This window comes from Dunckerocampus dactyliophorus, chromosome 6 (genome assembly GCF_027744805.1).
Source record: "Dunckerocampus dactyliophorus isolate RoL2022-P2 chromosome 6, RoL_Ddac_1.1, whole genome shotgun sequence".
Classification (NCBI taxonomy): domain Eukaryota; kingdom Metazoa; phylum Chordata; class Actinopteri; order Syngnathiformes; family Syngnathidae; genus Dunckerocampus; species Dunckerocampus dactyliophorus.
The window spans coordinates 32,965,703-33,212,234 of NC_072824.1; the positions used below are offsets into that span (position 1 = coordinate 32,965,703).

Genomic DNA, 246,532 nt, shown 5'->3' on the forward strand with positions numbered 1-246,532 from the left:
AAAGGTGTCAGTGCCTCACCAGCCATGGACCCCACTGCACGTCACTGCTGTGTACACTCCCGTTTTCCTGGGGAAATTCCTGTATTTTGCCCTGGCTCCCTCCCGTTTTGATTGTTTCCTGTAGTTCAACTTTCATGAAAATATAAAACATGGAAGAGCACAGATTCCACAGCCACTCGGGCAACGTCGGCGTAACACTTCCTGGAAGACACGGGTGTCAAACTCAAGGCCCGGGGGACGGATTTGGCCCTTCATATCATTTTATGTGGCCCGCGAAAGCCTTGAAATAACGCATGTCAAAAGGACACTTACTTTAATATTTAAAAAAATATTTGTATGTATATATTGTAATTTTGTTATTAATATTCATTTTGTCTTTACTTTTTTAAGCTTTATTTTTCATTATTTTACTTTTATACTATTGTAAAATTATATTTATATTATCGTATTTTTATATGTATGCTCTAATGTATTTATTTTTTACTTAATATAAATATATTTAAATAAGTAAAACTTTTAATATATAACAAATATGTTTACAATAATATTAAAAAATGTAATATTTAAAACATATTTTTACAATGATTCAATAAACATTTACCGTTACGTTTACAATAAATAATAAAATAATACATTAAAGTAAAAAGAAAATTAATATTACCAACAAAAATAACTTCATTTTTTTTAAATTAAAAAGACAATCTTTCTTTCTAAATGTTTTTGTTGTCAGTCTTGACAGAAAACCTTGTATTTTTCTGTTGTCAAATCCAATTTAAAATGACTATTTTTTATTAGTTATTAATGGAAAATGAATGTAATTATTAACACAATTCTAAAATAGAATTATGAAAAGTGGCCCTCTGAGGATAACCATAACTGCGATGTGGTGAAAACCAGTTTGACGCCCCTGCTGTAAACAGTAAATTCAGGCCTTCAAAGTAAAAGCACACCAGTAAAATAACACAATCTGCTTTTTTCACCCTGGTGGTGGAACCTCTGGTAGAAAGACCAGACTGCACCTCATTGTACCTCATTTTCCACAACATTTCCCTGATTTTCAAACGTTGACAGGTATGATATTGGCCCTGGATTTACTTGATATTGGATCGACACCAAAATGTGCTGTATCGCCCACCGCTGAGCTGAAGATAAAGCCTGGCACAGCCCAGTGAAGCAAAGAGGAAGATGAGGGGTGTCAAGGGACCAAAACTGGTCCCAGCTGGTGAAAAGAACAGAGGATATTAATCTGAAAGGGGAGACAGGATGCTAGGAGAGGACGTCTAATAAAGTGTAGCATTATTTGTGTGTGTGTGTGCGTGTGTGTGTGTGTGTGTGTGTGTCTTCCTGGAGGATTACTGGTAAGCTAAGCAAAATGCACGGTATCGATGCGCATCTGCACAAACGTTATACTTTAAATTGTTCAGATGACCTGCACCTGCATCTCATATAACAAAAATAATGCTAACTTATCATCAAATCATCATAACTTTTAACCCAAGAAAAAGAATTAAGAAAATGAGACGCATTAAAGCAATTGGAAATCTCCCGGCAATTACAGTTGTGGTTAAAAGGCAGAAGAGGAGGAAGATGGGAGGAGAAGATGGGCGGCATCAGTCGCGCAGACGAGTAATGGCGGCGCCACCACTGTTTAACAATCAAAGATGGGAGGCGGAGGCTCGCAAGGAAGTCTCTTCTGGGAAAATACAGGTGTCTGCTTCAATCAAAGCGCAGCTTGCAGAAATGACTGGTTTGAAGTTAAAAGAGGAGGCGTGGGGGGGGGGAGTGATGAGTGAGGGCCTGTTTGAGAAAAAAAAGTACCTTAAGACAACTGTAGCCCAGGCTGCCGTGTGGGATTGGAAATCATTAACAAGGGCAAGAAAATGGATATCTTTGGTGTTTATTGTTGACTTTGGAAGAGTCTTGCTTACCAGTGGGGGGGAAGTAAGGCTTTACCCTCACTCTTTCAGGGCTGCCATGTTGGAAGGTGACATTAGGGACATTTTTAAGTCTTTCGGCTCTTTATATTCGTTAAATAATGACTTATTCTTCAGGCCGCACGGTGGCCTAGTGGTTAGCATGTTGGCCACACAGTCACGTCTGGAGATCGGAATTTTCCTCCTGCAATTTTATCACATCAGCACCTAAAAAACCCCCACTGCAACTTCCATTGTAATTTTTGGGAAAACTGTGGTAAATTGCTCTCACTGGTCAAACACTTGAGTTTAACATGCAAATAGAGCATATTTTGTTAGATTTCTTGAAGCCATGTGCTTTTGGGGGTTAAGGTTATAAAGAACCCTGAAAAACACATTCATAAAACCACCAGCTGATGCAATGTCATTGAAAAAAGCCAGAAAGCACTGCAACGTTGTGAAAAAGCTGCCACATCTTTGTGTTCTAACATATTTGTGTTTGTGTTATAACTGACAAAACAAATGAGTGTAATATCTCATAAAATTCTGTATCTCATTGGTCATGAATTGATGCTATTTTTAGTGCCAGTGTGTACAAAATACATGCACAGTGCTTTCGTGAGCGCAGCTTGAGAACCTGTTCCTGACTAATTGCTTCAATTCTCAACAAGATTGATTGTAATAATGGTAATTATGCAGAGGACAGTACACTATCATGACTATACTTCATAACAATACATAACATGATACACTGCAGTGAGTTGTTACCACCGGCTTGTTCTTGCAGACCACAAAGTCATATTAAAGAAAGAGAAAGTAAAGTTATGCACAGTGTGTAACCAGTGTCAGGTGCATACAGTATCATCATGGATCACTGTCGACATCTTTGGGCCATCAGGAAAGCCCCGTATGACTTCATATGGGATTGTTCTGTAAAGAAATGCCATTAATGTACTACTGTATTGGATTTTTCCGGAGAAACAGTTATCTTGATGTGGTGTGTGGTCTTCAGTTTGAGTGAATTGCGAGTCAAATGATGACGCAAAGCCATAAAACTGCTCATCATGTTACCATTTGTATAGAATTGACATGTTAGCCTCACTTAAATTCATATACAGTGGAACATCGGTTAGCACACGCCCCGGTTAGCCTGTTTTTGGGTTCATGTAAAAAATGTATGCCCAGATTGGGTACATTTTCCGGTTAGAGTACAAAATGGCGTGCGTCTTAATGTATTTTTATCACAAAACGTCCTTGCTAGCCACCTATTAGCTTGCTAATACACGGAAACCGGAAGTCTTCTTCTTCTTCTTCTTTTAGTTTAATGGCGGGTTGCAACCATGACTTGAAAAGGTGCATACCGCCACCTACTGTACCGGAGTATGTAACATGGGCCATATACAGCATCTTACTTTATGCTAACTTAGATAATGAGGAGACTACTTATACTACTACTAATAATAATCCTAATAATAATACTATAATAAAATATTCTAATACTTATCTATATTCTATTATGTAATCCTGTGTCCTTCAAATATTCTATCACTGCCCTCTGTATATCTCTTACCCCCTCCCCACCTGTTCCTAAGATACCCTCAATGCTCCATTCCCTTCCTATCTTCTTAATTCTTTTCCTTAACGCTACACGTTCTTCCCTATATCTCTTGCAGTGTAGTAATATGTGTTCTACGTTCTCTATACTTTTGCACTCCATACATACTTTGATTTACATTTCCCTATCAAAAACATCTTGTCATTTAACCCGGTGTGATTGAGCCTCATCCTAGTTAACACTATTTCCTCTTTTCTGTTTCTTCTCTTCACCCCTTGTGCACTGATAGATTTTTGTACTTTATAATACTTTCTCCCGCTACTACCCTCATCCCACCTATTTTGCCATTTCTCCATCATTTGTTTTTTGATTATTGCCTTTACTTCGCCTTTACCAGCAGGTATATCTATAATTTCATTCCTTCTAATTCCCATTTTAGCCATTTTATCTGCCACCTCATTCCCCTCCACCCCTACATGTGCAGGCACCCAGCAAAATCTTATGTCTATTTTTAACATATGTAGTTGGAATAAGTTTTGATGTATTTCTAATAATAAATCCTCTCAACTTGATTCCATATTTTTAATACTATATAATGCTGCCAGAGAGTCCACACAACATACCACTCTATCTGCTTTTATTTCCTCTATCCATTGCAAGCCTATAATCATTGCCATCATGTCTGCTGTATAAACCGAGAGCTGGTCAGGTAATCTTTTAATGATGCTATAGTTCATTGGTGGTCCATAGATTCCAATCCCCACCTTCCCTTCTTCGCTTTTTCATCCATCTGTATACATATCTAAGTAACTGTAATATTTGTTTTTAATATACTGACTTGCCTTATGTCCTTTTTCACTATCTTTCCATTTATTTTTTAACTCTGTTATATATATATCTACTTCAGGTTTAGGAAATAGACAGATAGGAATATTGCTTATGGGTGTAGAATTATTAATATGTATATTTTTTATGTTATATTTATCTATTTTATCTTTAATTACCCACCCAAAGCTATTACTTTTGGTTGCATTATACTCCCAACAGTCCTCCATCACATCCTTGGCCAGATGTCCATGCCTACATCCTTTAAGTCTACTCCAGTATGCCAACATAAGTTGATCTCTTCTCAGGTCATACGCTACTTCTCCTAACTCAACCTGCATTGCTTTCATTGGTGTTGATGTGATTGCACCTGTACATATCCTAAATGCTTTGGGAATATTTCTTTCTATTTTCCTTAAATGTGTTTTAGCTGCAGCTCCATTTACAAAACTTCCATAATCTATAGTTGCTCTCATCAAAGCTCTATATATATATATTAGTGACTGTTTATCTGCTCCCCACTCCTTACCTGTAACAGCTCTCATTAAGTTTATTATCCTCTTACATTTCTCTTCTACCTTTTCCACATGGGTCTTCCATGTGCCTTTCTGATCTAGCCACATACCAAGGTATTTAAACTGATCTACTTTTATCATGTTTTGTCCATATAGCATCAGGTTCTGATTTTTTATGCCTTTTTTCCTGGTAATCGTCATGTAACATGTTTTATTGGGTGATAGCTTAAATCCCCAGTCACATGACCATTGTTCTATCTTCTTTATTGCTTCCTTCATTTTACTTGTCACATTTAAAGAATCTCGTCCCCTTGCCCAAATCACTCCATCATCTGCGTGTAGGGCCGACCCAATCCTTCTATCCAGATTCATGAATATATCATTTATCATTATGTTAAACAAAACTGGGCTAATTACACTCCCCTGTGGTATACCATTTGCTATACTGTATTCTTCTGACATCTCTGATCCTATTTTTACTTTGAATTTTCTGTCCGATATGAAATCAAGGACCCAGTTATAGAACCTACCTCTAATTCCCATCCTATTCATCTTAATCAATAAACCCTCCCGCCACATGGAATCATAAGCCTTTTCAATATCAAAGAATACAATATTCATCAAGTCTTTCATTTTAAAGCTTTTCTCTATTTCCTGACTTACTCTAACTACAGCCTCCATTGTTGATCGTCCTTTTCTAAACCCACACTGATAAGTTGCAAGTAACTCTCGACTTTCAAGGAAATAGTTAAGTCTTCTGACTAGAACTTCCTCCATCCATTTGCATAGATGTGATGTTAGAGCAATAGCTCGATAGTTCACAGGGTGTTTTGGATCCTTACCAGGTTTATTAAATGGTAAAATTAATGCACTTTTCCACTGCTTTGGTATTTTCCCTTCTTCCCATATCTTGTTCAATAAATATCATATTTTTCCCAACATATTTTCTGGTAAGTTCTGGAACATAATATAACTCAACTGGTCTTCTCCTGTTGCAGTATCTTTACTTTTATTTAATACTATTAGCAGTTCATTGATATTCATTTCAACATCCACCACACTCTCCTCACTATCCTGTTTTAGTAACACATCCCTATTCTCTTTTAGCATCCTCTCTTTCCCTCGTCTATGATTTTCATCCAGATGGCCTCCACTGTGCACCCCCGCAAGCTTTTTCCCCAGCACATTTGCTTTTTCTTTATCAGTCACATACATTGTTCCATTATCTTCTAATATACAGTAGGTATTTTAGTAAACACGTTTTTCCCACTCATCTTCTTCAACATTGACCATACATCTCCTATCTTGATTTGCCTTCCTATGGCAGAGCAATAATCCCTCCATGCCTTTTGTTTACTGTTTTTAATTACTCTTCGGGCTATAGCTTTTTTCCTCTGATAATTTATTACATTTTCTTGGCTGAGGTTCTTCCTTAACCTTCTTAATGTGCTATTTCTTTCTTTTCCAGCTGCTGTGCACTTTTCATTCCACCATGGAACCATTTTCCTTTCCCTCCAATTGACTTCCACGGTATACTTTTCATTGCTGCCTCTATGATCTTATTTGTCATCTTAACTGTGCATTCCTCTATGCCACCTTCCATTGGTATTGAATTTGCTGCTTTGCTACATTCCTCCCTGAATTTTCCCCAATCCGCTTTTGAAAAGAACCACTTTTTATGTCTGGGTCTTTCTTTGATATCTACTTCTGCGTTTATTGTACAACTTCTGGGGAAATGATCACTTCCTATACTTGTGGTTTCATGTACTTACCATTCACAGGAACTTGCCAAGCTATGTGAGACCAGAGTTAAACCAATGCATGTATTTGAGTGTATATCTATTCTTGTTCCATTTCCCTTGTTTAAGCATACTAACTGTCTGATAGCCATGAAAACCGGAAGTCAGCTCCGTCACCTGCCTATGATGTCATCAGTGGTTGACTCTGTAATTCTTTTCTAACACAGCCACAATTCTCACTTCTCACATCAATGTAGTTTTGTCATGCATGTTACATACGTATAAAGAAACCAAAGCATTACCATTAAGGGTTTTGCTAACCTTTAAAAGATGAAAAACAAATGAGAAACGTTTACACCGTATTCCTGTGACAGATACAAATTGGACCAAGTTTGAGAAAACTTATGTTCAGTGAGAAAAATAGCCCAATGTACGATCCAGCAATAATAGAAGCCAAATAGGAACGAGGAAAGCCATCCATCCTTGAAAGTAGGCGGTGGTGTGACGTCAGAGGGGGCGGGGCCGGGACTCACTGAAGACGCACGCGCTGCGCTGAAGTTTGCCACAGCTGTAAACGCACCACGAGTGCGTCATCGCCTCTCATGACAATAGAATGAGGAATCCTCATCGCATTTATCTCGCTGAGGATAACGCGTTCTTCTGCGGACTTTTCACGACTGAGGAAAGAGAAACAGTGAGGCTTATCCGGGACGGTTTCCAAAATAAGAGCGGCGAGGCGCGGCTTCAAAGAGCAAAACAGGTAACTCTTGAAATAAGAGTCAATGACTGACACTTATCACGACTGTAATAATTCACTTTTACTTGCTAAAGAGCTCAATACGTTGTCACGAAAGTCGACAATCACGATATAAAGCTCTTTTCCTGCTCGCTGTCAGGAGGAAGTACACCAAAATGTCCAAAGTGCGGCCCGGGGGCCATTTTTGGTCCGCAGCTCGTCTTTTATTGGCTTCTAAAAATAGAAAGAATTCATTATTCATGAGATGTATTATTATTACTAGATATTCTACAAACTTGCTTTGTCACCTATAACACATAGCACAAAACACAAACTGGATGGAAGGAGTAAAAGTTGACATAAACATGAATAATAATAAGTACAGGTACTTTGATAAGTAATTCCTTCATGAAATCCTGAAAGAATGAAGAGTAAATAGCATGAGCACGGGTAAAACTGACGTCAACATTGTCTAATGAATGTTTGAATACGGAGTGTATTTCGTACCAATGATTGTTTAATTCATCGCATTTATTAATGATGATGTGGCGTGGGCATATCCATCCATCCATTTTCTGTGCTGTTATCCTCACTGAGGTCGCAGGGGTACGCTGGAGCCTATCCCAGTTGCACGTGGGGATACTCACAGGTAAAAAAAAATAAGCAAATCCAATCTATAAGAAAATATTCATAATTGCCAGACAAAATATAATAAATGATACTTTTTCACATTAAGGTGCAAAAAACCTCAATTTGAATACTATACATTCATGTTGATATAATGATATAGATGCAGTATTTTTTTATATTTTGATGAGAACTTAAATACACAAAACGTACTCGAAGAAATATGATCAACATTTAAAAACAGCTATATAAAACAACAAATATTTAAAACAGCTGCCGTTTCGATTAATCTTGTTTTAGTCCATGCTTTTGTCACCAAGGGCCCCATCCTGATGACAGAGCGAAGCAAAAATGAGACAACGCAGAAAATGAGGAAAAAAATCATGCTCAGGTATTTATTTGGCAAATGAGCGGAAACTTTTTTTTTTTGCTTACAAATAATAACCGAAAAATGTATCATTATGTCGGCTTGAGATCATACCTGTCAACATTTGCACTGTGAAACAAGGGAAATGTTTTGGAAAATTAAGGGCAAATGAGGGAAAATAAGTAAATTCACCGACGTTTTTATGCATGCTGGGCCGTTGTCACCGACTTTTTCTCGTGACATTTTCTTATCAGTGTTTGTCCTAAACCTTTTTTGTAATGTCCTGATGTTTTAGTAGGTTTTTAATTGTATTCTTTGAATATTACAAAAAAAAAGTATACACATGGCCCCCTTGCCACACTTTGGGCATTGTATGCACTCGTGAGTGTGGAGGGAGCAGCCTATCAATCAACATACATCCAGCATTTCCCCACAGGCAGGTTAGGGGATAAAAAGGGCTAATAAAAGTCCTCTCCTGACAACTGCTGAAACATTTTATGCAGCCGTGTCACACTAAATCACCGACGACGTCACCCAAACTACCTTCTCTCCATCTTGTAGAAACAGCCATTTCTACTGTCAGTCTTTCCGTCAGATGTAAAAATTGCTGTTTAACTTTGCACTGTCAGCATTTTCTGCAGGTTTTTGGCTATAAAGATGACTATTCCCAAGAAGCCCAAAAGCTTTAATTTTGATAGAAAAGCACTTGAACGGTAATTACAGGCAAGACCTGACCTCTGTTCAACTCCTCCCCCCTTGTGGCGTAAACAAACTACTTATAAAGTCATCTTTTGACTTGAGCTGATATGTTTTTAAAAAAAATTGTATATTATGATTTTTTTATTTCTTGTATTTTTATTATGTATTTGATCTTTTTTCATATTTATTTATGCGTTATTGTATTTATATTTTGACATTATTATATCACATTATATATGTTGTATATGTCATATTTTATTACTGTACACAGGTATTTATTATTTTATGATTTATCTGTTTTATTCCATATACAAGACTCTTTTTCACACAGTATTAACCTCCTGCCACCCAGGAAAATAAAAGTTGTAGTTTTTTTTGTTATAATATAATAGTTAGAGTTGTTTTTTGTCAGAAAATGTGTTTATTTATTATTTTATATAGGGATGTCCGAATATTGTCATAAAAGTGAGATATCGGATCATACTGGTATACATTTTTTAATGACGTGCTCCACAGAGCAGCATTCTCGCTAGCTCGCTACCGGGACACACTAACAGCAACACATAGGAGCACAAGTTTTATTTATGTCTTAGTTTCTCTTATTATGTCTACTATATTGGGTAATAGGAGTGTAAAGGTGACTATAGGGGTGTTATTTCATGTCTAGAGGGCTCTAATCATGTTAAAACCTGTACTTGGAAAGCAGTACGAAAAGATTCCACTTATAAATAAGGAATTGTTCTTTGGGTGATAAACCGTGATAAACGAGGGACTACTGTAACTGGATAAATAAATAACTTAAAAGCAGCCAGTTTGGGAAGACGGATCCTCAATGTCATTGGACAATCCCCAACAAAGCACATGCCACCGGAAAGAAAGCCCGTGATGTCTTCTTCAAACCACAGCCCTTTTGCACTGTGGAGTGTTTTGCAGTGGAAATAAGGACAAAACTTCTTTGCTGGCTCCCAGGAGGTTCACGTGACACAAATGTTTCCACCTTTCAGTGCGCACAGTCCCGTCCTTCTTCCAATGGCTTGTAAAGCGGGGGCCGTTGCCGGGTCTTGGCCAGGCAGGTTTTATGGTCCCATGTCTGTCATTGCGTTGCCGCATCTTCTTCTTCCCAGGCTCGACACCACCCCCCCACCCTCCCCCATCCCCCGACCCCATCGACCCCACCCCTTTTCCCTGTGCCAGCTGTTTCCCTCAGCGCTCCCAGCGCTTTGGAGAATGGAGGAGGAGGACGCATCGGTTGTTTACGGTCAGTGACAGAGGAGTGCGGGGTGACTACTTCCACGTACGTCTGAGTCACATTCCCAAAAAATTACAGAGCGGTCGTTTGGCTGCAGGCCGACATGAAATAAATTTGCTGGACCTTTCATTAGGAATTCCAAACTAACTGCCTTACAATTTCACTGCGTGTACAATCCGTCAGGGGTGGGCGATACTGCAAATCTTGGTATTGATTCGATACCGAGTTGATATACTTTTTACTTCAAATGTTTCAGAATCATTGAAGGATTTAGTGATTTAGGCAAATAAAAACAAAGTGTCTCACAGTGCAATATCCAATATATACAAGTGCTTCTCAGTACATTGAAACAGCTTTGACAAATCAATCCAAATTGTCATAAAGTGACTACCTTGTATATTGTAAACTACTGGTTCACACTGTAGTAAAAAAAGAACTCCATAATTAAACACCCGAAAGCAAATAACTTTTACAAGATATTGAATTTATTTGAAAGTCCCCGTAAATACAATAACACTGTCGCCCGAAGTCAGCTGGGATAGGCTCCAGCATGCCCCCGCGACCCTAAAAGACGAGAAGCGGTATAGAAAATGGATGGATGGATATCAACAAAATAGTCCAATTATTCTCTTTTATTACCTACATTTTTTAGCAAAATAAAGTAAACATAAACAAAAACAATTTGCTCACACAGATGAATAAAAAGATCTGTCATCCCACTAGTGTGGATCGGATACTTTCTATCGATATTTGGATGGATTCTCCCACCGCTGCTGAGTGTCTCTGATTGACTAGACCTTCAACAAGGAAGCGAAATGCTTTGTCGTTGTTCATACTGACACAACAGATTGAGACGTACGGAGGGGATAATACCACTGTCAATCAAGCTGACATGCTGGACGTCTCCCCATGTCATATATGGTATCATTCCAAGCAATCTTCAGAGCAAGATACTTACCTTCTCGAGCTTCAGACTCTTTTACTGTTTCCTGCTGTAAAGATAATTGGAGATCTAGAAGGAATGGGTTGGGGGTTGGAAGTCAACAAGACAGTTTGGGGCGAGGACTTTATTGTTCGGGGCCGTGCACACGCCAGCTTTGGGCTCCTCGTCAAGTCCCACAAGCATGTTGCAGCTTTAACAAGCTTTGCGTCACCTTTAGAAATCACAGCTCATCCTCCTGCCGCTGATTGACACTTTTTAAGGCGTATAGAAGTCTACATGGATGGAATGTTGCCAGGGGCAGGGTGGAGGTGTAGAACGTAATGTCCGTATTGAAATACAGTAGATGCATGTTTTTCATGGTGGGTTATGATCTGGGACTACAAGCAAAAGGCAAAGATTGGTGAATAATCAACTCATTCAATACCAAAGACACATTTAGACATTTTTTTAAACCCAAACGCTTGCTCCGAAAGACGTATTTCTATGTTTTTATGTTTTTTTTTGCGTGAGAGGCAAAAAAGAGGTAACTTTTCAAGCAGTTGTAAGCCATCAAAACGGCCACAAGGCGGCAGAAGTGCATTTGATCAGAGCTCGGCATGGATCTTTTGAGTGTGGTTACACCCTCGACAGCGAGGAGGATGTGGAAGAGCATGGAGGAGTGTAGCATGCAGAAAGTTGCGCGTTGCAGGAAAACGCATGCAAAAACGCAGCACGCGTGTGCACAGTTTCGTTCCAAATGTGAAAACTGTAAATGGTTCATGGTGTTATATTTGCAAATAAATCGAGGAAAAGGCTTCTTGAGACGTCATCTGTACTTCTGTGAAGAAGGTGTCGGACGTTTCGCTCCTCATCCGAAGAGCTTCGTCAGCAAACTAATAAGTGCTGGTAGCCTAGGCCTTAAATACAGTAAGAGTGGGCGGAATTGGTGTGCCAACACCCTCCTCCTATTGGTTCCTTACACTAAGCCTGGGCGGAGTAGTGGTCTAATGGCAGGAGAGGATTAGATAAAGTGACTATATTTATAGTCGATGGACAACTCCTGTACAACTGAGAGCCTACACAGACGCATTGCAAATAAATTGTTATTTTGATGTAAAACAACCCGTTTTTTTGTATTGTTTATGTTTAGATAGTTGAGCTGTCACAAAAGCAAAACATTTTGGTCAAAGTGAAAGTTATGCTTCTAATGTATCTTTTCACAAAAGGCTGTTTTTCTCCATTTTCTAGTTGGGAACTGATATTTTCCTGAAACTTACCTGTGTTCGACTGCTGATTGCAAAACAACGGAAAGCTGGCCGGTCCTGAAGGGGTTGAATTTAGAAAAATGGCTGGGATTGAATGAGTAAAAAAATGCCTGTTTTTGACACACGGCTCGCTCCTGCCTCGCCATACCTTCCTGCTAGCTTGACTTTGACGGCCTTCTCTGATTTCGGATCAACATTTGCAATGTGACTGTTGTAATTACCAATAGATTACGGTAGATTCACCTCCAGACCACCCACCCCAGCTCCACACCTTTAAATGATAGAAACCCGCCACTAATGAAAGATAATGCCAGATGATCCATCAACAGATGGAATCAGAGTCACGTGTAGACGTTATGTACGGTGGAACCTTTTTGTTATCAGTTCGTTCCGAAAGGGCCGACAACAAACAGGGCAGTTTTTCCCATCGGAAATAATATAATATAAGCAAAAATGTGTCTTTTAATAATGATGTGGCGTGTATTAGAGTTGCAGCAATTAATCGATGATTAATTGATTAATCGACAACTATTTTGGTACTAAAACATAAATATGCTCTGATTTCAGCCTCTCAAATGTGAATATTTTTTTAATTTCCTCCGTCGTCTATGAAAGCACAGCTATTATCTTTGTGTTTTAGGCAAAACAAGACATTCACACACATCAGCTTTCACTTTGGAAATCTGTGACTGACATTTCTACTTCTTTTCTGATATTTTGTGAACCAAACTATTAACTGTTTGTGTTTGGTTCGTCTGGGGCCTAACCGATTACTCGAGTCATCAAAACAACAAGCTTCTGATGGATCGACTTGGAAAGTTAACGTTGGTTGCAGCCTTACTGCCGATACCGCTAAAATCCCAATGCCAGAGCTGTGTTTTCTTTAATATGCAACTACGCCAAAAGAATATCAGTAAACGTAGCTAGAAGAATATCAGCAAACGTAGCTAGAAGAATATCAGCAAATGTAGCTAGAAGAATATCAGCAAACGTAGCTAGAAGAATATCAGCGTATGTCGCTAGAAGAATATCAGCGTACGTAGCTAGAAGAATATCAGCGTACGTAACTAGAAGAATATCAGCAAACGTAGTTAGAAGAATATCAGCAAACGTAGCTAGAAGAATATCAGCGTATGTCGCTAGAAGAATATCAGCGTACATAGCTAGAAGAATATCAGCAAACGTAGCTAGAAGAATATCAGCGTATGTCGCTAGAAGAATATCAGCAAACGTAGCTAGAAGAATATCAGCGTATGTCGCTAGAAGAATATCAGCGTACGTAGCTAGAAGAATATCAGCAAACGTAGCTAGAAGAATATCAGCGTACGTAGCTCGAAGAATATCAGCAAACGTCGCTAGAAGAATATCAGCGTACGTAGCTAGAAGAATATCAGCAAACCTAGCTAGAAGAATATCAGCGTACGTCGTTAGAAGAATATCAGCGTACGTAACTAGAAGAATATCAGCAAACGTAGCTAGAAGAATATCAGCAAACGTAGCTGTCCCCACCCATGCAGTGCCTGACGCTTTACAGACAACTGGACAGCACAGAACTCTTAACATTGCACGTAACTTGTCATTATTGTTGATTTTATTTTAGTTTGCTTGATTTAGTGTCGATGCCTGGCTGTTTCATAGGGCCGTGAACGCGTGTTTCTGTTTGGCTCAGATTGATTCGGCCGTCTCGGGCCTAACCGATTACTCGATTCATCAAAACAACAAGGTTCAGCTTAAATGAGTAAACGTTAGTTACCTGTATATTTATGTGTAACTAACGTTTACTATCTTAGGGTTTTTACAGCAAAAAGAGGAATAGAGGAGTCTGTGGAGGAGATCCATGAGTTGTAGTGTTGGACATTTATTTTAACAAAAGACCAAAAAAAACCAAACACAAATAAATACTTCAATTTAGTAATAATATATGATGAAATATATATAAATATAATACAGCTTAACCTCTGTTTTCATCATTAATCCGTTCCAAAAGGTTCAATGAAAATCGAAACGTGAAAACCAAGGTAATTTTTCCGATACAAAACAATGTAAATCCAGACACCCAAATATATTAATAAAAAATATGTTTATAGTTGAGGATGCAGAAAACCATGCAGAATCATATAAATGAGGAATGGTTGGAACTTGTTGATGGATTTACCGTACATCCTGACAAGACGAATGCGGTCGTGGTTCTCACCTTCTTGATGAAATTGCTGCCACCCACAACGTTCTTTGGCCCCATTGCGTGTTATTTAGCAGTTGCACTCCATTCAAAAAAAGCATGGATGGTGAGTCAGCAACGTGTAGGGTTGCTTTGTTTTTGTACTCAATCCCGCAAAACGATACAGTACCGGGCAAGAGGACGAGTTTGTTATGTGGAATATTGTCCAAAAACTGTGGCAAAATTTTCAACAGAAATTGAATCATACAAAAACTGGGGCGTACGAAAACCAAGGTTTCACTGTATACCATATTTTTGGACCATAGGTCACGCTTTTTTCATAGGTTGGCTGGTCCTACAACTTATATTCTGGTGTGATTTATATGTAAAACATATATTTTTTAATTTACTAAATTACCGAATACTTTCTAATATGCTTCTGCCTTAGAGGCTAGTGTCTGTAAGTAATGTGCAACTATCATGATGACACCTGTGTGGATTGAGAAATGTGGTATTTTATACAGCAGTGTTTTTTAATTATGTCTAGCTTGGAGATTGCAGCTGCTGTGTCAGATAGTGACTAACTAAATACACACCTCTGATTTTCAGTTTATTTTCATTCATTTGTGAATAAAAAAAATGAAATTTCGGGGTTAAAATGCGGCCTTTTGATACCTTTCTACACACCAGGATGTGTCCAGGCGTCATGCCAAGTATGTAAAGTGTCTACTTTGAGAACATTCTGACATTTATTAAACAGGTACGTTTAAAAAGTGACTTATTTCAGCTTCTGTAGCTTTAGTTTGTGTCCTTGTTAGTGTAAACAGCGCCCCCCTCCCTTGGCGTAGTCTTCTTCTCTTGTGAATTTAATGTTGTTAGGAGCAGCACCATGATGCGACCTTGAAAATAGGGTATGTTTCACGTTGGCGTCTCAGCACAGATACGGTGCGTTCAAGGACTGCCGAACAAAGTGCAAAATCTCATGGCTTAACGAAAAAACATTCTGAGTGAAGCGTAAAGACAACCATGTTGTTTAACAGTGGTACATGTATGCAGTGCATGTAAATGTATTATCAAGTATATGCAGTACACTGTATGTTACCTTACCAACTTAAGGTGAATGAGATGGGTTTTCTGTGGGAAAAAAATGGCCAAAAAGTGACCAAAGATCTGCAAATGAACATGAGGAAATTGCTGGCATGCTACGGCCGGACTCTCATTCTCAGGCTGCTGTTTGTCATCAGACTGGTGCCTCCGGTGTGTTTGAGGCCAAGTGTTTTACGGGGCTTCTTTCGTGTGTCGCCTGAAGGCTTGTGGTTGTAAATCAAGTGTGATTCATAAAAACAGGTTCTCCTGTCTGCCAGGTTTCATCTCATCTCCGCGAGCCGCAGAGATGTACAAATAGATTTTGGCCCGCAGCCATACCTCCCTGCAACTTCTTCCTTTACCAACTGCGCCCCTGTCAACAGCTCTGTTCCCGCCCTCCCCCCTCCCCCACACAGGGCCAATGATGTTATTTTCTTTAAGCTTGCCTTTGACTGTCCTCCATGGGAAGTACCTGGCAGCGGATGCATGTGGCAGGCCTCTGTCTGGACACGTCCGTCTCCCCCTCTCTTCTGTCTGCACGACCATGCAGTGTGAGAATCCCTGTATCCGGGGGTGGGGGGGTGTTATTCAAATGCTGCATTAAAGAGGATTTGTTGTGCATGGTTTAGAAATGTCAAGGCGGCTTCATCGCCTGGAAGAAGAATGAGCTCATTGCACATGGTCCTGTGAAGTCATTGATGGAATGCACGTAACAAAGAATTTGTCTTGTTTCTGTCTGCAGGGTTTTATAGTGCATCACCTCCCAGCCATGTGGTAATCATCTGAACATCACCCAGAAGATACTCTGAGCTCATCGACAACACCTGCAATGGCCCACCATTATGAGTCCTGGTTACGGACGGCACCATCTAGTGGCAGCGCCGAAGACATTAACAACATCCCTTCGTGGTGGGATCTCCAGCGTGATGTTCAACCAGGGAACTGGATTGATCTCCACACAGGGCAAGGCTTGCCTTCCGCGAGTCCAGGGGGCGCCATGGGCGTGCAGTCGTCTTTAGCCTCCTATGGTTCTGACCCGCAGCTGTGCTCCTTGCCTCTCCCGCAACACGTACCGCCTTCACACTCCTCTCACCTCTTCCCTCAGGAAGGCTTCAAGATGGAGCCCATGCCTCCTGAAATCCTGCAACAGGAACCATTCTCGCTGGAGGAGCCACAGGAGAACGTAGTCTCGTCCCGTCCAAAGTCCCAGCGACGTTCCTCCAGAGGTGGCGGCCAGGCGGCGTGTCGCTGCCCCAACTGCGTTCATGCCGAGCAACTGGGTCAGAGCACGGACGACAGCAGGAGGAAGCACATGCATAACTGCCACATCCCCGGCTGTGGCAAAGCCTACGCCAAGACCTCCCATCTGAAGGCTCACCTACGCTGGCACAGCGGGGATCGGCCGTTTGTCTGCAACTGGCTCTTCTGCGGCAAGCGTTTCACTCGCTCGGATGAACTGCAGCGCCACTTGCAGACGCACACCGGCACCAAGAAGTTTAGCTGTGCGTCGTGCCCTCGGGTGTTTATGCGCAGCGATCACCTGGCCAAGCACATGCGCACACATGAGTCCCCGGCAGGGCATGGGGAGGAGAGGCTGAACGGAGAGGGAAAGGTCTTTCATGCCTCCAAAAATCCTCCGTCGTCCTCCAACATGTCAGCACCTGACACCTCAGAGCCTCAACCGAAGTTGAAATGTGAGATAGACCCCTCAGTCTCCAGTGGGACCGGCTAGTGCAGCTCCTTTCGCAATTTTATTTCAAGGGTTGCCATCTGTTGCACTTTCGGTCATAAGACTTTTACCATTGAGCGGTTTGGGTTGAGAAACGGAAACAGATGATTTCAGACACTTATACGCACCGGTAAATGATTGATATCGACTGGACCTTCAACTCCGTGATTGAATAGAAAGGCACTCAGTGGAGTACAGACCTCTGCCAGGGGAAATGGAATTGTGGTGTTTCTGTGTTTGTCCATCTGCATGTTAGCAGGTTTCTAGAGGATGATGTAAGGCCGTGTCCACATGAATGCCGATACAGTAATCCCTTGTTTATCGCGGCTAATTGCTCGCTTAGTTGGGCCGCGATAAGTGAATTTCCGCAAAGTAGAATTCCTTATTTATGAATTGACTATTTTCGTAGTTAGAGAGTAGAAAACCTGTTTACCACCTTCTAATTAAGTTTTTAACATTATTAGAGCCCGCTAGACAACAAATAACACCCCTATAGTCACATTTTCACTCGTATTACCCGATGTAGTAAGGCATATTAAGAAAATAAGACATAACATAGACTTACACACGTTAGCATTGGGAGAGTTCCTTGTTGTTGTTCCTTTTCTACTTCCAGTGTTTGTACAGTACTTCCTGTCTTGACTATTGCCTCATCAGTGTATCACTGACACCAATACTGCCTCATATTTGTTTTTTACTTCCTTTTTTATGCTTGAAAATGCTTAATTTAGGCATGGCTCAGGTAGTAGAGTGGTCGTCTCCCAACTTGAAGGTTGCTGCGTCGATCCTGCGTCGATCCCAGTCATCTCAAAGGGTCCTTGGGCAAGATACTGACCCCCAAGTTGTTAATAATAAGCGGTACTCAACCACAAAGCTGCAATGATTTGTTTTAATTTTTTTTTTTTAAACGGTGATAGAGCCAAGCAGCGAAATTGGAAGCGTGAAGTGGCGAGGGATTACCGTATTTTAAAAATGCCTATTTTTCTATGCACTTTTGCGCACACCTTTCAAAACCTTTCCCGATGTTTTGTGGTAAGTGTGGCTTATTTTAAAGAACATCTCACTATACTGTATTGATGAACAGAGTTACAATGTGCGACCAAGTCAGCTGTGGTTTGCTCTTCCAGGCTTCTGATTGGCCAAAAGGCATGTGACAGCCTGTGAAAGTCTTTTAATGCGGCCATCATGTGGATGGAGATTTGTTTGACACGGGAGTGGGGCAAATATACCTTTTTGAAAATATGAATCTTAGGGTGGACTACGTCTGCAACTAAGCATTATTATTATCGGTTACTCTGAAACTTGTCCAGTAATCAGTTAGGCTCTGGACGGACCAGATCAATATGAACCAAACACAAACAGCTAGCGGTTTGGTCCACAACATATCAGAAAAGAGGCAAACATGTCAATGGCTCTTTTTCAAACTCAAAGGTGAGGCGTGTGGATGCCATCTTGTTTTGCCTGAGACACAAAGATCATAGGTCTGCTTCCATTGATTACTAAGGAAATTAAAAACTATCCACACTGGAGAGGCTGAATGAAAAAATGATTCATCAAATACCCAAAATAGCAGCATAATTGATTAATCATCGGTTCAGCGATTAATTGATGCCTGGTTCCATCTTGATCCAAATGGCAGAAAAGATGCTCTGCAAAAGTAAAAGCACAAATCTTTTTTATATGTGCATGGAGAATAACGACAGTAGATCCCCTCTGTTTTACGTGCAGGTTATGTTCCAAGAATGGTGAAAAATGGCAATCCATGGACGAACCCATAAAAAGTCCTAAAAATGCCAATTTTTCATGTTCTGAACAACGTGTGCCCACCATTCACCACTATTAGCCCTACTTTGGCAAAGTGAAAGGAGAGGTGAGTTACTTTGGTTTTATTTACATGATTGGCAAGATTTAAATACTTTGTTGACAAAGCAAAACCCCTCTCAAGCAGTGCAGTTATTTTGTGCTATTTTGCGCTCTAAACCCTATAACGTGCCTCTCACAGTTATTAAACACACGTTAATATCAGTTTTACACTTTAAACAATTCTAGGCACACACACAGTATGCAATATTGCACTTAAAATTTGCAGTTACACCACATCATGTCTTGTCAAAGTGTCTTTCTGCTGGAAAATGTTGAGTGAATTGACTTGTGAGATGAGCTTCCTCTGCTGGATTCATAGCTGCATGCCCCCCCCCCCCCCCCCCCCCCCCCCCCCCCCCCCCCCCATGCTGCTTTCATGCTGCTGGGCTCACCTGTTACCTGTTGATTTGACTACTGTGAGAATTGTGAATGAACAAATATGGGGCATTATTATTTATTATTACAGCTTTTTACAGCACTTCACTCAATTACACAACAGAAATCTGTTATTAGTCCTTACTTTGAAATGAAGTAGGTCATAATTACAACGTGGGACAATGACTCCACTGCCCATTAACAATGTGTTAGACATAGCTCAGGCCATAGGTGTACAAAATAATCATCATCATCATCATCATTCATAAGTATAGTTATGATCACTAAAGCGGTGACACTGTAATTAGGATGTTTGTAATAATGCGATTGTTTTGGATGTGATCATATTACAGTATATGTTGATCAGTAGCACGACATGCTCATTTTTGAACTCATTTCCCTAGTCATTTTTAAGTTGTAGAGATTGTAATAATACAAAAAAAACTTCAAGCGATGGTGATGCTGATGGTGTATGATGTTTATTTAATCTGTTATTGTTGTCTATTAAAGAAAAACAGCTGTGTGCGTGTGAAATGTTTTGTCATTGGACTCGGTAGTTGTGGTAGTTTATGCTGTCATTGCAGTCCTTCCAAGACAGCAGACATGCGTCTTCAAAGGTAAAGTAAAAACACAGACAATGTGCCTGGTACCATTAATCACGGCCATAAAAATACATACGATATCGTATATGGGCTGCATTTATAGCAGGGGGGTCCAAAGTGTGTCCCGGAGGCCATTTACGGCCCGCAACTGCTTTTTTACTGGCCCTCGGCACATTCTAAAAATTTATTTTTAAAAAAACAACAGCAAAAAAGGAAGAAAAACTAATTGTACAAGAATAACGACAAAATATTAAGGGGAGAAAGTCATTATTTTAACAGAAAAAATAGCATAAAGTTGAAATATTATAGGAAAAAAGTTGTAATATAAGAAACAAACCAAACAAGAATTAAGCTGAAATTTTAGGAAAATGAGGTTGGGTGAATGCGATAATGTTATGATAATAAAGTCAAAATAGGAGAATAAGCCATACTAGTATGAGAAAAAAATGTAAAAGAAGAACATTGAAATATTTGTAAAAAATTTGTAAAAGAAAAAAAAGTCCTCCCCGTAGACTCACCACCTGGGTCCGGTGCATTGCGCTTTGGGCGGCATTCGAGGGCGGACACCTAGGCGACCTGGTCTTCGGCAGCCAAATCTGGTTCTTGGGACATGGAATGTTACTTCTCTGGCAGGGAAGGAGCCCGAACTTGTGAGAGAGGTTGAGACATTCCGACTAGATATAGTCGGACTCACCTCGACCCACAGTTTGGGTTCTGGATCCAAGAGGGGCTGGACCTTGTTCTACTCTGGAGTTGCTGCAGGGGAGAGGCGACGAGCTGGTGTGGGCTTACTAATAGCCCCCCGGCTCGGTGTCTCCATGTTGGAGTCATCCCCGGTGAACGAGAGGGTCCTGACCGTCGTTTGTGCGCACGCGCCGAACGGCAGTTCAGAGTACCCAGCCTTCCTGGAGTCCATCAGAGGGGTGCTGGAGAGCACCCCACCTGGTGACTTTGCTGGGAGACTTCAACGCCCATGTGGGCAATGACAGTGTGACCTGGAGGGGCGTGATTGGGAGGAACGGCCTTCCCAATCTGAATCCGTGCGGTGTGATGTTGTTGGACTTCTGTGCGAACCACAGTTTGTCCATCACAAACACCATGTTCCAACATAAGGATGTCCATAAGTGCACATGGCACCAGGACACCCTAGGCCGCAGGTCTATGACCGACTTTGTAGTCGTATCATCAGACCTGCGTCCGCATGTTTTGGACACGCGGGTAAAGAGAGGGGCTGAGCTGTCAACTGATCACCACCTGGTGATGAGTTGGATTAGATGGCGGGGGAGGATGCCGGACAGACCCGGGAGACCCAAACGTGTAGTGAGGGTGTGCTGGAAACGTTTGGCAGAGTCACCTGTCCGTCGAGTCTTCAGCTCTCACCTCCGGCAGAGCTTCGCCTGCATCCCGGGGGAGGACGAGGATATCGAGTCCGAATGGGCTCTATTCCGTGCCTCCATTGCTGAGGCAGCCGATCGGAGCTGCGGCCGCAAGGTGGTCGGTGCCAGTTGTGGCAGCAAACCCTGAACCCGATGGTGGACACCAGAGGTCAGGGCTGCCGTCAAGCTGAAGAAGGAGTCCTATCGAGCATGGATGGCTTGGGGGACTCCTGAAGAAGCTGACAAGTACCGGCAGGCCAAGCAGCACGCGGCTTCGGCGGTGGTCGAGGCAAAAACGCGGGTGTGGGAGGTGTTCGGTGAGGCCATGGAACACGACTTTCGGTCGGCCTCGAAGAGGTTCTGGCAAACCGTCCGGCGGCTCAGAAAGGGGAAGCAGTGCCCGGTTCACACTGTTTACAGTGGGGACGGGGGCCTGCTGACCTCGACTGAGGATATAGTTGGGCGGTGGAAGGAATACTTTGAGGCCCTTCTCAATCCCACTGACATACCTTCCATGGAGGAAGCAGAGGCTGAGGACACGAACGCAGACAGTTCCATCACCGTGGCTGAAGTATCTGGGGTAGTCAAAATGCTCCCCAGTGGCAAAGCTCCGGGGGTGGACGAGTTTCGCCCTGAATTCCTCAATGCTCTGGATGTTGAGGGACTGTCTTGGCTGACATGTCTCTTCAACATTGCGTGGAAGTCGGGAACAGTACCTCTGGATTGGCAGACTGGGGGGGTGGTCCCCCTTTTCAAGAAGGGTGACCGGAGGGTGTGTTCCAACTATAGGGGGATCACACTCCTCAGCCTCCCTGGGAAAGTCTATTCCAGGGTGTTGGAGAGAAGGGTACGACCGTTAATCGAACCTCGGCTACAGGAGATGCAATGTGGTTTTCGTCCTGGTCGCGGAACACTGGACCAGCTCTACACCCTTGCAAGGGTACTGGAGGGTACTTGGGAGTTTGCCCAACCGGTCTACATGTGCTTTGTAGACCTGGAAAAGGCATTCGACCGTGTCCCTTGCGATATCCTGTGGGGGGTGCTCCGGGAGTATGGGATTGGTGGCGCGCTACTACGTGTCATTCAGTCCTTGTACAACCGGAGCAGGAGCCTGGTTCGCATTGCCAGCAGTAAGTCAAGCCTGTTTCCAGTGAACGTTGGCCTCCACCAAGGCTGCCCTTTGTCACCGATTCTGTTCATAATTTTCATGGACAGAATTTCTAGGCGCAGCCAAGGTGTCGAGGGAGTCCAGTTCGGGGGCCTTAGGATCTCATCTCTGCTATTTGCAGACGATGTGGTCCTGATGGCCTCATCGGGCTGTGACCTGCAGCGTTTACTGGGACGGTTTGCATCTGAGTGTGAAGCTTCTGGGATGAGACTCAGCACCTCCAAATCCGAGGCCATGGTTCTCAGTCGGAAAAGGGTGGATTGCTCCCTCCGGGTTGGGAATGAGGTCCTGCCCCAGGTGGAGGAGTTCAAGTATCTCGGGGTCTTGTTCACGAGTGAGGGAAGGTTGGAGTGTGAGGTCGATAGGCGGATCGGCGCAGCGTCTGCAGTAATGCGGTCGCTGTACCGGACCGTCGTGGTGAAGAGAGAGCTGAGCCGGAAGGCAAAGCTCTCAATTTACCGTTCGATCTATGTTCCCACCCTCACCTATGGTCACGAGCTTTGGGTCGTGACCAAAAGAACGAGATCGCGGATGCAAGTGGCTGAAATGAGTTTTCTTCGTAGGGTAGCGGGACTCACCCTAAGAGACAGGGTGAGGAGCTCGGTCATCCGGGAGGAGCTCAGAGTAGAGCCGCTGCTCCTTCACATCGAGAGGAGCCAGCTGAGGTGGCTCGGGCATCTAGTCCGGATGCCTCCCGGACGCCTCCCTGGTGAGGTGTTTCGGGCATGCCCAGCCGGAAGAAGGCCCCGGGGAAGACCTAGGACACGCTGGAGGGATTATGTCTCACAGCTGGCCTGGGAACGCCTTGGTGTCCTCCCGGTGGAGCTGGAGGAGGTGGTCGGGGACCGGGAAGTCTGGGCTTCCCTACTAAGACTGCTGCCCCCGCGACCCGGACCCGGATAAGCGGAGGAAAATGGAATGGAAAAAAAAAAAGTAAACAGTTCATAACATTAATAATAGTACGCTTTGTCACTGATAAAATGAATACATATTTTATATGTGTAAATATGTATATACATTATATTAAATATATTTTGTTTGGGATGGTTTTAAAAAAACGCATCTTTTGATCTTTCAGTATGTAGCCCATAGTCTAAATAGTTTGGAGACCCCTGATTTAGAGCACACCTGTCTTTCCTGGTACCTGAAGTACAGTTCCGGTCAGACATTTACATACACTCATTCTTCAATTCTCACAAATTTACACAAGGTCAAAATTATTCAAAAACTAGAGGAAGCAATTGCGTGTGAATGCTGAGGCTGAACTGAAATGTAGAAATGTGTTTGTGAAATGTGAAACGCACAGAATAAGCAGAATGTTACATACAGTATAATTCAATGAATTTGTCCTCTCATTTTCAATGGGGAAAACATCCCAAAAAATATTGATTTATGGAAAATTTGGGATTTTTTAATGTAGATCCACCACCTGTGTGATGTGCCTTGTGTATTGGATGGTGGTCGAGGGCGGGTGTCTGGGCGGCCTGGTCTTCGGCAGCCAAATCTGTTCTGGTTGCTTGCGCCGCATCTGCATGAGCCCATGACGACTTCAACCGCCCGTGACGTCACTTGCAACGCAGCTCTTTGTCTCTCACCCTCCCAGTACTGTATAATTTTTACATTTTTACATTTTTTAGTAAAAATGACATACAAAACATACTAACAACACTCTTACAGGACAACGTGAGTAACTGACCAATTGTCATTACAAGAACGTACAAGGACAAGTCACCCGGAAGTGGAATGCAGAAACCAGGAAGTGCAACAGCGCCTACGTAAACACATCGGCCGCTGTACCTCGACGTCGTTTTCGAACGGAAGACGTTCGTTTTCACCCACTTTTGGCGAAGGATTTTATTAATTACTTTCTTATTTGTCGCGCTAAAACGATTTAGAAATGGGGGGCGGTGATCTGGTAAGTATTATCGGGTCTCAGACGAGACAGCTTGTGTAATGCTAGGTCTCAATGCTAACGCCAACAGTGTGACCTCTTAAGTTTATAAATATATTTATGTACACCAGGGGTCTTCACACTTTGTCCACATACAGAAGAAATTGAGAATTTGACTCAAAGAAATCCAACGTCGAGTAGCTGGCATTTGTGCTAGCTGTAAAGGAACAATTCAAAACAACGATATATGTACTGAATGTCTCCCCGTTGTCTTTACCACAGAACTTGAAGAAGAGCTGGCATCCCCAGACTATGAAAAACATCGAACGCGTTTGGAAAGCTGAGCAAAAATATGAATCCGAACGCAAGAAGATCGAAGAGCTCCAGAAGGAGTTAAAGAATGAAAGAGCCCGTGAGGAAATTACTAGATACGCAGTGGAAACGGGTGCCATCAAGTGAGTTGTAAAAGATATTTTGTCATTTAAAGACACATTTTACACTGTCAGTCATGTTGTGATAGGTATTTTTTGTACAATTGACAGAAAGAAGGATGATCGCCTGGACTGGATGTACCAGGGCGCTTGCAATCAGGTGTCCAGAGATGAGTATCTCATGGGACGTCCCATTGACAAGCAGATCACTGATCAATACGAGGAGCCTGAAAGCGGTCCCTCAGCAGAGACTGGCCTTCTGCCTGGCTCGATCTTCAGCCCTGTCACTGCTGCCTCGAGCCTCGACATGGCCGCCAAGATCCGGGAAGACCCTCTCTTTGAAATTAGGTGAGTGATGCTGCTTTATTTCCAACAGAAACATAGGCTGTGTCACTACTCACACTGAGAGGTACGGCAAAATGCAGTGCGCCGTCAGTACACGAGATGGGGCAGATCCGATCCATTAATCGAGTAATCAGTTAGTCCCAAGACCAGGGGTGTCCAAACTTTCTTCAGCGAAGGCCACACACTAAAAAATGAAAGGATGCCAGGGCCACTTCCATATTTTGTAAGCCAACACGTGTAGGTATTTTAAGAAAAACCTACATCTCAGCTTTGTGATATAGGTGAAAAGGTGTAATATTAGTTTGGGATTTTCCCCCAATTTTTGCTGTTGCTTTTCTTCTTAAATAATCTTTGTAATTTTTTTCTCGTAACAATATGACTTTATTCCTATAATATTGTAACTTTTCCCCAAACTAATGTTCCAAAAAATGACTACTTTTATTTTGTTTTGTTTCTCATAATATTACAACTTCTAAATGTCTTGCTTTAATTTCTTCTTTAACTCATTCAATCGAAGACATTTTTCAAAAGACAACCCGTTCACTACCGGCCATCTTAGACGATTTTGACTGATCTTTCAAGGCACACAGAATATTGTGTATTATGGCTAAATATACATGGAACTCATTCAAAAAGGAAAACAATTTAATTTTTACCTTGTTCCGTTCTTTAGCAATCAGCAGTAGAACATAGGTACGTTTTAGGAAAATATCAGCTCTAGTAGTAGTAGTAGTACGTTATTAATCCCACAGCAGGGAAATTCATCTGTTACGGCAGCAAGCAAGATACACAAGTATGTACACAAGTAAAGAATGCATAGTCATAGACAATGCATGCAATGCATAGACATAGTGAAATACAAAATGGTTCAGGTGTTGTAGAGCCTGACAGTGGTCGGTATGAAGGACCTGCGGAACCTCTCCTTCTTACACCGTGGGTGTAACAGTCTGCTGCTGAAGGAGCTGCCCAGGGAAACAACAGTGTCATGTAGCGGGTGAGAGGTGTTGTCCATGATGGATGTCAGCTATCTACACTGTTTCAATTGCCGCCCTCGTCTTTGCAGTGTACATATTGAAGGGTTTGCATGAAAGTGTTCCATTTCAGACACAGTCTCAAAACAAATACATCTTGTGTTTGTTTGTAGGAAACGTGAGGAAGCAAAGAAGAGAGAAGTCTTGACAAATCCTGTGAAGATGAAAAAAATCAAAGAAATGGTAAAATTGTGCACATTTTTTCATACAGTGGTGTGTTTGCCCCCTTTCTGATTTCTTATTATTTTGCATGTTTGTCACACTTAAATGATTCAAATCATCAAACAAATTTAAATATTAGTCAATGACAACACAACTGAACACAAAATACAGTTAGTAAATGAAAATTTTTATTATTAAGGGAGAAAAAAAATGCAAACCTACATGGCCCTGTGTGAACACAAACAGAAAAACCCCAAAACATTATTTAACTGAGATGAATTGAGATCTATCAGTGTGGAAAAGGTTATAAAGGCATTTCTAAAGCTTTGGGACTCCAGCCAACCACAGTGAGAGCCATTATCCACAAATGGCCAAAACATGGAACAGTGGTGAACCTTCCCAGAAGTGGCCGGGCAGCCAAAATTACCCTAAGAATGCTTATAAAAGACCTACACAACATGCACAGAACTGCAGGCCTCACTTGCCTCAGTTAAGGTCAGTGTTCATGACTCCACCATAAGAAAGACACTGGGCAAAAATGCCCTGCATGGCAGAGTTCCAAGACAGAACCCACTTCTGAACAAAAAGAACAATTTTGCCAGAAAACATCTTGATGATCCCCAAGACTTTTGGGAAAATACTCTGTGGTCTGACGAGACAACAGCTGAACTTTTTGGAAGGTGTGTGTCCCATTACATCTGGTGTAAAAGTAACGCCGCATTTCAGAAAAAGAACATCATAGCAACAGTAAAATGTGGTGGTGGTAGTGTGATGGTCTGGGGCTGTTTTGCTGCTTGAAACATTTAAATGTGGCAAATATGCAAAAAAAAGAAATCAAAAAGGGGGCAAACACTTTTTCACACCACTGTATGTGTTTGAATATGGCCATTCAAAGCAACATGTACATTTAAGCAAATTTTGTGTATTTTTCCCTAAATGATGCATTTTCAAGCAAAAAGGTGGTTAAATGAACTAAAATACAAATATGAGGTATTCAGAAGATGCATTTAAAAACGTTATAATATGTAGTATTCTACACTGGTCACTAGGTGTCAGTAATGTTCCTGTAATGTAGGTGTGATGATATGTAGTATTCTACACTGGTCACTAGGTGTCAGTAATGTTCCTGTAATGTAGGTGTGATGATATGTAGTATTCTACACTGGTCACTAGGTGTCAGTAATGTTCCTGTAATGTAGGTGTGATGATATGTAGTATTCTACACTGGTCACTAGGTGTCAGTAATGTTCATGTAATGTAGGTGTGATGATATGTAGTATTCTACACTGGTCACTAGGTGGCAGTAATGTTACTGTAATGTTGAGTGAGACACACAAGCACCAGACTTGATGGCCAGAACAACAACCTTTTCTTGCAGGTTTGAATGATCCCACAACAGCCACAATTAATCCTTAAAGGAAGACTGTGCCTTTTGTGGAATTCCTTATGTGAAACATGACCACACATGTCTCTTTTCTGCACCTTCTGAAGAGAGAAAATCAGCTAGCATGTGGGAGCTAACGATGCATGTAACAGGACACTTCTATTTTGACTAGAAAGCCCCACCCCACCCAAAAAAACGGCAACGATGTAACCGACCTGTGTATAAACCAAGCTACAGCGACATTGTTATTGCAGCAGCTAACACGAAGAACTATTTTTTCTGGCGTAGTGACGCAGCGCCTCACGCCACCACGGAGGTGTAACATCCACTCCAACACAATGTGGTAGGACACCAGTAAACAAGAGCAAGCATATGAACAACCAAATGATCTGTATTGTAATGTTTACTATTATTCCTAACTGTTCCTAACGTGTAAAACACAAGTTAATCACTGTCTTTTAAAACTGAAGAACATTCTATTAACTCTGATGATGCACGATTAACATGCAGAGTTGTTGTTTTCATTAGTGTATGTGTGGGAGGTGTAATTGCCACACAATATTGTACTGAGCAGCCAGGACAGAAACCGACCCCTGGAACTGCACGATGCAACATGAGTGTTGTCCGACCGTAGATGCGTATTCTCCCAGAAAATTCCAAATAGCGCGACTTCGGGGAGCTATGAAGTACATTTGCATGTAACATTGTCCATCTCGTCCAGCTGCGCCAGAATCTTGACAAGAAAGACAAGAAAAAGAAGAAGGAAAAAGAGAGAAGAAAGGAGAAGAAGCACAAGAGAAGACACTCGAGTTCAAGTTCAGATGAGGGAGATGAGAAAACCCACAGGTGAAGTTGTTTCATCATGAAAGTTTATTTAATGTTTAGCACCAGTTGTCATTTGGTGCTAAATGTGTGTGTTCTTGAGTGTGATTTGAAATAAAGGCAGACATGACACAATATTAAATATGCCCTTCAGGTCACACTCACCAGAAGAAACGTCCACTCACACCAAATCACATTCTCGTCACATTCCAGGCTACGGCCTCCAGGTCAGTAAGCAGCATGAACGTATGACGTCACAACAGCGGCTTCAGTGGACCACAGCTCCTAGATTTTGATTTGCTTTGTACCGTAGCTCCCTGCCGGCAAGCGCCACCAGTCCTCTGGTTTCAATCACACGAGACGCAATGAGAGGAGTCGAAGCCGATCTCCTCCCAGAAAAAATGGGGACATTTGCTCCGCCGCCTCCTCTTCCTCACTCCGAAATGACAAGAACGTGGAGGTCAAAGCTCGCAGCCCACAGAGGGAACGCTATCAAAGGCAGCGGAAACACGTGTCCAAGTAAGAGATGAAGATATTTGCTACTAGGTTTCTGATGTTGAACACTGAATGCTGGTGGAGCTTTGTTTTGTCTTTTGAAACACCTATCGTGTGTTATTTCTGCAGGAAGCTCTCTGCAGAGGAGCTGGAGAAGAAGAGAAGGGAGATGATGGACCAGGCCAAGCAGAGAGATGAGGACAGGGAGAACAACGTGAGAAGATACAGGAAGCAAGACGAGCAGGAAAAACGGCAGGAACAAAATTCCAAACGTGACCGCCATGCTGGCTTCATCCAGTACGTTTGTTTATTTATTTGACATTCTGAACTTGTGTGATGTCACAATGTACAGTTTCCACTAACACGAGCCTTTCTCTCTGGCAGTGACATGAAGCTGGAAAGCGCTGCCACATCGTCTTTAGAGGACAGAGTGAAGAGGAATATACACTCCATTCAAAGGACACCAGCTTCCCTGGACAACTTCATGAAGAGATGAACACACACGCACACGTATTGTGCATACAAACTGACAGAGAAGTTCCGTGGTGTGTGAACAGTAAATCCTAAGGTTCCATGTCTCTCATTGGAAACTTTGTAATTAGAAGTGTTTTTCTTTTTGGAGTTTTTACACTCAAATGGGACTCATTTTGATGTTTTTATAATACATACTCTCTACTCCTCCAAAGAAACTTAGGGAAAAAAATCCTGAAAAATTTGAAACAATCCCAGGTTGCTTGTTGTCTCAAAATGAATGTACTTAACCAAATATTTATACACACACATTAATACAATTTTAATTTGGCATTGGCTCAAAGTAGTCAGAATTTTGATAAAGGCATTTCATTTTTTGGACGCTAATAGGATCTGCAGTTACGACAGGGCGTATTTGGTAACATACATTGTACAATATAGAATTATTAGTGGACATTCCACCAAATCAGTGCTATTTGTTGTAACTATCAAAGTTATATTTCTGTCTTTTTTCAACTCTAAATCTGATAATACTCTCAAAATGTGTATAGGCCCATCTCAGGCAGCTTTATTTCATTTTTGTATACGTTTCCTAAGCCAAGATGACTCATTTGAGTAACAAGAGTGAGTTTTTAGCATAGAAATATACTGTAGCTCCATGGTGTTCATGCATGTATGTGTAGTTGAGTTCTCAGGGGGAAGCTTCCTGTGGCCCATGTGACTAAAATACTCAACATTATTCAGTAATGTTTTAGGGCAACAGGACTGAGTTAAAACCCACGGACACGACTAGAGTGAATTTTAACAAAATTCAAACTACTAACTCGTTTGTTAAAAAAACCTTAAATGTATTGTTGAGATAAGGACAATGATTTGTTGGACAGTTTGTTAAAAATGGGAGAGTTCATTTTGTTTATTTACAGCAATTAAACACACTTTCGGTATCAGAATGCATCTCCGGTTCTGTCGCAATAGCACAACTTCCGGTCCTCCCGGCAACACTTCTGTCACCGGCGGCCCAATAACATCAACACATCCTGTAGCCGGGGAAGCCTGACCTTCAAAATACAAGACGCACCACGGCACTATGTACAAAGTTAAATACTGGTGGAAATTCTTGTGGAAGATAACAATCTCCTTAATTTTCCCTCATTTTTCAGAGACAATTGCCTTGTTTTATAATGTAAATGTTGACAACTATGCGGCCCGGCCCCACCTAAGAGCAAGACGAAAGTCAATTGCATGTTAAAACACTGGCAAATGGTTTGATTATATACAAAATTCACACTTACTAAATAGCCATTCCCGAGCCGAGGGCCACACATTACATTACATTTATGTATATTTTGAAAACAGCTGACGAGGAGGAACCGGACCCACCAGACAGGAAAGACGAAAGTGAAACGATCACTTTAACACATGTCAAGCAAACTATGTCGGCTGAAGGAGGCAGCCAATGAGGTCGTCGTACTCCGCCAATCATATTTCAGCATCCGCTGACGCAGGCACGCAAGCGCGTATGATTCCAGTGATTCCTCCAAAATTGTGTAGTCACTCTACACGAGAAACCGGTCATTCACCCAGTGAGGTGTCGTTTAAAGTTTTGTTTTGTGACAGTTCTACTTCAGCGTCTCCACAATGGTAGGAACCCTACACAGCATTTCGTATGAAGCTAACGGTTGAAACGGTAAAGCACTTCTTCCGGTAGCGAGAGCTTGGCTAAGCTAATGGCGATACCTTTAGCATGTGTTAGCATGAAACACAGCCCAAAACGCGTTTAGTTGTATGAATTATTGATATCATTGAGCAAACACCTGTTCTATAAATTAGCCAGGCTGCTGAAAATGGGTGGAAGTTGCGCTTTTAGGCTGCAGTTCGCAAGAAGCTATGTCAGTGTTAGCCTAGCAATACATTGCGTGTTGTCAAACCTAGCATGAACGTTTTTTTATCTTGTTTATTTCGTCTTGTTAAGCAGTAGTGAGTTTACGCGTATTGTCGCTACATATCCTTAACCCTGGGCAGTGGGACATGATTCATAGTTATTTGGAGTAATTGTTTTTATCTTTCAAATTGTATTTTATTTTTGCTGATTCCTGTTTCTTACTGTTAGTATTTTATTGATTTAATTGTGTTATTAATTATTACTGTGCAGTCAGTCCTTGTCTGCGAATGAGGCACATTAGTGTGTTGTTTGTGTCTTATAAGACCAGATGTCAATCAGTTGGGTCTACTTAATATTCCCAGTTCAATATTGTCAATATTTAATGCCCGTGTGATTGTGTAATCTCATTCAATAACAAACAAACAAACCCTTCTCCATACAGTCTATTATGTCATATAATGGCGGGGCTGTCATGGCCATGCGGGGCAAGAACTGCGTGGCCATTGCATCGGATCGGAGGTTTGGCATTCAGGCTCAGACGGTCACAACGGATTTCCAGAAGATCTTCCCCATGGGAGAGAGGCTCTACATTGGTCTAGCTGGGCTGGCCACAGATGTTCAGACAGTGTACGTGAGCACAACGCGCGTTTCTCTCTGTTGCAACAGCACGCATGGTCATTGCTGTCGTTATTCCGCACGTAGATCCCAGAGGCTCAAGTTCCGTTTGAATCTGTATGAGCTGAAGGAGGGTCGCCAGATCAAACCCAAGACCTTCATGAGCATGGTGTCCAACCTGTTGTATGAAAAAAGGTGAGAGCCCTTCCCTGATGAAGAGTTTAGGAATACTTTTTTGTCCTGATACTTTAAACTCTTCTTGTAACATTCCAGCTGTTTTTTTGCAGAATTTTGACTTTGTTCACACATTGTGCTTTTATTCTTGTAACATAACTTTTTGGCAACTTCATTTTTCGAAAATCACAACTTTATTTGTTTTTCAAATTACAACCTTTTTTTTTTTTTTTTTACACGTTATTCTCATAAAATTATGACTTTCTGTCATTATTTTTTTTATTTTATTTATTATATATTATTTATTTTAATTGTAATGTTTTTTTCTCTTAATATTTTTACTTTATTCTTGTAAAAATACTGCTTTTTTTTTTTGCTTTATTGTTAAGTTGTATTTTTTGGAATGTGCTGCAGGCCACACTAGACACCCCCCACTACGTACTGTATCACCACAACGTCTTCCAATGCGTCTTCTGAATGCGTTGTATTTGTATTTTACTTCATTTAGCCATTTAAAAAAAAAAAAAGTGAACAGGCCTCATTCAACCATGAAACAGCATGGTTTATTCATGAATATATTTTTGGAAACCCGTGATGGCGTGAAAGCCATGGGATTTGCCGCGCCGAGTGCGGAGGGATGACTGTTCTCCTTTCCCAGGTTCGGGCCGTACTACATCGAGCCTGTCATCGCCGGCCTGGATCCCAAAACCATGGAGCCGTTCATCTGCTCCCTGGATCTGATCGGCTGTCCCATGGTGACGGAGGACTTCGTGGTGAGCGGGACCTGCTCGGACCAGATGTACGGCATGTGTGAGTCTTTGTGGGAGCCGGACATGGTGAGCGGCGTGGGTTTTTGTATTTTTATTATTGAAGTAATCAGTCATGTGACTTGTCGTCACGTCAGTCTTTTTTTCTGTCTGATTTGTATGCAGGAGCCAGACGATCTGTTTGAGACCATCTCGCAGGCCATGCTGAACGCAGTTGACCGCGATGCCGTGTCTGGCATGGGCGTTGTGGTGCACGTCATGTAAGTCTACTTTTTACACCTCACGGAGGACCACGTGTGACTTGGAGCTACTTCAGGGCTGGCCAGTGTGCGGCCCGGGGGCCGTTTATGGCTGGGTTTGGTTATTTTTTTTATTGGCCCGTGGCACATTTGAAAAATTTGATTTAAGATTTTTTTAAAAACAGCAAAAATGGGAACATCAGCAGTAATTTTCTATGAATAAAGTCATGATTTTACCAGAAGAGAATTGACAAGATGAAAGTTGAAATAGTTGGAAATGGACCAAAACCCCTCCCAGCAAAAATAGAAAAAAAAAACAGCAGTCATTTTACAAGAATAAAATTGTGCTCTAACAAGAAAAAAATGTTGCGATTTTACGAGAATAAACTTGTAATACTATGAGGGGAAATGCCATATTAGTAGCATTTAGTAGTACTTGTAATATTATGGGACTAAAGTCATAATATTACCTGGAGAAAATTTAACGTGAAGACAGTTGAAATAGTTGGAAAATGTAAAAAAAAAACAAACAAACAAAAAAACATAAAAAATGGGAAAAAAACCAGTTGTCATTTTACGAGAATAAAGTCAAAATATGAAGAGAAAAGTTAGAATCAAACAAGAAAGTTGTAATTTTACAAGAATCAACTCATAATGAGGAAAAATAATTAATTGGTGATGAGTGAATTTCCCTGAAGTAGGATTCCTTATTTCTAAATCAAATATTTTTGTTAGATAATAGAGAACCGCTTTACAACCTAAGTACAGTTTTTAACATGATGAGCCCACCAGATGTGAAATAACACCCCTATAATCATCTTTACACTCTTATTATCCAACATAGTACACATCAGAGAAAATATGACATCAATTAGACTTGTGCTCGTTTTTTAAGTTGGAATATTATGAAAAAAAACTAAACGAAGTTGTAATATTTGGAAAATTAGGTTGGGGAAAAAAAAGTCCTAATATTACCAGAAGACAATGTATGAGAACAAAGTGGAAATAGTTGGGAAATGAGGGAAAAAACAGCTGTAATTTTACCAGAACAAAGCCAAGATATTACAAGAGAAAAAGTTGTATTCTAAGGAGGAAAAAATGTTGCAATTTTCCTGAGAGCAAAGTCGTAATATGAGGAAAGATACTTGAGTCGCTTTAGTCGTGTCCAAATGTAACCGATGACGTGGATATGCTGGCCTCATCTTTCTTTCTTTCATTCTTTGCTTGGAGCCACCAGTCCACTTGTGGCCTTAAAAAGTGTTCATAGCTTCAATGAAGTACTTTCTGGCATCAGTACTACTTATGGTACTAGTGAGGCTTACTACTGTAGTAAAATGAGTGTTTGTTATATTTGTTGCAATTAGTGAACGTTTGCTAGGAACCACCCCAACAAATACCTTCAATCGCCGCCTCTAAATGTATTTTGAATGGTAACTTAAATAGAAAGTTGTTTCATGGCAAGCGCTGCAGTTATGAATCCAGCAGAGGGCGCTGCCTCACATCGTCCAGCAGGAAGGTGCTTTCCCACGACGTGATGTGTGACTGCGCGTTTATGAGTACAAATAATGTATAGTATAAGCTTTTACTGCTTTCTTAATGTGTACAGCTACATGGACAATGCATACAATAGCTGAGAGAAGCATATTATAGGTTTTAGAGCAAGTAGTGCGGCCCGCAGCTTTTTATTAGTCCCCTGCACATTCTAAAAATAGAATTCAACAAGAACACTGAAAAAGCCAGCAAAAATGGAGAAATGAACAGTGATTTTACAAGAGTAAAGTCAAGAAGTTGTAATTGTTTTTAGAATAATGAGGAAAAATAACGTCATTTTTAGTGGCGTAAAGTTGAAATATTAAAGAAACGTAATTATGAGGAACAAACTAAACAAAGTTGTCATTTTTGGAAAGTTAGGTTGGGGAAAAAGTTATATTACCAGAATGAAGTCCAAATTTTATAATTACAAGAAGAAAGTTGAAATAGTTGGGAAAATGTAGAATTTTTTGGGGGAAAAATCATTTTATGAGAATAAAGTCAAAATATTGAGGGGGAAAAAGTATAATAAAGTATAATAAGAATAAACTCATAACATTATGAGGAAAATAATATTTTACTTGCATTGAGCTGAAATAAAATGATTTTTTTAAAATGTTGTAATATGAGAAAACAAAGCAATTTTTGGAAAATCAAGTTGAAAAAGATCTTATGGGTTATGGGAATAAAGTCATAACGAAAAGAATATTTTCAACGTTAATATTTGGGGAAAAAACTGCAAAAATGGAAAAGAGAGAAGTTCATACGAATATGCTTTTTCACCTTTTAGTGCAAAGCTGAGATGTATTTTGTTTTTGAAATATAAATATAGAACTTCTTTACAAAATAACAAAGTGCCCTCGCTGCAAAAGGTTTGGTATGAAAAATAAGACATTTTTCGGGCATTTTATGGGCATCATCATTCATGACAGCTTCCTGTTTCTTCTCCTTGGCAGCGAGAAAGACAAGATCACCACAAGAACACTGAAGGCCAGGATGGATTAAAACGGCACCATCAACTCTTTCCACTAAATACTTTTGTATGAAAACGCTTGTACGGGTTTTTCTTGACATCGTTCAATAAACACTCACTCTCATTGTGTCTACCCATCAGGCAACTACAACCTGCGTGTTTTTGCGTCTCAAACCTTTTTATTTCCCCCCTAATTGAGAAATAAAAAGCAAAAACAAGATAAAACTCCCTTTTAATATGCAATGAATCATTTTCAAGTAACCTTTCCCCCCCCCCAATATCTGTCGGTAACAAAACAATACTGTATACAAACACAAAATTGCTACATCAATGTAAACAAGATATAAAAAAATGAGTCTTACTGTGCTAAAACAAGTATTTGCTGCTGAATTCCCCTTTTTCTATGCGTCTTTGACCAACCTTCACCAAGCTCACAGGTAATATTCCAAAAGTATTAAAAAATACAATATGGCAACGTAACATTCAAACACAGTTTTTTTTTTTGTTGTATCTTTTTGCTGTTTTTGTAACACGTAGATGTTAAGTTCAGTGGTTTGGTGGAGGCTCGTGTGCACATCAGCCATGCATCTTTGACAATTGCATTCAATTACGTAATACATCGACAACACAATCATCTCCTGTTAGTCCAAATTGTCAGCAGTTTGGTGGCTTTTATGTCCGTACTGAAATAAGCCAGAAGGTGAACACCATGCAGTCTGCTTGCGTGGAGCGACAACATGGATAGAAAAGGTGAGGACCGTGCGGAGAGGCTGCAGAAGCGTTCAAGGCGTTATTAGTGAGACACGTTCTGTGCTGGCCAGAGAAGGGAGAAGTTGGCTGACGAGTAGCCGGCAACGGAAGAGTAGCGACTAAAACAGAAGTGATACAAAACCAGGGCGGTTACTGTCATTTCTGTGAAGAGGAAATGTGTGTTTGGGGTTTTGACATGAGCCAGCCATCAGCTCTTTGAAGAGGTGTGTGTGTGTGTGTGTGTGTGTGAGAGCGGTGAAGAGTCTATGACAAGATGTTGGACATGAATTCGTAGAAGCGCTTGGAATACTGCTCTGGGTTCACTGTTGAGATCTCGGCCCCCGCCTGAAAAACAGGAAGTTGAACAATGCCAAATGTGATAAGTGAATTTCTGCAAAGTAGGCATAGAATAAATACGTGTTTGAACATTACTAGAACCTTCTGGTCATGAAATAACAGCCCTATAGTCACATTTACACTCATAATTACCCACTAAAGCAGACATAAATAAGACGTGTACTCACGTGTCATGCTATAAATGTGTTGCAGTGTCAGTAGAGTTGGGGGGGGGCTCAGAGTGGTTATTTTAGTTCATTTGGCCATTTTTATGCATGAGGATGCTAAATGTAGGTGTAAAATTTGCTCAAATATGCATATTTTTTTGACAAACAACAGGCCTTACTCAAAGACGTGAAGGCCATGTCCACGTAATACCAGTATTTTAAAAAGGCTGATTTTTCCATGGATTTTGGCCTCCTGTCCACACACAAATGTAGGTTTTTGTCCTTAGGAGACCACAAAGTTACCGACTTACGGGAGTTGCTTTCATTTAATGCAGCGGTAGATGTCGTTATGTAATGTTCGGCAATTTTTCCAGGCAGGCCCGCGGCTGTCATAAAATTGCATTTTTTGGGAGGGGTGGAAACCTCCCAAACCTTCATCGGGGATCCTGTCAGGACCAAAAAATGCCACTTTTCCAAATACTGCAATATTAGTTACAGAAAAAGTAAACATTTTGTCATTTGGTCAAACATTGGTCATTAAAAATGACGAGCAATTCAAGGAAGACGCCGGACTTCCCCCTCACAGAAGCAGCGCTTTCATAGCCATTTTTTTCTAGGTGTTTTTCTAAGACCCTTTTTTTGTGAAGGCCGGAAGTGTTTTGTCTTTTTGTCTTGACCCAGGACTGCCGTCCTCGTCCACCCTGAGGTGAATGGATCGAACCAGCAACCACTCTACCTGCTGAGCCATGTCACCCTGTGGAACAGGGGTGTCCAAACTTTTACCAGCGTTTCTCATAGAACAACTTAGACAGTCTAACAGTTCAACTCCATGCTACTAAAATACCCTCATAATGTTAGCAGTTTATGCTTGGAAAATCATGAATACCACTTCATTCTCATAATATTTGTACTTTATACTCGTCTTGGGAGAATGAACACAAGAAGAATTTCATTGCATAGCATAACTGCCTGTTTTACTACGCATATGACAATAAAACTCTTGAATCTAAAATTACAGCTGTTTTTTCATTTTTAAATTTTCCAACTATTTTGGCTTCCTTTTCAATGTTCTTCTCATGCCATAATAGTTTGACATTTTCCAAAAATGACAAACTTTTACAACTTTTTTTCATACTTTGACTTTATTGTTGTAAAATTACTGCAGATTTGTCTTTTTTGTTTGTTTTCTTTTTAAATGTTATTTTTAGAACGTGCCATGGGACACAATTCCCCTTATTGTCCACCACTAGAGGGCGCCAAACAAAAAGCCCATTCATTTTCATTGGCAAGCTTGCCACAGAAAAGATGCAATTCCAGCAAACGACAGAAAGGCGTCCTGAACGAGCTGAACATTTGCCGTTAAAGAGGAAGAAATAGATGACAAAAATGGTGACAGGTGAAATGTATCCAAACACGGTGTACCTGGACTTGACGAGTTGATGATTGCAAGGTCAACTGATGGCACTCACCCCATGTTTCACAGTTTTGGCAGCATGTGCAGCTTTTTTCTTGGCATCATAATGTGTGAGGATGTCGATGATGGCCATGAAGTACACCTCCTTCTTGACGGAACCTACCCAGGACAGGTCAAGAGAAACCGTCTTTGGAGATTGCATGGATGGAAAACATTACAGGGGGGGGGGGGTCTTACTATCATGGCTCTTGATTGCGTAAACATCAACAGAGGGGTCAAAGTCCCCGGGGCCAAAGAATCCTCCACAGTTGAGAGGGTTTCCTGGGCTGTCTGGAGGTGTGCCGAACGAGCCCGTGAGCACACCCGCGCCCATCCCGTCGTTCTCGTACTCTTCTTCATCCGCAGCACCTTCCACGTCCATCTCCTCCTGTTCCGCTCGATCCACATCGTGGATCCCCACCAGAAGACTGTAGTCCATGATCTTTAGCGTGGCCAAGAACTGAAACATACAACATTGCGCTCTGTGTCCAAACAAACAAGTGTACAGTGGACCCCTGCTTTCATGGGAGCTACTGTACCTTCCCAGATCCACAGTGGTCATTCCTATCACGTTTTCCCAAAAGTAGACGAATAAATCATGCGGTTTCGTGGTTGATGCGGCCTGTTATTAGTCAACTATGCTAAGTTTAGTATTCAGTTTAGAAATTCACTTACCACAGTCGGGTCTGGAACCGATTAACCACAATAACGGAAAGATTACCGTGCATGTAACCCACCACGGTAGGCGTTAACCGAGAGCTGTCACATGATCCAGTCAGCTGACATCAAGTCCCCTCTTGATTCGTTGTCGCTGCTGTGCGGCAATAATGAAATGCCAGCAGGTGGACGCAATCACCGGCTTCTTCACCACCTTTTCGATTGACTTATGGAAAACACAACCCTGCGGTAAGAGAAACACCTTCCCGCACTCGCCACCCATCGTATTTGAAGTCGCTCGGTGTGTAGAATACGTGGCCAATGTCAATTGGTTGTTAGCGCAGGTCGCGCCATGAACTCCATCACGGAAATGTGTTTTTTTAAAATCTTGACTTGGTTGTTAAATTACGACTGCGAGACTAATGGAAAAGTGTTGTCCTTGGTAGAAGTTGTTGCTGCGTTACCTTGGTTTCGGCTGTCATATTTGTTCCATAATTGTCCCAGTTTGTCGAAGATTGGATGCTTGCTAACCAGTTAACGAACATGCACTCTGTACAATGAATGTTACATAACATGATTGAAGCGCTATTGAGTTATCAACAGAAATATGAATGATCTTTATTACTATACTGAACAGAAATATGAATTATTGAAACGTTTTTACCACTTTTGACTGTGATTTTGTTACATGTTTTCTGGCCTCTACAGGTTTTATACCACTTGATTTTGCATCCAAAACGACCTGGAATTGAATTGACTCCTTTGTATGGAAGTGGTGAACTGGTAGGACTATATGTATATATATATTTTTCCCCTCTTCCAATGGAATATGTAATACGGATTAAAGGTCTCTTCCCAAAAGTGAAACCCTGGAAGTGATGAATTAACTTTTACCCAGACACTCGAGGAACGTAAGTATTTCTTCCCTTTTATACCAAGCTACTTTAAGCTGTGATTTTCTGTTTATTAAATAGTTTCTGGCTGTTTAATTGTTGTATTTTTGTTCCGCTTACCCCTGTCCCCAACATTTTATAATACATTTCATTTAAACTCACTTTTTGGTCATCTGCTTCATTCACACCAGTTAAGACTCGTAAGAAGGCTTTCTTCTGCATGTATGAAATGACCACAAGTTCCATACACTGGTGAGAAAACGTGTTTGCCCACTTCCTGATTTCTTTTTCTTTTTTGCCTTTTGTCACACTTCAATGTTTCAGATCATCAAATGAATAAAAATATTAGTCAATGACAACACAACTGAACACAACATGCAGTTTGTAAGTGAAACTTTTTTTTTTATTAAGGGAGAAAAAAGAATTCGAACCTACCTGGCCCTGCGTGGAAAAAGTGATTGGCCCCGTTAAAACATGAGATGAATTGAGATCTATCAGTGGGGAAAAGGTTATAAAGCCATTTCTAAAGCTTTGGGACTCCAGTCAACCACAGTGAGAGCCATTATCCACAAATGGTGAAAACATGGAACAGTTCCCAGGAACAGTTCCCAAAATGACCCCAAGGGCGTAGCAATGACTCATCCAAGAGGTCACAAAAGGACTCCACAACAACATCCAAAGAAGTGTAGGCCTCACTTATCTCAGTCAAGGTCAGTGTTCATGACTCCACCATAAGAAAGACACTGGGCAAAAACGGCCTGCATGGCAGAGTTCCAAGACCAAAACCACTGCTCAACAAAAACATTAAGGGTAATCTCAGTTTTACCAGAAAACATCGATGATCCCCAAGACCTTTTGGGAAAATACTCTGGCGAGACTTTTGGAAGCTTTTTGGAAGGTGTGTTCCATTACATCTGGTGTAAATGTACCACCGCATTTCAGAAAAAACATCATAGCAACAGTAAAATATGGTGGTGGTAGTGTGATGGTCAGGGGCTGTTTTGCTGATTCAGGACCTGGAAGACTCACTGCAAGTTGTCACAAACGTTTGATTGCAGTTGCTGCTGCTAAGGGGGGCCCAACCACTTATTAGCTTTAGGGGGCAATCACTTTTTCACACAGGGCCATGTAGCTTTGGATTTTTGTTTCTTTTGTTTGATGATCTTAAACAGTGTGACAAATATGCAAAAAATTCAGGAAGGGGGGCAAAATGTCACAGCACAAAACTATGGTGTGTTGTTGTATGCTGTACATTTTTCATGTATCTACAAATGATCGATTTTTATGGTGGATCAGATGTTTTCTCTGGGTGGGGGGGATGCATTTTTTATTTATTTATTTTTTAGCAAAATCTGAATTTGCAGGGATGTGAATGTTGAATCGCGACTGTGTGGGAATCCACCGGAGAACAGGGAAAAAGTGTTACCTCAACATCACGTTTTAACTTCTCCAGAAAGTATTTCTTGTTGTCGTCTCCTATTTGCAGCTTGTGGCCTTCATTGAGGAAGTCGTTGTCTTTAAAAGTGGGGAGCTCTTTGGCCTGTCAGGACATGGGTTATTTACGCAACACGATGCAAATGTCGTCACAATGAACCATTCAAAAGCAGTAAGTCATTTCCCAGAGTGGCGGCACACGACACCCTTCCTTAAAAGCAGCTTCCATCTAAAAAAAGAAGTAAACTAAGGGCATGTATTTTTGTGATCATACCTTCTCCTTGTCACTGGCTTCCCTTGAGACTGTAGAACCCTAAAAGAAGAAGATTGCAGTATAAATAGAAATAACACATACGCTCAGGGTACATAAACACCGCAAACTTCTCAAGTTGACTCCAGACAAGATTTGGCAGACCAAGAGGCATAAATAAATGCCATGTAAGCGTAGCCACAATGTTGGCAGTCTGTCTTTAAAGGCATGATGCCCAGGAGAAAGTTGGCGCAATGAAAAGGTACATAAACACTTGGCCATAACAACCACTAAAATATGTCTTAAGTTTTTTAGGGCAGATATGGTGCCCTCCAGAGGTATTAGAACAATTTAATTTATTTTTGTTGTGGACCGAAAACATTGGGATTTGTCATCAAACGATGAATGAGACCAGAAAACATTTCAGCTTGTATTTACATCTGGATCGGATGCACAACTTTCGTTTGAACCCACCCATTTTTCATGTGAGCAAGAAAGTATCCGAACGAGACTGACAGTGTTTTGTTGCCCAGGCGTGTCCTATTACATTACTTATTCAAACAATAGACTGCACTGAATGTCTACGCTCGCTTTGAGATTGAGTAGAATAGGTTTGGCCTGTGCAGACTGCATTTAGAGGTAAAAACCAAGCAATTATGAATTCTTCAGGGCATTCCAAATGGTTATACTTGTTATGACTACTGTGTGTGCACAATGCTTCTGATTGATTTTCCATTCTCTCTCAAATTCACAATTTTCCACCCATACACAGCGCTCTGGTTTTCATGTTTTCACCTCTAAACCAGATGGACAAACTGATCCGGAAATCCGAACACACGCAGTTGGAGGCATTTGTAACGGTGAGAGACAGGAAGACACTGGACAAACTGCTCTCCATCAGACAATAGAGGGGCAGCGGCGCTCATTCTCCAAAGGACTCCTCCAGTTCTGTTCCCACAGTAAACGCTACAGGTCTTCATTCATTCCACACGCCATCCAGCTGTACAATACCTCACCTGCCTGTAAAAGATAATTCACAGCATTACTGCACTCCTTTGTAAATTTACTTGTATTTACTTATTTTTGCACACTATTTGTAAATATGCAAATTAATCTATCTTGTATTTTTATTTTATTATATTTATTCATATTCTGCATTTCAAGAGTGTTTTTCTTTTTCTACTGCAATTGAGCTACTGTAACCAAGGAATTTCGCTCGTGGACCAATAACCTATCCTAGCCAATCTTAAACTGAGCTTAGACATTCAGCGTTATTTATTGACTGAATAAATCATGTAAAAGGACAATATTTTGGGAATACTTTTCCTCACATTGAAAAACGGGTGGGTTCAAGGAAAAGTTCTGCATCCGATCCAGATGTAAATACCTGCAAATGAAAGCTGGAACGTTGCTCTCTGGTCTCGTTCATCTTTTGATGTAAAAAAATAAATAAATAAATGTTTTCAGTGTACAGCAAAAATACTGTTCCAATACTTGTGGAGAACACTGTGCATGGATGCTTCAAAATGTGCCACATGTAGGTCCTGCATAACTTCTATATCTATCCATCTATCTGAGACAGGCGTGTGACCTATTACTGCTGCATTAGAAATTACAGACAGAACAGGCAGACACACACTGACCCATTGGCAAAAATACCTTCAGGTCATATTTGCGATGCACAGTGAGGTGATGACTGAATACATTCCGGGTCACTACCATGTACGTCTCAACCCCGTCCACCGTTAACCTGTACATGCCCAGGAACTGAGGGAGCAGTGTGTTGCCATGACATTCCACGATAAACTGAAGGAGAGGCACAAAGAGGGAAAGACCCAACCATCACTACACATGTCCCAATAGTAGTGTGCAATAAAATAAAAACCAGTAACTATGACAATTCTACCTGGTGATATTTTTTTAAGATGTTGTGCATCTCAGCGATATCCTCACTGGACACAGTTTTGATTACAAATCGGTGGTCGTAACTGGAGAGGAAGCGGTTGCCAAAGCGACCCTGGGCGTCGCTGTTGAGCGGGGCGCTCCGTGTCAGGGAGTTCTGCAAGAGGAAAAACATCAGGACATTTCAGGGACCACTCTGATGCACCCAGGAGTTCCTTCAATCACAGTACAGTGTTCCCTCACTCTATCGCGGTTCACCTTTCGTGGACTTGCTGTTTTTTTCTTAAAAGCACCGCATTCAGTACTACAAGCAAGGTTTTCCGACTGACTATATAAACAGCCAAATTATAAGCAAGCAGACAAACCCCCCCCCCAAAAAAAACGTCGGCAGTGAATGACACACGAGCCGTATACAGCTGTCTTGTGAAAAGCACCGCGTATTTTACGAAACAAGTTTACCAAGTAACTTTACATTCAAACCGAAAGAGGGTAGCCGAGGAAAACCTAATTAAGTGGAGGCAGTGGGCGACGCCACACGAGCCGTTTTCAACTTGCCAATTGCACCGTCTACGCCAGGGGTGTCCAAACTATTTCCACTGAGGGCCGCATACCAAAAAATCTATAATATATATATATACATATACACACTGCTCAAAAAAATGAGAGGAACACTTGGAAAACAGATCAGATCTAAACTGAGGGAAAAATGATGTTGAATATGTTTCCTGATAATAAGTGGGTGATGTATTAGTAACAAAATGATGCCACATCATTTGATTGAAATGAAAATGATCACCCTATAGAGGGGGGAAATCAAAGACACCCCAAAAATGAAAGTGAAAAAATGATGCAGCACACTGGTCCATTTGGCTAAAATGTCATTGTAGCAACTCAAAATGATTCTCAGTAGTTTGTGTGGCCCCCACGTGCTTGTACGCATGCCTGACAACGTGGGGGCATGCTCCTAATGAGACTACGGATGGTGTCCTGGGGGATCTCCTCGCAGATCTGGACCAGGGCATCAATGAGCTCCTGGACAGTCTGAGGAGCAACCTGGCGGCGCCGGATGGACCTAAACATAATGTCCCAGAGGTGTTCTATTGGGTTTAGGTCAGGTGAACGTGGGGGCCAGTCAATGGTATCAATTCCTTCATCCTCCAGGAACTACCTGCATACACTAGCCACATGAGGTCGGGCATTGTCGTGGACCAGGAGGAACCCAGGTCCCACTGCACCAGCGTAGGTTCTGACAATGGGTCCAAGGATTTCATCCCGATACCTAATAGCAGTCAGGGTGCCGTTATCTAACCTGTAGAGGTCTGTGCGTCCTTCCAGGGATATGCCTCCCCAGACCATCACTGACCCACCACCAAACCGGTCATGCTGAATGATGTTGCAGGCAGCATAACGTTCTCCACGGCATCTCTTGACCCTTTCACGTCTGTGTTTTTTTGAGCAGTGTATATATATATATATATATACAGTCAAACTTGTCTATAGCGGCCACTAGAGGGAGTCTGCAAAAGTGGCCGCTATTGACAGGTGGCCTCTATAGACAGGTTGGCATCCAGTTTGAATGTTGACCAGTAGAGGAAAAAAAAAGGAACAAAATAATAATAATGTTGACCAGTAGAGGACTGCGGATAAAAGTTGTACAGCACTACTAGGCTTGTTATTATCATGGTTCATGGTTCATGGTTTTAATCCTGAACATGCATATGAGTCAAACAGTAGCACATCACATAGTACAATTCACAATTTTGCATGTCCAAAAAGGAGTGGGAAGAAGCAAAGCTTATTTAATCCTACCCCTCATCAGTTTCACATCAGTTGCAATACATTTATTCACCTCTTGTTCTTCCAAGTGTACTTTGTAGGTCTACATGACAATGTAGTGCAATCATAGCCAAGGTTTTTACTTACTAAAAGGAAGCTAGAGGCTTAATAATAACTGATAGAATATATCCACGACCCACAGAACAAAGCTGTGCTAGTAATGTCTTACGCTTGTTTTTAATATTTTACTTTTTATACAGCAGAGTGTCATTACAGCTTTAGTTCATCAGGAAGTGCCGGGAAGTGACGGTGGGCGTCCCGAGCAGGAGAGCTAGGCTCAGTGCTAGCTGTGAGTTTGGAGAGAGTTGGGAAGTGTGTTTATGTTGGCGTGGATGTAAAGTCCTGCAGTGTTCTCCGCTGTTAATAAAGCCATTAAAGTGCATCGGCGACGTGAGTCTCTGCTTCCCCACAACAAGCGGCATTACAGTATTGACCAGGAAATAAACGGTGTCATTTCTTACAGGCATTGGCTGGACAGCTATGTAGTGGGGCTTGTTTAACCTTTGCCTTGTGGGCAAGCAGGAAGGAGAGACGATGCTGAGAGATGTGTGTGTGTTCTGAGCTGCTGTCTGGTGGCCGCGTTCAATAAATAAAGTTGGCAGAAGCAACAGGAGAAGTTTCCTTCTTTGCTTCGGAGCTGAATAACACTGACAAGTTAACAGACTAGTAGCGAACGGAAAAGAAGACGGCTTTGTTTGTGTGGAATACAGAAGATGAGGACTTTGATGGATTTGTGGATGAGGATTGATGAAAAATAACGTGAGTACATTCTAAAATACTTCAATTAAAGTACAACCGAACTCAGTTTTGGTCCCGCTGCAGCATGCATGCTAGCGTATGTTTTTTTCATTGTAGCGTCGCTGGGAGCACGTCCTGTTCCCAGCCTACTTTGCGGTAATGTTTTGGTGCAAATGCTCTTAAAGTTACATGTTTGAGCAGGAAATAGCAAGCTCAAAAGAAGACGGCTTTTTTATGTGGAACAACTGACAGTTTGTGTGGATCTTGTGAATGATTGTGACTGAGCTAGGACTCAGTAATTAAAGTCTACACATGACGGCTTCATTGATTGAAAAACAAAACCTTTTCGTGCATGAAGCTTCCACTTGAGTTGGTAATTTGGCCGCTATATGCGATCAGATATTGACCAAGGGAGACAAAATGGGTGGCCGCTGGCCGTGTTGGACAGGTGACTGCTATACACAGGGTCTATAACATGTAAATTTGCTGCGGGGGATTTTTCAGTGGCTGCTATAGGCAGGTGGCCGTTCTATAAAGGTGGCCGCTAAGACAGGTTTGACTGTATAATATATATCGTTTATAACGAGTATCCGGCTCATCCCTAGTATGAACGCTGTTGCAGGCCGGGCCTGGCCCTTTAAGAAGAATTGCATTCCCTCTGTCGTCTGTCTGCATCGCTCATTGTCTTCTGCGTCCTGATTGGCTGTACACCATTGTCAATCAATCTCCTTCGTGCCGCCCTGCCGTGTCTCCTGTGTCATCGCTAGCTAGCTTGCTTGCTACCATGCGGTCTTCGTATGCTTGCAAGTTTCTCCCTGACCAAAACCCATGATGTCGACGAAACGTTCCGCGCCCAAAAGGCAGAGGATGCTAACCATCGCACAAAAGGTTGCACTTCTGGACATGCTGTAGGGTGTTCGAGGAGCACTGCAGAAATACAGTATATCTTACCGAGGGATAAACGAGGAAACACTATACTACTTTTTGTTGTGATGAGCTTACCTGGTAGTCCTGGTCATCAATGCAAAACCTCTCCCTCAGGTTTCGGAACACCATGGGACAATATTCTTTAAACTTAAAGCGACTAGGGAGGTTTTCTCTGGGAAGGAAGAGTAACACAGTCAAGCTCCATTTGTTTGCTTGGTCACCAACACATCATTCACACTTACAATGACGGGGTGATGAGAAAGCGACACGCTTTCTTTCACACAGGCGCGCGCACACACACACTGGACATACCTGCACAAGCTAATGACATCCAATACAAGAGCTGTGTCTAACATAAGATATCCGTTAAACACTGTTTGTTATTGGGTTGGGAGTTCAAAGTGGCGTAGGAATAGGGATGAACAAATGACTGAGTCGTCACGTTCATAGTCAATATAGTGGAACCTGCTTCAGTCGCTCACACTAACCCATCTGTCAACCAGCTCACCTGTTTACTGTTTATTACCAAAAAGTGCCCGCTTAAGTCAACGTTGTCGACATAAAACGTCAGAGCCAAAGGGGTCATTTTTATGGCTGCAAATGATTATTTTCATAGTTCAAGGTTCATGGTTTTAATTCATCTTGAACATGCATATAAGTCAAACAGTAGCACATCACATATTATAGTTTACAATTTTGCATGTCCAAAAAGGAGTAGGAAGAAGCAAAGCTTATTTAATCCTACCCCTCATCAGTTTCACATCAGTTGCAATACATTTATTCACCTCTTGTTCTTCCAGGTATGCTTTGTAAGGCTACATGACAGTGTAGTGCAATCATAGCCAAGGTTTTTACTTACTAAAAGGAAGCTAGAGGCTTAATAATAACTGATAGAATGATTGAAGAAGTGTTTGATTGATAATGAATGAGTACAGACCATGTACTCACCACAATGAAGAGTTAATAGTCAGTATAGTAGTGGTTAGATGTTGTATTGTATGTACACAGTGGTCCAGGTCTCTTCTTCTTTGTATTTTGTGAACATCAACTGCTTGTACTTTTTCTTAAAATGGCTCAATGTTGTGCATTGTTTGAGTTCCTTACTCAATCCATTCCACAACTTGAGTTTTCAGTGTTGTCCGTGCATATAGGTGTTTTAGGTTAAATTTTCCTCTCAGATCATATTTCTCCTCTCTTGTTGATAAGAATTGTTTTACATTTTTGGGTAGAAGGTTATTGTTTGCTTTATGCATAATTTTAGCCGTCTGAAGGTTTACTAGATCCGCAAATTTTAATAATTGTGATTTTATAAATAAAGAGTGTGTGTTCTCTGTAAGCAGCATTATGGATGATCCTGAGTGACCTTTTTTGTGGCACAGTTAGTGGCTGAAGTGCACTTTTGTAGTTATTACCCATAACTCCACACAATAAGTTAGGTAATATAATATGGTAATATCAGTCAACAGTAGAGCGTATGTAGTGCTTTTTGGTCAAGGACAAATTTAGCTTTATTCAGTATTGAGGTGTTTCTTGCCACTTTATGTTTTAAATTTTTAATGTGAGATTTCCAGTTCATTTTCTCATCTATTATAACCCCGAGAAATTTATTTTCGTTCGCCCTGTCAATGTCTACACCATCAATTTGTATTTGCTGGTACGTTTACTTTTTACACTTACCACATAGCATTACTTTAGTTTTACTGAGGTTCAGTGATAGTCTGTTTTTATCAAACCATCTTTTTAGTAGAGTTAGTTCATCTGTGATTTTGTTTTAGTTGATTCATCTGAAGCTTCAGTATCCGGTTAGGCCCTCGACCAGGGGTGTCACACCTCTTTTCATTGAGGGCCACATGTAACTGTCATTATATGAACACAACTCATGATATTATTACACAACTGCCCGTGCATTTGATGATCCTATTTTTACTAACAAATTGATAACTTGCTTTGAAATGAGAAGTGAAGCAAGAATGTCAAGGTGACAAACGGACATTCAAGTATTTATTTTTGATAGAAAATGCTTGGAAGAGCTTGTTGTGTGATCAGATCATACTAAAGCTTAGAGGACCTGCATGCAGTACAGTCTTTCTGTCCAAATTGAAGAACAAATATTTAGCAGGAAAATGGTGCAGTGGATTACTGACGCACATTACTCCCAGGCTGGCCAAATAAAACAGCCTTGAGTTCCACACATGTGCCTCAGACGGACCAAATCAATATGAACCAGTTACTGGTCTGGTCTTTTAAGGGGATTAAAACATTCACATTTGAGAGGCTGAACTCAGAGGATATTTACATTTTAAAATCAAAAAGCAATGAATCCAATACCAAAATATGTCAACTGGACAATCAACTAATCGATTCATTGAGTAAATATTGCATTCGTGTCATTTCTATAAAAAATGGCTCAGTTTGTCAACATGTGATGTAGTATTAACATCATCATCATCATAGCATTAAAGTCTGCACACAGCGACCTCCTGTTCAGTGCAAATTAAGATTCCATGGTATTCTAGATTCTACCACAGCAACTACCTTAATGCACCCTTTTTTTTTTAAAAAAGAAAAAAGTTAGCCACAAGGAAAATGATTTGCGCATGTAGGAAAGCTTGATTGTCACCTCAGTCAAGGCTCTGTTGGATAAGAGTATAGAATGCATTCATTTATTGCTGGGTTTCAACCATCACCTACAAGCAATCTGTGTCCCTTCCGGCAAGCAGATGGGGGTCAAACAGAGACTTCCACCACATGTGCACTCGGTATCATTTTACAATGTTCGGCAGATTAAAGCAAATAACGCTGCATGTCACTGAAATGATTTGCACCAATTGTGTGAGTGTGCATGGTGTGTTGCATATAAACATAAAACAGTTAAACAAGACGACCGAACAGCAGTGAACACTTATCTTCCCCGTCAGATGTTACATGTCTATTAGTGTCCTTACACTCAGTCTTTTCTATTTGTCGATCGTTTCACTGCACTGTTTGTGTGAGCTCCATAGCCCAGCCCCCCCGGGCTTCCAGGGCGACCATGCCCGCCATCCACTATTTCCGGGCCGCCCCGCAAAACTTCCCCGTCCTCCATGCAGCATCACTGGGCATGCTTCCATGCGGAACACTTTGCCATTTTAGCAGGGGTGCTGCTCTGGAGATCAAGAGAAGCGGAGTGGAGGGGGGCTGGAGACACCTCGCCAGTCCGCCGTTTGAGCACAAGTTCAGATACGTGCTGCAACCCCCTCCCACTCTAGATTTTGTTTTTCAAAAATGCAACTTGCGACAAATCGCGCGACTTCTTTTATTCTTATCGTCCACTTTTGGAGACTCTTAGCATGAAAGCACGTGTTAGCCTCTCCCCTCCCCTCATAGGTGGCTCCGTCTTGCTTGTCACATAAAATAAAATGCAAAATGAAAACAGCATCATAGCCAATTATGCAAATGACAAAGCCCGCCCCCAAAAACACATGATTCTAAATAAAAATATATAATACGAACGGAGGGAAAGTACTGAAAAACTATTAAAAATCCCTATCACCCATCAAAAATCACAAGTCAATGTGCAATTTCGGTGATGTCAACATCAGGCATGGACATAAAGGGGTTCCACTGTATGACAGCAGCTTTTGTGTGAGACGCAGAGGAATTGAAGAAGAATCCTCATGAGAATGTGGTCATGTATGAGGGGAGAAGAGTCATCCTGCCCTGACAAAGCATGAAACAGTCCACAACACTTTATTCTGGTGAGCGACAGCAAGAGAACGTTAAAGCACCTACTTGTTGAATAGATGGTTGTCCACTTTGATTTTGCTGTAGGCTTTAAAATCATCCGGCATCAGCATTACTGGTACAGGCACATTGCTTAACTCGTTAATCTGAAGGAGGGGGGGAAAAAAGCAGTTGATCAGAGGAAGTAAATAGCATCATGTTCATCCACAACATTAAATATAGCTTTCTATATTTAATGCTTTCTAATATAGCTTTCTATATTTAATGTTGTGGACATTCCCACTAGCCTCCTGGAAACACTGGCATCAAGCATGCCAAACCCATTTTGAGGTGATGGGTTTTTTTGGGCTATGGTCTTAATGGCAATTTGCAATAAATTTCTTAGTCCATTTTTTTTTTGTCCCACTCCAATTTCTTCTTTTTGCATTTTGAAGCTCTACTTTTTGAAACTGAAACTGGTCTTATAATTCTGATCAGGAGTGGATATGTGTCCCGGATTATCGTTTTTCACCTTCTTGGTTTGGCCTGAGATTGATGATCAATCTATTGGTTGGTAATAAAACATCCAAGGTTGACCAACAAACATTTCTTTGAGGAGTCACTCTGGTTTTTCTGTCTCTTGACTTTGGAAGCCTCTTCTTGATAATAAAGTATACCTTTCATATCACTGACCAAACCATCATTGTGGGCCTCCTTTCCCAGATCTTTCAAAACAGTTGTGTGTGTGCTGATATAATAAAAGGTATATTGAACTGTGACAACTTTCAAAACAGACATGAACTTTCCTCAAAGCCTGTCCTCTTCTTGGTATACACTGAATCCTCACATATTCACAATTCAGCATTAGCGACCTTGCCCACTCGCAAATTTCTAATTAAGGCTTTTTTTTTTATTATTTGTGGGAAGACACGCCCCTTTTGTGCTTTCAATCGACATAATCCCCCCAACAGAAAGTTACCCAGCATGCCTTGTGGGTTATTTGTGAATGAGGTAGGTGTTTGATACCACGGTTCATTGGTTCCAGACCCAACCATAAGTGAATTTCCATGAAGTAGGATTCCTTATTTATAAATAGAATATTTTCGTAGTTAGAAAACCTGTTTACGACCTTCTGAATACATTTAACGTTAGAGCCCTCTATAGTCACCTTTAGTCGTAAATACACATTATAGTCGACATAGCAAGAGAAAAGAATATACAACACATAACAGATGCACACATTAACACTGGGAGAGTTCCTTGTTGCTGTTCTTTTTCTTTTACTTACGGTTTCTGTACAGTGCTTCCTGCAGAGGCTATTGTCATCAATGTAACAACACTGCCACCTAGTGACCAGTGTAAAATACTACATATGACCACATCTTTGAATGGGTTTTCTGAATGCTTTACATTTGTACTTTAATTCATTTAGCCATTTTTGTACTTGAAAATGTTTAATATACTTACATGATTTTTTTTTACTAATAGGCCGTATTCAACCACGAAACAGCAATGATTTGAAAAAACACGATAGAGTGAAGCCCTGAAATTCAAAGTGTGAAGTAGCGAGGGATGACTCTACTTCCTTCAGCTAATTGTTGTAATTAGTTGCCTGCATGCAGCAGCACAGCCCAGGCTTGATCTGAGTGTCAGATATTTTTATTGCCATTTGCTGGTGGTCCCGTAATGTAAATGCCGTGGAAAGCAAAAGACAGAAGAAGAAAAAGCACAAGAAATGCTGGGTGTCCTCCTCACCTGCTGCGCTGTACTTCTTGTTTTGCATCCATTGAAAGGTTGCACTGTTTTGCACTGTCATGATGTCACACTATTTACGTAGGTAACACAACTCTGCTATGCCACCTACACGCACTGCGGCGCGCTAAACACAAGCCAAATTAGGGTGTGCTGCCCCAATCTGTTTTTTGGCGAGGAGGAGTGCACGTGTCGGTGTGGGAACACAGAACGCTTGCGGAAGCGAAGGAGCACTGTTTAAAAGCATCACACTATCTGAAAAATTCATGAAACAAGACTGACTGGAGCCGAGCAATGAAATGCAAACATTCATTCAGCATGTGAGGGGGGATTTTTACCACTAAGATAAAAATTGAGTTTCTGAGGATTTGCTGGCGTTATCCACAAGCTCAACACCAATCGACACAGCCTTTCAGCTTCAGGCACAGTTAGAAACGCATCTAACGGCCTGATGAAAGGAGGAAGGCTTGTCTGTCTGGCGGCTTCCCGCCCACACAACAAATCAGAGTTGCCTGTGAGCTGCACCCACACACCCCCTGCCAAAGTTCACCCACTGAAGAGCACAAATGCAGCAAAAATCACCATTCTATGTTTGAATGCAATAAATGGGCTAACAAAGATGCTGCTGGTTGCATAAATATGTGAGGCTTACACCAAACACACTCGGTATGTTGACACCATTTAAAATTAAAATTAGCAACTTACGTAGTCACGGAATACAACTATGGTGCCTTCAAGGACCACTGAACAAATTGTGAAATCTCAACGTATGAGGAAAAAACATGATCAGAGAAGCATAAAGTCATAAACATGTTAAAAAGTGGTGGGCTTTCTAACAACATTTGACCTGTATTATGACATAATGTAATCCCTCATTTATCATGGTTAATCGGTTCCAGGCTTACTGTGATAAGTGAATTTCTGCAAAGTAAGATTCCTTATTTATAAATCTAATATTTTTTAAGATAGACCATAAACTGTTTAAAACCTTCTAAATCTGGATTTTTAACATTGTTAGAGCCCTCTAGACATGAAATAACACCCCTATAGTCACCTTTACACTCATATTAATCAATACAGTAAACATAAGACAAAACAAGACATAATATATAAAATACAGACTCAGACTTCAGCATTGGGAGAGTTCCTTGTTTCTTTTCTACCTCCAGTTTCTGTACAGTACATTCTGCGGTGGCTATTGTCTCATCAATTGCCTTACATTTGTATTTTAGTCGTACTTGAACATGCCTAATTTAGGCAAACAAATATTAATCATTTGCCTATTTATTTGTTAACATTTTATAAACTAACACTGGGCCGTATTCAACCACCAAACAGTAATGATTTATGGATGGGATATCGGTGTGCACTTCAGTGTGGTTCAGTTACCGTTACCACTTCGCACCCTCAGGCAGCCTGCCTGGTCTGGTCCCAGGTTTGGTCAATCGTGTTTACACAGCAAATGGACTCGCGTTCGTTTAAGTGTGAACGCAAAAAAAAAAAAAAAAAAAAAAAAAAAAAAAAAAAAAAAAAAATTAGTGTGAACGCACCCCGAGAGCTTTTGAAAGCTGCAGGTCACACCCCTTCCACCATGTCTTTGCTTGGCTCCACAACACATTATCACACGTATGACGCCACACGTGCTAGGATACTGGGCAAGTGGCACGCGCGCACACACTCACACACAGGTAGCATATATGCTAACACACACAAACAACACTAACAGTGTTTTGACAGATATGCTAACAGAAGAGCTAAATCAAAACACACAAGGTAAACACTCGCTAGTCGACATAAATACATTTGAAAAAAAAAGTAGTTACCGTGTGATTCACACCCCACATTAAAACGCTGAGGATGGGTTCGCTTGCACGGAACAATTTGAACTTCTGCCCTATAAAATGCTTCTTTTTCGTCTTGGTTTTGCTAGCGCTGACAGGCGCTGCGCTGGTGCAGTTGGCTGACATTTCTCCTGCTGTATTCACTGTCGTTCACCGTCTAAACGCCACCGTAAAAAATAAGAAAGTTGTGTTCTTTAAAAAAGATTATAAGTGCATTGTGCTCGTCCTCCGACTCGAAGCGAGAGTCCGTCTGGGGTGACTGTCCGGTTGGGAGTCAGGGTTAGTCGAGCATTTTGCGCCGTCACCTCCCTTCCTCCTCCCCAACAGGCCGCGGCGAATCCACGGAGCTGCTAGCCAGCCATCGGGCTACAGCGCGGTCCGTCTCTTAAAAGTCGAATATTAGTCCAACGGCTCTTATTTCCTCCTCCTCTTATTTATAGCGCACAGCCGATGTGACACGGTTTCACATGGACTCCGGTAATCCCATCCTGATGCGCCTGAAATTGTTGTCAGTCATCACCGACCAGAGTTGGAGGTCTCCTCAAGATGGCGCCTTGGTGCGCTTCAAAGTCAACAGCGCCCTCCTTAGGCCTCTTGGTGAATGACAGGCTCTCCCACTTTAGCACCTGGATCACCTGGGACAGCTGTGTCCATGCGTCCACTAAAAGTCCCAGCAACTGTTGAAAGAGATTCTCAAAATGTGCAATTTAATAATAAAAAATAAATAATAATAATAATAAATAACAAATCCAACATGTACTCAGGGGAAATCAAGGACATTTATGTCCTATTAGGTCATTTTTTTGGGTCAATTTTGGCCATCATTTTGGTTGTGTTATTCCATATGGAAAGACTTTTTTTCCAAGAGAAATGGTGAAATTCAAATTTTTTTCATGTCCACAATACACAAACAGTAAAGTTTGTATTGTTTTTTTTCCCATAATGAAACCCTGAAATTAGAGTGCATAATTATGCTGTGTAATGACTTTGTGCCATTACAAATTGTGGTTATAATGACACTCAATGGGATATTTTTGTCCTCTAATATCCTTTAAGGATAGTGAGTTAAGAATCTGAAACGGCAAAGAAAAGCATCAACATTCATTTTTATTACCAATATGTATCATGTGCAGTATATGTAGCTTGATCTTTACAAAATCCCCTCCCATCCGACATTTATTATACTAAAAACAACTCCCTTTATGTCTATTTTTAAAAAATAAAAACAATGAAGTCATGTAATCAAATGGGCATTAAAGGGTTAAAATTATTTTTAAAACTACATTTTTGGTATTTGTGGTTAGGACTGAAGCTGATTGAAAGATCTGAGCAAAGAAAGCAACAAAAAATGTTTTCATTTATTTGAACACGCATACAAGTGACATTGGAATACATCACATAATACAACGTGCCAGAGGCACCCCTGACATACAGTATATCTCTCTAAGGATAGATCCCAAGTGCTAAAACGTTTGTGTTTATTTCCAAAGCATCCACGCATCAAAGGTTTTCTTCAGAGACTCACATGAAACAACTTTCATGGTAAATTTCCTTAAAAGTCATATTGCATTACATTCTGTTGAATAAATTAAATAAATGGGCGTTACATGAACTGAATGTGTAATCTGTATATATATATATTTATTTATAATGACATATTCTTTGTAAAGCTTCTTAAGTAATCATTTCATCTAAATGAATCCTTCTGCTTTATTTGTGTCATTAAACAATTCATTATGTCAATTGTTTTTATGACAAGCGGGCCCTGAACAAAGCCGGGCCAGTCTCTTTGAGGTTTCTCGGTTTGGGTGAGAGGAACGATACGGGTGTTGCCATTGTGTACCCAATGAAACGCAACGTAACAAAATCCAAACTAACGTGTTTCCTCTGCTGACAAGACACCGGAGCGACGGGAGAGCCTTGCATCAAATGTCGATAGTAGTATCGGCAGCACTGGCTCAGTATTTACGTGGTTTTTGATTGATACCAACATTTTCAGTTACAATTGTACGCAGGTAATAAACGGAATAAGGAAAATGTGTATTTTTTTTAGTTGATATTGGTACATTGTCAATACATATATTTAAGTTATAAGTTTATTTTTTCTTACCCTGTGTTTTATTCTTATTGTAATAATCATCAAAATGAAACGTAATATCACAAAATCCGAAAGTATCGGCATCGGCAACACTGGCCCTATAATAACTTGGTATCGGATCGATACCAAAAAGTGCAGTATCGCGCCCCCACCACCCTTGCCCGGTGAACGAGGCGACAAAATAATATCACGTGACAGAAAATGGGCAGTCCTCCGACTAGGCTGAAAAAAAAGCCATTTTCTGGCGCTGCTGCAAACTGCGTCCAAGTGTAAGAAGAAGGTACGAGGGAAGAGGGAAGCGTCGATGTCAAATCAGGTACGAACGAAGCTCGGCCAGCATTTATTAGTTCGCTGGTTCAATCCCACTACGCGGTGTCACGTTTTCAGCCTCGCATGTTCGCCTCCTCACACAAGCCCTGTCAGTGGATTTAAGATGGCTGCTTTGTGTACCAGTGGGCTTTTCCCCTCACACTGCTCTCTCTTGCTGGGAGGCTGTGGTGCGTTCACTTGCGCTCCGGGATCGAGCAGCGGAACTCCGCGCGAATGGATTCCCTCCTTTGTTGCCGCTCCGGCCGATCCGCGGCGCTGATGCCTGCGAGGAGGCCACACAGGAGCCATTGAAGTGGGCTGCTGTGCACCAGCACCAGCACCAGCACACGGCTGCACCGAGCCGCAGGGCTGGCCCTCACAAAGCCTTATTTATTTATCGCTCCAATATGCATTGGTGCTTCTCTTGTGTGTCCCAAGGACGAGCTGCAGACATTGCATGTGGGAAAGGCTTCCACTGATTATATGACTGACAACGGACAGTCTCGTGAAGCATAATAAGCCTAATTCACGTTTCCGTGCCATTCTTTTTGCAGATCCACCCAGATGGACAAAATGCAGCCCAATCGGATTAAAATCACAGATCTGAATTTGCATCTGACTTGTCCCCTGTGCGCTGGTTACTTAGTTGATGCAACCACCATCGTAGAATGCCTCCACTCCTGTAAGTACAACCCCCCGTCTATCGCGTTAGACGTGCATGGTCGTAGACAACTACAATGTCCCCCACTGGACATCTTTCAGTTAGCCATGCGGTGTGAAAAAGTTGTTCATCCGTTGATTTCAAACTACCAATCATCTTGATGAAAGAGTGCTGAAATGTAAACAGTAAAGGATTATAGCCATACAGTGGAAGCCCGTTTATGTCGACAACCCGTCGATATCGACCGACTAATGAAGTCTCGGTCCTCCATGTTGTTTTGTTACTAAAAAAAAGTGCCTGCTTACGTCGATGTCGACATACATGGGCGACCCCTTTTGTTGACGTAACATTTGAAAAATAATCCATCCGTTTATGTTGACGACCCGTCAGTGTCGGCCTACTCGTCAAGTCCCGGTCCACCGTGTTTTTTCTTATTACTAAAAAGTGCCCACTTTAGTACACGTCAACATACATGTGTCGACTGCTTTTGTATACCTAACATTTGACACCCAAAAGCTTCACTTCTATGAAAAACAGGTCTGTTTATGTCAACAGTTGAACGTCATATTGCTAAGGGTGATACAGTGGAACCCGTTTATGTTGGTTATGCTATGTTATGTCGGTGTAAGTGCCCACTTACGTCGATATCGCCATACATGGGCAACCCCTTTTGTTGACGTAGCATTTGAAAAATTATCTGCCTGCTTATGTTGACGACACATCAGTGTCGACCTACTCTTCAGGTCTCGGTCCCCCGTGTTCTCATTATTTAGAAAAAAAAAAAAGAAAAAAAAAGCCGTCTTAAATAGATGTCGACATAAATGGTTGACCGGTTTTGTTGACATAACATTTGAAAAAGAATCATCCCGTTTATGTGTAACGGATGCCAGTCTGTGAGGCTGTGCGAGTGTACGGTGGTAAACCTCACTCCCTCTGCCTTAAGAGCTGCGCTGAACACACGGCCGACAGTCCGGGCTTTTAGCCGTGTGGTCAGCGCCCTCGCCTCCCATTACGAAAGTCCTGTGTTCGAGCCCCGGTGCGGGCAGGGCGGGTTACATATGCCGACAACCCGTCTATGTCGACCGACTCATTGAGCCCTGGTCTACTGTGTTCTTTTTGTTACCATAAAAGTCCCCGCTTAAGTCGACATCGACCTACATCGCCAACTGATTTTGTTGACAAAACATTTGAAACGCAATCGGTCCGTTTATGTTGACAACCCGTCAACGTTGACTGACTCATCATGTCCTGGTTCACCTTGCTATTTTGATTGCTAAAAAGAAGTGCCCGCTTAAGTCAGCATACATGGTTGACCACTTTTGTCGACCTAACATTTGAAAAATAATTGGCTGGTTTATGTCGACAACCCGTCTATGTCGACTGACCAGTGGGCCAGTTTACGTGGAGACGTGTTGTGTGGTATGTAAACCACATCAACGGCGAGTCCACTGCTTTTGTCGACATAAAACGGACACCCAAAAAGTTAATTCCTGTGAAAAATGTGTTCGTTTTTGTTGCGGTCAAACGTTACACGACTTAGTGCCGAAATGCAAGTACCGGTAAGTCGGCCCCGTTTATGTCGACAACCCATCTGTGTCGACCGGCTCAAGTCCCGGTCCGTGTGTTGTTCATGACTGCAAAAGGGCCCACTTAAGTCGACGTCAGCATACACGGTCGACTGCTTTTGTTGACATAACATTTGACAAATAGCTCATCCGTTTATGTCGACCAGCTCATCAAATCCCGGTCCACCATGTTTTTTCTTAATACTAAGAAGTGCCCGCTTAAGTCGACGTCAACATACACGGTCGACTGCTTTTGTTGACATAAAATTGAGACCCAAAAAGTTCATCCTTATGAAAAATTGGTGAGTTTATGTTAAAGTCAAACATCATACGACTTAGTGCTTAAATGTAAGTCAGTTGGTCCTGCTTGTGTCGACCAGCTGAAGTGCCGGTGCATGTGTTATTCTTATTACTCAAAAAGTGCCCACTTAAGTTGCTGTGTATGGTCAACCGCTTTGGTTGACATAAGTTTTGAAGGCAAAGGGGTCGTTTCTCTGAAAAGCGGGTCAGTTTATGTCAGCAGTTAAATATCACATCACTGACAGTGATACGGTTGACATCGTTTATGTCGACAACAGCTCATCAAGCCGTGGTCCAGTTACTGAAAAGTGCCCACTCGAGAAAAAAACAAACTGTGTGTTGATGTTGAGATGTGGTGTTGTGTTGTAAACTACACCATTACGTCACAAGCAAGGGCTGCTTTCACTTATGTCAACAACCACTTACATTGTCGTGAACAGGTTCCACCGTATACGATAATTCCCGTGTGTGTTGTGTTGCTCTGTATAGTTTGTAAAACATGCATCGTCGCCTTCTTGGAGACAAACAAGTTCTGCCCTCGATGTGACGTCCAGGTTCATAAGACGTGTCCGCAGCTCAGCATCAGGTAAGCCGGGCCAGATCTTTTCTTCACCACATCTGTAACTCAACAGCAAACTCATCGTTTTTTGTTTTTTTCTTGTTTAGAGCGGACAAAACTCTACAAGACATCGTTTATAAGCTAGTTCCGGGGTTATTCAAAGGTGAGACAAAGCATCTTTGAATTGGACGTGGGTTTGCTATAACGGGTCGTTGTCTGTGGCTCACAGACGAGATGAAGCGGAGACGAGATTTCTACTCGGAGAGTCGCGTGCTGGAGCCGGGGGAAGTGGTGGAGACGTTCAACATCGCAGAGGATGAAATCATCAGTCTGTCCATACAGTTCTACGAGAGGAACAAGTGAGTCGGTCTTTTTGGGGCGTCAGAATCGCATTTGCTTTGGCCTGTCCTTCACTTCAGTTAGATTTTTGTGCTGGGAGAAAACTGCGCAAAGGGAATAAGATAACGCTAAAGGCAGCGAGCTAAAAGCCCGAGTTGTCAAGCTCTTTGTCCAGCGCAGCAGTAAGGGAACGAAATGCAGACCATAAAACTGCTTAGCTTTTGTGTTTTAATCTAAAGTGTGGCCCAAGGGGCCATTTGCATCCCTTCACTGTTTTTTTTTATTTTTATTGGCCCATTCTAAATAAATACAATTAAACAAGAAAAACAAAAAAATGTCAAAAATGGGGAAAAAAAACAGCAGTAATTTTACAAGAATAAAGTTGAAATATCAGGAGAATAAAGCAAGTCATAATATCACCCGAAAAAAAGCTGTCATTTTACACTAATAAAGTCGTAATGTTATGATGAAAAAATAAATAATTACAATAAAAATAAATTACAAATAAAATTAAAGTTATAATATAAAAACCCCGTTATGAGAAACAAAACGAAACAAAAAATAAAGTTGAAATTTTGAACATTGAGTAAAGTCAAACTATCCTGAGACTAAAATCCTAACAGTACAAGAGAAAGCAAAATGTTCAAAATTGTGTTAAATAAAACAAAACAAGAATAAAAAAATGTAATTGAGGAGAAAAAGCTGACACTAATAATACGCTTTTCCACCTGTATCACAAAGCCCACCGAGATGCACGCTATTGTTTCTCGAAGTATATGTAACTTCCAGCATATACACACGACACTGAGTTCACAAGAGCAATATTTTAATGTTACTTTTAAGAAAATTCCAATGGCAAAATGTAGGACTGGACAAACAGACATTTCTATTTAACTCATTCAATACCAAAGGCGTAGTTAGGCAGTTTTAGAAACCCGAACGCCTGATCCCCGCAGCGTATTTATACGTCTTTTGTGTTTTTTTGCACGAGAGGCAAAAAGAGGCGCTGACGCAGACGCAACCCCCCACTAATAGATTTCACTTCAGAGCAATTTTGAGCCATAAAAACGGCCACAAGGTGGCAGAAGTGTTCCAAATGTGTAAATTGTAAGTACGTCTGTGTAGGCTCTCAGTCGTACAGGAGTTGTCCATCGAGGGAAAGGCTTCTTGAGACGTCATCTGTACTTCTGTGAAGAAGGTGTCGGACGTTTCGCGGATGAGGAGCGAACACCTTCTTCACAGAAGTACAGATGACGTCTCAAGAAGCCTTTCCCTCGATACATTGTAAATAGTTAACGGTGTTACATTTGCAAATAAATTGTTATTTTGATGTAAAACAACCCCTTTTTTGTGTTGTTTATGTTGTTATAGTTGTTTAGATATTAAAGCTGTCACAAAAGCAAAAAATACTAGTGTCAAAGTGAAAGTTCTGCTTGAAATGTATCTTTTCACAAAAAGCTGCTTTTCTCCCTTTTCTAGTCAGGAACTGATATTTTCCTGAAACTTACTTAGTAATGTTCCACTGCTCATTACCGAAAACAGTAGAAACAAACTTTTTTTTTTATAGCTGGAGAACACAATATTCAAGATTGAAGAGTTTTATTGTCATGTGCATGGTAAAACAGCAGTTCTACTATGCAATGAAATTCTTATCCTGTTCATTCTCCCAAGAAAAGAAAGAAAACACAAGAAAGAATAAGAACATAAGAAACAAATACCAATAAATTAAGCAACAACAGAAGAGACAATAATACAAATGTGGGCCTTTTTAAAAGATCTGTCAAAGTTGTCTAAAATGGTCGCTACTGAAGGGGTTGTCTTTTGAAAAATGGCTGGGATTGAACGAGTTAACCAAGTGACAAAACAATGCAGGCACATTTAGTGTTTTAGAACTTTGCATTCATAAGCAGGATGCTTTGAACTGGTGAACTTTTCCACAAATGGAAACAAAAACTAAACAGGATCAAAGTTACAATCATGACGGCGGTTGTAGCTGCGACTACTAATCATTTATGTTGACGTACGGTTCTGAAAAGACATGTCAAATATATTGCAGTAGATTAGGGTTGTTTACGCTTTAAGAACTACAGTTCCCATGATGCTTAGAGGAAGTAATAGACGCTAATACAGTAACACATGGTTTGATCTGACAAATCCTAAATAAGTTTGATCAAGTGTAGAAATACTACATCTTCTGCTTGGACCTTAACACTGCGGTAGCTGTTCGACTCCGATGGAAAACAGCGTCTCAGCCACCCGAGCAAGTAACCCGGGGAAACCTGAGGCCAGCTTGGATTGCAAGGTTTACAGTGTGCGGAAAGCACTTCCAATGCTGCCTGGTGCCCTGCCACTTCATATGACTTGTGTTATCATCCATCGTGGCAATGCTGTAGTTCAGTCTGGTGGGTTTGTGGCTGCCCTGTTCTCACGAGACAGTTTTTCTGTAAACGAGAAACTATCATCTCGCGATACACCCCTAGATTACAAAATGTAAAACATCAAAGTGGCCCGTCCAGTCTTTGTTTTTCTCTGACAGTTCAGTTGATGTCAACATGTGTTGCAGTATCGTCAGCTTCATCATTAAAACAACAAACTGCAACTCTCACTTACTTTCAAAGCTTTGGTGTCGGATCAAAGATCCTTTCTTTTTTGTGGTGGATCGTCACCTCTTGGCCTTACGTGTCTGGATTAGGTCACAAGCAAATGTGCAAGATTATATCGATCACTGCTCATGTCGATGTGAGTCAGACAATTTGAGGTACGCCGACTTGATGGGGTTCCACACGTTGGTACAGTAAAGATGCCAAAACCAATCACATGTAGGCCGATATCGGGGGTGCAAGAGTACATGTATCTGTATCGAACTGTTGGGTAGCGGCCTCGACTCGATAACGCCAGGAATCGACCAGCTCCGCAGCCCAAGTCACAAATGTCACATGACATCAGTCGGCTGAGACCAAAGTCCTCGTGAAATCCTGCGGCTTGCAGCAGACGGCATGCAAAACTGCATTTTTCATCTTTTATTCTGATAAGTCAGCGGTAGGATGCACACACATACACGAGGCCAGTTTGCTAATTGCAAGACTTTACATTTACCCCCCACCCCCAAAATAGAACAAAAACGTTCAAAAAAGGCCTCGGTAATGAGTAGCTTCACCATACAAGTAGACTGCGGCATGCGCGCCCTGAACTCCGTTCTGGAAAGGTTTTTCTGTGCTCACTTGCTGCTGCTGGTATTTTATAATGAATTGAATAAAAATCCTATCTTGACCTGGGCTGTATTGTCTTTTGGATAATTGTTTTTGTTTATTTTATAATTGTAACGTTTAATAGCAAAGTGCTAGGTGCTGTTTTTGTTTTATACGTTCTCGCTATGCATAGCAGGTACGGCTGCACCACATGCATTTCATTTAAAAACACTACTTTTGAGTTGAAACAAATGTTAAATGAATAAATAGAAATGATAAAATATAATTAGTTATTAATAAATGTTTCATTACAGTAGAAGTTAAAAATGCAGGTAAATGTATTAAAAATTGGTCCGTCTGGGGCCTCACCGATGAGTCGATTAATTGAAACAACAAGCTTCATTCAGATGAATCGACTAAGAAAATAAGCTTCACTTCTGTATTTTCCTGCAGAACGAACGAGAGGCAGCGTGCAGAGGTGGATGGAGACAAGGTAAAAAGCTGCTTCCACTTTACAGATAAGGATTAGTGGGAGTTGGAACTTGCATGCTGGTTTCATGTGGTTGTGGTCGTCACCCTGTGCTCGTGCTTTGTTGTCAGTCCAACGGTAAACGCTTCCTGCAGTGCCCGGCAGCCATGTCCGTCATGCACTTAGCCAAGTTCCTCAGAAGTAAGATGGACATACCCAGCAACTACAGGGTAATCACACACACACACACACACATGCGCACGCACCTTAAAAATCAGTGCATGATTACATCTTGTGAGCAAGATCAGTGTTTTGTTGTATGATAAGTATGGATGTTTGTTTGGACGGGCTGAAACAAGTTGCATTAAGCAACGTCACATTTTCAGACCTGCCAACCTTGATGCAACCCCCCCCCCCCCCGGCAAAAAAAACCAATAAAAATGGTCGGGGTAGGACAAAAAAATGAAAGGATGTGGCTGTTTTTAAAAAGTGATACATAAAAAAATTATCATCATTTCAGCTTTTTCCCTTTTTATATGTTAGGCCTTTTGCTTTATTTTCCACCATTTTATGTCTTTATTTCCACGATGTGCTGGAGGCCAAAAATGCTGCAAATGGCCCCTGAGCCGCACTTGGGACACCCCTGCTTTATAGCCTTCTTAGGGTTGAGCGTGACGTGACGTCGCCTCTCGTGGACTATTTAGCTTGTTAGTTAGTAGGCCTGGCACCATCACAAATTTAGCTGGGCGATGATAGTCCTACAAATGATTGGCGATAAACAATATTCTAGTCCACATTATTTTGAGACCATTTTTTCATGAATATAATGATAATATGTACACCGTATCAAAAGGAAGACACTTGAATTTCAATGTCAAGAGATTTAAATAAAATAAACAAAAAAAGCCCAATTATGAAAATAAATTGGATGCTGTCCATCCATCTTCTACCAGATCTTCTATCAGATTTTCCTCTCCCCGGCTGTCTCTTTTAGCAAAAATTGCATTGAAATAAAAATCACCATCATAACCAAAAACAATAAAAAATAGACGCCGTCTCTGTTAAGAAAACCAAAAACACCACAATAAACACACTCAATAAATAAAATGGAGCATCAGAAGTGTTCTTTGAAGCACAAGAGTGACAACACACAAACATGATGTAAAGCAGTACTTCCCCAAAGTGTATTGATTAGGAACAAATAGATCATTAGACAACCAAAATGTAACGCGTACGACACTACGCCATATTTCTGATGTTGAACCAGTGTCACTTTCTTGGTTGTCAGAATAACAACAAGAAAAACCTGGAAAAACTCTTGAAGTTCACTTTGTGTGTCAATGCAGACGTCAGCTCATTTGCATATACACTTCCTGGATTCACTCTTAGCGACGTGTGTGCAACACGCTGTTTACGTTTTGCGAGGAGTTTGGTGGAAGTCATGGTGCACAACGAGGCGTTACACTTCGGGGAATCTCGGCAGCTGAAACGGAACTTCCACTGTTTTGTATCATTTATTTCATTGTCTTTGTCACAAACTCTTTCATGTGTAAAAACTTCAGTCACTCCGTTCATTGCGCCACAGAACCAACGCGCTCAGGTGTTGAGACAGATGCACCGAGTGGTAGCGAGACAGGAGGGAAACAAACACGTACATGGCAATATATCCAGTTGCTTTTTATTTATTGTGCGGTTCATTGGTTCATTCATTCATTATCGTGACAGGCCTGCTTGTTAGCTTCCTTCACAAGTCAACCATGGCAATTAAAGAGAGAAGGGGAGTGTTATTGTAGCTAGAAGTAATTGATGCACAGTACAGCAATCCCTCGTCTATCACGTTTATTGGTTCCAGACTGTGATAAGTACATTTCCACGAGCTAGGATTCCTTGTTTGTAAATTGAATATTTTCGTAGTTAGAGCAGTTATGACCTTCTAAATATGTTTTTTAACCATTATTAGAGCCCTCTCGATATGAAATAACACCCCTAGAGTCACCTTTACGCTCCTATTGCGGCCACAACAGCCCGTGTTAGGGATTGTTGTGCCTGTTGTGAGATGATTCAAACCTGCGATTAAAGGCTGTGGTTCTGGCGAAGGACAAGCGTGGTGCTTGTGTGTCTCACAGAACATTACAGGAACATTACTGACACCTAGTGACCAGTGTAGAACACTGCATATCACTGCAACATCTTTGAATACGCCTTCCTAAATGCTGTATACTTGTATTTTTATGCTTGAAAATGCTTCATTTAGCCAAAAAAAACCCGTAAAATGTACTGAAATAGTTAGCCTAATAATAATGTATGAGGCATTTGGGAGGTTTTGCACACAGATCAGTAATGTTAATACGAGCAATGGCTGATCCAGCGCAGCAGAAATCCTGACAGTATCAATTTCAGAGCTGTAAAACATACTCCAGTGTGAAGGTGATAGATTGTAGGGCACTGGAGGTCGGCCTACACATAGGGCATGGCCGCACAGACGCACGCCTTCCGTTTTAGGTTTTCTACTTTGTATAAACCGCACAAGCATTGAAGGACATGTACATGTTATAAATGAGAGATTATTTTTCTCCCTTTTCAGTGGGGTTTACTACCGTTACCTCACGCTACTTACAATTATTTGACTTGTACGTCCTACTAAATGTCGTCTGGCATGATTTGTGTGCATGAACAGGTAGAGGTGCTGTATGGAGATGAACCTCTCAAAGACTACTACACACTAATGGACATTGCCTACTTCTACGAGTGGAGACGGGTGAGTGTCCATTGTGCTTCTTATCTTATTGGCTATATTCCCACCATCATCATTGAAAGAAACACGCTTAAACTGGTGAAACAACGTCACGCCGCCAGCGTTGTTGACGCAGGCTGGCTCCTCCTCCTCCAAAACCTCTTCTGGGCGAACGCAGCGTCTCAAATGGAATCACAAAACTTAACTTGATACACTCAGCATTGGCACACATAAGCTGTACAGTGGTCCCTTGTTTTTCGCGGTGAATTGGTTCTAGACCCGACTGCGACATCAATTTCCGAGATATAGGATTTAATGTGAATAAATGGAATATTTCCATAGTTACAGCATAGAAAACCTGTTTATGACTATTATTAACATGATTAGAGCCCTCTCGACATGAAATAACACCCCTATAGTCACCTTTACACTCCTGTTAGTCGTCATTTACACCGTATTGCGCAACTATGATGCCACAGGGGCTCTAGATAGCTCGTGAGCTAACCAGTTAGCCTTGAATTTATTTCTTCCAAATTTAAGGCTTTCAAACGGAGTGGGGAAGGACAAGCTAAGAAGCCACAAACTTACCACTTCCACACAGACAGGGAAGTGTAGCATCCATGGCTGCTACATGGTGTGCAAGGTAGGGATGGATGTCTCATCCGTGAAACAGTACTGCTGCCTTGTGACCAGAATACTACACATTACTTTTATTTGGATATGTTTCCAATTACAATACACCATAGTCTACCACCAAACAGCCATCATTTATGAATTCATTCATTTCTGGAACACCACGATATAGCGATGCCGCGATCCTGCGAGGGACGACTGCACAGCATTTTTATCGATTTATTCCTCTACTGCTGCTGCTTCTTATTCCGCCACATTATTTGTCCCTTAACTAGTCCCACATTCCTCAACCGATTCAAACCAATCCACCGTCAAAATGTTTCACTTATTGTCGACCCGTTAGTGCTAGCTATCAGGACTTTTGAAAAAATTCCCAAATTTTCTGTTAGTTTTCCCATTGAAAATGAATGGCCCCCTTTACTGAGCATGCTGAAGCACTCTACAATGCAGCATAAGCAATGCATGATTATGTTGAACTGTGTGCAGACTGGACCCATCCCGCTGCAGTACCTGGTCAAGCCCACAAGGAAGCGCAGGAGGCCGGCCCAGCCTGCGGCCCAGGGCCACTCTGACGGCGTCAACACCAGCCCGACCTCAGAGAGCGACTCCCAGAGCGACAAAGTCCACAGTCCCGCTTCGGCGCAGCCGCCTCGAGCCTCCTCGCAGTCCAGCCCGGCGCCTCACAACCTCTCTCCTGCCATCCAGAACTCCAACGGCACCACCGTGCCCAGCAACACTCAACGACACGCCCACTCCTCCAAACAGGGCACGTCCGCCGCCCGGAAGCTGACTGTCAACGGCACGAGCTCGGCGGCCAGCAAGGAGGACGCCAGGGGTGGAGAAAAAAGTTGTTTGCCTCCTCCGACCTAATGTCTGCATGACAGGAGGGAGGACAGTGTTTGGATTTCTGCAGAGCAAAAACACTGGAGCCTTCTGCCTTTCGGACTTAAGAGGCAGTTTTCACCGTGACAGACTGAAGTGCAGCCAAATAGAAACTTTGTGTGTGTGTGTGTGTGTGTGTGCGTGCGCGCGCCTCATGTGTGTTAGACTAGAACAGTGCACACATCCAGACTGTACAGTATGTATGAAATGTGACCATGTGTGCACACATATGTATAAACTTATCTTTTATACAAGACATTGTAATCATTTTGTATTGTATATGCAGTGGTTCTGTTCCATTTCTACCTTTCATTGGGCTTCTGTAAAATGGGACAAAATGCTGTGAAGCATGGCCGTGCAAGTCCACGCACGATTGGAATATGAAGAAAGAAAGTCATGTGATCTACTGCTGTATCAGTGTCCAGTAAAAGCAATCGTCAGGTACCACACGCTCACGACTCAACTGTTGATGCACTTTCCACAGTCCCAACCAACAAGTATTTGTCACTTTTCTAAGCACTACCACGCCCGCTCGCCGGATGCGTTCTCACGTCCACCAGAAGAACTCAAAAGGGATTTTGAATACTTGGCCATGTAGTTCTTTTATCAAATTCAACATTCCTTTTGTTTGTTCTGTTCCAACACAAACAGCAATGCTTTGATCGGCCATATGTGCATGTTTTAGGTCAATAAAATGTTTACTTGATAGGTATTCTGATCCAAGTGTCCAATTCATCATTTACTGAGGAACACCAGGACGGGAAGCTAACACCGCCTGGCTCGTAAACCCCGACACGGCCGTGACATCAGACTGGCCTGCGAGGTGCTTTCAAAACTTGGGACTACAACCTGCAGCGTTTCCCACACATTTAAACATTTGTGCCAACCCGCCACACATACATTTGACGCTACGTGGGCGCCCCCGCTCGTACGCACAACACACCCGGTCTGCCAGAGAATAAGAAGACGTTGCAGTAGAGTTTGACATGAAAGCACGTCTCCCTTTCCTGTTAATGTCAAATCATGAGGACAGGGTACATTAGCCAGATTCAGTAACGGGTACTTGGCGTCTCCAAACACGTTGGCGGCCATCTGATTCTACGCTCATTACTGAAGAACACCCTCAAATACCTCAAGGATGTAGAGCATATGCCCTCAGGTGCTGGTCGTCATTTCACGCGTAGAACGCCACTACGTGGGCTTTCCTGCGCTCGGTTGGAGCCAACATGTGAGTGAAGAAGGCTTCAAAGAAGAAGATATTCTTGCTCTGTTGCATCGGAAAGGAATTTGTGGTAGGCGGTATCGATATGTGCAGTTCATACTCTCCACCAAAAAGTGGCGCTGTTGGCACACTGATTCTATAATGATAGTGTCACGTAATCCTAGAGAATAAAGGTCACAATGGAAAAAAAAATCATCTGAGATTTTCAGAATAAAGTTGTACATTTCCGAAAAAAAAGTTGCAAATTTACAAAAATAAAGTCATAAATTTACGAGAATGAAGTCGTCAATTTGCAAGAAAAAAGTCGCAAATATATATATATATAAATTAATAAAAGGCATACATTTGTGACTTTTTTTGTCCAAAAAGTACAACTTTATTCTCAGAATCTTAGATTGTTTTTTATGACTTTACTCTCATAAATGTACAACTTTATTCTCATAAATTTATGACTTTATTCTCGTAAATTTCCGACTTGATTTTTGTAATTTTGCAACTTTTTTTTCTCACAGCTGTCTTAGGCAATGCCTGTAACAATGTTTTTTCTCGTAAATTTACAACTTTATTCTCGTAAAATTTACAATGTTGTCATCATAAATAAGCAACCTTTTTCTCGTAAATGAACAACTTTATTCTCGAAATCTCAGATTATTTTTAATACTCTGTCATAACAGGCATTGCCTGAGACAGCTATGAAAAGGGGGGAAATTCACCACTTTATTCTCGTAAATTTACAACTTTATTCTAGGCAATTTACAAATTTATTCTAAAGTCGTAACTATTTCTCCTAAATTTACAACTTTATTCTCATAAATTTAAGACTTTATTGTTGTGAATAAACTTTTTTGCAAGTACATTAACGACTTTTTTTCTGGTAAATTTACAATTTTTTTCTGGTAAAGTTACGACTTTATTTCTCCTAAGTTTACAACTTTATTCTCATAAATCTAAGACTTTATTGTTGTGAATAAACTTTTTTGCACGTACATTTACGACTTTTTTTCTCATAAATTTACAACTTTATTCTCGCAAATTTATAACTTTATTTCTCCTAAGTTTACAACTTTATTCTCATAAATCTCTGACTTTATAGTCGTAAATAAACTTTTTTGCACGTACATTTATGACCTTTTTCTCGTAAATTTACAACTTTTTTCTGGTAAATTTACGACGTTATTTTTCCTAATTTTTTTTCTCGTAAATTTACAACTTCATGAAACAAATTTACGTACATTTTTTACTTTATTCTCAAAATCTCAAATTATTTTAATACTCCGTGGTAACAGGCATTGTCTGAGACAGCTATGACAATGGGGGACTATGTGACCTTTGGCCTTGAGCAAAGGTAATATTACGACTTTTTTATCATAAATGTACAATTTAATTCTTGTAAATTTATGACTTTTTCTCGTAAATGTGTGACTATTTCTCATAGGTTTACGACTTTATGTCTCGTAAGTTTGCAACTTTATTCTCAAAATCTCAGAATATGATTTTTTTGTCAATGTGGCCCTGATACTCCTTTGTAAACGTACATCTGGACATTCCACAAACGCTGATAAACACTCATGAGAAACAGAATTTATTGCCCTTGAATGGGTGTATTTGCTTATGATGTTATGATGATATACTGTACTTCATTACATGAGTGATTCATTTGGTCTCAACAAAATGTTGACAATAATATTGTTTACGTGTGATTATGATGACATCCTGGTGTGATGAGGAATATGGTGGATAAACTTAGTGCGAGGGATGTCCACAAGGGACAAATATAGCCCTCAAGTGGGGGCCAAATTCCATAAAGGACGGATATGTCCATTGGGAGTCCACACCCTGGATTCCTGCGCCTAGTTTTCATTGTTTTTATTACTTAATTATGACTTTGTCAGTGTCAAGTTATTTGGATGACCAGTATATGACTGGTAGCCGTGATAGCGCCACACCACCATCGCTGGATGTCAGCAACGTAATTCAAAGGTGTACGTTTCAAGCACAGGTCATATTTGTGCTTCTCCAGCTTGTGGTGCGTCACGGTTACTCTTCATTTAAGGCACACTGTTTAACTGTCAGGGCATGTATGCAGAGGAGAGGATTGGATGAAGTCCTGCTTGTGTGTACCGTCACAATATGGAGGGTTGCTAGTGTACTTGCAGCCACACAACCAAACTGTGGCGTCTTTCTCGGGGAGGAAGCGCAGTGGGGACAGGCCTTGGGCTTTGGACTTGTGCGATCCGTCGCAGAAAGGCTAGAGAAAAAACAGAAAATGCTGTTGGAGTATGTTCTATCATTGGCTAACATTGCTGATTAGGTGCACAATCGAATCGAATCGGATCAGGGACAGTCTTCTCGCTGTCTTGTTGCTTGTGACTTTAAAAAAAACAAACAAAGAAGAAAGTTCATTTGTAGTTCTAAACATATTTGTTGTGCTTTTCATGTTTTTTTTTACTCATTTTTTGTCTCTCACAACATTATTCCTTTGTTCTCCAGCATCCATTACAATGACATGAATATGCCTCATGGCCAATTATGCAAATCAAACAATGAGCCACTGCAGCCACAAAGAAATTGCAGTCCTGTGGGAAACACTGCTACTGCATATTTTTAAAATACAGTAATCGTTCAAATTAAAGCTTCAAATTTTGCGGCTTCACTCTATCACTGTTTTTAGAAAATATATTAATTAATCATCGCTGTTTTGTAGGTGAATTCGGCCTATTATTAGTCCAAAAATATGCATATTTAAGCAAATTGTATGTATTTTTTACCCAAATTAAGCATTTTCAATCGTGTAAATGGCAAAATGAACTAAAATATAAATATAAAGCATTCAGAAGATGTATTCAAAGACGTTGTGATGATATGTAGTATTCAACACTGGTCACTAGGTGTCAGTAATGTTACATCGATGAGACAATAGCCACCACAGGAAGGGCTGGGCAAAACAGAAAGTAAACAAAAGATCAACAACAAGGAACTCTCCCAATGCCAACATATATGAGCCTACGTTCTCTTATTTTGTCTACTGCATATTTGTCTACTCCTATGAGTGATAGGAGTGTAAAGGTGACTAGGCTGTGTTAGAGGGGTGTCTAGAGGGTTCTAATGATGTTAAAAAGCGTATTTAGATGGTCCTAAAAAGGTTTTCTATACTTTAGCTAGGAAAATATTCAGTTTATAAATAAGGAATCCTACTTTGTGGAAATTCACCACAATAAATGAGTCAATTTTTTTTATTACTTCCGGTTGTTTTTTAAAATTGCCCTGGCATATTGTAAAAAGAAATGAATTATTCATGAAAAATACGCTTAGACATTACACTAATTTGCTTTATCACCTGTAACACAAAGCTAAAATGTGGATTATTGACCTACGTTTGTATTAGCGTCCTTAAAGTGCAAATGCTTCAAAGTGCCCGCCCCCTCACCTCACTCCCCTTTCCTTAATTTTTCTGTCTGCGGACATCAGCGCTGCACATGACAAGTAGTACCACAGGAAATTGATGCAAGTGTTATTTGTGAAGCATTGACTCACCTGCTTCTTGCTGTGTCCACACGTGCACCAGGAGTAACGCTTTCCACCAACAAGATCCACCTTGAAAGGCTTCTTAGAGGGGATGACAGGTTTATGGGGAGTTGTGGAAAACTGGGCCTGAGGACAAGAGTACGTGTCATTTTTATAACAATACCATATTGATACGCTTTTATCGATCCCATACTGACACTGCTCTTGGGATCGATACTAGATATTTGGATCGGTCGTCTTGCCCTTACTTTGCCACCGGAAACCTCATCGTTAGTCAAAGTAACCAACAAGTATGTTTACAAATGTCAGCGTATTAGCAAAAAAAACAGAATACTATAATGGGCATTTGTTACCTTGGAAGCTGCCAGAGTTGTTATCCAAGACTGTCTCAAAGTAAAAGTAATCCATTTATGATCCACTCCGGCCATCAGGGTGTTCATTTTTTTCATTCACAGTTCGCCACTGTTAGCAAAATCTGACCCTTCAGTCTACGCAACACAACACGAAGTTATTATGACTTACCAGCAAACCAACGACCCTGTCTATGTCAGAGGTACACGATACAGCGACATTAAGAGGAAAATGTAAGAAACATTCTAAACAAGTGGAAAACGACTGTAGAAATACATACGCACTGGTGGATTCTGGACAAGGTTATTGGACCTTGGAAGGGTCCCTTCCTGAAGAGCAAGTATTTCAATCTAACCAATCGCAATTCCGATATGTTGACGCGGTAGGTCGAGAAACCAATAGGCGCAGCAAAATATTGGGACGCCCACTGATGTGATTGGTTCACAGGTACCGGAAGCTGGAGTCATGGACGCGATCAAGTTTTTTCCCCCTTTTTATTGAAGATGTCATAACAATAAACAGTGCTATCAAAACAAGGCACTTGTCAGGCGATACATAGTCAACAAATTACCGGATCATCATTATCAAAAATACAAATGTAAATAATAAAAAGCAAGACTTTGAAGTGTAAATGTAGCATATGTATTTATCTGTCCAGATATCGTGCTAAATGACAATCTTTACAGTCCACATTTTTAGCTTCAATGATGCTAATTATGAAGAGCTGTTGAACTAACTTTCATTGTTCCTTTTAAACCGTGACAATAAAGTTATATTCATTACACACACATGGGCCTAGTGTTGAATTCAATTAACAAAACAAACTAAAGTCCCCAAACTGAGTAGGAGTCGGTGAGGATTCCACATGTAATATAAATTAAACAATAAACAACATATACTTTATTAATTCATATAAAAATGAGGTGTTGGACCGGACCCGAAGTCTGAGATGGAGGAGAGTGAGGAGTAAATGTACCAGTGCCTAATGCCTAATGTTAACACCCTTCTGAATATGTGGATATATGGATATCATCACTTCTCTGGTTAACCTCTTCAAACAGCAAACCTTTTAGCTTGGACAATCTTATCCTCACAGCAACGGATGCAGCAGTGTGGCACAGTGCAGTGCATGGTAAATCATATTCTTTTAAACACGCCTTTTACTGCCTTGGCCACATCACTGAAGATGACTTTAATATGTGAGCCGTCGCAATAAGGAGCATCCTTAGTCTGCTTGCAGGCACACAGCATGACCGTCTTGTCTTTGTCAGGTGTGAAGCGGAGACAAGTGATGCTCGGCGCTTTAGTCTTGTGAGTGCCGTCGCAGTAAGGCTGCGGAAAAAAAGAAGAAACCGCATCTTCAAGCATTTCCATCCATTTTGTAACATTTAACCTTTTCAGCCTGGACTGGTCCCCAGTCAGTGACAAGGCACATGTAGACAAACTCAAGTATTTCCCTATTGTCTTAGTGTAACCCGCCCTGTTTCGCACCGCCCGCACCGGGGCTCGACCACAGGATCGTCGCAATGGGAGGCGAGAGCGCTGACCACACGGCTAAAAGCCCGGACTGTCGACCGCGTGTTCAGTGCAGCTCTTAAGGCAGAGGGAGTGAGATTTACCAACGTACACTCGCACAGCCTCACCGGCAAGCATCCGTTACATAAGCACGTATTCAAAAAATTATCCTATCTACTGCACCACATTGACATAATAATAAACATCTACGCACACAATATACACGCAAAATGACACCCCTAGCTACAAACACTTTGGCACCATTATGCTATATATAACTCACTGTTCCTGTTCAATGAAACATTCTGTGCACTCAGATAAACCTGTTTCTTGCTGTGTCCGCATGCACACCAGGCGTAGCGTTTCCCGGCAGACACTTTGACCCTGTATGGCAGTCGGGCTGCACGGACGGGCTGCGTCGACTGAAGACATCGCTGCACCTGTAATAGATGACGGCTAAGCTTAGCGGGAGCAGTAGTAGTACAACTATTAATTGTATGTATTTTCCATTTTTACTATTTTACTTTGGTGTTGTCACTCTAACACTCTTGCATACCGGTCGCTGGAAGTTCAACATGGTACCTCACGGCAATGAACTCTCTCAGAATGTGAAAAAAAGCATTGTTGCTCTACATAAAGACAAGTGTGTCTTGCCTACAGTCGAGCACGGTGATGGGACTGTCGTGGTACGGTGCTGCATGAGTGCTACCGGAACTGGGGAACATGAATGCCAACATGTATTCCCTGCCTTTGGCAGCTGAGCTGCATGGCAGTATTCCAACATGATAAGGGGCCCAAACACACATCCGAGATAACCACTGCCTTGCTAAAGAAGCTGAGGATAAAGTTGCCGCAAACAGCCACATGAGCAGCGTTTGCAGACGTATGATAATTATCGTATTTGTACGATATTTCCATCTTCTGTACAATAAATAGCTTGAAAAATCCCATAATGTAAGCCAAAACGTAGGACACAAAAAAATGATTAAGTCACTCATGCGTATTTCACTCCTCTGACCATGTCTCGCCATCCTGGCGCCGCCCGGCTGTGTTTTTGCGTTTTTGTATTGTTTTTAAAACATGGCGCTACTGTCATCGTCTTTTCCCCACATAGTTAGTAGTAGTATAGTACTTTATTAATCCCACAGCAGGGAAATTCACTTGTTACAGCAGCAAGCAAGATACGCAAGTAAAGAATACATAGTGACTACAACATGGTTCAGCTGGTAGGTAGCTTCTTCTGTTTCTTCTATGGTTTACAGCATTGGCGGTTAGAAGCAGCTCACTCGTTTAGCTAGTTTGGCAGCCATGACCACAACAGGGGGAGACGGGAGAGAGAATAGAGAGACACTGTGCTAAAGCAGAGAACTACAACACTCAACTTCCCACAATGCTATCCTTCTTAAAGGGCCACGCCGTTTAAACTGTAGAAGACTTTTTTGAAAAACATACACTTTCACATACAATGATTAAAATTAATCTCAAATACTTCTGAAGTAAAAATGTTATTTTATAAGGTGTACAGCACATCTCACCGTCCACGAAGTAGCTGGTAAAAGAGGTGGAGGTCGTCTCAAATTGTGCATAAATCCCCTTCCCGAAGACACCATCAAAGTGACTGTGGTCATGTCGTCAGCGAAATAGGCGGTCTTCAATTTTACAAATTTTTCAGCAGTGATAGTTGCAACACGGTCCGTGAAAGGTGTTTTACAAACAAGTACTGCATTCGCGTGTTGAGAAGTATGGCAACACGCCGTGTGCCGCCAGTACCCGGATGTTTCACTTAACACGCCCCAAAGGACACCTTAAAAAGAGCCGCGCCGAAATCCTCTCCAGAGACCGTGTATGACTTTATACTGTGTGGTGTCTGGTCCCAACCTGCAGGTGGCAGTGTATCGAAAACACACGTCTACCACGGTACTCAACTCGAGCAGAAGAAGTTTGCCATCGTTTACTCGACTTCCAACATGGCGACAATTGCACATTATAAAATGGTTCACTACCCGTAGCTTCATTGAGTACCCTTGGGTGACCTCAAGTGTCAGTAGGGGTAATTGTGCGTTTGGATTCATCCAAAAGAACCACTACAAATATGACGTGCTTCTTGTGTATAATAAAACGAAAGTTACGACTGTAATGTTCTATTTCGTCCCTCCCTGCGCATGCGCGAAGGGATCATTCAATGCTTGAAGCACCGCCTGCTGGCGGTCGGGAGGGACAAAATAGAACATAACATCAAATTTTAATGTGGAAAATGACTTGGCAATGGCAGTGGTGTTTTATGAATTTGTAATTTGTACCCCAGCATATAAATTATATCCTTGAAGTAACAATTTAAAAAGATAAATAAATAAAACTTTGAAATTCTTTTTTCAATCATATCTTTTTGGGGGTTGTGCTTGGTGTACTCAGTGTTTATACTTGACAATGCATGTGTAACTCAGGTGTTTTTATTGAGGAACAGCAATTTTTGCACAGTAGAAGGGCCGAGTCGATTTCTTTTTTTGGAAACGACTTCCCCAGCCTTTGAAAACACCCTTTCACAGGGTACAGAAGAGGCTGGGTTTGCTAGATAAGTTTTGGACAATTTAAACAAGTTTGGATACACAGTTTTATGTGTCTGCCAGTTTTTAAGGGGATCTTCTGCTCGGTCCAGAGGAGGAACTGCGAGATATCGCTGCACCTCAACAATAGCATCTGCACCAGCATTTTTTGATTGTCTGGCGATTTCGGCATCATTGTCCAGCAGCTTCCACAGGTTAATACCTGCAAGGTGAATAAAACAAAAACACACATTATAAACATATATATACAATTACTTGAATATGTCATATGATGTGTCTTACCTGTAGAAGCAGCAACAGGTTCTGGCCGTGGTGGTGCTGATGTAGATGGTTCTTCAGTAGGTTCATGCCTGATTAGGGCAGCACATTCAGCCTTCAGCCGTTTGACCGCAGTCTCACAGTTTCCTGGACTGTGAAATCCAAGTGTTTTAAATCTGGGATCTAATAAAGTTGCAAGTGAATTTACACTTGTTGTTTCAATACCACACAACTTTTCATTCATTATTCGGCCAAGATGTTGTCCAAGTTGTTTGGCCATGTCATTGTTGGACTGAATTAACAATTTGTTCAAGGTGTACTTCAGCATCCTTATCAATGGGATGACTTTGGAGCCAGACACTCTTTTTTCTTGGGATAATTCTACAGTGGCTGCTTGAAATAAAACTCTCTTGAATCTTGAATCTCTTGAATCTTGAAATGGTGCCAACATTGTTATGCATTGTGCTGTAGACTCATATTCATTCACGGTCAAAGGAAGCAAATCTGTATTGAGTGTTGTCAGAGCTGCTGCAACTGCTTCCCTCTGCTCATGGATCCGTTGTAGCATCTCATAGGTGCTGTTCCACCGTGTTTCCACCTCCAAAATTAATTTCATGACACTGCGGCCCATTTGCACCTGTACCTGCTGTAGGCGCTCCTTCGCTGTGGTGTTGGTCTTAAAATATGTCACTATTTTCCGCACCCTTGACCTGATGTCATCAAGGCCAGGGGTTGCATCAATAGATTTCTTCACTATCAGGTTTAATGCATGTGCTATGCAGATTGCATGCCTAACTTTAAGGAGTTTGGCAGTGGCAATCATATTTGGGGCTGCATCTGTCACCAGGCATCTCACCTTCCCACATAATCCCCATTCCTCCATCAGCTCCTGCATAACAGCTGCAATATTTTCAGCTGTGTGGCTCTTAGGAAAAGGGTGGACTCCCAAAAGAGTGGTCAGAAGCTGTTCCTCAGCATCAACAAAATGGCAGGTGACAGCAAGATACGCATCCATGTAATGGAGGTCCACATATCAGCTGTGAGGCTGACACTGTCAGTGGTCAGTAATTCAGCCTTTGCCTTCTCCTTCTCCTCTACATATCTCCTCTCCACCATGGCCTTAACCGTATTCCTACACGGGATGATGTATGTAGGACCCAGTTTTGCCACAAATGCTCTAAATCCAGGATCATTCACAATAGTGAAAGGCTGAGAGTCCTTCACTATAAAGTCCACAAGAGCCTCATCAAGCTCTTGCTTCCTGGATCCTGAAATAAATAGAGTGGATAAATACATAAACAACTAAACAGGATGGAATAATAATAATAATAATAATAATAATAATAATAATAATAATAGTAGTAGTAGTAATAATAATAATAATAATGAATAACCTTTCATTTTAAATTCACCTCATTTAGGTGAAATTCAGGTAGTGATATAACCTTAAGATCCATACACGTAAATGGTGCTTCTTACCTTGATTGTTGGCACGAGGCAGAGTATTCTCGTGTTTGGCTCTGTAATGCCTCAGCATTGATGATGTATTGTTATTATACACTAATTGCTGAGGGCAAAGCAAACACTGCACCTGTGAACAAAATGACAACACGTTACTTAATATTCATACTCATACTCATACTTCATTTTACCTTCTATGTATTTGCCTTCCCGTCAGTAATAACGGCTCCTCTTGAATATGACACTATACTGCTGAATAGTACATGGATGTCGCAACTGTCAGCGCGATCTCTAACAAATCTTACTTGTTCTAATTTAGCAATGTGGAAATTTGGTGTCAGTAGAGGTTCAAATATGATGCATAAATAATACCAACACTAATCCTAACTTTGCAAGCATGTAGCACTCAAGGCTCCGCTGAATCAGGCAAATGAACACGGAAGGTGGACGTATTTTACCTTATTCGGTGGCACCAAATCGAAATGCTCCCACACTGGAGAACGCTTCCTGGATGGCTCCATCGGTCAAAAAGTCCAAAAGTCCGAATGTCAAACAACAAACGACGGCTATTCGTAACGTGAAATACGTGTAGAACAGGGACAGGCTGCGGTGTTTTGGCCATCTTAAATGCACTGAGTCTCGCGCCAAAGTTTCAAAACTCCGCCTGTCAACCCGAAGCAGTCAGCTGACTCCCGAAGCAGTCAGCTGACTTGGTCGGAATGAAGCAGTGAAGTGGTTCAAACGTCATCAGTGACGTCAACTGAGGCAAGCTCCGGCCCACTGCTTCACGACAAGCCGCCTATCGAGTTCGGAGCGTGTTTCGGAGCTTCAGTGTTAGAGGTAGCATCACTAGGAATGGTGGTGTATTTATTTGCTGCTGCGACAGAAAAGGAAGAGAAGGCGGTCCACTCGTCCTTTTGAGGCCGAATTGAGCTCGCCCTCTGGTTTCATAAAACACACAGAAACGGGAGTCGAATGTCCCTCCAGATGAGGTGAGTGTATTGTTAATCGAGTCAGAGTGGAATTCTGTTCAATTAAGTAAAAACTAATCACATCTATATTTATATATATTTGACCTGGGCAGGGATGTCCCATCTCCACCACCGCAGGCCTCTGCCAACATGGCGACTCTCTGCCAGCCCTCACCTTCTGCATCTTCAGAGTTGTCCACAAGCAGCTCCTCATCCCTGGACTGCAGCCTTGTAGCAGATGAGGGGAGCAGAGCTCCTGCTGTCACTGCGTGTAGGTGATTTTTTTCAGTTTTGCATTTTTTTGTGACTATGAATTGGAGTAATTACTATGTTGTTTGAAACTGGAATCCTACTACACGTTCACATATACTGTATGTAGTACAACGTAAACCCGATGTACAATATGAACCTGTAGGAGGTCGTATTGTCCTAACCTCAGTCATATTATAGTTGGTATTGTACATGTTTATATTTCATTTTGTAATGCTTGCATCAATTGTGCCTCAAGGAGCGTGGGGTCAAGGTCGGAGCTGAATAAGTGGAAACCTGAAAAACAGAGAGCCTCCTCCATGGACACAGAAGAGACTACGTTTGCCTCTGTTGTGGCGGACTTACTGAGAAGGGTCCCAGAGGAAAAAAGGGATGCTGTGAAATCCAAAATGTACAGACTATTGTATGAGGCAGCCTACCCTGACACACGGTAGTTTCAGCATGAAGAAACACTGAGACACGTTTTAAGTCAGGTTGTTTTTTTTTTTTTTTAAGTTTATTTTGACTTCTTACTTGCATAAAAACCGGTTGTACTTTGTTTTTTTTTTGTTGTTTTTGTATTTACTGTGCATTAAAAAGAGTGTTTTATTCCCAAGTCAAAGCAGTCCTGTGTTGTCGTCAGCCCTGTTCAGCATGCCTTTGGTAAGCACGTTCTCCTCAGACATCGAATCTGTAGGACATATTGTGTAGGAAAGTATTGAAAGTGTCTTCGTCCATCCCACGCATCGGCCTCACGAGTACTGTTCAGTCTCCTCAGAAGAACCTGTTTTTTGTGTAATAGCACCCCCTTGTGGACATATTAGGCAATGTTCATTGTTGTACATCCGGGTCTTTTCCCTAGATCATGACCATGACTAGTCAGTAGTCATTTCATATCGCAGGTCTCGTTGCTCTTTCCTCAGCGAACATTTCCACTCCTGCTCTTCATGTTAGGTTTCCAGTTCCACAACCCCGTCTTTCCTCGTTCCTGCGGCTAAAAGCAACGTCTGTAAGGGCAGTTTGTGTTTCTTAATATTAAGCAGTACAGTAATATTAAGCAAGTGCATTGTATCTCGCCTCCTCCCATTCAAACGATGAGTGGACCGCCTTCTCTTCCTTTTCTGTCGCAGCAGCAAATAAGTAAAACACAGTATTGTCTACTGTGGGTTCCTAATGTGCTAGTACAGGCACGTGAGGACGTGGATGCTCTAGCTATTCACGTAAGAACTTAAGTGATTTTGGTTATTATCAGGAAAAGCATGGAAGTTGCGAGATATCAGCTCTTAAATTCATCTCTTATGAGCTATATTCGTTATCATCATTATATTTGTTCAAACAAATGTGCCTTTAATTGAAGCAGGCATTCCAATGGATCAATAAACTAGTTTCAGTTTCCATGACTCTAGCTCTAGTTTCCCATGTCTCCCTTTCAACATAAAAGTCATTCAAGAGGCACGAGACAATATAAAACAAATCAGTAAAATACATTTATTGACCAAAAAAACCTGTATTCATCCATCCATTTAACTTTACACACAAAAATATCAAAATACTTTACAGGGATTTCATCTGAATATTGTCAAATTCATGTTGGATCAATTCTCTCAAGCAAATATACTGTACATTGACAACCTCCTTCAAATTAAGTGCTCATTGAATTCAAAATGTTTCTTTTTGTCTCTCTGGGGAATAACGCATTTAAAACCATGCATAGTGATAGCGTTGTATTCATCCATACATTTGAGAAACCTGGCTGCATCTGATGCAACTCTGATTCCGGTGAGTAACTGGCTCTCCATCGCACCTCGTTGAGAGACGGGTGCTCTAATGTCCTAACACTTGGTAAACATGGTCTATCTTGGTTGTGTCAAAGCTTTGAAGAACATGTGTCCTACACGTTGAAAAACAATCATTTGACTCCTAATCCGGCAAATGATTTACAAAGTGGGCCCGCAGCGCCCCAGTGCAACACGGCAAAGAAAAACTCCTTCCGGTGGATTCCGAAAACACAGCACTCGTGGACCCGGGTGTTTGTCATGTTGGCTCGTATCTGCTTCACCACGCTCAACGTTGCCCCCCCCCCCCGTCACTACTGCTGTATTTACTAGCAGAGGGGGAGGCCATACTCAAAGCTGGAGAGGTGAGAAAAACCAGACCCCTGGTGATAAGATTGCTACGCCGCAAAATAGAAAACGCCAAAGAACCATCACTTCCTGCGAAGCAAAGATCCAATATACTGTACTGGAGGTCCACGGCAGCGTTTCCTTTAAAGGGGTCCTATCCTGCTCATGTTCCAATGATACTGGAACCCAGCGGGACACTACAGTATGTCTCTTTTCATGAATACAGTAACCCCTCCTTTATTGTGGTGAATTGCTTCCAGACCCCACCGTGATAAAAGACTTTCCCCGACGTGAAATGCTTTTGTACTTGGAGCACAAAAAAAAACAGTTCAGGACCTTCTAAATTGGGTTCTTAACATTATGAGAGCCTTCTAGACATGAAACACCCCCCCTATAGTCAGCTTTACACTCCTAATACCAAATATAGCAGACACAAGTGTATACGACACATACGACATAAGCAAGACTTGTGCTCGCGTGTGTTGCTGTAAATGTGTTCCGGGGGTGGGGCCGCGACATTAGCCCATGTTCGGGATTACTGTGCCTGTTGTGAGTCCGGTGGCCAACATTGCAGTAACATTACTGACACCTAGTGACCAGTGCAGAACATTGCATAGCATCACAACGCCTTGTATTTGTATTTCAGTTTATTTAGCCATTTTTACGCTTGAAAATGCTTAGCTCGTCCAGTACCAAAGACGTGTTTATACGCCTTTTACGGGGGGTTTTTGCACGAGAGTGAAAAAGAGGTGATGGCGCAACTGCACACTAATGGATGTCACGTTCAGAGCAGTTTTAAGCCATGAAAATCAGCCACAATTTGAATGGAAAAAACACACATGACAGCAAGGACTAAGTGGAAGGACGCCGCCTGCTGGAAGTTACACAGTTTAATGCATGCACACGCACGTGCGCACCTATAGCTCAGTTCCAAATGTGAAAATGATAAACAGGTCATGGTGTTCCATTTGTAAATAAGTTGTTTTGTGGTGTTTAGAGATTTGAGCTGCCACAAGAGCAAAGACATTTGTGTCAAAGTGAAAAAGAATCTTTTGGCAAAAAGCTGTTTTTCGCTCTTTTTTAAAACTGAAACTGATATTTTCCTGAAACGTACCTACCGTATGTTCTACTGCTCATCGCTAAAGAACGGAAACTAACTTTTTTGGCATTTTTGCTCTTCTGAACACATTGCATCTTGTTTGGAGAAGCCAAACTCTTCACTTAAATGGCCTCAGCTACTAAACGGAACTATGTTCCTCGTCATGGAACCGGACTAACGGGACCAATCGGGGGGGGGGTAAGTCGCTGTTGATGCACTACACTGATGGGGGTCATACGACTCCATGTCAAAAAAACCAAAGTATCCCCTTAAGACCCCAACGGTGCAAAATGTAAATTCTTGCAATTTTTCAACTGGTGCGTTCAAGTGCGACATATGAAGGCTTGATGGAGAAAACGTGATGAGTGAAGCATAAAGACATAAGCATGTAAGAATTGCAGGCTTTCCAACATTGGTACAGGTGCATGCGTGCGGTACCTACAGTATATGATCACCTATTTCTAAATTATTACCCACTTACGGTGAAGGACATTTTTTTTCGTCGGGAAAAAAAGTGTTGACCAAAAATGTGCAAAACGTGCACGGTGGCGAATGCTGAATTGCGAATGTGCAAAGGGTCTACTGTGCAACATTGGTACACAGATGCAGGATAGGACCTCTTTAAGCCACCCAAAACCAATGACACACATTCCCCTCATGCTTTCTGGCCATCTCAGGAGCACGTGCGACTAAAGAACATTGCATCGGAACACTAAGAAATCCCACGTATCACTATCGGGTTCTCCACACGTTACAGCTGATGAAATCTATCAAACGTATCGACGGCTTTAGGAAGACTGCTTGGTCAGCAAGTCTCCGTGTGCCCTGGATTGAAAACACACGAAAACAAAGCACATGACGGAAGTCTAGACAGTGAAAGATGTTCAAGGTTGTGTCTGCATCGTTAAGGCATGTCCATCCAGTATTGCTAAAGGAACAGCGAGACGTGACGAGATGACAGAAACACAAACAACCAAGAGTCTCATTGTTGTGTAAATCCAAAGCGCACGGGGCATCCTATGCGTTCACGGCGAAACAGCTCGGTCGGCTGCCAACATGCAAAGTGCACACTTCTAAATGTTTGGTTTGATCCTCTTAATCTCCATAGCAACTGCTTTGACTCGCCCATGTTGGCGGCTCCTTCCCTCCAGTAGTAAAACACGCTTTCACAAAAAGGAAAGCACACGTCGCCGTAGGAAAGGAAAGGAAATGTTGAGGTAATTTCTAGTTCACGTCGAAATGCGACACACGGGGGGGGGGGGGGGGGGGGGCAGACAAGGAGGAAATGTGGCTGGGGAGGACACAAAGGGAAGACGTTCAGGAAGACATACGAGGCGGCAACGGGTCATCCCCCGCCGTGTGAACGCAAACTCTACGGGAAGGATCAGTGCTGGAGGTTCCACTTCAAAATAAAAGTGGAGGCCACGCGAGCGGGTAGCCGGGGCGAACAAATTAGTGCAATCGAGAAGGAGAGCGTCGGATTCACGCCCTCCGAAAGCTGCCTGCAGAAAAAGAACACTAGAGAGGAAACACACGCAAAAATCTCACCCTGGAGTCCATCCGCTTGTACATTCGTAAAGGGGGCGGGGAAATGGAAGAAACGAGTCCTGAATGTCACATGACCTCAGTTCCTCCTTTGATGTCGGGGTGGGGGGGCGCGTCGGGAGACTTCACCCATTCTTGTCTCCGCCTTTCTCTCCTGCAGCCTGGAAGCAGACATGAACAGCACACCGTGAGAGGAGGAGCAACGTACAACGCTAACGTTCATCCCAGCAAACGCAGCAAAGAGACCATCCTCCCTGGTATCGCAGGTTATTGGATGCACCGATCGTCACATTTTTACCCCTCGTCACTTTGCGCTTTCAATTTTGCGGCTTTGCTCTGTCACAAAAATATATATCTAAAAATACGTCATCAAAAATGATGAAAAGATATGAACCGTGCAGTTTGCTGGTTGAATACGGCTATTATTAGCAAAAACATGCACATTTAAGCACATTTGAGTTTTTTTTGCCTAAATGAAGCATTTTCAAGCCTAAAACACTGAAGGTGCGTTTTGAAATGTTTATCGTCCCCCAAATCATTACGTAAACAACATTATTTTATTTGATAATGCATCATAACCACCATGTACACATGCAGTATATATTCGCTCCCACTACATTTGTACATCGGGCAAATAAGACGAAAGCCGCACGTGTCCACGCCCCAAAATGGACCGGGCAGCCAATCATGAGCCATGAAAAAACTCACCACAAGCTTGACAACCCACTAGAAACGGCAAGAGAAGTACTTTTACTGCATACACTCCAAAGAAATTCATAACTGACACATGCTGTAACTGTGGCGATATCAGATGATCGTCATAACGATGTTTGCCACCTTTAGCTATTTGCTTTTTTGGAACTTCCCCTATTTTCTGGAAACGTTCCCTTATTTTCAACTGCGAGGGTTGGCAGGTATGCTACGCGGTCTCACTCACAGGCTTTTGAAGCGCCCCCTCCTGCAGACCAAAGTGGTTTCCTCCTTGGCCGCCCTGCAGGGGGGAGGCCGTCACCGAGGGTGAGCTCGGTGTGGACGTCAGGGCTCCCGCCAGTGTCAGGCGCTGCAGCTCCCTGTGCCTTTGCTGCTGCAGCATCTGGCAAAGCGCCGTCCGCTGCTCCTAAATGTGTGGACAAGGTCGCCCGGTTATGATGCGTTCAAGAGTTCATCTAATGGGAGGGTAAATAGTCCAATAGGTTTTATTACCGGAGTGAAGTTCTGCGACGTGAGGAACTGCTGGAGTTGTTGCTGCTGCTCCAGAATCAGCTGCTTTTGCTGCTCGGACAGGAGAGAAGACCTGGAAGACAAACATAATGGCCCCCAGAGCCAACACAAATACAGTAAGGCCGCATTTTTCATAATACGGAAGTCGTATTGCTAGGAGAAACTAACAAAACAAAACAATTAAGTTATAATTTTTGGAAAACGAGGTTGGGAAAGAGTGAAAATATGATGAGAGTAAAGTAAAAATAACATGTTAAGTCATATGACGGGGAAAAAAGTTGACATATTTGTAAAACAATAAAAAAAAAAGCAGCAAAAGTGGAAAAACAAGCAAAAAAGTGTGACATCTGTCACAATGTGCTAGTGACTACCATTTGTTGTGGTTGTCACTGCGTGGTACCTGCCTTCTTCTGGCTTGTTTTTCCTTTATTGTTGCAGTTACACCTTAAGCGGGCTGGAGGCGGGGACGCTGGGCACACCTGTGGCTAATTACCCAATACTCATTTAAGCAGACTACCCACAGCTGGCAGCCGCTGGTTCATTGTTTCGCCTCTGCTGGCAACACACCCGAGTGCTTCTGCTACCAGTCGTTGTTCCATGCCCATTTGGACCTGCCGCCTCCCGGCCATCCAGCTAACTCCAGTGTTTGTACTTTTCTTCATGGTGTAACTTTCATTTGCCTTTTGTCTCTATTTTTGCCACAACACCATCGTTTTCTGTTTTTGGATCTACTCTCTCTTGCACTTTTTGTCATTAAAAATCCTGAATTACCACACGAACTCTAAGCCTCTGCATCTGGGGTCCTAACCACACCGAGAACCTGACAACATCAGGTGAAAAATGGCATCATAAATTGTTTTTCTTCAATACACAGCACATCATGTCTTAATATCTGCATGGGCTGCTTTACAAAACGTAGCAATGCTAACATGCTAAGGTTAGCATACTCATATTTTTTAGGTATTTTCATGGGTAGACACATTTAGCACTATCATGCTAGGTGGTAGCATGCTAACGTTAGCACGTTAGCATTGCTATCATGCTAACATTAGCACAGTAGCATTTTTAGACATTTTCATAGCTGGACACATATATAAACACTTAGTGCTATTATGCTATGTGTTAGCATGCTAACATGAGCATTTTTAGCCATTTTCATAGCTAGACACTTATATAAACCCTTACCAGTATTATTCTAGGTGTTAGCATGCTAACGTTTAACATGATCAATCTAAATACAGTAAGTTCATATGTGAGTCAAGGCAGGTGAGCAAATACTTTTGGTAATATAGTGTATGTAGATAAAATAGGAGGACTGTAGGACTGGCAACATCCATCCTTCCATCCATTTTCTATGCTTCTCCTCATTAAGGTCGGGGGGTATGCTGGAGCCTATCCCAGCTGACTTCGGGCAAGAGGCGGGTGTAGGACTAATACTTATGGTGTGAATCATAATATGGAGGGAACAGTGGCGCTTGGGTGTCTAGTTTTCTATGTGTGTTCGCCTTAAAAACGAAGCTTTTGGAAAAGGTTTTTCCACTAAATGAATGAATGGGAAACAGTGTCAGGTTAGAAAGTCAAGCTTGACAGCAAACACAAGGTAGCTACGTACGGGCCAGCGCTCTTGGCCAGCTGAAAGCTCTGTGCCAGCGACTGGGGGTTGAGTGGAGGCGGCTGGGGGTGCAGAGGAGGGAGCGTGGATTGGGAGGTGCCCTGGACGGCAGACTGTATCACCCCATTTAGAATGCTTAGCGCTCCATTCACGCTCAGCTGAGGGCTTCCAACCAGCGATGCCAGCAGCCCGCCCGCGCCAGGCTGAGCGCAGCTGCCAGCCTGACCGACCGTCCCCGAAACGTCGCCCGCGGCTCGTCCGTTCGGGACGGGCTGACTTAAGGAGGCGGGGCTTTGCTGAGGAGGGGGGGTGCTCTGGAAGGAGAGGGAAGAGCTACTGCGGGACGGACTACCAGAGTGGAGGTCCTGAGGAGATACGGAAACATCGTGCATCAGAAACTCTCGGTGAAAAGTCATGCAGAAGATTTGTTCATGAACATCAGGTCTCACCTCAGAGGAGGTAACAAAGGAAGTGTCGTGAAGGAAGCAGCTCTTGGACAGGACGCTGGTACTGCTGAGCAGTGCGTCTGGGAAAAGACAGTGAAAAGACTTTCAGAACAACGTTTGTGTTCAGCAATGCGACATGCAGCAGTGACGGGACGCAGATGGGCCATGAAGAACCTGACCTGGACTGGAGGACAGGAAGCTGATCTGGGGAGCGTTGTGCAAGGAGCCTTGGACAGAATGAGCATGAGGGAAAGGAACCGCCAGCTCCGTGTTGAGCAGCTGCATCCGCTCCCGCTTGGCGGTCAGACTGAGGATCTGGTCTTGGAGGCGCTGGTTCTCTTGCTGCAGCGAGTGAAGGGACTGCAGCATCTCCACGACTTGTGGACACAAGACACCAACATTTTCATATGGCGTACTTTTCCAGCAAGGGCAACGAAAGCTAAGAAGCTGCACACATTTGTAGAAACAAGGTTGGTGAAGAGGCACCCCCCAAAATGACACTTTGATTTAGTTTTGTTTGCTCCTCATCATATTCCAATGTCTATATTTCTCATCTTGGCTCTATTCCACTACATTATTGTCACATTGTAACTTTTTCCGCAACCTCATTGTCCAAAAATGACAGTTGTATTTGTTGTTTTGTTTGCGTTTGAAAATGTTACAACTTTAAAAAGTGAACGTTTTTTTCTTCTGGAATGTTTCAACTTGATGCAAATAAACTGAGGTTATTCCCCTCATATGGAACCTTTTTCTTGTTAGATTACAACTTCTTTCCGGTCAAATTACGCTGATGCTGCTTTTATTGTGAAGTTATAGAATATCCTACGGGGGCTGCAAATGGCCACCGGGCTGCACTTTGGACAATACTCTGAAGTCTGTGGGTCCATTTTCCACAGCTAATCCAGAGGAGTGCCTATTCTGGTTAGCATTGGGCAGGAGGTGGTTCCCCCCCCCCCCGCTGAACAAAACGTTCTGAAGCTCTGCAACACATCCTGGACAAGACGCCACGTCACTCACTGTTGACTCCCATCTCCCCATTGCCGTGTTTCTCCAGCAGGAGCTCGATGTGGGAGCTCGCCGGGGGGACGTTCTCGGGACACGCTCGAACCCCCGCACCTAAGCCGTCTCTGTGGTCGAACAGGAGGGGGAGGGAGCTCATAGGAGACCTGCGTGGGATGGAGGCAGTGAAGAGGAGAAGGTGGTCAGCTCGGGTAGTTAACCAATGGATTACTGACACACTAACTACTCAGGTTAATACAGTCAATGCCCCGGGCCCCCCCGCCTCCCGGCAACAACGTCCAAGTGTGGTGCAATCATCTCAGGACACTTGACCTCCGTGATGAGTGCATACGATGGAAGCAGCGTGCCGCCATCTGCATGCGGCACTTCAGGTGAGGAACTTCACTACAAAATAAAATCACCCCCCCCCCCCCCCCCCCGTTAAACTCTTATTGTTGCACGCGCTTGCCTGACGCCAAACACTGCAGGGGTGTCCGAAGTTTCCTTCTAATGAGATAGAGCAGGGGTCACCAACGTGGTGCCCCCACGACCACATGAGGTGCCCGCAAGCCTGCTTTTCATTCACGTTTCCAGTTAAGAATGAAAGAACAGTAGAAAGAAATGCATTGTGAAATACAACATGTGAGTTGTGGACACCAGCATTTTGTTCATGTTCTGGTAAAACAAGCATATTCGCTTTGTTTGGGTTTAAAATAAGCTCTGAAAAGAAATGTTCCAAAAATGAGTAGCTCTTGGCCATTTTCATTTTGGAAAAGTAGCTCTCACAAGGACAAACGTTGGTGACCCCTGAGATAGACTATTATCTATGACACATCAAGTTCCTCATCTGCCTTGGATGCCCCCACACCTATGCTGCATCAGTGTTTCTGTGTTTTATTGTATTTATTGGAGAATTCCCTGCCAGTGCTTTTCAATTTTATTTCCATGCTTCATTAAAACAAGATATTTTATATAATAATAAATAACAAAAATGTGCTGAAAGCGCAGCAGAAATCCAGAAGTCTAGACGTAGCCGAGAGTTACCTGCATTGTTGCACCCCCAGCCCCCAGCACTCATAGTTTTGGGGCATATTTAGGTGTTGAGGCTGGATTGCATTGAGCTTGTTAGCTTCCTTCGTCGCCAGCGAGTAATGGCGACTGGGGAGAGAAGGCGAGGGTTGCTGGAACTGAATCTAATCCAGTCCCGTTTATTGCAAATGCTGACCGAAAATAGGAGGGAAACGTCAATTTAAAGCCATCAGGCGGGTTGACTGGTTCCCCTGTGTTATGCCCTCATTAGTGTCTCTTAGCAACGTGCTAACAGAAGGTAAATCCAAAGAGACGTACTGTGATGAAAGACTCTCCCTCGGCGAGCTGCCCTGACACGGGAAGTGACAGTCATCAAGGTCTGACTCTGTGGAAGGGGACGAGATGGAAATGTGCACCTTAGTGTCCCCCATTTGACTGAGAAATGACAAAAGAACATGAAGAGGACACTCGTACCGGCTAGTGAGGCCGGGGCTTGGCTGAGTAGCGGCGGCAGCGTGGGGAGGCCGCTGGTGAAAGGTTGTGTGGCGGTCACGCTGCTGAAACGTGGATGCGCCTGGGGGGGTTCATTTTAAAAGACAATGTGTTGTGTTAGTGTGGATATCCAACATTTTCCTAAATGCTAATGCTAAATGCTAATTACAGCCTTGGATCTCTTTATTGCACCTGTGGGCTTGGAACAGCGGCGGCTGACGAGAGAGCGAGCGCGTGGGACGGAAGGACGCCCGATGACAGAGAAGTGCTACACATGCCCCCTCCCAGGGACAAAGAGGTGCTACACACCCCCCCACCCAGAGGGACAGAGGTGCTGCAGACGCCTCCGCACGGCGTGAGAGGGTTCTTAAGGCTGGAATAGATACCTGAGCGAGGAAGACAGAACAATTTATCATTTACATACGTTACCTTGAGACTGAAAATCATTACCGTAAATCTTCGGTGTATATGATGGGGCGATGTGGCTAATCTATGGCAAAATTCTAATCTCGTGACATCTCCTTTACTTCAGAACTACTACTGAGTGTTTAAATGCTGTGCCGCTCGCACGTCAGTCAGGAAACGGTGGCTCTTTTTTTGTCAGGAGCCAATCAGCAGCCATCAGTGCGCTCACAACAAGTTTGTCAATTTCAGGAGGTCATTCTAGCATTATATAACAGTATCACAACATAGCAGTCTGACTCACAGTGTCATCTTACTGAGAACAACACTAAATTCATCACACAGTAACTTGACACTCCAAAAGTATACCTCATAAACATGCAAACATATACTAATACAAGTTTAAAATGAAAGAAAAATTACGTCAGCTGCAATGATGTCAGCATCCCTCTGGGCCCTGTTCTCTGGGCTCCTCTGGCTCCCTCTGGTGGACAGAGGCAACACTGCAGTGTTGCTTGTCCTCCAATGAACTGCTCTTCTGGCAGTAATAAATTACGGGTAGATGTTAAAATAGCTGTGATTTGTTTGTTAGAACCCGTATTGGTGCATGTATTGTATATTTCCTACATACCTTTTGAGTGTTAAGTTGCTGTGTGATGAGTTTAATGTTGTTTATAAGGTGAAACCGTGAGTCAGACTCCTGCAATTTCCAATGGGATGACAAGCGTGTCATGAGCTTGTCCATGTCGTGATTGGCTCCTGTCAAATAAAGAGCTGCCTGGTCTTCACGAACTTGTGCGTGCCGCAATGTGTCATTTTATGACGTGGACACGTGCGGCTTATGCACCTGAATTTACGGTACTCATAGAAGCATATTCCCTTTGCCAACATAATCCAGCCACCTCGCAGCATGGTTATTGCACGCTTTGAGATGGCCACAACAAAAGGCCATTCCAAAATGGGATGACTCTGTGAAGAGAACACCCCTCTAGAGTGCCAGAGACCAACGCCTGTGCTCACAAGTCAGTTACGATGACAAACTTGAGCTTCTCTGGGACACTTTCTCACAGTTTGTGTCCATTCTTGGGTTATGCAAACTGATTGTTGGTCGTTGGTCATTGCTCCCCCCCCCCCCGTCTCAAACGGCACACAGAAATGCAACTTTTGTCTTCATCACTCCGATTACGGATAAACTAACTCGTCTATATCCATAACAGAAGTAATCCGTTGACTTGTAGCGGCTAGCTATGTCGAGACAAGCGATCAGACATGGTCGTGAACTCCACTACAGAAATGCGTGTTTTTCTACACTTCCGTTTCTTCAACTATTATTTCATGATGAATTTGAAAAATGCCCGTTGCTGAAACCTTTTAAATACTAATACTAACTTTTAAATACGACTTCAGCTGCATTGTCTTTTGCGTAACCGTTTTCATTTCTTGTGTGTCGTAATGTTTGATAGCAAATGCTAACTGGACGTAACTGGATGTGAAATGAAAGCATCAGCACAGGACCTGTGTGTCTCATGAACGCTTTTACGGATGTTGTGTCTGCAAACGAATGCGCTACAGTGCGAGCGCTTTCTGCTCCGCACACACACAGGAAGCTTGAGGGCAACCACACACACCCGCTCACCTGAGCCGAGCAACGAGTTGCCACGACTCGTGGAAAAACTGCTCGGCGAGGACGACGCAAGTGACGAGGAGGAAGGGGCGGTAGTGATGGTAGGCGGTGCGGAAGTGAAGGCGGGGTGTGCAACGGATGACGGGCTCGGGTAGAGCGAGGTGGTGTAGACCGGAGGAGGAGGAGGAGGAGGTGGCGGCGGCGGCAGGGTGGCGTCGTGATGATGGTGGTGATGCGCATCCTCTCTCCTCTCCTGGTTCTTGCTGCCCCGAGGACGACCGGGACCGTGGCGACTCTTCTTGTTGCCACGGTGCCGCCTCTCTCGCGGCAGGGGCGGGGGAGTGCTTTTGCTCTCGAGGTCCGCCTCTTCGGGGATGGGCGGTGTGCTCAGCTGAGAGAGCTTGCACAGAGACTTGGAGGGCTTGTAGTCCCCTGTGGAGATCTTGCGGATCTTACTGCTGCTCCCCAGAGCAGAGGTGGAGGTGATGCGCATGATGGACCCAAACGTGGAAATTGTCACCTTGTTCTCGAAAGGGCTCGAGTTTCTGTCAGAGTGATCATGACCCTGTGACGCCAACGGCGCGCCTTCAGCCGGAGTCAGTGCCGGCGGCTTATGATATTTACGATCCTCTTCCTCCTTCTCATCCTCATCTTTCTCTTCTTCCTTTTCGTCCGCCTCGTCGTCCTCCCGGACTGCCGGCCTCCTGTGACGCACTTTGCGGTCCTCGCTGCTATGATCACGCTCCAGACGAGACGAGGAGAACTGATGAAAGTCTTGCGCTGAAGACAGGGATCCACCTTCGTGAGAAGCACAAGGCACACTAGCAACAACAAACACGTGACAGCTTTGCCCCGCGTTATCAGGGTTTCATTTATCGACTAAACACATCAACACGTTATAACGGGATGTGTCGGGGACAGGCTAGCAACGCCCACGTTGTCCATAACAATCGCTTGCGTCATGTTAATCATTGATGGGATACCTGGGTTGAATGGACTGGAGGAAGAGGAAGAGGAGGAGCAGCTCTTGCCACTACTTCCTGTTTTCTTGCTGCGATGACTGTGACCGTGTGTGCTCGGATTCTTGGACTTTCCCTCGCCGTCTTTTGAGCTGTGATGGCTGGAAGAGATCTGTCCCAAAACACGCACGCACACGTGCAAACGCGTCGTTAGCGGGAACTCTCGCTAGTGGACGCCAACAAAAGTCACTACAGCGAGTAAGAATGCTGACATCAGATCCCTGTTTCAAGCGTTTCAACCGTTTGGCTAAGTGAAGTAAAATACAAAGGTTGCGATGATACGTAGTATTCTACACTGGCCACCGGTGTCAGTAATGCTACACTGACATAGCCACTGCAATAAGTACTCTACAGAAACAGGAAGTAAAATAAGGAACAACAACAAAGAACTCTGTACTGTGTTATGTCTTATGTTCTCCTATTATGTCTCCTATATTGGCTAATAGGAGTGTAAAGGTGACCATAGGGGTGTTATGTCATGTCTAGAGGGCTCTCGTCCTTTTCATTTAATAATTAAAAAAAACATATGTACAACGTTGTAAACAGGTTTTCTATGCTTTAACTATGAAAATATTCCATTTAGAAATAAGGAACCCTACTTCGCGGAAATTCACTTATCACAGCTGGGTCTGGAACCAATTAACTGCAGTAAACGAGGGATTACTGTAATTTGATCTATTATTTTTATTTTGCTTCATCTCCCCATTAAATTATATCAAAAAGTCAGGGGTGCTTGCTGTTGTGTTACAGGTGGTCGTCCCATTTACAATGTTTCACGTTACGATGAACTCGCTCCCGTAAATTCATAAAAAACGTCATTTTGGTCCATAAACACGAAACTGGAAAACTTGAATAGGCGTCACGTGCAGCACAAGCATAAAGCGAGGAAGCATAACATCGCTTATTAGCTAACTTCCTGCGCTACATTGTGTCTCTCAGGCGGCTGTGCGCCAAAGAAAAGGAAAGCCATGACTGTGAACGTGAAACATGAACATCAAGAAAAGTGGAGACACGCCCAGCATTTTTGGACGCCTTTTGGTCCGAACCGCTCGACTGTCGCGACCATCATTCAGGATGATGAAATGAATTAAAGATGATCGAATGCTGGAGGGTCATGGATTCAGTGCGCTGTTACAAGGAGATCTCCTTCCAGGCTAGCCTGGGATGATGTTTTAAGAAGGTAGAACGGCCTGCAAGATAACCACGGGGATGAAAATGCATCACTCATTCATTTCGTTCGTGTATTTCATCTTTTTATATTTCCTTCACCTGTCCTTCACGTGTTCTGTAGACACTGTGAGCGACTTAGGAGTTCATTTACGTGCAAGTTCCGCCCTACACTAAAACTCCACTTACATCACGGTGTAAGAACGGAATAAGCTGAGGGACCACCTGTATCGCAAACCTGCTCATGATGGAGGCATTCAACCGATATGCAGTGCAGCACGTCTCTCACGTGCCACTCCTGCTGTTCATACCATGTCGATACTGCTCGGCATGACGGAAGGCGCCAAGCTGTCTGACGTCTTCTTGTGCCGCTCCTTCTGACGAAGCTTGTCCTTATGACTCTGAACACATGCATGGGCATCAGGTGTGCGGCTTTGACTCCCCCACTTCAACTCACATGCACAGAGCAGCAAATGCTTACCTTCCTCTGCCGGTGGTGGTGGTGTTTGTCCTGTGTTGGAGAAGTTGAGCGCCCCCTGGAATGACCGAAGGCGCTGCTCGTATTTTCACTGGAGCGCAGTTTCTTTTGCTGTGAATTGACAGCAGATAACATGACGTGAAATAAGTCTTTGTTCCCCTGCGGATTTTATAAGCAGTCTTAATCTTATAGCCATCTTCTAACATTCGGACTGCCCTCGCTCATAAACACATTAGAGTAATGCTACTGTCTGTGTAGCTTGTCGCTACAACTCTGTACAGTCAACAACGTTGTAAACCAACGAGCAGTGGGTACCCCCCCAATTCAGTATTTTCTGTGTGATTTCCCTCCCCCCCATTAGAAATAAATTTCAATGTCGCCGCCTATTGATGTTAATGAATCTGACACTGAACACGACATGTAACCTTCTGCTTATTCTGTGCACGGTGGTGGCAGTGTGCTTGTCTCCCAACCTGACAGCTGCTGGTTCAATCCTCGCTCGGTGAATAGATTTCAACACATTTCCAGGATATTTCTCCAGTCAGTCTACATTTCTTTTCAGCATTCGCACACAACTTCTACTGAAAATGGCTGCGCCTCTTACCATTTTGTTGTAGTGATGCTTGCAGTAGCCACAATATTTGACATTGTCAGCTTCTGGGCCTTCCTCCTCACACAGCAGACCTGCCATCTGAGCACTGGACACAAGCAGGTAGTCAGTCAGGCAGGAGAAAAGACAAGGAATGCACACATGGACATGCACGCACCATCCCGCAACACATTTTGTCTTTTTCTTTACAGCAGACTTTAACGTAAACAGGAACGTAAACCTAAAGACTCACTGCTGCACACTTACATCTTCTTTCTGATTCCACATCAGCCTTGGACACAAGAGGAGGATGCCAGGATAAAAATAGCTTCAAAATGGACCTCAGCAAAAATATCTTCCACTATTAGAATGTGTAAGAATTCCTCTTTAAAAAGACATGTCATAAAAATAAACCCTGTCTGATCACTATACCAGCGCAGCACTCGCACCAATACGATAGTGTTAGGCTTTTAAAGCTGCTATATTGGTAAAACAGCTACAGTATATTCTCTCACTGAACTGACTGATTTGAAGAGTCTCTGCAGCTTTGAGCTGACACGATATGTCAAAAGGGAAAGAGATGTTTGCCCTGGAGGCACAAACACACCTACCAGGTGACATGGAAAGCCTGTCTGCAGCCCTGTCTGTTGCAGGCCATGCACGCGCCGCATGCCGCCTTGCTCTCTCGGCCGTGGTCCTCACAGATGTAACATGTCTGGTGGGAGACGGAGGCATGATTCATCGCATGTCCTTTACAGTTCCGTGACGTCTGCCGTCTGAACAGCAGACTGGTGCACAAGTGCCTTAGACACGTCACGTGCGGTGTTCCCCATGCATTCTTTTACTTGTGGCGGCACACCACAGATACATTTGGACCGCCACAAATAGATCTGGCGGCCCCCTCGCTCTAATCCCATTCTAATGGGGCTGTCCGTGAATGTAGCGTCGCTACAACCGGCGGTAGGGATCGTAAGACCGCTTCTTGACACACTTGCTATTGTGGAAAGCTTGCGCCGCACAGGAGCGAGTCAGAAGCATGCATACTTATGCTCGCTTGCGTAGCAGCTTAGCAAATACGCATTTAGAACGCACAAAGCAAAAGGAGGTCATGAAGGGTCATGAGCCCAGACACACGAACGGGTCACTCATGATGCAAACAACAATAACAACAGAAATGACAACAGAAAGTGAACACACAACCTTATCTAATGCACCACACGGACATCAAAATAAACGCCAAAGCACGAAGAAACACCCAAAATGACACCCCTACGGTGTATAGATGCCACAAGGCATGCTGGGTAACCCGCTGTTCTCTTTGCCAACATGATTCATGAAACACATCATGTTGCTTTGTGGTTTAATACGGCCTAATACTAATCAAAAATACGCATATTAAGCTGATTTTACTTTACTATTTTTTTTTTGCCTGACGCACGAAGCATTTTAAAGCAGAAAAATGACTAAATGAAGGAAAATACACAAAAAAGGCATTCAGAAGACGCATTCAAAGACGTTGTGATCCATGCTAAAAGTCAATGTTCCACCGGACCACATTTACAGCAACACACACAAGCACAAGTCTCACGCATGTCTTAAATATTTGTTTTATTTTCTCTTGTTATGTCTACTATATCGGCTTAAAGGTGACTACAGGGGTGTTATTCCATGTCTGGAGGGCTCTAATGATGTTAAAAACCCTATTTAGAAGGTTAGAAACAGGTTTCCTATTTATGAATAAGGAATCATCATTCCTCATTCAATGAACCACGATACGCCAAGGATGACGGCATTTAGCTAGCAATCACACCTCTGAGAGAAGACAAAAAGACGACTAGCAACACATGTTGCAACTTTTTCTTATCTTATTGGATACTCTTCTCAACGAGCAGCGGGTCCTGCTTTAGGCTCCTCGTCCCTCATCTAAAAGCAACTAAAGTCTTGTTTGTGACATTTAAAAACCCCATAAAGAAGCAGCAGAAGAAGGTACTTGTGTTTTTATGTTTGCTTTGCTTTTCATGTTTTTTGCTCAATGGCGTCCATAAAAAGCATCCTGCCTGTTCTTTTACGAAGCAGTCGTTAACTTTGAACTTAATTTAGTGATGAACTTGATGTGTCCTCATGCGTGTCACTGATGGGACGTGTGCACCACGGAGGCCGAGCAACAGGAGCGGGACAAAGGAACGGCAGGCTCTTTTTACCTTTTTACCTCAGCCTGTTTCTCCCTTTGTGCCTCCCCCCCCAATCTTGCAGTGCCCCAACCCCACACTGCTTTCTCACCAGTCTGACACATGATAGATCCCACCAGACTGCCATAAAAATGACCACATCATTGTGCGGCTGATTCACTGCTTTGAATACTTCCAGTGTCGGCTTAACATTTGGCCCCCTTTTTCGGTCTCGGTGTGTTCGGGACAAAAGCGGGGAGGCTTAATAATGGCTCAATATTCCCGCCTTGCACAGGCTGTGTAAAGGGGGCTTATGTTACCCTCAAAGGACATCAGCTTTGAAATGGAAGTAGGACGCGGACAGAGCCGCATGGGCCGTGCAGAAGGAAGAGTGGCTTCTCAGGTTTTCACCATCCAACGTGACGCTGTCGAGGAATGCGGGCTGCAAGCTATGGATGAATGGTTGTGACAAGGGAAAGCTGCATGCAGTTCATTGTAGCTGACATGGTAATATGAAACCCCCTGAACGCTCACATGTGTGCATTTACATGCTGACACACAAAGAGCCCGTGTCAGCGTCTGGCTCCTGAGACAAGATATAACGTTTTCAAGGGGTAGCTTTGACAATGCTGGACATTTTTGCCTGCAATCAAAAAAACCCCACACAAAGTACATAGCAATCCTTCCTTTAATGCAGTTAATTGGTTCCCGACCCGACTGTGATAAGTACATTTCTGCAAAGTAGGATTCCTTACTTCTAAATGGAACATTTTCATAGTTATGGCACAGAAAACCTGTTTGCCACCTTCTAAATATGTTTTTTAACATTATTAGAGCACTCCAGACATGAAATAACACCCCTGTAGTCACCTTTACATTAGGATTACCCAATTATACTCTGTATATAATCACAGAAAATAAGCCAATTAAAAGACAAATAATACTCATGCTCGTGTGTGTTGCTGTAAATGTGTTCCAGTGGCACAGACAGGAAATGACGTTGGGGGTTCGGAGTTGACTTTTAGCTTGGCATGTGTTACGGCCACAAGGGTAGCCCGTGTTAGGGATCACTGTGCCTGTTGTGAGATTATACGAACATGCAATAAAAGCCTGTTGTTCCGGCGATCAAGTCTGGTGCTTGTGTGTCTCACTGAAAATGACAGTAACATTGCTGACACCTAGTGACCATTGTAGAATACTACATATCATCACAATGTCTTTGAATGCCTGTATTTGTATTTTACTTCATTTAGCCATTTTTATGCTTGAAAATGCTTCATTTAGGCAAAAAAAAGTAAAACGTGCTTAAGTATGCATATTTTTAAACTAATAATAGGCCGTATTCAACCACAAAACATTGACTTATTTAAAGAATATATTTGGAAAAACTGGTGAAACCGCAAAATTCAAAGTTGTGATTGGTTTAACAGGCCGCAAATTCATTTAGCATGTTAGCTTGGTGAACAGCGGCAACTGAAGAGAGAGGGCACTGGAGCTGAATCACACAGTAACCCCCGGCTGGTAGAAGTGACATGGTGCTCCAGCATCTGATGCCCATTTTCACATAAGTTCAAGTCACCCAAAATGCCATTCATCGCTCGATATAAAGGAATACAGTCGTCCCTCGCGAAATCGTGGTTCCAACATCGCTCCCTCACGCTATCGTGGTTTTGGAAAATGAATGACTGAATAAAAGGCTGCTGTTTGAACCATGATTAGTCAACACGTGAACAAGTCATACGTAGTACTGTGGTCACCAGGCGTCAGTAATGTTACACTGATGACGTCAGGTGGAGGCAGCCACGGCATGTCTGATGCTGAAAAGACGTTCTCCTCCGTGTGGAAGTGGTACGTTTTTGACTTCTTACTTTGCCCTTCTTCCCCAGTCCGTTTGAAACGCTTGCTTAAGTTTAGTTCTACCTAGTTAGCTCGGTAGCTTGCTATGCTATGTCCCTGCAGTGATCGCGTAGCCTGCGCATTACAGTTGAGCAACGGGTTGTAAACAAAGAATAATACCAGTATAAAGGTGGCTATCGGGGTGCTATTTCATGTCTACAGGGCTCTAGTAATGGTACAGCTTTTCTATGCTGTATCCATGAAAATATTTCTTTTATTCATGTTGAATCCTACTTTGTGGATCAGTCAATGAGTTGTGTTTTCTCCATCTCAACAACCGCTACAGAAATATCCTGACTGTAGTTCTTGGAGGTGCGGTAGCAGGTACTGAATGATCTTGCGGCACAGTTTTCTTTCAGTTTCACTCAGAACACAAAGAAGATTTGGACAAATATTCTGCCTCTCACATCCACTTCGGAATAAAGTGGAGAGTGCCAACTTGGACACGCACCCGCTGCCAGCATCTGCTGCTAAAGGCAGTTTTTATGCAGGTTTCATTTCACTGACGACATTTCGTACCCATTTTTGCTCTTTTGATGCCAGAATGCGCTTAAGGAATGTTCTCCAACAGCGTGCGTCCGTACCTTGATGTATCGCTCATGTGGGACGTACTGCAGGATGATGGGCTCCATGGTGAGGACGTTGGCGAACTGCACCTCAGGGATGTAGAGCGCACACACAACGTGAGCCCAACCTAGGGTGACACAAACACATCTCAAGGGGCGGGCAGGGTCCTCCAAACCTACTGCAGCAGCTCGTCCCACCTTACCTCCACTGTCCGTCCTCTTTAGCGCACCATCTTTGTGGGGGCACAGCTCACACCTCTGTAGAGGGACACAGCCCGGATTATTCACTGTGTTCTCAGCGTGGGTAGGGACCAATGTGTGATGCAGTGTGCCGGTACACTCACCACTCGTGCCGCCCTCTCCTGCGACTCACACTTTCGACAGAACCACGGGCCGGTGGGCACCTGGACGATGCCGTAGCATGCTGGCACAGGGACGCACATTTAGCTCCATTAGATCCATTTTGCCACAGGAACAGAACCACAGTCCTTAACTCAACAGAAGCTCACATGACTGTATCAGAAAAGAACGACTCGGCCTGGGGGTGTTGTTTTGTCGGCAAATTGTAAAATAAACAAGAAAAAATGTAACAGGAAAACGTTGAAATGTTGATACTTATACTTTACATCTTGTTTTTTTCAGTGGAGTAGTTTGAAAATAAATGAATACAAGATTAATGAGATACACAAATACCTCATTTATTGACCGTGATACATGAATTTCCGCAAAATAGGATTCCTTATTTATAAATGGAATATTTTCCTAGTTATGGAATAGAAAACCTGTTTACGACCTTCAAAACCTGTTTTTTTTTAACCATTATTAGAGCACCCCAGACATGAAATAACACCCCTATAGTCACCTTTACATTAGGATTCCCCAATAGAGCGTATATAATCACAGAAAATAAGCCAATTTAGACATAAATAAAACAATGTGCTCGTGTGTGTTGCAGTAAATGTGTTCCAGCGCTAGTAGGGGAGCAGAATGGGAGGTGGACAGGAAGTGACATTCGGGGTTCAGAGTTGAGTTTTAGCTTGTTGTCACATTGTGTATTATTCACTGCTGAGAGATGCATGAGTCTAAATCACGTCTCATTTTCTCTTGTCATGTTGACTATATTGGGTAACACCAGTGTGAAGGTGACCATAGGGATGTTGTTCCATGTCTAGAGGGCTCTAATAATGTTAAAAACAATATTTAGAAGGTCATAAAGATGTTTTCTGTGCTCTAATTATGAAAGTATTGCCTTTATAAATATAAGGAATCCGACTTTGTTGAAATTCCACATCAGGTCTGGAACCAATTAACCGCCATAAATGAGGGATTACTGTTCAGTAGTTACAATGACGGAGAAACCCCAACATCATTTCCATTATTTATTTATTATTTATTTATTATTCTTTATATAATCATTTTATCATTATATTTATATAATCATTATAATTATTATGTAATTATGAAAACAATCTAAGCAGGACCTAAAATGAATGTTTTTCTTACTAATAATTTGTTTATATCATGAAGGATATACTTTCCTTACAGCTCTACACCAGTTACCATGGTAACCGACTCTGAGTTTGATTTAAAGCAGGGGTGTCAAACTGGTGCCATGAAGGGCCGAGACACTGCAGGTTGTCTTTCCAGCCAGTCACTAAAGCAGGTGATTTTAATGATCAACACCTTCAGTTTGAGGGAAGGAGCTCATCAATGAAATCACCTGCTGGAGAAACTGGTGGGAGAGAAAACCTGCAGCGTCTCGGCCCTCCAGGGCACCAGTTTGACACATGTGGTTTAAAGGGTGCATGATTCCTCACCTTTGCTTAAATATGTTAGATATTGTTTTTAATTATGTTCTACATTGCTCTATTTTTGAAAGCCGACAGTAAATTCGCAAAAATGGCATTTTTAGTTCATGGCGCTTTCGGGGTACTGTCACCCACTTCAACAAACATGGCGGTGTACGAGACACAGGATGTTTACAGTCATTATAGAGAAGAGTTGAGCGATGTGTCAATAGTTTTTGAGGAGAAAAGAAAGAAGAAACATTTGGAGATGAAATAGAGAACCTACAGAACACGGCTTAAGTCTGAAGACATGCACCTTCAGAACACACAATAGTAAATGACTCTGGAGCTGCTTAGCCTTCAATTCGTGTTTTTTAAGTCTTTAAAGCCCTTTTTATTGGATATTTTACCGCCGTCATAGCCGCCGCCCCCCCACCGTCAACATATCACTGTGAAAAGATGTTTGTCTAACATGCATGATGCTTTACAGCCTTGTCGCTATCATGGATGAGCGTTTAGAACGCAGGATGTAAACAAGACATGACTTACTCTGTTCTGTGGCAACAGAATGTTTGGCAGCAAATGCTAACTGGATGAAGTGCGCTAGCTAGCTACTGTACATGTTACCAGTACTCAGGCTATGTACACAATTGAGGATTTATGTGTATTTATCTTTATTGCCATATTGACTATAATTATAATAGCAACTACTTTGATTATAAATGATTATATGTAACCTTTGAAAATGTGAATGTGAAATACTAATCATTCATATTTACAATAGTATTTCAAAGTGTACCGGTTAGATTTTATATATTTTTTTCTATGTTTATAGTAGCCTACGAGGTAGATCTTTGGCACTTGGTCATTTTAAAAGTAGCTCGCAGGCTGAAAAAGTATGAGCACCCCTGCCATACGTTCAAGCCAAATGCTTCTAGCAAAGGCGTTCCTTCAAAGCAGTCGTCAGTGAAATGAACACTGGAAAAAAAAAGAACTCGAGGTGGGCGTCTCTGGACTTGCTTGCGCCATTTTTAAACCTTCTTAAACCTTCATCTTTTGGAAAAGAAAACAAACATACAGTAGAACTCTGATACTGTTAACATCCAGCAGCAACACAACATTTTGGCATGACTCCTATTTTGATGAAAAATATACTGAGGAGAGCCGAGCAGCTACCTGGAAAAGCTGCCGATGATGTCACTTCCGGAATGAGCCATGAACTATAAAACGTAATTTTTGCTAACAATGTAGAACATAATTACAAACAATATATGACATATTGAAGCAAAGTCGATGAATCATGACAGGGACCCTTTAACTCTCTTTTTGGAATAGAAAAGCCGAGAGTTTCCATCATTTCAGGGTTAACATACTCAGAGTTTTCAATTCACCAGCTTCCTGGGATACTGTACCCCCCAGTGCAGCAAAGCAAGTGGACACAGCAAGGCTACAGTGTCCATCAGGACTGGCCATGTTTTGTCTCCTATGGTCGTGTACAAGAAGGTCTCACACACACACACACACACACACACACACACACACACACACACACACACACACACACAACCTACTTGGCCAGGAAACAACAAATCGCACGCCTACCAACCCCTCCCACACACACACACACACATTCACGTACACACCAAACAGGCAGACAGGCTGACCAAGCAGCCCCCCACGGGTGCCTCCAGCCGCCGGCTCAGCCGCCACAGCTGTCCGCTCCTTCCACGCTAACGGCTAACGTTACCTTGATGAACGGCGACGTTGCAGCCGTGTCCGTCGCAGTAAACCAGCGGATTCTCTGCCCAGCCTCGCTCGTCGGAACACACGCAGCAACCTCCGACCATTTCCCGCATGCTGCTCCCATACGAACAAATGTATTTCCCCCCCTCCCGGCAGCGGCGCGGACCTCGCCGTAGGCCTGTCAAGTGGTCGTCCCGGTGTTCGCCGCACCGGGCATAGTCGTGGGCCGCTATGGTGGCGCGGGCTCGGCGCAGCGGAGAGACGCAATCTCGGCGTAGGGGTCTGTGGTGGTGCCGCCGTTACGTTTTTTTTTCCGTGATGTCCTCCCAGTCCCCATAGAGGCGATGCAGTGCGCATGCTCACATCGGCTCCTCCGAGTGGGAGAAATGTCACAGCAAAGGTGGCAAATTATCGTGATGTTCACTCCTCCCACACCACTTAAACACGTTTATTCATCCATTTTTACAACAATCGTCACCTATTATTTTGACTTTTATTACAACACTGAAACGTGGATCACTCAGTTATAAACAGTGGATGCGTTCCTACATAAAATGTTTAACAGCGCCCCCCTCAGGATGTCAGTAAAACAACCGATACAAATTACAAGCGATTTCACCAGCCAATGTTTTTACTTATTTTAGTGTCTGCAAATAAAACTATATGGAATTATTAACTTTTTGATAATAATAATGTCGAAATCAAGAATAAGAAGGCATCAAAAGGTACAATTCAGTTCATGTTACTGTTCACATGATAGTTATTTCTCACTAGTGCGCGTGTACATAGTTTAGATTTCTCTTTATCTTTTACAGCTTCATGTTTATTTGGATTGCAGTTTATTAACTATACTCTTATTTGACTGTATATTCACCTATTTTTAAATAAACTTTTTATGTTTACTCGTGTGTTTGGCGTTCATTGTGGACAGCAAAAAAAATAATAATTTCAGGGAAAGTCAAAACTGAAAATACTGAAATGTCTCAAGAGTGGAAAAAGAGAAGCTTTGTGGTTGCGCTTTTGAAATGGATGGCTGATTATCTGATCTAACGTATGGACACGTTGATGTTCATTTACCTCACGCGCGTCACTTCTCTTCAACCCAAATTGAGAAAAAGGGAACTGCTGCTGATGGATAGATATTGCGGTGGCAGCTGGAAGGAGACTACACCCTCGTCTAATCAGAAGGCGTCGAGGTGAAACAGTGTCGGCGCTTCTGCGTTTTTAAATGCACGCTATCGTGCCTGATAGCCAATAATGTCTCATAAAAAACCTTTGCTAAACAGTCCGTTAGCTTTAAAAACGTAAATATGTGCTATGGAATTTGGCAGCAACAATTATGACGATTAAAGGATCACTGCGGCGGAGGATGCTGCACACGCAGCACCAATCATGCAGTACCAGCTTTAACCAACAGAGGGCACACAACCTGCCTCGCGGTACAATAACGCGGAGAAAATAGAAAACGCTCATCACCGAGAAAAATGGTTGATACAATAAAACACCATCCTACGTTTGATGCAAACAAACGTTCTGTCAAAAAATAGTTTGTAATATTGGATGTGTCGAGACGCTTCAGTTGTTGGTTTATTGCAAACACGTGCAAGTTCATAAACGTGGCAAATTCATGTAATTTACTTGAGGGTTGAAGAATATCATTGCACCGGGTGCGTGTCGGGACACGGGCAGAGGCAGCAGACGTTTTACATTTATTAACATTTTTAATTTAATAGATGTAATATAAATAAACAATATGATATGAATGCACATTTCTTCATTTTTATTTGTAATTATTTCATTTCGATTATCTTGAAAATTATAAGCTAATTCATTAACATGATTAATGACATACAACGTAAAAGTTTAACATTAAATAATATGAATAAATAAATCATTTAAAAGAATTTACATGAGGGTGGAATCATTTTGACTGCTTGGGGCAAAAATGCATGCATTATTTTTGTTAAAACCTATAATGTATTAAATCTAATAAATATTAAACGCAAATTTTCATGTAATATATGTGATTGAAACAATCTGATATAAATTCATATTTCATTTTTATGTATTTGGAATGATTTAATTTCAATTATCTTTAAAATGATTAGCAAATTAATTCATATATTATTAATGATTCATTTAATTCAACAGTTTGTAATATTGGAGGTGTTGAGATGCTTCAACAGTTGATTTATTTTTATTTCATTTAAAAAAAATGGCCATCTAAAATATCAGCTCAACGGCGCCACATTGGCTTTTTAACAAATAACCTTTTGCTCCTGCTTTGACAAGCTCATTTGGTAAGCACTGAAACACAACAAGCAGACAGCGTGGTTGGAGGAAAGTCATTTTTAGTTTCACATACAAACAAAAAAAGAAACATAGCAGAAAAACATTTGCATTTGATTCTCAAGCAGGGGGAAAAATGAATATTCTTCACCTTTTGTTACCTAGTAACACTAAAATCAATCAAGGTAGGTGTAGATCTAGAGATACTGTATTTCCAAACTACATTTCAGTGTGGACAAATAATTCCTGAGCATTAGTGTGATGTCTTGGAAGTGCGACAGAGTACTAAGGCTACACTGAAAAAAAACACAAAAACAATGAGCTTTCGAGAATAGTCGTAAATTACGAGAATAAAGTCGTAAATTTACGAGAAAAAAAAAGTAGTAAATTTCCGAGAATAAAGTTGTAAATTCTCTTTTTGAAGAGAGAAGGGGAGGGTTCTGGAGCTGAATCTAATGTAATAATTAACTGTTTCCATGATTATTATTAATGAATGATAAACATTGAATATGTTTGTAAAATAAATACATGAAAAACTGAAATCAGGTGAGTTGATGGACATAAACGGGCTCCACCGTGTACACGTGGGATGTCTTATTTACTTGACATGACTGTACCAGTGTGTGTGTGTGCACGGTCGCTACTTCACGTCCAGCCGGTGCTCCCCACGGACTATGTGTGACGAGAACTCATATCGGTCCCGACTGCGATGGCCGCACACGTTGCACTCAAGCGGGTCTCGGAAGCCGTGGCACCCCATGTGGATGGTGAACATGACATAGTCAAGAAAGATCACCTTGCAGTGGCTGCAAGGGTACACCGCCCCGGGTGAGGCTCCGCCTTTTCCGTCGGACCGTAATTCCTGCAAAGCTTCCTGGCAGGAGAAGAAAATGGGCTGGGTGGGCGAGACCCCGTTGTGATGGTTAAGCCCACCCAGCAGATGCCCTAAGCTGTACGTGATGGGTTGGGAGATCTGGGGCCCGTCAGGGTGGAAGGCATCCATGCCAAGAGGTGGTTGGGGGGTGTGAGGGAGGCCTGGCAGCTGCATGATCATCCTGTGGCCATTGGTGAGGCTCATCGGACTGATGTCGTTGCGGCTTAACAGGGCGGGGTACGGCCTTTGGGGGTGACCTGGACCACCGTCTGGGCCCGAGTGCATTGATGGCTGCTGGCGGTGGGCTTCAGGTGCTGGCGAGCTAAACGGAAGGTCCTCAGCGTGTTCCTTGTTAAAGCTCAAGTCCAGACAGACACCGTTATCACCTAGACCGGCGCCACACAAGCAAAGCTCCAACTTCAGAAACACGCAATTCACACAGCACTTCTTCAAAATAGACAAGATCCTTCAGGGTCCACTGGCGAGAACCCCACAGAGAACACACCAGGTTCCCCAGGTCAAAAGATTTCAAGCGCTGAAGAATCCCACGGAAGCGGTTGTGCTTGAAGGCAAAGAGCAGAGAGTAGAGAGGAAGCTCATGACGAGTCCTTCTTTTGCAGCTGCAGCACAGACAACATAAGCACCTGCTCACGTTTATCTCTCCTCTCGTCGCCTGCGGTTACTTGGCTTTTATCATTTGTCAGCCCAGTAAAGACGTAGGAGGCGTTTTGCCAATACACCCTCATTTTGCAGGCAGCTTTAGGCCTGATTGCCAGACTAGAACAAGAAAGCAAGCGGAAACAGCACCTGAAATGTGTGTATAATGTGTGTATAATGTGTGTATAATGTGTGTGTGTGTGTGTGTGTGTGTGCGTGCGTGCGTTTACCGTATTTCCCCAACTACAAGTCACACTTTTTTGTCATAGTCTGGCTGGTACTGCCACTCACAGCCAGGTGCGGCTTATTTATCAAAAATACATGTGCAGTAATCCCTCGTTTATCACAGTTAATCGGTTCCCGACCCAACCGTCAATTTCCACAAAGTAGGATTCTTTATTCATAAATGGATTATATTTGTAGTTAGAGCAGAGAAAACCTGTTTAGGACCTTCTAAATATGGTTTCTGACATGATCAGAGCCCTCTAGACATGAAATAGCACCCCTATAGTCAGCTTTACACTCCCATTACCCAATATAACATATATAATAAGAGAAAATAAGACATAATAGACTCACACATGTTAGCATTGGGAGAGTTGCTTGGTCCTTTTTTACTTCCACTTTCTGTACAGTACCTCCTGCGGGGGCTATTGTCTCACCGATGTAACATTACTGCCACCTAGTGACCAGTGTAGAATACTACATATCACAACGTCTTTGAATGCGCCTTCTGAATGCCTTGTATTTGTATTTTAGTGCATTTTCGGGTTAGGGTTAGGGAAGGATTAGGGTTCCAACCCTAACCCTTCCCTAACCCTAACTTGTTCATTTTTATGCTTGAAACTGCTCAAATTATGCCAACAATATGAACAATTCACTTACGTATGCATATTTTTGTGCCAACAATAGACCGTAGTCAACCTCAGCACAGATCAATTCATGTATTTTAGAAAAACCACGATCAAGTGAAGCCATGAAGCAGTGAGGGATTACTGTATAATTACTGTTATGAATATGTGATTACTGTGTTTACGTTGCTTCAGGACTGACATGAACCAGGGAGTGAACATGACTGTGGGCAGCTGCCAGAGGGCGCTGTGGGCTTAACTTCAATGGATTCAATGATGTGGGATGAGATCGGGAGCTTGGTGAACTTGCTTATGGGTAACTAGCTTGTCGGACTCACCGGCTAGTTACGTTAATTTAGCCTGTTCAGCCTGTTCATGTGTTAACATAGCCGTGTTGTTCTGTACTTCAATAACTTACCTTTCCAAATTCAATGTCTTGAATCTCATGAAATCAATTTCAAAATAAATGCAACTTGTAGTCCATATAGAACTTTCTCTCTTCATGGCGCGTGCTTGGACTGATGCCACTAATAGTAAAGGAAATACGGTACACATCGAGGGAAAAAACGTTTTCAAGAAAGCCATTCAGTGAAATTGCCATCATGTGTTCATGCATTAAAACCTCCTCCCTTCCCAGTATTCATGCATTCATCCATGCATGCTTACCATGACACAGCTGATGCTGAGACCGCCCTGTGAAGACATGAAGGCCAGCGACAGACTGACAAACAGAAGAAGAAGCTCAGACACAAAACTTTGGCAACAAAATCCAAACTAGACTTTATGGACAAAACGTACTAAAATTGAAAAGGGAATACGGTGAAACATAAAATGGTCCAGCGTGTGCTTGCTAAGGTGAGTGATTCAAATCCAGTCCTCGTCCAACCTTTAACTATTGGACAAAGACATGTCTCTCAGTACTTTTGTCCATATAGAGCAGCAAAGGGCACATGAGCGCAAATATTGCATGCATTTCAAATAGAGCGGTGTAGTGTAGCGGAAGGTCGCTGAAATGGAATCATCTAGTTGATTAAAGGGGTCCCATCCTGCTCATTTCAGGGGCTTTCAAAATGATATTGGAGGTTTCTTTTCATAAAACACAAAATGAAATGCACAGGCTAAATCTGCATTCTTCTCCTCTTCGCCGACTGCGCAGCCTGCCACCCCTGACCGCGCCCACTCTGTTGAGTTGTAGCTTGGCGTGGGTTACGGTCGCAACAGTAGCCCGTGTTGGGGATTATTGTGCCTGTCATGAGGTCATTCAAACCTGCAATAAAAGCCTGCTGTTGCGGCGGTCAAGTCCGGTGCTTGTGCCTCTCACGTCAAGCTCACGTGAGGTAGGTCTTTAGCTCCCCGGAAACAAAGAAAACCTTCCCATCCCATTGCTGCTTTACGCTAGTATAGATACACAAATCTTTTTTAAAATTAAAAAAAAAAAAAAAAAAAGGCCGCTTTTACTGCGACAAGCACGTGTCATTCACCCTAGTGGGATGGGCAAACATGTGCCGCCGTTAAAACCCCCACAATTTTTGCAGGTTTATGTCTTTATGCTTCACACGCCTTCAAGAGAAAGGGGGGGGGGGGTTCAGGAGCTGAATGTAATCTCACAATTGCAGCCACTATTATTGCAAATGTTGATCCAAAATTGAAGGAGAACTTCAACATCAAGCTAGCAGGAGGGTTTGGAGAGGGAGGAGCAAGCCATGTGTCAAAAATGACAATTTTTATGGCCGTATCAAATTTTCAACCCCCACCAAAAGTGAGGCTCTACTGTAAATGAGTCAGAAAAGTTGGAAATGTTGGAAAGTTGGAAATGTAAGATAGGGCCCCTTTAAATGCAAGTATGATATCACTGGACGAACTCAGTTGTTTAAAAAAGTGATAAAAATTGAATTGTGAGACTACGGCACTCACCCGTGAACTTCTGAGGCATTGAACTCTTGCGTTTGGCGACGTTGCTGGCGATCCTGTCAAGCAGCAACGCGCGCTTGCTGCCCATCTGAGTATTTGGTGGTTGACTGTCGTCTGTTTCGCGGAAAGAGAATCCAGTCAGAAGATGAAGAGCATAACACACATCAAGCTACATAACCCAGCCAAATGTCCACCTTTAACCCGACCTTCAATGTGAGAATCACACCTCAGATGCTGGAAGTTACACCAACAAGATATTGATAGAAGATAAAAAGTTCCTTTGAGCTCACTTCCTGGCGCATGTGTGCTTTACCAGTGCAGGGTGAGGATGTACTTCCTCACCACCAACACACTATCAGGCTCAAATGTACGACATTCAGTGACCACATGAGCGCAACACAGTGTGTGTGTGGTGTGCTGTGCTCCTATTAGAGTGCATTTTGCAAGGTATGTGTTTGTGTGTGTGCGAGCTGGTTGAAATGTGCCCTACATAACTGGCTCTCCTGCGCTACGACAGGCAAGGGAAGTGGTCTGTGAAGCAGTGGGCCGCTACATCGCAGCATACATAACCTACAGGAGTGTGAAAAAGGGCTTGGGCCCTTCCTGATTTCTTCTTTTTTTGCATGTTTGTCACACTTCAATGTTTCAGATCATGAAACAAATGTAAACATGAGTCAATGACAACACAACTCAACACAAAATACAGTTTTTAAATGAAACTTTTTATTATTGAGGGAGAAAACCCACATGTCCCTGTGTGAAAAAGTGATGGCCCCCTAAAGCTAATAAGTGGTTGGCCCCCCTTAGCAGCAACAACTGCAATCAAACGTTTGCCATAACTTGCAATGAGTCTCTTCCAGCGCTGGGGAGGAATTTTGCACAATTGTTGTCATTCAGCCACATTGGAGGCTTTTCCTTTTGAAGGTCATGCCACAGCATCTCAATAGGATTCAGGTCAGGACTTGGACTAGACCACTCCAAAGTCTTCATCCATTCAGAGGTGGACTTGCTGGTGTGTTTTGGATCATTGTCCTGCTGCAGAACCCAAGTTGCTTTCAGCTTGAGGTCACCAACAGATGGATGGACATTCTCCTTCAGCACAATTCATGCTTCCATTTATCACAGCAAGTCTTCCAGGTCCAGAAGCAGTAAAACAGCCCCAGACCATCACACTACCACCACCATATTGTACGGTTGCTATGATGTTCTTTTTCTGAAATGCAGCGTTACTTTCACACCAGATGTAATGGGACACACACCTTCCAAAAATGTCAACCTTTGTCCCGTCAGACCACAGAGTATTTTCCCAAAGGTCTTGGGGATCATCAAGATGTTTTCTGGCAAAATTGAGATGAGCTTTAAAGTTCTTTTTGTTCAGCAGTGGTTTTGGTCTTGGAACTCTGCCATGCAGGCCGTTTTTGCCCAGCGTCTTTCTTATGGTGGAGTCATGAACACTGACCTTAACTGAGGCAAGTGAGGCCTGCACTTCTTTGGATGTTGTTGTGGGGTCTTTTGTGACCTCTTGGATGAGTCGTTGGGGTAATTTTGGTTGGCTGGCCACTCCTGGGAAGGTTCACCACTGTTCCATGTTTTCGCCATTTGTGGATAATGGCTCTCACTGTGGTTGGCTGGAGTCCCAAAGCTTTAAAAATGCCTTTATAAACTTTTCCACTCTGATAGATCTCAATTAATCTCAGTTAAGTTTTAATTTGTTTTTTTTTTCTTCCTTAACAATAAAAAGTTTAATTTAAAAACTGCTTTTGTGTTCAGTTGTGTTGTCTTTGACTAATATTTAAATTTGTTTGATGATCTGAAACATTTAAGTGTGACAAACATGCAAAAAAAAAAAAAAAAAAAAATCAGGATGGGGGCAAAGACTTTTTCACACCTCTGCAGATGCATGTGGATGAAGTTAAAATGAAGTTCAATGCACAGCAGTTTCTCACCGTTGTCAGGAGCAGCGCTGCTGTGAACGTACACGTGGCATCTCTCCCTGTGCTCCTCCAGGGAGCTACGCTGCTTGTAACTGCGACTGCAGAGGTTGCACTTGAAGGGCTTCTCGACTGTGGGCGGGAGTTTCGCTTTAACAACTGAGAGGTAAAGCATGTTTGCACTAACGGCCGCTCTGGGACAAAGCCTGTGCACAGGCCTCAAAGGCACAAACTGAAAGTGAATGAGTGAAAAGTCATGCGTGATGTGTGCAATCACGCATGCTTGCTCTCTTACTGGAAAAGATGCACAGACAGCAGAAATCACGTGTGTAGGTTTGAGACAAGACAGGTGCGTGCGGCATCACTGCAAGTGTGTGTGTGGCTGGCTGGTACCAGAGTGGGTGCGCAGGTGGCCGCTCAAGGCGTCACGTCTGCGGCAAGCGTAGCTGCACATGGGACATTTGAAAGGCTTCTCCCCGGAGTGTAGTTTGATGTGGCGAAGCAGGTTTCCCTTCTGGGTAAAGGAAGCTCCACACTGAGTGCAGTGGAACGGTCTCTCACCTGGCAGACACAAAAACATTCAGAGTCAAATAAAATGCCAGGAGACACGCCCACCAATAATGGTGGCTCTTTTGGCCCCCTCACAGGCTTTATAGTGTCATTTTAAAAAGTATACATTAAATTTATGGTTATCATCTCCACATTTAATTTATAAATTGATTTCTACATTATTTATTTTCTATTTATTATTTACAATTGAATCCTATTTTATTACTCCTATTACATTTTGTTTTTAAACATTTTTATTTCTTCATTCATTAAATTCATTTATACATGAGACTGATCATTTTTGTAAATTTATTTGTAATGTGTTTATTTTTGGTTTATTATTAACAATTTATTCCTATGTTATTATTCCTGTTTATCTGTATTACTTCCTTCTGCTTAACACTGCACAAGCTATCGTGCCATTTTTAAATGTACATTTAAAACATTTATCATTAACATCTATACATTTCATTTACACGTTTGACATTTTTTCTAACTTATTTTCTATTTATTATTAACAATTAACTCCTATTTCATTTCTATTTTTATCCTGGCTTTTTAAAAAAACGTATTCCTTCTTTCACCTCAACAGTGCACAAGCTATATCGCGGCATTTAAAAAAAACTCCTACTTGTCACCACCTTCCTTTCTTTTCTTTACACAGGAAGTCAACGAAATGCAAATGGAAAAAGATGAGCTAACGAAACATGTCGAAGATACGGTGTGAATGGATGAATGAATGAATGAATGATCAATAACAGACATGGAGAAGGGCTGTCATGAAATAAGGTTTGCGTCTTCCTACTCCTTTTCAGAGATACTGAAATAGCGTAAAAAGACCTTCATTGTCAGCCTTTGACTTGTTCCAAGTGACTTGCAAAAAAAACGGTAATCAGTCACCATCTTTGAAAAGGGAACAAAGCAACGTCCACAAACCCCAAAAACTTTTCTTACATGACTCTGACTCTGTTTTTGTGTCAGCAAAGCTTTGACAGTATATCTCTGATGGCAGTCTTCCACAGGTCTGCAATCTACTTGTGGCTGTGGATACAAAAAAAATGCACGGACTGAGTCGGCAACGCAGGGGGAGCTTTGTTTGGGCACTTGATTTTACGAAACCATGCAGTCATTGGCAAACGGGCTAGTTTGTTATGCGTGTGAAAACCAAGACAGTGTAGAAAAAGGGAGGCAAAAGTTTGAAAAAACATTCGAGAAAAAAACGAATCATGGGAAAACAGGGGCGTACATAAACCAAGGTTTTTGCATAAAAACCAAGACGGTGTACAAACACCGAGGCAAAATTTTGTTGAAAATATTTAACAAAAAACGAGTATTACAAAAACTGGGCCATACAAAAAACGAAAACTGAGACAGTGTACAAGAGCGGAGGCAAAATTTGGTGAAACCATTATACGAATAACCAAATCGTACCAAAAACCGAGACAGTGCACAAAAAAACAAAGAAAAATTTGATGAAAATATTCAACAAAAAAACAATCATATGAAAACTGAAACGTTTAAAATCCAAGGTTTTGGCACAAAAACCAAGACAGTGTACAAAAACCCAGGTAAAATTTGGCAAAAATGTAAAAAAGCATGAAAACCAAGCTAGTGTGCAAAAACCGAGACAAAATTTTGGCAACAAAATCCAAATAATACAAAACCTGGGCAATACAAAAAGCGAAAACCGAGAGAATGTACAAGAACTGAGGTCAAATTTGGTGAAAACATTAGATGGAAACCAAATCATATGAAAACTGGGCCATACGGAAAGTGAAAACTGGGACAGTGTACAAAACTATATGCCAGGTTTCACCCACCCACTGAATCGATACCTCATCCCACTACCTTCAGGGCCAAGATACAGAACAATTAAGTTGAGGAGGGCCCGTCTTGGGAAAAGCCTGATCCGTGCAGCCATAGCCGCCCTGAATAGGAGGCCCCGCTGATCTGTCTGTCCGACCTGTTACTGTACTGCTGCTGTTGTCGTTACTTGTCATGTTGATTGTATGTCGTTACTGTCGTGGTATGGGACGTGCTTTGTTGCCTTTGTACATTCAATGTAGACAAATTCACCCCCGGGGACCAATAAATCTAAAACCCAAGCATAAGGAAACGAGCCGTAAAAAAATAGAAAACCGAGACAGAGTACAAAAACCAAGGTAAAATTTGGTGAAGATATTTAACGGAAAACCAATCGTACGCATACAGCTTTTACCCACAGGCCATCAGGCTTCTCAATGAAGCACTCACACACGCCGCACGCAACACACGCACACACTCATAGCACTTTATTTATTTATTTATTTGTATTAATGTCTCTTCTTTGTTGCTTCATTTATTGTTATTAATGTTTCTTCTTTTATTGGTATTTATGTTTCTTATGTTCTTATTCTTTCTTGTGTTTTCTTTCTTTTCTTGGGAGAATGAACAGAATAAGAATTTCATTGCATAGTAGAACTGCCTGTTTAACTATGCATATGACAATAAAACTCTTCAATCTTGAATCTAAAATCCAAGGTTTCTGCACAAAAACTGAGACAGTACAAAAACTGAGGCAAAATTTGGCAAAACTATTAAACAAAAACTAGGGGTGTCACGATTCCTTCACTACATCGATATGGGTTCTCAAGTTTCCAGTCAGGACAACATATACAGTATATCTATCTATATGTAACCTCTATAATCGTTTAAATGACACACACACACACGCATACACAGACCCACACAGTGCTGGCAGAACAAGGATGTCATACAACTTCATGTCAAAAAAACAAACTATCCCTTTAAAGTAAAGAATTCCTCACAGGAAGCTATACCACCCTCTGTTCATCATGATTTTGTATTGCATTTTTAACTCATTTTTGTAATCATTGATCATTTATTCTTAAGTATGTCATCTAGTATGTCCTAGATTCCAAAAACAAGGGGAATCTAGGAAACTTCACCTGTGCTGTCCAGGATCCAGGTATTTCTTTCCCAGTCACACTGGGCTAAAAAGCTACTGAATCGTTTTAAAGTTAGCGAATCGTTTAGGATCATATCGTTCTAAAAGAACCGATATCATCCTTGAATCGTATCGGCAACCACGAATCGTCATACGAATCCAATCGTTATTAAAACGAATCGTCACACCCCAAACGAAAACCGAATCACACAAAAACTGCGGTGTCCAAAACGAGAACCGAGACAGCGTACAAAACAGAGGCAAAATGTATCGGAAGTATTCAAGGAAAACCTACTGTGGTTCAATGAAAGTGGCTGACGTTAACGTTGTGATGAACTTCGATGACAAACTGAGCACGGTGATTCGGACGCGTAATACCTGTAATTGTTCACGTTAACATTCGGAGCTACAAAAGGTGTGTTTTCCTGAGCTCACCCGTGTGGCTGCGCTTGTGCACCAGCAGCACGTTGATGCTGACGCACGACAGGCCGCAGATGTCGCAGCTGAGCTTCCCTGGTGACTGCAAATGGGGACTCATCGCCGAGGCGTCCTGCACGGCTGCGCTGTTGTAGCCTGAATAGTCGACCAGCGACAGGTCCTCCGGTTCATTCATGTAATCCTTCTCTTCGTCATTTTCATCATCATCCTCTGTCCTGTCTCCGTCGTACCCTTCTTCCATTCCTTCCTCAACGGCCCCATCTCGCTCCTCTTTTGGAAAAATTGCTCTCTCCTTCTCAGCCTCGGGATACGTGTCGTTTTCAGTCTCTTCAGACTCCACCTTTATCACGCCTGAAGGAAAAACACCCAAGTGAGACATGGGAAATATGTTCAAAAGTTCAAACTATCCCTTCTGGGAAACGAGACAGAAATGATGTACGTAGCGGGGATGTCCAAAGTGCAGCCTGGGGGCTGTTTTATAAGGGGCCCGTGGCACGTTGTAAAAATACAATTAAACAACAAAATGAAAAAAAGCAGTCATTTTGCAAGAATGAAGTTGAAAAATTAGGAGAATAAAGTCATAATATTACAAGAAAAAAAGTTAATTTTACGAGAATAAAGTTGGAATATTAAGAGAAAAAAACCAAGTAATTATTCAAACAAAAAATGGAATTTGATTAAAAATAAAATGTATGAAAACTAAACTTGAAATATTAAAGGAAAAATATGTTATTTTCTAAAGTCGTCATATTGTGAGAAACACAAAATAAAGCAGCAATTTTTGGAAAATTAGGTTGTGAAAAAGTTTGAACATTAAGACAATAAAGAAAATATCATGACAATAAAGTCATAACACTATGAGAAATATTTGGAAAATAGTAAAACAACAACAAAAAAGAAGAAATGAGCAAAAAAAAAAGTGTAATTTAAGGAGACAAAGTTGATACTAATGAGACGCTTTTTCACCGACGTACAAAGCTACATGGGTTGGTTTACACCACCGCTTCTCACATCGTGGCCGGTGAAGTGTCAGAGGGGGGTGTGAGTGGCAGGGAGGACTTTCAATATTACTGCAGACTTGCCAACATGCATGAATCTGTCGTACTCAGCATGCAATTTCACTCATGAACTTGCTTGTGTGTGTTTGTTGCATTTGTCTGCTTTCGGTCTGCAGCACAGATCAACTAATAGATCCATAAATGATCCATTTCTCAATCATTACATTACTACAGTACTGCAGTACTGCAGGGTTTGCATCAAATGAATACAAATCAAACTAATGTACATTTGGTCACATTTTCCTGTGCCATTTTGCAGTGTTTTTCTTATGGAATATTTGTCCATGAATTACTTAATTCTTCAACAAATGTCCCTTTTTGAACAACACAGTGGGAAGATCACACCTCCTTATTGCAACTTTCGCTGTCTGCCGCAATTTTATCGCAACAAACACCTAAAAAATACTGTTTCCATTGCAATTTCTGGAAAAACCTCACACGGTATCAGGCACTTAAGGGTGCAACAATCTCCAGAAAGGCCTGGGAAATACTCACTATATCAATTTGATGCTGCTCAAACATGGAACATGGAACCATAGAAAACAAAAACCCTTCGGAAACATAGTCTTACTTAGTCACTGAGTCTAAAAAGTACTGTATGTTTTTTATAGCGTGTACTTTGACACCAGCACTAGCACGCCAAAGCTGAAGGGGAACTTCTTTTTGGCCGATCACGACGAGTCAGGAGATGTGTGCTGAAGATTAGGATGAGCATTTCCTGTGAGTAAAATTAGAACCAGGACAGGTGAAAAACGCAGGCTGCTGCATTCCTTGTTTAGGTTTAAAGCTGTTTCGCAGGAAATTTGTTTTAGTTTTAATGAAATGAATGACAAATAATTGTTTCTATTAAGCAAACAATCCTGCACATTGAGCCGATTGCATGTTTACGATTTACAAGATCCATTTAAACTACCTTGAACACTGGAAAAACAACATGTGTTGCCTGTCCCCAGTTACTAAAATGAAGACTTTACCATCAAACATAAGTCTTTAAATTCTTCAGAAGTGGTTGATTAAATGATTAAAGTTAAAATCCCCACTTTAGTCGTGTCCCTGTGTTTTCACTCAGTCCTGAGGAGTCAAACTCAATCACACAGGGGGGCCAAAACTCAAAGCCAGCTTTGTATCTTTCTCATTATTTATCCTGAAATTGTCAACACTTTGTATGTATGTATGTATGTATGTATATATATATACATATATATATATATACACATATATTTCTGCATGTTGAAGGTATTAAAAAGAAAGCTTAAAACCTTCTTTTGGTGAATGAAGCACACTCGTGTGCGTCATCAGTGCACACACTCAGGTGCTGGTTTCAAGTGTGCCAACATGAAAGAAACCACAAGGGAATAATAGTATGAATAGTTAGTATGGTCAGATTTTGAGAAAATGTCTCATCAGCACTGACGAATGGATACGTAAAGTAAGCAGTAGACCTGTCACGATAACAAATTTTGCGGGTCGATAATTGTGCTATGAATATTGTCGCTAATCGATAATATCGGCCTTTTTTGTGTCACGTCACATTTGAACCACTAGATGGTACTCCAGTATAGTGTACCTGTGCCGCTATAGACTCACCCCCTCTGGTCAGAAAAAAAAACACTCCAATAAACCTTAAAGACACACACACACACACACACACACACACACACACACACACTGTATTGTTAAACTAATGTAGGGGGTCCTATTTGAGCTGGAACACAGCTGGCCTAAAATGCAATGTTGCTGATATGTCCTTCCACGCGTCTTCTTTCATTCAGTTACTGTACTGCTGTTTGTGACAAGTGCATTTACATTCTCCCAGGCAATTCGTGCTGTCTGTCATACATTGCTAACATTTCCCGAAATGTTGTCAACTCCGCTCATCAAACACCTCAGTAAGCGTTGACTGTCGGGACGAAGGCTCTGCTGCACAGCCACACTGGACCTGTGGCATTCGGCTTAGAAACTATCGCTTTTGTGCCTTCAGTCATATTTACGTTTGATGCTAACTTGCTAACTGCTAGCACTCTGTCTGTGCATCCACTCACTAGTAGCCCCGCCTCCACGTACTGGGGAAAGGAGGCTGAATAGCTGACCTGAGGTTCATTCTCTTCATTCATTCCACTGTAGAGCCAAAGCGTACAGACACGTGCAGGGTGAACCTCTCGTCATCCAGCCTGTGCAATCCAGCGAGACGAGGAAATGGAACAATGTACACGCACATGTCAATTTATCGAGGCGTCTAAATTATTGACCTCGTTTTCTTCTATTGTGCGATTAATCGTTTTATCGATTATCGGGACAGGCCTAGTAAGCGGCCTACACACCTTTTATCCCGGTTCCCCGAGATATGTAACAAGATGTGTAACCCGGAAGAGTTTGCAGCTGTGGAACGGGTGGATTACGCATTTCCCAGCATGCTTTGCTAAATTATTTAGACTTTTGGTCTGAATCCGGCACCCTTACTAAGAATGGTTGTGAACTTTGTGCTATATACACGACATTGTTTCCCCTTTTAAATTGAACATACCGGAAGAGTAGTTGATACTACGCAGATCGCTCGCTGTAGGCGCTTGAGGAGGTCCGTCAGGCAGGCCAACTCAGTGCCTTTGTCCAAACAGTTTTGGCCCCCGGGGCTGAGTTTGACACGTCTGCCCAAACACATTAACCCCTGTGAAAAACGTTGAAGACTCGACAAGTCACGCTGTGCACAGGAAGTTGCATCGTTCAGATTCATAGGAAGGCCAAAAAGAAGTTCTTTTTCAGTATATTCCGTCATTGGTCAACTGTGACTCGGGGGGGTTAAATCACAGCATAGTCCTGTTACCTAAATTATTTTTTGTTTATTTTTAAAATCCAATATTTGTTGGGTAAGCACTGTAATGTGCTGAGTGTCAACATGCCACGTGGCTATACTTGGGCTATTTGCTAATTGCATGCTAAAAACTCACTCCTGTTACTTTCTGTCCTGTTACTCAAATGAGTCCTCTTGGGTTAGGAAACTTATACAAAAGTAAATCAAGTTTCCCGGGACTGGCAAATACACATTTTGAGTCGTTGAATTGATGTATTATGATATTTAGAGGTGAAAAAAGACACACAAGCACAACAAGTCACAACAAGCAAACGGCACCAATTCGGTGGAACGGCCCCATCTTTATTTACAACGTGCTAGGCCCTGAGAAGTCCTCTCTATGAGCGACTTGTGCGTCAACAAGCCACCTGTGAACTCAGTTCCATCCAAAAACCACACCGTGGTCTCTGCAGCGACAGGCGAGGGGCTGCCGAGCGGCCCCTCACCCTGCGGTAAACGCTCTGAGGTGCTATGGAAACTTTGCACGCACAAAGCGCGGAGAGGTCTGATATAAAGTGCAGTGTCTCGGCACAGTCAACCACATCTATGATGTTGCTGGGCTTTCGGAAGCTTGCCTTGCAGGATGGATTTTTAAAATGAAACTAGATAAACGTTCACCTCCGCAGTTAGCGGAGTCCAAAAGTATATGGACTATGCCGGTGTTCGTTTCTTAGTATACACCGCCTCAGTGGAGTGCAGTAATCCCTTGTTTATTGCAGTTCATTGGTTCCAGGCCCAACCGTGATAAGTGAATTTCCACAAAGTAAGATTCCTTATTTATGAATCCAATATTTTTGTAGTTAGAGCATAGAAAACCCGTTTGCGACCTTCTAAATACATGTTTTATCATTATTAGAGCCCTCTAGACATTAACTAACACCCCTATAGTGGCCTTTACACTTGTCTTATCAAATATAGTAGATAAGACATAAATAAGACATAACATAGACTCACACATAGTTAACATTGGGAAAGTTCTTTTTTTGTTCTTTTTGTTCTTTTCTCTTGTTCTTTTTTTTACTTTCTGTTCTGTACAGTACTTTCACCTAGTGACCAGTGTAGAGTACTACATGTCATCCCGATCATTGAATGCGTCTTCTGAGAAGAATGTGGGTTGCAACCTTGATACATTTCGTACATGAACTCATTCAATCCCAGCCATTTTTCAAATGACGACCCCTTCAGGAGCGGCCATGTCAGACGATTTTGACTGATCTTTCAAGGCACACAGAAAATTGTGTTCTATGGCTAAATAAACATGGAACCCACCAAAAAGAAAGATTAGACTCTCGTCTTTCATCAGAAAAAAACTTTTGTTTCTACCTTATTCCGTTTCAGGAAAATATCAGTTCCCAACTAAAAAGGGGAGAAAAACAGCTTTTTGTGAAAGATACATTTCAAGTAGGGGCGTAAGGATTAATCCACTACATCGATTTATATTCCTGTGATTCAACTACAAGGATCTGTGTTCAACACGTTTCCATTCCGGACGATGTATATCGATCTAACGTTGTTCAGAAGGTAATCAATTGATTGCATCGATACTAGCAAATAAAGCGTTGGATTTAAGCACGGTTCGGGAGTTTCTGAGAGCGACTCTAGACGCCCCACACCTCGGACGCGACGCTCGATTCAGTCCACCTGTGATGTCATCACTTTAGGCTTACATAGCGTAGGACCACATCCAGCCACGTTAAGTGAAGTCCAACTTCACGCCTTTCAAACTCATGGATTGGAGCTGCAGGACACGACAAAAGGTGTGTAGCATCTAAATTCACTTTTTCTATGTGTAGATGTCATTTCATTCAAATCTGATGGTGGGAAATGTGTTCATTTTCCCTGGAATGACCGTGTACAGGCAGTTTGAAGCGTGGCGTGAGGCTTCGTTTTCTTCCCTGGACTTTTTGATTACCAAAAAAATGTAAATGGCTACTCTGCTGTCACAGCTGTCACAAGTTATTCTATATCTTCTAGTACGTTTGTACTGCAAGCTTTTGTCGTGACTCAAAGTTAAGGAAATGCAAACCAAAGGCACGATCTCCCGCGATGAAATTTGCTCTAACTTCTTTAATACCTGGGCTAGGGAAGTAAAGGCGGTATCAAATTAAAGTTCAAGTCATGTTATATCAGATGGAATTAATCACAGATTGAGTTATGTAATTCAACGTGTTCATTCATTCCTTCATTATTAATGTTGGTTGCACTTTATTTAAATCAAATGTGAATGCATTTGCCACAAATTGTTTAGTTACTAAAAACAACAGGAATCTAGAAAACCTCACCTGCACGGTCCAGTTATGCAGGTATTTAATTTACAGTCACAATGCTTGAATTTTTGGATTGTATCATTCTAATATCGTCCTTGAATCGTATCGGCAACCACGAATGGTCATACGAATGAAATCCTGATTAAAACAAATCGTTACACTCCTAATTTGAGGCATTACTTTCACTTTGACACAAATATTTTGTGCTTTTTTGACAGCTCAAACATGTAAACAACCACACCAACATAAAACAACACAAAACAGGAGTTGTTTTACATCAAAAGAACTAAGAACTTTGTCACAAACGTAACACCATGAACTATTCACAATTTTCACATTTGGAACTGAACTATGTGTGTGCATGTGTGTGCACGTGCATGCGCACATTAAAATTAAATTTAAAACTGAATTGAATTTAATTTCCCTACAGTGCGTAACCCCCCCGCACGCGACACTCCTCCACGCTCTCTCACTTCCTCCTTCCTGTCACGTGTGTTTCTTCCGTTCACACGATCCCTGCCGAGCTCTCATCAAACACGCTTCTGCCACCTTGTGGCCGTTTTTATGGCTTAAAATTTCTCGGAAGCGAAGTGCATTAGTGGAGTCGCGTCATCACCTCTTTTTGCCTTTTGTATAATTACGTTGTTGGGATCGGACCTTGGGAATTACATGAACATCTTAGATTCGTGTTGAAGGCGACAAATCTGTGTAGTATTTTATAATACATCTAATTTATAACGACTTATGATCCATCCGCACTTCGTATGCCAAAGCTTTACAGAAATGTCACGGCGTTAAAATGAGTGACAGAGCCCACCTTTCACGCACTGCAGGACGTTCTCCGCAAAGGAGCTGCTGTTGTCTTTCTCCTCCAGCGGCTTGGCATCTGCACCTGAAAAAGACACGAATATGACGATGATTGTGCACTTCAGCACCAGAAGGAAGGAACAAGACACTCACTCATCCCATTTCTCTCACATCCAGGATTCTTTTCTGTGTTCATGATGGAAAACATTGCTGTGGAAAGAGAAGTATACTATTTCATTAAAAAGAGGTCAAGCAGATAAAGTCGAGACAGTCTGGTGTTTCATTTTCACTCATCAAAAAAAGGAATGTCGTTCTGATTGGCCTAAAAAGCCTAAAAAAAGTTTCTTTTCAGCACAGCTAAGATGGTAGAAGGTCCACGGTTGATCGCTCGACCCTGTCAGCACATGTAGATGATGTTCACTGCACCAGTATTTCCTGCTGTGCCTGCACGTAAGTGTAAAATAACTTTCCACGCCACCGGCCACCAACGCTCGTACAATAATTCATGATTTCAGCCGCTTTGGCACAATTTCATGTGGACTCATCAGATGTCACAAAAGGTGGATGTGTTATCGTCGCCGTGACAGCTTTTCCAAATGATTCAAAATACAGCATTCAAAGAAAAATATGTATTTAAATTCTTTATACAATCCTCAGTGGTGAAGTTCTAATTCTTTTTTTGGTGAATGACCAAAAAGTTGACCTTAAAAATGACACGAAAGTCAAATTAAACACTGCACCAATTCAGTTGGAAAGCGTGAGCAAGTCCAAGTCTTACCTGCTGTGCGAAGTGCACCCGTAGACGTTGGAGTGGAAGATTCCACCTTCCACCACTTTCTGTCAAGGAGGAATAAATGCAGCATCACCACGCAGGCTTCTGGACGGATCCCTTAAAGGGACAAAAACACATTTGAAAGAAGGTGGGCCGACAACCTTCAAATTCACATTTAAATGCATATTTAAAAAAAACATATTGACTTTTTCACAGTTGAAATACAAACATTTGAAGCATAACACAATTTGTGTTTATGACAGACACAAACAGTCAAGACTGGCAATCGTAGCAAAATGTAACATGGTTGGAAACGTGCGTGCATCACAAGGAGCAACACCGCCATCTTGTGGATCCCACAAACTCTTTCACCACCAAGCCAAAGCTGGAGACTCGACATAAGAGGGTTTTTTGGGGGTTATTATGAATAACAAACAAGAAAACACAGGATACCACGACAAAAAACGTCTTTCCATACTGTACTTGTAGTCAGGGGCGAACTTACCATTATGAAAAACACCTCGAGAATTCCAGGGTCCCCCAAACGTCTCATAAAAACTGATTATTGATTTTCCCCTCCATTTTAAAGTACATATTACTGTTTTAGTTTTAATTTAGGTGCTTAAAGCTACATCATAATCCGTAATCTATCATAATAATTTTGACTGCTCCCCCTTCCCTTCTCGTGCAATGGACTATTCCTTGTCACTGCATATGTGCAGATTGATTCCGGAAAACAGACTTTATTCTGGTAATACACTAGGTCCCCAACTAACGAACACAATTGGTTCCAGACAACTTATTATGTCGAATTGTTCTTAAGTAGGGAAAAGGTAATATTACCAATGATATAGGTACTACATGTACGTGTATACATATATAGTATATGTGTATGTATGTAAATATGAGTTTGGATGTAGTAGTAATATTAAACGAGGATAATTAATTAAGAAAACAATAATAAAGGTGAGGGAAAGCCTTCTTGAGACGTCATCTGTACTTCTGTGAAGAAGGTGTCGGACGTTTCGCTTCTCATCCGAAGAGCTTCATCAGCGATATATATAATACGTAATGATAAATGTTATTTACCTTTGAAGAGGAGTGGTTGAGCATACGTCGTTGTGGTGGAGGAGGAGGAGATATTGAAAAAAAGGACAAATGGTTGTGGTCGTTAGACTCTTCTAAAAGAGGTAGTGTTCTGTGGGTGGTGTAGAATTAAGCAGGCCTATTAACTCTTCATAACCCTTAATCACACGCTCTGTCCGGGTTGTATCATCCAGCTAAAACTTAGCTTTCGTAGCTTTACTGGAAGCTTTCTCTGCCCAGCGTCTGTTGGTCTCAGTAGCTCTAAGGCTGCCTCTTGGTCCCATTAGCAGTGTCACAGTGCCCTCTACTGGTCAAGCATGTACAGTAGCAGTATAAATACTGGTTCCTAAGCATTACAAGGCAAAATAAAATAAAATATAAACCCGTCGGCTTGTGTTCGTATCGGCGAGTGTTCGCTAGTCGGGTGTTCGTAAATTGGGGACCTAGTGTATTCCGCCTCTTTTTCTTGCAAATTTACGACGTTTTTTTCTCGTAAATGTATGACTTTACTCCCGAAATCTCAGGTCATTGTTATATTTTTTTAATGTGGTCCTAACACTCCGCCGTAGCAGTGAACTATATGAAATGTTGCTTCATGTTCTTTTCAATAACAATTTGTTGCGTGTTGAGATGATTCACTTGTTAGGTCATAATAATCCCCCGGGAGGATTTGAAGGATTTTATCGAGCCCAGGAATAGAAGAACTTGTTAGTAGATGTAAATAGGTGTAAATAAACTTGCAACCTAAGATGACAGATTACTGTAACACGTTTCAAAAGCAGGAAAAAAATGTCCTAAATTACATACTCACATACTGTTAAAAATAGAAATTGAAATAAAAAAAAACAAAAACTTTTGTCAGTGCAGTACAAGGATGTGGACGGCCCCAGTGGCTGGGTTTGCCTTGGGCCCCCCACATGACTAAATACGCTCCTGCTTGTACTGTAGGAAAAGAGGTGATCAAACACAGGAGACAAACATTAGGAAGAGAGGGTAATGCGTATTTGCCAACATTTGCATGTCAAAATAATGGGAATTTATCCGTAAAACAAGGGCAAGTGAAGGAACGTAAATGAAATTCTAGTCTTAACGTTTGCTGGTGGACACGCCCGACTGCCTACTGTGGTGCAACCATGTTATTTTACTGTCGTGCTATTATTATGAAGGCCTGACAGGATGTGTTACGCCGATGTTGCCCCGAGTTCTTTTCTAACCAGTTTGCACTTGAACATATATTGCCTTATCATCTGCATCTGTCACTATAAATGCTTTAAACTTACCTTAAATTGTAGCCACACAAATACTCTGACGTTCACGTTGTGTTCACGTTGTGTGTTCGTGCAGATGTCAGCTCATTTGCAGTACAGTAGTCTTCCTCGAGTTTGGTTAAAGTTTTCTGGATGCAAAACTAGAAGTGTTCTCTATAAAATGCGTTTTGTTTGAATTCTTTGGGCGTCTGGAGCGGATTAACATTATGTCTTATGAAACAATGTATTGACGGCCCCTTTGGAAGGGATTAATAACAAAAACCGCCGTCCAACTGTATCTTGTTAATATTGTTACATTGTATATGGTTTTATTTATAAACAGTAGATCCTTGCTTTTGGTGGGGGTTGCAATCCGGGACCAGCAAGGAATGGTGATTGATACGTCCTCCAAACCCTTCTGCTACCTTGACATTGACGTCCTCCGATTTTGGATCAACACGTTTGCAACACAAGTGACCGTTGTACTCATTAGATTCAATTTACCTCCAGAAACCGCTCCTTCTCTCTTCAATTGCTATTGTTCGCTTGAGACACAATGCAGGTTTAATCCCTAAAAATGCCTCACACACTTATGAAACACATTTAGCGTGTGAAGTGCATAGCCGCACACCACTGATCAACGATAATGGAAGATGAAAATAAAAATAAACACAAATGTAAGAATGAGGACAAAAATGTATTTGCTGTTTGCCCCTGCGTCCTACACGCTGTAAATACAACACTACCATATCAACAAAACAAATATTCCCTTTTATTCCATACGATTGTTTCAGCAAAATAACAAAAACAACTCTTAGCTCGCAATCAAATCCTTTGGCTTTTTGGCCCCGAACGCTGTTTCTTCAGCTTGTGACTAAAACAAATATCAATCTCATCACTTTAGTATCAATCCGTTACCAGTACTACCTGCTGATATCCATGCTATGGATATTTGGATGGCTGCGCCCACCCCCTGGTGCACATGTATTGTCTGAAGAAAACACTTTGCAGCCCCCACCTGAGATGTAAGGCTTGGCGGCCGCCCACGGCCCACCGTGGCAACCAGCCACCCGCCCAGAGGAAAAAACTCACAAAGGCAAGTACAAGACATGCAAGGTTTCCATGGCAAAATGCAGGCGGGGGCGGGCGGCGGGGGGACAAATAGATGCATGCCGAATCTGTCTTTTAAAACCTTCGTTTACGGAGTCGTCCGTCGTCCAAAACACACGTTTAACAAACTGGCTTGCAGGGTTTTTCAAACTTACCCTACACTTGTAAGAGGGGTGGGCTTACTGGGGGGGCCTAGACTGTCCATTTCCCTTTTATTGCTGCCCACTAGCAAATGACAACATGTGGTCTGAGGCCCGCAAACGCCCAAGGGCGCACACGGGGCCGCTGTGAGAGCGTTCTGTCATTTGCTTGTCTGTGCTGTTGTCAAGACGGAGGAAAGGACCAGGCAGGGGGAGTCAAATGGTGTTTGTGAGCAGGGGGGCGAGAGCGAGAGAGCGAGAGAGCGTTCCTCTGGCTTTTCTCTGCTAAGCCTTTCAGCTCCTCTCTCACTGTAAAAAGAGGCGTGTCCAGCGGCCAGTATAAAGTCCAAAGAGAGCCACTCAACTTGAGCCATTCTTTGCACTGCACGCCAGCAACAGCAGAGTCTGCCGCTGTTCTTCACTGAGCGGACACTTTCTACACCTGGTTTTTGGGGCGCTTCGGCAACAAGACTCAAGACTCAAGTGGATATTAATTTTCTCCCTCAGCGAAGCAGACTGAGAGCCATGTTCCACTGAGTCAGTACAGACGAGGCATTGTGTCCCTGCAATTGAAAATACCAAAGACCATCCTGGACAAAGCGTTTCTCTCAGACCCCCACTGTTGCTCTCCAATCTGCGGTTGAAGTGATAAAGAAACCGTGCACACCACTCTGAACAAAGAGGCGTAACGGGACCGTAGATCCGTGTAAAGGATTGCGTCCAGGTGCTGCCATGGTGCGTGGTGGCGGCGTGGCGGCCGCTCCATCCCGTTGGGGCCTGTGGGCTCTCTCAACTCTGACGCTGGCGGCGCTGTGCTTGTCCGACCAGGCCATCCGGTGCCCGGTGTGTTCCGAGGAGAGGCTGGCCAGCTGTCAACTGCCGGACGACTGCGAGGAGACGGTGCGAGAGCCTGGCTGCGGCTGCTGCCCCACGTGTGCCCTCTCGAAAGGGGCGCACTGTGGCGTCTACTCGCCACGTTGTGGCACCGGCCTGCGCTGCTACCCGCCGCGGGGCATCGAGAGGCCGCTGCACTCGCTCATGCACGGCCAGGGCGTGTGCACCGACGAGAGAGAGGTGGAGGAAAACTCAGGTAAGCTGATGGGACGATCCCAAGTAAGAATGGGGTTTACCTTTACTGATTGTAGCGATACCTACTCGCGCAGACCCCCTGTTGCTGGGAAAAGGGGCCCTGCTGCAGGTCATAGTTGGGGGGGGCGTGTATGCATGAGGATCACTTACCACTCAAGACTGCACACTGCGCTCCTTTTGGCCTTCGTTTGTGCTGAAATACGCTGGAATTTGAAGGAACCAGGTGAGAAGCATGCTGGTGCTCGTGAGTGTGCAATACAAGCAGCACTGTAATGGAGGCGATGCAATCAGTATGTCAGTCGCTGTTTTTTCTTTCCTCCCGTCTAAATTTCCGTCTGTTTGTATCTGCTGTTGCAGTTTTAGGCAGGGTCTTATCTACAAACCCGGCCCCAGCGCAGCGGACTTTAATGCCTTCTCCTGACGTAATAGTCTCTACTGTTTGTGGTCCTCTGCTCTTAACAAACTGCGTGACGTCCATTTCCATTATTCCGTGCGAGGCAATTGTTATTGAGTGTCACGTACTTTTATTGGAGCCAGACCATCCCCTCTGACGGACTGGTAAAAGGTGCAGGCGCTCAGCTCCAGCCAGAACAACAAAGAGTTGGATCAGTCATTATAAAACTCCCAGGACACTCATCTCCAGTGCAGCATCTGTTTCCACTGCCCCCCCGCTCCCCACCTCGAAGCCCTAACAAGCCTTGGAGTGCATCGCCCACCGCATCCAGCTCCTGCAGGAGGATGAGCTCATCGGCACTCTTTCTGCCAGAGCTGAAATGAGAGCCTTCTGCTCTCAGTGCACGGCCAGCATAGGTTAGCCGGCACATAGCGTGACTAAATGGAATCAGAAAGGAGAGGAAAGCTGTTGGAGTATGAAAATAAAAAAAGCACTTCCCAGATCTCTCTGCAGAAATGGCAAATTGAACTTGAGTGGGATATTATACACAAGGAGGGTTGACCTCTATCCTAAAGGGCAAGGCGTCGTTTGCCGAGTTCAAAAGTTCACTTTTTGATGTCCTGTAATCTGACTACTTTGTTCTGCGAGGCTCCATGCTTTTCCTTACCCTTGGAGCCTGTCATAACAAAGCTGTGCCTGATACACTGTAAATCAGTTCTTCTGGGCAGCAGCTCAGGAATGGTTTGTGTAAATCACGGCAGCAGAGAGAGACAGTCAACAACAACACAAAAAGCATGGGAGGAAGAACAAGCAACTGGAGTCTCCTTGATGCATTATTGAACACATGCGTCTGACACTTTCTCGCTCCTGCTAGCTAACACGCTGGTTGCAAGTAGAAGAAGAAAACAATACAATTCTGTGATAGAAGCATACCTGTCAACAATACAGTTTTCCTGATTGATGTGTTCCACAAAGTCCCTCTAAAACCAGTTTGTTTCCATCAGAAGCAATGTAAACCCAATGAATCTGTTCCAGACACCCCAAAATATTAACACGACACTCTTAAAGTAGAACAATTCTAGTTTTACCGGTAGAAAAGGAATTCTTGATGAAGCAAATTCAGCAGAAATTGCGTGTTCAGGATGGAACCAGCAACCATCAGGCTGGGGGACGACCACTCTACGCCCTGAGCCATGCCAAGTGCAATCTTTCATCTAATGTTCAACGGAAAATTAATTTGTCCGTTAATTTTCAATGGAAAAACATGTCACCGAAAATATCGAATTACGGGAAGTGTGGGAATTTTGTCCTGTTTGTCCTGTTCAGCGGACAAAAAAAGCGGCAGGATTTGAAATGTTGGACAGCCAAAATGCAGACTGAATGTTGAACTATATCAGTAAGTTGAATGATTCCAGACTGCCGATTGAACCAGCAACCATCGCGTGTGAATGCCGGAGCCAAATGTTGAAATATCCTAGAAATGCGCTGAAACCGATTCACCGACTGAGGATGGAACCAGCAACCAATCAGGTTTGGAAACGGCCACTCTGCCTTCTGAGCCACGCCCCCCCCCTCAGTATAAGTAGAACGTCACAGTAACGGAAAATGCTACATGTTTTTTTCCACCAGAAGGGGTTGCCAAATAACTTGGCCATTCATTTTCAATGACAAAATTGTCAAAGAAATGATAAAATTACAGCAAATGTAAGAATTTTAAAGACCTGCTAGATAGCCAACGTGCCCGGAATGAATGAAACATTTTGACATCGGTTTGCTTTGAATCGGTTAAGAAGTGGTTGTTTCCCAACCCTCGTTCAGTCCCCGATCCCACCGTAATAATTCGACTTATTTATGCATTTTAACATTTTGTCTGCATTTTTACATTCAAACGTTTCCATTTTCCCCCTGCTAACCACCCCTCACTTGTGAACCACTTCAGACCAAAGCAACATGGAAATGTTCAGTTCATTGAGGACATGCAGGCTCAATGATTCTTACATTTCAAATGAATCCTAACATTGTGCTTATTCTGTGCATGGCGGCATGTCTCAGGTCAGAGAGTGATCGTCTCCCACCCTGGTGGTTGCTGGTTCCATCCTCAGTCGCTGAACGCATTGAAACACATTTCATTTCAGCATTCACACGCACTTTCTACTGAAATTGGTTCATCTGGTTTCTACATAAAATTGATTTTTCTTCATAGTTTTAGCGCAGGGGTGTCCAAAGTGTGGCCCGGGGGCGACTGCTATTTTACTGGCCTTTGGCACATTCTAAAAATACGATTAATCAATAACATTTAAAAAAAGCAACAGCAAAAATGGAAAAAAGCAGTAATTTGACAAGAATAAAGACAAAACATTAAGGTAGTAAAGTCATTATATTAACAGAAAAAAAACGCATAAAGTTGAAATATTACAGGAAAAAAGTTGTAATGTAAGAAACAAACCAAACAAAGAATGAAGTTGAAATTTTAGGAAAATGAGGTTGGGTGAATGCGATAATGTTATGATAATAAAGTCAAAATATTATGAGAATAATAATCATATTATCCATCCATCCATCCATTTTCTATGCCGCTTTGCGATTGGCTGGACAGCAGTCCAGGTTGTACCCCGCCTGTTGCCCGAAGTCAGCTGGGATAGGCTCCAGCATGCCCACACGACCCTAATGAGGAGAAGCGGTATAGAAAATGGATGGATAAGTCATATTAGTATTAGAACAAAACGTAGACTGTAGAACGTTGATATATTTGTAAAATAAAAAAAAAACAGTCAACAAGTAATGCAAGGAGAAACAGTTCAAAAGAATAATAATATTATTATCACTGATAAAATGAATACATATATTTTATATGTGTAAATATATGTATATGCAGTATATATATATATATACATTGTATGGAATATTTTGTTTGGGTTGGTTTTAAAAAAAAACAGCTTTTGATTTTTCAGTGTGCGGCCCTCGGTGGTTCAGTGCCTGGAACGGATCATTGCATTTACGTTATTAAAAATATGTCTGACCTTTTGGAACACAAACGAAATCCGAGGTACTGTAAGGCTGTCGGGGAACTTTTCCAGAAAATAAGGGAAATTCTACAGCGGGCTCTTTCTTTTATTCTTTTTGGATCAAAGTTAAAATACGGCAAATTTATGGAAACATGTTTCAAGGAGAAGGCGAGGGGAAAGAAGGCCAAAGGAGTGTTGACAGGTATGGATAGAAGCAGGTCACGGCATCCCATAATCAAGGGTTTGTTCTACACCTTTCAAAGCAACACGTTTCTCTCCTTCACATGCTGACCATCAGTTCATAAATTCCACCCAATTTGTATAGCCACCAATTTCCAAGCCCATCTGCTTTCCAGGACTAACGTTCCAAACAGATGTGTGACTGCATCGCCTCTCTTTCAAAGTCCGTCATTCCTCGGAGCGTTGTGTGTGTTGGCATCTGGTCCAACATTTCTACTGGGTCTTCACGGGTGTTATGTTGTGATACAGGTGGTCCTCGGGTTCGTCTCTTTGGCTGTGATGGAAGTCTGGTTTGAGTGTGACCCTGAATGAACTCCTAGGTCACTCACACGGTACACAGAACACATGAAAAGTACAAGTACAGTGAAGTGGAAGAAGGACATACAAGAGTAATAATACTTTTATCGCTGTGGTTGTCTTGCATGACTTTGTGCCATCTTAAAATGTTGTCCCAGGCTCGTCTTCCCATCCCACATCTCCTTGTAACAGTGCACCAGCTCAATAGCAGTCAATCATCTTGATCTAAAAGAGCGTCTGTCCTCTCTCGGAGCTTTTTATGACGTTCATTTCTTCAGTGGTGATGGCTTTCCTTTTCTTTGCCGCACCGCCGTTTGGGATACATAACCAAGTGTAAAACGTGAACTAGTAAGCGATGTTATTCTTCCTCAGCGCGGCTGTGTGGGCAAGCCACACGCGTGTATTCTACCGATGGAGCTCTTACGCCGTAACGACAGTACTTCTCGGGCGAGTCTCGTGTTTACGAACCAAAATTGCGTTTTGAATGAATTCCTAGGAGCGTTTCCTGGTAAACCAAGGACCACCCATATTTCCACATAGGTTCAGAGGTCGTGGCTGAGGACAGCATGGAAGAAGATAGCGTTAATTTGATTACCACTTGGGTGTATTCTCTTGATATTGATTGGCGGTTTCATAAGCATTTGCTTACTTTGGGTTGTGCAGTGCATTTGCACAGCTGTGTCTCTTATGGTGAAGTAAGTGTGATCAGCTACTTGCCGTCTTTTGGTACAATTGGACCCCCTTCCGCTGCTGGAGCCGAGAGATCCACAAACAATCCAACACTGAACTCTCAGGAACACAGTGACTCCCCAGGAGACAGGAGGTCAGGCGCGGACGTATCAGCTCGCTACAAAAACAATATGGGGGGGAAAAAGTTACAATCGAGACAAACATAAATTATACGCACATTCCGGAAAGCTTGAGACGTTTATCAAAGTGCACTTTAATTGCATAGCTGACTTAAGGCCTCAGCAGAAGAAAAATAAATCAATAACTTCATGCTAATGTTTTATTTGATCTCAATCAGGCTTGACAAAATTACAAGGAACACATGATCACTATTGCACAATTCAACATGTCTGAAAAGGAGCAAGAAGAAGGAGAGTTTATTTAATCCTACCCTTTACTCATGCAGTAGTAACGTTACTTCAATCCTGCCCCAAATTCATGTACGTAGTCATAATGGTCATCATCTAGTTTATTCCAAACGTGCTTAAAAATGTAGATGTCTACACCACATCTTTATTTATTTGCATTTGAGTTTAGTTTCTGCAGTTGCCAAATAGCATGACTTTAGTTTTATTTAAGTTCAATGAAAACCAACTTGCTAGTTTGATCTTCAGTTCCACACAATTTGCACTGAAAGGGCTTCATCTAGTTTCTATATAAAATAAGAAACTATTTGGTGGTAGTATTGACCGTTGAGGTATGCAGCAAACTACAGTATTTCCAAGCATGGTGATGTCATGTATGTCCTCTCGTCCTCACAAACTGCTTCCTCTTTGTTAAGTAGTGGAAAAGCAACCCCCCTCCTGTTCTGATCGACTTCATTCCTTCATTCTGCTTCCTCACTGCACCTTGTAAAAAATAGATAAATAAAAACATATGCTTTTACTGTTTGTTAAACGGGTCATATCAGTACATTGCCCGACCTCTTGTTCTGTTTTAACTCTTGTTCAGTCGGTGAAGTGGAAGGTTTGCAAATCCAGAGTCTCTTGTTCAGCAAACCTTCGCTGTTCTTGAATGTAGAAAAATGACTTTACCAACGTTGTGTATTCCATCTGCAGCTGATATGATCTTTAATTCCTTCATGTCTTGGCTTCTTCACTCCACACGTGAACTTAAGGAATATTTTTAGGTGTGGCGTTGGTATTTCTCCCATCCATTGCATGTTTCCGTGTTTCCATGTTTCCATCCACGTCCACCTCTTCCGATCGCAACAAGTCAGCCACCAGTTGCTTTGTCAAGACAACATCCGGTTCATCTGGTTCTCCCCTTCTGGGGATTAATCATGGCTTGAGTTTTATGTGGAGCCCAGTCACAATCATTCATGCATGTGCTTTGTGCTGACTCATGCACGCTCTTCATTTGATCTGTTCCTTCTCTTCCTTTGATGATTTTTAAAAAATTCCTGGCACTGGTACTCCTAAGAAATGCTGTGTTCTGTTTATGGATAAAAATGTACGTCTGTCTATGGATCTTTCTTTTTTGGCTTGTTGTCTCCTGTGATCTGAAATCTCCCCTTGTTGCTCTGAAATCTCTCTTTCGTTGATCCGATTTCTCCACGGTTAGCTCTTGAATAGCCATTTCACCATTAGCTCGTGAAAGGTTGTGAGGAAAAATGTACAGTCATTGTGCTTTTGGACGGGGTGATACGGGAGGCAGGGTGATTGTTTGCCAACCTGATGGTCGCTAGCTCGCTTCTCGATGCCACTGTCATCGTTCAACTTGGTTACACATTTCATCATTCAGTCTGCATTTTTACTTTCCAACATTTCAAATTCCACTGTTTCAAAACAAGTAGACAAATGAAACGGTGCCCCCTGCTGGTTGTCCCCCTAACTCGAGGGTTGCTGGCCAACATATTGATACATTTCAACAACATTCCCCATTACTAAATTGCAACTTGTCAAATTCCGATCAGGACTTTTCTAAAAATTCAATATTTTCTTTGCATGCAACATTCCGCTGATGCTGCGCACGGTGGCATGGCTCAGGCGGTAGAATGGTCGTCTACCCACCTGATGGTTGCTGGTTTGATCTGAGCTGATGAATGGATCATCATTCGTCACGTTTTAGGACAGTTCAACATTCATCCCACATTTCAGTACAGCTTCAGCATTCGAGCACAACTTCTACAACTCATGTACTACAAATCATTCATGTTCAGCTTCAAAAACAAGTTGAAAAGAGGCCTAAGCGACGACGGCATGTGCCTCCTAATTCTTTTCAGATGTTTTGTACTGTATTGCACCCCTACAAAATAAAGCATCCCTGCCCTGCTCTGTGTGGCTTCCTGACTACAAACACATTATACACCTGCGTATCTGTTTTCACATCAGTCGGATGGGACGTGTTCCGAGCAGTGGGTTCCTTGCCTTTTGGGATTTGCCGTCGATGTCATGTTGTGTTTTTGACTGATAAATAGTAGCGTGAACTGGCATGTTTCACCAGCCTTCTACAGAACACAGACTAGGATCGTTCCACATCGTGAGGTTTGGCCGGCAACCGGTGTTGAGAGAAAACATTTCTGCTCTTTTTAAGAAAGTGTGGAAAACATGTGAACGCTGTGCTGTGCAACAACCCCCAAAAATAATTGTGCTACAAAACTCGTTGAATACATACAACCAGCACAAAAAAAACCCATGAAAAAAAACTGACATAATTGAGACATCTTTGACACATGACTTGCTCCTCCGCCTCCAAAGCACATTCAAAGTATGAAACGTATCACTACTCACCACTAATGAATGATATCGTAAGATGATCCATGAACAGATGGACTCGGAGTCATGGTTTAGCCTTTAGCCTGGTCGTCAGGCTAGCGCTCGAGGCGTGAGGAGGCATTTCTCCAAGCCAGGTCTACATAATCCACACTGCTTGCCTAATTCCAGTCACAACGTGCAATAATCCCTTTATAATACAAACTTCCATTTAAAACCTGCATTTTGTGTTCAGTTGTGTTGTTGTTGACTAATATCTAAATCAGTTTGATGATCTGAAGCATTTAAGCATCGTGGTTGAAATGTACAGTATAGACAATTACATCACGTATGTCGTTTTGTCTACGCCACAATGGATGTGTCAATTCTTTTCAACTTGAATTTAAGGTTCAGCAAAAACAAGGCATTGGCTATTCAGGAGTTGCAGCCCTTTTTAAAGCCAGAGAAATAATTGGAGAGTTGATGGGACTGTGTTCCGCGGCCAAGTGTTTGCGTGACATACCAGTGGTCTCAGTCTGAAAGGAAGAAACACCTTCATATAAATGCAGACGGCTCACCACAACGTCTTCAAAAGTCCTCGCAGAGCTGGAATGAGGTTCTTTGAAGAGGAAACCAGGATGAACTTGGACCACACTGAAGGGAAGCAAAGAAAGAGTCCAAAGCAAACCACATCGTATTTGAAGCACGCCGGAGGCCGTCTAGCGGCCGCTGATGTTTTTATGGCAATTCTAAATGCATGCATTCATGCCGTTCAAAGCGGTGTTACGGCTTCAAAATATGTCAACAATACGTTGAGTCATGCTTTGGAACAAAAGCAGAATGCAGAAAAAGGACAGCCAGGAAAAAGCAAGCTTGAGAGAAAAGGAAGGAACAGGTGGGAGAAACATTCAGAAGTGGAAGATTGGCTAGAAGGAATTTGCTTAGTTATTTCAGTGCAGTGAGGGAAAGAACGCAAGATGAAACCAAGCTTTCCAAGCTTCAGACGCCATCGAGACCTTCTCACAGAACCTCCTGCACTCACTATCATGTTTTTTTAACCCTTTATCGCAAACCCTCCACTCTAAAATACGTCCAATTCACAAATGCCAAAGTTAGAACTTCACAGAGCAAATCTTCAGCACTTTAGCCATCTTGGTTTGAAATCAATAGTTTGGTTCTCAATGTCACATGTCAGGCAAGTGTCTGGCAGGCCTGAGAACAAACACACGCTGACCTTTGGCCTCTGCTCTCCTGTGTCACATATCTCTCAAACTATGTAGGCCAGGGCTGTCCAAGGTGCGGCTCGGGGGGGTATGTGCAGCCTGCGCCTGCCTTTTCATTGGCCCGTTCGTTCTAAAAATATTGAATGCGTCTTCTGAATGCCTTATATTGGTATTTTACTTCATTTAGCCATTTTTATGCTTGAAAATACTTAATATAGGCACAAAATCTGTAAAGTTTGCTTAAATATGAATATTTTTTTACCAATAATTACAACTGATGATGATGATGAAAATGATTTATTAGTGAAACCGCAAAATCCAAAGTGCAAAGTGGCGAGGGATTACTTCAGGGGCGTCCAAAGTGCGGCCCAGGGGGGCCATTTGCAGCCCACGTTTTTTTTTTTAATTGGACCGCAGTACATTCTAAAAATATAATTTAACAAGAAAACTCAACAACAGGAAAACAACAGAAAAAATGTGAAAAGCAGCAGTCTTGCTACAACAGTAAAGTCAAAACATTCAGAGAAAAAGTTGTCATTTTACAAGAATAACGTTGTAATATTGGGAAAACATAGCGTCATTTTAGTAGCATAAAATTGAAATATTAAAGAAAAAGTTGTAATAAAAGTTGTAATATTATGAGAAATAAACAAATAAAGTTGTAATTTGGGGAAAATGAGGTTCTAATATTACGAGAATACAGTCAAAATATTAAGGGGAATAAAGTCCTACTTACGGGAGGAAAAGAAAAGAAGAAAGTTTAATAGTTGCAAAAGAAAAAAACAAAAAAACAACAGCAGAAATGGAAAAAAAACTGTAATTTATGAGAATAAAGTGAAAATATTAAGTGAAAAACGACAAACAAGAATAAAAGTCTCAATTTTATGTAAAATTTGCTCAAATATACATATTTTTGGATGAATCAACCACAAAACAGCAATGACTTATTCATGAATATATTTTTTAAAAACGGTGATAGAGCGAACCCGCAAAATTTGAAGCCTGAAGTGGTGAGGGATTACTGGATACATGTCCCGCGGCCCACTGTGCTTTATTTATTGGCCTGCGGCACATTCTAAAACTAGAATCTAACTAAACAACAACAAAAACAAAACAGCAGAAAAAATGGAAAAATCAGCAGTAATTTTACAAGAATAAAGTCAAAATATTAAGAGAAAAAGTCGTAATTTTACGAGAACAAAGTGTAAACAGTGTAATTTTAAATATTAATGAAAACACACTTTTTTATATTATGAAAAATAAACGAAACAAAATAAAGTTGAAATATTTGGAAGATTAAAAAAACAACAGCAAAAATGGGAACTACTAACAATTAAATACGTTTTTCACCGATACCACAAAGCTGAGGTGCAGGTTTTTTCTTGACATTTCTTGACTGTATAAAACTTCTTAGCAATTGGCTGGCGACCAGTCCGGGGTGTACCCAGCTGGGATAGGCGCCCCCACACCCCCGTGACCCTAACGAGGATTAAGCGGCACAGGAGATGGGTAACGTCTTAGCATATCAACGTGTCGTACTTGCTTTCCAAAAGGTCAAAGTGGCCCTTCCATCCTTTCATTACTGCACACAGGCAGACTGTAAATGAGTGAAAGGTTTTTGACAATGAAGTGGGATCCCAGTGGGGTACTATTGTACGTTTCTTTTCATAAAATACACCACAAATCTTGTGTACAGGATAAATCTGCATTCTTCTCCTCTTGGCTAAAGAGCCTCATCCTCCGCCAACCACCCCTGCTCTGTTTGCGATTGGTCGGGGGTCGATGGTCGGCTCCAGCCCCCCACCCTTGACCACTACCATTCGCTGAGAGCTGCGTAGAGACACGCCCCACCCAACCGTTTACGTGCTCGTGGATATCAGCAAACACTCAACTATTCGAGAACATCTGGTGACTTGACCTGAAAGCAACTTGATGCAAAATCTGGCCGTTGTTGCCCATAGAATGAGCATAAAAGCACATCATTATATCATGCCATTTCAATAGCAGCGGGGGGGGGCAAGATCTCATTATCCAAATGAAAGGAAGCGCCATCAAGAAGTAATGACTTTCCCTCCAAAAACGGCATCAGAAGCAACAAACAAGATATCTCCCCCCTGACACACTCCCAAATCACGCTGCTCCTTTTTCAGTGAGAGTGCACGCAATCAGAAAAGTGTGAACAGACGAAAGAGGGGAAAGAAGACGTTTGGATGAAGGAAACAGCTGAAACAATGTTGGCTCTCGTGGTAGGAAGTGCTGATGAGTGAAGATTAAAGACTGAAAATAAACAGAAAAGACACATTTCCTCTCCAGACACGCCGAGATAGACGCTTAAGTTTGGAAAATCTCATTACTTGACACGAAAGGGCGAGGACAGCTGACTGCAACGTCGGCGTGGGGTTTGTCGATACTGTGCTGATGTGAGCCCTCGCTTCACGAGACGATACACCAGATTGGATCAACGAGGAGAGATTTTAACACACAGACAATGTATTGCAATCTACTCATGTCATTTCTACAACATTACTGCACTCACTTCTGTGTGTATGCTAGCGGCCCCGCCGCCACCCATCGAGGCAAAGAGACTGTATGACTGATAAAAGGGCTCACTCTATTCATGCCGTTGTTGTAGGAAAAATTATTGAGTTCATTTTCATTGATTGTGTGATTAATACCCCCCCCCTTACCCATATCACGTCTAGTCATGAGCTTTGAGTAGTGACAAAACGGACAAGATCGCTGGTACAAAAGCACTGCCATCCGGGAGAATCTCTGCATTGAGCAGAGCCCGATGAGGTGGCTTGATCATCTGCTTGGGATGCACGTCTGACCGGTAGGAGGTGAGAAACACATCAAATGCGCTTAAATATATGTATTTTTGGACTAATAATAGTCTGTATTCAAACACAACACAGCATGATTTATGAATTCATGTATTTTGATAGTTTCACGTTCATGCATCTCGCTGCAACTATGGTGCGTTCAAGGACCGCCAAAAAAAGTGGCAAAATCTCAACGCTTGATGAAAAACTGTTATCAGTGAAGCATAAAGTCAGAAATATGTCAAGTTTGTGGGCTTTTCTACCCGTGGTGCATGTTTGCTATATATTTGCATGAACTGTATTATCACATACAGTCAAACTTGTCTATAGCGGCCACTAGAGGGAGTATGCAAAAGTGGCCGCTATAGACAGGTGGCCTCTATAGACAGGTTGGCGTCCAGTTTGAATGTTGACCAGTACAGGAAAAAAAAAGAGGGAAAAATAATAATAATAATAATGTTGACCAGTAGAGGTCACTGCGGACTGCGGATAAAAGTTGTACAGCACTACTAGGCTTGTTATTATCATGGTTCATGGTTCATGGTTTTAATTCATCCTGAACATGCAGTCAAACAGTAGCACATCACATAGTACAATTCACAATTTTGCATGTCCAAAAAGGAGTGGGAAGAAGCAAAGCTTATTTAATCCTACCCCTCATCAGTTTCACATCAGTTGCAATACATTTATTCACCTCTTGTTCTTCCAAGTGTACTTTGTAGGTCTACATGACAATGTAGTGCAATCATAGCCAAGGTTTTTACTTACTAAAAGGAAGCTAGAGGCTTAATAATAACTGATAGAATATATCCACCACCCACAGAACAAAGCTGTGCTAGTAATGTCTTACGCTTGTTTTTAATATTTTACTTTTTATACGGCAGAGTGTCATTACAGCTTTAGTTCATCAGGAAGTGACGGGAAGTGACGGTGGGCGTCCCGAGCAGGAGAGCTAAGCTCAGTGCTAGCTGTGAGTTTGGAGAGAGTTGGGAAGTGTGTTTATGTTGGCGTGGATGTAAAGTCCTGCAGTGTTCTCCGATGTTAATAAAGCCATTAAAGTGCATCGGCGACGTGAGTCTCTCCTTCCCCACAACAAGCGGCATTACAGTATTGACGAGTGCACACCAGGAAATAAACGGTGTCATTTCTTACAGGCATTGGCTGGACAGCTATGTAGTGGGGCTTGTTTAACCTTTGCCTTGTGGGCAAGCAGGAAGGAGAGACGATGCTGAGAGATGTGTGTGTGTTCTGAGCTGCTGTCTGGTGGCCGCGTTCAATAAATAAAGTTGGCAGAAGCAACAGGAGAAGTTTCCTTCTTTGCTTCGGAGCTGAATAACACTGACAAGTTAACAGACTAGTAGCGAACGGAAAAGAAGACGGCTTTGTTTGTGTCGAATACAGAAGATGAGGACTTTGATGGATTTGTGGATGAGGATTGATGAAAAATAACGTGAGTACATTCTAAAATACTTCAATTAAGTACAACCGAACTCAGTTTTGCTCCCGCTGCCGCATGCGTGCTAGCGTATGTTTTTTTTTTTTTTATTGTAGCGTCGCTGGGAGCATGTCCTGTTCCCAGCCTACTTTGCGGTAATGTTTTGGTGCAAATGCTCTTAAAGTTACCTGTTTGACCAGGAAATAGCAAGCTCAAAAGAAGACGGCTTTTTTATGTGGAACAACTGACAGTTTGTGTGGATCTTGTGAATGATTGTGACTGAGCTAGGACTCAGTAATTAAAGTCTACACATGACGGCTTCATTGATTGAAAAACAAAACTTTTTCGTGCATGAAGCTTCTATTTGAGTCGGTAATTTGGCTGCTATATGCGGTCAGATATTGACCAAGGGAGACAAAAAGGGTGGCCGCTGGCCGCGTTGGACAGGTGACTGCTATACACAGGGTCTATGACATGGACATTTGCTGCGGGGGCTTTTTCAGTGGCTGCTATAGGCAGGTGGCCGTTCTATAAAGGTGGCCGCTAAGACAAGTTTGACTGTATTTATAAATGGTTAACAACTTGGGGTGAAGGAGATGTGATTTCTGTGAAAAAAGGCCTCTTTTCAAAGGCCTGAATCATATGTGGTGTCCGACTGGGTCCTAATGCTCCAAACAAAGCATTTGGACGTTGTTGCGTGTTTGCCCCCGTGTTGCCCTCATCGTACTGTTACACCCCCAGGGCAAAAATGAAGATGCCATACATTTGTTTAAAAACAATTCAAGGTGCAATCAGCATGTAACCAGTTAATCAGGAAACAGAACCATCCCCTGTAGTCTGTGTGCCGGCAGTGTTTAATTGGATGCCTGGCAGTGCCTTTGTGTAGTCAGCAGAGCTTTAATAGCTGAGCCTGCTTTGATTCCAGTGCCAGTCTATAAAATGCCACAGGTAATAAGCTGGAGGGAAAAAACCCTGCCAAGTTTCACAAGACACAGGTGAAATGCAGCATGTGCACACACACACACACACACACACAGCAGTGCCCACTTATGACAGTGCAAATACCCTTTAACGACCTCCATCTGGAGGGATGGAAGATGAAGAGGGAGGTGGCATTTCCTCAGGAAGCAGCTGGCTGTCTGCAGGGCTGCACAACTCCACAGAGGTGACTGTGGCACAACAACCCTACCCTGACAGGAAGAATGCTTTTTTAGAAACATATATGGGATTTTTGGAAGCCCAGGAGATGAAAATACCTTTCCCCACATACACCCTAAATATGAATGGCTTTTGTGTATTATTGTTTCACTTCTGTCTACTTGTCATTGTTTTTAGTGATGGAGCAGCAGGATGAAATCGTCCCTGAGCATCCCAACAACAGCAACATCCGGTGCAGCCCGCAAGACAAATGGTGCATACAGAAGACCCTGGCACGACACCCACCAAAATCCACAAATCAGAGAAGCAACATGGCGAGGGAGGAAGCCAAGGCAGCACTGGTGAGAGAAACTATACAAATATTAAGAGCTGCAGGTCATACGACAAATGACTTTTTTATAAACCAGGGGCCCTCAGTCAGCCGCCTGTCATGCAGCCAGCCAAACGTCACCCAAATAATGCAATGCAGTCCATCTAGTGCTCGTCCATGCAGTACTTCCTCCGCTCTGCAGGGGGTAACAGTGAGGTGTATGTGTCACAATGAAGCAGCAGTAGAAGAAGACAGCAGAAAAGTAAACACGGAACATGGACCTTTTAACAGCGACCGGACTGCAAAATATGCTCTTACCAAAACTGCAGTAGGGAATCAAAAGTGTTTATTTTGTGACAAAGTAAACGCTGTTTTGAAGAAATATAAGCTGTGGAGGCACTTTCAGACAAAACAGCACAACGCTGACACAGTCCATCCCCCCGCAGCCTCTCATTATTGATGGGTGGGGCGGTTCTGGAGTTTTAAATTTGGACTCCTGCAAGACTCTGGACTTTAGTGGCTTGCTGCAGTACAGCTTATATACTAAGTCTGTAAAAAAATACTATATAGTCGTCCCTCACCAATTCCTGCTTGAACTTTCACAGCTTCACGCTATCACCGTTTTTCCAAATATATTCAATTAAAAATCATATCGTGGTTCCTTGCAGTTATGTGGTCGACTTCAGCCTATTATAAGTCAAAAATATGCATATTTAAGCAAATGTTACATGTTTGTGGCCTAAATTAAGCATTTTCAAGCATAAAAATGGCTAAATGGACAAAAATACAAATACAAGTATAAGACATACTGTACTCACCCATTCACAGACAAAGGCCTGGGCACTCCTATCTAAAGTAGCATCATCATCATCATCATCATCATGCAGTATTTTCACAGGTTAGTGGGTGTGTGTAAGAACTATGTGTGTGTGTGTGTGTAATTGTAATGTAATGTTAGAATTATAAAGTACCTTAATATTATTACTATATAAATGAAACAAACCATAGTCTATGGGTGAGTCTATCTGTATGAGTCTACATTATACATCCATCTATTTTCTAGGCCACCTGTCCTCACTAGAGTCGCGGGGTATGGCTAAGCCTATCCTAGCTGGCTTTGGGCGAGAGGCGGGGTATAATCTGGACTGGTTGGAGGCTACATTAGGTCTTATTTACATCTTGTATGTCTTAATTTCTGTTATTATGTCTACTATATTGGGTAATGCTAGTGTGAAGGTGACTATGGGTGTTAGTTCACGTCTACGGGGTTCTAATTGGTACGGTTGCCAGGGGTTTCCACCCCAGAGCAGACACAAAAAGGAGTAGTATTAAAAAAGGATAATTTAATGACATCAGAAGGAGCTCACAAAAGAGAAAAAGCAAAGTACAACAAAGGATGCCGGTGACAAAAGGTCACGGGGAACCTAACAAAGTACAAACACAAAGACAAAGTAGCAAATAGGGAAAAGACTACAAACGCTCAACAACTTACTGTCAACAGATGGCAGCGGGGAATAATGGCAAAAGATAAATACTAGCATCTTGTAACCTGGCATGAAGGAACAGAGCATGCTCAACGCTGGAAAAGGTTGAACAAGAATTTGCCAAGGAAGTGGCTAGACACAGCATGGCTAAAGAATCCTTGAATACCGATGAGATGCAGCTGCACTTGCCAGACAGGCAGGTAAAGGGTTCCTCTGCAGAGCTGCAACGAGACAGCAGAGGGCAGCAGATCAAGCAGAGCGTAATGACGTTAAAAAACTTATTTAGAAGGTCTGAAACAGGTTTTCTATGCTCTAACTACAAAAATATTCAATTTATAAATCAGGAATCCTACTTTGTGGAAATTTACTTATCACTGGCCACATCAAAAAGGACCCCAGGTGTAGGCCATGCAAAGAAGCCCCAGAAACAGTGCAGCTCGTCACAACAGGGTGTAAGGTGCTTTCAGGAAGGGCATACATGGAACAGCATAACCAGGTAGCAGCAGTAGTGTACCGGAACATTTATACTAAATATGGATCGGAGGTTCCACAATCAAGATGACAGACACCACCAAAGGTAGTTGAGGACAACCAGGCCAAGATCCTGTGGGACTTCTACAGTAGATGCAGACTAACAAATTGGTGATGGCCAACCAGCCTGACGTAGCGGCGGTGGATAAACATCAGAAGACAGTGGTGGTGATAAATGTAGCAATCCCGAGCAACATCTGGGAGAAGGAAGACAAAAAGCTGGAAAAATAACAAGGACAGTAGGAAGAGCTAGACAAAATATGGGGTGTGAAGGCTACAGAGCTGCCAGTCCTGATTGGGGCACTGGGGACAATAAACCCCAAGCTGACTGGATGGCTCTGGCAAATAGAAGGAACAACATCTAACATCTCTGTCCAAAAGAGCGCAATACCGAGAACAGCTAAGATCCTGCACAGAACCGTCAAACTCCCAGGTCTCAGGTAGAGAAGCTACAAACCACGCATTTACAGTACAAGACACAAAAGTTTTATGGACTGATTAATTTTTGAGGCTCATCTCTGTACTTTTTGGCAAATTCCAGCATGGCCTTCCTATCTTGCAAATAAGTGGTTTGGCTTTGTTGTTGTAGCCTTTGTACTTTTGTGCACGAAGTTCATGAAGATAGTGACCTTCACTCCTGCCCTGTACAGGTTGTTGCAGATGTGTTCCTTGGTCTACCTGTTCCACGTCTGTTATGTAGTACACCAGTGGTTTCTTTCTTCTTGAGGACATTCCAAATGGTTGTAGTCGCTATGACCAATGTTTGGGAAATGATTGATTTTCCATCTTCTCTCAGATTCACAGCTGCTCATTTTTTCATCCATAGAGAGCTCTCTGGATTTCATGTTCTTTTCACCTCTAAATACAATCTCCATCCAACCCTCCATCTTCTTCCACTTATCCGAGGTCGGGTCGCAGGGGCAGCCGCCTAAGCAGGCTCTCTCTCCCCAGCTATTTTGTCCAGCTCCTTCCAGCGGATCCTGAGGCGTTCCCAGGCCAGGTGAGAGACATAGTTTCTCCAACGTGTCCTGGATCTTCCCCGAGGTCTCCTACCTGTCGACTGTGCCCTGAATACCTCCCCAGGGAGGGGTTTGGGAGGCATCCTGACCAGATACCAGATTCAGAGGAGCAGCACTTCTACTCGTAGTGTCTTCCGGATGAGAGTGCTTCTCACCTTATCTCGAAGGGAGAGCCCAGCGACCCTACGGAGAAAAGTCAATTCGGTCTCTTGGACCCGCGATCTTGTCCTTTCGATCACTACCCAAAGCTCATGACCACAGGTGAGGATAGGAACGTAGATCGACCGGTAAATTGAGAGCTTTGCCTTTCAGCTCAGCTCACTCTTCACTACAACGGACCGATAAAGAGTCTGCGTCCCTGCAGACGCCACACCATCCTTCCTAAATACAATCTACACAGGAAAAACCTATCCTGCCCAATGTGAACCAGGGTGTAGACATTCAGTTGTATTTATTGACTGAAGAAGCAATGTAACAGGACACACCTGCGCAGCAAAACACACCTGTCAGTCACATGTTCCAATACTTTTGCTCACATGAAAAATGGGTTCAAACAAAAGTTGTGCATCTGATCCAGATGTAAATACCTGGAAATAAAAGCTGAAATGTTGCTCATCTTTTAACGTCAAATCCAAATGTTTTCAGTCTACGGCAGAAATTTAAAAAAAGACTTTACTACTCCAATACTTCTGGAGGCCACTGTATGTTGATTTAAGTGGGCACTTTTCGGTATTAAGAACATGGTGGACCAGGACTTGATGAGCTGGTTGGCATAGACTGGTTGTCAACATTATGGTTCCGGTGTGCGTGACTTCAGTCCTCATTGTCAATGATGTCGCCTTCAGGCTCCGTGTCGTGCTGAACTACAGAGAGCGCTCGACAGATTGGCATCGAATTCCCGCACACATGACGACCTCTTCACAATTCCCATTCCCAACTGTGACAAGAACGGAGACTTTCATGCTAAACAGGTATGTGGCATCAAGCACACGCTCCATGGCTGTTATTCATCTCATAGAAAGATGCTGATGTTTGTACTTGAAGTAGGTCCTTTCAAACAACATCTGAGCCAAAATACAAAACATGCCTGCAGCAGATTAAATGTGAGTGCAAGAGCAACAAAAATCCCTCCAAGTAGCCACCCCTTTGAGACCACTAAGTTCTTGTTTTTTAAGGTCACACGGAAAATGATTTACTTTGAGAAATGAAAAGTGGAAGTACGCGTATAAAACGCACGCTGCCCAGCTGCGGACAATGAGCGCTGCATTGCAACGATGGATGCAATTAGCCTTTGGATGTCGTCTCTTTTAGTTTATTACGCTTTTCCAGCATTCGGCAACTATGCAGATAACCCACACGAGACAGAGAGAAAGGAGAGATTAGGCTGCTCCGAGCTGTGTGTGCAATCAAAGCAGGAGATGTGGCGATAAAGGCAAAGCTCTGCAAAGTCCTCAAATGACTGACTTATTGTGCAACTCCGAAGTATCTCTGTCTGCAGAAATTCAGAGAAATCTGTTGAGTGTTAGAAACTGTGATAAAAACTATTGGGAGGTAAAGCTCGGGTCATGGGGGACAACTTAGATCATTTTATGGAAGAGTTGCAGGCTTGTTAACTGGCCTTTAAAGGCCCTATGAAAATGTGCACCACTAAAGAGCTTGCACTGTGGGAAGCTTGGACACAAATGCCAATGACTTGATTCAAATTGTTAATAGTTTGAAATACTTAAGGTTTTATTGATCATTGACTCTAGAAAATCAATTCCACAGTTATTCTACCACAAGTTCGTAGTTCCAGCGGAGCAACGAGAGGTTTCTGTTTTGTTCTGAGATTTCATCTTGTTTATAAGCAAGAATGATATGTGACGAAGATGGCCAAGGTGCTAATATTATCAGTGGCAATGATTATTCCCATTGTGAGAAGAAGGGCTCTACCATTGTGAATAACATGCAATTCAAGATGGTCGGTGTCAAAAATCATATCATTGCCTGTCGCGCCTCAGCTGTGGATGGCTACTTTCTTTTTTAGTGTCAAATTTAAATTGGTGGTACAGTGGATCCCCGCACATTCAGAAGTCACGGCGCCGCAAATTTGCAGATAATTGATCCAAAAATTATTATATCATTTTTTTTCCTAAAAAGGGCCCGTTTTTCCTCTGAAAACATGTCTCATTCCACCTACATCAGTAATAATTTATAAATACGTGATAATACAGTAATCCCATTTTGCGCTTCGAATTTCGCTATCACGGTTTCTCCAAAATATATTAATTAATAAATCATGTTAATTCATGATTGAATATGGCTTATTATTTGCAAATCTGCATACTGTATTTAAGCCAATTGTCATGTATTCCTTACCAAACTTACATATTTTCAAGCATAAAAATGGCTAAATTGACTCAAATACAAATATGAGGCCTTCAGAAGATGCATTCAAAGATGTTGCAATGCTAGCGTATGTAGCATTCTACACAGGTCACTAGGTGTCAGCAATGTTACTGTAATGTTCGGTGAGACACACAAGCGCAACAGGTTTTTATTGCAGGTTTGAATTATCTCACAACACGCACAATACTACTGTTGCCTCACAAATTTCCAGCAACACACATGAGCACAAGCTACAAGTGACTACTGGTGACTATAGGGGTGCTATTTCACACCAAGAGGGCTCTAACAATGTTAAAAACTGTATTTAGTAAGTCGTAAACAGGTTTTCTGTGCTCTAACTACAAAAATATTCCATTTATAAATAAGGAATCCTACTTTGTGGAAATTCACTTCATCATGGTCGGCTCTGCAACCGATTAACCGCAATAAATGAGGGATTACTGTACGGTGACTCGTGACCCGTAGCTAATACAGAAGATTGTTAGGAATTTCTCTACTTTCTGCCAACAGTGCCATCCTGCACGTGACGGTCAGCGAGGAAAGTGCTGGTGTGTGGATCAGAAGACGGGCATGAGGCTTCCAGGCCCGCTGGAGCTGCGAGGGGAACTGGACTGCCACCAGTTAATGACTGCGACGCTGAGGGATTGAAAAACAGGGGGTTGTGTTGAGGGTACGGGAGCAGCTTAGTTCTACTGGTGCTCATGAGCTGATCCAAACGTGGAATCCCCGCGCAGTCTCACGTCATTTGGGGCTAACGGTACTTGAGCTCGTGCAACAAAGGGAACAAGTTTGAAATGGAAATGAGTTTTTTTGTTGTTTTGTTTCTGTGTATGTAAAAGTCTTTTGAGCACTTGCCAGGTATTGTTTCTACTATGTGAACTTCACACCTGTAGTCGTAGAAATACGTGCTTGAACAAGTGGCAGTAAAAATATGCTAAATGTCGTATTACGTAGATGAGGGTCTAGAAACAAACCAGACAATGCAAAGTGAAATCAGTTCAGTCCACTTCAGCCAGCATTGAAAAGACGAAGAAGATGACAACAACAAAAAAAGGATTGAACGCCAAAATCCTCTTCTATGACCGGATGGTTACATTTTTACAACAAGTCTGTCAAAATGTTTAAAAAACACTAAACTATCAGTAAGCGAGAGCCCAGAAAAGATTTACTTTATCACCAAATGATAAATCTGCAACTTCTTCTATTTTCCAGCGACTTGTCTCTCGTACATTGGTCCCAAAGGACCGAAAAACCCTGGTAAATACCAGTACTGTGCCTCCTATAGCTGGCGTAGCTACACTATGTGGCTTTGTGCTTTTCTACATACAGTATAGCCTTTCTTTAACAACTTTACTGGTGCTATTTACTGATTGGGCCAAAACACACAAAGTATACTTGTTGGCCATTGTTTGATTGGGCCTTTCCAGAAGCAATTTTTCAATAGGCTACTGCAACATGGTACCTTAGTTTTAATACCTGAATGAGTATTTCATTGGATAGTGTTGGAAAAAATATATCAATTCAACATGCTTTACACCAGAGGTGGCCATGCAGAAAACCTGAAGGATGCGGGGGTTAAAACCAATTGAGGTCAATACAGTCAAACCTCAGTCTTTGTACACCCTAGTTTCATACGGTTTGTATGTTTTTGTTGAAGGTTTTTGCTAAAATTTTGCTTCGGGTCTCTTTTTGCCTTGGTTTTTGTGTACTGTCTCGGTTTTCGTACACTTTAGTTTCGTATGATTTGTATGTTTTCTTAAAAGGTTTCACAAAAAAATTGCCTTGGGTTTTCTATAATGTCTTGGTTTTCCTATGCCCCAGTTTTGTACGATTTGTAGGTTTTCATCAAAAACGGAGCAAAAATTTTGCCTTGGTTTTAGTGCGCCCCAGTTTCGTATGAGTCGTATGTATTTGGCAAAATTTTTGCTAAAATTTTGCCTGTTTTTGTATACTGTCTCAATTTTCGTGCACCCCAATTTCATATGATTTCTGTTTTCTTCAACAATGTTCGCAAAAATTTTGCCTCGGTTTTTACGCCCCAGTTTCATGTGATTTGTATGTTTTCAGCAAAACTTTTTACGAAACTTTTGACTCGGATTTGTATACTGTAGCAGTTTTTGTACACCCCAGTTTTCTATGATTCGTATGTTTTTGTCAAAAGGTTTTGCAAAAATTTTGCGCCGAGTTTCGTATACTGTCTCGGTTTTTGTACGCCGTAGTTTCATGGGATTCGTATGTTTTTGTCAAAGGTTTTCGCCAATATTTTGCTTCAGTTTCTCTATATTTTCGTATACTGTCTCAATTTTTGTACACCCGAGTTTTGTATGAGACACGTTTTCATCAGAAAAATTTCGCTAAAATTTGGACTCAGTTTTTATACACCCCAGTTTCCTATGATGCGCATGTTTTTGTTGTAAATATTGCCTCGGGTTTCGTATGCCCAAGATTTGTGTTATTTTTTATGTTTTCGTCAAAAGTTTTCGCAAAAATGTTGCTTCGAGTTTTGCATACCCTCTTGGTTTTTGTATGCTCCAGTTTCGTATGATTCGTATGTTTTCGTCCAAAAATTTAGCAAAAATTTTGCCTTGATTTTCACACGCCCTAGCTTTGTATGATTTATATGTTTTCATAAAAATGTTCACTAAAAGTTTGCCTTTGCTCACTGTCCGTGCATTTTTTATTGAGTGCGACTGCTAAATAAGCCACAAAGGGGCCAACGAAAGTTACGCGTGCCAGCAGTTTGATAAAGAATGTGAGAAACACTATTGAATTCCAACTCGCCAAGATGTACAGGAAGTCCGCATCAACAATACGTTCCATCCATCCCTCATTTATAATTATTTCACATTGATTTCTGCATGTAAAACTATCATTATTATCTACTGTATACCATTTATTTGTGTTGATATTTTGTGTGTCTGGAACCGATTAATTGGATTTACATTATTTCCCATGGGAAAAATTGCCTTGGTTTTTGTACGTCTTTGTTTTCATCTAACCTTTTGGAACAAATGAATAACAAAAACTGAGGTACCACTGTATATGCACAGACACATCTTAGCTTTGTGGTACAGGTGACAAAGCAAATTAGTGGCATAGCTAACTTCTTATCTCTTGGCTAATGCAATCATTTTATTTGCAGAAACAAGCTGCGGGAATCACCCCCACCCCTGCTTGACACAAACACAACCAGAGAGTGTAGTAAAGTTTTATGATAAAGCACTTGGCAGGAAACCAACTTGTATGCTGCTGTAAAAATACATGACAGGAAATAACAGCCGCTTCTAACTAAATCGTTGCACTTTTTTGCTAGTTTTTGAACATTTGCACAATTCCAGTCAAATTGCTAAAAGCCTAATAACGTAATAGTACGCATGTGGAAAAATGTATCAATTTTAAAGGATTTCATATGCATTTGTCTTTACAATAACAATACACAACTCAAGGGTTCTCGGGGCATTGAATCCATCGCAACTGGACTGTTAAGGTTGTCTCACAAGATATTTCGCCTCTCATCTGAGCAGGCTTCATCACTTCATGCTCAAAGACTCTAGGCCAGAGTATGAACTGATGCAGTTCATGCTCAAAGACTAGATAGGACAGCTCTAGCATAAACTGATGAAGGTCATGCTCAAAGACTAGATAGGACAGCTCCATTCAAGGGCACTGGTCTCAAGTTGTCCTATCCATTCTTGAGTTCTGGTCCAGAGCTGTCCTATCTAGTGTTTGAGCATGAACTTCATCAGGTCATGATGAAGAGCTGTCCTATTCTAGAGCCCCGGTCTAGGACAGTACTATCTAGTCATTAAGCATGTGCCCTATTCTTGAGCACCGGTGTAGATGTGTGGTCTAGAGATGAACTTCATCAGTTCATGCTCAAAGACTAGATAGGACAGCTCCAGACCAAAGCCTTTGAGTGTAAATAGGTGAAGTGTATGCTCTGGTCTAGAGCTGCCATATCTAATCTTGCTAGAGGTGTTCTATCTAATCTTTGAGTATGAACTGCTGGAGTTCCTGCTCTGGTCTAGAGCTGAACTACAGAGGTTCAACGTTCAAAGACTAGATAGGACTGACGAAAAGTTGAGACTAAAAACGAAACATATATAAACCGAAGCAATTTTTCCCCACAGAAAATAATGTAAATCCAATTAATCTGTTCGAGACACCCCAAAATATGAATAACAAATGACATTTTATGGAGAATAATTCTAATTTTACATGCAGAACAATGGGACATAAACGAATAAATGAACATTCACCATCACTTGTACTTGCTCTAGACTTGAGCAGCTCTCGACTCGGGGCGGCATGGCTCAGGTGGTAGAGTGGTCGCGCCAACCTGGAAGTTGCTGGTTCGATCCCCAGTCCTCCCATCACCACGCGGAAGTATCCTTGTGCCGAAGGCAGCAGGTAAATGTGGTAACTGATGGGTGAGACACAAAATGTCGTTTAAGACAGGCGATGGAATCAATGCTCTCAGAAGAGATATTGCAACAAAAAAAAAACTAGAGCAGGAAGCCCAAGTAAGACAGTTTGTGTAGTAAGTTGCAGTATTAACTCATCAAATTACATGACTCTCTTGTGTGAAAGTATCAAAAAGGGGCTCACCAAGACACTGACAATATAGCAATATTATTTTCCAAAGATTTCTAACAAAGAATGAGGATGTTTCCACTGTAATTGTGGCTCATGAGTCAAACCACCACAGTCATTCAGACAACAAACAGCCAAAAGGCAACCACATACACGATGTATTTCATCAACAGTTTGTCCCCCTGACGCACTGAAGTGTAACCGCTTGACAATAGAATGTGTCGATTGGAACATGACGCCATGTTTGCATGGGCTGAAAAGAGATCTAATGCATCTTGACCGGGACATTTATATTCCAACACTGAAATGATCAGTGAACTGATAGCGAGACTTGCATCCGATGAAACGATCAGTTACATGGTTTATTTAATAGAAATGTAAACATTGTAATGCATTCATTAAAACCTTTTAGAAACTGCATTGTTGCTGTTGTCATGACTTTGAAAGACATCATGCGCCTGTATTACACAAATCAACATAAAGTGTGACCACCATTTTAGTGTCACTGTGCTAGTTAGCTGCGTGTGTAGTGTTTTACTAATAGAGTCAAACCTCACCCCGGTTTTTGTATGATTCGGTTTCGATTTTGATAAAGAAGGTGGAGAAACGCAAGAAAATCATAGTGCAAAGACGGCGTCCTGTGCATTCCTCCCTTGTCGCTCCTCGTCGTCTTCACCAACAAGAGTCTTCAATAAAAGGCACAAGTGATGTTAAATCAGTGGTGTCCAAAGTGTGGCTAGTTTTTTATTGGGCCGCGGCAAAAATATAATTTAACACCAAAACATTTTTAAAAAACAACAGCAAAAATGTAAAAATCAGCGGTAATTTCTGAAGAATAAAGTCAAAATATCAAGAAAAAAAGATGTAATCTAACGAGAAAAAGTCACACTTTAGAACAGTGGTTCCCAAACTTTTTACAGTGGCGTACCCCTTCAGACACTGGCTTGAAGCCATGTACCCCCTACTGCTGCACACTTAAAACACATAAACCACCTTTACATTTCATTAAATTGAAATATTAAACATGATTCATTGGTTAAGTCATTTTATAATAAGTAATTCTGGTTCAACGATTTGTATTGTGCATGGTCACATTTGTCTAAAAGTTTTCCATGAGCACTGATACATAGATAAGATGTGAATTTCTCTTGGAGATGAGTAAAGCATCTAACTCATCGTCCTTCACATCTTTTATTTCCCTTCCCTTTGAACAGGTTGAACTTGAGTTTGACTTTTGTCCACTTGCAATCGCTATGATTTTAATCTGCATATTAACTTGATATCAAATTGACAGGAAAAGTAGAACAAAGATGATAAAGCAGTACCCAAAGTACAAAAATACATACAAGCAGCGATAAAGCCTCATTCTCAGAGGAATCGCCACTCTCTCATCCCGACACGCACATGCGTTGACAGGTTTTCACAGTGCTGTGATATGAGAAACAAACAAAACAAAATCAAGTTGTAATTTTTGGATAATTAGGTGGACACAATGTGGCAGCACGGTTAAGTACAGGTCGTGGTCAGCATGTGTGCCTGGAACCTCTCTGAGTGGAGTTACGACTCATTGGAGACTCTAAATGGTCCTCGGGTGTGAATGGTTGTCCAAAATGAGTAGTTTCATTCGCACTTTTAGGGATTTATACTTGATCGAAATGTCGCATCATCTGTCCTGTGTTGTGAGGACCGTTTAATTGTACTCGCGGCATGTGTCCAAGGAAAACGGCTGGAATGATACATCATAATAACCTAACCTCAGCAGCTTCTAAAAATACCTCCATCGGCCCGCACCAGAGTAAACTTTCAAGTCTGCTTAGTTCCAGTAGCTGAGTCCATTTTGAGGCGCTCTAAAGGCTTAAGAACTGGGTTTGTATCTGCATTGCAAGAACAACTTGATGGCTTTTCCTCTGATTGATTCAAAATGTCACAGGCCCGATTTCTGCCTCCGGGCACCCACAGCTGTGCCGGTCAGGCCCCTTTGTGTGTGTCTGTGCTAAGACAGCACCAAGCCCTCGCCCTTACCCTGATGTTCCTCACTAGTACACATCATCCATGTATCCCCTGGTTAGTGCCAAAGTTTTGTAATCTTCCTGAGAGGGCTGCGCGGTTGATGATAATAACATGACAGTATGTCGACTGCCACTCATCCTGACTGAGATTCCAACCTGGGCCGCCAGTGCCATGCGCCGGCGTCGTCTCCCACTGGACCATCCAACCGCTTATGAAGAGGAACTCTCACACTATGCATAACTGTCAGGTCACTGCGATACCATAAATGATAAAGCTAGAACCCTTTATCTTCAAGTACGTCCTCACTGATAGGTCCGACTTACATTTCTGCTGGTAACTTTGAGCATTAGCAACTTCCACCAGTGATCGGCGGTGCTTGAGAATTTGGCTCGGCCAAATGTAACTTGCGTAAATAGAGGGTTCAGACAACTCCACACCTCTACACTACAACATCATCTGGAGCAGTTCAGAATTGATATTTATCCAATAACGTGACAAAAAATATAAAACCTTTCAGTAAAATACATCTACTCACCAAAGATGTCAATTTGTCCTCTTCAGTCAGCCACTGTGGGCGTAAATTGGCTTGTTGAACAGTTTTGCTCTAATCGACCAATCAGAGGACGGAAAAATACTGACGTCGTTGTTGGCCAGCTAGCTGGCCCTGTGAGGCGCATTTGAAATCTGATTGGTTAAAAAAACAGCCCCATTGCTAATACCACTCCTGATTCTGAAGGCCCTGAGCAGATAAAGCTGACATGGCAACGCAAAGAACCTGAAATCAGATTGGGCAAAAAAAAAAATTTAACATACACATACACAGTACGTACTGGAAGGAGTGCAGCCAAGAAATTGAAAGCTACGCAATCAAGACAAAAGAAGGCTGCTTGGAATAAATGAATACAATTCAATGGACCAAATGCTAAAATTGAAGTTGTAAATGTATGTCAGCGATTGTGATAGCCTTTAGGCCAGCGGAGAATACTCTGCTGGCCCTAACTGCACACCGCTGGGTACTCACCAGTGTTGAATAATAACGTAAGATGATCCTTGACTGTAGAGTTAGTGCTTCCCTCGCCCAAAAACTTTTGCATCTCAGCACACAACTACGGTGCATTCAACGACCGCTGAACAAAGTGCAAAACCCCAACATTTCTGGGATTTAAACACCAAGACAGAAACCTGTAAAAATAGTAGCACATGTGCATTTTATCTGCGTTGTCATGTATTTATACAGTAAATTATTACCAATTTATGGTGAATGTTTGACCAAAGACCTGTGAACACGTGGTGCCGTCAATGCAATGCTGAATTGCAAATGTGCAAGGATCCACTGTATTACTGCAGTTCCCTTGGCTTTGCCGATTCTAATAATAATTATTATTATTTACAGTCTTATTTGGAGTCGTTCTAGGTATTTATTTTGTGCGCGGTGGTCGCTGCCATCAATTACCTGTGTGATTAATGAAATGACACATCTCTATTACGCGCACCAGTGTATTTTCAGGTGCGCAAGCATGCTGCGGGTTTGACTTTTGGATCATTTTACGTCTCTGCATTTTATTTCTTTTTAAAGAGTTCTGTCGGTTATCATTAAGAACCTGCGAGGAGCAATCGCATTGCATGAAAGTGTTCAGTGTACCAGAAAGGCACAGGGCCACAGTGATCACAAGCAATTAACAAAAGTAAAACAAGCCTAATTCAGCTTGAATGGACAGAGATGAAGGGTAAACCCAGAGGGCTTTGGGTTGTTTATATTTAGGGAACACACTATTACAACTACACACTCGGGCACCTCGCCAAATATGCGAGAAAGAATGCAAAGTATTTCACTTCTAATAACACACCAACCTGAATTTTATTCCACACGCATTTGCAAGCTAAGTATTAAGACTACAGTAGAACCTGCACTAAGAGCAAGTACTGTAGTGCATAATAGAGACGTGCGAGTCATGAACAAGTCGTTCAAAGGTTTTTGACTGAAACGGGTACTCATCTGCGTTAACTCGTTCACTTACTCACCCCCTGCTACAGCTGCAAAGGAAACCCCTGGACTGGTGGCCAGCCAATGACAAACAACCATTCACGTTCACGTTCATACTTAAGGACAATCAAGAGTCGCGGATGAACCCAGCCGGAGTACCCGGAAACAACCAACCGACCCACCCACCCATGAAAGGTGAAAACATGCAACTCCACATAGAGATGTCCACGTTCTCGTTTTTCACTAATAAATGAGTTGTGTTGTTCACATATTCACATTAAAGGCAAATTATCAAAATCATTCAAGGCTCTTGAAAAATGTCGAGTAAACGCTATCGGTAGGGAAATCTGCACAGCCTACCTGCTATTGGATCAATACCAACGTGCAGTATCGCCCAACCCTTGCATTTGGTATTTTCAAAATACTATATATTGTTGGAGACAAATGTTTATATAACGCGATATTCAACGACAACTTCATAAAAACAGTATAATTCAATATCGGACTGTAGGGAGGCTAAAAAAGAGGGGGCGGGTGCTATTGTGTGAGGGATGCGCTCTTCTAGAAGATTCTGCAGCGTTCCTCCGAGTTCGCCCTTATTCATTCCTTTATTGTGGAAACTAGCTAGCCGACTAGCATCCCAGTCAAAGCCACAACATAGTTCATATTGTGGCGGGGACTCAGCGCTTATGGTAGGTTTTGTATTCTAGTATACTCGAAAGTCGCAGTATTATTAAAATGACGAGAACTGTCTTGGCTCGGCATGCTAATGTCTCAAAGATGCTACTGTACGACGAGGTAGCGACTTAGCTAGCTAGCGCGTCGTCGGCTTGCTAACCTCCATTAGTCCTCAACTGTAATTACCATTCCACAAATTATCCTAAATCCTCACTTACTGGATGCACCGTTACCACATTGCTGGTGTCTGGTGCGACGTAAAACTCTTTACAAGCTAGGCGGGACTCGTCGATGCCTCATCAACATACCACTGCTAGTTGGTTAGCCTAGCGTAGTTAAAATCTCCGCCAGCTGCAGTCTATCTGCTATTGACTTGCACCTACGTTTCCCACCTTAGCATGTATTATTATACACTGGGCGCAGTCATTAGCAACATTTTACTTGGCATGTCTCAATTTGCGCACTTACAGTGCATATAAGAGAACGCACTCAAAATACTAAGCATGCAAGACACACACTCACTCAACCCTCAACCTCATTGAAAACTTGCCTTTACAAATCAATCAGTTGTAGTATTAACCAAAGTACTCTCATTATTCCTGTGTGTGTTGCAGTACCTATGACTGGATTGGAGTGAAACCTCTACCTATGCTAAGATGTCAAGTAAGGAATTGATCCAAGTATCGATTTTATTTATATCAATGGTGGTCTACTTGTAGTAGTATATAGTGTGGTCTTTTTCTGGTGAGCTGTGCAATATGTGTGCTCTGTGCAGTATGTGTGTTGTTATAGTGTTATTTATTATCGTCATGGCCTGTTGGATCTGCTAGTTTTATTATTATTGTGTGCGTGCCCTTGCGTATTTGGGTGCTGTAACGTGCATGAAAACTCACAAAGGTTTGCAAGCGCGTCAGGCCTGGTAACAAATTTGGTATTCAAGGGTCCCAGACGGTCCCATGTTTGCAAATAAACAAGGAGTTAGCCACTTTGGTTTGGACTGGCCATTTTGGGCCAAAATCACGGGTTGTATTTTGACGAACTCCCTCTTGGGCTTTTACTAAATGAGCACAAATCAAAATCACCGATACCAGCTAGGCAGATGGACGAAGACAAAAGCATTTTAGCCTCGGCCATAGGATGAGTAGTCCCAACGCCTCCCAGTGGTAGCAGGAAACGACAAAGCTTGCTGACTTGCGTGACTTACGTGGGGGTCGAGCGCACCTTCAACGCGAGCTTCCTACTTTCACCTTTCTTTCATTCCATTTTTTGTCCCTTTTTTGTAGTGTTTATTTGTAAAATGTGTAACATACTGCAACTGAGGAATTTCCCACCAACAAAGTTAACCTTGTCAGTTTCAATATCCAATATGAGATTGATACTAACAGGATGATATTTTGTGTGTTTTTACTGTTACTTTGTTGATATTGTTATGTTTATATATTTTAATAGTATTCCCTCTCTACTGTGGGCTTCAAATTTTGCAGCTTCACTTTATTACGTTTTTTCAAAAATATATTTTGTTAGAAATCATCGTTGTTTGGTGGTTTAATGCGTCCTATGTGTAGTCAAACGTATGCATACTTAAGCAAATTGTATGTGTTTTTTTTGTCTAAATTGAGCATTTTCAAGCATAAAAATGGCTAAATGAAGTAAAATACAAATAAATATAAGACATTTTTTGTTCACTTATTTTGACTTTGCAGAACAATACACGAGATTGTGTCTGAGAACGAGGCGAGACAAGATTTTAACATTACTTTCCAGAAAAGTACAAGGAAAAAATTTGCCAATGTATTGCAATCTACTCATTTAATTTCCACTACATTACACTCTTCTGTGTATGCTAGCGGCCCCGCCTCCACCCACAGAGACAAAGAGACTGTTTGACAAAAGAGTTCGCTCCGTTCATGCCGTTCTATGGAACAAGCGCGCCAAGGTGCTGAAACCAGCGCACAGAGCGAGCCCTTCTTCCTGCCTGTTTGGAGGCTGCGGATGAGGAAAACACACACACACACACACACACACAGCAGTATATTGAAGCCGGCAAAATTATTGAGTTGATTTTCATTTATTGTGTGATCATCCCAGGCCTAGTGCCCACGACAAATGGCCTAAAATCTTTAACCTTTTTTTTTGTAATATTGAATATTATTATCAAAATCAGACAATCATTCAATGATCTCGAAAAGTTTCAGGTGAAAAGTGTCGGTATCAGTTAGCCCTGCCTTGAAAATTTGCAGAATGGCTCAGCCCTAACTTCTGTGTCTTTCCCCCCCTTTTTTCTGCCAGAGAGGCCGTCCTATGCCCCTCCGCCTCCCCCTGCCCCTACAACTGTAAGTATAAGTCCACATACCGTATTTAACTTGACACAGTGACTTGCTTTGTCTTTACACAGATGTTCACATAGATCTTATTTCCTATGAGCACCATTAATCGATTGTTTGTTTGCTTTTTTTGCCTGTCATTTCTCACCTGTGTCTCATTTGTGTCCATTAGCAAATGCCCAACAATACAGGGTTTGTGGGGTACAATCCCTACAGCCATCTGGCCTACAACAACTACAGACTGGGAGGGAGCCAAAGCAGCAACAGTCGGGTAACGGTATGAATATTATCCTAGCCAAAACAAAAGCAGGTGTATGCTAGTACATGCAGTATACTGGTTAGTAGCTGCCTTGCTCGAGTCAAAGCATTGTGAATATAAATCAAACTACAGAGATCCCTTGGCTTTGTTTGAATATGAAATGTATTTTTGCATCAGAGCATTATTGCGAGAAGCCAGAACTCACTGCGTGCTTAAAGCGTATCATTTGAAAGTGCTTTTGCTGACTGAGTGGCTTAGCGTCCATCTGTGTGTTCAAACGCCACCTGCCTGCAAAATCTGCATTGGTGACGACCATGTTAAGTACCGTAACCCACGCCATCCCTGTTGCCATGGAATTACACACTCGTCGCTTGGCATGACTTTGGCTGCCGTCATTCAGTCCCTGCATGCAAGCTGTGCTTGGCTAACTCTCATAATGGCATTATGTCTCACAGCAGGCAAATCTCAGCTTTTTCTTACCTTTTCTCCCCCCTTGTCAGTGGTACTCTGTTGTACAGTGATAAACTATAAATGGCCTCACAATTCTATTTTATTCAATGAGAATATTTTTTTAAGCATGTTGTTTGTCGCCATATCTATTTTCCATAATCCTAAACATAGGTTTAGATCAGGGGTGTTTTTTATTGACCTGTGGCACATTATAATAATATACTTTAAGAAGAAAACTACAAAAAAAAACAACCGCAAAAATCAGCAGAATTAAGTCAAAATATTAAGAGAACAGAGTTGTTATATAGCGAGAAAAAGTCGTAATTTTACGAGAATAACATACTATGTGGAAAAATCATGTAATTTTAAGAACCTCAAGTCGAAATATTAAAGAAATATATATTTTTTTAAGTCATAATATAGGAAACAATTTTTGGAAAATTAGGTTGCAGAAAAAGTTCTAATGTAACAAAAATAAGGTCAAACTATTATGGGAATAAAGTCATAATTGTGAGAAGAAAATTTACAAGAAGAAAGTTGAAATTGGGTGTGGGGGGGAGACAACAGCAGTAATGGAAGAAACAGCTGGAATTTTACCAGAAAAAATTGTCATGTCATTTTAGTAAGAGTTGAAATATTAAAGAAAAATATGATATTTTATTAAAAGTCGGAATATTATGAGAAACAAACAAAAATAAAGTTGGAATTTTTGGAAAATAAGGTCAGACAAAAGGTTATATTATGGGAATAAAGTCAAAATATTATGTGAATAATGTCCAAATATGATGAAACGAAAATGTATAATGTATTTAAGAAAGCTGAAATATCTGGAAAATGAAAAACAGCAAAAATGGGGAAAAAGGAGCAAAGAGTGACGTTTCTACTAATAGGATTTTTCACCTATATTACAAAGCTGAGATGCAGTTTTTTTATACGTGTTAGGGCTGTCAATCAATTAAATATTTTAATCGCATGTTGTCCATCATTAACTCGTAATGAATCACGATTAATCGCAGATAGTTTTTAATCTATGATAAGTGTACCTTTTTGAAAGATCATTTTGAAGTTCTTAATGCACCTATTAACATGAGACTGGATAATATGTTTGCTTTATGCACATTTGTGTTGATTAAAAATTCATTTATTTATTTTTTTAAACAGCTCAACACAAATGGACCTTAATGTGTAAAAAACAAAGTCAGTGTACAACAAGTAGACATTGGTGAGGTAATTTGTCTCATCAAACAAATCATCTCACAAAGTATAATTGTGATGAAATAAAAGTTTGCAAACTAAGTGAAATGAAAACAGGATGTTAGAAAAATAAATATTGACAACTTACAAAACATAAAGTGCTGAAGAACAGTCAGTAGTTTGTGAACTAGGACTGCGCCCATATACTGTAGTGCAATCAGGTTGCAATCGTTCACTTCCTAGCACTCACTTGATCATACTTTTCTTGGTCTGCTGGCTTTAGCGGCGTGGAATATGACACTGCGGGTCTTTCAACATGCAACTTTTATTCTGTCATCTTTGACAAACACAGCAGTTCAAGCACAATCGCTAATAAATTCCCTCGCCGTGCAAATGGCTGTCCTCAGCTATGCCTGCCGGTACCTAGCAGCTCGTAACCCAAATTTGAGCTCGCAGTTCAAAGCAAATAAATCAGCCGAGAGACTGCTTGTATCTAAACAAACACACTCGTTAGTTGGGACACTTGTATGCCAAGGTACCGCTGTATAAATGACAATAAAAATACCGCATGTGCTCCAGTCTGTAGTTCTCCACATGAGTCCAGAAACTGGTATTTCAGAAAAAAATGTGGCATTGAAGGGAATTTCCGTTGAGTCGTTAACTTCTTAGCATTACAAAATATCAAAGTGGCCCTTGCATCCTTTCATTTTTCACACTGACCCTCCCTGGTTTAGATATTTCCTGGTTCCACAACCAATTGTGAAAGGTCTCTTTCTTTTTCTATGTCAGAATTCTTCTGGAATAAACATCCCCAAACCACCCAAGCCACCCGATAAGCCGCTGATGCCGTATATGAGATACAGTCGAAAGGTAAGAGCGTGATATGTGTTTGACATCATCGTGTGCACTGTTGGAAGACACTGAATCAGTAAAGTCAAATATCAACTTTGAAATGCTAGTTTTTGTCCATATCAAGGTAGTTGTTGCTAAGTTATGCCAGGACACAGGTAGGACAGTCCACTTTTCTTAGTTGGCTTTATAAATTTGGAGATGGAGCTTAAAGCACACGGCCTCCTCTGGTTTGTGACCTCTCTGCAAAGAGATAACCAATAGCCCCTCCAACCCAACCCAATCCCACCCCCATGTCTGGTTCTCATCACCAGGTTTGGGATCAAGTAAAAGCCTCCAATCCTGATCTGAAGCTATGGGAAATTGGGAAGATAATCGGTGGCATGTGGAGGGACCTCACTGATGAGGAGAAACAGGATTATTTGAATGACTACGAAGCAGAGAAGGTTGGTTGTTTTACAAAGGGATGTGTACGGGTCTTTACTGACGGATGACCATTACATGTCTCCAGCAGATGTGGGTCCCTCCAGTCATCACTGCTTCCTCTCTAACCCCTCCCCTCATGTTGACATAGTTGATAGAAACAAGGGTCCACATGTGTGCCTGCTTGCCTTCTCTGTTTCCTTGTCATTCCTGTCATCTCCTCCGACGTAGATTGAATATAACGAAAGCATGAAGGCCTATCACAACTCGCCAGCCTACCTGGCCTACGTCAATGCAAAAAGCCGTGCCGAGGCAGCGCTAGAAGAGGAGAGCCGCCAGAGGCAGTCCAGACTGGACAAAGGCGAGCCATACATGAGTATTCAGCCAGCTGAGGATCCAGATGGTAAGGTCGCTCAGCTTGATTCTCTGCCAGACTTGACAGTTCTTTGACAATGCTGTAATTACGTAAATCACGAATGGAGTGGTTTCACTCGCAGGTTCCTGTCAGTCTCTAAGGGTGTCCAAATGTTTTCCTACAAGGGCCACACTAAGAAACTGAAAGGATACAAAGACCACTGTGATGTTTTGTAAACTATATGCTAAAGGTTTCATGCTGCCGATTCCGATACCGATCACATGGATTAATTAGAATGTTTTCAATTTATTCATGATGAGTGGTATTGGCCAGCGGGAAAAGTCAGGGCAGTTCCAGGGTCCCATGACTGCCATGGGGCCCACAAATAGTGCAGCACCGTGCTATTGGCTGTATATGAAAAAAGGAACCATAAAACCACCTTAATTTAGACAAAAACATATTTGACGTACTTTTTCAAGAGAACATAAATCACTCGTGAAACTTGCAGAGGATGATACGCTTTCTTTAAGGATACTGTGAATGTAAGATTACATTCCAGTAGCACGTAGCTGGGCTCCAAACGAGAGAGCAGTTGGCGAACCCGGTGTCTTCCACCCCTGACAAAAGCTGGTCATATCGTCCAATGAATTCAGTTAATTTGCTTAGCATTCTAACTGTCACGGGATCACTACGGGCTGTAATCGTACTAGCCACAGGGGATCGGCTTTTATGATCAGCGTTGAAAGACATTTATTGTCATATGCCGATTCATGGAAATCCCTACTTAAATATTCATTCATCCCTTTCATTAATCATTTATATTTATTTACAGGCATTTTGCATTGTTTTCTGCATGTAAAACTGTAATTCTAAAAGTACAAACATGTTTTGTGTCAACATGTTTGGCTTTCCGGAACGGATTGATTAACCAATTTACATTATTTCTCATGGGTTTCATTTCTCAACCCGCTACATGACACTGTGGGTTCCCTTAGCAGCTCCTTCAGCAGTAGACTGTTACACCCACGGTGTAAGAAGGAGAGGTTCCGCAGGTCCTTCATACCGACCGCTATCAGGCTCTACAACACCTGCACCACCTGAACCATGTTGTAGTGCTTTACTTTACTGTTCTCTTTACTTGTCTTGCTCGCTTGCTGCTGTAACAAGTAAATTTCCCCGCTGTGGGATCAATAAAGTACATACAATACAATACAATACAATACAATGGGAAAAACTGATTGGGTTCAAGGACGTTTTAGTAATAGTCTGACCATCCGGAATGGATTAATGCCTCTAACCAAGGTTCCACTGTTGTGTTAAGAAGCGGAGTTACGATGCCATCTTCTGTACAGACATAACAGACAGTCCCATTAGAATGTGCCTTGTGAGTGAGGGTAAACATACCAAAAAACAAGGGAGCGCCAACTCTGTCTGTGGCGGTCCAAACTTAATCGTGGCGGGCTGAATATACACAAGGAGGTTCTAAGTAGAGCTTCAAAATGCAAAAAGAAGAAACGGGAGCGAGACAGTTTTGAGTAAGCAATTTATTGCGAACAAGCATTAAAGTGATAAAGTGAAAAGGCTGTTCATCAGCTGATCAAAAGTTTAAGAGCACAGCCTTTAAAAGTCAAAATCTTGTCAAAAATGTGGACTCAATGTCTTTCTATCAGGTATTCACACTGTCAAGATCTCTTGATGGCAATCTCTCTTTGAGAGCGGTCGGATTGTTGAGCTGCATAAGCAACGCTCTCGTAGTGCGCCATTGCTGCTGAGGTTGGACGCAGTAAGACAGACATTTGAAACTTCTTCAAAGATCCTGAGGGTTATGGAACAAAAAAGTCAAGTGGTACACCCAAAAAAAGTCACCGGCCCTGAGCTGGAAGATCTGATCGGCCGTCCGTCGAGACATGGGACGATCCTCGGCCCAAATGAAGGTTGTCACTGGTGCTAAGTGCAGTCCTATAACCATCAGACTGTATCTGCGAAAGAAGGATTTTAAGAACATAAACCTCTTCAAATGCCTCGTCTTCTTCAACGCCACAAAATTGCCCATTTGGAATTTGCATGAGAGCACCAAACATTGAAAAGGTGGAAGAAAGTTTTATGATGAGGAAAAAATTGTAACCTCGATGGTTCTGGCTTCCAATGTTCCTGGCATGACGAGGAAATCCCAACAGAGATGTTTTCCCCACGCAACAGTGGAGGGGGCACCATCATGATCTGGGGTGCTTTTTTCCTTCAGGTTGTGCAGGGGTGTCAAACGGCGGATGCTATGTGGAGGTGTTGTTGCAGGGGGCGTCCCTCTTAACTGAAGGACCTTGTCTTTGTGGTAATGACTGGGTTTTTCAACAGTACAACATTGCCTGCCTGAAAAAGGACTTCTTCCTATAACGTCACTCTTTTGACCATCCTGCATGTTCCCTTGAGCTAAATCCAACTGGGAACATTTGCCAATGGATGGCAAGGGAAGTTTATAAAAATGGACATCAGTTCCAGACAGTGGGTGCCCTCGGTGAAGCCATCTTCACCACCTGGAGCAACATTGAATCAACATTGAATTTTTTTTTTTTTTGCATTGTGAAGGTCTACTTAGAACTTTCTTAAGATCCAAACAGTGCAAAATGTAAATTCTAGCATTTTTTTTTTTAAACTGGCCTTAAAATTTTGATCATGAGTGCATGGTCTTCTAAGTCCAGTTCTGGTCGGATTTCTGTGATGAAGAACGTAGTTCCGCTTAGTTGCTGGGGACAATCAAGTCAAGACTTTGGCTTCTAAAAACAATATGCGTTCAGAAGATGAAAACATTTGCATAACAAAAATGCCTTCTCAAATAAATCAGACCTCATTAAACGCTCTGCGTCGCCTGGGCGTTAATGGGAACGTGAGGAAGACACTCTGACGCTGGGGGAACACATACATAAACAATATTGGACGTGGCGCTCCGTTGCGGAAGTTGATGCTGTGGACTTAATTGTCCCCAGCAAGTAAGTGGAACTACGTTCTTCATCACGGAAATCTGACCAGAACCGGACTTAGGAGACCAAGTGGGGGGGTAAGTCGGTGTTATTGGACTACAGTGCTGATGGGGCTGTCATACAAATAAATGTCAAAAAATCCAAACTATCCCTTTAATAGTGCGGTTTAGCTTCATCCTGAAATGTCACCCGAAAGCAGAATATTGCTAACCCTATTTTGCTGCTGCTTGAACGTAATGAATGCAAAAATAAACTTCTGAAGGCTGCAATGACGTCCAAACTGTTTTCAACGCTCCCCTAGATTACGATGATGGATTTTCAGTTAAGCACTCTGCGGCCGCCCGTTTCCAGCGCAACCACCGTCTGATAAGTGAGATCCTCAGTGAGAGCGTGGTCCCCGACGTGCGGTCTGTCGTTACCACCGCCCGCATGCAGGTCCTCAAACGCCAGGTTCAGTCTTTGATGGTTCACCAGGTATAATCACCTTTTTAATACATTGCCGTCACACAACCACGGAAGAATCTTCCTGACTTTGTGTCTCCTGTCACAGAGAAAGTTGGAAGCGGAGTTGCTTCAGATTGAAGACCGCCACCAGGATAAGAAAAGAAAGTTCATTGAAGCCACCGAGTCGTTCACAAATGAGCTGAAAAGAGTATGGCCTTTTATTTATTTATTTATTTACCTACCTACCTACCTACCTACCTCAAACAAAGCCATCACCTGCTCTCACGGAAGGGAAGGCTCATTTTGCCAAGTGTAGCATAAAATGCTAGTGGACATCTGCTGCCGTTAACTCCATCCACATGTCCTGTCCGTAGCGCAGTTGTTGAAATGACATGTCCAAGTTGCCATTTGTCCTTGATGACGTCTTTTGTGCACAAAACGACAGGGGTGCCGCAATATCTCGCAAGATTAAAATGTGACAAGAAAAAAAATGTCTGGCCATAATTAATGAAAGATGAATGAAAATGAACTTGCTAATTTTGCCGGCCTCTATATATTGCCGTCTGCATGCGCATCTGTTTTCCTCATCTCTCGCCTCCAAACAGGCGGGAAGAGCGTTCACTCTGTGCATTGCTTCAGCGTCTAGATCAGGGGTGTCCAAACGTTTTCCAGAGAGGGCCACATGCTGAAAAATGAAAGGATGCAAAGGCCACTTTGATATTTATGCCAAGAAGCTACTGTAAATGTAGCTAAAAAAACTGCATTTCACTTTGTAATATGGGTGAAATGCTACTAAAAATGTTTTTTCCATAATAATACGAGCTTATTCTTAGAAAATTGCGACTTTTGTTCTTTATTCCATAATGACTTTTTTTCTTAATATTTTTACTTTACTCCTGTAAAATTACAGCTGTTTTTTCCATTTCTGCTGTTTTTTTGTTTTCCAACTACAGTCAAACCTCAAACCTCTCTTAGCGGCCACCTTTATAGAACGGCCACCTGCCTATAGCAGCCACTGAAAAATCCCCCGCAGCAAATGTACATGTTATAGACCCTGTGTATAGCAGTCACCTGTCCAACACGGCCAGCGGCCACCCATTTTGTCTCCCTTGGTCAATATCTGACCACATATAGCGGCCAAATTACCGACTCAAGTAGAAGTTTCATGCACGAAAAAGTTTAGTTTTTCAATCAATGAAGCCGTCGTGTGTAGACTTTAATTACTGAGTGCTAGCTCAGTCACAATCATTCACAACATCCACACAAACTGTCAGTTGTTCCACATAAAAAAGCCGTCTTCTTTTGAGCTTGCTATTTCCTGGTCAAACAGGTAACTTTAAGAGCATTTGCACCAAAACATTACCACAAAGTAGGCTGGGAACAGGACGTGCTCCCAGCGACGCTACAATTTAAAAAAAACATACGCTAGCATGCATGCGGCAGCGGGAGCAAAACTGAGTTCGGTTGTACTTTAATTGAAGTATTTTAGAATGTACTCACGTTATTTTTGATCAATCCTCATCCACAAATCCATCAAAGTCCTCATCTTCTGTATTCGACACAAACAAAGCCGTCTTCTTTTCCGTTCGCTACTAGTCTGTTAACTTGTCAGTGTTATTCAGCTCTGAAGCAAAGAAGGAAACTTCTCCTGTTGCTTCTGCCAACTTTATTTATTGAACGCGGCCACCAGACAGCAGCTTAGAACACACACACATCTCTCAGCATCGTCTCTCCTTCCTGCTTGCCCACAAGGCAAAGGTTAAACAAGCCCCACTACATAGCTGTCCAGCCAATGCCTGTAAGAAATGACACCGTTTATTTCCTGGTGTGCACTGGTCAATACTGTAATGCCGCTTGTTGTGGGGAAGGAGAGACTCACGTCGCCGATGCACTTTAATGGCTTTATTAACATCGGAGAACACTGCAGGACTTTACATCCACGCCAACATAAACACACTTCCCAACTCTCTCCAAACTCACAGCTAGCACTGAGCTTAGCTCTCCTGCTCGGGACGCCCACCGTCACTTCCCGTCACTTCCTGATGAACTAAAGCTGTAATGACACTCTGCCGTATAAAAAGTAAAATATTAAAAACAAGCGTAAGACATTACTAGCACAGCTTTGTTCTGTGGGTGGTGGATATATTCTATCAGTTATTATTAAGCCTCTAGCTTCCTTTTAGTAAGTAAAAACCTTGGCTATGATTGCACTACATTGTCATGTAGACCTACAAAGTACACTTGGAAGAACAAGAGGTGAATAAATGTATTGCAACTGATGTGAAACTGATGAGGGGTAGGATTAAATAAGTTTTGCTTCTTCCTACTCCTTTTTGGACATGAAAAATTGTGAATTGTACTATGTGATGTGCTACTGTTTGACTCATATGCATGTTCAGGATTAAAACCATGAACCATGATAATAACAAGCCTAGTAGTGCTGTACAACTTTTATCCGCAGTCCGCAGTGCCCTCTACTGGTCAACATTATTATTATTATTATTGTTTTCCCTTTTTTTTCTTTTTTTTCCTGTACTGGTCAACATTCAAACTGGATGCCAACCTGTCTATAGAGGCCACCTGTCTATAGCGGCCACTTTTGCAGATGCCCTCTAGTGGCCGCTATAGACAAGTTTGACTATTTCATTTCAGCTTTCCTCTTGTAAATGTTCTTGTAATTACAACTTCATAACTTTTAAAACAAGAATGTATTTTTTCTTATTTCAACATTGTTACTAAAATATTTTTCCTCATTTTACAAGTTTATTCTCATAAAATTGCAACTTTTTTTAATTAGAAAACCATGTTTTTCTATTATTACTATTACTATTTTGACTTTACTTAAAATTTCTGCTGTTGATTTATTTTGTATAATTTTCCAAATATTTCAACTTTCTTCTTGTATATTTTCTTCTCCTAATATTTTGACTTCATTTCCATGCTTCCGATTACGTTATTCTTGTGAAATTGTTTTTTTTCCCTTGCTAGATTGCAACTCTGTAGACTGCGCTGTGGGCCGATAAAATCACAGCCGCGGGCCGCAAATGGCCCTCAGGCCGCGGACTTTGGACACCCTGGCCTAGATGCTTCACAGAAGAACAGCATTCCGTAGAACAATGGAGTGAGACCTCTTGTCCGTCATACAGTGGCTTTGTCTCAGTAGGGGGAGGCGGGGCCGCTAGCATACACACAGTGCAGCGAGGAACCTCATGAGGAGCAATGTTAAGTTACATGAAATCTAAATGATACTAATACATTTTCTTTCTCCAGCTTTGTTGCATGAAAGTGGAAGTGGACATGGAGAAGATATCTGCAGATATATCAGCAGCAGAAGAGGCAGCCCGCAAACGCATGGCTGAGCGGGAAAAGGATGCGGGAGGTGCCAAAGAGGCGCCCAACTGCGTCTTAGCCGAAGAAGAAAAACACATCTGTACGACTCACGGCAAAACTCAACAGAATCCTCTCGGCGAAAGCACCGCCAAGGAAGGTGAGGACACCGCCGCCAAAGATGCACCAGGTGAGCCACACCGCCAGGATTGATATTTCTGTTAGTCATTGTTGTCACCGACCGTTTGAATGATGCAGGGAAGCGGAAGGCCTCTGAGGAACTGGAGGCTCAGCCAGGCAGTGAAGAGGGAGCATCGGAGGACAAGGAGAGTGTCCCTGAGGGAGCCATGGAGGAGGGAACCAGCGACAGCAACACAGGCTCTGAGACCACGTCTGCTCAGACCGAAGACGCTCTGACGAGCGAACCACCAGAGAGTATCAGCAGGGCGAGATCAGCCCACTAAGTCAGACTCCTGTTCCTGATATCAGACTGTGGAATCCTTCAGTTGACCATCTTCTGCCAAAGCAGGTGTAACAAAAGAAGAACAAGCCTGAAGCACAAATGGCACGTGAATGGACATTTTTTCTCATTTCAATACTGTACAGGCCTCCTGGCTGGTTACAGTGGAACCTGTTGATATCGACAACCAGTCCGTTCGTGTTGACGTGTTGTGGTATTGTCAACTTCGTTATTACTTGTGTGTGTTTTTGAAAAAGCAGATTCGTGATAGTTCGAGTCTCATATGAATACTGTACAGGTCTCTTGGCTGATTACGGTACAACCCGTTGATGTTGACAGCCAGTGTGTGTCGATCAAGTCCCGGTCCACCACGTCCTAAAAAAGTACTGGCTTAAGTTGACATGCGTGATCGACCACGTCTGTCATTGGAAAAAACGGGCGCGGTTACGTCGACGCGTGTTTCATCGTTACCACTCACGTGTTTTTCAGAAAGCAGATTTTTGACTTTTCAAGTCACGCGTAAACGTGCACGCCGTGACTATTTTCTGTTACACCGACAGCCGCTTGTGTTGACGCGAGTCAGCCGATCAGAGGGATGTTGACCTTAAACGCATTCCACCTTAGCTTTTTTGCTGTTGCAATAAGTGTCTGGTAATATGAGAGGGAAGGTTTCTCAGTGTTCGACTGTATAACACAGTGTGTTGTAGCGCAAGTGTTACTTTTGCATGTTTTGTCGTGGTTGTGAGGAGGTATGTGCTCTCCTTGTTTACTACCTGTTTTAGCACCACAGTCATTTTTAGCATTATTTTGTCTCAGGAGGTTTTAGTCCCAGTACAGTAGTGTTACTTATTTATTTTCAACATTTTATTGCTCTTTTGTATTAGTTATGCTGGCGTACGCGCAGTCCACCCATAGGCGTTAGATCACATGATCATCAGCACCGCACCATGCTCAACCACCAGTGTTCTCAACTAGCTAGCTGTCAATCAAACCCACAGCCGTACGTGTTGTTTATGGACCATGGTTGTGCATACTCTGTATTGCTTGAATAGGAACATTGGTGTTAACACGCAGCAGCTTGTAGAACTCTCCAGAACTTGCAGTCTTAAAGTGAATTTTCTTGTGCGTATTTTTTACAAATAAACTTTTCTATCCTGTGGAGCCGTCCTGTGTTTGTAAACAATGTATAAATACACACAAGATCAACAATGTGAACAAAATAAACATCAATCTCATCACACTAGTATTGTTCAGATACCATAAGTGTCAACATTTGCGTTTGAAAATGAGGCAGACTTTCTTGAAAATTCGGGAGCAAAACGGGAGGGTCGACAGATATCCGATACTGTTCCGACCCTTGGTTTGGATACTGTTTTATTTGGATCTACCCTCCCACCCCTAGTGTAAGGAAGGAGGAGGACATGCTGGGCAAGCATGCAGGGCGCACCCTGAAACTACAGGTGCGACCCAGAAGACAACCTAATTCTAACCAGAAGTCAGTGCAACAAACCAATGCAGGTATTATGAAATCATACACAACATGTGATACTCTTCTTCAGCCTTTGTCACGAGGAAGTGACTTGAGATAGCAGATTGTTCACATTTCCTGTTTCCACAACAGAAATGTGTGTGGTATCCATCATCCATCTTCTACCGCTTATCCGATTGTAGGGGCAGCAGCCTAAGCAGGGAGGCCCATCTTATCCACCCCCGGGGCCCTGCCACCGAGAAACTTTTTGACAACCTCAGCAACCTCAGCCCCAGAGATAGGAGAGCCCACCGTGGAGTCCCCAGGCTCTGCTTCCTCATAGGAAGACGTGTTGGTGGGATTGAGGAGGTCTTCGAAGTATTCTTTCCACGCCTACACCCATGGGTGTAGGCCCGGCCACCAGATGCTCGCCATCAGGCCCCTCCTCCGGGCCTGGTGCTGACCTGCGTCCAGGAAAGGGAAAACTTGGTCCAATGGTTTGTTTCTTCATAGGGGTCTGTTGAGCCACTCTTTGTCTGGTCCCTCACCTAGTACCTGTTTGTCGTGGGCATAAAACCCCCCGACAACTTAGCTCCTAGGATCATCGGGACACGCAAACTCCACCACGGTAAGGTGGTAGCTCAGGGAGGGGAGTGTGGTGTTTTTGTCACGCAATGGCATACTGGTAACGTGTGCAGTTGTGTAAAAGTAGCACTGCATTGCATGTGTTTAGTTCCTTGTGGTTAACACTGCATCAAGTGACAGACAGCAACCACAGCTGCAGGTGTTCAGGTCTTGTAAGATGGCTGGGTAGCAGGAAGTGAAGAGAAAGTATGCTCTGCCTTCTGTGCTACTCACCCCAGAGTATACATATACAGTGGTGGGAAAAAGTGTTTCTGATTTTCTGTGGCACCTAAATGTTTCACATCCTCAAACAAATTTAAATATGAGTCAATGACAACATAACATGCAGTTTTTAAATGAAACTTTTTATTATTAAGGGAGAAAAAAATCCAACCCTACATGTCCCTGTGTGAAAAAGTGATCCCCCTAAAGCTAATAAGTGGTTGGGCCCCCCTTAGCAGCAACAACTGCAATCAAGCACTTGCGATGTTGTAATTTGCCATTTGTGGATAATGGCTCTCACTGTGGTTTGCTGGAGTCCCAAAGCTTTAGAAATGGCTTTACAACATTTCAGACCAGTCCAATGTATGGTGCTTAATGAATTTCCAGGAACATTGGAATCAATCAAACACATGTTTAAAACAAAAAATAAATATATTTGTCTAAAAAATAAACATACAGCCTAGTCAACCTGAAACAATATGATCTATGAATAATAATAATTAATATACACTGTAGTGTAGTAGTGTTCATATGTTCCATGTGAGGGCTATCATTGTTGTACAATAACGTGATTCTGTAGGGTTAATGAAGACGTTTCAGTAATGTGTTGTTTTTTTTTACCAAGTGAAACCCCCAGCAGTGACATCGAGCACTTGTGCCTTTAGTGCCTCCGCCTCCAGCTCCGAGTCAACATGACGTTTGTCAGCGGTGAGTAACTTACTAGTTCACTGGTAGAATACTTGATATTTGTTACCGTGCATGTGGAGGAAACAAGAGCAGCTGCAGAAAATTTGATATCAGGTTTTAGTTTACAGGTTAGCAGCAAGCTTCACGTGCGGATCAACAGTGGTGTCCAAAGTGTGGCCCGGGGGCCTTTTGTGATCGGCCGCTTTTTTTTGTTTTTAATTGGCCTTTGGCACATTTGAAAACTATAATTTAACAAGTAAACCAAAAAACCCCAAAACGAAACAAGGTAAAATCTGCAGTAATTTTACATCAATAAAGTCCAAATACTCTGAGAAAAAAGTTTTAATGTAACGAGAAAAAGTTTGACGAGAATAATGTCGTAAGATAATCAGGAAAAATAACGTCATTTTTGTAGCATAAACTTTAAATATTGAAGAGATATTTAGTCATTAATTTTAGTTTTAAAGGATTTTTTTAAGTCGAAATACAATGAACAGGCAAACAGGCAACAAAGACCGTAGTCATTTTTGGGAAAATTAGGTTGCAGACAAAGTCCTAATGTTATGGGAATAAAGTCAAAATTACCAGAAAAAAATGTACAAGAAGAACGTTGAAATAGTTGGGGAAAAAACAACAGCAGAAATGGAACAAACAGCTGTAATGTTACAAGAATAAAGTCAAAATATGAAGAGAAAAAAAGAAGAAGAAACTTGTAATATTATGAGGAAAAGCTGTCATTTTAGCAGTTGAAATATTAAAGAAAAAAATCTGTTTGTTTTTTTACAGTTGTAATCTTATGAGAAAGAAAACCAAATAAAGTTGTAATTTTTTAAAAATAAGTTTGGCAAAAAAGTTAGAATATTCCTGGGATTATGAGAATAAAGTCACACTATTACGAAAGGAAAACTTATGAAGATTATTTAAGAAAGAAGTTGAAATATTAGGAAAATGGGGAAAAAAAACAGCAAAAATGTGAAAAAAAGCAAAGATTGACGTTAATAATAATAATCCATTTTTTCACATATACCACAAAGCTGAGATGCATTTTTTTCTTGAAATAATAACTTCTTACAACTTAATATTGGGTTTTGAAGTGTAATCAGTGGCATATGCTGCTCATAAAGAACACTGGAGGACATCCTTAATATTATTTCCAATAAAGGTAACCTGTGTCATCACTAAGTATGACCAACATCTACTAATGTGATTGCTTTATATGCATTATATCATCTGTTTATATACTTTACTGTATGCTCTTTTAATGATTTATTTTCAGATGTTCAGAGGTTTCTGCCACTTTTCCTCATATGGTCAATTATTTACAAGGTAAGAAAGGTTCCACATAAACCTGAAGCATTTGTAACATTGTGTTCATTCGCAACACCGTGTGCAGTATAATGTATGGATGTACCATTTGCACTGTGGGTGGGCGATACTGCAAATAGGAGTAAACACAAGACAGGTATTGCTGATAACTGATACTGATACTTTGATCTTTCAATGAACCAGAAGGTCATTGACACATTTCGTGATTTTGCGTTTTGTCAAAATAAAATAAAATAAAATAAAATTCCTGATTTCTTGTTTTCTTGTTTGTCAGACTTCAATGTTTCAGATCATGAAACAAATGTAAACATGAGTCAATGACAACACAACTCAACACAAAATGCACTTTTTAAATGAAACTTTTTATTATAAAGGCAGAAAAAAATCCAATGCTACATGTCCCTGTGTGAAAAAGTGATTTCCCCCTAAAGCTAATAAGTGGTTGGCCCCCCTTAGCAGCAACAACTGCAATCAAACGTTTGCCATAACTTGCAATGAGTCTCTTCCAGCGCTGGGGAGGAATTTTACACAATTGTTGTCATTCAGCCACATTGGAGGCTTTTCCTTTTTAAGGTCATGCCACGGCATCTCAATAGGATTCAGGTCAGGACTTGGACTAGACCACTCCAAAGTGTTTTTCTTCATCCATTCAGAGGTGGACTTGCTGGTGTGTTTTGGATCATTGTCCTGCTGCAGAACCCAAGTTGCTTTCAGCTTGAGGTCACCAACAGATGGATGGACATTCTCCTTCAGCAGAATTCATGCTTCCATTTATCACAGCAAGTCTTCCAGGTCCAGAAGCAGCAAAACAGCCCCAGACCATCACACTACCACCACCATATTGTACTGTTGCTATGATGTTCTTTTTCTGAAATGTGGCGTTACTTTTACGCCAGATGTAATGGGACACACCTTCCAAAAAGTTCAACCTTTGTCCCGTCAGACCACAGAGTATTTTCCCAAAGGTCTTGGGGATCATCAAGATGTTTTCTGGCAAAATGGAGACGAGCCTTAATGTTCTTTTTGTTCAGCAGTGGTTTTGGTCTTGGAACTCTGCCATGCAGGCCGTTTTTGCCCAGTGTCTTTCTTATGGTGGAGTCATGAACACTGACCTTAACTGAGGCAAGTGAGGCCTGCAGTTCTTTGGATGTTGTTGTGGGGTCTTTTGTGACCTCTTGGATGAGTCGTCACTGGGCTCTTGGGGTCATTTTGGTTGGCCGGCCACTCCTGGGAAGGTTCACCACTGTTCCATGTTTTCACCATTTGTGGATAATGGCTCTCACTGTGGTTGGCTGGAGTCCCAAAGCTTTAGAAATGGCTTTATAACCTTTTCCACACTGATAGATCTCAATTAATCTGTTATGTTTTAACAGGGGGGGCAATCACTTTTTCACACAGGGCCATTCCCTTAATTATAAAAAGTTTCATTTCAAAACTGCATTTTGTGTTGTCATTGACTAATATTTAAATTTGTTTGATGATCTGAAACATCTGTTCCTGAAATTGCGTCTTTTTCCTCTGACGTCTCCATTCTAAATTTTCAACCAAATGATGACCTGCTCTGACCCGGACACAGCAAAAATCAGCAAGGCCTGCCGGGGTTACAAGGAGCAGCCATTCAGAGGCTGCGAGCGTGAGGAGAGTGGCTGATTGTGGTTTGAGTTTGGGCGAGTACTGATGCCATAATGTGACCCTTAATATTGAGACTATCTATCTTTGCACCTTTCACCCACCCCGGATTTGCACAACGGTTCCATTGTGACTCAGACAGAGAATAGAAAGTACAAATTCTTCTATCCAGCTTCTTCATTGAGTGGTTTCTTGCAAATTCCATGAAAATAAATGCATGAATTCAAGTTACAGGGTACAGTGCATCCCCGCTCATTCACAACTCAGCTGCCCTGCAAATTCTGGATTAAAAAAAAGTATTTCTTTTTATTTTCATCTCTGAAAATCTGCACTTTTTGGGGGGCAGAAATGACAGCAACGCCATTGTGTGACCTGCAGACTCGGGCAGGACCGTAGCGGGGCTGGCGTCATGAAGACTGGTGCTGACGTTTGTTCTCACGGCCATCACGTGTGTCGGTTTCAACAAACCTTGGCGTTCTGACCCGCACTATTGGTTGTCCTGTACGATGGAACCATGGTTAGAGTCATGAATTTGTTCCAGAAAGTCAAACTCAAACCGAAACGCACTTTTACCCTCATTGAAGACGTGACTGTTAACGTGACAGTTCCCAAAGACACAGCCTGGCAGCGAGATCAGCGCCTTCCTCTTCATTCCCGTTTTGCCGCGAGTTATTTATTGAATTCAATCGTGTTTCTCACCTCAGTAACCCAAAATGGAGCCAAAGAATTTTGCAAGCGCCAGCATCTCAATAAAGAAAAGAAGACCTCAGTCTCCTCAGCAGGGCCAGAGTCGCCTCCACCTGCTGAGGAGACTGAGGTCCTTTGGTGTGTGCAGGACTCTTTTACGGACCTTTTATGACTCTGTGGTGGCCTCAGCCATCTTCTATGCTGTGGGCTGCTGGAGAGGGGGCAGCACGGACAGGGACAGGAGCAGGATCAATAGGCTGATCAGGAGAGCGAGCTCTGTCCTGGACGGTCCTCTGGACTCCGTGGAGGAAGTGGGGGAGAGAAGGATGTTGGCTAAGCTGACATCCATCATGGACAACACCTCTCACCCGCTACATGACACTGTGGGTTCCCTTAGCAGCTCCTTCAGCAGCAGACTGTTACACCCACGGTGTAAGAAGGAGAGGTTCCGCAGGTCCTTCATACCGACCGCTGTCAGGCTCTACAACACCTGCACCACCTGAACCATGTTGTAGTCACTATGTATTCTTTACTTGCGTATCTTGCTTGCTGCTGTAACAAGTGAATTTCCCTGCTGGGGGATAAATAAAGTACAAATACATACAATACATACATAAATACAAGATGAGAAGAGAGCGTTGAGCGTTGGAGAGGAAGGCGTTGATCTCGCTGCCTCATCGTCTCTTTGGGACTGACTGACTATAGGGCTGTTATTTCATGTACAGAGGGCTCTAATAATGTTGACAACCATATTTACAAAGTCATAAATGGGTTCTCTATGCTCAATTCATTTATCTCGGTCGGGTCTGAAACCAATTAACCAGCATCAACGAGGGACGACTGGATTGGGTCATACAAGTGTAAGCTGACTGACTATAGGGGTGTTATTTCATGTCTACAGGGCTCTAATCATGTTTAAAAAATGTATTTAGAAGGTCATAAACAGGTTTCTAATAATGAAAATATTCCATTTATTAATATTGAATCCTACGGCGGTCCTTGAACGCACCATAGCTGCTGTAATACACAAAAGTGAAACTTATATACTCGAACTTGTACACCATGACTTGGATTCTATGTATTTGTAGATCATCGTACATTATCTTCAATTAGTGGCGAGTGCCTGTGCATGTTCGACATCAGATGCGTTTAATAAGCGAGCGAGGCAAATAGAAGTGAGAACGGGGGTGGTGGGGGCGGGGGTCCTGAAGCTAAATCCAACCAATTACAACAGTCACTTTTATTGCTATTATTTAGTGCTTTTTAAAAAAATGTACTATTGAAATCGGGGGAGAACGTCAACGTCCAGCTAGCATGAGGAATCGGAGGGGGAGGAGCGAGCTGTGTGTCAAAAGCAGACATTTTAATGGACGGTTTTTGCCATTGGTTGGCGATGCAACCCTTGTGAAAAGCGGGGATTTACTGTAGTCTGACAGTCTTGTGTTTCATGTAGCGCTTACACATGATTTACTAACTTGGATGTGACTTTGATTGCAGCCTTGTTTATGCCAAAATGGGACGGAGGACGTGACAGACTACACGGATTCCACCTTCGATTACAGCGGCATTCCCGAGTTTTGTGACAAAGTCAGCAACCACCAGTTCCGCCTGTGGTTCATGCCTCCTTTCTTCTCCGTCACCAGCTTCACAGGCCTGGTGGGGAACCTGCTGGTCATCTTCACCTTCATCTACTTTAACCGCCTAAAGACCATGACAGACGTGTACCTGCTCAACTTGGCCTTTGCAGATTTGCTTTTTGCGCTGTCGCTCCCTCTTTGGGCGGTCGGCTCCATGGCCGAGTGGACGCTGGAGCTCGCCGTGTGCAAGATCATGCACACCGTTTACAAGGTCACCACCTACAGCAGCATGTTCCTCCTGTGTTTTATCAGCATGGACCGGTACTTTGCCATCGCCAAGGCGGTTTCCGCACACCGCCTCCGCTCCCAAGCTGTGCTCTTCAGCAAGGTGTCATCCGCCGCCGTCTGGATCCTTTCTCTGATCGTCTCCACGCCAGAAATGAAATACGCCAAAGTCATCAACAACAGCTGTACCACTTTCTCCAGTAACGCAGATCCGCTTCGCTTCAGCATCCAGACGAGCCAGATCGTTCTGGCGTTCGTGCTGCCGCTGCTGGTGATGAGCTTCTGTTACAGTAGGATAGTCCACACCCTGTGCCAGACTCAAAACTTTGAGCGCAACAAGGCCGTCAAAGTGATTCTCGTTGTTGTCGTTGTCTTCGTGGTCTGCCAGGCGCCTTACAACGTGGTCTTGTTTTGGACCACAGTCGTCGTAGCAAAAGGAGGAACTGAAGACTGCTCGTATGAGAACAACCTCCTCTACGCCACGGACGCCACTCAGTGCGTGGCCTTCCTCCGCTGCTCCCTCAACCCTTTTGTCTACGCCTTTATTGGTGTTAAATTTCGCCATGACCTCCTGAGGCTGATGAAGAAATTGGGTTGCTTGAGCCAGGAGAGGTTCTTAAAGTACACGGACAACGGGAGGGGGAGCTGTGCTGCCTTAGACACCGACACCACCGCCACCTTCTGACCCGAAAACTGCCCAGCTTCCACCTGCAAAGCACACATCAGCGTTTAAGTCTCAAATGACACAGACGGGTAGTCCTCAGAAGCCGGTAGAACCACATCTGCAAAAAGCAGAGACCCAAACTAAGTTTTTATGTAATTACAGGAGCGTGTTCTTCGCCACGAAACCCCCCGAGGACCACCTGTACTGTGTATAACAGCAGTATGATTACAGTATTTGAGCTTTTTTTCTATCTCCGACCACCTCGCGCTTCGGATTTTGCGGCTTTGCTCTGTCACGGTTTTCCAAAATATAATACCATCATTTCCTTCTTTCCCTGCGGCTTATACCTGTGACATCTTGCGGCGTCTCGTATGCTTCGTCACAGTCGTTTTACACTTCATGCACACACCTAGGCAGTAAGGTCCTCGCCCTGGGACCAGAAAAAGCGCCCCGCCCACCGGGTCGTCGCTCAGCCTACCCCCCCACGCCCCACCCTTGGGTAAGGGTAGGAAGGAAGGGGGTGGGTTTAAAACTTCTTGAAGAGAACATAACATAAAGAAATGCATGATGCAGGGTTCGAGTTAAAGGCGATCCTTCTAGCAACGTTTGCTCAAGTCTGCCAGCGGATCTCGACAGCGTGGAGCAGTGCCTCAAACATCACCAAGAGGGTTGGAAAGGCTGGAGTGCTGCGTGACGAAGAAGACAGCACAAGCTCAATGGCTACTTTGCCCGGAGGCGAACGTGGCACCGAGAGTGACAACGAAAGAGAAAGAGAGAGACTGACAAAGTGTGTGACGAAGGAATTATGAGGCTGTTCAGTTCCGACGCTGAAGAAGACGCAGGAAGGAAGGTGACAGCGAGGAATGACTTTTCTGCTAGGCTACAGTTTAACTAGCCGTGTTACACGCACTGTTCGGCATTGTTACCAAAAAGCATTTATTGAATTAAAACTTTAAAAAACCTTTCTGTGTAACGTCTTCCTGTGTACTAAAAACTGTATCCCACGTTACGTTGTGGACACGTGTGGCCTATCCTGTATATCTTTTTTTCTCTTTAAATTGAGCTTATATTCAAGTGTGCTCAATCGTTTGCAAATTACGGTCATGAATAAATCATGCGGTTTTGATGTTGAAATGGCCAATTATTAGTCAAAACCTCTGCATTGTAAGCAAACGTTAAGTATTTTATGCCTAAATTAAGCTTTTTATAGCATAAAAATTGCTAAGTGAAGTAAAATACAAATATAAGGCATTCAGAAGACGCATTCAAAGATGTTGTGATGATATGAAATATTCTGCACTGGTCACTAGGTGTCAGTAATGTTCGCTGGGACACACAAGCGCCAAACTTGATCGCCGAAGCAACAGGCTTTTATTGCAGGTGTGAATAACCTTTGTGGCCGTAACCCACACCAAGCTGAAACTCAACATTGAACCCCCAACGTCACTTCCTGTCCGCCCCCCACACAACTACCTTAGCAGCGGAACACATTTACAGCAACACACACAAGCACACATCTTATTTATGTCTTATTTTCTCTTATTCTGTCTGCTATATTGGGTAATAGGAGTGTGGAGGTGACTATAGGGGTGTTATTTCATTTCGAGAGGGCTCTAATCATGTTAAAAATCGTATTTAGAAGGTTGTAAACAGCTTTTCTATGCTCTAACACCGGAAATATTCCATCTACAAATAAGGAATGCTACTGCTGTAAACGAGGGATTACTGTGACGTATACTTTTATCTTTCTGAGCATGTTTAAAAATACTACATGTACATACATACAGTATGTTGTAACTCACCTATAGTACATCAAACCTGACAAACAGTTCCATCTGTTTATTCAGTATTGTGATGAATATCTATTCTTCATCTTGATTTCGTTTTCAATCAGGATGGTATGATGCAAGAGGGGCAGGGCTCATGACTCATTCACACACCAATGACAGCATCAGGAGCAACTTACACTTCAGTATCTTGCACACGGAACTTGAGATCAAACCTACCATAAGGGCAGGGGTGTCCAAAGTGCGGCCCGGGGGTGCCACTAACTTTACAGACAAAATGAATGAAGGTTACCAGTGTTGTTAGACATAGTTTATATTACTGTCCCCAAAAAAGTAATTGCATTAGTAATGGAATTACTCCTTCATAAATGTAATGAGTTACCAGGAAAAGTAACTATTGTGTTACTTTAGTGAAAAACCTTCAAATGCTGTATGTTTGGCTTTGTAGTGGCATGTGCCGCTGATAGATGGCGGGCGTGACGAGGGCAGCGACATCCAAACGCTGCAAACGCAGCAAGGATCCCAGCAGAAAGACAAATACAAACCCCATAAAACGCTTACAACTGCAAATGAACCCCACAAATGAACAAAGCGCCTTTAAAGACATGAGTTGAGTGGCCTGAATAAAGACGTCTTGGTCGTAACAAGCAGTTGCTCTACAATGCCGCCTTCTTGTCAACACGATCCACACAGTTGACCATACAGGATATATGAACGTGTGTTCACCTCACTGCCAGTGTTGAGGCGGGATTGGCTGTCTAAGCTCGTGCTTCTGCAGCCAGACAGCAGCACACAATCATGGTGCGCTCAAGGACCACCAAACAGTGCGAAATCTCAACGCTTGACGAAAAAGTCTTAGTATTGTGTGCTTTCTGACGGTGGTCCATATGCTGTACATTTGACCTCTACTATCAAGTATCGTGGCCCATTTTGGAAGAAAAAATCATTAAATAAAGTCATTTTTTGACAACAAAAATCCACAAATTTGTGAATGCTGGATCACGGGTGTGCGGGGATCTGTTGTCTATGTTTGAAGTATCTGTTAACTTTCAATCAGTGTTCTGTAGAAACACTAAAATACTCTTAATCACTACAATAACCGTCAAGGAGTGGACTACCTGCCAGGTTCTGAGTTTGACTCTGTGGCTAATTAATGCAAGTGCAGACATAACATCTACACAGCTCAGATGACATCATAACTTTATAGCTGCAGGGTTTTCTTCCATGAAACGGATGATAGGCTGTCAGGAAAGGGTTGGGATTTGACAATAAAAGCATGAACACACGTCGAGTCCAAGTCAGAAAGCCTTGGTCACCTCAGCTTTGCATGTGCCCCGCCTGGAGTCATCACCACAGAGAAACAAGGTAAGCCCACGTTGAGACTGATCAGCAGCAGTTCCTCATTGTCACTGGACAAACAAACATGTCGGAATGTTTCATCTTTTTTAAACCTTCGACGGCTTCCTGTGGTAAAAGTTGCGCTTTTCTTTATGTCAGTCTTCACAAAAATGTTAGGAAATGATAATTTGCCTTTTTTGTGCTAATCACTCACATGTATTGTAAGAAAACATGTTGTGTAGTCATGGCAACCAGCCACATTTCACCAGTGACTCATTCAGAACCACTCCTTATCTTGAAAGCCCGGGCGAGACGTTGGATAAACTTGGGTGAAGACTCCAAATATTACGCATGTTTCCTCTTTGTATTCATGTGGTCGATTATTTACTCAGGCTTGCGTGCACGGAAAACAGCACAGTGGAACCTCTAAGGCGGAAACATGAGGTGGGAAATACCAAAACATGGAATCAGAAATAATGAGGTTCAGATTAAAACGTCAATATTTCCAAGTGAACAAGCCAAGTGTCATAAAAGTGTCCAAATATAACAGACGTTAACCACTGTGAAATGCTAATTAGTTATTCAACAGTTTTTAGAATCATTTCTTTATTTTTCTCCAAGATCATTTATAGATTTATAGATACAGGCATAATGTACAGCATACATGTACCACTGTTAGAATTAATGATTTATTTATTTATTTGTATTATTTACTTGTATTAATGTCTCTTCTGTTGTTGTTGCTTAATTTATTGGTATTTATGTTTATGTTTCTTATGTTCTTATTCTTTCTTGTGTTTTCTTTCTTTTCTTGGGAGAATGAACAGAATAAGAATTTCATTGCATAGTAGAACTGCTGTTTTATTGTGCATATGACAATAAAACTCTTCAATCTTGAATCTTGAAAAGCCCACAATGTTGACATGTTTATGTCGTTATGCTTCACTCATAATGTTTTTCCCCTGAAGCGGCCCTTGAAAGTGCCGCATTTTTGTGTGACCCACACATTTGTGTGTGAACTTTATATACAGTAATCCCTCGTTTATCGCGGTTGATTGGTTCCAGATGTGACCGTGATAAGTACATTTCCAGAAGTTGGAATGGAAGAATGAAATTGACATAGTTAGGGCATAGCGACTTTCTAAATATGGTTTTTAACATTATTAGAGCCCTCTAGACCTGAACTAACACCCCTGTAGTCACCTTTACACTCGTATTACCCAATAGTAGACATGAGAAGAGAAAATCAAACATTTAGGGCCACACGGTGGCCACACAGTAAGGAGTTCTGGAAGATTTGGGTTTGAATCTCTGCTGGACATCTCTGTGTGGGGTTTTGAATGTTCTTCTCGTGCGTGCGTGGATTTTTTCCGGGTACTCCAACTTCCTTCCACATTCCAAAACCATGCATGTTAGGTTCATTGGCGACTCTATTCCCCATAGCTATGAATGTGAGTGTGAATACTTGTTATTAGTAAATTATTACTTTTTTAAAAAATAAATAAATAAATCCATAAATCCATAAATCCCCGAATTTGCGGGCCCACGAATAGGAAAAATGCATTTTAAAAAACTACAGTCTTTCCAGCTAATAGAGTGTAACTGATCTTTTCCCATTGTGTCCATGTCTTTTGTTGTTCCACAAGCTTGTGAGCGCTCCCCCAAACATGAAGCCTATCGCTGAGGGCATGTCCCACGTAGTACCCAATCACGTTCTGAGAGTGGGTCAGACTATACGTCTGGACCCAGAACAGGAGACTGTCACCCAATATTCCAGTCCAAGCAAGCCCAGCAGTCGCCACAGTGGCTTGGATCTTGACATTTCCCTGGATAATCTCAACCAGCTCATGATAGAACTGGACCCAACCTTTGAACCCATCCAGGTCAACAAAAAACATCCGCGCATCAGCCCTGCTCCAGGTACAGTATGACGGCCCGCACACCATGCCCGCAAAAGAGCGTAATGGTTAAAAATCACATCTTTAAGGCCAACAAAGGGCAGGATCCATGCACATTTTTCTTGTAAACTTATTTTTTGATAGCAGAGAGCTTTGGAAATGCACCCACCCTTTATTATAAGAGTAATTGCACCACTTCAGTGACTCTGGGACTTCTGCCCAGACTAGGAACCACACCCTTAACATCTCAGGCTACTGATACAAAGACAAGGCACATACTGTACTGTAATAATGGTGCAATGTTACATTCACGATGCCTTAAATGAAGATGGATCATACCAACGTTTTCTCTTGTGCGTGCATTTCTGTAGATCTTATCTTCATGAACAACTGGCGGAGATGTTAAAGCAGCAAACCTTTGTGTGCTAAACACAGGATTTCCTGTGCATGTACACTAACTAGCAGCTATCACATGCAGGAACATCAGCCATGTTATGTAACTGCAGACGTTTTTGGTGTGGCTCCTTCTCTGACCACAATGTTTTATTTGACTGAGTGCATCAACTGAATCCATACTTTCCATCAACAAGGAGAGGCAGACGTAACCTGAAGTGAAGACAAACAAGTTGGAACCCCTTGCAGGGAGGTTGTGACACAACAGGGGAAAGTGCACAATTTAATACATCCATCCAGTTTGGAAGGATTACCCTGTGCCGTGCAGGCAGGTACCTGCATGAGAAACCTTAGCAGATGTTTGTGTGCACACGCAAGCCAAGCCCTTTTTGGGAAACTAAAACTACAGCATGAAGAATGAGCACGACAGCATGCTGAGCGGTTTTATCTTGACTGTATTAACCCTCAATGTTTTCCTCTCCTTCCCAGATGGATGCTGCTCCTCACCCACAGTGTCCCCCAGCATCCCCATTCCCAGACCCACAAGTCTCAGCTTCAGTCCCCCAGGCACAGTTGTCTTTTCTGGATCCCCCTCCTCTTCACGGCCCTGGCTGCCATGTGGGGGTGCAGCCCGACAGAATCCCTCAATGAGGCACGATATATCCGGCTCTCAAGGATCCTTACGCTTGTCCTACCCTGACAGGAACAGTGCTGCTTCACTACTCTCCACATCAACATGCTCAGACACCAGCTACTTGCTTGGCAGGTACAACTTATCTGCAGCCATTAAAGTGTACATTTATATCAATAATGCAAAACATTTGGTACACTCGCCCATCTAATGTGGTCCTATACCAGTACTTGTCTTTACACACGTAATAATGCATAGCTTCAGGGTGTTATCTTCACCAGACACGCTAATTATGATCAAAATCTGACCTTGTGGCGGTGAGCTATGAATGTTTACTTTTTGTTCATTTTTCAATCGACCATCAAGGTTTGACGCCATGCGGAGGACACATCGTATGACGTTGTGCTTAAACGCTTTGCAATTTGTCAACGTCAATCTTTCTAGCATCTGTGATTTTAATTTCAGCTCATTTGGTCAAAGAGGAGTTCATCAAAATACAACACCTGGTATTGGTCCAAAATGGCCGTCCCAACCGATTCCTTGTTCACCAAAACTGGTTGTAGCCTCTGTCCATCCATCCATTTTCTTCCACTTATTCGGGTCTGAGTCGTGGAGGCAGGCGTCCAGACTTCCCGGTCTTTTGCCACCTCATCCAGTTCCACCGGGGGACATTGATGCATTCCCAGGCCGGCTGTGAGACATAATCCCTCCAGTGGGTCCTAGGGTCTGCCTCGGGTCGTCCTCCCTACTGTGCATGCACGTAACACCTCACCAAAGAAGAATCCAGGAAGCATCCAGACTAGATACCCGGAATACTTTAGCTCTGCCACCTGAGGTACTCCCAGTCCCGGAGCTATAATCCACCCTTTTCCAACAAAGAACCGTGGCCTCGGATTTGGAAGTGCTGACTTTCATTCCAGAAGCTTCACACACAGTAAAACATTGAAAGGTCACAGCTGGATGGAGTCGTCAGGACCATATGAGCTGCAAATACCATGGATGAGATCTTGGCTGAATCTAGAAATTGTGTCCCTAAAAATAATGAACAGAACAGAAGGGTGGAGGACAATGTTCACCATGAACATGACTGACTTACTGCCAGCAAAGCGACTCAAGCTCCTGACCCTAAGAGCCAGACCAGTTTTCCACAGCCAGGATGAAAATCTCATTGCAACACCTGCATCTAAAGCTCGGACTGTCCTTTTCCAGGGCTCTGAGGGGTGTGATCCCCTTATGGTTGGAATATCGTCTGGTCAACCTTCTTGAAAAGTCTCGTTCCTTACTTCCATGCAATGTTGAAGAGATGCATCAGCCATGACATTCCCACAACATTCAGAGTCTTAAAGAGTTCGGGGCAAATGTTGTCCACTGCCAGGCCTTGCCACTGCTAAGTTTTTTGACCAACTCAAATATCTTGGTGGTGCTGATGGGCGTGTCTATGTTCATGACTGCGCTTCCTCAGTGAAAGGTGTTTCAGTGGGATTGAGAAGATCCTGATAGTGTTCCTTCCAGCACACGATTACATCCCCAGCTGAGGTTAGCAGGCTTCTGTCCGAGCTGTAGACAGGGCATTGCTTCCCCCTCCTCACGTTTTGCCAAAACCTCTTTGAAATTGTGCTCCATGGCCTCAACAAACTCCTCCTGCACCTGATCAGATGCTTCAAGTTGTAACTTCTCACAATCTTGTACAAGTCGCAGTCATGTTCCATGTCCTAAGAACCAGACTCTCATGTTTTCACCCGCAGGCGGTGGTTCTGGGGGCTGGTGGCTGGCCCCTCGATAACCCGGCACTCTCCCTCACCTTGGTTTAGGACACTAGGGCGGTTTCTTCTTTGGATTCTATTCAGAATAGTCTTTTGAATTACTCTGTCATGTTGGACCTGTTTAACTCAGGAAACCATAATGGCCGTGTAGACCCCAATAACATAGCCCCACCACCATAAGATTATGATTTACAGAGGGCTTGAAAATGCAACACTGGCTGCAAAAACGTTTGTGTATTCCTCTTGTTCCTTTGAATATTCAAACACGTACAACATTGAAGTAGAAAGATACTCCCCGGTTAAAACACAACGTGTACATATCCTCATTTTCTCTGCACAGCACGTTGTCTTTGGCCAGTGAAGACGCAGGCTGTCTCGAGTCGATCCTCTCTTCTCCATGTGGAGCCTGTGGTGACGGATGCAGGACGAGGCACTATGACACCCAATACAGCTCAGATCATCACGGGCAGGAGGTGCCCACAAACTGCTCACTTAGCAGTCCTGAGCAGTCCCTCTCTGGCTCTTTTACTGATATTCCGATGTTGCTGATCAACGGCGTCCCGCTCCGGGACTTGCAGGTCAACACGTCTCCTGTATCAGAAAATGGCTCAGCGCAGAAGTCATTCACTCCCCACGGTGAGCTGGTGTTGTTGTGTCCACAGAGTACTGTTTGAACACTTGACTTTATGTCATGAATTCCACTCCTCTTTTAGGTTTGCAAGCCAATTTGAATGGCAGTCAGACGTCAATGAAGTTTGTTATGGACTCATCAAAATGTTGGTTCTGTCCACATATCAGCAGAGCAGAAGGTGAGAATCTCTACTTTTTATGGGGTACTCAAGGAAAAACGTATACAGTGGAACCTTGGTTAGTGTATGCCCCGGTTAGCGTGGTTTTTGATTAATGTTGAAAATTTACGGAAAAATTTTGCTTCGCTTCGTACGTTATCGTGTTAGGGTACAATATTGTCATGGCATTAATACACTGCATGACACCAACTGTTTCATTAATGTATTTTTATCACAAAATATCCTTGTTAGCAGCTTACTAATACAAAGAAACAGGAAGCGGAAGTCAGCTCTGTCACCCGTCTATGATATAATCAGCAGTTGACTCTGTAGTTCTTTGCTAACTAACGGTTACGTCGCAAGTCTCATAATGTGTTTTGTGTTTGCATTCTTGGCTTTCTGGAACAGATTCATCGGAATTACCTTATTTCTCACAGGAAAATATGATTTGATTAGAGTATGTTTCGGTTAGAGTCTGGCCTTCTGGAACAGATTAATAAGCTAACCAAGGTTCTAACCAAGGTGTACCAATTAAATTCATATGGGTCCTTTCCTTATACTTTGCTGAAGTCCTGGGCCCTCATCATGCAATAACAACTCCAGATTCACGTCTGTGCTGATATTGTGATGTTCGATCCGTCTTAGCTGAGGCCCTGGTAAAGGACAGAGAACCAGGAACATTTGTGGTGAGAGACAGCACCACCTACAGAGGAAGTTTCGGCCTGGCCATGAAGGTGGATCTAACGGCAACCGGTTCTTCTGCCACTGCTGAGACAGGTAAGCTTTCATTTGTGTTCTTTGGCAATTTGACTAGTGGCTTTTTAGACGATGTAAACAACATTTTGATGAGTTGCAGAAAAGATGCCTTCCCAAAAAACATCATGTTCGCCAGGCATGTCCAATGGCCTCGAGCCTCATTTGCCTAACCCAACTGATGGGATTGGGCACGTCTGTGCGCACCCTGCCTGTGGCGAGGCAGTAGAGTTATTTTTTTTAGTATCAAAACAAAAAAACACAGTTAGTAACAATTGTAAGTATCAAATGTTAAGTCATATGAAGTCTGCAAATGCATCCTTACCAGAGGTGGGACAAAGTCAGTGTTTTGCAAGTCTCAACACACGGCTGTTGACAGTTGTCCACTGCAATTTTTATTTTTCTGGGTCTCAGGAAGTTATAATTCATGGCATTTTAGAAAAAACATGTATGTGACATAAAGGTGTTCTATGAGGGATACCACTCATCATTTTCCTTTAAAGGAAAACTGCACTTTTTGGGGGATTTTTGCCCATCATCCACAATCACGTAATGGGACACACCTATGCCGCCTACAAAGACCGCTATTAAAACACCTCCAAAAACCTCCAGCAAGGTTTTATGGTTTTATATTCATGCTGTAACCGTGCAGTAACAGGTACATTCATGACAACATGAAATACTTACAGTATTTTGCCCTATTTTGGTCCTTTTAAGCATTGCCGGGAACTTCCTTCCGTGGTGCATTGATTGAACATAGCAACATAGGAACGCCTACACCTAGCGTTAACCTTTCCAAACTCAAAAATAAAAACACAGCAGCAGTGGCGGCAGGTCCAACATGTAGCCGTACCTTTTTGGTAGCGGTATGAGGCACTACGAGCGCGGCGCTGATGCGCTGTGGGCGAGTGTCTGGTGAAGCAAGTTGCTAGCCGGCTAGTGGCTAGCTGTTGTGGTGTGGCGAAGTGTCAATGTGCCAGTAACGTAGTTTGATCGTCGTAACAATGTTAATAATAACAATAATAACAATGTCGCTGTAGCTTGGTTAATATGTTATATGTAAATGTTGAGTATGTAATCTAAGTAGTGTTTTTCAGAAGGCTTTATAGGCGGAATATTCTGTATGTTTGCCATTATGTGCAGCAATGAGCTGTCTCTTTGCATCTCTTACAACTACGTTACTGTATTTCTTGAACAAGAAAAAAACACATGACAGGACAGAATATACAGTACATACAGTATATACAGTATGTGCGTGTGTGTGTATGTATTAACAGCTCCAAATGAACTGAAACTGTCTCTTTAACAGTAGCACAACATTTGAATCACACTTTAACCATTATTAAGAGCCATCAAGAGTTGCGTTCAAAGACACAATGTAATGTCAATGGCGTTTTGAGTGTAGATGTAGTTTCTGTGATTTCCGAGCATCATTAAATGCAGCACATTGTACTTTCGCAGTGAGAGTTATGTTAGTGAGAGATAAGAATATCCACTTACTGTTTTTCTTTGTCTTTTTGTTTATTTCGACCACACCTACACGGATAATAAAGTTTTTGTGTGATATTCCAGTGTCAGTGAATGCATCTCCCGGTTGTCGAGTGACAATGAGGAAGTGTAGCTCGGAGGAGGACTAGAGACATGTTTGTGAGTTGGACATAAATATATAGTGTTGGAATTGCACTGTTGTCGATGTGTTCAGGTAGGAATAAAGTTGTAAAAGTTGTGCAGACTCTGAGTGACTGTGGGGACACCACACGACGCTTCCTTCTGTTGTCATAACAGAGAGTTGTGGTTACCGCCGTTAACGCGTTATTTTTGACAGCCCTAGTTTTTATATCTTTAGAGAGCACATATTGTGGACGATGGGCAAAATTCCCCCCCAAAAAGTGCAGTTTTGCGGTTGACTGCTATGGTTTATATACTGACTGAAAGGAAGCTTTGTTGCTATTTTTTTCCTCAGGAGGAGAGAGAAGCTGCCAATTTGTCAAGCACTTTCTTATCGAGTCATCAGCAAAAGGTGTTCGCCTTAAAGGGTCCTCTCAGGAGCCATACTTCGGTAAGGTCAACAATGCTTCTGCTTGAATATTCCTTTTGAATCATTTCAAATTTGCTTTGCAATGAGAAATTCCTGCTGGCGCACCCAACCTCAGTGGGCCGTGACTGGAAGGTATGAGTCCAATGAGCTGTGACCACACACCCACAGCAATTAGTGATGATGTGGGGGCAAACATCAACCTGAACGGTGGGTGGAGAAACACAAGGATAGGATTCCATGTAAAATATATCTAAAAAAACAATTTAGAAGAACAATAACATGAATTGTTCATATGCTGTTTTTGTTACAGTACGGGTTTGTACATTCATTTTTTAATCTCGTGACTTATTTGACTTATTTTGTTTTTTATTTAGTATTCATTGTGTTTATTGTCACCTCATTTACTGCCGTATTTTCCGGACTATAAGTCACACATTTGTTCATGGTTCATGGTTTGGCTGGCCCTGCGACTTATACTCCGGAGCGACTTATCTATGTTTTTTCCCCCACTGACAGACACGAGAGGGCGCTCTAGGCTTGTGTGCCAGTATCTGCCATTCCGATCACTCCTGTACCACTGAAAATGTACAACGTAAACATCAACTTATAAAGACAACTGAGAAAAACTAAATCATATTGTACAGATTACAAGCTGCAAGTCTAGTTAAGTTTGCTGTTGAGGCTATTAGGTTATCTGAATGTTGTAGTCATCTGAACTGTTTGTATTTTGCGTCAACAGACGCCTATTTAGCCTGCATCTTATGGTTATTACTATAACTTGCCTTCCAAGGTGAAATGTCTCTTCCTGGTCTCTCATTTTATGAAATAAATTTAACCCCAAAAATGCGACTAATAGTCCAGTTCGACTTACAGTATATCTGTTTCTTTCTTCTTCATTGGCTGGTGCGACTTACTGTATACTAATAGTCGTAATGGTGACTAATAGTCCGGAAAATACAATAAACCATTTTTATCTTTATTTTCTTCTCTTTTTTTAAACTCGTTTTTTTGTTGTTGTTATTTTACTGTTGTCTGACTTCTTTTATGTTACTTTTATTATTTTATTCTTTTATCACCGCATAAGTGCTACGTCGGGTAGGATGCGACAAACAAAAGACTAAGAAATAAAAACACCGGGCAGGGAAAAATAACAAACTGCGGTCAAAGAAAATGAAGTATTTAATTCTTAGAGTAGCAAAAAAATAATCCCCATAAAAACTGGGGACGGAACAAAAGAACAATCCTCAAAACCAGGCTGTAAAACAACCGGTGAGGCAAAAATGCTCAAAACTACAGAAAGGGCAAACACAAAAGACGCACCAGAAAATGGCAGAGTGAGTACACGTCCGCATGAAACTAAACACAACACACCGGGAAAAAATCACACAGTTGCTGTCTGCCTGCTTTATGCCAACTCCACCTGATTGCCAACCCCCACACCTGGGGTGTACCTTCCAGGCGTGTCAGCACTCTGCAAAAGGGAGAAAAACCACAGACACACACAAGCAGCCACACCCACTCCGGGACGTAACAATAAGCTATACTTCTACATGTATTGCTCGACAAAAGACATTCCTTCTCCGTTAAGTAGAAAATGGTGGAACAGCAAGTTTTCATGACAAAATATAAACGCATGAATTATTGAAGTGTCAACATGTAAAAGATACGGCGTAAGTGAATTGAATCAGAAACAGAGATGGAGAAAGAGAAGGATTAAATAAGCTCTGCTTCGTCCTACTTTTTTCAGACATGTTGAACTGTGCAAATGTAGTAATTGCTTTCATTGTCATTATGTGATGTTACAGTCAAACCTGTCTTAGCGGTCACCTTTATAGAACGGCCACCTGCCTATAGCAGCCACTGAAAAATCCCCCGCAGCAAATGTACATGTTATAGACCCTGTGTATAGTAGTCACCTGTCCAACGCGGCCAGCGGCCACCCATTTTGTCTCCCTTGGTCAATATCTGACCGCATATAGCGGCCAAATTACCGACTCAAGTAGAAGCTTCATGCACGAAAAAGTTTGGTTTTTCAATCAATGAAGCCGTTGTGTGTAGACTTTAATTACTGAGTCCTAGCTCAGTCACAATCATTCACAAGATCCACACAAACTGTCAGTTGTTCCACATAAAAAAGCCGTCTTCTTTTGAGCTTGCTATTTCCTGGTCAAACATGTAACTTTAAGAGCATTTGCACCAAAACATTACCGCAAAGTAGGCTGGGAACAGGACGTGCTCCCAGCGACACTACAATAAAAAAAACATATGCTAGCATGCATGCGGCAGCGGGAGCAAAACTGAGTTGGGTTGTACTTTAATTGAAGTATTTTAGAATGTACTCACGTTATTTTTCATCAATCCTCATCCACAAATCCATCAAAGTCCTCATCTTCTGTATTCGACACAAACAAAGCCGTCTTCTTTTCCGTTCGCTACTAGTCTGTTAACTTGTCAGCGTTATTCAGCTCCGAAGCAAAGAAGGAAACTTCTCCTGTTGCTTCTGCCAACTTTATTTATTGAACGCGGCCACCAGACAGCAGCTCAGAACACACACATCTCTCAGCATCGTCTCTCCTTCCTGCTTGCCCACAAGGCAAAGGTTAAACAAGCCCCACTACATAGCTGTCCAGCCAATGCCTGTAAGAAATGACACCGTTTATTTCCTGGTCAATACTGTAATGCCGCTTGTTGTGGGGAAGGAGAGACTCACGTCGCCGATGCACTTTAATGGCTTTATTAACAGCGGAGAACACTGCAGGACTTTACATCCACGCCAACATAAACACACTTCCCAACTCTCTCCAAACTCACAGCTAGCACTGAGCCTAGCTCTCCTGCTCGGGACGCCCACCGTCACTTCCCGTCACTTCCTGATGAACTAAAGCTGTAATGACACTCTGCTGTATAAAAAGTAAAATATTAAAAACAAGCGTAAGACATTACTAGCACAGCTTTGTTCTGTGGGTCGTGGATAATAACAAGCCTAGTAGTGCTGTACAACTTTATCCGCAGTCCCACAGTGCCCTCTACTGGTCAACATTATTTTATATTCCCCCCCACCCCTCCCTTTTTTTTCCTTTTTTTTTTCCTGTTCTGGTCAACATTCAAACTGGACGCCAACCTGTCTATAGAGGCCACCTGTCTATAGCGGCCACTTTTGCTGTCTCCCTCTAGTGGCTGCTATAGACAAGTTTGACTGTATGTTATATTCAATTCATATATTCTTGTCGTATTTACAGGAAGCCTTTCTGCCCTTGTGTACCAGCACACTATTTCAGCTTTCGCTTTACCCTGCAAATTACTCCTCCACTCCCAAGGTAATGACATACCGTGTAGGCGTGTGTGTGTGTGTGTGATCTAGACAAGATGAATTCATGAACCTGTGCTCACACAGAATTGGGTGGAGAAGAAGAAAAAAGGAAAGACATCTTGGCCTCAGACAACAAGCAGGGAACAGGTAGGCAAATGTGTTGGTTTCGGAACATTTTACATTTGAATCATGAGAGGTACGATTGAATAAAAGCTGCATGCAAGGAGACAAAGCAATACAACCTGAACACAACTTCTAGAGAAAGTGTCTGACTGTTCCTGACAGAGTCAATGAACGGCAGACTCACATGCCTAGACAACCAAGGCTATTTCAATCAGGTGTTAAGCATGTGGAGGACTTGTTTTGGACTCAGTAGGCCCCCGGCCTGGAGCAGATAATCATAGAAAGTCAGTGTGTACCTTAGCAGAAATATTTATAACTAATTATAACTAATAGCAGTCAATTAAAACGTTGCATAAGTGCAATAACAAAACACATTTTCCTGGCATTTTCCATCAACTTTTTACAAATGGTGTGTCTATTTTTATTGGCGTCCTGATTGTCTGGGTCAAATCATCAAGTTGACATCCAATTTCTTGGCCAAGTGTTTTTGAGTGGTGTTGCGTATTCATTCACAGATTGCTGATGATGGTACGCTCATCAAAACGTCTATTTGTGACACATGGCTCGCTCCTTACCCCTCCAAACCCTCCTGTTAGCTTGACCTTGATGCCCTCCTCTGATGTGGGGTCAGTGTTTGCAATAAAAGTGACTGTTGTCATTATTATATTGGATTCAGCGCCAGAAACTTGCCTTTCTCTCTTCAATTGCCATTGTTCACTTGCGAGACAATCCAGGCTTAAGACCTAAATATGCCTCACGCACTTTTTAAAACATTTAAAGTCTAAAATATACAGCGACTCACCGCTAACGAATGATGAGCAGATGGAATCGGCGTCACAGCACACAATTGAAGTGTGAAATCTCAAGCATGAAGACATGAACATGTAAAGATTGCAGGCTTTTTAAGGGGGGGCCATGTCTGGATTTAGAAATGCTGACCCACTGAGGGTGTAGCAAACGGATGGATAGACTTCGGGTAAATGAGATGGCTTTTTTGTGGAAAAAATGGCCTATTTTCCTAGAATAAAAAAAGACAACATATATATTCCAATTCCATTAGAATAACGTGCATCTTGACTGCAGCTTCCAATTTCATCTACCTGAATGCCGTTCCCACCGAGAGGTTGACAGGACCTTGTGCGGTTGACAGGGCGGTTTCCTGCACACTCCAACTGCTTTCCGGTTCCTTTGAACCCACCATCGTCAACCTGAAAGTGTCCTTCAAGGGCATCACGCTGACAGACGTCAACAGGAAGTAAGGAAACACACACATTTGGTGGGCAAAACAGCATGATGACCAAAGTCCTAAAATCCACATACGTGTTTTCTTACAGGCATTTTTTCAGACGTCATTATCCTGCTCACCTGCTTAGCTACAGCGGAGATGATCCAGAAGATCGGAGGTGAGTTGTCAATACATGGTAATTCAGACATGCAGTGATGTGTGTGGCTGTCACCTTGGTTACGGTTCAGCTGCTTGTGTGAATGATTAGAGATGTTATTGACAACATCCAATGCAGACTACAGTGCAATACAATACATTTTTAATGCACAATTACAATTTGGTATTCATGCAAGTGTATTTTTACTCATGTTTTTTGTAGTTATTGATATTATTTATTGATCCTACATTGTTATTATGTTTCTATTTCAGTAGTACAGCATAAATGGTCATTTCATTGAATGTCACATATCTTATCATACTCGACTAGAAACTACATGCAGCAAGAAAGTGTATTAATTAATTTGGCATCAAATAGTGAATGTCATGTCATTGCACAGCTTATACTTGCACAAATCACCACAGCACTTCAAAATTAGAATAATAATAATAATAAGCAGTGGATGTGGTTTTGCAGTGTTTGTGTGGCCGTGCAGTATTTTGGGGTTCATCACCTCAAACATGATTGATTGTTGTTTGAGACATTGCAGTACAACACACAGTACTACGTATGCAGTATGCAGACATATGCAGTACAACACACAGTAACGTATGCAGTATGCAGACATATGCAGTACAACACACAGTAACGTATGCAGTATGCAGACATATGCAGTACAACACACAGTAACGTATGCAGTATGCAGACATATGCAGTACAACACACAGTAACGTATGCAGTATGCAGACATATGCAGTACAACACACAGTAACGTATGCAGTATGCAGACATATGCAGTACAACACACAGTAACGTATGCAGTATGCAGACATATGCAGTACAACACACAGTACTACGTATGCAGTATGCAGACATATGCAGTACAACACACAGTAACGTATGCAGGATGCAGACATATGCAGTACAACACACAGTAACGTATGCAGTATGCAGACATATGCAGTACAACACACAGTAACGTATGCAGGATGCAGACATATGCAGTACAACACACAGTAACGTATGCAGTATGCAGACATATGCAGTACAACACACAGTACTACGTATGCAGTATGCAGACATATGCAGTACAACACACAGTAACGTATGCAGTATGCAGACATATGCAGTACAACACACAGTAACGTATGCAGTATGCAGACATATGCAGTACAACACACAGTACTACGTATGCAGTATGCAGACATATGCAGTACAACACACAGTAACGTATGCAGTATGCAGACATATGCAGTACAACACACAGTAACGTATGCAGTATGCAGACATATGCAGTACAACACACAGTAACGTATGCAGTATGCAGACATATGCAGTACAACACACAGTAACGTATGCAGTATGCAGACATATGCAGTACAACACACAGTACTACGTATGCAGTATGCAGACATATGCAGTACAACACACAGTAACGTATGCAGTATGCAGACATATGCAGTACAACACACAGTAACGTATGCAGTATGCAGACATATGCAGTACAACACACAGTAACGTATGCAGTATGCAGACATATGCAGTACAACACACAGTACTACGTATGCAGTATGCAGACATATGCAGTACAACACACAGTAACGTATGCAGTATGCAGACATATGCAGTACAACACACAGTAACGTATGCAGTATGCAGACATATGCAGTACAACACACAGTAACGTATGCAGTATGCAGACATATGCAGTACAACACACAGTAACGTATGCAGTATGCAGACATATGCAGTACAACACACAGTACTACGTATGCAGTATGCAGACATATGCAGTACAACACACAGTAACGTATGCAGTATGCAGACATATGCAGTACAACACACAGTAACGTATGCAGTATGCAGACATATGCAGTACAACACACAGTAACGTATGCAGTATGCAGACATATGCAGTACAACACACAGTACTACGTATGCAGTATGCAGACATATGCAGTACAACACACAGTAACGCCTCTTTTGTCTTTTTGACTGTTGCAGGTGGAGGAAAGGTTCAAGTTTTGGTGCAAAGTAAGGGAGTTGTTATTTTAAAGATGAATCTTTTAAAAGTATAAACTGTGCTACACTACTTTCATCATTTATTGTGTAATGGGGGGGGGGGGGGGGGGGGGGGGGTGGTGTAATTATTTGATCCCCTGCTGATTTTGTCCGTTAGAGACACAGAATATTAAAAACATGTAAAAAAAAAACATGAAAATGTATTTTCGACCTTCTAAATCCATTTTTTGTAACATATTCGAGCCCACTAGACATGAAATAACACCCCATAGTCACCTTTACACCGGTATGACCCAATATAGTAAACATAGTAAGAGAAAAAAAGGCATAAATACCACATCAGATGTTGGCATCGGGAGAATTCCTTGAAGTTGGTCCTTTTTTTGACTTCCTGTTCTGTAGAGTACTTCCTGCGGTGGCTATTGTCTCATCAATGTAACGTTACTGACACCTGGTGGCCAGTGTAGACTGCTGAATGTCATCACGATGTACTTAAATCAGCATATTTTGTGACTAATAATATTCAACCACGAAACAGGGTGATGTATTCATCAATATATTTCTATGAGGATCCTGGGGTGGCCTAGCCAGTTTCTGGTAAGGCCGTGGAGGGAGCTGAAACTTTGTTGCCAAGCAACAGCCTCAAAATCTTTAGGATTTGAAGAGTATCTGAAAAAAAAAGAGTGGGCCTCCTGAGATGTTTGCAACCCTACAAGAAACATGTGAGCTCTGTACTTGCCAACAAGGGCTTTGGCCACTAGGTGTCAGTAATGTTACTCTCATGTTAGATGAGACACACAAGCACCAGACTTGATCGCCGGAACAACAGGCTTTAATTGCAAATGTTAATGATTTCACAACAGGCACAATAATCCAGAACACAGGCTACCGTAACCCACGCTAAGCTAAAACTTAACTCTGAACCCCTGACGTCACTTCCTGTCCTCCCCCTACTCGGTTCACCAAGCACCGGAAAACATTTACAGCAACTCACACGAGCACAAGTCATATTTATGTCTTATATGTCTTATTTTCTCTTATTATGTCTACTATGCTGGGTAATAGGAGTGTAAAGGTCACTATAGGGGTGTTATTTCATGTCCAGAGGGCTCTAATGATGTTAGAAACGGTATTTAGAAGGTTGTAAACAGGGTTTCTACAAAAATATTCCATATATAAAAAAGGAATCCTACTTGGTGAAATTCACTTCCCACGTTCGGGTTAAAAATGTGCTGTTTTCATTCAGTCAAATGCAAATGAGTTTATAAGCCGTGTTTTTGATTCTGCCTCATTTCTTAGCCTCATTTCTCATTTCTTAATATCAGCAGGGGATCAAAGAACGATTCCCCCCACCACCGTTGTATCTCTTCGATGTATCGCAATGCGTCTGTGTAGGCTCTCAGTCGTACAGGAGTTGTCCATCGAGGAAAAGGCTTCTTGAGACGTCATCTGTACTTCTGTGTAGAAGGTGTTGGACGTTTCGCTCCTCATCCGAAGAGCTTCGTCAGCAAACTAATAAGTGCTGGTAGCTTAGGCCTTAAATACAGTAAGAGTGGGCGGAATTGGTGTGCCAACACCCTCCTCCTATTGGTTCGTTACACTAAGCCTGGGCGGAGCAGTGGTATAATCCTATCCTGTTATTCACACCTACGATAAAAGGGAAGTGTCGCTCCCTGAATTGGGTATGAACGACTCTGATACTGGCTTGTTAGCATCTATTGTTCTGGCTCGGCCCTGCCTTCACCTCATTTGCAAGACTAAGAGCTGTGGGTTTTGGTCTCAGTAACCTGCTGAACACAGGGTCCAAATTAAACCTCAAACCACCATTCCGATTCAATGATGGGTTCTGTTGTTTGACAAAAATAGCTTCCTTTACTCCTCTTTCAAACCATCTGTTTTCTTTGGCCAAAATCTTTACCTCGCTGTCCTGAAAAGAGTGATTGGTAGCTTTCAGGTGTAGATGTACTGCTGATTGAGGACCACTAGCATTGTCCCTGCGATGTTGATAAAGCCTTTTTTGGAGCATTTGCTTAGTTTCCCCAATGTAGTGCTCTTTGCATTCCTCATCTTTACAGTGGATGGAATAGACCACATTGCTCTGTTTCTGGTTTGGAGCCTTGTCTTTAGGATGCACTAATTTTTGTCTCAGGGTATTTACTGGTTTGAAATAGGTAGGAATTTTGTGTTGCCATAAGATCCTCTGGAGTTTTTCGGAGACCCCCGCTACATAAGGGACTACCACTCCTCTCCTTTTTGCTTCTGTGGGCTTTTGGGTTTCTTTCCCTACTCTCTTCTTTTGACATTTGTTAAAAGCCCACCGTGGGTACCCACAGGTTGAGAGCGCTCTCTGGACATGTTGTGTCTCCTTTTTCTTTCCCTCAGCACTAGTTGGTATTTGTTCCGCTCTATGTTGGAGGGTCCTAATAACCCCTAGTTTATGTTGTAGTGGATGGTTTGATTCAAAAAGCAGGTATTGGTCAGTGTGTGGCCACAACCTGTGGGTACCCACGGTGGGCTTTTAACAAATGTCAAAAGAAGAGAGTAGGGAAAGAAACCCAAAAGCCCACAGAAGCAAAAAGGAGAGGAGTGGTAGTCCCTTATGTAGCGGGGGTCTCCGAAAAACTCCAGAGGATCTTATGGCAACACAAAATTCCTACCTATTTCAAACCAGTAAATACCCTGAGACAAAAATTAGTGCATCCTAAAGACAAGGCTCCAAACCAGAAACAGAGCAATGTGGTCTATTCCATCCACTGTAAAGATGAGGAATGCAAAGAGCACTACATTGGGGAAACTAAGCAAATGCTCCAAAAAAGGCTTTATCAACATCGCAGGGACAATGTTAGTGGTCCTCAATCAGCAGTACATCTACACCTGAAAGCTACCAATCACTCTTTTCAGGACAGCGAGGTAAAGATTTTGGCCAAAGAAAACAGATGGTTTGAAAGAGGAGTTAAGGAAGCTATTTTTGTCAAACAACAGAACCCATCATTGAATCGGAATGGTGGTTTGAGGTTTAATTTGGACCCTGTGTTCAGCAGGTTACTGAGACCAAAACCCACAGCTCTTAGTCTTGCAAATGAGGTGAAGGCAGGGCCGAGCCAGAACAATAGATGCTAACAAGCCAGTATCAGAGTCGTTCATACCCAATTCAGGGAGCGACACTTCCCTTTTATCGTAGGTGTGAATAACAGGATAGGATTATACCACTGCTCCGCCCAGGCTTAGTGTAACGAACCAATAGGAGGAGGGTGTTGGCACACCAATTCCGCCCACTCTTACTGTATTTAAGGCCTAAGCTACCAGCACTTATTAGTTTGCTGACGAAGCTCTTCGGATGAGGAGCGAAACGTCCGACACCTTCTACACAGAAGTACAGATGACGTCTCAAGAAGCCTTTTCCTCTTCGATGTATCGTTGGACCTCTTCGATGCAGTTTATGTGTCTTGTATTCCAAATATTTATGGTGGCTGCTTTTGCCTGGCAGGATGTTTGGCTTTGTGGCGAAAGGCGTGGAAGCTGGCATGGAGAACGTGTGCCACGTCTTTGCCGAATATGACCCTCTGCAGCCCTGCAGCACAGCTGTCAAGGTTATTCAGGCTGTCATAGCCAAGTCACCGGCGCACTGATACCGAAACGCCATCCGACGCTTTGCACTGACTCATCTTCTCAGGTAATGGGTGATTACGACGTCGGCCATCATTGGCTGGCTCGTATTCAGCAGAATAGCTTTTCTGTGGTTGCCATGGCAACCCCACTTTAACACCGCTGACCCGTCAAAGCAAATGTTGTGTTGTGTTAGTGCTCGGGTCGGGTTGGGTCTGGCGTGCGGGCCTCGTTCAAACACGTTAAGGTCATCAGACCCATCATAACTTTGACAAGTCCTGTTAAGATCCACTGGCTTCACACGTCTGGTGGGAACCAGTGTGCACTGACACGTTACAACTGCAGGTGGCGCTCCGGGGCAGAACAAAAGCTTCCTCACCGTCAACCCCGACAATAGTGAATGTGACAAGATACGATCTAATTGTGAATTTGAACTCTTCAGCTGATGAGGACTCATCATCCCTCATGTGAGAAACACCTGACAGTACAAGCATGTAGCGTGAATGTAACAGCAAGCCCGGTTGAGATGGATTGGACGCATCCCGCTGTGTAGAAGGCATCCAACAGCCGTATTTTCACACCAAAACTTCATTTTTGTATTCACAAATGAATGAAAATAGACTGGAAATCATACGTGTGTATTTAGTTAGTCAGTGGCGGATGCAGCAGCTGCAGTCTGAATGAAACAACACTTCTGTGTAAAATGCCACATCCCCACACAGGTTGCACATCACTTCCAGACAGAGCGTATCACCGTCCGGTACATTCAGTTTGTGTGCCTAACTGCACACAATATATCATGTATCATTATGTGCTGCTGCTGTTGAAAAGGTTCATTATTTGACTAGAACTGCTATTATTCATTTTTATTGGCATTTCAAAGCTAAAACTATGCAAACATACCCTAAGCTAGGGATGTGTGGGGGGCCACTTTGATGCACTGTATGTCAATATATGCTAAACTATCGAAACAAAACATCTACATCTCAGCTTTGTTACAGCTGACAATGCAACTTCATGTAATATATGCTAATGTCACTATGCTAATGTCACACTAGCATAGTAGTATTTTAGCAGTTTACATGAGTAGAAACCTATATAAACACTGAGTGCTATCATGTCCGGTGTTAGCATGTTAGCACTAGCATGCTAATATTAGCATAGTGGCATTTCTTTCACATTTTTGTAAGTATTAACACACGCAGACACTTAGCTCTTCCGTGCTGGGTGTTGCGTGTTAACATTGGCATGTTAGTATTGTTAGCATGCTAATGTCGCCTCTTCTGCTTCGACACTCGCAACTTTCATGCTCATTTTTCCCGCTTCGTCCCTTCATTCAGCTCACGCATTCACACGCCATTTCTCCAGAAACTGTAGATCCTCTAGTTAATTCATTTTATTTTTACAACATGCTTTGGGCCAATAAAAATGAACAGCAGGCCACACTTTGGACACCCTTGCCCTAAGTGCATGTTTCAGATCCTACTATTTATTGTACTATAAAAATGTATTCTATGTTTCATCTTGTTGCTGTGTTTTTTGTTACGACGAAGAATAAATTTTGTTACGACGAAGAATAAACATGTTGAGCTTGTCAGCTTACAATACATGTGCTAGTGTTCATATTTGTTCTGTGTCAAGTTAATTCATGCTAGCACGCCGCCTGTCACCCACATCATGTGATCATCTTCTCGCTCGGACCGATGGCGAGTGTGTATTCATTTTGTGCTTTTAATTTGACATTGTAAGCTACTTTTCTGAGACCCTTATTTTGTTCAGGGCAGTCAGACAAGATGTCATGATCTGTGTGCTGCTCTGCTGCCCTCTGGCTGTTTTCTGGATCTAATTTGGCACACCTGCATGCAATTAAGGACTCTCTTCTTAAGCTGCAGCCAGACACGAGTCCAGTGCCGGATTGTTACACAGCCTACGCTAACTACCTGCTCTCTCCAGCATCTAGTCCTCTTGTGTCGCTACTCTCTGGTCAGCTACTACAGTGTATGCCTTCCCTTCCTGCAGTTGGGTATTTCCCTGCAGTGGTGAGTGTCTTTTTCCTGCTTGATTGTTCAGCAGTGTTTTCAGTTGTTTTCTGCCTACTTTTTGTGCAGCTTTTTGTGTTTTTGCATTTTTCCACTCTGCTAGGTTTCCGCAGCACCCTTAGTTATACAAGTACTACCGTTTTCCCTGTGATTAGATCCAGGAGGTTTCTGTTGTACTTTGTATTTTTGTTTTATGTTTTTCCACGTGTGGACGTCTTTTGTTAATAACTCTTTTGTTACGAATTTGTTGTCTCTGCATTTTGGAATCCAAGTCCCGGCATAGCCGTTCCTAACACAAGATGTAAACGCGTTATTGTGAAGGCCGGAATTATGTGGTGGTTGTTCTGTGGGCTCTTAACAACTGGAGTTTAGTGAGCGTAATACCACTGATTTAGTTTCTGATCCGATACCGAGTAAAATCCAGGCTGGTATCAACAGTACTGAGCCGATACTGATACTTTGTGCAAATTCATGTAATGTGTTTGGTATATTTGAAAAAGTGGCGCATTTCATATCAACGCATAAAGAGAGCGAGACATTTAATGAATTTGTTAAATAAATGACTAATTGTAATAAATTCATCATTCATTTTAAAGCCGAAGTATACTGAGGTAGCGGGGTTTGACAGATAGCCAAGCTAATATACAACAGAAACAAAAATCCATTTTTAAACAGAAAAAAATAAGTAAAACAATGAAACTATTTAACAGAGTGATTATTAATAACAAAAACTTTATTCACAATACACACACGACTGAAGTATCAAAAATATCGATAATTTGATTTGAGAATCTTTTTCACGCATGAGGAGCTGGTATCGTAAGTGCCGATATTTCAGTATCGCTCCGCGCACACAACAAATATGGAACCGGAAGACTAAGCAAGGCGGAAGTGGGGTGTCAAGAAAACGCCCCACGAGCTCGTGGCTGTCGTCCTTCCTTCACGTTAAGCTTTCACACCGCCAGTGGTCGTTTGTACACAGCACGTCATAAATAAAGACACCCTTTTCCGCCAGAAGTTTGTTGTAATAACGGCGTCGGGCGCCACTGCGATACGGGACATGGACGTCTACGACGTGCGATTCGGGTTGGACAGAAAACAAGCAAACCGTCAGCACGTTCTCTTTAATTGGAATCACATATTGTGGGAAAGTAAAAACCAAAACACTTCATGTGTACATTGCTAAGGAGTGTGCGCAGAGCAGAATCAAGCCGAAGTGCCTAAATAATAAATATCCATGATGTGCATGTATGCTTTATGTTTCAAGATATTTGGTGTGAAGAACAGGAGCAATCAAAGCATAAATGATGTGTGCTGCTGTTAACAATTAACAAATGTTGCCATCTGGTGGTTAAAACAGGTACTGCATGTACAAAAATAACATCCATTCATTTAGCATCATGGGGCCCTGGAGCCTACCCCAGAAGTGTTTAGGCCAAAGGCGTTTGACATTCCGGACTGGTCACCAGTCAATCACAGGACACAAAACTGTTGAAATTTGGGGGCTGAACACACACCGCCTGCACAGAAGAATGGTGGGTCAAACATTGGGGGTGTCCAAACTTTGTCCACCCAGGTGAAGAGGATGCGGGGGTCATTTTGATGTTTTTATTTTCTCAAAAGGCTAAATTCAGGGTGTTTTCTCTCCGAGCAGGCTTCAGCTGTGCATGCTCATGGACTAGATAGGACAGCTGTAGAGGTTACAAACGACAGAGTGAAGCCAGTCTTGGTTGGGGGTGTGCCTCTATACTCTATACTTTAATAAATGCTGGGATTTTTAAACATGCCAACTCTGCAAACGGGCTGCACTTTGGACACCCCATCAGTGACCGATGACGCAACACTGACCTGGTGAAAGGTGGGGTGGTGTGTTATCGCTTGGAGGAGAGTCAATATTTTTAATAGTGATGGCGAGCTGCAGGATGTCGCTTTAAGCGACGCATTTTAAAACAAACTGGAAGGCCACAAAGCACACGCCTGTGCTTTGTGGCGACGTTGTCGTGAGCGCTGTGTGTTTTAGCTGCGCAAACACTCAGGGACTCTGACAATAATTGCACAAGGAAGGGGCGAGAAAGCAGGGAGTCGTATCTCAGTCCTCCGCAGATGACTCATTGATGCTATTAGTGAATAGTCGGTAGTTTTATCATCTAACAGAGATGAACCGCTAGTGTTTGAAGTGAAGCAGGACAGAGGTCTATTAAGTAAGTCATTTATTTTCACTGTGACGTCACGCAGGACGGATCTCTACTTGACAAATGCTTTTATTCTGGTAAACTCCTTGTTTCGTTTCCCATGCATTTTTCTTGCACCAAAACCTGCACCTAACCCACACATTCGTGATCCAGCATTTAACACCCCGCAAATCTGCAGATTTTTTTTTCTAAAAACACATTTTTAATCTTTTGTCTTCCGCAGAAAACACTTCTTCACCCTCAGCGGGTGGTCATGTGTAAGTACGTGATCGCACGGGTGAAACGTGCGGCACACGTGAACCGCTGTGTCAAACATGTTCACGTCTTTCTGCTTCACGGACCATGTTGTCAAGTGTTTGTCGAGATTTCGCACTTTCGGTCCTTGAATGCACCGTAGTTGATGTGAAACGCATTCCATCTGGTCATATAACATCTTACTTCAGGTGGGCAAACTTTTACACTCGTGGGCCACATTGGGTTAAAAAAGGAGGTGGGGGGGCCATCTATTTTTACATGGCATCAACGACATCCTTGCTCACGGTGCAAACACAGCACATCCACAGCAAGTGAACGCATCGCATGAATCAACAACTAAGCGCTAAACACAACACGTAACCTAAAACTGTTATTTCCAAATGCCCGCGAGGCATGCTGGGTAGTCCAGCTGCCACAACAGTGTGAAGTGTGGACAAGAAACGATACGTTACCTCCTCCTTGTTTCCTTCTCCGATGACCTCAACATATTTTGCAAATATGTGACAACAGCAAAATGTTGGGAGAAAGTGTACTGTAAGCTACCCAGCATGCCTTGCGGCGGGAATATATGGGTGCTTTTTTGGTATTGGGCTGCATCTGACTATTTTGGTGACTCAAGCGTGCCACAGTAGCACTGCAAGTCATGTTGCTGATGTTAAAAGGTTTTAAAAAAAAAAAAAAAAAAAAAAGGAATTTGGAAATGCCTGGTGGGCTGAGCCGGATTAAGATGCTTGGTGGGCCTGACGTGGCCCAAGGGGCGCAGTTTGCCCACCCCTGCCTTACATTATCATTCATTAGTAGTGACTATTAAATGTGTTTAATCAGGGTGTGAGGCTTTTTTAAGGCTCAAACCTGGATTGTGTCACGAGTGAACAATGGCGATTAAAGAGACAAGGGGCAGCTGAATCTACTTTTACTTTTATCGCAAATGTTGACCCGAATGTCAACGTCAAGCTAGCAGGAGGGTTTGGAGGGGGAGGAGTGAGCCGTGTGTCAATCAAAGACATTTTTATGGGTGCATGAATGACGCCAGTTGTTGTTGGCTGGGGCATGTAACCCCCCCCCCCACGCGGGGATCTACGGTACCGCAATTCAGTGTTAAAATATGATTGGAAAAAGCAAACGCTGATTTAGAGACGTCGTGAACCGAGGGCCACCCGTGTTCCAGCTTGCGTGAAGGTTTGCTGGAGGAGACGACCAACGTCCAACCTTCATTTTCACAACCATTCCCGCCCTGCAAGGCAGGAAGTCCGGGTTTCACACCCTGAGCATTCCCGCAGTTAGGGCGTGATTGCTGCGCTGCGGGATCTTTTCATGATGAGCCGAACTTCGACATCGGGAAGGCTGTCTTGTTTCGTCCGGGCGCAGCCTTCGTCCGCCGCAGCCATGTGCAGGTCGAAGCGCAGGGACACAGACTTCTTTCGGAGCTTTGGATTTCCTCTGAAGAAGGAGTTCTCCCACTGCTTAATGACCTTGTCAATCTTTTCCGTCCTGAGCACACACAGATGTCAATCAAAGCTGGGGATGAGATGACGTTTGACCTTTGACTTGCACTCATCCATTCATTCGTCTAAGATGGGACCACATGCATAAACGGTGACAGGTGCAACATGTGGGACGCCATGTAAGCAGTTCCCAGCACACATACCGCATCACGCGAATGAATGTCATTCATTTTGGGCACTTCGTGATTTATTTGAACCTTTTTTTGCAGCTTCACTCATCACAGTTTTCCAAAAACATCTTCATAAATGATGCTGTTTCATGGCTGAATCCGATCTGTTAAAAATATGCTTGCCTGAGCAAATTTGACATCTGTTTTGCCTAAACGAAGCGTTCTCAAGGATAGAAGTGTCTAATGAAGCCATCAGGCGCTCAGACGACACATTCAAATACGTTGGTAATAATCGGTAAAGCGTACGTGTTGAATACGCGACGTGAACAAATGTTTTAGCAAGCGCGGGGGGGTCGGATTAAATAAGCTTTGCTTCTTCCTACTCACTACATTGTGGTTCAAACATCACTCCCTCTATATCGCATTTTTAAAAAAATGAACGAATGAATAAATGGCCGCTAGGTGTCAGTAACGTTACATTGATGAGACCTTAGATGACGCTAGCTTAACACTGCATGGAGTCAGCCACACCGTGTCCGAGGGAAAAAAGTTCTCCTCCCACTCCGTGTGGAAGTGGTTACCTTCCCCACTACATTTGAAACACATTAAGTTGAGAATAAACAAATTAGAGGCTAACTAGTTAGCTTGGGAGCATGCTAATGCTTAAAACGGCGTCCTGTAGCCTGTGCATAAGTGTTGCTCAATGTGTTGTAAACAAAGAATGATAGGAGTGTAAAGGTAGGGGTGTTATTTCATGTCTACAGGGCTCTAATAATGTTAAAAGCCGTATTTAGAAAGTCATCAACAGGTTTTCTACGCGCTAACTACGAAAACATCCCATTTATTAATATTGAATCCTACTTCGCAGTCGGGTCTGGAACCAATGAACCTCGATAAATGAGGGACGGCTCTTATGTGATGTATTCCAACCTACGTGCATGTTCAAAAGAAATTCAACCTTTAGCATGACCATTGCGATATGTAGTATCCTACACTGGCCACTAGGTGCCAGTAATGTTACATGATGAGACAACAGCCACAGGAGGAACCAGAAGTAAAAGAAGGAACTCTCCAAAGGCCACACGCGCTTTTTCAAAGGTGCATGGTAAGGATTTAAGAATGAGTCAGGGTGAGGTGCGTTGTTCATGTGAAATGTCTCATGCTAACTTTGTCTGCTGTGAGTTGTAGCCGTGACTCGCGAGTCGGTGACGCTTGCGGGCTCGGTGAGCACCCGTGAGTCAGCCAAGCTCCCCAGCTGTCAAAACTGTGACGCAGCTCAGGCGGGAAGGGGGAAGCAGAGTTGGTTTGAGGCAGGGGGCACATCTGTTGCCTTTTCCACCAGTCAAATACATTTCGGTTCACTTTTAGTAGCTTTTCAAGTTCTCTGCTCCTCGGAAGAATTCTTGAGGATTGATTTGTATCTTTCATGAGCTCATTAAGCAGCAGGGTTTGCTGCAGGTCCTTATCTGCTGCGAGGAGGCGAGACTGTCAGGCCTTTAAATGGGAGTTCAGTCAACACAAACATGATGACTTGTCAAGCTGAGACTGAGTGCGGTCATGTGAATCGACCGGCAAACGTCCGCACACGGCTTACGATGCCAGAGGCGTTTTCTAAAAAACATTCCACCTATGTCTGGTGTGACAACAATAGGCGCCACGCCCCGAAGAAACCACAGCGGGCGGGCAGCTAAACATCAAACAAAAGTCATTAAAGAAGGGAAAAGTTCCCATGCAGGTCGAAGATGAATCAGCCTTGAGAATCTCAAGCGGCAGACTAGGTCTGTACGCCTCGTGAATAGTTGGAGGTGTGTGCAGGTGGGTTGTCATGTTGTTGGCTGGTAACCTCATACAAGCACAATATATCAGTTGGACAGGTGTGACTGTGACGTAGGAGGACCTGCGTATGGGAGGCAAGCAGGAAACTGCTGCTTTGTGGTTGACTATCGCCTATTATTCATCCAAAAATATTGAAAGACAAGTCATATGTAGCATTCTGGTCACTAGCCGTCAAGTAATGTTCGGCTCTGTCCACACCCGAACGCTCCTGAGATGTCCCGGATTAGTAAATAGCTGCATCCACATGGGAACGGTGTAACGCACGAGGCACACCTACGTGTGGCGCTGTGAACAGACTCGCAGTGACACACGATACCATAGAAGAAGAAAGACGCACGTCGTCTTCCACTTTCCGAGGCTCGTGTAGGCTGACGACACAGCGGAATTACACCTGCGCCATTTGGGGAGTACTAGACAAGAAAATACCGTGACAATGTCAACCGCGTTGAGTCATGACACTTGGAATATTCAGATAGTATGTTGACTTGTCAAAGCTCACTTCTGGTCACGTGACGGCGACGAGCCGCTGACGTCGTCGTTTTAAAAAAGGGCACCCAGAACGCTCTTTTCTGTGTGGATGTGAGGCTGACCTGAAAACCTTAACACTGCCCGGGGTCACCCATGGCATGTCTGACATGACAACTACAGTAGTTATCCTCCCATTCAGTGTGGAAGTGGTATGTTTTTGGCTTCTTACTTTGTCCTTCTTCCCTACTCCGTTTGAAACGCTTTCTTAAGTTTAGGATAAGTAAATTGGAGAGGCAAACTAGTTAGCTCGGTAGCTTGCTATGCTAGCATCAGTGGCCCAGCAGCCTGCGCGATGTGGTGTAAAGATGAATAGGACAGTAAAGGTGGCTATAGGGGTGTTATTTCATGTCTACAGGGCTGTAAGGATGGTTGAAACTGTCTTTAGAACGTCACAAACAGGTTTTCTATGCTTTAACTACAAAAATATTTGATTTATTAATACAGAATCCCTGGACATGGAACCAATTAAACGCGACAAACGAGGGATGACACTAATTTAAAGTGATTTGTTGGCAGCGGGCGCCAGAAGATGAGCCAGTGTGAACCACAGGTGCAGAAGACAGGTCAACATCGGTACTTACTCAATAGTGCCGTGGCCCTCGGCACTTTCCTGCACCACGTTGCCCTGGAGAATCTCCTGAGTCTTGACGGTGGCGATGGGCAAATCTTTATCTTGCTCTGGTTCTGACAGAAGACGTTGATGACGAATCGTGGCCATACATGACAATGATACTGGTGTGTGTGTGTGTGCGTGTGTCGTACCAGTGACGTGCCGTCAGGGGGGGCAGGTGAAGCAGAGTGACTAATTAAAAGATAAAATAAACATGACATCTCCGGATTGCCAACTGTTGTTTGTCAGCGTATGGCCAATACAGAAACATTTATTCTTGCTCATCAGACGATGCGATACACAGAAATGCCATACGCTGAGGCGCACCCCGAGGGGGCGGGGGCGTGTGTGAGCTGGAAGGTGCTTGTCATTGCCATCCTTCCATAGAGAGGAAAAGCCAAAGCCGGCGTATTTTCGAACATTTTTGAGCAGCCCGGCGTCAGTGTGTCAGCTAGTCAACACTCGGCAGCAAGCAAAGGAATAAAGATATTTTTATGCTCTGCTGAAGAAGGAACGGATTGGGCTGCGAAGATGGAGGATTGCATATCCAATCGCAACAGAAGGTGGTCGGACCTTCACAATAAAGTAACAAAGCTTTTCCTGGAGAAGGATAGAACGCGTGTACTTTACATACAAATACAGCTGCTTTATAACACATCAACCAATGGGACTAAAAGTATTTGAATACAATGTTCTTATCCCGAAGGAGTCAGTGCCTCACCAGCCTTGTGACTCGGTCCTACCTGTGAGTATGACAAGACTCTGTGGCCGATGGAGTGCGGGACCTTCCTTTGGCTTGTGCGTTCCTGGGATGAGTAAAGTCCTTTCAGGCAGGGGCTCTGACTTTGGTTCATCCGGGGTGATTGCGGGGTCACTAAAGCTGTTCTCCAGGCCGCTTTCCTTTGACTCCACCAAAGAAGATCTCCAGGGCTGCAGACACATTGGCTGCCCACTCCGACCCGCGTACCTGCAAAATGACGTAACGAGGTGATGAGGATGCGGGTGTCCGTATCCAGACAAATGAAAGGCCAGGCCAGCTAGGAGACATAATCCCTCTAGAGTGTCCTGGGTCTGCTCCGGAGTCTCCTCCCAGCTGGGCACGCCCAAAACAGCTCGCCAAGGAGCCTTCCAGGATGTAGTATTCTCCAGGATTAGATGCCTGAGCCACCTCAACTGGCTCCTCTGGATGCAAAGGAGCAGGGGCTCTACTCTGAGCTCCTCCCGGACGACCGAGCCGCTTACCCCATCTCTTAGGGTCTTAGGGCCGGCCGCTTGTATCCGCGATCTTGCTTTTTCAGTCCCTACCCAAAGCTCATGACCACAGGTGAGAGGAGGCACGTAGATCCACCGGAAAATTGAGAGCTTTGCCTTCCGGCTCAGCTCTCTCTTCACCACAACGGTCCGGTACAGCGGCCGCATTACTGCAGACGCTGCGCCGATGCACCTGAAGATCTCACGCTCCGACCCCGAGATACTTGACCTCCTCCTCCTGGGGTAAGACCTCACTCCCAACCCGAGACCAACCCGAAAACAAGCCAACGTATGCCAATACGTTGGCTACGCTATCCTAACAAAACATGGACATTATTGGTGAAACGTGATGAAAATGAACTTACTTTGCTTTTTCAATCCCAAAGATTCTTTGTTTATAATTGAGCTTTGAGTTTTAAAGCTAAACTTCTTCTTGACATTAAAATGTTAACAAAGCTGGTTTGATGCCCTTTTTTAGGACTGCTGCAAAGGTAAACACCAGGCCCAAACACGTCTGTATCGTCACAAAACAAAGACGTGTACCTTCTCAACTTTCCATGCTGGGATCTGCCAGGATTTATGGATTTGCCCACTCGCTAACAGCCAAGAATCCCAGACCACCCACTTCCACTTGATCAAAGCACTTAACACAAGCCTGCAACAAGTCAGTGTAATTACTTAGCACAAGTACCTGCCTCTTAACACCTGCAACGCAAACAGCACGGGGCAAGCATGGTGGCAATTATCTTCCTCCTAATCATGCTTGCTCTGGCGCGTCAGGGACATTCTGTAATCATGAAACACCTTGCAAGATTATACAAGCTCTTCACTGTGTCGGATGACTTTGCAGGATGGAAGCTATTTTTATCAACGTAACCTTCTGTTTTTCACCGCTTGCTGTCGGCCCGATCGGCACCTAACCGACCACAGTTGTGTACTTGGCTCCTGCTTTGCTGAGACTGTGTGAGCCCCACGTCCGGCCTTCAGGATGAAGCGCCTGCAAACGCGCAACTGGCTGCTTCATTTCCAAAAATAGGAACAAGAAGCTTCGGAATGTTGACTGGAAGGCTGGTTGGCAAAGAGGGAATACCAACAGCAGGGGATTTTGACCTAAGCCACAGAAGCACCTTTGCTACAAGTTATCATCAGTGTCAACGTGACTAACCGTGTTACTCAAGGGGAGAAGTCATGGAATAACGAGGTTATACCTCCAGGAAGGAGGACTTTTCCACCGCTCTGAGCAAATGTTTAGTTATACAATCAGCCCCCGTTTATAGCACTTCATTGGTTCCAGGCCCAACTGCGATAAGTGAATTTCCATGAAGCAGGATTCAGTATTAATGAATGGATATTTTCGTAGTTTCACCTGTTTATGACTTTTTAAATACATGTTTTTACCATGATTAGAGCCCTGTAGACATGAAATAACACCCCTAAAGTCACCTTTACTGTCGTGATCACCTGCGACTGTGTCCCGTGGCGCTCGCTGTCTTTCTCTCTACCTGCCCTCGGCTGGAGGTGGGTCAACTGGGCACACCTGTTCATAATCAGGGTCGCTTGCTGCTTAGGCTGAGGTGGGGCAGCTGGGAGACGCCGGTTCCTCGCCTATCATTCAAGTTGCATCCCATCTCGCTCATTTGAGTCGGTGTTTCCATGTCCCGGTATAGCCCAGTTGTCCCTGACCTCTTTTGCCTGAAGGTTTTTTGTATGGTTACCTTTTTCTTGGTGTGCAGCAAGCTCCCGCCTCGTTTTTGACAAAACTTATTGCCAGAAAGATAGCTCTGTTTTTGTACTGTCTTGGTATTATGAACCCACTGTCAGGCTCTACAACACCTGCACCACCTGAACCATGTTGTAGCCACTATGTATTCTTTACTTGTGTATCTTGCTTGCTGCTGTAACAAGTAAATTTCCCCGCTGTGGGATGGAATGAGTTAAAACACTGTGGGGGTCCAACTGTGTTCCCAACGTGTCGTTATCACAAAACGATGTGCCTGTTCGCAGCTCCGTCGTCCACCTACGACATCGTCACGCGTCGACTTGTGCTTTTTTGCTAACTAACACACTTACACGCCAAGTCTCTGCTTTTTTTTTCATTGATTGCGGCTGCAAAATAACCCAAAACGGAGCCAAAGAAAGTCGCAAATGCCAGCATTTTGATAAAGAAGGTGAGAGACACTATTGAATTCAAGAAATAACTCATAGCAAAACCCGAAGGTAGCGTTCGTGTGGCTCTTTCTTCCCTCACCGCTCCTCGCCGTCTTTGTGTTTGGTAAAGGCAAAAGGCAACATTTAGAATGATTTCAAATGCATGCAAAACTATCATTATACTCTATAAAAAGTGTGTTAAATCTTTTGGGCGAAGGCTGCAGATCGGTTGCATCTACATGATTTCTTATGGGAAAAATGGATTGGTTTTTGTTGTACAATTAGTTTTTCGGCAGACCCAAATAATAAATGAATAACATTCTTAGTGAAAAATGTAAGCTTGGCGTTGGAACGTGTCGTGAACTGTCTGAGGCTTACAAAGCTTGTGTAAATAAAGCAAGGCTTTAACTGAGGAATAAAACACCCAGTAAAGCAGTCCAGATGTGCTGCACGCATGAATCTAATTGAAATGATGGATTTTTTTTTATGTGTGCCCGTTATTTTGTTGGCAGACAAGCTACCGCTTTCTCCTCCCCCTCTCATTCCTCACCTGCCCTCCTCCCGTTCCAGTAGTCTTCTGTAAGTGGCGATCTCTCGCTCCAGTCGAATCTTTGTGTTGAGCATCTGGCTGTGGCGCTGCCGCTGAGTGGCCAGTCCGCCCCTCACGTGTTCCAGCTCGCTCTCCAGGCCGGTGATCACCTGGGAAAGTTCCTGCAGTTGGCTGGAGTACAGCTGCTGGGTGTGCTGGAGGGACTTTTCCAGACCTTTCTCCTGAACAAACACAAAGAGACAAAAGATAGCTTTCCCTCGCCACATCATGGTTCCAACATCGCTCTATTGCATGTTTTTCAGTAATGAACTAATAACTGATCGCTGTTTCGTGGTTGACTACTGCCCATTATGAGTCAAAAATATGGATATTTAAGATAATTGGACATATTTTTTCCCCCAATTAAGCATTTTCAAGGCTAAAAATGGCTAAATGAATCAAATAGTGAATGTAGTGTTCAACATTGGTCACTAGGTGAGACAAGCACCAGACTTGACAGCCGGAACAACTGACTTTTACTGAGCTTTTCACAACAGGCGCAATGATAATAACATAGTAATCACAATAATAGCACATAAGACGTCACTTCCTGACGCCCAGGCCGTCACTGTGATCAACACTTGAACACGTCAGTGTTGACCCAAAAAACCCAACCAACCAAACAAAAGAAAAATCACTTGAATGTAAATCCTGCTTTTCTTGAATGTAAATGCTGTCATTTTGTATGTCCTGGTCATGATATCATTATTATTATTATTATTATTATTATTATTATTATTATTATTATTATCCCTTTGCACATCTCAATGTCACTCTTCATTTTTGAAATATTTCCTTTCAGAGCTCATTTCAACCCAAACAAACGAAATATGCTCGTTTTACCAGAACGTGAACTAGGTGCTGGTATCCACAACTCACATTTTGTATTTCAGAATGCGTTTCTTTCTGTTCTCACATTTGTAACTAAAAACGTGAAAGAAAAGCAGGCTTGCGGGCGCCTCATGGGGTCGTAGGGGGCTACCGGGCACCACATCGGTGACCCCTGCTGTATCCAGTCGTCCCTTGCCACTTATTCCGCATTTTCGAGCATAAAAATGTCTGGATGACGTAAAATACAAACATAAGGCATTCAGAAGATTGTTACAGTTACGGATAATGCATTTTTGGATTATGGATTATGGATTACCGTACAGCAGTGGTCACTAACCTTTTTGACACCAAGATCCCTGGTCTCGGCTGTGAACCTGCAGAAGATCTGCCCAAGGAGACTGGCCTCCTTGCGGGGGCTTGCGGGTTGCTGCATGGGTGGCGGTGAGGCGTACGGGCGTGTTCGGTGGACAAAATGCGTGCCTGTTGGTCGCCCTCTGGGAGGCGTGGGCGCTGATATGATCATTTTTTTTCAAAATGTTCTCACGATCAACTAGTAGCTCACAATCGACGGGTTGGCGACCCCTGCTGTACAGAGTTTGTGTGTTTAGGTTTTTAAGTCCATTACAGTATGACCTTACAGGACGGTGTTAAATCCCCTCTGGTGGGTTCCCCCCAGTGACAAGGTGTGCTTGTGCTTCCTTACCAAAGCATACAGGGTCTCAGTCTCCACCTGAAGTGAGTGCCACTGCCGCCGGGCTTCGGCCAACTCGGCCCGAGCCTCCCTCAGTGCATTGCTGCCGAGGCTGATGTGCGCCCATGCCGCTTCCTCCTGGGTCACATGGAAGCACGTAAGATGAAAGTAAGTGGAGGAAACGTGAGATTAGAGCTTGCGGCGGAGGTCCTTTGAAGAGATCTGACCCCAAAAAAATTTAAACAAGCAAACCACACAATTCCGTCTGGAAACAGAGTCAAAAGATCAAGTCGTCAGAGGATCGGCTCTTGATTGTGTGTATTTTTCTGGTGTCAACAGGTAGCAGTGCTAACACTCCAGTTTGCGTACACACACAGGCGGGCCAGCTGTGTTGACACACTTTACAGCTGCTTGGCCTTTCACGCCCCTCATCCTCACCCCCGCTGCGTCTCAGCCGTCACATTTCACAGTAAAACCATGACAGCACAAAGTTACAGTATACACGTTACATCGAATGTTTTTGTTGTATCGGTGTGACTTCCTGTTGGAGGTTTGTTTAGTCAAACTAGATGATAGCCGCAAATCTTGGCTATGGCGCTGTTGTGCATCGGCATTGTGCCCAGGAACGCTGGGTTGCAACAGCAAACAAAGGATGCCATATACTGTGTTGATAAGATAACAAGTGTGGCTTATTTACAGTTTTTAGTTAATGATCATCTTTCCAAAATGTTGCATCAGGTTGTGTACATTTTCTGGTTAGCGTACAATAAGGCACTCGTGTTGTCGTGTTGTTAATTCACTGCGTGTTCTTACTGTACTTTTATCACAAAGTTAGCATCCTTAGCTTGCTGATACTTGGAAACAGGAACCGGAAGTCAACTCCGTCGCCTGTCTATGATGTCATCAGCAGTTCTTTGCTAACTAGCACAGTTACACCACAAGTCTCAAAAATGTCAACACAAAACACATTTTTATAGTTTTATAATTCTAGTTTGACATGCATAAAACACATTTAAATGCATATAAATGATGAATGATAGGGAAAATGATACCTTCACTGAAGATGTGATTGTTTCCAAAGACACAGACACCACCTTCATGTTTTGCTATGAGTTCTCTCTTTGAATTCCACAGTGTTTCTCACCTTCTTTATCAAAATGCTGGCACTTGCAACTTCCTTTGGCTCCATTTGGGGTTATTTTGCAGCCGTAATCAAAAGAAAAGCCGAGACCTGAGGTGAGAAACTGTTGAATTCAAGAAATAACTCATGGCAAAACATGAAGGTGGCGTCCGTGTTGCTCTCGCTGTCACTCTGTGTCTTTGTCAACAATCACATCTTAATTGAAGGTAAAAGGAACTTTAAATGTTCACTTATCCCTTTCATTCATCCTTTATATGTATTTGTATGCATTTTGAAACGTTTTTTGCATTAAACTATCATGTAAAACTACAAAAACATGTTTTGTCTTAGTATTTTTGGCTTTCTGGAACCAATGAATTGGATGTACATTATTTCTTATGGGAAAAACTGAGTAGGCTAGAGTACATTTCGGTTGGAGTTGGGCCTTGTGGAACGGATTAAATACGCTAACCAAGGTCTTGCTGTAATTTGAATTTAAGGCCTTAAAATATGTCTTAAATACCATTGTTACATTTCTTAAAAATGTATTCACGTGACTTTTATTTAAAGCCTAGGTTCCCAAAGTCGGGTACACGTACCCCCAGGGGTACACCAATCGCATTAGGTGGGTACGTGAATAAAAATGACAAACAATTAGCGCCTAACTCTCACAATTACGAACGCGCCCGAACGTCTCACGGCGCAAGGACAACGGAGCAGAAAGGAGACAGAGCATGAAGTTGTTCATTGCTCTGTGTGCATCACAGGAACACACAAGTAAGTTGATGACTATTTTCTGCATTGAGGATCTTGAGGATTTTCATTCATTCATTCATTCATTCATTCATGCATGCATTCATTCATTCATTTTGCTCCTTTCATGAAAGTGGATGGCATAATTGCATTTTCAGATCGACACCTTCATCGTTGGAAAGGAGCAGAAAGGAGAAAACAATTCTTATATTTGGCTGCCCCCTACTTGGACAAACAACAAAAGACAAGAGGGTCTGACTTTTTAGAACAAAAACAAAACAACACAAATAAAATAAAGTAATACTAATAATAAGCCATACAAATGATATATCATTTATGTTGGTGCTTCAGTCCCCACACTGTCAGTGTCAGTGGGGATTCCCCCGACAACCAGGCTTTTTTGTTGGTTGTATGTCATTTTGTCCTTGCGACGCTGCTTTATCACGGTTGCTGAACCTTCCTTTTCAATTTGGTGTGAAATTAGCATGCAGACCTGGACCACAGCCAAAAAAAGTGACACTCCAATTGAACCCACTCAAGCAGAAGGATGCCAGCATCAAACTGGAGTCGCAGATACAGTATGCAGGATGATTGGCCGTTTACACGCGCTCACGTGAAACGTGATCCAATGTCACCGTGCAAAATATACACTTTGGACCTGGCAGTACTGCAAACCCAGTTAACAATGAATTCTGTTCAATAGTGCAAGTTTATTAAGATAAGAAGATTTTTGTTTTGTAAGTGCACGGGAGTTAGGGGCACATGGCTTCAGATCAGTGGCGGCGCTAAGGGTCACTCTCCGGCCACCCCACAGGCCATCTGGACACTTCAGGTGTCAACTTATTGTGATTAATGGTCTCACCTTGGCCAATTCCTGGCTCCGCCACTGCTTCAGGTCAAATACCTGAAGGGGTAGGCGACTGTAAAAAGTTCAGGAACCACTGAACTAGAGTCGCTGTACAAACCGAGCACATCCAACTGGTGTGCAAAGCGGACCTGTGATTTTCCGTCATGTCGTTTGTACTTATTAGCCCCTTATGGATGTGAAAAGAATGTCTGAATTGTATTCATAATGGGCTTAAAAAGTCTTAAATTTACTTGAAAAATACTGCTCCCACTAGACTGCTGGATTGTATTACTGATGTAAAGCAGTGGCTGGATAAGAACTTTTTACATTTAAATGACAGCAAAACAGAGTGTATTTTATTTGGCATGTCACCAACATTGCACACTGTCACAGCAAACTTCAGCTCTCTGGCCCGCTTTTTTAAACCAGATGTCAAAAATCTTGGGGTCATTTTCGACAGTGGATTCAAATTCGACAAACAGATTAGCTCTGTCATTAGGACGAGCTTCTTTCAGCTCCGTTTTCTGGCTAAAGTGAAGCCTTTTTTAGGTCAGCAAGATCTTGAGAAAGCGATCCATGCTTTCATCAGCACAAGACTGGACTACTGCAACGCACTTTACGTTGGCCTGAGCCAGACCTCAATTTCACGTCTGCAGCTGGTCCAGAACGCTGCTGCCCGGTTTTTAACAAACACGCCCAGACGTGAGCACATCACCCCGGTGCTGTCGTCACTCCACTGGCTTCCAGTTCGTTTTAGAATCGATTTTAAAATTTCAGTATTTGTTTTTAATGCCATTAACGGCCTTGCTCCGTCGTACCTGTCGGAGCTTTTAACTATCCGCAATCACGGCAGGGCCCTGCGTTCCTCAGGACAGCTTCTGTTAGAAGTCCCACGGGCAAAATACAAACAGTGGGGCGATTGCTGTTTCTCCGTCGCTGCTCTCAGACTGTGGAACAAACTGCCCACTGATATTCGCACCACTACTGAAGTCGGCCTTTTTAAATAGAAATTGAAAACTCATTTATTTAGACAGGCGTTCAACACCGACTAGGGCGGTCTTGTATTTATTTTCATTTTATGCATATTTATTTCTTGTTGACTCCCATTTTATGTACTTTTAAAGGCTTTTAGCACTCTGCAGCACTGAAGCACTTTCTTATAGAGTTTTTATTTTGTGTTTACTTTGTGTTTATGTTCTGTTTTTATGCTGTCTTCTTATGTATCGTCTTATTGTAAAGCACTTTGGGAGCCTGTGGGCTATTGTAAAGCGCTATATAAATAAACTTTGATTGATTGATTAAATTTGACTTGTTGAAACCCTGCAAGAGGGTTTGTTTCGTCACGCTGCTACATAAACCTACCATCGGGAATCGAGACGAGGAGGACGACCCCGGTCCTTCCAGATTACGACCCTCCTTTCAGACACTTGCACAAAAATGTGCTATTCGGATACACGCAACATTGCAGGTAGAGGCAGAGTGAGTCCTTAGCCAGACTGCTGGCCAGGGGACGGTGAAGAGAGGGTGCCTAGCTAGCCATGGGCCAAAACAACACAGCACAAAAACAAATTGCTTGTGAGGATGCAGGAAGAGACGCGTACCTCACTGAGGGCTGCTCTGTGTGCCGTTGTTGTTGAAGCTGCTGCTCTCGCTCCAGCTTCAGATGGGCTTGCCCCGGCAAAACTGGCACTTGAATGTGAGCTCGTACCCTGGCTGAGGTGTCTCTCACTCTGGCTGGGAAATCGGTTCGGATTGCACTGAGCTTTGATTCGGTCGAGGAGTTTGGGAAGCTCCATCCCTGCGCCATCCTCCTCCTGTTTGCCTGCTGCCGGGGTTGCTGCTAACAGAGCATCACATGAGGCGGCCCGCTGCAGCTGCAGATCTCGGGCTGCCTGCAAACAGCCAACCAGAAGGGAGGGGGATGGGAGGGTGAGTTGGAGGTCGGGAGTGAGAGATGAGGGACACATCAACAGTCAGAAAAAGGCAAATAAAGTCATCACCAGAGATGAAACAGTCCATCTGTTGAATGCAGCGACTTCAGTCACCCATTAGCTCTTTGCTACTGTGATGACACATCCATCATACATGTCCTGTACATACAGTATGTGTACATACAGTACATGTACATCCTGTATCTGTGTACATACAGTACATGTATATCCTGTATCTGTGTACATACAGTACATGTACATCCTGTATCTGTGTAGTATATACAGTACATGTACATCCTGTATCTGTGTACATGCAGTACATGTACATCCTGTATCTGTGTAGTATATACAGTACGTGTACATCCTGTATCTGTGTACATACAGTACATGTACATCCTGTATCTGTGTATATACAGTACATGTACATCCTGTATCTGTGTAGTATATACAGTACGTGTATATCCTGTATCTGTGTAGTATATACAGTACGTGTACATCCTGTATCTGTGTAGTATATACAGTACGTGTACATCCTGTATCTGTGTAGTATATACAGTACGTGTTTCTTCCTCCTCAAACACTGATGGCGCATGCCTCAACCCTTTGCCATAATATTTACATATTCTGTAATATTTACATTTTCTGTAATATTTACATATACTGTAATATTTACATATACTGTAATATTTACATATTCTGTAATATTTACATATACTGTAATATTTACATTTTCTGTAATATTTACATATACTGTAATATTTACATATACTGTAATATTTACATATTCTGTAATATTTACATTTTCTGTAATATTTACATTTTCTGTAATATTTACATATTCTGTAATATTTACATATACTGTAATATTTACATATACTGTAATATTTACATATACTGTAATATTTACATTTTCTGTAATATTTACATTTACTGTAATATTTACATATACTGTAATATGTACATTTTCTGTAATATTTACATATACTGTAATATTTACATTTTCTGTAATATGTACATATTCTGTAATATTTACATATACTGTAATATTTACATTTTCTGTAATATTTACATTTTCTGTAATATTTACATATACTGTATCATATGACATGTCTTCCAATGAGGAGGCAGCGCTTCTGGGGGCGGTGCCTCTGGATTGGCAGACGGGGGTGGTGGTCCCCTTTTTTAAGAAGGGTGTGTTCCAATTATCGTGCTGATCACATTTCTCAGCCTTCCTGATAAGTTTTATTGGTTTATTTACTTATTTTGCAGATGATGCGGTCCTGCTGGCTTCATCGAGCTGTGACCTTCAACTCTCAGCCGAGTGTGAAGCGGCTGGGATGAGAATCAGCACCTCCACGTCCGAGTCCATGGTTCTCGCTCGGAAAAGGGTGGATGCCATCTCCGGGTCTGGGATGAGGTCCTGTCCTGAGTGGAGGACTTTAAGTACCTCAGGGTCTTGTTCACGAGTGAGGGAAGGATGGAACGCGATATCGACAGGCGGATCGGTGCGGTGTCCGCAGTGATGCGGACTCTCCGTCGGCCCGTTGTGGTGAAGACGGAGCTAAACCGAAAGCCAAAGCTCTCAATTTACCGGTGTATCTACGTTCCTACCCTCACCTGTGGGCATGAGCTTTGGGTAGTGACCAAAAGGACAAGATGGCGGGTACAAGTGGCCAAAATGAGTTTTCTCCGTAGGGTGGCTGGGCTCCCCCTTAGAGATGAAGTGAGAAGCTCTGTCATCCGGGAGAAGCTCGGAGTAGAAGCTCTGCTCATTCACATTGAGAGGAGCCAGATGAGGTGGCTCGGGCATCTGGTCAGGATGCCTGTTCAGGGCACGTCCAAACAGGAGGAGGCCTCAGGGAAGACCCAGGACACGTTGGAGAGACTGTGTCTCTAAATTGGCCTGGTAACGCCCCGGGATCCACCGGCAGGAGCTGGACGAAGTAGCCGGGGAGAAGTCTGGGCTTCCCTGCTTATGCTTGAATGTTTTTGTTCAAGTATTGAGACTTCGCACTTGGTTGGCGATCCTTGAACGCACCATAATTGTACGCTGTGACAAGTTACATCATGACTCCAATTCCATCCGTTCATCGTGAGGACGTGTACGTTCTATAATTCAAAATGTGTAAATTGTTATAATTGTAATTTTAATTACAAGATCAAGAACGTCAAGATCAAGCTAGCAGGAGGGTCTGGAGGGCCAATATTCACCATTTGCTGGCTGCCTTGGAACGCAACTCCTGCCAAAAGCGGGACAATCCTCTAGCAATTCCTGATTTATTCCTAAAATGTATTGATAATAATCCCCCAATACTCCAAATGTTAGTGATCTGCACAGTTGTGGCAACCTGATATTCTTGGTGTATATCCTGCAGCTCCGTCATTGACTTGTCAATGTCGGCCTGCAGGGCCATGCTGCTCTGCTCAGTCTTCTTCTTAGACCCCCTCAGCACAGCCAGCTGTTGCTCCAGAAGCACGGTGTTACACTCCTCTGCCTCACATCTGCAACAGGTACAGACAGGATGAACACAGGATCACTCATTCATAAATAGAAACAGCAAGTGATATAAAAAGGCCTTAACAAAGCAGCAAAATGTGGTGTTATCAGTCCCAAGGGTGAGGTACTGTAGAGCAGGGGTCCTCATTGGGTGCATTTTGGGTACTCAGACCAGATGCTTAACCAGCACAAATATTGGAAGATTTACGGTAGTACTATTAATAAACACATGCCATACACAGACCAATCACATGACATGACTTAGCCAATCAAATGCTCTGCAATGGGACAAGTGGGTTAGCGAGGCAGGCAAGCGGAGAGGAGAGACACACAGAAGTATGAAGAAAGCATCAGCACGTTCTGGGGAAACAGACTATGAATTGCCTCAAAACACGAAAACAAGGTCAGTCGATGAGTGGAATGAGATCATCTTTGGGGGAGAGGTGTCAATGGTTAATTTGGTCTCAACTGAATGTTGAAAATATGATGACGATGAAGAATATGGTGGGTAGGTTTTGTGTGGGGCCCATTCAACGCTGCTTGCAGCTTTAAGCAATGTCCACGAGTGACACATATTGCCCCCTGGTGGACGTCAAATTCAACTAAGTTGCTTTCTAGTTTCTATTTAATTTTACAGCTGAAAAGCTAAAAGGTGGCTGATCACTTCCAAGAACGCTCCAGGCACGTACGGCTGACCTGGCCTGGATGGCAGCAGCTCTGGACTTCATGCTGTCAGACTGTAGCGCCAAGCGGGCGTTCTCCATCAGTAGTTGGCCAACCTAGCAAAGCAAAGCAGAAAAGATACACTGTAAGGACTGAAATGGGGTCCATGTGTTTGATGCATCAGTGTCGTCTCTCGCCATTAGCCTCTGAAAATATTTGCATGACAAATAACAAATTTGAGTAGTACGTGTTGTCAAACCAGTGGAACATTTCTAGGAACCTGGATGGCTGAGAGCTGCACTAGCGGCGCTGACATATTTCATTTAAAGTTTAAGACCAGTTGAAAAATTGCAAGAATTTACATTTTGCACTGCTGGATCTTATGGATGTTCTAAGTAGAGCTTAAAACAAGAAATGGGAGTGACACAAAAAAAAATGAGTATGCAAACAAAACCCCATAACCCCCCCACAAATAGAAATAAAATGCTCAAAAAGGACTCGTTAATCTTGTTAATCACTTCAAAAATTAGTTTGGCCATGCTTGATGCCAGCTAATGAGGAGAAGCGGTATAGAAAATGGATGGATGGATGGATGGATGGTTGGATGGATGGATGGTTGGATGGATGGTTGGATGGATGGTTGGATGGATGGATGGATGGATGGTTGGATGGATGGTTGGATGGATGGATGGATGGATGGATGGTTGGATGGATGGATGGATGGATGGATGGATGGTTGGATGGATGGTTGGATGGATGGATGGATGGATGGATGGATGGTTGGATGGATGGATGGTTGGATGGATGGATGGATGGATGGATGGATGGTTGGATGGATGGATGGTTGGATGGATGGATGGTTGGATGGATGGATGGATGGATGCTTGATGCAGGTGTTTCCGGGAGGCCAATGGGAATGTCGCCCCAGGTGGTGACGATGGCTTCACGGTGGGCATCCACTGTCTGAAACTAATGTCCATTTTTGCAAACCTCCCTTGCCATCCTTCCCCAAATGTTCTCCACTGGATTTAGATCAGGGGAACATGCAGGATGGTCCAAAAGAGTGAGCTTGTTCCTCTGGAAGAAGTCCTTTGTCAGGCAGCGTTGTGCTATCATTTCATCTGGCCTTCCACCCTTCAACTCAGCCACGTGTCCATTGACAAGTCTTTTCATGACCTTCACCTGTGTCTCAATAAAAAAAAGTGTCACTTGCCCCCCCCAAGATTACCTGCGATGACGGCTGAGAACTGGAGTTCTTCAGCTCCTACGGATACCTGGGTATCTGCTTGGACCAAACACTTTCTTTCAAGTTCCACATCAATAATCTGCAGGCCAAAGTTAAAGCCAGGGGCTCCTTTACCGTAATAAGACCTCTTTCACATGCCCTGGAGAAGACGACCATACTACTTTGTTTGATTATGGTGATGTCATCTCTAAAATGGCCTCCAAGTGTGCCCCTAACAGACCGGATGCTGTCTTCCTTTCAGCCATCCGTTTTGCCTCCGGTGTGCCTTTCTCAACCCACCATCGTGATCTTTACAAACCACACGACGACTCCATCACTGGCTTCTATTTGTCTTGAAGACTCTTCACGGAAGAACACCTCAGTACCTCACCAAACTCTTGCACTTCCCCATGACAACTACCACCTGAGATCCAGTGACACCATTACGCCGTGTCTTCCAAAAGGCTGCCAAAATTCAGTTCTGCTGCAGCGAGTGACTTGAGGCCTTCCACTTTAACACTCACTTACCACCTGTTTCAACAGAAACTCCAACAGTCCCGAGCTGACTGTTGTAAGTGTTGAGTCCTTCCGGTCTTGATATCATACTGGGGCCTCATTGCCAGGTCATCATTGTCAACGACAAACTGTTCTCAATTGATCTTACCTGGTAAAGTTGAAATAAAAACATAGACGAGGACCTTCAGTCGTGTGGGATGACCCCTGCAACATCTCCACATAGCCACATGGCGTTTGACACCCCTGCACAACCTGAAGCTCCATTGTTCTATTGAAGGATCATGATGGTGCACCTTCCACTGTGCCGTGTGGAGAACATCTCAGGTGGGATCTCCTTGTCATGCCAGTAACGTTGGAAGCCATCTGGACTGTCAAGGTTCCATTTTTTTCTCAAAAAACCCTTAAAACCGTTCTCTCGTAGCTGCCATCTGATGGTTATTGGACTGCAGTGGGCATCGCTAACAACCTTCATTTGGGCTAAGAATCGTCCCGGGTCCTTTGACTCGGGGCCAGCGAAATTTGTGTCTCTCACTTGACTTTTTTGTTCCATAACCCTCAGGACCTTTGAAGAAGTTTCAAATGACTGTCTTGCTCACACAGCTCAACAATCCGATGGCGTTCAAAGAGGGAAAGCTTTTTTGCCTTTGCCATCAAGAGATCATGACAGTGTAAAAACCTGACAGAAAATACCATTGAATCCACATTTTTGCTGTGGTGGTCTTAAACTTTTGATCAGTGGTTATTTCACTTTAATGCTTGTCTGCAATAAATTGCTTACTCAAAAGGTTTTTTGTCTCACTTGCATTCTTTTGTTTTTGCATTTTGAAGCTCTACTTTGAACCATCTTAAGATCCAACAGTGCAAAATGAAAATTCTTGCAATTTTTCAACGGGTCTTAAGATTTTGATGTGGAGATTATATGGAGTATGTTGAAATGCAGTATATACCCTCACTGGCATCAGCGTCATTCACTTCAGGACTGGAATATTCATTGACTTTGTTACATTGTTACAGTCAGCGTGCATTGGCTCCAAATGTCCTCCACACCCAGTGTGCTGTTTGTGGTAGTTGCGTCCACCGTGCAGTATAATGCGCACCATACAGGCCACACCTCCAGGACTGCAGTGGAATAGCATCTCCACTGCATGTCGTCATCTCTCTTCATCAAGTCGCAGAGTCTCAGAAGCAGGTTTGGGATGGCACTCGTACAAGAGATTCTATTCTTTTCCCTTTTGATAAATGTAATTAAACATAATTAAATCCAAACATAAACGTCAAGCTAGCAGGAGGGTTTGGTGCGAGGGGCGAGCGAGTCGTGTCAAAAACAGACTTTATTATCAAACGACTTTCCCTAGAAAGTAACCCTAATCTAGCGCACGATGATTCCGCCTGGCTGTCAATGTCGAAAGATGACTGGAAAAGCAAAACATGTTTCAGACAATGGAGGAAAAAAGGTGTGTCCTAGACTTCATTGTACACATCTCATGTCTAAGGTCAATATTCTTTCCATTTGCTTTAGCATGAGTACAGAACATTTCCTGCACAAGGCGCACCCATGTTTATATATCAGGCAACACTCCAACGTTTACAGGATTAAAAAACACAGTAGACTTATGATGTGTGGGTTTCAGTACACTCATTACTGCTGAGCCTTTTCAAGAGCCTGCGAACGCCACGGATCAAAACGGCTTCATGTTTTAGTAGCAGATTAGATTCCTTCATGTGCTGTAATGAGTTCAAAAGCAAAGTAATGGGACGCACTTAAGATTAAAAAAAGCATTCGCTGTGTCTGTGCTTGCATCTGGAAAACCTTGAAGGAGAGTTGCATAATAATGCAAGACGGCAGAGCTCAGCTATCTCTTCAGCCTTTCTTGCAGCTTTGGCTCAGGTCTTACTGAATAATGAGGCTCATAACTGTTTACATTGTCTACAGGAGCTCAATTGTAAACATTACCGTTCTGTATTGGACGGCTCGTAGCCTCGAGTTTCACATTTCAGTGGGCTCAAACAACCTTTAGGGTGACCATATTTGCATTGCCCAAGATCAGGACACCTGGCCCAGCAATGAGAAACTCCAATGACGCTTAAGAAGTTTAATTGTTTAATCGAGGATGCCTTATCATTTCAAAGCACACGAGTCAAACTCAAGGCCCGGGGGCCAGGTTCGGACCACCATATTGTTTGACGTGACCTGGAAAAACACACTTTTTTAACATTTCCTTTTTGTATTAGTTATCTATTTTATTTGAAAATGGTGTTATATCTAAAAAAAAAATCAAAATTTGTATTGATTCTTATTTCTGTAGTTGCCATACCTCATTTAAAATGAATTAAACACCAGTCGCCGCACGGTTGCCGAGTGGTTAGCATGTTGGCCACACAGTCAGGAGATCGGGAAGACCTGAGTTCGAATCTCTGCTGTTCTCCTCGTGCGTGCGTGGGTTTTCTCCAGGTACTCCGACATGTTAGGTTAGCTGGCGTCTCTAAATGGTCCATAGGTATGAATGTGAGTGTTTGTCTGCATGTGCCCTGCCATTGGCTGGCACCTTGACTTGTGACTTGAATGCAAGTAAGTCAATAATGTAAGGATTTAATCAAACGTGTAATCACATCACAAGGCAGTTGAACAATGATATGGTTTCCAGCTCCAGGTGGCTCTCTGAGGGCAACCATAACTGCAATGTGAGTTTGATGCCCCGATTTAAAGCGTGCCTCCTCTATATGGATAGAAAATTGTGATACAGTGTCCCTCGCTACATCGCGGTTCACCTTTTGTGGATTTGCTGTTCGGGGATTTTTGAAAGTGCAATTTTGCACATTTTATCGGTGCTCTGTTGTATGTGTCTGTTATTGTATTTACCACTGCTACCAGTAGAGGGTGTTGTATACTCATGTTGAAGACGTGTGCAGCTCCACCTGTCTGTGTGTTTACGCGCGTGTACGAGCGCATCAGAAACCCCACAGCCGGCTAACTATAGAGCTACACCACTCCTTATTGGCGAAGGGAGAACCCGCCCATTGTGTTCTGCGTCCTGATTGGCTGTAGACCACTGTCAATCAATCTCCTTTGTGCCGTCGCTAGCAAACTAGCTAACTGCGTGACCTGCTTGCTAACCGCCAATAAACAATAGAAGAAGAAGCACCAGCTAACCGGCTAAATTGGCTGAATCTTCGGTTGAAGGAGTAGGACGAGGAGGAGGACGACGGCAGGAGCAACATGTTTTAACAAGGATTACGAAAATGCTGTGGCTGAACGACGCCAGGACGAAGCACAGTCAGAGGAGTGAATACACGTGAGTCACTTAGAATTCATTGTGTCCAAGCTAGTAGACTGATCATTAAAATTCAAACAAAATGTGAACATTGAGAGTTTTTAAAAGGTGAGTGTATAAAGTGTACGGTGAGGGCTTTTGCAGCCTTAAAACATGTAGAATAATGTTGGCTTTCACTTACTGCGGCTATTTTGGGAACATATCCCCCGCGACAAATGAGGGAAGGCCGTATTACAAAATCTATCTCAACCAAAGACACAAAGGAACCTGAGGTCAAATGCTTGGAATGGAATGTTTTGGAATGTAACTAATATTTGCAAAGAAAATGTGCCCTCTGAAGTCACATGACCTGGGAATTTGAACCTTTATGCATGACGTCCCCCAGTTTTACCAGACTTCAACTCAACCAGCGTCAGGGGATTAACTCTGCATATGTTTTGATTTTTCTTTTTGTGGTCATAACTATATAAAAAACTATATAACTAAACTAAACTAAAAAAACTATATAACTAAACTAACTAAACTAACTATATAAAAATTGTCTGGGGGTCCAGACTATATATTTGATACATGCACACTAATTTTACGCTTAGAATTCCAACAGTCCGCTTGGGATTAGTGTCATCCAATGTGCGATATGTGCCTTTTTCAGGAGCACTTTAAACGTCAGACCACATCAAACAACAACTGAATTTTACATTTTTTTTCTACTGAATGAAGGATGTGATACACAATGGGAACTATGAACGCTAAAACATTGACTATTAAAAATATGTGAACGTCCCTCCTTTTTCACTTTCGGACAGTGCAGTGGGGAGGTTAAAAGGTTAAATTGTGTGTCACATATTTGTTGACTTGTGTTTGTTTGGCACCGTGGGTGAGGTAGACGTCTGGATGGCTGCGTGTGAAAAGCTACTTAAACCATCAAAAGGTTGTCTCAGCTTGACTGACTCTGACTACTTGCAAGTCATGTTGCCAGCTTGTATGTTTAAGGTTTAAATACTTGGGAAGCAACTGGCGGGCCGGATTCAAACGCTCGGCGGGCCACATGTGGCCCCCGGGCCGTAGTTTGCCCACCCCTGCCCTAGCCTAAAGCCAAGGTTATTGTATGCCCCTAGAAAGCTGTCATCGCATGGTGCTTTTAATAAGCGAATGCTGTTTTTGCACCTGACTTACAGGAAAGCATACCGTTCATGCCATGTGCTTTCAATGGCAGCTCTACTAATTGTCTCTTGTATGACAGCAGTTATTACGGCGTCACACAGTCTCACTTGACGATTATTGACGATGGCCTTGAGCGGCTGCATGGCAATGTTCTGCTTGACTTATCTTAGCATGATTGGCAGACAATGTCGTTAAACTGGCTCTCACAGAATGAGTCCGTCTGGAATAATCATTAATGACTCTCACCTGAGCTCGGAGCTCCTTCACAGCGTCTTCCTGCTTGGACCAGTCCTGAGAAGATAAACTCTTTCTCATGCCGACTTGGATGATATGGGCCTCCAGCTGCTGGTTGGTCTCCTGCAGCCTGTTGACCTGGTCCAGAAAGCTCTTTAAACGAGTGTTCAGCCCCCACTCGAGCTGACCCGAGTTCTGAAGCAAATCCATGGTGAACTTAGATATCTGCAAACAAGAAGTCACATGATGCTACGGAATGCTGGTTGGGCCATTGTCAGGAATCTTGAGAAAATAACAAATGTACTTACAGAAAGCCTACAATGTGATATGCAGCTGCAGTCTCACACTCTTTTTAGGGCTTTCAGAGGCGTGAACTAAGTCAATGTTTACCCAGTGATCTCACGTGAGCTAACGTGGCCTTCCAAGAAAAAATGCCCAATAAATGCAGTTCAAAGAAGAAAGCAAAAGTGTACCGGTCCGAGGATCCAAACAGCCTCTCCTCACAGCTTCCTCACCACATTCCTCCCCAAAGAGCTGGTCAACACGTTCTTCTTCCCACCGTGTCTGAGGGCATCATCGGCTGGCCCCTGAGACACAGCAGCCTGATCAGCCTGCACATGCAATCGGTGCTGTTTTGGTCTGCGAGCAAACAAACAGAAAACGGTAGAGTGGAGAGTAGTGGGGGTCAGGCATGGTGCTTACATCACCAGCACTCTGGGGCCCTTTGTCCTCTCTGATCCAGGATTACTGAGCTCCTTTCAAACACAGTGACATGACAAATCATGTGAGGCACTGAAACTGTATTAGAGGTGGGTCGAACGATCCGAATAGGGATGGTATCGATACCAAAGGTAATACAGTAATCCTTCGTTTAGCGTGGTTAATTGGTTCCAGACCCGACTGTGATAAGTGAATTTCCTTATTTCTAAATGGAATATTTTGGTAGTTACAGCATAGAAAACCTGTTTACAACCTTCTAAATACTTAGCATTGTTATTAACATGATTAGAAAACATAAAATAACACCCTTACAGCCACTTTTATACTTATATTACTCAACATACTGCAGTAGCCATTAGGGGTGTCAGCAGATCTCCTGAGATTAATACGTGACGAGATTTCTTGTTTGGAGAAAAGCTGTCTCGCCAGAACGGGGCAGCCAGAAGCCAATCAGACTGAACGTTGGCATCGCTACTATGAACGATAAGAAACGTAACATGGAAGTTACGCATTATCGGAAGCCAGGCATTATGGGAACCGAACATGAAGTGCTTTATACATATTTTAAACCATGCGATCCAACCTACCTTGGTGTTCCCAGCTGCATCCGTGTTCATATCCAAGCAGAGGCTGTGGTAATTCTGCATTTGATCAAAGTTATTTAAGATTATCGGATCAAAACACGAAGCTGTTTGGACTTGTCTGCACTCTCAATCACCGTTAACATGAATCACCTCCAACATTAATAATGGCAGCAGAGTCTGCCTGGCGCAGGTGCATGACTACAGTGCACCACGGTGGCCACAGCAGGGGGCTCCCTCCGCTGTGAAACAATTGCAGATAAAGGCTGGAGGGAGTCCGGATGTAATTATTATGCTTCCTAGACTGAAAATTATTTCATTTTTATTTTAAGTGGCGGTCAATTTGAAATGAACAAACCAAGAATCAAGTTTGATGGAGTTCTAAACCTAATTAGGGTGTTATTACTCTTTGTTTTTGTCTCTCCTACGAGGTTATGCTTTTTTCCTACAGCATCTGTTACGTCATATGCAAATAATGCAGATTAGCCGATGACATCATCTAGGGACTTCTGGGACAGCCAACTGCTACTTTTCTAACTGAGGCGTTGGCAACAGTGACACCAACAAGGACACAAAGTAAAGCTGAAATAAGTCACTTTTGTTAAGTACATGGATAAAATTAAAACTGAGCTGTTTAATAAACATCAGACTGTTCTGGAAGAAGACATGATGCCTGGATGCATCCCAGTGCGTACAAACGTGAATACTTTACACAATTAACGCCAGTTGATACATTGCAAGAATTTACATGTTTCACTGTTGGATCTTCAGGAAGTTCTAAGTAGAGTTTCAAAATGCAAAAAAGGAAGAAATGGAAGTGACGAAGCAATTTATTGCAAACAACCATTAAACTGAAATAGGCTGTTCAACAAATGATCAAAGGTTTACAACTATAACAAAAAACCCCACTAAACCCTGCTAAAATAGAAAATAAAATGCTCAAAAAAGGACTCCGTATGAGTGGCGGTGCCGGAGGGCATCCACTGTCTGGAACTAATGTCCATTTTTGTAAACTTCGCTTGCCATCCATCCTCAAATGTTCTCAATTGGATTTAGATCAGGGGAACACGCAGGATGGTCCAAAAGAGTGAGCTTAGTCCTCTGGAAGACGTCCTCTGTCAGACAGGCATTGTGAAGTGCAGCGTTGTCCTGTTGAAAAAGACAGTCATCACCACACAGCGAGGGCCTTCATTCATGGGGGATGCCCCCCGCAACATCTCCACACAGCCAGCTGCCGTTTGACGCCCCTGCATAACATGAAGCTCCATTGTTCCATTTAAGAAAAAAGCACCCCAGATCACGATGGGGCCCCCTCCACTGTGCCATGTGGAAAGCATCTCAGGTGGGATCTCCTTGTCATGACCGTAACGTTGGAAGCCATCAGGACCGTCAAGGTTACACTTTTTTCTTATCACAGAATAAACTTTCAATGTCCCATGTTTAGTGCTCTTGTGCAAATTCCAAATGGACAATATTGTGGCGTTGAAGGAGACTGATGGTTGTTGGACTGCATTCGACACCAGTAACAACCTTCATTTGGGCTAAGGATGGTCCCATGTCTTGACGGACAGTCAACGGGATTGTCCGGCTCAAGGCTGGTGACATTTTTTTGGGACTACCCCTTGACTTTTTTGTTCCATGAACCTCAGGATCTTTTGAGAGGTTGCAAATGACTGTCTTACTACGGGAATCACATGGAATCCACATTTTGGCTTTTAAAGTCTGTGGTCTTAAAATTTTGATCAGTTTATGAACAGCCCATTTCATTTTAATGCTTGTTTGCAATAAAATACTTTCAAGAAATTGTCTCACCTTCCGCCTGGCCTTCTGGTTCTTGAACCCAAAGAGGTCACACTAGTCTTTTTTACGGATTTTCCTGCTTTTCTGCAGGAATCAAGACGACAAGACTTCTGGACTTTGTAGGTGGAATTTGACTTTTCAGTTTGCCTGGCTTCTGATATGCGATGTATTTTATAGTTGATATTGTGTAACTTGAGGAAATCTTGACTTGTATGTCTCTTACGATGCCTTTTCCGCCTGCATTGACACTGACGACTAAAGTCAGTTTGTACTTTCCTCTGAGCACAGCTTGATCAGCTCTCCAAACAATATCTCCAACTGCGATGTTCTTACGTAAGTGACTTGCCTATCCAAGTAAGACTTGGATGACCAAGTTGTCACCATATTTTCAGAACTTCAACTTGAACCTCTGCTTGGATGAATTTGATTGTATGGGTATCCTTCGAACAAGAGATGTCCAGGGTCTTCTTGGGGACGTACCACACTGGCCTCTTCCAATCATTTATCATCTTGTCACTGAGTTTTGTTGCTGTTCCTCGTCCGACCATCTCATGGATTAGTGTGTTGTCGGCTTGTTTCCAATGTGGTTCTTTGTTTAATTGCCTTTCTGTTCCCACAAACGTTGTTCTTGTTGTTTGGCAGGGAAGTTGGGTTTTCTGTCTGTGGGTATTTTGCACCCTATTGTGGTGTTGATGTTGGCCCTTTATGATCACTTCAAGTTCCGACTTCCACAATGGCATCCTCCACACAGCAACTGTAGCAGTAAGTACGTTTCAGAATTAAAGTGCGGGAACTTGTATGTCTTCAGGTAAATCCGGGTGTGCGCCACCTACCACGGACTCTCAAGATCTTTTTCAATGATCTCCATTGAACATGGACGTTATAAAAAGCCTTTTCTGTGACCAATTAGTAGTTCTGTTTTTTTGGGTCTTTTTTAGTTCTTTCGGAAAGAACTTGTTTAGCTCTTCAGGTTCAACGATGTTGTGCACCCAGGCAACTACATCAAGACCACAGCACGAGGGTGTGCGTTCCTATTACTTTGGTTGTATTTCTTTGTTTTTACTTTGATGACTGTGTCTCCCTCCCCATAAAGTGTATTGTCACGTTCCTGCCTTTCAATTCTAGTCTGTGATGAGCTTCGTTTTCCAAGTGTGTTGCCTCTATATGTGGTCACTTTTGGCAACATCAAAAGGACTGTTTCTTTCCTCAGTGTGACTGATGGCGGTACTTGACTTGTTTGTCAAAGTCTTCTTTGACTTCTTTAGTGTTTTCCCATGAGGATTTAGCCAAGATCTTTTTGACCTCTTCTGCACTTTCTGGTGACAATTTTGCCAAGCCTCTTATCTGTTGACTTGTAAAACTGCCTGTTTTCTCTCTTCTTCTTTCACTGTCCTTTTCCTTTCTTGGCCAGAGAATGTAATTATGATCTCTGCGGCACTCCTTGTTGTTGCAAAGGTATGTTTTCTCACAGTGTTCTTCTTCATCGTGGCATTTTAGACACAACTCGCAGGCCCCTGATTTGGCCACAGCAGTCCTCTTGTCCTGTAGTCCAAGTCCTTTGAATTTCCTACAAAAGAAGAGTCTATCGTGGTGCCGATCATCCCCGCACACGATGCATGTGCTTTCAGGATCCATCGTTGAGGTTTTAGTAAACACACGCTTCCTCTCATAGGGGTAGTCTGTTTTTTTTTAGCAATGCATGTTACATTGTTCCATTTCTTGGAGGATGTCTTCTCGATCTTTAAGAAACGATAATAACTTGCTGAATTGGTTGGATGTTGAAACATCGTTTTTCGGGTCACGTTTAAAAATTAGCCAAGCCTCTTGGATGGAGTTGGGTAGTTTACTTTGCACTGATAGTATGCTCAGTGGATTTTCCGCTGCATCAGAATCTCCCAATTCTGTTAAATCTGCTAGAGCTTTTTCTATTTCTTTAATGAGCCCAATGACTTCCCTCGGATTGTTTCCCCGGATGGGAGATAGTTCCTGCAAGTCTCTCAAAACCTCAAGGATGATGGTCGACTTATTGCTATAGTTGTTCTCCAAAGCTCTGAATATCTCTTCTCCAGTACTGTAGGATGTTAGTCTTAGTTCTTTTATGATCTTTTTGTCTAGGCTGTCTATTAGTTGTGCCTTCATAACTTCAGATGACCCCTGTGGGTTTCCTTGTCTTTGCAGCGATTCCCAGTCTTTCTTCCATCTGTAATATTCTCTGCTGCAACCACTGAAGATGGGTAGACGAGTTGCTTTAATCTTTACCGATTGAATTGCTGCTGGATGCACTGAGTTCCCTCCAGACGCCAGTGCTTTGCTCGTCTGTGGAGCAGTACCCTTGGCTACTTCAAGCACCATTCTTTGTTTTGTTTTTGTGACTGTCCGTATTCTGTTATTCAAGTCTTGCATTTGACCCGCTGGTACCCAACGCTCCCAATTTGACCTGGCTTTAACAACGTCTGTGATCAGGTTTTCAAGAATGCTTAAAAGTGCCTTCAGGTTTGTGTTGGTGGATTCACATTCAAGCGCCTGACAACTCACCTCAGCATCTTGGATTACTGACATGAGATCATTTTCACTGTATTTTGTCCATAGCTTATACTGAACCATCTTCTCAGTTTCCATGAATTTTCCTTCAATTTCTTCCAAGTCTTTTTCCAAGTACTCTTTAAGCACTACTTGTTCTTTGTCATCTGGTGTTTCAACTTCAAGAAGTCCAGTTTTGTAGTCTTCACTTGCGTCAAAGAATCTGTTAAAGTAACTACTGAGTTTAGCGAATTCTTCTCTTAACTCTTGATCCCTCATCTTGTCTGCGCTCCTATAAATGAAGTTAGCTTTTTTGGAAAAGGAACTTTTAGCAGCAGTCCGTTGCTTTTTAAGCTCTGTTAAGTTGTCCTCCATATTTGACGATTTCCGATTTCAAATCCGCACTTGAAAAGGCTGAGAAGATCGTAGAGGATCAACTCAACTCCAGTCGATTTTCTTGAGGTTACTTCTCTCTTCAGCTATTTACATGAGCTCGTCAGGTTAGGATGATAACCTTAGAATCATTGACGAATAGTATCAAAATGCGCCTCAGACTAAATATTTTTCAATTGTTAAATGACCATCAGCGTTTACGTCTAACTGTATCTGACAACCAACAACAGTCGCTACATACCGGTGGTCTTTACGCTCTTGTCAATGCGAGCATTCGTGTCGTCCGCTGCTCTGGCTACTAAATGTACAAGTACTCTCTGCACAACTACCTTGCTTCATACGACGCATGTCACATGGTACTGTATCAAACATGTCATTTTAGCATCAGCGGTTATGACATGAGTTCTAGCATCATCAACATATTTGTGTCAGAGTTTTGAAAGAAAGTGTATTTTTTAGCATCATTATCATCATAAGAATTGTCTTAGTCTTTGATGACTACGAGTACCGTAATGTGGTGTCCATGGTGATGGTGAGATGAAGCCTCATGAAGCATCGTACCACTTGAACCAATCACACGAAGAAACACCTTCAGGCCAGGTGTATACTCACAGGAAGCTGTATTTTAAGCACATAATGCGTGATGCACTGACTTGTTGTGTCTGTTACGGCTCTTAGGAATCCCAGTAATCCCTCGTTTATCGTGGTTAATTGGTTCCAGCCCCAACTGTGATAAGGGAATTTCCGCAAAGTAGGATTCCTGAAAACCTGTTTATGACCTTCTAAATACGTTTGTTAACATTATTCAATTTTATTAGAGTCCTCTAGACATGAAATAACACCCCCATAGTCACCTCTACACTCCTATTACCCAATATAGTAGACATAGTAACAGAAAATAATGTGCTAGCATTGGGAGAGTACAGTACTTGCTGCGGTGGCTATTGTCTCATCAATGTAACATTACTGACACCTAGTGGCCAGTGTAGAATACTACGTATCACCACGTCTTTGAATGCCAGATTTGAAATATAGTTCATTTAGCCATTTTTATAGTTAAAAATGCTTAATTAAGGCCAGAAATATGTAACATTTGCTTAAATATGGCAACAGGCCGTATTCAACCACGAAAAAGAATGGTTTATTTATATATTTTTAAAATCTGCGATACAGTGAGAACGGGAAATATGAACTACAAGTGGTGAGGGATTATCGTATTCCATAAAATGTGTGACTAAATAATTTCTCTACATAAGTCACTGCAGACGTGTATAATCAAATATTTCTGAATGTATTCTGTGTGTGTACATTTTGCCGAAACGGTAGTATTGTATGACACTGCAGGTTGTGCAGTAAAGATGCTTACACAGGACACATACTAGGGATCATATGGCATGGACGTTTGGTCCGCCTTGCACGGGACAATCCATCTTATGGACAGAACGGTTTTTCAGTACATTTTGCACTGTGTGTGCATGCGTGCTTGTCCAGGCTGGTGAAAACCCCTCCTCATGATGTAATGTCCATGGGGAGTATAGGTGGCAACAGCCGCACGGCCCCGCCTGCCTGTGTTGGCGATACATTGAGGTGACTTGTACCTGGCAGATCTCCTCAACTACATGCCCGTCCGGCCCCGGGCCTCCTGGCCCCGATGTTGAAGTGCGGTGCACCTGTTGTTGAACACCACCTCTCAGACGAGCAAAGATGAGTGCATAAAGCAGCGTGCTGCCATTGTTCAGTAGAAGAGAACGGTGTGGCAGAGCTGCAACGGTGAACTCTGCACGTTCGCTAAGGAACTTTACTAATCCTGTTCAAACACTGTTGCACTTGCACTTTCCGAAAAAGAAAAACTGTAAACCTGGGAAGCGGGAAGACGACCGCTGTGACGCTGTGAAACACGTGCACAGGCGACAGCACGCAGTGATACAACGGGAGAGAAAGTTACGCCGAGCGATTGTGAGGTCTGATTTTTTCGAGGAGGCGTTTTTGTGATGCAGATTCTCTTGAAAGCATTTTGTTTTCGCCCCACCAACTAACCGGAACTATGTTCCTCATCACCGAAATCCGACCAGAACTTGGTTCATGGGACGAAGTGGACAAAATTCCCCCCAAAAGTGCAGTTTTCATTTAAAGAAACTGTCTGCTTCGGTCTTCAGTGACTCAGCTCTGACTTTAATGAGGATTCATCTAAGTGAGGGTACAGGGAGGTGCCTTGGGCCTCTTCTTCACAGCATATTTGTCAATGAGGTTTCATATGTTTTTAAAAATGCTCAGGTAATTACCTATTCTGCTGATGCAACTCTCTATGAAGCTGCAGGGAGCGCTGATTCACTCAAGTGGATGCTTTCAACAAGAACTGGATGGCACAGGAAAAACTAAATGTAAGCTTTCAGGCACAATAGTTAGTGTAAATCTTGTTTTGAAAAGAGTTACAAAGCCGATGGTGGCCTGGTGGTTAGTGTGTTGGCCACAGTCAGGAGATGTGGGAGATCTGCGTTTCTATCTCAGTTTCCACCCAACAGTACACCAGGGGTGGGCAAAGTTCTTGACTGGCGGGCCACATTGACAGAGCGTGCACACTCGGTGTCAGATTTTTTCATCGCTAAAATACGGGTTTTGTAACATTGCTAAATAATTGTCAAAAAATGAAGTTGGCTACTTCACGGATCTCACTTATTGCGGGCTATTTTGGGAACGAGGGACCACTGTACACTCTGGACTGGTCGCCAATCGCAGAATACAAAAACTGCGTCATGTTGTGTTGTACAGTATGTACTGCATTTATTTAGTAGGAGATATGTTGGTGGACCCCAGGAAGAGTAATATTTGCTCCGGTAAAGACTCAACAAAACAATACAGGTAAAATATACGGCATACATGGGCTACTTTTAGAAAGCCCATCTGTACATGTTTATATCAACGCCAACGTCAAGCTAGCGGGACGGTTTTTAGGGGGAGGAGCGAGCCGTGAATCAAAAATAGACATTTTACTGGCGTCTCAATTACTCGCAGCTTTTCTCCCATACTTGCATTCCCTAGTTTTGCTGTCAGGTGGGAAAGACATTCATCTGTCTTTTGTCCATTTCAGCCCTCCACCGCTTTTGTAAATGTGAAGGCCTGTGTCGGCTACAGCTCACCAAAAACTTGCATCTTACGTAAATAAGTGTACTCTCCATCACGCAGTCTTTCGATAAAATATGAATTTGGATTTGCCTTTTGAAAGTCAAGCTTCTTGCTCCTGGGTTCTCTGAGGTTTGTCTCTTGGTTTGAGCCCATTTAAGTTGTGCAGTGAAACAGTGGCAGGGCCAGAAGATAAGCAGCAATGCTTCACTGTCACCAAGATATATCCATAAAAATATGACTAAAGTCTATCATTACTCCTGACAGCACTATCATTACGCGTCATGTTATCGCTCAGTGGTTGAATGACAAGTTCAGCAGACACAAACAGTGTGCGCATGCACTGACAAGATGCAAAATGCAAAAAAACCAATCATGAATCACAAAACCACAAGCAATGCAAACTGAGCTGCCTCTCTAAGTCATTAGTTTAATATCCTGGAAACTCTTGCTGGGTCGGGGAGCAGGCAGCAAACGTAACTTGGCTTATTGACTTTTGCTCTGATCAACCAATCAGAGGATGGAAAAGTGCTGATGTCACCGTGGGCCGGCTTGCTGGCTCTAAGAGGCAAATCTGAAGTCTGACTGGCTAAAAAACCCCAGCTCCCATCGCTAATTGTGTGTACACCCGTCCCTAGTCTTTCACGGTTAATTGGTTTCAAACCCAACGCGATAAGTGGTATTCAATATTAATAAATGGAATATTTTCATAGTAATGGCATAGAAAACCTGTTTAAGATCTTCTAAATACGGTTTGTAACATTATTAGAGCTCTCGAGACATGAAATAACACCCAATTTTAGTTCATGCAGTCAGTACATTTAGCCATTTGTTGCTTGAAAATGCTTAAATTAGGCCAACTTTGAGGACCATTTGCTTAAATATGCATTTTTTTTTTTAACAATAATCGGCCATATTCAACCACAAAACAGCAATCATTTATTGTAGAGTGAGGGAGCGATGTTCAAAGCGATGGAGATTCAAGCCTTCGGCACCTTCTATTACCGTGGGAAACGTGAATTCCCCACCGAACAAGATCGATGAGCTGGCTAGAACATCAAGACCTTCAATTTGTGCTTCACTGAATGGCTAAGAGCTAGCGTCCCAGAGGCTAACGTCAGGGGCTAGCCGACTTCAGAACAGTCAGAGCGGCCAGGAACAAGAGCCTGTGGAAAGCGTAAAGGAGGGGGGCTTAAAATAGTATCGGTTTTCATTATCAGGAAAAAATCCGATACCGATGTCTCCTGATGTCACATTTTTATGCAATATTGCGCTGATATTATCGGTGGGCCGATATTAGCGGTGGGCGGATATTATTGGACATCCCTAGTATTTTTTTTGTCCCTTGTGATTTGATCATGTGGCAAAGCTCATGTGATCACAACGTATTACAGTGGAATCCGTTTATGTCCGCATGCCTAGGATTGGCTAACTGAGGTTGGCGTACGCGGTTGTCGACATAACTGGAACTCGCCCCTGCTCCCACACTTACTTGTGACTTCCAGCAGAGACGTCAGGAGAACCGGGATCATAAAAGATTTCTCAACCTACGGCAGTTTGATGATGTTGGTTTCCTCCAGTGGAGCAAGAATTGAAGTGGGTGCATTTTGTTAGTCGGACGAAGGGGGACTTAAGAGCGGCTAATAAGTCCACCATGAAAGAAGCAAGGATCTTAGGTTTGATGCTGTAGTTTTGAAGGTCAGGCCCCTTTGTTTTCATCGATTCTGACAGAACCACTAATCTGCTGCTGCAAAAGCCTGCGAGCGATAATGATAATGATGAAGTTAACAATACTAACACATGTCGACATAATTGGACTAATTCTTGATAGAAATGAGTTGCTCACCACCAAGTCGGCCAGTAAAATATGCGGTTGACCACATCCTCCCCCGTCCCCTGATCCCAGAGGACCCCTCTCATCCCCTTCACCAATCATTTCAGAGATATAAAGTCCCACTGGCCCGGAAAAACACCTAAAACCATCTTTCGTTCCATCTGCTATAACCATCCTGCATACCTTGAAATAGAATACTCACCTCTTCATGTGTCGCATTTCTTTGTTTTGATGGTGTTTCTGATGTGAAATGTGTCCTGATGTGTCCACGATGGTAGTGTGAGCCCTGCCAAAGAATGTCTGTCACCATTTGGGGCAGCCGGTAAAGTATTCTATTCTATTGTGTTCTATTTAAGAAGTGTGAGGCTTATTTAGGGCACAAACCTGGGTTGTGTTGCGAGTGAACAACGACGGGAGGGTTATCGTAGACATTTTTATGGCTATTACTCGTGAACCACGTACGGGTCTGCAACCCAAGTCCCACAAAGAGCGGGCGTCTCGTCGGGGGCTGTTAGCATTGTTAGATCATCTGAATTCCTCAGCCAAGTAGCTCATGCGTTCAAACATGACTTTTGTCTTTTGACTTTCTGGCTTGAAAAATGATAAAAGTTCACTTTTTCAGACAAGAAAGGTTTTGAGATTTAATCTTACAAAGCCAACCGACCGCGCCTTAGATTTGTGTGCAGATCTCATCAGCAGGGATAAACCACATTGTTGTCAACACCACGACGTCATTCCTGACATTTCCTAGATCAGTGAAGAAGACAAATGTGACATAATGATGAAAGAAATACCTTCAAGGCACACAACAAATGAAGAAAATCACGTGTAAGGGAGTGGTCCTGACACATGCGTGTCGGGTGGTTGCACCTGACTGACGGGGAGCTTGCGCCAGGAAGGTGATTAAAAGTACAACTCTTGCCATTTAAATCAGGAGAAGCAGTGGCTTGTACAGTAACAGTAACAGTATCTCCTTTTGTATTAGGTAAATGACCCCCCCATTTAAAGGAAATTGGAAAAGGAAAGTCATTATCAGCAGATGTTTTTATGACTCCTTAGTGTCAAGCGCAAAAACTGTTATCCTCGTCACACTTTCACCTGCAGCTCAGCAGCCCAGGATTACACAAGCCCTGCTTTGCACAAAACAATTAAACTAGGAGTGCCGCCGTCTCACCGCCGTTGAATGCTACGCCGTATGGGGATCGGCAAACAAGTTTTGGGCCAAACAAGTTAGGACCAAGCTCTTGATACTAGAAGCAGCATTGAAAGAAGGGCTGCTGGTGTGAGGGTACAGCATGTAGCCACACTTGTTCCTCCCAGGTGGGGATACGCAACTGTCAAGATAAGAAAACTGGCTTTTCTATCACCAATTCAACCCCCCTGTGAAACAGCACAACACAGAGAATACCTGTCAGATAAGTTAGGAGGTAAAAGGTTTCAGCTGACCCACGGTAAAGTCTCGTGTGAACATGGACCTTGCGTGCTTGTGGTATATTCATTAACTGCAAGGCAGCATCCACCAATGAATTAATCCACACTATTAATTATAGTCGATACACACATTTAAGAGAAGGTTTGCAGTCATGAGAACGAGCATGTTTCATGGCAGCTTTCCAGCTGCATGGCAGACGGGTTTTACACAACTAGACTACTTGGCAGCTGCGGTGACACTTAAGCAATGCAGTTCTACTCTTCTAGGTTGGTGGTACAATTTGTTATTGATCATTTCCAAAGTCCATAAAAACCAAAACAAACTTGTCATTTAATCCAGTTAGTTTGTTTCACACAGACACCCAAAAAGATAATCGCGCTTGATTCCGTGGAATGACATGCAGACTAGTTTGTTTGGTGCAATGTTGGGCTGTACAATAACCGAGAAAGTGCACAAAAACCGGTGCAATTTTTTGGCATTTTCATCCAAAACCAAATTCTACAAAAACCCCGGTGTACAAAAACCCATTTAGCACTGAAACGTGGTTTGAAACCACAAAAAAAATATAGGGGAACTCTGCTTAGCATCATTAATCCGTTCCAGACGGTCGTACTCTAACTAAATCCATTTTCCCCCTAAGAAATCATGTTGGTAACACAAATCACATTTTTATAGTTTTACAATCATAGTTTTACATGCACAAAGCAATTCAAAATGCATATAAATGATGAATGAAAGGGATAAGTGAACATTTTAGGCTACTTTCACCTTCACTATGGACGTGTTGTTGACAAAGACGCAATGTGGCAGCAAGATCAACACAGACACCACCTTTGTGTTTTGCAATTATTATTATTGATTGGATTCAGTAGCGTTTCTCACCTCAAGCCTCTGCTTTTCTTTTGATCACGGCTGCAAAACAACCCAAAACGCAGTCGCAATCCCGTCTTCAAGGAAGGTAAAAGTAACCTTAAATGTTTATTTATTCCTTTCAGTCGTCATTTGTATGCATTTACAATTGTTTTATGTCTGTAAAACTATAATTGTAAAACTATAAAAACATGTTTTGTGCTAACATTTTTGAGACTTGAGCAACAGTTAGCAAAGAACTAAAGAGTCAACCGCTGATGACATCATAGATGGGGGACGGAGCTGACTTGCGCTTCCTGTTTCCATGTATTAGCAAGCTAATAGGATGCTAGTGTAACGCGCCCTGTTTCGCACCTGCCTGCACCGGGGCTCGAATACAGGACTTTCGTAATGGGAGGCGAGGGCGCTGACCACACGACTAAAAGCCCAGGCTGTCGGCCGCGTCTTCAGCGCAGCTCTTGAGGCAGAGGGAGTGAGGTTTTTGCCAACGTACACTCGCACAGCCTCACAGGCTGGCATCCGTTACACTAGCAAGGACATTTTGTGATAAAAATACATGATTTAATATTTATTATAACAACATTATCAAATGCCTCGATTTTTGTATTTTTTGGGTGTGCAACAAATGCTTGTTTCCCAAAGTAAAGGATTAGCTAAATGCTAGCAACAGCAGCAACAATACTTGTTTGAGCTGTGTCTTTGTGTCCTAACTGTTAGATGACGCCTCTGATTGTTTCTCAGCCTGATAAACTGGTGGAATTAGTTATTATCTCTCACCCTTTCTCCCTGGTCAGTCAGGTTCCTTTGTGTTCCTGTTAAACACATTTTTATAGTCACTGGTTACAGGTCACATGTGTGAACTGAGTTTCACTTGTAAATCTGTGGAGATCTTCACAGCCTCGAGGTCCAACTGTGACTCTCCATTGGAACACGGAACATGGAGTTGGCATGTTTTCCCGATGCTTGCATGGGTACTCCAGCTTTCTTCCATATCCCCGACAACATGCATAGGCTAGTTAGAGACTTGGGCTAATTGCAGACTCTGAATCTTCCATATTGTTCGTCTTGATGGGGCTTGTGATTGAAAATAAGGTGGCCATCAAGGGACAAAACACAAAGACATGTCATGTTAACTACATTGCAAAAAAAATGTTTGCCTCAGGTTTCATTGCCTTAGGATAAACCTCTAAGCGTGTATTTTACTGCAGTCTGTTGATATTATTTATTATTTTGGTATTCCAACCTGACAGTGCAGCATACCATCTGAGAAATGACATGATTTTAAAACATGTTGAGTGTTTCACCCCAACATCCAATTGAATTTAGGTTTGCAGAGATGAAACAGACGAAGTTTGTGAGCAGCACATCACAATATAAACCTTCTGCAAAAATGGCTGCCACTAAACATCCCCAAAAGGTTGAAAGACAGAGATGGAAAATATCATTTCAAAGTCAAACTTCATCTCAAGCAACCTTGCCTCAAAATGCATACGGGCCTGTGGAGTGATGACATCACACAAAGCAATAACATCACAACATTTGAAAAGAAATATGAAAACAATCTTTTTGATCGACGTAAAACGAGGAGGAAAAATATGTTTTGAGGGTGCAGATGATGTATTTTTCTTCAACTGGTGACATGATTGGCTATATTGCTGTGATCACGTGAGGATGTAATTATCCAACTGTATTATTAAATATTGTATATTCTTGCATGAGTAGGTAATTACGTATTCACGTAAACATGACGAAAGGTCATCTGAGTGATGGGACAGGACACCATAAGCTTTTGCTTCTTCCTGATCCTCATGATCTCGATAGATCCTTTTGATCTCGTGACTGTTGAACAAACAGTAGCCACGAGGCGGCACAGAAAAGGAAATATTGTACTTTAAAATCCGTTGTGTGCTGAGGTGGAGCGGACGGGTTTCATGACAGCCACGACACGAAAGGACTTCAGGTGGATCGCACACCCAGTGTGACGTCACACCACAGGTGGCTTTCAGCATCTTCTCACCCACGGGCCAGCCCCTCCCACGAGCAGCAGCCTATA

The 246,532-nt window shown here is 42.6% G+C and overlaps 13 protein-coding genes and 2 long non-coding RNA genes across 28 annotated transcripts; 9 read left to right on the top strand and 6 right to left on the bottom strand.

Moving 5' to 3' along the window:
* The first annotated feature begins 7,113 nt into the window (after nt 1-7,113).
* sp6 (Sp6 transcription factor) lies at nt 7,114-19,550 on the top strand. Its single transcript, XM_054779205.1, has 2 exons — nt 7,114-7,307; nt 16,399-19,550. Exon 2 carries the CDS (start codon nt 16,486-16,488, stop codon nt 17,386-17,388), a length of 903 nt encoding a protein of 300 aa, XP_054635180.1. The 5' UTR covers nt 7,114-7,307; nt 16,399-16,485; the 3' UTR covers nt 17,389-19,550.
* Nucleotides 19,551-24,515: 4,965 nt separating this feature from the next.
* cwc25 (CWC25 spliceosome associated protein homolog) lies at nt 24,516-30,745 on the top strand. Its single transcript, XM_054778528.1, has 9 exons — nt 24,516-24,684; nt 24,943-25,115; nt 25,203-25,439; nt 26,581-26,650; nt 28,735-28,859; nt 28,990-29,062; nt 29,149-29,354; nt 29,460-29,627; nt 29,715-30,745. The coding sequence occupies exons 1-9, from the start codon at nt 24,667-24,669 to the stop codon at nt 29,824-29,826; spliced, it is 1,182 nt and encodes a 393-aa protein (XP_054634503.1). The 5' UTR covers nt 24,516-24,666; the 3' UTR covers nt 29,827-30,745.
* Nucleotides 30,746-31,274: 529 nt separating this feature from the next.
* psmb3 (proteasome 20S subunit beta 3) lies at nt 31,275-36,132 on the top strand. 2 transcript variants are annotated; one of them, XM_054778530.1, is made up of 6 exons: nt 31,275-31,442; nt 32,126-32,310; nt 32,386-32,493; nt 33,131-33,308; nt 33,405-33,499; nt 35,965-36,132. In XM_054778530.1, exons 1-6 carry the CDS (start codon nt 31,440-31,442, stop codon nt 36,011-36,013), a joined length of 618 nt encoding a protein of 205 aa, XP_054634505.1. In that variant the 5' UTR covers nt 31,275-31,439; the 3' UTR covers nt 36,014-36,132. The 2 variants fall into 2 exon arrangements, with proteins under 2 accessions (XP_054634505.1, XP_054634504.1); XM_054778529.1 differs by having other exon boundaries at nt 31,326-31,488.
* A 64-nt stretch (nt 36,133-36,196) lies between these two features.
* Nucleotides 36,197-55,196, bottom strand: LOC129182418 (phosphatidylinositol 5-phosphate 4-kinase type-2 beta). Its single transcript, XM_054778527.1, has 10 exons — nt 54,602-55,196; nt 51,096-51,193; nt 47,400-47,496; nt 43,828-43,980; nt 43,581-43,727; nt 41,946-41,984; nt 41,664-41,777; nt 38,886-39,147; nt 38,704-38,807; nt 36,197-37,076 (listed from the first exon to the last, which is right to left on the bottom strand). The coding sequence occupies exons 1-10, from the start codon at nt 54,743-54,745 to the stop codon at nt 36,996-36,998; spliced, it is 1,239 nt and encodes a 412-aa protein (XP_054634502.1). The 5' UTR covers nt 54,746-55,196; the 3' UTR covers nt 36,197-36,995.
* An 850-nt stretch (nt 55,197-56,046) lies between these two features.
* LOC129182606 (CDGSH iron-sulfur domain-containing protein 3, mitochondrial-like) lies at nt 56,047-76,787 on the bottom strand. Of its 2 annotated transcripts, XM_054778976.1 has the most exons (5): nt 76,505-76,776; nt 75,293-75,409; nt 73,113-73,229; nt 71,700-71,826; nt 56,047-64,330 (listed from the first exon to the last, which is right to left on the bottom strand). In XM_054778976.1, exons 1-5 carry the CDS (start codon nt 76,595-76,597, stop codon nt 64,290-64,292), a joined length of 495 nt encoding a protein of 164 aa, XP_054634951.1. In that variant the 5' UTR covers nt 76,598-76,776; the 3' UTR covers nt 56,047-64,289. The 2 variants fall into 2 exon arrangements, with proteins under 2 accessions (XP_054634951.1, XP_054634952.1); XM_054778977.1 differs by lacking the exons at nt 56,047-64,330; nt 71,700-71,826; nt 73,113-73,229 and adding an exon at nt 73,850-74,786 and having other exon boundaries at nt 76,505-76,787.
* LOC129182605 (polycomb group RING finger protein 2-like) lies at nt 56,913-69,068 on the top strand. 2 transcript variants are annotated; one of them, XM_054778974.1, is made up of 9 exons: nt 56,913-57,033; nt 57,581-57,708; nt 60,042-60,138; nt 60,219-60,274; nt 60,341-60,470; nt 64,092-64,131; nt 64,239-64,337; nt 66,785-66,865; nt 67,961-69,068. In XM_054778974.1, the coding sequence occupies exons 2-9, from the start codon at nt 57,591-57,593 to the stop codon at nt 68,342-68,344; spliced, it is 1,005 nt and encodes a 334-aa protein (XP_054634949.1). In that variant the 5' UTR covers nt 56,913-57,033; nt 57,581-57,590; the 3' UTR covers nt 68,345-69,068. The 2 variants fall into 2 exon arrangements, with proteins under 2 accessions (XP_054634949.1, XP_054634950.1); XM_054778975.1 differs by lacking the exon at nt 66,785-66,865.
* Nucleotides 76,788-80,002: 3,215 nt separating the features above from the next.
* LOC129182954 (uncharacterized) lies at nt 80,003-81,088 on the top strand. Its single transcript, XR_008570722.1, has 3 exons — nt 80,003-80,244; nt 80,337-80,494; nt 80,732-81,088. It is a non-coding gene; the product is annotated as an uncharacterized LOC129182954 (long non-coding RNA).
* An 852-nt stretch (nt 81,089-81,940) lies between these two features.
* LOC129182895 (protein AF-17-like) lies at nt 81,941-105,018 on the bottom strand. 3 transcript variants are annotated; one of them, XM_054779539.1, is made up of 20 exons: nt 104,482-104,987; nt 101,292-101,371; nt 101,151-101,205; nt 100,966-101,075; nt 96,929-97,032; nt 96,333-96,426; nt 95,732-95,839; nt 95,562-95,651; nt 94,048-94,195; nt 93,077-93,844; nt 91,231-91,424; nt 91,021-91,120; nt 90,865-90,931; nt 89,536-89,684; nt 88,698-88,895; nt 88,522-88,598; nt 88,073-88,437; nt 86,443-86,533; nt 86,177-86,356; nt 81,941-85,400 (listed from the first exon to the last, which is right to left on the bottom strand). In XM_054779539.1, the coding sequence occupies exons 1-20, from the start codon at nt 104,588-104,590 to the stop codon at nt 85,365-85,367; spliced, it is 3,123 nt and encodes a 1,040-aa protein (XP_054635514.1). In that variant the 5' UTR covers nt 104,591-104,987; the 3' UTR covers nt 81,941-85,364. The 3 variants fall into 3 exon arrangements, with proteins under 3 accessions (XP_054635514.1, XP_054635513.1, XP_054635515.1); XM_054779538.1 differs by having other exon boundaries at nt 93,077-93,862; nt 104,482-104,981; XM_054779540.1 differs by lacking the exon at nt 93,077-93,844 and having other exon boundaries at nt 104,482-105,018.
* Nucleotides 105,019-106,820: 1,802 nt separating this feature from the next.
* Nucleotides 106,821-127,675, bottom strand: LOC129183142 (ikaros family zinc finger protein-like). Of its 3 annotated transcripts, XM_054780055.1 has the most exons (8): nt 124,683-127,675; nt 124,058-124,114; nt 123,915-123,989; nt 116,922-117,275; nt 113,384-113,551; nt 113,006-113,122; nt 111,063-111,173; nt 106,821-108,026 (listed from the first exon to the last, which is right to left on the bottom strand). In XM_054780055.1, exons 1-8 carry the CDS (start codon nt 124,765-124,767, stop codon nt 107,407-107,409), a joined length of 1,587 nt encoding a protein of 528 aa, XP_054636030.1. In that variant the 5' UTR covers nt 124,768-127,675; the 3' UTR covers nt 106,821-107,406. The 3 variants fall into 3 exon arrangements, with proteins under 3 accessions (XP_054636030.1, XP_054636031.1, XP_054636032.1); XM_054780056.1 differs by lacking the exon at nt 124,058-124,114; XM_054780057.1 differs by lacking the exon at nt 113,006-113,122.
* Nucleotides 127,676-128,608: 933 nt separating this feature from the next.
* On the top strand, nt 128,609-154,070 carry LOC129182216 (insulin-like growth factor-binding protein 4). Of its 2 annotated transcripts, none has more exons than XM_054778025.1 (4): nt 128,609-129,349; nt 143,522-143,685; nt 144,483-144,552; nt 146,496-147,484. In XM_054778025.1, the coding sequence occupies exons 1-4, from the start codon at nt 128,992-128,994 to the stop codon at nt 146,651-146,653; spliced, it is 750 nt and encodes a 249-aa protein (XP_054634000.1). In that variant the 5' UTR covers nt 128,609-128,991; the 3' UTR covers nt 146,654-147,484. The 2 variants fall into 2 exon arrangements, with proteins under 2 accessions (XP_054634000.1, XP_054633999.1); XM_054778024.1 differs by lacking the exons at nt 144,483-144,552; nt 146,496-147,484 and adding exons at nt 147,534-147,659; nt 149,587-154,070 and having other exon boundaries at nt 128,622-129,349.
* On the bottom strand, nt 130,026-158,864 carry LOC129182217 (uncharacterized). Of its 3 annotated transcripts, none has more exons than XR_008570593.1 (4): nt 158,560-158,864; nt 156,701-156,861; nt 153,336-153,499; nt 130,026-134,131 (listed from the first exon to the last, which is right to left on the bottom strand). It is a non-coding gene; the product is annotated as an uncharacterized LOC129182217 (long non-coding RNA). The 3 variants fall into 3 exon arrangements; XR_008570591.1 differs by lacking the exons at nt 156,701-156,861; nt 158,560-158,864 and adding exons at nt 155,016-155,097; nt 156,215-156,431; XR_008570592.1 differs by lacking the exon at nt 156,701-156,861.
* Nucleotides 157,758-172,558, top strand: LOC129182212 (SWI/SNF-related matrix-associated actin-dependent regulator of chromatin subfamily E member 1-like). Of its 4 annotated transcripts, none has more exons than XM_054778020.1 (11): nt 157,758-157,858; nt 158,956-159,004; nt 160,631-160,674; nt 160,838-160,942; nt 163,358-163,438; nt 163,732-163,863; nt 164,072-164,243; nt 167,472-167,644; nt 167,721-167,822; nt 170,885-171,131; nt 171,200-172,558. In XM_054778020.1, exons 2-11 carry the CDS (start codon nt 158,998-159,000, stop codon nt 171,403-171,405), a joined length of 1,269 nt encoding a protein of 422 aa, XP_054633995.1. In that variant the 5' UTR covers nt 157,758-157,858; nt 158,956-158,997; the 3' UTR covers nt 171,406-172,558. The 4 variants fall into 4 exon arrangements, with proteins under 4 accessions (XP_054633995.1, XP_054633997.1, XP_054633994.1 ...); XM_054778022.1 differs by lacking the exon at nt 157,758-157,858 and adding an exon at nt 158,096-158,355 and having other exon boundaries at nt 170,885-171,101; XM_054778019.1 differs by lacking the exon at nt 157,758-157,858 and adding an exon at nt 158,098-158,355.
* A 676-nt stretch (nt 172,559-173,234) lies between these two features.
* ccr7 (chemokine (C-C motif) receptor 7) lies at nt 173,235-182,458 on the top strand. The gene is made up of 4 exons (XM_054778023.1): nt 173,235-173,366; nt 174,341-174,423; nt 175,679-175,728; nt 179,542-182,458. The coding sequence occupies exons 2-4, from the start codon at nt 174,408-174,410 to the stop codon at nt 180,589-180,591; spliced, it is 1,116 nt and encodes a 371-aa protein (XP_054633998.1). The 5' UTR covers nt 173,235-173,366; nt 174,341-174,407; the 3' UTR covers nt 180,592-182,458.
* A 9-nt stretch (nt 182,459-182,467) lies between these two features.
* On the top strand, nt 182,468-203,967 carry LOC129182210 (tensin-4-like). The gene is made up of 13 exons (XM_054778017.1): nt 182,468-183,722; nt 185,342-185,615; nt 186,476-186,752; nt 188,721-189,016; nt 189,094-189,189; nt 189,814-189,945; nt 191,885-191,980; nt 195,199-195,276; nt 195,354-195,416; nt 196,476-196,647; nt 196,727-196,795; nt 198,779-198,808; nt 202,284-203,967. Exons 2-13 carry the CDS (start codon nt 185,363-185,365, stop codon nt 202,423-202,425), a joined length of 1,704 nt encoding a protein of 567 aa, XP_054633992.1. The 5' UTR covers nt 182,468-183,722; nt 185,342-185,362; the 3' UTR covers nt 202,426-203,967.
* A 1,253-nt stretch (nt 203,968-205,220) lies between these two features.
* On the bottom strand, nt 205,221-239,547 carry krt222 (keratin 222). The gene is made up of 11 exons (XM_054778018.1): nt 239,506-239,547; nt 231,518-231,848; nt 231,222-231,434; nt 224,832-224,914; nt 223,987-224,140; nt 221,309-221,599; nt 217,000-217,125; nt 215,427-215,647; nt 212,221-212,444; nt 211,449-211,551; nt 205,221-208,379 (listed from the first exon to the last, which is right to left on the bottom strand). Exons 3-11 carry the CDS (start codon nt 231,417-231,419, stop codon nt 208,169-208,171), a joined length of 1,611 nt encoding a protein of 536 aa, XP_054633993.1. The 5' UTR covers nt 231,420-231,434; nt 231,518-231,848; nt 239,506-239,547; the 3' UTR covers nt 205,221-208,168.
* Nucleotides 239,548-246,532: the final 6,985 nt, after the last annotated feature.

Coding starts and splice junctions, on each gene's coding strand:
- LOC129182212 (XM_054778020.1), top strand. Junction 163,439..163,731: donor ATATGAGATACAGTCGAAAG/GTAAGAGCGTGA, acceptor TCTCATCACCAG/GTTTGGGATCAAGTAAAAGC. Junction 163,864..164,071: donor ATGACTACGAAGCAGAGAAG/GTTGGTTGTTTT, acceptor CCTCCGACGTAG/ATTGAATATAACGAAAGCAT.
- LOC129182210 (XM_054778017.1), top strand. CDS start 185,363: ATGAAGCCTATCGCTGAGGGCATGTCCCACGTAGTACCCAATCACGTT. Junction 195,277..195,353: donor ATTACTCCTCCACTCCCAAG/GTAATGACATAC, acceptor GTGCTCACACAG/AATTGGGTGGAGAAGAAGAA. Junction 198,809..202,283: donor GGTTCAAGTTTTGGTGCAAA/GTAAGGGAGTTG, acceptor TTTGCCTGGCAG/GATGTTTGGCTTTGTGGCGA.
- ccr7 (XM_054778023.1), top strand. Junction 175,729..179,541: donor TATGGTCAATTATTTACAAG/GTAAGAAAGGTT, acceptor CTTTGATTGCAG/CCTTGTTTATGCCAAAATGG.
- cwc25 (XM_054778528.1), top strand. Junction 28,860..28,989: donor GGAGATGAGAAAACCCACAG/GTGAAGTTGTTT, acceptor TATGCCCTTCAG/GTCACACTCACCAGAAGAAA. Junction 29,063..29,148: donor TTCCAGGCTACGGCCTCCAG/GTCAGTAAGCAG, acceptor TTTGTACCGTAG/CTCCCTGCCGGCAAGCGCCA.
- LOC129182895 (XM_054779538.1), bottom strand. CDS start 104,590: ATGCGGGAAATGGTCGGAGGTTGCTGCGTGTGTTCCGACGAGCGAGGC. Junction 101,076..101,150: donor AAAGAGGACGGACAGTGGAG/GTAAGGTGGGAC, acceptor GTGTCACCCTAG/GTTGGGCTCACGTTGTGTGT. Junction 86,534..88,072: donor CTGGCCAAGAGCGCTGGCCC/GTACGTAGCTAC, acceptor TTTGTCTTCCAG/GTCTTCTCTCCTGTCCGAGC.
- LOC129182605 (XM_054778974.1), top strand. CDS start 57,591: ATGGACAAAATGCAGCCCAATCGGATTAAAATCACAGATCTGAATTTG. Junction 57,709..60,041: donor CGTAGAATGCCTCCACTCCT/GTAAGTACAACC, acceptor TGCTCTGTATAG/TTTGTAAAACATGCATCGTC. Junction 64,338..66,784: donor ACATACCCAGCAACTACAGG/GTAATCACACAC, acceptor GTGCATGAACAG/GTAGAGGTGCTGTATGGAGA.
- sp6 (XM_054779205.1), top strand. CDS start 16,486: ATGGCCCACCATTATGAGTCCTGGTTACGGACGGCACCATCTAGTGGC.
- LOC129182418 (XM_054778527.1), bottom strand. CDS start 54,745: ATGTCAGCCAACTGCACCAGCGCAGCGCCTGTCAGCGCTAGCAAAACC. Junction 47,497..51,095: donor GACAACCATCTATTCAACAA/GTAGGTGCTTTA, acceptor CTTCCTTCCCAG/AGAAAACCTCCCTAGTCGCT. Junction 43,981..47,399: donor TTGATGACCAGGACTACCAG/GTAAGCTCATCA, acceptor TTCCTCTTGCAG/AACTCCCTGACACGGAGCGC.
- LOC129183142 (XM_054780055.1), bottom strand. CDS start 124,767: ATGCTGCATTTATTCCTCCTTGACAGAAAGTGGTGGAAGGTGGAATCT. Junction 123,990..124,057: donor ATGTGAGAGAAATGGGATGA/GTGAGTGTCTTG, acceptor TGTCTTTTTCAG/GTGCAGATGCCAAGCCGCTG. Junction 117,276..123,914: donor CGTCCTGCAGTGCGTGAAAG/GTGGGCTCTGTC, acceptor TTTTTCCTTCAG/GCGTGATAAAGGTGGAGTCT.
- psmb3 (XM_054778529.1), top strand. CDS start 31,468: ATGAAGCTAACGGTTGAAACG. Junction 31,489..32,125: donor TGAAGCTAACGGTTGAAACG/GTAAAGCACTTC, acceptor TTCTCCATACAG/TCTATTATGTCATATAATGG. Junction 32,494..33,130: donor AACCTGTTGTATGAAAAAAG/GTGAGAGCCCTT, acceptor CTCCTTTCCCAG/GTTCGGGCCGTACTACATCG.
- krt222 (XM_054778018.1), bottom strand. CDS start 231,419: ATGGATTTGCTTCAGAACTCGGGTCAGCTCGAGTGGGGGCTGAACACT. Junction 224,141..224,831: donor GCTGCTGCCATCCAGGCCAG/GTCAGCCGTACG, acceptor TACCTGTTGCAG/ATGTGAGGCAGAGGAGTGTA. Junction 221,600..223,986: donor ATATACACCAAGAATATCAG/GTTGCCACAACT, acceptor GGCTGTTTGCAG/GCAGCCCGAGATCTGCAGCT.
- LOC129182606 (XM_054778976.1), bottom strand. CDS start 76,597: ATGACCACAGTCACTTTGATGGTGTCTTCGGGAAGGGGATTTATGCAC. Junction 71,827..73,112: donor GTGGACACAGCAAGAAGCAG/GTGAGTCAATGC, acceptor TTTTTTCTCTAG/CCTTTCTGCGACGGATCGCA. Junction 64,331..71,699: donor CAACCCTCCATATTGTGACG/GTACACACAAGC, acceptor ATTACCCTGTAG/TTGCTGGGTATGTCCATCTT.
- LOC129182216 (XM_054778024.1), top strand. CDS start 128,992: ATGGTGCGTGGTGGCGGCGTGGCGGCCGCTCCATCCCGTTGGGGCCTG. Junction 143,686..147,533: donor AGGAAGCCAAGGCAGCACTG/GTGAGAGAAACT, acceptor TGTCGCCTTCAG/GCTCCGTGTCGTGCTGAACT. Junction 147,660..149,586: donor GAGACTTTCATGCTAAACAG/GTATGTGGCATC, acceptor TTCTGCCAACAG/TGCCATCCTGCACGTGACGG.